Source organism: Lepisma saccharinum, chromosome 9 (assembly GCF_977018435.1).
Source record: "Lepisma saccharinum chromosome 9, izLepSacc3.1, whole genome shotgun sequence".
Taxonomy (NCBI): Eukaryota; Metazoa; Arthropoda; class Insecta; order Zygentoma; family Lepismatidae; genus Lepisma; species Lepisma saccharinum.
This window is the reverse complement of record NC_139237.1, coordinates 49,544,772-49,833,129: the sequence shown is the minus strand read 5'-3', so window position 1 is coordinate 49,833,129 and position 288,358 is coordinate 49,544,772. Positions and strand designations below refer to the sequence as shown.

Below are 288,358 nucleotides of genomic sequence, written 5' to 3'. Positions count from 1 at the left end.
GTTTGATTCTCGAGGTGACTGATCTGCGGTCGGATTTTTTTCCTGCCTAGTTCCTGCTTAAAAGCAGCTAGGGTTTACGCAGCATGGAATAAATGTGTACCCAGAGGAGGCAACCGGAGAGGAAGGGGGGTCAGCGTGGTGCTGATCACATTACCTACACAAATGACGACCGAGATCATGAATATGTTGAGGCTCCACATTCCCCCTTATTCCTTCATGGCACGGTGCAGTCGGCACGATGATTTTCACCTAACTAACTAGGAAATAAATTTTACTAAAGTACATTGTGTTCATATACTGACTGAGATAAACCTTGACCTTCACTTTCATTGTTAGTAGTGAATAGATTTTCAATTGGTCAGGCAGATTGTTGGGGTTCATCTGACACACTGTGATTCCGAGCAAGCGAGTGACGTCTTCTAATAGTTTACATGATTTCTCAGCAGGCAGAGACCGAAAGCTTCATCGTTAGTGGATCAAACGAGATAAGCAGATGATACATAATATCTTCGTTGGTTGAAAACTGTGAACGTTCGTACGGTGAATTGACGATTGTGTTTACAAAATAGTTGCATCGTTTGATTAACACCTCGTTGATGCCTGATATTTCCACTGACTTTCTTAGGATCCTGAAAGAATTTGTGTTATGTCTTGCCATCATTAGAGGTGCCATTACCATCTTGTTCAGACTTGTCAACGGAAATACCCATGAAGCATTCTAATTTCTCCTGGACGTTCGGTTTTCGGGCTTTCGTTTTTGCTCTGTCATCTCCACGAGCCTGGCCCCTCTTGAATTTGATTCGATATGACATGTCAAGGAAGAAGTCAAGAATTAAATCCATGCACGTAGGATTGGCAGTCAGTACTGAGCATTTGCTGTTTTCTGATTGATCTTGTCAAATTTGTTTTCATTTCTGTAGGCCAAGCGCCACAAATGTAACTCACCTGAGAAGATGATGTACAGCTCGCTTTGTTGCAAACTAATGAAAGAAAAACTGTCAGATTTTTCGCGATTGCCAGCTGAGAGGTATGTAGGACTGAGATCCTGCATCTGGCCTCCAATGTATTCCGATTCTGTTATGTTTACGTTAATTACTCCATTTTAATGCAATTCTGTTTCAATGCGGGCATATTTGTCAGTGTGAATCCGCGTGCAACTGATATTCTTTTTCCATTTCGTAACTGCGAATATGCACGAGTTGGCAGCCAGTTTTCTCCTGGTTGAATTTATAAGACCCATTGAATCATTCGGCATAAACATCTTCATCCCACAAATTTTAAAAGTCAAAGGGAAGAAACATACGTCATTGTAACTCAGCTGAAAACGACAGCGTATGAACATGCTTGTATAACAATGCCCACAATTCAGTAAATTAATTCATACTCCACCAAAAGAAAGTACATACCTTGGCGATATATACGTGCCACAGAAGCCCACACATTATAACGTTCTGATAATTCGACACCAGTCTCAATAGGTGAAACTGTGTGCGAGACTGCTGTGAAATGGCATTTAACACATGTGTGGGGTTTGACCTCCTTAAATCCCCATTTGTGTTAACACCTGGATGGAACTTTTTGCGTTTTGAGGCAGGCCCATCATTGCCCTACAGGAAACTAATGGTTTAAAGGCTCTGCTTTAAAGTAGGAATTTCGATTTTTGTCCCCATTTTAAGAATTCTGGCCCACTGTGCAACGGTGTAAACATGTAAACAGATGTAATCGAGGAAGAAGCTACAGGTTACTCACTCGGCATTTGCTCAGGCAATTCGATTGCAATAAATAAGTGGAACAACGAGGGGTGAGGGGCAGGCGCGTATCCAGGAATTCCTTTCGGGGGGGGGCGAACACCATTTTTTAAAGGGGTATAGATAGAACCTCACAATTGTATGTTTAAGGCAGTGGTGGCAATTGAGTTGCAAAATAGGGGGTGCAAGGAGAATTTACTTTCTCTTGGTAGACAAGGCTTAATATTAAGAGGCCATAGCGTGGAAGCAAAAAAATTGGGAGCAACTATCCCCTAAATCGTCGCCACTGTTTAAGGCTTTCATTTTGATCAGAACGTGAAATCGGAACATTTGTCACCACTCGACTCCTCTGTTTCCATACCGGAATCATCTCAGTATGTGTGCTTGTCCATTTTTTCTCATAAGGCATCAAAACATCTATGGTGACTTTGAGTATTTGTATGAAGCTGTTACACATGAACGGGATGGACAATCCATTCTAGAACGCAATATTCAAACGGTGGGCTGCGAACTGGACGCAGACAGTTTTCCAATATTTCTCTCCGATTCGAGCCTGAACACCACTACTGTGACACTCGCAAGTGTTCAAAATTGTCTGTCACAGCTTCCGCAGTCTTGTTATATATCGGCAAGAAACAAAGGAAGTCTTCTCGAATACAGCTGAATCGCGAAACAATTCATGCACAGTGAAACCCTTCCGTTCCCAACACATATAATGTTTCGTCCCCTAATATGATCAAATGCTTACTCATTTATCTCCAGTGACGTGCCCAAGGGAGGGTTGGTGGGGTTATAACCCTATTTGACCCAGTATTCCTTAAAAAAGAACGTCAAAAACAGGAAAAGATGGCAAAATGAGGACTCACCACCAAAAATAGTACGCGTAACCCCTCTCCTTCCAAAAATCCTGGGCACGCCACTCTTTATCTCGGACACATTTTTTTTTTAAATCAACTCGCAAGAATTTTTTATAATTTTGTATTGGAGACTGAAGTAAGATGCGTTCTTCCTGCAGGTTTGGATATTGTCCTTTAGGGTGCTGTCGCCTGCCTTCGCGCCTAACCTTAAGAAAGCCCTAATTTCCCATCCTTGTAACTTGGATCTTCATGACTTAGGAAGATTTCAGACCGAAGGAACACGTGATACATGTCGTTTGGAATGAGCCAATCAACAGTAACATTTCACACCGTAGCGACCCAAAAGGCCGCACAAACCTACTTACTTTTACTTTCGACTTGTGAAATCCTCAGGCGACATGGTGTGAAATCTCTCTTAGTAGGCCACTGTCATCGTCACCTCGAAGTGGTAGCTCTTGTTGACCACAGAAGGAAAAACTATCCTCAACCGGTTGAAATGCCCCTCTGTTTTCTTCTTTCTGCTTTATTTTCTGTGCTTGTTCGTTATACATGCAACATCTTAGGATTTGACATACACAGGACATGTACTATGTAGACATTTTAACGAAAAATCAGTTGAAGTCAAGGGTGGCTCGGTGACTCAGTTGGTAGAGCCTGCAATTTCCGCTAAAATGTCTACATATGTAACATCTTCTTGCTTTCTCTTCTCGACATTCATAAACTTTTCGGCTGTCTATTTATGGTAGTTAAGTGTTTGATTGTGTGTCAAACCCAGTTGATAGATTTCTATTTGCATAATATGCTCTATTTCCTGCTCTAATCCTTCCTTCCACGCATCTTCCTATGTTATTTATTTCATTTATTTGATTTCCCAGGTATTTGAATTCATGTACTACCTCGAACTTCTTATTACCTATCTCTATTTCTTTTCTTCTTTCTGGTTTTCGTGCTATTTTCATATATTTTGTTTTATTTATGTTTACTTCTAGGCCCATTTCCTTAGTATAGTTCTCCATGTCGTTAAATACTTGTATTAACTTGTTCATAGATCTTGCAATGATTGCTATATCATCTGCATAAGCGCAGATTTGTGAGCTTTTATTAAAGATGGTACCTCTTTGGTCAATCTGTTTTATAGCATCATTCAATGCTATATTAAATAGTGTAGTCGACAATCCGTCCCCTTGTTTTACGCCTTTGTCAAATGTAAACTCTTCACTGAGTTGTCCTTTTACTTTTACTCTTGCTGAGGTGTCCATCAGAGTCATCTGTACAAGTTGTCTTAATTTTTTGGGTATACCAATTCTTTCCATTGCTTTAATTAGTTCTTCTCTATGTACACTATCAAAGGTTTGTTTAAAATCTACAAATAGCACATGTAGTTCGCTCCCATGTTCATAATGTTTCTCTAATATTTGTCTAATTACAAATATTTGGTCTATGGTGCTCTTATTTTCCCGGAATCCTGCTTGATACTCTCCAAGGATGGGTTCAATTATTTCCTGTATCCTTTTATTTAATATGCTCGAGAATATTTTATATCCAACATTTAACAATGTTATTCCTCTATAATTGTTACAATTGTATTTGTCTCCTTTCTTATAAATGGCACATATAATTTCTTGTCTCCATTCGTCCGGTAGTTCCTCCTTTCTCCATATTTTACTAATCAACTCGTGTATTTTCTGGTATAGTTTTGTGCCTCCATGTTTAATCGTTTCGGCTACCATATTATCACTTCCTGGTGGTTTGTTATTTTTCAATCTCCTGATTGCTTTTGTTACTTCATCTAACGTTGGTGGTTCTATTGTTTCTTCTTCCTCTTCTTCTGTTTCCCGTTCTGTATTTCCGGCTTCTATTCCATTTTCTCTTCTTGACAGTTTTTCTTTGAAATTTTCTGCCCACCGTTTTCTGATCTGACTTTCTTCATACAGTATTTCTCCATTTTTATCTTTACATCCTTCAATTTCTGGTTTATATTCTTTTGTAAGACTGAACATGGCTTGATAAAATTTTCTTCTCTCATTTTTTTTATCTAGTTCCTCTACTTCCACTAGTCTTTGTTTTAAATATTGTCTTTTCTTTTGGGTACATATTCTTTTAGCGGCTCTTCTTAATTCTGTGTATCTTGCACAGTTACTTCTAGTTTCTCTCTGTAACTTCTTATTTCTTGCTTCATTCTTCTTCTGGATGGCCTCTTCGCATTCTTCATCAAACCATGGTTTTCCATATTATCTTTTCTTTTCTCCTATTTTCTCTTCAGCTGTTTTTAGTATTATTGATTTTATATTTTTCCATTCTTCATTACTATTCCTCTCTTCTATCTCTTCTGTTTGCTCAGTAATTTTTTTCATTAATGGTGTTAGGTCGTCTCAGGCTCCTGACATCCATTATCGATGACCTATATCTTTTATTGGTGAGAATATGGTCAATTTGGTTTACTTCTTGGGTTCCTGGAATCTTCCAAGTTCCTAAATGAATGTTTTTATGAGGGAAAGTGGTACTACTTATTATCAAATTGTTTCTTAAAGCAAATTGTATGAGATATGCTCCGTTTTCATTACTTATGTTGTGGAGAGTATGTTCTCCGCTAGCCTTATATATGGCTTCCTCCTACCCAATTTTAGCATTAAAATCACCAATAATTAAAATCTGGTCATTTTTGGATATTTTCTCATATGTACTTTCTAATAATTCATAAAATGTCTCTTTTTCTCTATCTTCTTTTTTTTCGGTTGGTGCATATATTGACAGCATAGTTAGATTTCTAAACTTTCCTTTCATTCTCAATCTACAGATTCTCTCATTTATTGTTTCTATCTCCAATATTGTCTTGCTGGTTTCTTTCTGAATCATAAAACCAGTTCCAAATAATCCAGTTCTTTCTCTGGTTCCACTATATATCATGGTAAACTCTGGTTTTCTTATAATTCCACTTCCCTGCCACCTTATCTCCTGTAATGCCATTACGTCTATCTTATATTTCATCATTTCTTGTGCCATTTCCATCATCTTTCCTGCTTGTAGCATAGTTTGGGTATTCCATGTTCCAATCCTTATCTCGTAGTCCTTTAAAAGTTTGCCAGGTTCATTTCCTTTATATCTTCCTTTCCGAGGCATAGTGTTTGGTTTCTGAACCATTTTTTGTTTTATGGGGCCGGGTTGTTAGCCCTGCGCCCAACCCCCAACCTGGAGGACCAGGTAATTTTCTGTTGGGGTGTTCTTCCCCTAGCCTTTGCCAGTCCCCTGGCTCCTGCAAGGCAGCAGTGCTGATTTTGGTCCGCCCTGGCTGTGCCAGTACTATATATATCTATATAGCATTCCCCTATCCGCCACCTGGGGAGGCGCCCGGTTGGAGATCAGCAACTCCTGGTCGGGTCCCCCCAATTTACCATCATTTAATACTGTTAAACTTTTGAAAACTGGACTTGGTTTACAAAGCCCCCCCCCCTGATGACCCGTGACACCCCCCCCCCCCGAGATCAATTCTAGCTACGGGCCTGAGTGAGACTGTCAAATGAGTTATAGTTTTCCCCCTCGATCTTCTCAAACAAAAAGCCCCCCGTGGAGGAGTGGTTAGCACATCACGCTACGGCACCAGGGGTCCCGACCTGTGCATGGACGTTTGCGGATGTCCATTCACAAATTCTATCATGTCATAACTCATCCCCATCTTCGCAAATTAGCCAAAAGTGGCACAAAATGCGAAGTAAAATAAAGCAAATCAATCAATCAATATTCTCAAAGGAATTTGGTTTTAAAAAATGCAGTGCAAGGAAGCCAGGGAAATACTGTAACGTTCTCAAGTTTTTTTACACAAGATGGAGAGAAAAGTATCAATACCAAGTATAGGGTGACTTGTGAAATTGTACTCAATAATATTAGAAACTTTACTGTTGTCCATTTTTGGACCATTTTGTAGTAGAAATGAACCCAAGTTTCTCTGAATACAGTCAACACATTGAGAAATTGCAACAACTTATTCCAATATGAAATGCCTATTCCTCATTCATTGGAATAGTGTCAAAATGTTGGATGGCCTGGTTGATATTTTTTACATTTTTAAATCAGAATGAAAATTGTGGCAAACAGGAAATTGAAAAGACATGTCCAGGGTCTGCATTGTAGGCAGTAGAAAATTGTGACAAGTTCTTTTACTCAAATATGCATAAATTGTTGGTGATCTTAGCTACACTGCCAGTTTCATCTTCAACATCCGAGAGGATGTGTTCAACATTGAAGAGGTTGAAATCAGGCACGTATCCAGGAATTCCTTTCGGGGGGAGCTGAACACCATCTTTTTAAGGGGTATAGATAGAACCTCACAATTGTATGTTTAAGGCCAGTGTTGGCAATTGGTTCCAAAACGGGAGATAGGGGCGGTGGGGTAACCCCTCTCCCTTCCGAAAATCCTGGGAACGCCACAATTTATCTCGGGCACGTTCTTTTTAAAAAAATCAACTCACCAGAAGTTCTTTCATTTCGTATTGGAGACTGATGCGTTCTTCCTACAGGTTTGGATATTATCCTTTAGAATGCTGTCGCCTGCCTTCGCACCTAACTTTAACAAAGCCCTAATTTTACATCCTTGTGACTTGGATCTTCAAGATTTCAGACCGAAGGAACACACGATACATGTCGTTTGGAATGAATCAATCAACAGCTACGTTTCACACCGCAGCGACACAGAAGGCCGATAGGACAAAACGGTTTGCGGCATTGAACTCCTGACGAAAAAACAATTGGAAATCATATGTCACATGCCTATGGTTCCATTTAAGAAACCTAAGTTGCGTTCAAGATGGCGGATTCCAAGATGGCGCCCGGGGTGGTCACATGTGTCCTTGGGTTGGATCCACCCCTCAAACATCACACGTGGCCAAAGTGGACCTCCAACACACCAGCCTTTCCTATGACAATGCTGTCACCTGACTTTTGGCCCACCCTGTAGAACATTCTCAGTCTTGCCTTGATAATTATTTCACTCCTTAGATTATCGTCACATTATCCAAGAAAACTAAAACCTAATTTTATGTAGTTGAAACTGAAAAATTTAATGGGGGGGGGGTGGCTCCAGCTCTCTGATCCCCACCTTGGATACGAGCTATTAACAATAAGAGGGTTATAGGACATTCTCCGTCTTGTCTCGATAATTATATCTCTCAAATTATCGTCAAATTATTCAAGAAGCCAAAAACCTAATTTTATCTAGTGTAAACTGAAAAATCTCCTGAAGGGGTGGGGGGGCTCGGGCTACCTGAATTCCACCTTGTATATGCGCTATTAACAATAAGAAGGTTATTGAACAAGCTCCGTCTTGTCTCGATAATTATTTCTCTCAAATTATCGTCAAATTTTTCAAGAAGCCAAAAACCTAATTTTATCTAGCGTAAACTGAAAAATTTCCTGAAATGGGGGGGGGGGATTCGAGCCACCTGTTCTCCACCCTGGATATGCGATATTATCAATAACAGGGTTACAGAACATTCTCCGTCATTCTCCTTAAATTATCGCCACGTTACTTTATTTCACACCACAAGAAACCAAAAACATCATTTCATCTAGTGTAAACCGAAAACTTTCGGGGGGGCTCGAGCCCCCTAAGCCCCCTTCGATACGTACCTGGTTGAAATGTCCTCCCAATTCAACGGGGATTCTCAACTAAAAGACCCTGCACTGTTAAGTGTAGATACGAATATTAAAATAACACCGATGATGTTATTTTCAATTTTGTAGCAAGGAGGAAAAGAATAGCTTTTTCAAAAGCATTTCTGCTCATTTTATGTAGAGAAGTTAGAAGTGCGTAGATTGACTTAATTTAATATATTTGTGGCCTTTCATGTGGTGGAAGATTGGATTTTGATAGCCAAATCATACCTATATTCCTTTTCCGGAATGTCTGGAGTAGCGACGCGCAGAGGGGAAAGCTTGTGGGCTGGGCAGACTAGGTGAGGAAGGGTGCAGAACGCAGAATTCCTCTAGAGTGCGCGTCAAATCTCCTGCATATTGTGGTTTAGCCAATAGCAGCGTACTGCAGCGGTGCCATGTCGAAATCTCACACGGAAAGACAGCGTGGTTGAGCGAAACGCCTTGTCACGGAGAGCACGGAAACGCCGCACGTTTGTGATTCGCTGGTGCTGTTCAGCCGTTCAAGGCCATATGCAGGAGATTTGACGTGCACTATAGTAGGCTTGCGAGCTGTCATGTTTACTATAGAACTACTGGACCAGTCGAATCGCACCCTCTCGCGCGGTCCCCTCCCCTCCGCGCGTTCATTGGACGAGGCACACAGCCGCAACGTGCGCTCAGGACGCGTTCGCGTTCTCTTACTCCAGACCAGTGGCGTGCCCAAGAGGGGGTTGGTGGGGGTTATAACCCCCCCCCCCCTTTGGCCCAGTATTCCTAAAAAAAGAACGTCAATGGTAGGAAAAGATGGCAAAATGAAGACTGACTACCAGAAAAAGTATACATAACTGCTCCCTTTCGAAAATCCTGGGCACCCCACTGCTCCAGACATTCCGGAAAAGGAATATAGTGGTGGTGTACTACGTCCCGGATTTTCAGGGACAATCCCGGAATGGTATCATATATCCAGGTGTTCCGAATAGATTCTTTGGGATGCACAAATGTCCTGGAATCGGGTGGGAAAGAAGAAATGGTTCAGACTATGACTTTCCTGAACTTTATTTATATTTAAATGCGTGGACGTAATTTTAAAATGCTCATTTTACAAAACAATCTAACGCTATATTGAACTGCTCAATACAAGAGTTATCGAGTTACAAGACGGTACTGCAAACATCTTTGACTTCATGATGGCGCCGCCGTCTTGTAGCAGTGCTGGAATTCAGTTACGATTGCATAGCATAAACCTGCTTACTATAAAGAGTCAGTGCTCGGGTACCTATCTGTTCAGTCTGCAGTTTTCAAATAAAGTTCCCACACAATGTGGGATGTAAATGACAATTATGTTGTACATACATACAACTTTATCTGGTCCAGCTCCCCCCCCCCCCACCCAGTTATCCCGCTCCCTAACAAGCTACCGGTCAGTAGTGTCCCGGATTTTCACTTATGAAATATAGGAACCCTGATTGTACCAAAAGTTGAACCCCCCCTTTCGTGAACTATATATACGCCAGGCGCGGCTCGTGCATTATTTTCCTGGGGGTTCACCGAAGTCATATGACACATATTCAGTTTCCGCAAATAGACTTTCTTCGGGAAACAAAGGGATGGGGGGGGGGGCTTAGAAGATTGGTACATATTTGTTTTTGTTTTTTCATAGAATGAGGGTTCATAGTAGAGGTGTGCGTATAAATTTAGGGCTAAAACTAAGTACAATAAATTGTGCATCTATGAAAGAAATTTCGGGTTTTATGGACGTCATGGACGTCCTCAGGATTTGTTCCAGGGATGGGAAGCAAGATCATTTTTTTTCCAGGGGGACAAACGAGGCACATTTTTCCTTGTAATAGTGCTGCTCTCTCAAAAACACTCCTTCAGTCCCTGCAACGTCTTAATAATTAATAATCATCATAAATTACTGTGACTGAAATGAAATTATATGTGTTTAATAAATAGTTTTAGGTTGACATTAATTTTCCAGGCGGGTGTGGTCCCTTTTCCCCTTCCGGAAGTCCATAAATTATAAAATTATAAAACGACTAATCACAATGGTCCTACAATTATTAAAGGGAAATGGCAACCAATGGCATGTACGTACTAGAAACCTGAGACCCTTTCATTGGAACGCTTCAGCTTTTTTTTCTTTCTTCAAATTTGGAGTTGGTCGACCAGCACACGCTTTATCTCTAATTTTCTTTCAACAGACGAGAAGGTATGTTTCCGTTAATTGTATGCATTTTAGCGGTCATTTCTTACCTGCGCAGACAGCAACACCTACACTGCATCAAATGATGTAACATACCAGAGGCGAAGATATAGTACAAGCAATGCAAGCACTGCTTGCATAATTCGAATATCATTTAATGTACTAAATGTTCTAACCGTATTTAGTTTCCATCGCACTCGATTTCACGAAAAAATGCGGCCGCAAACTCCCCCAGCAGCTCTGTAGCAAGCACCAGCCTCAATGCTTGCAGCCGTTCTGCGGGAAAATAAGGCCTCCGAAGGAGTCACATGGCGAAGCGTGAATTCTGGTGGAACCCGTCCACAAAGCTTCTACAAAAAGCTGTGCTTTCCGAGCTTGCGTGATTCCCGGAAATAGCCGAGTTCAACCGAAAGCAGAAGGATTCATCTATGGGTACGTTGCCAGCAAAGACTAGTAACGAATATTTGTCTTCATGAACACGTAAACAAGATCGCAAATATAATAATAATTGTTAGTCATAAAATAACTAAAAGAAGTTATTATCACTGTTCTAAATTCCATATATATCATATTATATTACAAATTATTTTAGATTTCGCGAAATGTAAAACGCGTAAAAAAAGTTGACATTGGGAGTTGGGGCAGTGGAATTTCTGCACCCCCGTGAAGAGTTTTCTCAGGGAGGGAGGGAAGATTGGACGGACCTTGGTCCTGCACCCTGCTTCCTGGTCGGTCCAGCTCAAATTACGCCAGAAGTGTTGACCGCTACCAGTGTTTGCAACTGCCAAATTATTTACGCAGTAATTCAAGTGAGTTCTTTCACAAATTTTACAATCAATAAATTGACTGCTTTTGAATAAAACTTGGGGTGAAAATAAAGCTATCTGAGAAAGAACTATCTACTGACATTTGTACATGGCATAGAAGTAAATCGTATACATTCTGCATATTATGAGCACAAGAATATGTTTTAATGATTGATTGATTGATTTGTTGTTTTAAGTCCACTTTATGCACAGTAAGGCTAATCGGGACTGGACCTACAGTTTAAAATGGGATCTGAAACACTTGTGCCTCCACCGGGTATCGAACCCGGAACCCCTTGATTACAAGGCGACGACACTACCACTGCGCCATCGGGGAGGCCCGAATATGTTTTAAGTTCTATTATTATGACGCAAGTGGTGTTCCCAGGGTCTTTTTACGGTCCCCATTTTGTCATCTTTTCCTTCCTTTGACGTTTTTTCTTAGATATACTGGGCCAAAAGGGGGTTATGTCTACCATCCACCCCCCCCCTTTGCCCCGGGCACGCCATTGAATGACACTTTATTACTTAAATATTAATGTACATACTCGTTCTGCTGAAATGATTGTGATTCCTCCGCGTAATTTTTATCTCCAAACTGATATATCTTTCCTTTGTGACGGATAAAATTAAGGAAATAGGTTGGTATCACTTTCTGTTGTTTCAGAGATTTTCAAAGTGATCTTGTGTGGATGCTTGTATTTGCAGTTGTGGAAAGCGCGTGGGATAGTGTGAGTGTTTGTTGCTTCGTGTTTTGTGCTGTGAATTTATCGGAATGAACGCGTATTTAGGAACGGTTGATGTGAAGTGCGGGTGTATTATTGAGCAATTGAAAATTGCTTCGTTTAGCTCGAGAGAGATAAGTGTTAAAATGAAAATCGTGGAAGGGGTCGACCAACACCAAGAGTTTGAAATTTATTGTGGTGAGTACATCGTCTATGCATGTGTTTCTTTGCTTTGAAATGAATTTTTTATTGTTTGTGTTTAACTTTTTATTTAGTGTTTAAGTTACTCCAATGCGGTTTTTAGGGTGCCCAAAAATACTAAATTACATCATGCAGCGTAAAATAAACAAATGATTCCCATTTTTTTTATCTAAATCGGTTTGGTCACCGTTTGACCATATTAAATAATAATGAACAAATAAAGGTACTAATAAGTAAGTAAGAAATTCCGTCTCCCTTTAGTCGTATGCGGAAAGTTCGCATATGCAAAACGTTTAATATCATATGAATAACGTTACCTGGATTTTTTTTAAAAAGTAAATGTGACGTTTGCGGATCATATGGTTTATTTTTAGTACAGTCACTTTATTACGATATTTTGACAAATCCAGCGACTGGGTAAATGAGGCTATACTAAACCTTGAATCTTTCCCCTCGGCATGTCGTTGTACTACATGTTTTGTTGTACTGAAACATTGCTTGCCTCCTTCGTTAGACTACGCTTCGCTACTGGTCCATCCCTTGGAGCATCAATACTTTGCAACAACTATCCAAGCACTTCGAAAACTTACAACCTTGAAACATTGACACCAGGGTTGGCATGTTTAAAACAAAAGTGTTTAAAACACTTTGTTTTAAACGTTTAAAACACACGGCTTTGTTTTTTTTTACAAATGTTTTAAACGTTTAAAACAATGTGTTTTAAAACATGTTTTTTTTACAAGTGTTTAAAACACATTTTGGTGGTAGATATTTTATTGTCTGTGATATTTTTTTTGTTTGGCAACCCTATTTTTCATTTAATCTGTGTCAAATAATCCGTGCTTTGCAGGTCTCACTTATCGCACAACTCTTGAGCAACCTTTTGTTCTGACGTCACGGGAGAAAGCTTTTTAATTTTAGCCTACATGTCTATGTTGTTAGGTTAGGCAGGCTAGCTATATATGCACAAGGTAGTAAAATTGTTGTGCGACAAGAAAGACCCGGTGGAAGCTTGAAATGGAAACTAATTATCTAAATACACAATGCGTGATTTTGATCATGACGTGATTTTTTTTTCTTTTACGATACGATTCGTTGGTCTGTATAACTGAATGAAGCGCAGATGCTTACTTTTGGTAACATAATTTTGTACTTTGAAAGATAAATTCATCTGGAGAATCTATTATGACACTGCAGGTTGTTTTCTGCTATATAAACTGTTCAGGCAGCAGGAAATATTTCACCGTGATTTTTTCAGGACGAGGATAGTAATTCTATAATATTTAGTTTCTTGAAATTTAGATGAATATAAATCCTAACCTACTTCAGTAGTGGCGGAAAAAGGGTGGCTATTATCCACAACTTTTGTCCCTGCAGACACGGGCGCTGACTTGTCAAAATTATTAGGGAACAAGATGAAATATCTATCACTGAAATAAATTAATGAATGACTCACTAGTAGTTGAAATAATAGATAAGGACGGTCGCTGCATGGGTGGTCTTTAATTTGCACGTACTTATAACTAATTTGCACGGGTTTTAATTAATTTGCGCGTACTTAGAATTCATTTGCATGTACTTAGAATACTTTACATTTATGTATTTGCATGTTTATAACTTTTTATGAATATATAATTATTTATTTTATGAAAAATATGTATATAGAAGGTAATTAGAGGTACTAAACGCTATGCATATGGTTTTATATTCATTACTGCAAAGTATGTAATGCATGAAATGTTAATAATTAATGTTTATAGTATTGAAAATAAGTTTTCTATGGTTTATGAACAGCTATGAACGGTGGTAATGGGTGTAGGTACAGGTCCAATTACGATTGGGGACGGTCCCGGTATTCGAACCCGCGATATGTAATATTATTAATTAGTACTATGTAATAATGTATGTTATTATGGTATGAAAGACGGTGGTCTCAGACGCTAGACAGAATACTGTCTCAGAATCTCGACTCGGCGGTGAAGGTAGACGAGAAAGGAATTTGGGAGATGTGCGGTCAAGGTCAAATGACGTCACAACGTCAGAACAAACAAAGAACCCGATTGACCAATCAGAACCGGTTTTTTCAAGGTTAACCAGTACGCAAGAACAGGGGAAAGCTATGCAATACTGTAGGGCAGGGGAGGGATTCAACCAGACAACAAAGGATGTCTGAGAATGCGCAGCAAGGGTCAAATCTCTGAAGCTATGCGTCGCTTGTAGAACCGGTTTCCGCCGCCAATTAATATTCCGCTCAGGTTTGCCTTCAAGGCACAGGACGCTTTAGCGCAGGTTTTTTTTATCTGTACTATGAAGAAGGGAGAGCTATTATGGACGGGGCCTACAGTTTTCACCATTTGCTTTTATCACGGGGTAACGAACCTAGGACCCTTTGATTATTGATTTAGGTAGTAAATGTATGTTACTGTGTGCTATTTAACTTAATTTTGAGTTTATTTTTTACCAAACTTTGACTTTATGTCAAACATTTTCACAGCTTATCCTTATTTTTACAAAAATAACACTATTTGTACTATTCAGGCAACATTTTTTATTAAATTTTGGACTCGCAAAGATATTTTTACAACTTTTTAACTTATTATTTTACAATTTTATGTTAATTTTTTACCAAAATAACACTATTTATACTATTCAGGCAACATTTTTTTATTAAATTTTGGACTCACAAAGACATTTTTTCAAGTTTTAACTTATTACTTTACAACTTTATATTAATTTGTTTACCAAAATAACACTATTTGTACTATTCAGGCAACATTTTTTATTAAATTTTGGACTCACAAAGACATTTTTTCAACTTTTCAACTACATTAATAATACTACCAGAATACTAAGGCTTCAAAAGTGAACACTAAGAATAATGTTCAGACTAAAGTATAGGGCATCTTGCAAAGGATTATTACTCCCTACATCTACAAGTCAATAACAATTATTCTAAATACTACGAACTTGGACAAAATATAGTCAAATACACAACACAAAAAGATAAATAATTACAAGTAAAACAGCAGACACTCAATATATCATACCATCAGGTAAAAATATTCTACAATAAACTGCCTCATAACATAAAACTGCTAACTCCCCAAAACATATACAAATACAATCAGTAAAAACTACTTGAAAAGGGAAAACTCTCTACAGTCTCACAGGGTTGATGTAAAATAACATCAAAACTTAGAAGCATGCACAGTCAATAGTGCTCAATTTGCATACAGTTCACATGCAAACTCTCATGAAGAGGTTCAATACAGTCTCCCAGCTCAGTTCTCATCTATACTTGGACAACAAAATCCTGCAAGAAATTCTCAGAAATCCTACCTTTCCTACACTTGCTTAAATAGCTAAAGTGCAATCTTCATACTAAAATATTGAAAAAAAGGCATATCTATGTACATAAAAGTGTGAACAGATGTGTTTGTCTGTGTGTACTCTTAGATAAATTGATAAAAAAAAGCAATATAGTTATAAATCAAAGACTATATCTAATAATATTGATTTCAAAATAAGCTGATAGAAAAAGATATAATAACTACAGTATAAGCTTTTAATTTTTGTTAATTACAAAAAAATAAAAGTTAAATACAGTAAATAAACTTGGTCCCTTACATTGAGAAAGGAACATAAATTGAGAATATTTGAAAATAAAATCCTTAGGAAAATACTTGGGCCTAAAACAGATGAGGAGACAGATGAGTGGAGAAGGTTACATAATTTAGAAGTACATAATTTGTATTCATGTCCAGATAGTATTAGAATGATTAAATCAAGAAGACTTTGGTGTGTAGATCATGTGGTACGAATGGGAGAGGAAAGAAGAGTATACAGGATTCTTGTTGGGAAACCTGATGGTAAAAGACCAATAGGAAGACCAAAACAAAGATGGAGGGATAATGTAGAGATGGACCTAAAGGAAATTGGTAGGGAAGGAAAGAAGTATATAGATCTTGCTCAGGACAGGGACAGATGAAAGGCATGAGTTGCTGCAGCCATGAACATTCGGGTTTAAGAAGGCTAGAGAGTTAGTTATACATTAAATAAGCATAATATTTGGATTGTAAGTAGAGAATATAACAAATGTACAATGCATTGTGCGAAAACTGTCAACTTTGCATTATAAGCAGAAAATTAAACCAGTTTGCCCTAGAAATATATTTTAAGAATAGCCCAAAATAGCATGCGTAATAGAAAATTAAGAAAACTTTCTGATGCATAAAAGTACTGACTAGTGCTGAATGAATCAATTACTGTAAAATATTATTCTCTGATTCAAGTAATTTAACTGTAAACATTATCTTTTGTGTGTAAAATATAATTGTTAGTTGAACTGATAAGTACAAATATTAACTTTATACGCCTTCATACACTCTAAATAACATAACTTTGATATATAAATTAGTAACAATTTGTTAAAATTAAGTTAAACTGTAGAATTGTTTTCTTAAATAAATATAAAGTAGTAAAAATACTAAACAAATAATTCCTTCTTTTCCTATTTAAAGGATGCCAAACAGTGTAAACCAGTTGTTAGTGGCTAAATAACATAAAGTTTGAAGGCAGTAACAATATTTTTAAAAATACTGCTTTTTACCTAACTTTGTGAATTAAATACTAGTATATTTTGTCAAATTATAAATAAAATATACCTATTTCTTTGGTATTTGTACTAAAGTGAAGAAAATGTTACTAAACCTTGGCTAGTACAGTAAATCTGAGAGTTTTAGCTGGATATAATTGTAACTTGTTAATCTCGCCGAACACAATCTTTACCTCAATTTTGGAAGCTAGCTGAACTTTAGCGTTTCGAATTAGTGAAGGCCTCTATAGTGGAAAAATACACCCAGTCTGTAAACATTTGGAAATGTTGTCTCCTTCTCTGTCGAACCAGACCAAAAGTGTTCTCAAGTGTTTCAATATATTTCTTAACATAACAAACTTTTCAAGAAAAGAATACCTTGTGCCCAGATAGCTTAGTTGGTATAGCGTTAGGCTTTTAACCTATCTGTCCAGGTTCGAGTCCCTGTCTGGGCGATAACAATTTTTAAATTTTGTCATCGGATCTTTTGCAGAATGGATATAAAATATGTTTACAGTCTGACAGATTATTATTTATCTTAAAATTTTGCAAATAAGCTTTTAAATTTCTCAAATATCAGCATCTTTAGCTAACAGTACAGCATAACCAGTATTATTATAATAGAAAAGTTCTGGTGGTAGAAACTACACCTACTGTAATATCTCTGTGGTATTTACTTACATGCAGCCCATAACTTTTGGGACTGTTTCTCCTCCGTTACATTTCCTCGCCATTTACCCTTAGCGTCGCGATTAGCCTCAGAAGCATAAAAAGCGAAATCTTATATTTGTTCTTTTTATATCTCTGAAACCACCTATACTATAGAACTACATTTAATGAATTTTGCAGTCTTCCTGTTTGATCTGTTAAATAATCCAGTCAATAAAAATATACTTGCATAGAAAAATCTGTTTTTCAGATACTTTAATCGGGTAATCTGCTTTTGCGTACTTCCTCAGAAATATAGTTCTTGCTACATTTACATAAATCGAAGTCTAGTTAGAGTTGGCCTGTAAGTACTTCTGGTACATGTAGTTACTTGAAAAGCAAATATTGGGTGTATAAAAGATAGCATTCTTGTGAAACAGTAAAAAATCAACCTCATTTCCTCGTAATATTAGCTGTAAGTGCTTCTTGCAGATTAACAAAGCTCTGGCGTCTGGTCCTACGTCACCTACAATCCTTTGTAAAGTTCGTGTTGTCCTATAAATTGTCGATATACATACTAAGTCCCTAGTTACAGCCTAAGCTTTAAGTTTCAATCTGAGGATTTCAGTGTTCAGATAGTGATTGTAGCCTCGTATAATAAACCAAATGGAAATAACCCAAGTGTTGATGCACCCAAAACACCAGTAATACTTCAAAAATACCTTGAAAAAGGCTATAAGGCTAAATTATTCTTCTAGCATAGAAAAAAGTTTAGCAAGTGGACCTATGGTTCATATAGTCAGTCGTCTGTGAACTTCGTCTTGTCCTGTGAATTGTCAATATATTGATAAATAGTTATATTTAAAAAAGAAAAGAAACAATGTTGGTAAGCGTCCAGTTGTGGACCCCTCGGTAAAAAAAATGTCAGTCTTTATAGACACACAATAATTTTCGTTACACTAAAAATTTGGCAAATAGTCGAAATGTTAAACATTTCGTGTACTTTATCCAGTAAGCCTTAGCTAGAAATACAATAACAGCGTTACAGGCATTAAAATTAAGCAAGCTTAGATATTCTAGTGGCACATAATAAGTATAAAATATCCTTTAAAATACTCTGACAAATAGTTGTGGGTTATCTGAGATCAAAATTTTCAAGCCCTCTCTCCTGCATAAATAGGCTCTAGAATTCACTAAGCCTCAAAATAATATTAGGGTACGTAAGATAAAAAAGCAGATGGAGAGTGGTGCTGATCGCATCATCTCCAAAATAGCAAAAACAAAAGTATACAGAGCCCTATCTAATATATTTAAAAAACTTTTACCTAGTACAACAGTAACAAAATACTCAGCAGACTCTAAAATAAACAAACTTTCCTTGTTATTTGAGTAATAATAAGCCTAAACTTGTAAAATAAAAGGGTAGAACTTGCCAAAACATACTTTTGCATCCAAAATATAATTGAAAACTCTTTCTTGAATAGACTAAGAGGTCTTACTTTGGTAAAATAAGCATAAAATTGAAAAATAAAAGGTAAAACTTGACGAAACACACTTCGTGTGTACAAAATTTAATTCAAAACACATTTAAATTGTGTTATTTGAGTAAACGTGGAGAATAATCCTGTAAACTTGGAAATATCTCTCTCTCTCTCTCTCTCTCTCTCTCTCTCTCTCTCTCTCCCTCTGTCTCTCTCTCTCTCTGTCTCTCTTTCTGTGTGTGTGTGTGTGTGTGTGTCCAAAATGTAATAAAATCGTGTTATTTGGCTAAACTTGTGAAATAAACAGATAAAAATTGAAAACTCAAACTTTGTGTGTTGAAAATGTAACTAAAAGTCATTCCTGAATAGTACAAATAGTGTTATTTTGGTAAAAAATTAACATAAAGTTGTAAAATAATTAGTTAAAAGTTGAAAAAATGTCTTTGTGTGTCGAAAATGTAACTAAAAGTCTTTCCTGAATAGTACAAATAGTGTTATTTTGGTAAAAAATTAACATAAAGTTGTAAAATAATAAGTTAAAAGTTGAAAAAATGTCTTTGTGAGTCCAAGATTTAATAAAAAATGTTGCCTGAATAGTACAAATAGTGTTATTTTGGTAAACAAATTAATATAAAGTTGTAAAGTAATAAGTTAAAACTTGAAAAAATGTCTTTGTGAGTCCAAAATTTAATAAAAAAATGTTGCCTGAATAGTATAAATAGTGTTATTTTGGTAAAAAATTAACATAAAATTGTAAAATAATAAGTTAAAAAGTTGTAAAAATATCTTTGCGAGTCCAAAATTTAATAAAAAATGTTGCCTGAATAGTACAAATAGTGTTATTTTTGTAAAAATAAGGATAAGCTGTGAAAATGTTTGACATAAAGTCAAAGTTTGGTAAAAAATAAACTCAAAATTAAGTTAAATAGCACACAGTAACATACATTTACTACCTAAATCAATAATCAAAGGGTCCTAGGTTCGTTACCCCGTGATAAAAGCAAATGGTGAAAACTGTAGGCCCCGTCCATAATAGCTCTCCCTTCTTCATAGTACAGATAAAAAAAACCTGCGCTAAAGCGTCCTGTGCCTTGAAGGCAAACCTGAGCGGAATATTAATTGGCGGCGGAAACCGGTTCTACAAGCGACGCATAGCTTCAGAGATTTGACCCTTGCTGCGCATTCTCAGACATCCTTTGTTGTCTGGTTGAATCCCTCCCCTGCCCTACAGTATTGCATAGCTTTCCCCTGTTCTTGCGTACTGGTTAACCTTGAAAAAACCGGTTCTGATTGGTCAATCGGGTTCTTTGTTTGTTCTGACGTTGTGACGTCATTTGACCTTGACCGCACATCTCCCAAATTCCTTTCTCGTCTACCTTCACCGCCGAGTCGAGATTCTGAGACAGTATTCTGTCTAGCGTCTGAGACCACCGTCTTTCATACCATAATAACATACATTATTACATAGTACTAATTAATAATATTACATATCGCGGGTTCGAATACCGGGACCGTCCCCAATCGTAATTGGACCTGTACCTACACCCATTACCACCGTTCATAGCTGTTCATAAACCATAGAAAACTTATTTTCAATACTATAAACATTAATTATTAACATTTCATGCATTACATACTTTGCAGTAATGAATATAAAACCATATGCATAGCGTTTAGTACCTCTAATTACCTTCTATATACATATTTTTCATAAAATAAATAATTATATATTCATAAAAAGTTATAAACATGCAAATACATAAATGTAAAGTATTCTAAGTACATGCAAATGAATTCTAAGTACGCGCAAATTAATTAAAACCCGTGCAAATTAGTTATAAGTACGTGCAAATTAAAGACCACCCATGCAGCGACCGTCCTTATCTATTATTTCAACTACTCTCACTCTCTCCCTTTTTTAAGTTTTGGACTCAGTGTTCGGAATCTCATAAAAGCTAGGGGTGTGCGGGAAAAAAAATTCCCGTTCCGATCCGGACTTCGGGAAATGATTTCCCGAATTTTCGGGATCCCGTGCAGTCGGGAAATACCGAATGCTCATTTGAAAATGTCGTTATTTCTCGACGTTTTCTGCATTGTCAATTTCTGGAACTTACCGTAAATGGTTAGTTTTTAATCCAGAAATCACCTAATGTGAAAATGTCGTGTATAATTCGAGATTTTCAGAGCTTCGGGAAATTTTGAACATTTCCCGACGCAGTAGGGAAATTGAAAATTTTTCCCGTCCCGCACACCCTTAATAAAACCCATGAATTCCTCAAAAATATCATTTTTTTTATTCACAGTTCGAATGCAGAATATTAATTGTCCACGGATGGATATGTCACAAGTTTCGTCAACCGTCAACCATAATAGCAAAATATTCCCGACTTTTATTATCTGCTACCACGGAGCGTAAAAGAGATCTCCCTAATATATCAATGATCTCGTTCTGAATGTCACGCGAGAGCCATTTGTAGCCCGAACGTCCCACCCACTACCCTAGTTCATGCACTTCGTCTTTTGAAACTCTTTTTTAGTAAAAATTTTAACAATACTCATAATTACATACTTAGTATATACTAGAAATAAATCATGCGTTTTGCTGTCTCTGGTCATAGCCTCCCCAAAGTTGATGGTTTAGAGGTTTCAGCCCCCAAAGTTGATGGTCTAGAAAATTTTAAATGTGTATTAAAAGTTAAGTTCATGTGGCACAATTCAGAGTAAACTTTACAAGAGAAGCAAAATAATACATTAGATCCTCTTAAGCAAAATTATTTGGGGGATCTGCCCCCACATTGTTAATATTGGGGGGCTAGAGCGCCCCCAAGCACCATGGAGTCGGCGCCTATGCCTACAGTAGAGGTGTGCGGGATCCCGATAAGTCGGGACTAGGGATGGCCAGATCCGGATCCTAGCGGATCCGAAATCCGGATCCGGTTGGTTCCGGATCCTAAGGATCCGGATCCTAAAATTTTTCGGATCCGGAATTTTCGGATCCGGATCTGCGGATCCGGTACTTTCGGATCCGGATCCAGAACTTTCGGATCCGGATCCAGAACTTTCGGATCCGGATTCAGAATTTTCGGATCCGGATCCAAAACTTTCGGATCCGGATCCGTTTTGCCATCCCACATGCGCTTCTTTGGAAAGTAAGAATGTGCTTATAACATATTGTTATCTGCTAATATACATATATATATATATATATAATATACATACACACATATATATATAGTGTGTGTGTGTGCGTGCGCGATTTGTAATTAATTAATACACTTACAAGGGAGGTCTAAGTCTCCCCCTCCGATTTCCATGAAACTTGCAGGGCCCAAATGAAGAAATACGTGTTTTTTTGTTTCGGCAAAAAATTTGTTCTAGGGGGCAACCACCTCTCAAATGTCAAGATGAGGACAAATTGAAGTGGGGATCTGACCTCTGTGTTCCCCTCCGATTTCCATGAAACGTGGCAGGTGTATAGTAGGGATGGCCAGAACCGGATCCTAGCGGATCCGAAATCCAGATCCATAACTTTTTTATTTTAATTTGTAGAACTGTAACTGTAGAACAATTGTATAATTTTTGTATAACATTTCTATCTTCTATGTGTTAAAGGTTTCATCCTGGAATGGAATGTCTCACATTTATGTGTGTTTTCATTCCCCCCCTCAAATGTCAAGATGAGGAGAAATTGAAGTGGGGATCTGACCCCGAAACCACGTAAATATGACATAGGAAGAAACAGGAGACATACGGCCTCTCTATACACCTGTCAAATTTCATGAGAATCGGAGGGGGACACAGGGGTCAGATGATCCTCACGTCAATTTGTCCTCATCGTGACATTTGAGGCGGGTTTTGCCCCCTAAAACAGTTTTTTAGCCGAAACAAAAAAAACACGTATTTCTTCCTTTGGGCCCCTCTATACACCTGCCACGTTTCATGGAAATCGGAAGGGAACACAGGGGTCAGATCCCCACTTCAATTTGTCCTCATCTTGACATTTGAGAGGAGGTTGCTCCCTAGAACAACTTTTTTGCCGAAACAAGAAAACACGTATTTCTTCATTTGGGCCCGTTTATACTTACACCTGCCAAGTTTCATGGAAATCGGAGGGGGACACAGGAGTCAGATCCTCACTTCAATTTGTCCTCATCTTGACATTTGAGGCGGTTTTGCCCCGTAAACCAGTTTTTTAGCTGAAACAAAAAAAACACGTATTTCTTTCATTGGGCCCCACTATACACCTGCCAAGTTTTATGGAAATCGGAGGGACACAGGGGTCAGATCCTCACTTCAATTTGTCCTCATCTTGACATTTGAGGGGGTTTTGCCCCTAAAACCGTTTTTTAGCTGAAACAAAAAAAACACGTATTTCTTCATTTGGGCCCCACTATACACCTGCCAAGTTTCATGGAAATCGGAGGGGGACACTTAGATAACCTCACTTGTTAGTCTTACACTTTGTAATTATTTAACACTGCATATATTATAATGTTTTATTTTAATATGTAGAACTGTAACTGTAGAACAATTGTATAATTTTTGTATAACATTTCTATCTTGTTATATGTGTTAGAGGTTTCATCCTGGAATGGAATGTCTCACATTTATGTGTGTTTTCATTTCCAATACATTCGAATGAATACATATTCGTTTCAATGGCAATTACAAAATCACCTCTGACATGTGTGCACGAGTGTGTTAGCCGATGCGTAGCAAAGTATTTTAGGAACAACACTTGAAAAAAATTCTTGTAGGACTGACGAAAATTGCTTTGTAATCGAAGATCATAATACCTTTTAAGGTGTGGTAATATTATAATGGGATTGAGATACGAAACTCTCGGATCCGGATCCGGATCCGGATCCAGATCCGAATCTTTCGGACCCGGATCCAGATCAGGAACTCTCGGATCCGGATCCAGATCCGAAACACTCAGACCCGGACCCGGATCCAGATCCGAAACTTTCAGACCCGGATCCGGATCCGGATCCGAAAAATTCGGATCCGGATCCGTTTGGCCATCCCTAGTCGGGACCGGGATCGGGAAAGAAAATTTCCGTCCCGATGCCGACTTCCGGAAATGACTTCCCGACTTTTTGGGATCCCAAGCAGTCTGGAAATTCCGAATGGTCATTTTAAAACGTCGTCAATTCTAGACGTTCTCTGCATTGTGGTTTTGTACCAGAAGTGCAAAAACAAGCACTTAAGATGGAAATTACGGGTAGAATTCGAGATTTCAAGAGCTTTGGGAAATTTCGAACACATCCCGTCCCGAAAATTTTCCGACTTTTTCGGGAAATTGAGAATTTTCCCCGTCCCGAATGTCGGGATTTAAAGAATTTCCCGTCTCGACCCAAGAAATTCTGTCCCGCACACCCCTTCCCTGCAGTATGGTAAACCTTATCTCCAAAGGTATATAAACTATCCTTGTCGCCATTGTACTTATAAAAATGAGTATTCTTTCTCTTTAACGACTTTAAGTATAATTTACTGGGAAAAGGTTGAATTTGTTTTGTTTAAAACATGTTTAAAACATGTTTTTTTAACTCATGTTTAAAACTATGTTTAAAACAAAAAAAACATGTTTTAAACAAAAAAAAACAGTTTGTTTTGTTCTTTTTAAAAAAACACAAATTTTGCCAACCCTGATTGACACCGACATGGTTTGTCACGTCTTCCCATAGACATACGTCTTCCTTTCTTGTCTAAGATCGCGCCATTCTTTTACTTTCACATATCCGAAGTGTTTCCATCTTCAAGGAAAAAGTCTGAATGCATGTACGAGTTATTTTAGTAATGTAGTTCTTTTATTTTAATTCATCGTGTCTAATTCCAGCTTTCATTCATTTCTACTCATCCTTCTCTGCCACAATTTTGCATTTATGCCAAGAAGTTCGGCACAAAAATTATTCAACAGAGAAGATAGAATATGTAACGAATGCGCTTCAAACTTGAACCTTACAGGGCAACACTGGAAGGGAGGAACCAGCTGGGCCTCACTCGCAGCGAGGACGGTGCCTTCTGGCTTCTGCTGCTGCTTCTGAGGGAGCACGAACTGCGCATGACCGTTGGTTGGAGATCGAGGTTCCTCAGTATCCTTTGCCATATATTTTGCCCATATAGCTACCCCGAGCTTCTGCATGCCGGCCATGCCGGCCAAACCTTCACTATGGCAGGAGCTTTCCTGTGGGGGTTCAGCTGAGGGTCTGCACGAGGGCGGCCGACTCGCGGTTTCTCTTTCTCAGCAAAAGAATTTGCCGTGTTACGGACACAAATACATAACTTCTTGTGGAGAAATTTTAGCGAAAAATTGTCAAAAGGTAAAGACATTGTTTATTGTCCATTCTCGAGGTAAATGCCGTATATTACTGGGGGTTCACTGATCCTGTGCGCTATAAGGCCAACCGCGCCTATACGCCCATGGTGGTATCCTTTGTCTACTTAGACGCACAGATTACGTGTATAGAACGCTCATAGATGTCGCACTTCGCCATCGATAGGACGATGTATAAAACGAACGAAAGAAATTTTCCATCATCTCAACACACTTAAAGATGGCGGGTGTTCGGCAAAGTTCAAAGGCATTGAAGTGGCCCAAGATTGTTTTATTTGGGGACTCATTGACTCAAGTTCGTAATGTATTTTCAGACTTTCTTGTTATCTTACGGGAGCGATTTTACAATACAGGGAATTTCTCCATTTTGTTTGAAATTCGGCATACTCACTAATTTTGGCCCCCTAATCACGAATCTGCAGTCAAAATTTGGCGCTCACACGTGGAAATAGCAAAATAATCGAAATTAAGTTCTTATTTCCACACCCTCGATTTCCGAATTTCCCGCCGGTTCCGGGCTCCGCCCCTGGGGTAATCGACCTACCGCCCCCAACCGCTATCGCGGCCCCGCCTATATCTATAGACTCCCTGTTAAGGGCATGTTAGAAAGTGGCCGGATTCACCTGCCCCCAAATAAGCGCCAAATTTATACGTGAGCGCCAAATTTTAAGTGCAGATTCGTGATTAGGAGACCCAAATTAGTAAGTAACCGAAAATTCAAACAAATTGGAGAAATTCCCTGTATTGTTAAATTATACCATCTTACGTAATAAATAGACAGTCTCCATCAGAGCTCCGGAAATGATTCGTATTCATTCCTTACTGCAATATGAATATATCTTCTGAGTGGTAAATGTTTACTATCCTTCGGACACATATAACTTCTGAGTTTCGTCAATTTTTGACATTTGTACTTACCTATCTGCTTCGCGGATCATTTGTTAACGTGTATTCACGTTTTTTGATCATTTTTTTTAAAAAAAAAGTGTTTTTGTAACTAAAGAACGTACGTTTCCGCAAATGGTTTGTGGGGCTGTGTCAATGGTTCGTGGGGCTATGCGAGAATGGTGTGTGGGGCTACGCATATTTTTTTCGAAACCAATTTTTAACTATTGTAACCTATTGTGACCCTACCTAACCTAACCTTACCGGAAATGGTTCGTGGAGCTCTGCGTCAATGGTTGAATTTCCGCTATGAAACATTCCCACATCACACAAAACACCTTCCAGATGTTAGACAATACTACAGGAACTTATTACGGTAAGTAGTTTCTTCTGTAGAAATGAAGAAATCTGTCCGAAGGATAGTAAACTAGTACCGTTTCGTAGCTGAAATTCATGTTGTTCGTTGAAAATTAATTCTCCGACGGAGAATAGCGTTTGGCACGTACACCTGCGTACACCATCATGCGTCGTGACTGTAACATGCTGCGTCGTGATTGTGTTTTGTTCATGTTCATTGGGTATCCAGTGTTTCAAACTGTCTGCGTTTGCAACGAGAGTTAGAAGGATGAAACGAGTTAGAAGGATGGCGTGTCGCTAGCCCCACGAACCATTGGCGCGTGGTTAGGTTAGTTTGGTTAGGTTAGGCAAACATAGTTAAAATTTGGTGTCGTGTTTGTATCAGGATCTAGAAATTGGAAATAATTGCGAACCATTGACGCTAGCCCCACAAACCATTGGTGCTAGCCCCACAAACCATTAGCAGTAGCCCACGAACCATTGACGCTAGCCCCACGAACCATTGGTGCTAGCCCCACGAACCATTGGCGCTAGCCCCACAAACCATTAGCGCTAGCCCCATGAACCATTGGTGCTAGCTCCACGAACCATTGATGCTAGCCCCATGAACCATTGGCATGTGGTTAGGTTAGTTCGGTTAGGTTAGGCAAACATAGTTAAAATTTGGTGTCATGTTAGTATCAGGATCTAGAAATTGGAAATAATTGCGAACCATTGACGCTAGCCCAACAAACCATTGGCACTAGCCACACGAACCATTAGCAGTAGCCCACGAACCATTAGCAGTAGCCCAACGAACCATTGACGCTAGCCCCACGAACCATTGATGCTAGCCCCACGAACCATTGGCGCTAGCCCCACGAACCATTGGTGCTAGCCCCACGAACCATTGGCGCTAGCCCCATGAACCATTGGCATGTGGTTAGGTTAGTTCGGTTAGGTTAGGCAAACATAGTTAAAATTTGGTGTCATGTTAGTATCAGGATCTAGAAATTGGAAATAATTGCGAACCATTGACGCTAGCCCAACAAACCATTGGCGCTAGCCCCACGAACCATTGGCGCTAGCCCCACGAACCATTGGCGCTAGCCCCACGAACCATTGGCGCTAGCCCCACGAACCATTGGTGCTAGCCCCACGAACCATTGGCATGTGGTTAGGTTAGTTCGGTTAGGTTAGGCAAACATAGTTAAAATTTGGTGTCATGTTAGTATCAGGATCTAGAAATTGGAAATAATTGCGAACCATTGACGCTAGCCCAACAAACCATTGGCACCAGCCCCACGAACCATTAGCAGTAGCCCACGAACCATTAGCAGTAGCCCAACGAACCATTGACGCTAGCCCCACGAACCATTGACGCTAGCCCCACGAACCATTGGCGCTAGCCCCACGAACCATTGGTGCTAGCCCCACGAACCATTGATGCTAGCCCCACGAACCATTGGCGCTAGCCCCATGAACCATTGGCATGTGGTTAGGTTAGTTCGGTTAGGTTAGGCAAACATAGTTAAAATTTGGTGTCATGTTAGTATCAGGATCTAGAAATTGGAAATAATTGCGAACCATTGACGCTAGCCCAACAAACCATTGGCGCTAGCCCCACAAACCATTGGCGCTAGCCCCACGAACCTTTGATGCTAGCCCCACGAACTATTGATGCTAGCCCCACAAACCATTAGCGCTAGCCCCATGAACCATTGGTGCTAGCTCCACGAACCATTGACGCTAGCCCCATGAACCATTGGCATGTGGTTAGGTTAGTTCGGTTAGGTTAGGCAAACATAGTTAAAATTTGGTGTCGTGGTAGTATCAGGAATATATATATTTGGTTGTGAAACAAAAAAAATCGCAAAAATCGACAGTTTCCATTCCGAAAACTAATGCCTTATTTTCGCTTATTTTGCAATTTCTAGATGTTCTACACCTTCAGGAATGTTCTGGGAAGCAGATACGTAAGTACGAATGTCAAAAATTGACGAAACGAAAAAATTAGAGGTGTCCGTAGGATAGTAAATTTTTACAGTCTTCATTAATTTTCATGCACAAGCTTCACTTGTATTTTGTCAGCAATGTGTACAGCATATGAACCCTATCTGATGAAGCATATTGCTTTCAAATTAATGTAATTAGCGAGAAGCGACATCAAACGTTTCGAGCTGGGCAGGAAAAGATGCAATTTTATGGATAAATTACTCGAATCGCTTGGTTTCTTCACCATGGCTTGTGGCCATGTCGGTTAAAGGCCAGATTTGTAAGCTGAAATCCTAGGTTCGAATCCCCGTGTCTCCAAAATATTTTTTCTTCCCAAATGGGTGCTACATAATGTATTTTATTCTCGTCACACCAATTGCAGCCTGAAACATGTTGTTTTTTTTTTCTTGCCAATAAGAAAATATGTATTGAAACTATTACTTCTTCAGAGAACGTGACTGTTAGTTGCTGCTAAGCCTTGATATTTACAACAAGTGCTAAAATTGAAAATTGTTGTATGATAAAACACACCGTTAATATTCTCAAGAATAAAACCATTGAAATTAAATGAGTAAGTTGTGAGGAACATCAGCAGATGTATTTTAAGATGTTCCGTTATTCACGTGTCACTCTCCTTGTTTTATACATAGATAGAAATTTACAAGTGATCCACTCGATGAATGCTCGCACCTTAAGAGTAATTTTCAGATGGGAAAGAAAAAAGCCTGGTCCAAATTGTAAAGCCAAGACGTGCTCAGATAGTAGCTGTTATTATCAGAAACAAATAGAATTAATCAGTAACTACAATTATTTACCTAAACATCACTCATATGGCACTTAGAATAGAGCTGAAAGGGCTTTCCGTTAGCCCTTTTCTTTGAGTCTGAGAGACAAAATTCCCTGCATATGGTTAAATTGATTGATAGTAAGCAACACTGCTGCTTTCCGAACACTTACTTCGGCTGTACTTCCGGCCACGAAGCTGGACTTCAACTCAAATGAGTCTGCCACTTTTTGTGAACAAAAGTGTTCATTGCAAAGAGACATTACTTCGCCTCAACCTGAATCTGTAAACAAAGCCATGTTGAATTACCCAGAGTGTTACTAGCCACCCACACAGGGTGTCTACCAGTCAAGAAAGTCAAGGAAAAGTAATGAACAAATAGATCAAGAAGTCAAGAAATTATGCTTGCGACCAAGAATTTTTGCTATGACGATGACCGATTCATTTACTTAATTTTACTTCACTTTTCTGCCCCTTTGGCTAATTGCGAAGATGAGGATGAATGGTGTTAAGATAAGATGGATGAGGAACAATCACAAATATATAGGAACGACAATATGGACTCCACATAAGATTATACTGGCTATGAGTCTCGCTAGTCTGCCAGATAGAGTTCAGGATGCATTAATAGATAAAGCAAGTCTAATTCTCTTGTTAAATCCATCTTCAGTTTACATTTTAACTTGCCTTTTGGTAGGGATTTTTTCATGAAATGAATATTTATTTTGAGCTGTTTTGGCAGCCATGATCTCAGTGCAGATTGAATGAAAGATAAGGTGATAGAAATATAAAGTGTACATGTGGCCCTGGAGTTGCTGCTTAATGTCATGACAATACTGTAGCTGATGTATGTTACTATATGTTTTTTTTTATTATTGACATAATTAAGGGGAAAGGATCCTGGGATCCAGGGCTAGGCTGAATGAAACTTCGTCTCCTGGACAAACTTTTGTTATCTCCTGGATTAATGAGATTTAGTATTATTATGTTTTATACTTTTCATGGTATTTCATTTTGAAGAATTGTGTTGTAGTATTACGACTCCCAAAGAGTCTGTGTATTGATTTTGTTTTATTTACTTACAAATTATGGATGCTAGGTTGTCTTGATCGTGTTGATTCAATTTTGTATTCAAAGTTGCAAGACCACACGTTCTTCCAGAACATTTTAATTTGTTTGTGGACTCAACGATACAGATGCATTACACGTTGATAACATTGTTTCTTTTTCATTAAGCCTCCCCGATGGCGCAGTGGTAGCATCATCGTCTTATAATCAAGGGGTCCCGGGTTCGATACCTGGTGGAGGCACATATCGGATCCCACTTTAAACTGTAGGTCCAGTCCCGATTAGCCTTTCTGTGCATAAAGTGGACTTAAAACAACAAATCAATCAACCAATCTTTTCCATTAAATTCCTTTCTACTTCTCATAATGAACCCTCGTTTTCTATGTGTATCATTAACTCTTGGTGATATGTAACTGAAACAATATAATTTATCATCATTTCATTCATTTTTTATTCACTCTTAATTTAGGCCAGGTTGAATTGTTTTAAATTTTTTTATGGGTGTTCTTATTATTGCCATACATCCTACAGATGCCATTCTCTATTAAAGACAATTCACAAATTTGGTTTCCACAAACCATTTGTGTTTTCCCATATTTGCAGTCACTATTTTAAGAATAATCTTCCATCGTAAATGTAACTTATGCATATTTGTTAATACAGAAAACAGATTTCTGTTTCCTTGTTTCTCAGGAAACTTTCTAAATGTATTTATTATTCTTATTTTCAGTATTCCATGGGATATGAAGGGGGTTGGGGAGCCATTATCGCAAATAGTTTGCAAAGGTATGTCATTTTTTGTAGTGGCGTACAGAAATAAAGTTCTGGATGAAAATCTTAAGGGACTTTCAGATCGAAGTGACAATCGACACATGTCACTTGGAAAGAAACCTCAAATGCAACCTATTGTACGACAGTGACATTACAAGCTACCATTTGCATGCCTCTCAGGCTGAGCCATTATCTCAATAGTGTGCATTATGTTGCCACAGCCTGTTGGTCATACATGCTCAGTGACAGACAGACTGGAGATGCTCGTTTCACCTTTTGCTTGTCACTTCGGTGTGAAACCCCCATGTTGCTTGTCACTTCAGTCCAAAAGCTTCCTTGGAAATACACCATCTTACCTTTTGCTTTGTGTACTTTCCTCATTTTACACTGTTATTTCTATGTTATGCTACACAACAGTGGAATCTGTGAAGAGGCATACATATGACCAAGGTATGAACCTACAACTTTTTGTGGAGAGATTAGGTGTAAAGCATGTGAGTGCTCGCATACCAAGGCAGCAAAAGTGCCTACCTGGATACTGAATATGATTTATTTCCACATGCTTAAAATAAACTGCACCAAGAAACCATTCCAAATAATGTAAATTAAACATTCAAAAACAGTATGAAGTTTATGGAGTCAGTAAGAAACGTTATTAAATAAAAAGCACTTCCTATTGAGACATTTTTTTTCTACTAAAAAGAATACAATTAAAATTTTGAGTACTGGTTTGCTGCTTGAATATGTCGATTTGATTTATTTTTGTTATTTAGCGTCACTTCTAATTGTTACGATGAGGATGAGTGGTGATATGATGAAATTGATGAAGCAACATTCACAAAGAACACCCATGCCCAGGCCGAGATTTGAATCTGGCACCTCTGACATCATAGCGTGCTGTGCTAACCACTCTGCCACAGAGGTTGGTTGAGTAGTCGACTCACTATCTCACCACTGGAGGTCCTGGGTTCAAGTCCTAACCTGAGCATGGGTGTTCCTTTGCGAATGTCTCTTCATCCTGACCATTGCAATTAGCCTCAGGAGGCAGGAAAGCTATGTAAATAACAAAAATGCAATATCATTTGCTTGAGGGGCAGGATATTTTTTGTTTTGACACTTTTGTAATTTCTTATAACAGGGTGGCAACTCACCGAGAATTCTCTGTGAATTTTGCTCTGTAGACATGAAAAATTGCAATTGGTTCAAATCCTATTGAATTTATACATATTTATAAATGCCCTGAGGCAAGGTTTTTAGTTCTTCTTTTTCTTTTCTTTTTTATCAATGAAGGAAAAGAAAGCTGCATGCAAAATAAAACATAATTATCTTAATCCATGTACTTTATTAGTGTTCTTTGCAGAACAATCTATCTGACGACGCAAGATTATTGCAAGATATCTTGAAGTTGATTAAGTAAATTTGAGTTTCAAACTCTTATACGATTAACAATTTTTCGTAAATTAGTATATGCCGTAATATTTGTGACATGTGTTTGTAGATGTATTTTAAATATATATTCCATTTAATTGAATAGAATTTGAATTTTTGGATACATTGTAATCACACAGAGCCTTTATACTGTTAATATATTTGTGTGTGTATGTGAGAAGCGGTATTACGTAAGGTTCAAATGGAGAAAACATCTGCTTGTACCCTTTAATATTTGGAAAGTTCATCTTGAAAACTGGGAATTATACTTGAAGTTTATTATTCTACCTAGAGTGGTCCAGTAGTTGTATTTACAATATAACCAGGACGAGAAATGATGAACCCCCCTCAGGCAGATTTGCCTACACTTAAAACAAGCTCAACATGCCCATATGAGCTTTTTGCTCAAGTGTGGAACTCTGTCTAATCCAAGATTTTTGTAAAAATGCCCTCGGGAATTTCCTGTGAAATGATGAGCCCTCTCAGATTGATTTGCTCACACTTACAAAAGTTGCATCAGCCAGATTTTTGTCCATAAGCTTGTTAAAAATATGCCCCTCTTGATATTGTTTTGGATACACCTGAAATTAAGCCAAAAAGCCATACACACACACACACACACACACACACACACACCCACACATATTTACTTCTGGTTTAAGTTTAATTGGACCCCAGCCTCAACTTGCATATCTAATATTAAAGCAAAGTAATATGCAAGATTTTCTAGAATTGCTCTGTGACTCTCTCATTTCTTACATCATAAACATATGATTTTTCACCTATGAGAATAACACTACATATGGTGTCATCAGGGAGTGCATTGTGGAATTCACAGATAATTTTAATGTTTGTCCTGTCATTAACCACAACTTGTTTCCTTTTTGAAGTGTTGATGACAAACATGGGCCTCTGTGCTTTGAATTCATCTGGTGTGTAATACATGTCAGTATTGCCAGTAGTGACCCTTTTGTATGATGTAAATGCCTCATATAATTTAAGGAAATCATCCTTGGACATGTCTAAATTATAATTTTCTCTAGGAAATACCTCATTTCTGCCATTTTTAAGATATATGTTCTTGATGTTGCAGCTATCAAATTTACTTGAATTTTTTTCCTGATTATTGTGTCTTCCAGTCTGAAACAGTACCACCACAAAATCTGGCATGTCATATTGTATACTGGAGAATGAATTTGTAGCATCAAACTCATAATAGGTACCAGATGCGGGCTTCTGTACACATTGATATGTATAAAATTGTAGAGGAATCTGTGGATTTTTTATTATATCTGCTTTGTATTTAAGAGCATAACTGGCTTCATATTCAACAACTGGGATTCTTAGCTCCATAGTCTGAATAATGCATTTGCCTGCATCTGGTAGGGTATTAGGCAGAGCTTCCCCTGTAGAGTTTATTGCACTGTACCTCATCAAAGCATTATTATCATTGGCAGCTCTTCTAAATGTGATTCTTAAACCACCCTTCCACATAATATCTTTGTAATCTGAGAAGAATCCTGGCAACAGGCGCATCGGGAACAGCACAGTGTGGCTTTTAGATAATATTTTATCACCAGCCTCAAATCCACCTATTTTGTAGTAAGAAGCCTCGGTTTTGGATAATTTTAATGTGGCCAAAGCTGTGGAGGTAATGCCTGGATAATGTATTCTGTTTATAACAACACCATGTTTTCTGATCTCAATTTCAGAGAACAGATGTGGCACAAAATTATCTACCAATCTTATATTTGAATTTGCCGGATAATCTGTACCATCGAGCTTTACAACATCAAATTTGATGTATAGATGTGCTCTGTGGGGGTGTATAAAGCCATCCCCTACATCAAGATCAACCTCAATCTCTGTGTTGGGTTGATTTAAATTTGCAAATGTCCTCCTGTTTGGAGGGAATGATTGTAGCTCATAACTCTCAATATTTTCCATTTTCTTCTTGTATGTATTTTTATTTAAATATTAATCTCTATGATTGCAGTTGTTGTGGCTCCAGCAAAATCAACTAATTCTTCTTTTTCATTAGTGACATGTAATCTATTCTGTTGTGGCACACAGGAAAATATAATGTTGGGGATGGAGTGTAGATGATGGGCTCCATAAATTCAGAGTTAGGCTTGAATGTTGCAATAATGCCAGTTTGTTTGTGAGTGCCTATGCCATTTGATTTGGTGATCATACCCTCAGCCACATTACATTAGAGTCTCTATGGCTAAGAATTTATGTATATTAATAGCAGTGTGTTTGATGGCCGGTTCAAGTTTTGTGTTGTTCTCAAAGCCTAACAGCTCTCCTATAGTACCCAGATCCACTGTTTCTGTAGCAGATACAATCTCTACTCTGTGAGTGACAGAATTTTGAGTTAATACTATACCTCTGGGTAATTGAGCATTTAAAGTAGATAGATTATATTGCCCTGGAGTGATGACAATTTTTTGATCCCCTACTGCAATTGTGTTGTTGTGGTGTGTAATATTGGGGATCAAGTACATGCCATAAAATGCTCTGAGAGCTATTGTTTTAGGATACACTATATCATCATGTAATTTGAGTTTCAATATTGAATTTTGGCTGGTGAGATGGAATACCCCCATGATGTTTCAGATACCACAAGGCTTTTTGAAAATCTTCAATTGATGGTTTATTTATTTGAGACATATATCTAAGAACAGATAAACACAAATGTCTGCAATTAACATCTTTGAAGTTTTGAACACGGGCATTATTGAAATAAAGATTAGCTGAATTTAGATATTTTATTAAATTTTCAGGTGGAACACCTCCAAATGAATCAAACACAAATGCCTCATTTTTTAAATATTTAAGATAACAGATCCAGTGAGTGCCCTGATTTTTGTACTTATCCAAATTAACAATGCCACACTCTTTGTTGAGTGGTTGTTCTGGCAAAGAATCAGACATGTACACACCTCTAAAATTTTTGATGCCCAGTGGCTTGATTAAAGCTTCAATATCTTGGTTTGTAAGCGACTCTTGTTTTTTTAAAACTTATTCATGGCTCTCTTAACACCTTTGCCTTGTTTCTCAATGGCCAGGTTATGGCGCCTCTGCTCATCTAATTCTGCCCTATTCTTCTTGGCATCTATTACTGTTTTTGCTATGGCAGCTGATCCCCCAGCCAAGCTCCCAACAGCCCCGAGAGCAGCTAAGATGGCCGGGATAGTAAATATAAATCCACCCACATGTGATTTTTTCCTGGATTGCTGTAATTTTTTTAATTGAGGGGTACTAAGTAACAATTTCATACCATGGCCCTTTGCAAGACAAGAGCTTTTTTTCTTGCGCTGCTTTTTGGTTAAAAGGCTATCAATAGTTTTAAGAGATTTAAGACCTGCATAAGGTATCTGATACATAACACCCTTGGCCTTCATTGTAGGTTTATTATATACATATTCACAACCCCCACCCCAGTTTTTGTTTGGTGTTCATAGCTATGGTGGTTCCCAATGCTGCTATTTTTTCACTTAAAGAAGCATCTTTGCTTACAAATCTACCAAATGCAGCCTCTTCTAATTTCTTGTCTGCAACATGTCTCTTGTCAAGATCAGAATGTGTGTTGTATGCTATGTCATGGTCTCTACAAGCAGCATCTAGGGGATTAACACCAGGATCACCTCTGTTTAATCTATGGTCCAATTTTGTACCGGGGCCACAATACTGATAGCCTGGAATGTGTAGTTCAAATGGCAGCTTGTTTATAATGTCATTAACAAGCCCCCGACCCTCAGAAATATTCCAAAATTTAGGTGGTAGAGTATTAATAATTTTTATAAGATATCCAATCCCCTTAGTGTCATTCACTATAAAATTAGACAATTTTGTGCTTATCATGTCCATAATTCCAACCTTTTCATTGTAAAAATTGTGGTTGCCAGCATTTTCCTCCCCAGCTATCACCAATAACCTATCTACAAGTTTCCTGACATCATCAACCCACACAAATTCTTTAGGCAGGGTGTTGTATTGTTTGATTCCACTACCAGTCTTGATCTGTGACCATATGGGCTTGATTAAATTGTTGTATTTTGCTCCACTGCTAGACTTGACTCTTTTTTGTGTGGGATCATTGTTCTGGTATAGAGCATCTCATTTTATTAATATTTCTTTGTAATGTTCATAATCTTGTTCTGTATAGCTGCCAGGCCTTTTCCTAGTCATCAGTTCCCACAATCCAGGTGTTCCGGGATACTTAACAAAAGCACCTTTTTCTCCGAGACGAGATTCTGAATATACAATTATATCATCTCCCATAAATGTTACTCTGAAATTGCCAATTCTATGTATGATGCTACCATCACGCTCTGTGTCAGCATATAAGCCAAAGACCTCATCTTTGTTGTCTTTAGGTGTGCTTAAATATTTTTGAGCAAGAAGACCCAATTCAATAGGATCCAGACTACCTTCAATTCTTCGAGGAGCAACAGGACTAGGTGTATGAATACTAGAAAGTGGGGTGAATGGATAATCTAATATGTTTCTTGCAGCTACAGGTACAAGCTCTGTGATCAAATTTTGATTTTGCTCTGTAACAGTTTTGATATTTTTACCTAATTCACTAATAGCATCAATAACAGGCTGCTCTGTTTGTTTGTGTTTTTCATAAATTCCTCGGTTCTCTGATTTCCATCCCTTAAATCTTTTTACAAGATAATCTCTTAATTTAAGATCATCAATGATTGGCCTTTTCATGGTTATTTATATATGTTTCAATATCTAGAAAATTGTTGATTTTATTTCTGTATTTGCCAGTATTAGGTGTTCTTGTCACAATTGATATGACAAGAACACCTAATACTGGCAAATACAGAAATAAAATCAACAATTTTCTAGATATTGAAACATATATAAATAACCATGAAAAGGCCAATCATTGATGATCTTAAATTAAGAGATTATCTTGTAAAAAGATTTAAGGGATGGAAATCAGAGAACCGAGGAATTTATGAAAAACACAAACAAACAGAACAGCCTATTATTGATGCTATTGGTGAATTAGGTAAAAATATCAAAACTGTTACAGAGCAAAATCAAAATTTGATCACAGAGCTTGTACCTGTAGCTGCAAGAAACATATTAGATTATCCATTCACCCCACTTTCTAGTATTCATACACCTAGTCCTGTTGCTCCTCGAAGAATTGAAGCTAGTCTGGATCCTATTGAATTGGGTCTTCTTGCTCAAAAATATTTAAGCACACCTAAAGACAACAAAGATGAGGTCTTTGGCTTATATTCTGACACAGAGCGTGATGGTAGCATCATACATAGAATTGGCAATTTCAAAGTAACATTTATGGGAGATGATATAATTGTATATTCAGAATCTCGTCTCGGAGAAAAAGGTGCTTTGTTAAGTATCCCGGAACACCTGGATTGTGGGAACTGATGACTAGGAAAAGGCCTGGCAGCTATACAGATCAAGATTATGAACATTACAAAGAAATATTAATAAAATCAGATGCTCTATACCAGAACAATGATCCCACACAAAAAAGAGTCAAGTCTAGCAGTGGAGCAAAATACAACAATTTAATCAAGCCCATATGGTCACAGATCAAGACTGGTAGTGGAATCAAACAATACAACACCCTGCCTAAAGAATTTGTGTGGGTTGATGATGTCAGGAAACTTGTAGATAGGTTATTGGTGATAGCTGGGGAGGAAAATGCTGGCAACCACAATTTTTACAATGAAAAGGTTGGAATTATGGACATGATAAGCACCAAATTGTCTAATTTTATAGTGAATGACACTAAGGGGATTGGATATCTTATAAAAATTATTAATACTCTACCACCTAAATTTTGGAATATTTCTGAGGGTCGGGGGGTTGTTAATGACATTATAAACAAGCTGCCATTTGAACTACACATTCCAGGCTATCAGTATTGTGGTCCAGGCACAAAATTGGATCATAGATTAAACAGAGGTGATCCTGGTGTTAATCCCCTAGATGCTGCTTGTAGAGACCATGACATAGCATACAACACACATTCTGATCTTGACAAGAGACATGTTGCAGACAAGAAATTAGAAGAGGCTGCATTTGGTAGATTTGTAAGCAAAGATGCTTCTTTAAGTGAAAAAATAGCAGCATTGGGAACCACCATAGCTATGAACACCAAACAAAAACTGGGGTGGGGGTTGTGAATATGTATATAATAAACCTAGGATGAAGGCTAAGGGTGTTATGTATCAAATACCTTATGCAGGTCTTAAATCTCTTAAAACTATTGATAGCCTTTTAACCAAAAAGCAGCGCAAGAAAAAAAGCTCTTGTATTGCCAAGGGGCATGGTATGAAATTGTTGCTTAGTACCCCCCAATTAAAAAAATTACAACAATCTAGAAAAAAATCACATGTGGGTGGATTTATATTTACTATCCCGGCCATCTTAGCAGCACTTGGGGCTGTTGGGAGCTTGGCTGGGGGATCAGCTGCCATAGCAAAAACAGTAATAGATGCCAAAAAAAATAAGGCAGAATTAGATGAATTGAAGCGCCATAACCTGGCCATTGAGAAACAAGGCAAAGGTGTTAAGAGAGCCATGAATAAGTTTAAAAAAAACAAGAGTCGCTTACAAACCAAGATATTAAAGCTTTAATCAAGCCACTGGGCATCAAACATTTTAGAGGTGTGTACATGTCTGATTCTTTACCAGAACAACCACTCAACAAAGAGTATGGCATTGTTAATTTGGATAAGTACAAAAATCAGGGCACTCACTGGATTTGTTATCTTAAATATTTAAAAGATGAGGCATTTGTGTTTGATTCATTTGGAGGTGTTCCACCTGAAAATTTAATAAAATATCTAAATTCAGCTAATCTTTATTACAATAATGCCCGTGTTCAAAATTTCAAAGATGTTAATTGCAGACATTTGTGTTTATCTGTTCTTAGATATATGTCTCAAATAAATAAACCATCAATTGAAAATTTTCAAAAAGCCCTGTGGTATCTGAAACATCATGGGGGTATTCCATCTCACCAGCCAAAATTCAATATTGAAACTCAAATTACATGATGATATAGTGTATCCCAAAACAATAGCTCTCAGAGCATTTTATGGCATGTACTTGATCCCTAATATTACACACCACAACAACACAATTGCAGTAGGGGATCAAAAAATTGTCATCACTCCAGGGCAATATAATCTGTCCACTTTAAATGCTCAATTACCCAGAGGTGTAGTGTTAACTCAAAATTCTGTCACTCACAGAGTAGAGATTGTATCTGCTACGGAAACAGTGGATCTGGGTACTATAGGAGAGCTGTTAGGATTTGAGAACAACACAAAACTTGAACCAGCCATCAAACACACTGCTATTAATATACCTAAATTCTTAGCCATAGAGACTCTGAATATTCACTGTAATGTGGCCGAGGGTATGATCACCAAATCAAATGGCATAGGCACTCACAAACAAACTGGGATCATTGCAACATTTAAACCTAACTCTGAATTTATGGAGCCAATCATCTACAATCCATCCCCAACATTATATTTTCCTGTGTGTCATAATAGAATAGATTACATTGAATTGATGGTCACTAATGAAAAAGAAGAATTAGTTGATTTTGCTGGAGCCACAACAACTGCTATCATAGAAATTAATATTTAAATAAAAATACATACAAGAAAAAAATGGAAAATATTGAGAGTTATGAGCTACAATCATTCCCTCCAAACAGGAGGACATTTGCAAATTTAAATCAACCCAACACAGAGATTGAGGTTGATCTTGATGTAGGGGATGGCTTTATACACCCCCACAGAGCACATCTATACATCAAATTTGATGTTGTAAAGCTCGATGGTACAGATTATCCGGCAAATTCAAATATAAGATTGGTAGATAATTTTGTGCCACATCTGTTCTCTGAAATTGAGATCAGAAAACATGGTGTTGTTATAAACAGAATAGATTATCCAGGCATTACCTCCACAGCTTTGGCCACATTAAAATTATCCAAAACCGAGGCTTCTTACTACAAAATAGGTGGATTTGAGGCTGGTGATAAAATATTATCTAAAAGCCACACTGTGCTGTTCCCGATGCGCCTGTTGCCAGGATTCTTCTCAGATTACAAAGATATTATGTGGAAGGGTGGTTTAAGAATCACATTTAGAAGAGCTGCCAATGATAATAATGCTTTGATGAGGTACAGTGCAATAAACTCTACAGGGGAAGCTCTGCCTAATACCCTACCAGATGCAGGCAAATGCATTATTCAGACTATGGAGCTAAGAATCCCAGTTGTTGAATATGAAGCCAGTTATGCTCTTAAATACAAAGCAGATATAATAAAAAATCCACAGATTCCTCTACAATTTTATACATATCAATGTGTACAGAAGCCCGCATCTGGTACCTATTATGAGTTTGATGCTACAAATTCATTCTCCAGTATACAATATGACATGCCAGATTTTGTGGTGGTACTGTTTCAGACTGGAAGACACAATAATCAGGAAAAAAATTCAAGTAAATTTGATAGCTGCAACATCAAGAACATATATCTTAAAAATGGCAGAAATGAGGTATTTCCTAGAGAAAATTATAATTTAGACATGTCCAAGGATGATTTCCTTAAATTATATGAGGCATTTACATCATACAAAAGGGTCACTACTGGCAATACTGACATGTATTACACACCAGATGAATTCAAAGCACAGAGGCCCATGTTTGTCATCAACACTTCAAAAAGGAAACAAGTTGTGGTTAATGACAGGACAAACATTAAAATTATCTGTGAATTCCACAATGCACTCCCTGATGACACCATATGTAGTGTTATTCTCATAGGTGAAAAATCATATGTTTATGATGTAAGAAATGAGAGAGTCACAGAGCAATTCTAGAAAATCTTGCATATTACTTTGCTTTAATATTAGATATGCAAGTTGAGGCTGGGGTCCAATTAAACTTAAACCAGAAGTAAATATGTGTGGGTGTGTGTGTGTGTGTGTGTGTGTGTGTGTATGGCTTTTTGGCTTAATTTCAGGTGTATCCAAAACAATATCAAGAGGGGCATATTTTTAACAAGCTTATGGACAAAAATCTGGCTGATGCAACTTTTGTAAGTGTGAGCAAATCAATCTGAGAGGGCTCATCATTTCACAGGAAATTCCCGAGGGCATTTTTACAAAAATCTTGGATTAGACAGAGTTCCACACTTGAGCAAAAAGCTCATATGGGCATGTTGAGCTTGTTTTAAGTGTAGGCAAATCTGCCTGAGGGGGGTTCATCATTTCTCGTCCTGGTTATATTGTAAATACAACTACTTGGTCCCTGTATAATCAAAATATGGGGGTGGGGTATGAAAATCTATTCTGTAAAGAATGGAATTGTACGTAAATTTTGTTGTGCCTCAAGAGCACTATTATGCAATTAGGTACTCTCTGACACAGAATACAAAATACATATGGAATTTAATGAATATTGTGTTCGTATAATCACATTGTATTTTGTGTTTTTTACATTACTTTTCTACGTGTAAGTTTTTTTGTGAAGATTATAATGATAATGGAGTGATGAAATAGATGAGGGGATATATATAATGTAACTTCTATGGTGTTCTAAGATTTAAATGTAGAATACCTGAATTTTAGATAAGGGGATATTTTCCCTTATGCATTGAAGGGTGCAAAATAGATATGTGTTGCCGAAGTATCCAACAAATTTACTTCAGACTGAGTCTGAAGAAGACCTTGCTAGAAGGTTGAAACATAATGTTTAGTTTATGTTTTAAAATAAAATAAATTCTGCCTTGGTCAGCATATTGAGTTTTTGTTATCATGGAAACAAGACTTAATGGTGTTAAAAGTGATAAGGAATGAATAAACATTTAAAGTACTGAACTGGATATTAAACACACATACACATATGCGACACAATTTAAGTATCTCACTTGTTGGACTGTTAGGTCATGTCCAAAAGGTGCAAGACCATACTTGAACATGACTCTGTCGATATCGTTTGAGGAGCTTACTTACTTACTTACTGGTCGGCGATACAGTCCATGTAGTCCTCTCTCCATTCATCTCGATCCTCTGCTTTTCTTCTCCATCCTTTAACTCCTAATCTTCTTAGGTCCTCTTCCACATCCTCTATACATCTTTTCCTGGGCCTACCTCTTCTCCTTCTTCCATCCTCTGAACATCTACCCTGTTTGATCTTCACTACAATATCTGGCTGGTTAAACAATTCCTGTACTTCCATATTTGTTCTCATTATCCATCCCTCTTTATCTCTTACCACTCCAAATATCCTTCTCAGTATTTTCCTTTCCCACTTTAACAACCAATATTCCTCTCTTACCGACATCACCCAACTTTCTGAACCATACATTACTATGGGTCTTAATATTATTGTATATATTTTAATTTTTGTGTTCCTACTAACATTCTTAGATTTAAACACATTTTGCAAAGAAAAATAGCATCGATTTCCACTTGTTATCCTTTCCTGTATTTCTGTAGCTGTCTTGTTATCTGCTGTTATTATTGAGCCCAAATATTTAAAGGCTTCCACTCTTTCATATTCTTTTCCATTTATTCTTATGTTAAGTTCTCTTCTGCCTCTTTCTGGATCTCCCATCTTCATACATTTGGTTTTATTTGTGTTCACTTCCAGTCCTAGTTCTTGAGCTTTCTCTTCTTAACACTTGATAACTCTCTTCCATAGCTTGCTTATTCCTTGCTATTAAAGCTACATCATCTGCATATGCTACTATTTGTGTTAGTCTATTTAATATTGTTCCTCCAGGGTTGATTGGTAGTTGTCGGATTACTTTTTCCAATGCTAAATTGAATAGTATTGTAGAAAGTAAATCTCCCTGTCTCAGTCCTTTCTCTACTTTAAACATGTTTGTCATTTCCTGTTCAACTCTGACTTTACATTCCGTTGTTTTCATTGTCATTTTTGTCAGTCTTATCAATTTCCTTGGGATTCCAAACTCTTCCATTATACTGTAGATCTTATTTCTTTCCAGGCGATCGTATGCTTGTTTAAAATCGACATATAGTTGGTGACGTTCTTTGTTATACTCATAGAACTTCTCCAGCACTTGGCGCAGTAAAATATCTGGTCCATCGTGGAGCGATTTTTTCTAAATCCTGCTTGGTAATCTCCCATGATTCTTTCCATCCAATCTTCCAATCGTGTTGCTAAAATTTTACCAAATATGTACTTTATAAGTTCCATCCAGTAGTGTTATTCCACGGTAGTTTTCACACTTAGCTTTATCCCCTTTCTTATGTATTGGGCATATTATTCCTATTGTCCAGTCTCTGGGCATTTCTTCTTTTATCCAAACTTCTTCTATCAATTCATATATGGCCTTCTTCACTCCCTCTCCACCATATTTCAACAGCTCCGATTCTATGCCATCTTCTCCTGGCGCTTTATTATTCTTTAGAGCCTTTATTGCATCTTTTACTTCCTTTAAAGTTGGTATTATCCCTTCCTCACTTATTTCTTCCTCTACTTCATCACTTTTTCCCTCTTCTTTATCCTCCTCATTGGTTCCGTTAAGTAATTCACAGAAATACTCCTGCCATCTTTCCATCATCTTTCTTTTGTCTCCAATGAGGTTTCCTTCTTTAACCTTGTAGAAAACTGCTCTGGGTTGGTATCCTTTCTTCAGATCTCTTGTTCTCTCATAAACCTTTCGTATCTCATTTCTATCTTTCATTTCATCTAACTCTTCTATTTTATTTCTCTCAAACTGTCTTTTCTTGGCTCTACATGTCTTATCTGCTTCTCTCCTCTTTTCTCTATATTCTTCCACTACTTGTCTTGTTCTCCGTTGAAGCATCCTTTTTCTGGCATCGTTTCTCTCCTGTATTAATATTGAGCATTCTTCATCAAACCACTGTTCTCTCTTCTTGTTTTGTTTCTTTCCCAATGTATCCTCTGCTGCCTTACCTATTACTGTTTTTAGTATTTCCCACTTACATTCTAGTTCTCCTTTCTCCCATATCTCCTTTTTTGTTTCTAGTGCCTCCATGAGTTTTTCTTGGTATTCCTCTCTTACTCTGGGATTCCTGAGTTCCTCTACATTATGTTTCATGTTCTTACTTTCCTTTTTTGATCTTCTCACATCAATTTTCTGTCTATACTTGATTTTCACTAGATGGTGGTCTGTCTCTCCATCAGCACCTCTACAACTACTGATCTCCATAATATCTGTGGCATGTCTCCTGTCTATTATGACATGATCTATTTGGTTTTTCGTGCGGCCGTCTGGAGACACCCAGGTCTCCTTTTTTATGTATTTTTGTGGAAGCCAAGTACTTTTAATTACCATTTCCTAACTGCTTGCAAAGTCTATCAATCTCATTCCGTTATCATTGCATACTTCATGCAGGCTTTCTTTGCCAATTATGCTTCTGTACATCTCTTCTCTTCCTATTTTGGCATTTAAGTCCCCTAGTATGATTTTTACATCGTGTCTTTGTACATGATTTATTTCTTCTTCTAATTTTGAGTAAAAAGCATCTTTCTCCTCCTCCTCTGCTTCTTCTGTGGGGGCATACACACAAAACATTGTGATATTGAAGAATTTTGCTCTAACTCTGACTGAGCACATCCTATCATTAATTGCTGTAAAGTTAATAATACTTGGTTTGATAGACTTTTGGATTAGGAAACCTGTACCATTTTTACCAGTTTCTCCTCCACTTTACATCAGTATATGTTTTCCAGACGTTATAATTCCTTGTCCTTTCCAGCGTGTTTCTTGTAATGCTAACACTTTCACTCCATACTTTTCTATTTCTTCTGTAATTTCTCTCAGCTTTCCTGGTCTATTCAATGTTCTTACATTCCAGGTTGCGAGCATTATATCGGTTTTCCTTCTCATTAGCCTTTTCTTTCGCCGGGTCGTCAACAAATTATCCGATCTCCTCCGAGGCAATCTTGTGGTATCCGTAACAAGTTCTTTTGACAGGGTAGGGGAGTTAACCCTATGCCCAACCCCCAACCTGGAGGACCAGGATTTATTTAAGGTTTACTCCCCTAGGTAGGTTGGTGTTGCTTTGCCTTCGGAGCCCTTCGTTTGAGGAGCTGGCCAGCAATAATTCAAGGTGAAACGCACAATCGGAAAAACTTGAAAACTGTTCATGAGTGAAAATATTTTCTTGTTTAGTTGTCAGATTTAAGTGAAATTTAAAGGCAAAAATTAATATAATAAAAGTTCATGTACATCTATTAATTTGATCCTCACTTTTTAAATTGTTTGTATTAATTGTAACGATAACAGCATCACTAAATAAGATTTTCACAGAACCATCTGCAAAATTTTGTCCACGGGGCCACTCTTGATGTAACATGTATGTTATAGCACGGTAGCGTGAGTTGGCAGTGCACCATGAGGCTCCCAAAGTAAAGAGACATGTGAGTTAAACATGCTTCAGAAGGCTCCGGGCGTAAAATTAGCGTGACTTAAATACAACTCACATGGCAGCTACGTGTTAATACTGACTGCATGCAGTGACATGTCTTCTCTAACATATTAAATTGAAAAATCACACTGAACTGACCGCTGTAGCTCAGTCGTTAGGGCATCTGACTACCGTACGAGAGACCCGGGTTCGATAGGGGAGCTGGGACTTTTTCAACGTGTTCAAGTGGCTCTGATGCCCACCCAGCATCATATAAAGTGGGTACCTGGAGGAAACTGGGGAGTAAAGGCAGTTACCCCCAGCTCAGCCGAGATCAAGGAAGTGTGGGGCCCTAACCCCACACCCCCTATATGCCTTTATGGCATGGTGCAAAGCACAGGGGAGCACTTTACTTTTTTTTCACTGACCTGACCTTTTACATGTTGCTGCCCAAGCTCATCATTGTAGAACATTACAGGTTATCCCACATGAGCATAGACATGTGTCTGAGTTTTGAAATCTCATTTTTTTATTCATGACGAGAAATAAAAAGCAAAAACCCAAGTTTACAATTAAAAAGATCTGTTACCATAAAAAAGTGTTCAAAGTAATATGAACTAGTAGCATCATGACATCATAGTTGCAAATTCCACCTGGGCATGGGTGTTCTTTTCTATGTGTGCCCCTGCATCAATGTCATCATATCATCACTCATCCTCCTCATTAGCCAAAAGTGGCAGAAAATCAAAGTACAAGGCCTTTTCAAAAAGAAACCGAACTCTTTTTGTAAAGTTTGTACATAAATTAGTTGAAGAGAGCCGACAGTGGTAGTACCTAATGGTGTCTTTATTATTAACTTGGCCCAGTTTCAAAGATGTTGGTAACTGCTGTAATGCAGTAAAGCACGTTGAGTGTCCATGGTGATTTTTAGTTGCCGTACCATGAAGGAAGGAACTGGAAGAGCAGCGAGTATGTCTGAAAGTGCAGAAAACTTTCAAAGAGACGTATCAAATATTACATGAAGCCTATAGCCAAGAATGTTTCAGTTGAACACAGTGCCACAGTGCTACGAATGGTACAAACGTTTTAGATCATGTCGAACTTCCATCAAGAACAATACAAAATCTGAATGCCCACCACCTCTACCGACATCAATCACGTGGATATGGTCTGAGAAGTCATACGTGCAAACCGTCGTCTCACCGTACGTGAAGTTGTTGCTGAACTGAACATCAGTATAGGCTCGTGTCACACGATTTTCACAGACACCCTGCAGATGCAAGTCCTGGACGGTTCATCATGATAATGCACATGCTCATTCCTCACTCGTTCGGGAGTTTTTGGCAAAGCATCATTTACCTGTTGTCCTACAACCAGCCTATTTGCCTGATTTGGCATCAGCAGACTTCTTCGTCTTTCCTTCAAAGGTCACAGATTCCAGACAATAGAAGAGATCAAGGAGAATTCGCTACAGGACGTACAGGACATTCCAAAACTGGAGTTCCAGCAAGTATTCCAGGATTGGAAGAAAATGCACAGTGGAGGGGTGTACTTTCAAGTGAACAGATCCAAATAGCTGGTGAATATTACCATTTTCTAATTTTTTTAAAAGTTTGGTTTCTTTCTGAACAGCCCTTGTAAAATAAACCCAACCAATTAATCACATGATAATATCGGCATTTTATTCCAGGCAATGTGATGTTGTTGTTCGTGGATTCTCAGGCTATAATTCAAGGATGTGCAGGTCTGTCTTGAAACACCTGTTTACTGAAGAAAATAGTGAAGAAATTGTTGCACTGACAATCCTATTGGGATCAAATGATAGTGCAGATGATGTACATAATACACAACAACATGTGCCCCTGAAGCAATATGAGAATAACCTCACAGGCATATTGAAGCATCTGGAGGTAAGCATTCTGGAAACCTCTTGAATTTAAGCCACATGCAGCAAACCAGACAACCGTAAGCAATCTTAGATCGTGAACGTTGACATGCAGAAATAACATCAAAATAAAGTTGAGCAAAACTTGTTTTCTTTCATCTGTAACAACCTTGCAAGATGCAATTTTTGATAATATTATAGGGTTAAATAATGTTTACGTTAATAATAGTGGAATTTATAGTTATCTGCAATATGAAGAAAACATGTGGGACTGCCCTGCTTTACAGTTGTCATGCCTCTGATTCTACTTTCCAAAAATAATATTTGTGAACAATGAATAGAAAATTGGTCATTTTACATAATTCCTGTGATATATTTATGCATATCGCATACCTCACAGACTATCAAACTCAAGAAAACTATGGACCAGCAAAATTGAAACTGATATTTTCTAACACCTAAGTACACCCCACTACAAACACAAAAAATAAATAAATACAAGGCAGAGTCAAAAAGTAACCTTAATATGGCAATAAAAATTCAGTATAATGTAGTAGACAGTTGCTCATCACATATAAATAACAGGTATAATTACTGTTCTGCTGTAAGCACCATTGCGTGCAGTCTGATAGGAAATATATCATCATGGGCCACAGTAAGATGTCCTTTGGAGACATGTGCCACAGAGCAGCAGCAGGCTGTTATATCCATTTTTTGAGTAATGAGAGAGTAAAATTAGCAAACCATCGGAGGATAAAGAGGCAGCATGGGGATTCCTGTGTGTTGATTCAGCAGGTTTTTTTGAGTTTAAAAGTGGAATTTCAACTCTGACTAATGTGACTCACTACAGTCAACAGTGCACTGCGACCTCTCTAGACACCATCGGTTCAGTGGATTGAAAGATACGAGAAAATCACCAGGTAACAATTAATGAGGTGGCTGTAGAATTGAGCATTGGTCATGGTTCTGCGCACCATATCATTCAGGACATCCTGCAGTACTACAAAGTCTTTGCTAGATGGGTCCCAAAATAACTCTCTCCCAAACTGAAGGAATATCTTATGGATGTTTGTGAAACACTGCTATGACGTTATGAAGCCCAAGGAGATAGTTTCTTATAACATATAGTCACTTGTGATGAATGCTGGATCCAGCCACAGACCAAAGGAGTCAACAAGAAGTTGAAGCTTTCATCATCATCCCCAAAACCAAAGGAAATCTGTACTGCTGTGCCTGCCTGCAAACTAACACTCACGCTCTTCTGAGACTAAAGGTCTAATCCTGGAACATTACGTGAACAGAGGATGCAATGTTAACAGCAAGTCGTATCATGACCATGTGAACCTGCAGTCAGATCAAAATGCCACAGTTTGCTTAGTTCTGGTGATCTCTTGCAGCAAGACAAAGCAAGGCCACACAGCTCATGCAACAGCACAAATAATTCCAGAACTTCGCTTGAAATGTCTTCCACATCCTGCATATTCACAGGATCCAGCACTGTGTGATCATCATGCATTTGGCCCTATAAAAGAGGTATTAGGTGGCATGAAGTTCTGCACTAACAACAAGGTGAATTATCTGGTGCGCGAGTGGTTTCGTAGTCAGCTTGCAGATTTTTTTTCTCGTGGACTGTGGGCATTTGTGAAATGCCGGCACACCTGCATTAAACATGGCCAGCTGTGAAGAGTTGTGAAGTGTTTTCAATCCTATTATACACTTTCTGTTAATAAAATAAAAAAATATTAAGGTTACTTTTTGACTGCTATGTAAATAAATTGCCAGTTTTTTCACTATTGGTATCACCTTATCCATAAATAGCACAGAGTAATGCTTTAACTGTGTGGTATGTGTGTAGGTGGAGATTTGATGATCCTGCTCGGTTAATTTTTACAGAATGTTGGGATAGCAAAGGAAAAAGTGATTCTACTCACACCTCCCCCAGTGGACAATGATACCTGGAACGAGCAGTTGGTGCAGAGGGGTAGGCCTCCCTGCTGCCACGAGAACCAGACACAGCCATATGCGGAGACTTGCAAAAAAGTGGCGCAACAAAATGGTTGTGAGTGCATCGATCTTTTTACCAGTATACTTGAACAGGTAGGAAAATTAGTGAATTATTAGTTTAAAAATTAACACTAATAAAGGAAAAAATTGTCCTTATTGTATGAATGATAATTTGCATAAAATGTGCCATGATATAAAGCAAATCATGTCAAAAAAAAACTTTTCTTGGTAACATTTTGCTTGATGCAGTTTCATTTGAACCCTGTGAGTCTTCAAAATATGGCAACCTGTACATTGGCTACCTCATGCCACAGATTTGTGGTTGCCAAAGGCATTTATTTTTTGTTTAAAAGCAACAGAATTTTAGTATTAAATACGATAACATATATTCATTAAATGAGGCACACACAGGAGATGTACTATGTAGAACTGTAAGCGAAAAATGCAGTCTCGGCCAGGACTTGAACCCGGGTCTCTGGCATTCCACTTGCATTCTTGCATTCCGCAACAGGATCTGTTGCCTTTGAAACACAGTAGACATTGACTGCACTGGCAGAAACGATTCCACACAGGTAAAACAGCAGAAGCGAAAAATCAGGCACAGCCAGGCCAACTTGGTAGCTCAGTGGTAGAGCAATGGCACAGAATGCCAGAGACCCAGGTTCGAGTCCTGGTCGAACCTGCATTTTTCGCCAACAGTTCTACGTGAATAACATATATGTATGGAGATAAATGCATAACTTTTGGGAAGGGTAAGCAGAGTGGCAACTGCAACCACTTGAGCTAGTCTCGTTTTCCATGGTCAGACTGCATGTTAGCATGTTATACAATTGTGTTAAAACATCTTTTCAATCAGAAAAAATTAGTACCACTGCAACCATGAATTGCTGCTTGGCTCCAGTGAGCTGCTTCTGTTTGTAGAATGCAATGACGACATCGCTAGCACTTTTTTTTATTCAGAATTATTGTTTGGTTGTATATTCTCATTATTTCAGAGGGGCTCTATCGGTGAGTTGATTTACTTCCATTACTTTGGATCATAATATTGCAACTCGACAATTGTACAGCCAATAGCAAAGATAGTAGTGGGCAAATTGTTCATCACTGTTTTCATTCTGGTTTTACTCTACATCTTGTGTTGTTCTAAGGGATGGAATCTATTTATGTAAAGCTGATGTTGACATCTGCTTAGTGGCGTTTCTATTTCAACCTATTGTCATCACACTGGAAAACAGACTGAATGAAAATAGTAATGAACATATTCCCTTTTGTTGTTGGGTGTACACTTAGCACCAGCTGGAATACTACCATACCATTGGTGGTCACATCTAATACTGCACAGAATTTTTCCGACTACCGTGACTGGGTGGTTAGCACAGCTCGCCACGATGTAATGGGCCCTGGATTCGAATCCTAGGCTGGGCATGGGTGTTCTTTGTGAGTGTTCCTTTATCAATTTCATAACATCACTCATCCTCATCATCACGATTAGCTAAAAGTGTCAGAAAATCGACGTAAAATAACTCGATCAATCCAACAGCATTTCCGATCTTCCCTTTGTTCCACATTATCGGATCTACCCCCTCCCCCATTCCTGCTGTAGGAAGGAATGCCTTGCACTTGCTTCATGGCATTTGGAGGTGACTTATTGAAATCGGGAGTGCAAAGTGAATGAAAGAAGAAAATACATGGCAAAGTGTGTTTTTGTTCAAGAGCAGAATAAATGTCCAAGTAAGTTATTGCGAAATTTTTGCGTAAATATTTCACACAAGAAATCAACGATAATTTTAATTTCTTCGGGTCCCCTTAGGCTTAGGGTCTGCCTGCCTGTGTGTTACGCCCATGATTCGACGCATTCATTCAAATTATAATGTTCAACTAAAATTTAAAACCAGATAGAAACAGATTGTATGTTATTGGGGATGCCGCAGGGCTATTCAAAGTATACCTGCTTCCTCTGCGAGTGGTAGTTTGTGACACAAAGAAGAATTGGCCTCAATGAAATAGGCAAGTGGGAGAAAAATGTACAGCGTGTGATGTTCCTCTTTCCCTCTCATACCAAGCTATGTCTTGTTAAACAATTTGTAAAGGATTTGGACACAACTGGAAGAGGATTTAAGTATCTCTCAAACAAATTGCCTCGTTTTTCACCAGCAAAAGGAAAGGAAGGCATTTTGTGGGACCTCAAATTAGAGAACTTCAACAAAATCCAGAGTTTGAAGCATGTCTAACATACAAAGAAAAAAGAGCATGCAATATAATATTCAGTAATTTATTATATTCTTGTAAAATAAGTATTATATAACAATTCTGTTTGCGAATATTGTGTCACATATCACATTTATAAATTCTAAACATAATATACTAGCAATAGAGAAAGGATGATTAAATTATTTCACGAGTTCACTCAATATTCACCTTAAATTGCAAGAATATTAGAAAAATAAAAAATCACGATTTACTCGCAAACTATCCCTGACAGAAAATCTAAATACAGATTTGAAATCAGAACTTTTCCCAGCACTTTAGTATTATACAGACTACCTCATTTGGTTCAATTTTGATTTACTTCTGTGATATCATACTGCGGAATTTTAGTGATTACTTAAGATTTTGTTCAATATATGCTTTCGTAGAAAGGTTAGGTAGGCCAGGTTTGCTTCTCTTAGCATTAAAATAAAGTCCCTAATGAGGTACTACAAATGAGGTAGTCCATATAATACTAAATTACCCTTTTCTCTCCAGAAAAAGGTTTTTTTGTAAAACAGTATCCAGATTTATGTATTATCTGGATATCCATATTGTTCAGCAATCCAGACTATCCATTACTGAATAATTTGAAATCCAGATTTTGTGACCATCCATACTTATACCTGTCTAACCACTAACTCTCTAGCCTTCTTAAACCCGAAGGTTCATGGCTGGAGCAACACAGGCCTTCCATCTTTCCCTATCTTGAGCAAGATCTATATACTCTTTTCCATCCCTACCGATTTCCCTTAGGTCCATCTCAACGTTGTCCCTCCATCTTCGTCTTGGCCTTCCTACAGGTCTCTTACCATCAGGTTTCCCAACAAGAATCCTGTAAACTCCTCTTTCCTCTCCCATTCGTGCCACATGGCCTGCCCACCTAAGTCTTCTTGATTTAATTATTCTAATAATATCTGGACATGAATACAAATTATGTAGTTCTAAATTATGTAACCTTCTCCACTCACCTGTCTCCTCATCCCTTTTAGGTCCAAAGATTTTCCTAAGGATCTTATTTTCAAATAGTCTCAATTTATGTTCCTCTTTCAAGGGACCAAGTTTCACATCCATATAACACTACAGGCAATATTACTGTTTTGTATATTTTAACTTTTAGTTTCTTAGATATTAAACGAGAAGACAAAAGTTTATGAAGAGAGAAGTAACATGCATTTCCTGAATTAAGCCTACTTTTTATTTCCTCTTTAATATAATTTTCATTTGTTAATATTACTCCTAAGTATTTGAATTTGGAAACTGGTTCAAACGAGTTGTTATCAATAATTAGATTTTGATTATTACCTAACACTTGGTTTCGGCCTGTAAGCATATATTTAGTTTTCTCTTTGTTAACTTCCAAACCTATCTCTTTAGCAGTTTTGAAAAATATTTTAGCATTATTCTTAATTGTATTCACATCATCCCCCAGTAAGTCTACATCATCTGCATATGCTAACAACTGAGTCACACCATTTAATTTTAGTCCTTCTTTAGTTTCGTTTACCTTCCTAACAGCATATTCTAAGGCAAAATTAAAGAGCAATGGAGATAATGCATCTCCTTGTTTTAACCCATCATGAATTTTAAATTTGTCAGACATATTAATACCCACACGAATTTTACTTTCTGTTTCACTGGTGCATATTTTTATCATACTAACAAGCTTCTTAGGTATTCCAAACTCTACTAATATATGATATAATTTATCTCTTTTGACCGAATCATATTCTTTTTTTAAATCAATGAATAGCTGATGGACATTTTGATTATATTCCCACTTTTTTTCACGTGTCTGTCTGATGTGAAAAATTTGATCTGTAGTTGATCTGTTACGTTTAAATCCACATTGATAATCACCTATAATTTCATTAGCATATGGTGTTAGTCTTGTTAAAAGAATGTTAGACAATATTTTGTATGTTGTTGAGAGTAGAGAAATTCCACGGTAATTATTGCAGTTCATTTTACCACCTTTTTTAAACACAGGAACAATTATGGATTCTTTCCACTGTTGAGAGATTTCTTCTTTATTACATATTAAACAAATTAATTTATGAATTTGACATATTAATGAATTTCCACCATATTTAATTAACTCAGCTGGTATTAAATCAATGCCAGGTGCTTTGTTATTCTTTAGCCTTTTAATAGCATCTTTAACTTCAGTCAAGTTAGGTTCTGGAACTAAAGGTTCTGCTGTGTGTACTTCATTTATATGAATATACTTATACCTGTATTATTTAAAATTGTATTTTTATGTCATTCTTTTGTGTTTTCCATTCCAGAAATCTTGGCCCACCTTCTTCCATGATGGATTACATTTCTCACATGAGGGTTCGAAATTTGTAGCTTCAAAGATATGGCCCTCGATACAGAAAAGGACGTCTCATCTACCTCTCATGTTTCCATTATGGGATGAAATGGACAATAATAATCCTGATGGTAGCATTTCGCAATGGCTTTCTCAAAATAAAAGTAACCTTAATTGAAGAGATAGCAAAGGCAGTGTTGAAGAAAGTCATTAACATGCAGTGTACTTCAGTGGCTATAAAATACAAAAGTTTGAATTTTGTATTAGTATAGATTCTTGTGGAATTTTATTATATTTGGGACCATGTTGTTCTGCTATACTTCTACATTAACATTTAAGGTAATAGTTTTCATTCATACATTTTTTTTCTAACTTACAGTGTTGAATTCCATTTCATTATTATTTTACCTGTGTATTTTTTATACACAAATCTGGAACATACCACATGAAAGTAAATACATTTTGCTTGTATTGAATGTATTGTTTGTGTATATAATTCAAAAACCAACTAACAAGGTTGAATATAATGTGCATCACTGAGAGCAAGTTATAATTTAGTTTTATGTTTGTTTTGTGTAATCTTGCACAGATAATTTCAAATGCATGTTGATTTGATATGTGGTTATATTAAGAAAAATATATGTATTAAAGCAGGTACACAAAGATGTGACTTTTTCTCCAACTGAATCATTGTCATTTTGTGTTGTTACTTCTTCCCCAACTATTACATAAAGTACTTTTTCTATTGTCTTGTCTCGCCAGTTGAGTGATATTATGAGAGACAATAATTGTGAGAGATTAATGTAAATAATCTTTGTACAGTGTTATGTTTATCTGATGTTTCAGTCTTCCAAGATGAATGTTTGTAAACTATTTTTTGTTTTCAATAAAATTAAGTTGACAATAAACCAATTTTGCCTTTAATCTTTAGTCGCCAGAGGCCATTCATGAATGCAAGGCTATTTTTTTTATTTTTCAAGCATGTGCTTTTCAAATGTGCAGCAATGTACAATAACAAACATGATGCAAAGTTGTGTTGCTGTGTTTTCATCTTTTTAATACAAATAAATAAACTAGAACATGCCTTGTGCTGAAAAATACATTATTATTACATATTTAGAAGCTTTTTATTACATTTCACAAGCTTATTTGCATCATGAGACACAATGGAGTAGGGAAAAAAAACATTTGTTTGAATATTATAGTCTACAGTGAATTTTCAGGTACTGGTAAAACTATACCAGAATAGTTCACGAGGTGAGTGGCAGTTAATACATGCTGGAAGTGCTAGTCTCGAGCAATAACACCTTGTAGGTACAGGGTGGAAAAACTTTCTTCCCCATAAGGCTTCAATGACAGTAATACAGAAGGGTAGACAACACACACTGCACCTTTTGATGATTGGGTTATTCTGTCGGTCTCAACAGCAACTCATCTTCAGTGGCAAAGCGTGACATTTTTACATAGTCATCGCAAGATTTGCCAAACGTCAGGGTCGATCTTGTAATGGAGAGGAAGGGGGCACAATATTTCTCCGAAAAATGCCAAGGTCACTGGCAATTCAATGTAAAAGCTCATACCAAAGACCTTACGACTACAAAAGACATAATTCTATCCCATACGATGAGACTTATTAAATATGATTGAAACTGAAATGCAAACACCTCAATTGTCGTGTTTAAAGCTAAGAACCTTTATGGTCCACCTCCAGTTGTTTTGATAAAGAAAAGCAGATTTCATATAATTCAATATGTGATTTTCTTCTTAACAAGTGGAAATTGCAGGCATTCGCAGTGGCATGCCCACGATTTCCAAAGGGGGCTGGGGGTACATGTACTTTTTAGTAGTCATTCCTCATTTTGCCATCTTTTCCTGCCTGTCACGATCTTTTTTTTTTTTTTTTTAAGAATATTGAGGCTAAGCAGGGATTATGACCCTCACCAACCCCTCCTTCAGCATGCAACTGGACATGCGGAATAATCTTGATGGCTCCAGATTAACCCTGCTGTGGCTGTAAACTCTGGGATGCGGGCTACAAAACGGGCCTGTTATGACCCAGGTCTGCCTGTTCGAAAGCATTCGGCTGTTTTCTGTACTGGCACAGAGAGAGATTTGCACCATTTCTGCAATGAGCTGAGGCTTCTAACACTATTGCTACAGCGCCTAGAATAACGTAGTGTGGAAAACGGCATGCTTCTGCGCTCTCTGGATGGTTCCACTCGAAAATGATCCGCTAGAGGCGCTGGTGTTGACCCCGGTGCTTGGTGTTCGACTGCTTATGATTGAAGTAAATGGAGTTTTCGCTGCAACGTCTGATTCTTTTACATGAAGCATTTCTATGAATGTGATAATTGCTATGATATTTGGTACAGTGGTCGCGAAGATATTAACGAACATTCTAGACAGTTGACCACGTCCTGTTATCGTCATACTTTCGTTAATAATACGGGAGAAAAAATACGCGTGGAATGCTCTTGTCAACTAAATTTTTGTGTATGAATTAGGTTCGTTATTATTATCATCATCATTTCTTTTAAAGATATACGTACACACTGAAGCATTTGTATTTTTCTTTTAAAGATATACGTACACACTGAAGCATTTGTATTTTTGATATTTACTGTCTCTTTTCTTCCGCTTTAAACTAATCGCAGCGATGATGATAATGATGATTGCATGAAACGACAAGGGGAACCCCACAAAACTTTCTTAGTGCCATCAACATGATTGTAAGGCAACTTTCAAACCAATGGGACAAGCAACACGGGATGTTCACACTGTCACACTAGTGACACACTTCCAGACTGTAAAATAGCATTCATTGCACATAAGGGTCCAAACAGCAAACGACACGTTCATATGGCGTATTCGCGTGCTACTTGTTACTTTGATCGGAAAGCTCCTTAAAGGAAGGGTACTGAGACCGAAGCTACGCGCTACAGGGGGAGTTCCCAACTAAGTGACAAGCGACATGGTGCCTTCAGTCTATTAGCAAGCGTTGCTTGCGAACAACAGATAGGCGACACGATAAACCGCACATTACAACTACAGATCTAGGCGACACGATAAGCAACACGTGTCGCTTCGGCGTCGCTCAAACTGGGCCATTTCCTCAATAGCTTGCAACATGTTGCCGTGGTTTGTTGTTCGCGCATACGCGATGCAATGAGTGTCTTGCTTTAGGGAGATTGCGCACCAAAGCGACAAGCGGCACGCGAAACTTATCGCTTGAGGATTTCACCAACCGAACGCTGGCCTGTGCTTCCCGTCATGCCGCTACAATGTGAAATGTTGCTCTTGATTGGCTCGTTTCCAAGCAACATGTGTCGTTTCGGTGTGAAAGTTGCCTTGGACCGAATGACCTTGTCGCTTTGGTGTGAAATCCTCGTATCGTTTGTCGCGTGTCACTTTGGTGTAAAATCTCCTTGAGGAAACGGTGCAGTCAGAGCTTGTGTCCCTACGGTTCGAAAGGCTGCATTGATTTCCGACTGCTCGCTTTCAAGCGACATTTGTGGTTTGTCGCCTCGGTATGAAATATCTCTCAGGATACTATTTATATTCTAATAACATAGAAAAATAAACTCTAATACACAGTCCAAGACCTGACGTCCGGAATCACATTGCGATGTTTCTTCTTGTGTTACGGATGCTATTTATTTATTAATTTTATTTTACTTTTCTATCCAAATTAATGCCATTTCGTGACTGCAAATCACTCCACAAATATAACTGTTTCCATCAATTCACTTACCGCCGTTCTAGAGAAACAAATCTACGCAATATATTCCAAAAACTAACTAAGCTGCATTACTTTTATAACAAAATTAGCACCTGGGTCGATCGCACTGCCATCTACTTGTCATCGTCTCGGGGAACCAGTTTCTTGGGTTGTTTTCCACACTACGTTATTCAAGGCGCTGTACTATTGCCTTCAACAGGAAACTTACGGGAGGGTTTGGCACGAGGGGGGGATAGTACTCTGCACTCATTTCGATGTGCTAAGATTAGCAAATTTCTTTCATATTTTGAGCTGTTTCATGCTGTCACTTGGTTTATTTCGCAAAAATATGCAAGTATTCTGACTTTTTTTTTACTTCTCTAAAATATTTAAAATGCAATATTTGAATTATCTTGCTTCGATGACCGGATGATCTTCTATACAAATGCCACCAGGGCAAGAATATAGGAAAATAACATGACTAGTTGCCAAGTGTAATGTTGTGCTTCAGAATATTGGCTTAAAGCACATTAAACAAAATACCAAAATAATTAGTGGAACCTTGATTTTACCTTTTTCAGGGAACCAAGCTGAAAAAACTTAAAATACAGGAAAATGTAAAATGTAAGAAAATTTTGTAACATTTTTGCTATGTTGAGACCATGAAAATTAAATGTATAGTGAGGGAAAATGTAAAATTGGCGTTCGTTCCACTGCATTACCGTTTTACAAAATGTACTTATTATGCATTCCAATTTAGTTGGGACAGGATTTTTTTCTGTCCACCCTGGGGACAAGAATATATCCCCAATTTTCTTGGTCCACATACAGGCATGTTATTTTTCATTATAAAAACCATGGCTGATATGTGTCATTAAAATAATTCCGGTTGTAATTCAAACATGTTATTGAAAATGCTGAAATAAATTTGTAGCTTTTTTCACAACAAACTGAATCCCTGTTTTTGCTTCATTACTCACTACACCTCAGAAGGAGAAAATTTTCAAGGAATTTGAAAATTTATCTGTAGTGAGAATAGCCTTCATTCAAATCTTAAAGTTTCACATGATGAAAATGTAGCACCTTCTACATCTTAGCATGCAAATGTCTACATAAGGCAACGAAAGATGAAAAAAATAACTTTTTCAGTGCACTATGGTTATTTTGTAGATTTTACAGATCAGAACTATCATTTGAAATATTCTTTAAGATTGACTAATGAATGTCTTCATTGTTCTGCTGCTGTTAGTTCTTCAATATTAGCAAGATATAGTTGGTTACATAAGGTTTCTCTTCTGTTTCCATAATAATACAGTAGAGCGTCGATTATCCGAATGTCGGTCAACCGAACGACCGCTTAACCGAACTGTGTACTCGCTCGCACCTGTTACTCTCCCACCCTACCGTCCATCATCCCCCTCACTCCCAAACCAAGTTTCCCACAGTAGTCGCCGCACTGAGCCACCGCTGGCGGAACATTGTTTCTAATGGGGCCTTCATAAGGCGCTGCTGACCAAAATAAAGGATTTTTTTAAACGTTAATTTTGTGTACTGTGTGTATTGTTCATGCAAAATGCGTATGTAATATGTACATATTTTTGTTTAATAAACTGTACCACATACTATATATTCCTACTAAAGTTGCCTTTGTACGTTACTTTGTAATACTTAAAGAGATGCCTGTTTTTATGAATAAATTTACTGTACAGTACTTCTTTTTGGCAAATAAACATGTACAGTTCGATTATCCGAACAAACCAGTTTTCCGAACACCCATGTCCCCCAATTACTTCGGATAATCGACGCTCTACTGTACTACGGATTAAACATTATAATTGGAGTAGCAATAACAAGAAGATATTATGAGTATTCGAATTCATGAACCTTCTCTCTTTGCAGCACATTACTCCAACTGTTTTGCCAAGGAAAACTGGTTTCATTATACCGGGTGAGGCACCTAAAAGTACCACAGCAAATAGTTCTGAAACGCGATGGTTTACGGCAGTTCTGACGTCACCGATGTAAATGTGGTCAAGGGGCCCAGTGGACGGAGCATGTCTGGTATCTAGTCGCCATCTTGAATTCAACTTCAGAATTTTAAATGGGAAGAGGGTGCTATGATATATCAAATCAGGCTAGAATTTCACGAGAAATGCAATGGTGAAGGTTTTTTCGACGTATCTTCAACCAGTAAAAAGTTATGACTGAATTCTTGCACCAATTTGCTCCTTTTCGAGGTGTCAGAAATTAACATTAAAATGTCTTTAGCGTGTCAGTAACGCATCGAGATCAAAGTGACGTCTAGGGATAGAAGTTCGCATGACATTGAATACGATTTTAATCCGATACATCCACGAAGTGCTGCGCATTACGAATGGTTTTCTCGAACAATTAAAGTGTGACACTTCCATTGAATGAAAAGTCCTTCCCAGTGACGAGGCTAATTTTCATGTTCGTAAGGAAGTCCATAAACATAATATTCGAACCTTTTTATCTGAAAACCCATTTTGGAACGATCACAGGCGAATGGTTAGTGCTGGTAAGTTAATGGTGTGGCATGCTGTATGGAACACGATTGGTTAGTCCATTTTCCTTCGACGGAACCTTAAATGCTTAGGGCTATTTGGATTTGTTAAATGAACATGTTTTATCATCGTTGCTTACGGAAGAAGGTACTTTTTGCAGTTCCTTTTTCAGTACGGTGGAACACCAGAACACTATGGAAACGTTATGAGACAGTTTCTGTCCAAAGTTAGTTATCAGATGACAAGTGTCGCATATTCTGTTTATTAACTTCACCATGAACAGAAACATTAGCATTGTCACTGTGGAGGACTTTTCATTCAACGGAAGTAGCTGTAATTGTTCAACACTGTAATTGTTCGAGACAACCATTCGTAATTCCCAGCTCTTCAAGGATGTATCCGATTAAAATCGTGTGCAATGGCATGCAAACTTCTCTCCCTAGACGTCACTTTGATCTCGAAGCGTTACTGACGCACTAAATACATTTCAATGTTAATTTCTGACACCTTGAAGAGGAGCAAATTGGTACAAGAATTCAGTCATAACTTTTTACTGGTTGAAGATACGTCGAAAAAACCTTCAGCGTTGCATTTCTCGTGAAATTCTAGCCTGATATGATATATCATATCACCCTCTTCCCATTTAAAATTCTGAAGTTGAATTCAAGATGGCGGACTTCAAGATGGCGACTAGAGACCAGACATGCTCCATCCACTGGGCCCCTTGACCACATTTACATCGGTGACGTCAGAACTGCCATAAACCATCGCGTTTCAGAACTATTTGCTGTGGTACTTTTAGGTCTCACCCGGTATATACATTTCTATAAAATGCTGTTTAGTATGGTTTTCTCTCTACAATAAAAGGACTATAATGGTTTCCATAATCTTGTGTTCATGTTCACGTAACCTTTAATATTGTTTAAATATGTTGCATATCATGTAACCCAAAATTGAATCACTTGTATTTAACACAATCGATAACCTTTATCACACTTTTCAGATGATATCCACACAATTTCAACAACAAAATATAAAAACCTGCAGAAACTGCAAATCAAACTAAAAATTATTTTTAAACAGATTTCTCATTTTCATCATCAGACTCATTTTTCTTTAATTGTGTCCATTTGCACTTCAAATTAATAATAACATGTAAATTATGTTTAACAAGCACTATATTTATTCTTTCTTACAGTTACACAGCAGTTTGTAATTTTACACTACCAAAAGATGCAATCAAACATACCTAAGTGACATAGAGCAAATAATAAATATCAGTTGCATGGCTTGAAAAAAAAAAAGTACAGTAGGAAATGTAGTGATCGTTTTGCAATGTTTCAGAACTTCCTACAGTATTTTTTTGAAGCCATTAAACTGGTATTTATTATATACTCTATGTCTGTAAGAAAGAAAAAAATGTAGTGCTGGTTAAAGATAAGTTACATGTTTGTATTAATTTGAAGTGCAAATGCTACAAGCAATAGGGACTTCTTCATTTTTGTAATCTTTCCTGGATAAACTGAAATAAAATTGCATCAAATGTTATATTGTGTTAGATTACACTGTACTGTTTTATGTTATCTTAAAAACTGGTTCTTGACGCTATAACTTTGTTACTTTTATTTTTATTGATTGATTTGGTTTATTTTACTTTGCTTTTCTACCACTTTGGCTAACCGCAAAAATGTGGATGAGTGATGACGATGAAATTGATGAAAGAACACTCACAAAAACACCAATGCCCTGGATACGATTCGAACTCAGGACCCCTGGTATTGTAGCATGCTGTGATAACCACTCTGCCATGGAGGCCGGCTACATATCTTGAAAATAGGCAAAAATCAATGTGAACGAATATTATTAAAACAAGAACATGCAACGTCACCTCATGTTTTAAAGCAATAAATAAATTGCAATATCTGTAACAACTTCTATTTATTATTTATGAGGGTACAACTTGTAGAAATTCATTAGCCACTGTATGCACAGAGGAAAGTAACCAATACCATAACATACAAATTACTTCATTTCAATATCTGAAAATTAAAAACCTATATATTTATATAAATTCATACATATATATGTTGTAATTCAAAGCCAAATAAAGATTAACATGACCTAAAAACAATAACAACCCTGATTCAAAATGTTTAATAAAAATATCTTTAACAAAAAAATGTGAATTTGATAATAAAATTAAAGAAAATACCACAATATACACATTTTTTTGGTCCTTACACTACCACTACAGTATACAAAGTAGTCATGTAATGAGTAATTACATCCAGTTACCAAAGGCACCCTTTCACACACATTTCATACTACTTGCAAACAAGATAAGAATCGAGCAATTGTTATATTTTACAACAGCAGGAAAGCAATGAAATTTGTGAAATTTTCTCATGCAACATTTAATACAAGGAAAACCTTAAAATGAGCCTCATTCCCTGCACTCTCCTTTTGATCCAAACAATCTGTTCTTTTAACATTTTCATATTATCAAGTTGCAAGAAAAATTGCACTGCATCACTCCATTCAACATAATATTTATTTTATTGTAAATAAAAAGAGACAATGATCATTTATGTTCCTTAAAAATTACCTTTATTAAGTAAATTATTATGAAAGTCTCTATGTAGTTTTATTACATGTGCAAAATCAAGAAATAAAAACTTTTGCTTTACATTATATACAAGAAGCATTTAACAAAATTTGATTTGCATGAGTCAGTAATATTGTAATATTGGGATTACCCAAAAGTATTTCAAGATATTGCACAGAATCATGGTCCCTATATATCATTCATCTGACTGAAAATATTAACATTACTTCAGAACTTTGTAAAGTGTATTAGTTGGTTTTCTTTTGTTATAAGTAGCCAAGAATAAATATGTCCTACATAAACAATGCAGTATTCTCAACTTTCATTCCACAATGGCAATGTATGTGATCCGATTTATTCCAATCATATACTACATCCATGTAGGATTACATCAATCATGATAAATTCCTGCAACTACAAATATACATATGTTTTTTCTTTATTTTCTTGTTGAATTCTAAATTACTGAGGACAACCCTTGGTTATTTTTTTTCATATGCAGTGGAAATAATTTATTGAATTGTAAATGCATTGATAAAAACATACACTACAAATTCTAATATTCAAAATAGTTTCCCAACTACATTTGTTCACATAGAAACTACAAAGAGTTACATTTTCCTATTACAAAATTACAAACAGAGAACAGTGTTCCATCGCAAACTCAAAAAGACATGGAATTCTATTTTATTATGGGACAAAAAAGCTGTATAGTAAAGGAACGACTGCTATCAGTCTTGACCAGAAACAATCAAAAGATCTTTACAAAATAAAAATAAATAAAAAAAAACAGAACTATGCACGTGATTCAATCTTTGTACTAAATAGCATACCAGGAATGGAAAAAATAAAATAAATCCGTCTTCATAATATGCTGGCTCAGAAGAAATCCTTTTGCATATAACTATGCATAACTTTGATCACAAAAGCGATTTTAATATAAAATAAAAATTATACATTATTTTTTGAAACTTGTGAATATTGAAAATAACATGTGTACTGAGATTAGATTTTATGCAGGTACTCTATTTTTAAATAAGCAATCAGCACAATTGTAAAGTGAAACTATATAGAAAAACATTTGAAAGATTAATTTACTAGTGAAATAAAAGCATATATAAGTTTAAATATGAAAATGAATAAGAGGTTTACCACCCCTAGCTTGTCAGTAATGAGCAGATGTAAACTTTTAGTTCGTTGTGAACATGAGATAGTGTGGGTGTAAATACACATGTGAAGATATCAATGAGAGGTGAAAGTAAAGGGTGATCCATAAAGAACGCCGGATTTGATAAGCACGCCATATTTTTTTTGTTTGGTTGGCAGCATTGTTTGTGCAATTGTTGTTATCAGTTATCATTGAGGTTTTGTGTTGAGAAGCATTTCAGTTGTTCTACCGTTTGTGTGTGTTGTTAACGCCATGGAAAAGTACAGTAAGGAGCAGCGAGTTTTGATTGTCAGAACGCACTACAAGAATGGTGAAAGTTTCGCGGTGACTGTTCGGAAACTCCGCACGATACTTGGTCATCTTCATGCACCGAACGAATCAACTGTTCGTAGGTTGGTCAAGAAATTTGAAGAAACTGGATCAACACAAGACATCAAAAGCCCTGGACGCCATCGAAGTCGCCAGAGACAAGCAAACGTTGCTGCTGTGCGTGATTCTGTTGCTGTGAGTCCTTCAACATCGTATCGCCGTCGTTCTCAAGAACTGTATATGGCGCCAACAACAATGCAAAGAATCTTGACGAAATATCTGTACTTGCACGCATACAAAGTGCAGATAACGCACGAACTGAAACCTTGTTGACTGTATCCTTGAAAGGGAACGAGGCAACGAGGGTTTCGCAAAGCGCATCATTTTCAGCGATGAAGCTCATTTTCATTTAAACGGGTTCACAAACAGGCAGAATTGCCGAATATGGGGATCTGAGAACCCAAGAGTGATTCAGCAAAAGGAAATGCATCATCAGAGAGTTACGGTTTGGTGTTGGATTTGGAGTGAGGGTTTGATCGGGCCTTACTTTTTTGAGGACGAAGAAGGAAATGCTCTGACAGTGAATGAAATTCGTTACCGTGCAATGGTAACTGATTTTCTTTAGCCTCGTTTGGATCAAATGAACATCGAAAATGTATGGTTCCAACAGGACGGCGCGGCGCATCTTGTCACACTTCAGGAGAAAGAATCAATCTGCTGCGTGAGAAGTTCCCGGACAGAATAATCTCTTTGCGAGGAGACCAAACCTTCCCACCTCGATCTTGTGACTTGACACCTTGTGACTTTTTCTTGTGGGGGTACACCAAGTCACAAGTTTACCAGAACAAACCCCGAAATTTGTTGGAACTTAAGCAAGAAATTCGACGTGTCCTCAACACACTTGATGGGAAAATGTGTGATCGGGTCATGGTGAATTTCATGGACCGAGTGATTGCGTGTAGGGCTAGTAGGGGGAGGGTCATATGGCGGATATTGTTTTCCATGTTTAAACCTTAATATCTCCTGTAGAGAATGGTATGTGTTTTGTGCTTTTCTAAAAATAAAACATTCATTTATAGCAACTTCAAATCCGGCGTTCTTTATGGATCACCCTTTACAATGCTGCAATTTGTAAATGTTAAATGTCTGAATACATAAGAAACATGAATGTAATGCCCAACATGAAAAATGTAAATATTACCTTAAATGTACCTTAAAATTAAGTGTATTGCAAATGAGAGTTTGCTGCTTATGACCAAGAAAGCAACTGACATTTTGAAATGAGATTTCTGTACATGAGTTTGTGTGTTTACTTCTGGCATATTAATATCCTGCATAGTGCAACTCTATAACCCAAATGTCCATTTGAGGTTTCATGGATAGGTCCACCTTACACCCAATTACATTATCACTATGCATCGACTGATCAACCTAACCTCTCCAATTCTAACTTTGGATCTTGCAAAAAATAAAGAAAAAAGAACATGATATGCACTTTGGCTTCTAAAAAAACCTACTCTTTTGAACACAAGTTACTCTAGTACACAAATCAATAAATATAAATGTGCTTATAAAAATCAACAAATTTATCATAATGTTGGGCAGATGTCATAACACATTTCACAGCTTTATAATTACACTTTTCTTTTTACACAATTTTAAAAATGGTGTATTATGAAAGCACCTAACTGAATTCTATTTCCAACACGAAATATAAGAAGAATCATTGCACACATGCACATTTCTTTTTCAAATAATTAAAACACTTAATATTTGTGAAAGGTTCATAGAGGTGATGCACATGCAAGAAGTTTCACAGTTGGAGGAGAGAGTTGGGAGATGTGGCAAGTACATGCTGTACTGCTAGGTTTGGAAATTATATTGCAACTTTCACTTTGTAGAAGCATGGATTTATTGAACAGGCTATGTAAAATTCAGTGCTAAATGGGCATTTTATTGATTGATTGAGTTCATGTTTCAAGTCCACTTTATGCACAGTAAGGCTAATCGGGACTGGAGCTACAGTTTAAAGTGGGATCTGAACCATTATGTGCCTCCACCAGGTATCGATTCCAGATCCCTTGATTACAAGGTGACGACGATACCACTCATCATCAGGGAGGCTCTTAGGCATTTTATCAATAACGCTGTAAAAGAAGAAATCACATGCTACATTTTCAATAGAAAGGATTATGATGATTGGTTGATGCCTGTCTTTTGCTTCCATATTGTGCACTGGCACCCCAGAGCAATTCGGAATGTTCAAACTGGCACCTGGTGGGAAAAGTGGCAACTATATTGCTCAGTAGCCTCTCAGTTCAAATAACTTAGAAGATGCAGAAAAACGAATGGAAAGAACATGCAATACTGTGCTTGCCGATCCGGACATGGCCTATGTAATTTTATTCTGCACTTGACAGTAGTATAGTGTACTTCAAACTCACACACGCACATAACTCTCCTTTCACATCATAGCCCTTTGGTTGGTTCCAACATTGCACAAAGAAGTAAAATATAGTGTACCACGAAATATTAAAAAAAAAAAAAAAAAATGTACAGCATTCCTTACAGGCTACACAAGCAGATAAGAGAAATACAATATTTCTTTTATGGTCACATTTATCACATAATCAGACTACCCACTACCTTTATCATTTTGATTTTTCCACAATTCATTTCCTCTTCTACAAATATATACAACACTAAAAGCTAAGTATAGGCTGATATATAGCTTACCAATATTCTACTGATCCAATAAAAATTGCAAATGTTTCATGAAGAGCCTAAATGGTTTTTTATTAAGCACCTTACTTAGCATACGTAACCAGGTGACTCCAATAAGTTTTCCCTTACCAAAAGAAACTGTATATTTTGATATTTACCGTAAAAACAAAAAAGGTATATAACCTTTTAAGTTCATAAAATTAACAATATGCCTGAATTTTGCACTACGTTAGAGGCAACTAGAGAAATATTGGTTTGATAAAATTATCGGCAATTTTATAGATACATCAATATGCATATATCGCAAAAGCAAATGACCCACAAAAAAACAATATTTATTCAAATTATTATTAACACAATAATTTTTCACTCATGATAACATTAAAAATGACTAAATACACCACAAAATAAACAAAAATTGCCACAGAGTCAGTTCACCTTTCCAAAAACACATTTACAAGGTATTTATTATTTCAGTTAATTCCATCACGAAAATATAACAGAAAAAAATGAAGTCCACAACGAGAATGCTGGATTATTACAACCGGTACAGCACACAATGTCTCAGTAACATTTTTGAAATGTTTGAAGATCGCTACAGTACACATACATAATTGTGATACATCTGTGACTTGTGTGCTTTACAGGTTGATATGCAAGAACAAATATAAAATGGCACATTGCTGTTGACTTTGTATAATATGAATTTGAATTAAAAAGCTTGCTAGCAACTGTATTTCTTACACTCGGAGTAGCAATGCAGATATCTATTCCAAGTAGCACCAAAGATATCAGTTTATCAACCCTCATCTACGTTATTGCACATCTTGAATTGTACAAGTCTCTCACAATTTACAAGCCAATAAAGTTGAATTGTTATTGTTCATTATTTTTACCCCAGCACATATGGTAGTACACAAAGCTGTTTTTGTGTAATGAAGTCTTTTGAATTATTCCAAGTTACCATAATCAAGACAAATGAACAACCATGATATTAGTTCTCAGTAACAAGTTTAATTTTAAAAACATGAGTAAAAAAAAGAGAGAATTAATATCCCTTTGCTTTAGTACTAAAATTCTGAATATGTACTTCTAAAAGTGCATTTTGGAGCAATTTGCATGGTTGGTAAAAAGAGTTATGTATGAAATTAACCTTTACAGGTGGATCAGATGCGTTACCAAACAACAGAAATAAAAGTGAATATTTTCTGGATATCTTGGCCAAAGCAAATTATTCAATTTTTTTGGCTCTAAAAACTAAATACATCAATGTGTGCTCAAAACATTGATACTGAGGATACGGAAATGCAAATTCCTTAATATTTTGTTTCTAACCAAAACATCACCATCTTGTGATAGATTATATATAAAAAAAAATATAAGAAGTTTAAAATTATAAGTTTAAAACATATCAGATACTATCTGGTGTCAAACTTGTTCAGTTTTATCTTCTGTCGCACATAAGAACGAGTTCTGAAGAGCACATTTTTTATTGTAATAATGTCTCTTTATAAATATAAAATATTGATTTGAAGGAATAAAATACTTGATCAGTGGTGTGTAATATCACATCTTCATTAGCGCTGCATACATACAAATTATGCAGTTAAAGAAACGCCTTTACCCTGTAAAGGTTAATATTAAACTTTTGTTATTTGACTCCATGAGAGCAAAAATAACATTTTAGGGGCAAGGGTCCAAATAGTCATTCTACCCCATTACTGATGTTACAGTTACTCTTACACCACGATTAATTAAAATAATGTCCACAACTACTGACTAATTGTACATATCACATGCTGCAATTAATTCTATGATTGACACACATGATTTCGTATTTCTACCAAAAAAACATGTAAGTCTTTCATAAACGATTATAGGCCACAAGTGTAGCTCAAGAAAATATATACAGATTTCTGTTCGCTTAAGTTTTCCTTAACTACGTCAAACCATTCCTGGGGAAAATCGCACTTGCTGCTTTGTCTCTGGGATCAAATTGGTTACGAAACCTAAAAGCGATTACAGCTGATACAACCTGTAAAAAAAAATTCATTAAGTTAGAAATTTTAATAGAATGACAGACAATATTATGCATGCTTAAATTTGCTTCTTATACACACTCAGTCTTACAACACTATGGCACGACACTATTCACTTTGTTGTGTCATCCCCCCCCCCCACCTTCCTCCCAATTTCCATTCCTTATGCAGAATCAGAAAGAGTAAAGTTATTTTATTAGTGGTGAGAAACATCAATATTTCAGTACGAAAATTCTTGACTACATTTCAGGTTCAAAAGCTGTATCTGAAATGATATTTCAGTGTTACAACGGTAAATAAAATCTCAAATTTGATTTAAAAATTACACTTATTTACTATATCTGAGCCCATACCAATCAATATGTATTGATATTGTAAACTATCAGGTGGAATTTATTCACAGATAAATTTTCAGCATTGGAGTGTTTCATGGGATTCGATACTTTCATGGAGTAATTTTTCTGGAAATTATGCAAAATTCAAAATTGATTGATTGATTTGATTATTTTACTTCGCTTTTCTGCCACTCTGGCTAATTGCAAAGATGAAGATGAGTGATGATATTGTGGAATGATGAAGTGGCACTCACAAGGAACACCCATGTCCTGGCTGAGATTCAAAACTGAGATAACAACTCTGTCACGGAGGCCAGTGCAAAATTCCACATTTTAATTATTTTTCACTATTGTGTGAGAAATAGATTTGTTATTAAATGACAGGTACTTTATATTTTCCAATGCAATTCTTTGAATATTTTAAAGCAAAACTCCACAAAAAACTATGGAACAACATTTTATAATTCTTACTTTCAAAGAATATTTATTGTGCTATTGTATTTCTTTTACCGGTGCATGTGACATTCCTTTAAGTGGGAGCCACAGGATTACCATGTCACAGTAGTTGCCCAATCCCCATGTGCGGCAGAGTCCTGAGACTCTCCTTTATGTTGTGACTACAACGAGCCATCTCAGGATGTGATGTCGAAGAAATGCAAACATAATTTCTTACCTTTATAATGTTTATTGTCGTTTCATCTTAAATAAAACCAATCACAATGTTACATCACCACTATAGACACTAACACCAACGAAGTCCAATGACCTTTTCTCTGGTAAATTATTCCGTAGCTCCCTATTATACATTTCACAATTACTCTTCCTCTCTCATTGTCCACGGTTGTTATGGCAGCCCAATCAAGTTTGTGCCAGACTGGATAGTTTTACAAATGTCTAGTAACCAGAAATGACTTTCGCTTCCGGTATCACTTTTAATCACACATAAATCCAAAAACTATAAATTTGAGAACACATACTAGTAAGAACAGATTAATGTGAAAAAAACAAATGAAGCATATGCACATTAAAAATAAAGAAGGTGTATCATGCAGTTGCTTGCAAAGTTTATAACTCAGTAAATTGCCTGTTTTCATTCTGTTGTATGCAATATCTTGTATATTGGCATAATAAAATTGATGTGTCCTAACATACTTACATTTGTTAAGAAATTTCCTTTGTATTATTGCACAGAAATGAATGTTGTTATATATAAAAGGAAAGGAGGAGGAAGGAAACAATCACCAGACACTAAAAATAGTCAAATTTTCGCAGATTGGTAAGTGTTTGCTTTCTCCTCCTTTGCTTTTTATTTAGCCCTTTTGACCCTCCTTTCTTTTATCAATATATATGACACACACACACAAAGATAGATAGATTTATTTTTCTTTCCAGATATAAAGTATATATACACTCCTTTTTTCCCTTGCACTTCCATAGGGTTACCCCATGTTTCTTTTCTGTATCTTAAATATAAATCTTCCACATAAATGGAGATTTCCAATAGTTGATAGAACATGAAGATTATGAATTTTGGCTATTAAGATGTATTGAAGATTTCAAATGTAATGTGAACCTGAAACTCATGTTTTTGTACAGAAATGCTGAATTTTTATTTACCACAGGTATGTGTTAATCCAAGTGTGTCTAATGCAGTACAGAAGACTTTTTGCCAGTACTGTGCCAGAAAATAATTTTACAAGAGGAGACAATAGGGAATCTGTTCTTCTAAGAAATTATTCACTGATTCAATTATTTTTTACCATTAACATAAATCATGTGTGCATGTACAGGTATTGGGACAAAATAATGGAAACACGAGTCAGAAGTGGGACATATTTTCAATGTGCCTGGTAATACTGAGCATGGCGAAAATCAACCTTCTCTTGTTTGTTGCAGGTAGTATGGACTGTGCACTGACAGTAGAGTGAGGCAGTGTAGTAGTGCACGTTGTTCAGGTGTAGTGAGTGACCAGTATAGCTGACCTGACGGAGTTTGAAAGAGGTTGAATTGTTGGTGCCCGTTTCACTGGAGCATCTGTGAGCAAAACAGCGGAGTTATGCGGTGTAACACGAGGCATGGTCTCGAAAGTCATGACCGCATACACAGTGCACGGTGAAACAGGGTCTGCTAAGCACAATAGTGGTTGAAAGACGAAGCTGCAGGAAAGGGACCGCCGGGCCTTGAAGCGTATTGTGACGTTGCAGAAGGAAACAATGGCCTCCAAAGTGACTACAGAACTTAATCAGCACCTATACACCCCGTGTCATGCAAAACAGTGAGGTGGGAACTGCATCAAATGGGTATCCATGGGCGTGTTGCTATTGCCAAGTCCCTAATAACTGAGACGAGTGCTCGAAGGTGACGTGTATGATGCAATGACCACAAACCTTGGACGTTGTAGGACTGGAAACATGTCATTTGGTCAGACTAGTCTACCTTTACCCTTTTCCCCACTACTGGATGCTTGTTTGTATGGCTAACACCCTCAGCAGCATACGATGTGGATTGTCACCACCCGACTGTCAAACATGGTGGCGGCTCTATTATGGTCTGGGGCATTATATCATGGTATTCGGCAGCCCCCTTGTCACATTACACAGTCGGGTCTCATAAGCAGTGTATAGAGAACTCTTGGATAACCAGATCCACCTAATGATGCAAACCTTATTTCCAAACCGGAAAGCCATCTTCCAGGATGATAATGCCCCCATTCATACTGCTGGCACTGTTCAACAGTGGTTTCCAGAGCATGCTGATGAGGTTAAACATCTTCCCTGGCCCACCCAGTCCCCAGACGTGAATATCATCGAGCCTCTGTGGGCTGTTTTGGAATCCATGGTTCGGCATTGATTTCCACCTCCTTCGTCTCTACCTGAGCTGGAGGCTGTGCTGCATGAAGAATGGCTTCAAATTCCACTCACCACCATTCAGGACTTGTATCGGTCTATTCCGTCCCGAATCCAAGTTGTATTGCATGCTAAAGGTGGCCCAACACCGTATTAATACATGATGTTCCGACTTCCACAGGTGTTTCCATTATTTTGTCCAATACCTGTATATACAGGGTAGTGCACTAATAGTTTTGACACAAACGATAACTGCAGAAACTACTCAGAAAAACGAATGAGACAAATCTAATGATGGAACTTTTTTAAAATTCCTTGTGCTGCCAAAAAGAAGGGACCAAGGGGGGGGGGGGGGGGTAAAAAATAAAGGTAAAGCGACCCATGCACATTGCATTAGGCACATAGGGAATGTCTCTAATGTCATCATAATGTCCTTGTAATCAAGGAGTCCCGGATTAGATACCCAGTCGAGGCACATAATGGTTCAGATCCCACTTTAAACTGTAGGTTCAGTCCCGATTAGCATGTGTGTGCATAAAATATAAAATTTACTTAAAACAACAAAGGCATGGCCCCACCTTTCAGGATCTTGACCTATTTGTGGAGGTGATGTGATCAAGACCATGCTCCAACCAAATTTAGCCTTCCCCCATCCCCTCTCTCAGGCATTCAGACTGAATGAACTTCAGGATAGCTCCATGGAGGGACATCGTATGGAGAATTCTGACCTAAGATAACCTACTTCATGAATCAAACATGGGAGATTAGAGGTAGAGGTTCCTTGAGTATTTTATACTGGAAACTGTATCAAGTTATCCCTTGTTAGATGGGTCTCTAAATTTCAAGACATTTTTGTAAGAAATACTATTTGATATAAATAAGACCTCATATTTGAATGCACAGCCAAAAACTAATTTCTTTGCATGTTTAAATTTGTAAAAATTGCTTTGGATTACGTATTCAAATACAGTAGTGTTTCTTACAAAAATGTCTTGAAATTGAGAGACCTATCCAACAAGGGACTATTCGATCCCCTTTCACATTTTGAATTATTAAGCTAACTCTCAGGTACCCCTGTATTGAGACATGGATTTTCAAAACGCCACCTTCCATCTTACCCTATGACTTTTAAGATTTTTATGATTGATTGATTGACTGATTTGGTGTTTTAAGTCCAGTTTATGCAGTCAGGCTAATCGGGACTGGACCTACAGTTTAAAGTGGGATCCAAACCACTATGTGACTCCACCGGGTATCGAACCTGGGACCCCTTGATTACAAGGCGATGATGCAACCACTGCACCATCGGGGAGACAAGATTTTTACGATTTGTTCTCCACTTTGAAAATATTAGTCTGTTATGATGATATGCTCATTGAAACCATAAAGGTTCTTTCGGTGCCAATTTGTAAAGCGTTGATCAAACCAAATAATGTTTCCTACAAAAGTTGACTGAAACTAAGAGACCCATCAACAAGGTGTCACTTAACCACACATTTTTTTAAGTAACCCCACCCTCCTAGTGAGGCACCTTAGTTTCAAAACACCATCATGCAAATGTAAGTGTCCCTTGTGCATTACAAAGTGTCATTATGGTATACGGGAGATGAGAGGGTGGAGATTAATGCTCCATGAATCCTCAGTCGTTGACACTGGTGATGTGAACAACACCATGCTGTCATCACCTTTACCCTCAGAATTGGTGCCAGGTCGTGCCACACATGCTGGGTGAACCTAATATCGACATACGCAGAAGCATTTTCAGAAAAATTGTCACCAAAGATGAACCACCCTGGAAATTTAACTTAAGTGCTGCTTTTCAGCAGGTACTGGCTTGTAAATTTTATTAGACATGAAATTTGAAGGGCAGAATGGGGGGGGGGGGGGGCAGGGCAAATAACTCCCTTGTCCCTGCCACCAAGTTACACCTATACAGCAGAGAAGCCGATAGGATGAAATCCCTGAGATTAACACTTTCACTAAATTCATGCATTTAGTTTATCATATTTAATAACTTTGCACTAAAGACTCGTTAAATTTGATTCAGATATATTCTTATTCTGTTGGCAATTCTATCCTGTCTGTCCATAGCATACTATAGATTTTGTCATTTACAAACAGAAAAAGTACTAGTAACAACCATGAATGTGATGAATGGCTGAATGCATACAGGTTAAGAATATTGTTTTCTCAGAAATCATAGCGTTGAAATGAACACACACTCACACTGAAAAAAAAAAAAGTCATTCACATTGATGTCCTCTACACAGTGTGAAAGTTTGTTGATGGTCTACAGCAACATCCTATGTGTGTGTATAATACTCGTATACAAATGTGTTTGTATGTGTCACTTAAATTTTTACACACTTGTATTATGAAAAGATGAAGATTTCATATGGTGTGGATGATAATTCAGGAATTCAAAAACTATAGAGCCATCCAGATAAGCTTTCATATAAAAATGTATCCCTTGCCTTTTGCGTAGCAAAGGGCACAATAATGTCATCGAATTTAAATCTTGAAATACATTCCTTTCTATCGATAGCTTGGCAAGTGAAGTGTGTCTTTTTTTTAAAAAAAGACATATAGTTCTCAAAAAGGCAAAAGCAAAGTTCCTCATGCGCATTGCGTGTCAATTTTTGGAGATGATGTGATCAGCATCACTCTCCAGTTGCCTTTATACCCTCTAGATGGACATTTATATGAGGATGGGTGAACCCCAGACTGTTCTGTTATGGGACAAGGTCAGAAACATTCCCACCTTAGATCACCTGCCACAGGAATTGTACCAGGGTCTCCCGAGTGGCAGTCAGACATTCGGCTGTGGATTTGTTTAACACAAAAGGAAATATGCCAACCAAGACAATTTTCCTGCAGCAGTCTATCCTCTTCTTTTAATTTTTCTTCAATATCATGGAGGGGACACAACTTCAAATTTGGCGTCCCTCAGCTTCAACACACAGAATCACAGTTCCTGTACCCTCTCAAAAATAGTTATGACATGAAATTGGTATACAATTGCATTGTACATGTCTTCAAAATACATAGTTATTCCCTTTATAAGTAGCAAAGTTAGCTTTGATATAAAAATGTTTCATATATCCTAACATTAACTACTGCTAAATGATCCACCTTTTCCATGATCCATTCTTCAGGTCAAAGTACTAATTCGATGTCAAAATTCTTGCTAATGCCCTTCTTAAACAACACTATATATTCATTATTTGATCTTGATTTGTTATTTGGCATTGCTTTTACGCCTCTTTTAGCTAATCACAATGATGAGGATGAGTAACATGATGAAATTGATGAAGAGATGCCAGGGCCAGGATTCAAACCCAGGATCCCGGGCATTGTAGCATGCTAAGACCAACCACTCCCAGCAGAGGTTAGCTGTTCATAATGTTAGTAGAAAATGCTTATTTTTGTAATTTGTACTTTCATTTAAAGTATTTGTTTCTTTATTATTTACATGTTGACGAGTCTTGGACTTCTCCACAAGGAGCCTTCAGTCGCTGTCCTCAAGTTTTCATCATCATCAAACCATCTCTCAAAAGGGTCTGATGCAGAGATGTAAAGAGGAGTGTTTTATTTGGGTTTAGGATCATAAACAAAGATGCCTTCCAAAATTTTATCTGCAAGGAACACAATTGTAGAAGGGAGGAGCTACAATGGATGAAGAAAAGCAATCATATATTTTTTGATGTTGGGGTCAATTTGTTGCAACCATGAATTCTTACATGATATTATCAGTGATTAAAATGGACAGCACGTTCCCACCACAAATGTACATGACTACGAGGTGCATTCAAGTTCTAAGGTCTCCTTTTTTCATGAATAGCAACAGTTATAAACGTGATAGTTGTTTGAGATGAAGCATTCATTCTTAACACATTGGGGTCTCACGACGGGCATAGCCCGCAGTGCACTTAAAGTCAATGTGGACGAACGACGGGCATAGCCCGTCGTGCGGTATGCAATCGCTTTGCCGGTTGAACGACGGGCTATGCTCGTACTTCGTCTCATGCGCGTGTTCATTCAAGCCCCTCTGTTGAAATTCCGACCGCTAGGTGACTCATGTGCTATTTTTATCTCGCACCTGTGACTATTTGTTGTCGGGTTGATGTACTGTGCATTGTTTAGAATGGCGTCGTTAGATCCAGACTGCATAGAGGATTCCGCCCCAGACTTTCAAGTTAGCGACGATTTTGATGATGCAGATGAATTTGAAGATTTGGAAGGTAGGTTATATTCGTAATAATTATTGTCGACAATATAAACAGTGTTGCAAACTCTAGTAATTTATGAATGAAGTGAGAAGAGGTAATTTTTTTGGGTCTATTCATCTTGCCTCTTGCTTGATTCTCCTACATGCACTGATGTATTTTTAGTTTTTCCATTTATTATTTTGTATAGTGTATGTAAAATGAAAATGTATTTTATTTATTTAGTTTATTTATTTATTTCTTTAATTTTTACAGATGACGCAGAACCAACTGATTCATCGTCTGGTCCTATCCTGCAGCCACTTTTTCATACAAAAGATAATTACTTGTAATTTGTAATTATTTTTTGTTATGTGCACATAAGAAGTATTCTTATACAAGATTCAAAAGATGTATTGATAGTTTATGTAGTTAATTATTGAAATTTCCAGATTACGAACTTAAAATATCTCTATATTAACATTTGTTACAATGTTGTACTTTTTTCTTCTTCACAAAACATTGCTGAAAAAAATATTAAAAAATGTCTGAAAATGAAAAGAAAATTTAAGAAATTTTTGTTCATTGAAAAGAGGAAGTTTTGTAGATTTAAGAAATATGTGGTTTAATAAAAACAAATGAAAAATATTTTTTCTATGATTTTTTGAAAAACATCCAAAAACCGCAGACCAGAGGTAACAATGCTGTATTATGAGGCCAGACCCGAATGTGTTAAAGGCTGATGAGGCCAGATGGCAGCACGGTCCAGCTCTTATGAAGCTAGTGGTGCTGTCTAGCAACGGATGTGCATTTGATACTGAAAATGGTGTAGTATTCATTGAAAGAACACACCTGTGGAGTAACACCCATCAATATACATCTCAAATTGACTGAGACATGCTGTGGTAGTGTCATGGACGTGAAAAATGTGCATTCCTGGGTGTGACAGTTCAAGGAATGTCGAACGTCATGTGAAAACAAACCAAAGGTGACTTATCCACGAACCAGGAGCCAGTTTCAGCCATGCTGAGAAAATTATGTTTTGGGACAGCAAAGGCATTATACTTATGCATTGTTATCCTAAGGGTACTACAATGATGGGTACAAGCTGTGAAATTTTTTTGAAGACCAAGTTACTTCCAGCATTGGCTCTTTCCAATGCTCAAGGACAGTCTCCGTGATCGAACACTTTCAAGCTGATCCGCTCTTGCATCAGCGAGACTTCAGGGTGAAACTCTGTTACATGTTGCTTCTCACTTCAGATGAAAGTTGCCTATCCAACATTGTATCTCAATTTACAGAAATAAAAGAGTGTTCTTTGACTTCTTGACATCAAATATTGACAACAAATTTATATCATGGCACCTAAATGGGGCTTGGTGATATAATGGTATTGAGTTGATATTATTAAAATATCAAGTGTTGATACTTTGATATATGAATATCGATGATACCAACATCAGAATCATCATCATTCATAATGATATTATCAACACCTACAATATCTATATTAACGCAATTGACGATGTCCCTCATGAAAAATCTTGTGATTGGCTTAAACTTGACATTGACAATGACGAATGCAACAGCACAATTCATTCATGCTTCCCTTGAAAACTGACAGGGACAGAGGTGAGAGCAGGTTAAGAACTACATTGTGTAGAGCAAACCAGTCCATTCTCATTGTGGAACTACAATTTTCGCTTATTCAAAAGTAACATGAATATTTCTTTCTATTGAAAATTACAATTCAATCGGACTGCAAGATACTTAGTTATACTCTGTCCCAGCTATCTCTGGAGCAAAGCCATGCATAGCAGCAGAGAAGGGGGGGAAATCGAGTAGGCAGAGCGATTGTGACAGCTGGTAACTGCAGTCACATTCCTCCCTCCACACAATCCCATTCCCTTTCACATGTTCATTGGTGGAGCCATCATGCATCAATACTTGTGCAGACTTGTTTTCATTTTCTTGCTCCACAGATACTTGGGGCAGAGTATAGATCTTGATATCAATATTCAAACAACAGCAAACTTTGATATAGCAAAACCCTACTCCTAAAGGTGCATTCAACAAGCACTTGATCCATGTAAAATGTAGTGGACATGAAGTAGACTGGCATTTTCCTCATTAGTTCAATCACAAAACTTTGTGAGAATCATCCTAACTTCAGTATTAAAGTTTGTTGTATATAAAGAAAGGTGGATAAATAAAAATGGAAGGAAACATTAAATACTTACCACACAAAATTTGCATTTCTATATTTTGCAACCTAGTAGTATGTTCACTTGAGTAACAAAGATTATGTGCAGTGTACTGATTGTATTTTTAAGTCCCCTTTATGCACATATAGGCAAATTGGAACTAGACCTACAGCTGAGCCATCTCCAGGCATCTGACCCAATGCCCCTTGATTTACAAGTGACAACATTACCACTATGTCATCAGGAAGATCCGATGTACAGTGCAACCAGAGGTGTGTAGTAACAAGAAGGCACTTTTACCAGTTTCCGACTGTTTACTGGATGTTGGGTAAACGAGATAGAAAATGTGGTCGTGATCAAAGGGATGGATGTTGTAGGTTAGGGATTGGTTGCCTAGCAACTAGGATGTGTCCGGGGGCTATATTAGGGCAGCCACACACCAAATGCAGCACAACATGACACGACACTGAAGGGAAGGTTTAACATTAGACTATAAGCAGCTGAACAACGGACGAAAAATTTGATTTCAGAAACCTTGCAACAAAATAATGAAGGCCCGTGAAATTTGGTCTGATTTGCGTATGCGCCAATGAGTGGCAGCGATTACAGGTGGAGGGGGGGGGGGTGTTGCCCCCAGTTTTTGCATCTTCCCCCCCTAGTTTTGGAACCCAATCGGTGCCACTGGTGCCAATCCATTCACTTCAGGCACAGACATCTAATCACAGACCAGAAACAGGGGCAACTTGAAGCTAGAAATTAAATTAGTCATTGAATCTTACATTAAATGGCTAATATTGTACTTTCTAACCAATTATTTCTAGAAATACTATGTTCAATTCAAAACATATGAACTGACACATCATCCCTACACACACACTCATACACTGATTCTGGGCAGGTCTTGTACCATCTATGGGCAGGAGGGTGCAGGGTGTGGGTAAGCACATTCTTAGGTTGAGGGAGCGACAGAAAACAACTCGAAGTCTGAAATAGATCCCTGGTATCAGGAAGACTGGAGTATGGGAGAGGGAAATGGAGGGTGCATTTGATTTTGGCAAGCTTGGGGTGATATTACAGGGTTGCTACTCTAGGACCATGATAACATTCAAGTATAATTCCAGGTTTACAAGGTGAACTTTCAAAAAATTCAAGGATCCATGCAGATGTTTTCTTTTATTTAAATAACAATATAAAGGGTCTGCGAGATTCCATGTGTCCAGAAATTCTAATTAAATTCAATTAAACGGTATATGTATTTAAAATATCCAATTTAAGGTGAAGAGTTTACATTTGCCATTTCACATATTCAGACTCAAAAATACTGTACATTTACAAACACAAGTCACAAATGTTACGGAATATACTAATCTACGAAAAATTGTTAATTGTATAAACGTTTCAAACTCAAATTAACCTAATCAACTTCATAATATCTTATCTTGCAATAATCTTTCATTTGTCATATAGATTAATATGCAAAGATCTAACAAAGTAAACGGATTCAGAGAATTCGGTTTTATTTTCCACGCACATTTTTTTCCTACCTCGATAAAAATAAAAGCTTAACTGTGAACACTTGCCTCGGGGCATTTGTAAATGTATAAATGAATTCGCTTGGATGAATATAAGTTGCAATTTTTCACATCTACGGAGAAAAATCCACGTACAATTCACGCATAATTCCCGAAATTCAAAGAATTCCCATTGAGTAACTACCCTGTATTGGTTTACTAACAAGGGTTGGTGTAGGATTAGTTGCTGGGGGGTGTGGGATGAATGGGAAGCAGTTCTGGTTGTTTGCTTGCAAGGGTGAAGAAGTAGCCACGGTTGACTACAGCTTGGTGTAGGTGTTGTATGTACCAGGTAACCAAGAAAGTTCATGCGGTTTTTACAACTGCCCGTAGTTTTCGTGGGGTAGTACGCAGTTCAGCCGCCACGGGTACATGTATGTGAGATTGGCAGAAAGCTCATTCCTTGGCACGTCGGCTAACGTAGATAACAGGTCGCAGTCGATAGTTCGGGAGCAAGTATTCGCAGTGAACCATGGCTGTGTCGAATGCAGTAATCAGGGCGTGTTTACTGTATGAGTACAAGTTGGGCACAAAAGGAGCGGAAGCAGCAAGAAAAATATGTGCAGCGTTTGGAGAAGGTACAATTAGTGAACGGACAGCGCAAAAGTGGTTTCAGACCTTCTCGAGTGGCGATGAGACACTGGCAGACAAACCTCGATCGGGCAGACCGAAATCTCTCGATGTGGACCAACTGAAGGCAGCAATTGAAGAGGATTCAAGTCAAACGTGTCAAGAACTCGCTCAACGATTTGTGGTAAGTGCTGAAACAATTCGTGTGCACTTACATGAGCTTGGCAAATCATGGAAACTGAGTAAGTGGGTCCCGCACGAGCTGACTGCTGCGAACCGTCTCCAACAACTGAACATTTGCGCTTCCTTGCTCACTAGGAACAACAACTGTCCAATTTTGGACCGCATTTTGACGTGTGATGAAAAGTGGGTAATGTATGATAACAAGAAACGCTCATACCATTGGCTATCGTCAAATGACACCATACCTTTAACTGCAAAACCTGCTCTTCATCAGCGGAAGGTGCTGCTGTGTGTCAGGTGGACTACGGCTGGGATTGTGCATTATGAGTTCTTGGAAAGTGGGAAAACCATCAACAAAGAGGTGTACTCCGCGCAATTGCAAAGAGTGGCCGAACAGCTTGCAAAAAAACAACCTGCATTAGTGAATAGGAAGCGTGATCTTTTCCACCAAGACAATGCTGAACCGCATACAACAAAGATGACCCTGGAGGTGATTTCTTCTCTAGGCTGGGAACTTCTGCCACATCCAGCGTATTCACCCGACATCGCTCCATCAGACTACCATCTTTTTTTGTCTATGGACAACCATATGCACAATCGAAATTTCCAAACTCGCGAGGAGGTTGAAAACGCGGTGGTGCAGTTTTTTGCGGCCCTACACAAAGACGTTTTCAAACATGGCATCTACAGGCTTGTACAAAGATGAGAGAAGGTTGTAGAAGCGGATGGTGGATATTTTGCAGAATAAATATAAGGTAAACACATTTGTTTTGGACCTTTTCTTCTTTGTACTAAAACCGCATGAACTTTCTTGGTTACCTGGTAGTTTGCTGGGATTTGGTGGAGGAGTTAAGGTGGTCTCTGTGGGCCAGGGAGAATAGGATGACTTTTTTGGTGTGATTAAGGATGGGCAATGGAAATACTGAAGATGCTTGGTCAGTTTTAAGTGGATACAGATTCTCAGCTGCCCTGCTATGTACACATCTATATCCGGGAAGGTGGAGAGGGATGACTTCCCTGCATCCACAGCATGACCATACCTGGGAATCTGAGACAAAGGAGCCGATTTCATGGATTCAGGGAACAGGAACTCTTGTTCAAGTCTGCACATGAAAAGGTTGGCATTCTGGTGCCCATGGCTGTGCCAAGTGTTTGAAGAAAGCATATAAATAAACATTTACAGTTCTTTTTTATAATTTTAGCACATTTTTTTCTTTCTTACATAATATTTGAACTGCATACACAGTCACTATGCATGGAGTAGAACAAAGATACACAATGCATCTTTGTGTTGCTGGACTTGTGAATCACTCATCTTCAGCTACTGTAGAGAACTGAAAATATATTAGGGCCAAAATTATCCACACTTTCACCATAACTTTCTTTGGGTTAGCCACACTGCCTTCAGTGCTTGCATGCTGAAAGGTGGTATTCTTGTGGTTACGTGGCTCAGGTTTTATCTTAATGGCTCCATTTTTTCTTTCTCTTGCAACAGAGTAAATATGGCCATGCGTCTAGCAGTGTGCACCAAGGTAGAACAGAGATCAGTGATCTGAAGCTTGTTGTGAACGATTTTGCACAGAACCATGACTAACAATGGTGTGCCCAGAATTGTCGAAAGGGGGCAGGGTTATGTACACTTCTTTTTAGCAGTCCATCCTCATTTTGTCACCTTATCCTGCCTTTGATGTTCTTTTTTTTTTAAGGAATATTAAGCCAAATGGAAGGCAGTTATAACCCCTCCCCCCCCCCCTTGGGCATGCCACTGATGATTAATTTGCAGAGAACATTGCCACCTCATCAACTGCATCCTCTGACCCGTTGGTTCATCAGAATCATCTCTCGAGCTTGTTCAATCTTCCTGTCAGTAGGGGAGATCGATGGGTGTCCTGCTCCCGCTTTTTGCTTCCTGCTTTTCAAGTCTTTTTTAAACCTCTCGATCCACTCATACACACTTCTATGCCATAGAGCACTGTCCCTGTATTGTATTGAGGGCCTGCAATGAATTTCTTTCCCTGACACACCTTCAGACCATATAAATCGAATCGCTGATCTCTGTGGTTCCTTGGTGCGCACTGCCAGCAGAGTGACCATGATTACTGTTACAAAAGACAAAAATTGAGTGATTAATATGAAACCTCAGCCACACATCCACAAGTGTGGCCGACCTACAGAAAGTTGTGGTGAAAGTGCAGATAATTTTTTACTTCCCCTCATATAATGATGGCAAGAATACAACCTCAAATAGATGCCCTTCCTGCAGACATCTTCAGCGAGCCTGCCTCCAGCACCTGAGTGGGTGGGTATCTTACATGAGATTTCACACTGATACAAATTAACAATCAAACAATTTAACAATAAAGGTGCCTGATGATTATGAGTATTAATTACAGCTGAAATACCATTTAAAGAAGAAATACATCTAATGTACGAGTAGTACAAATAAAAACTGTTAAGTGTTTATCTATTTATTATAAACTATGCTAGGTGTAAGTTACTTTGAAGATCTTTTTTTAATGGGAAACTTTTGTACTTTTCCTGAACTTAATATGCATCAGAAAATCAGATAAAAAAATATTGAAATTAGGGTCATTCCACATCAAATCAACGCAAAAAACGAAGATTTTGACACCCACCAACTCCGATTTCGATGAAATTTGGTATACACCTTTCCTTTATGGTTGAAAGAAACCCCCTAAATTATTTTCACTCTATCTCAAACGGTTTTCATTTTACAGCACTTTGAAATGTCATCAGATCAGTGTTGTCTGTCACTCTTGAGACCCTCGACACAAGATACCCTTGCTTACATTTTATTTCCTTTCTCCTTAACCAATCATCAGATATCTCTGAAATTTTACACAAAGTTCAATAAAATAAGGAGGATTTCAGAAAAAAATACATCAGCACTCAAAAAAATTTACAAATGCCTATAAAAACACTAATAATGGATTTGTAGCCTAATTTTTGTGGTGGGAAAACTAGGTTACGAAAACCTGAATTTTCATCATGTAGGTATGATGGAACCAACAACTTTTGATGTTGAAAATCATTGCAAAGACATGCTCTTTCTCTATAAAAAATAAAATTTTTGGTTTTTTTTATTCCTTCTAACGAAAATTTTACGTTTTTTGGAAATTGCCTAAAATTTCACGATCAATCCGTACCAAATGGTTCAGCACTGGTCGCTCGACCATTTTTAAAATTTTTCATTTGTTTGTCGTTGTAACCCCTGTACAAGGGTAGTTCAAAACAGGCATTATTTTTTTAAAACTAGACTTCGTTTGAAAATGGTGGCCATTTTTGTTTCATGACTTGCAACATTTGTGGCCTATGCAGAGTTGCAATAATTATGATAACTCAGCTAAGAAAAATTATAGAAATCTGGGGTAAAACACATTGTTTTCAGTACATTTCAGGCTACATTTTATGTTCCATATCTTTTTTCACCACATCTAATGCAAATGACTGAAATTTAGGGTCAAAACGACTGATATTCAATTTTGAAGGGAAATCAATGTATGATATATTTTTTTTTTTTTAGTAGGTAAGCAATGAAATATCAGAGTTATAATTTTTTTTAGAGGAAACATGTACATCTAGAGTTTCAGCAGAAAATATTTGACACGCAGCCGTACACACCTTTTCTTTGATAATAGCTACTAACGGGCTTACTATGCCATTCATATGCTGCAATTAATTAATACGTACAATAATTGTAATTGCATGATAGTTCATTAAAAGTAAATAATAATAATTGTAACGAATAACATAAATTTGTCTGTTTTTGCCAAACTTGCCCGTGTTGTAAATTTGTTTTCATGTAATATCAATCTCGAAATTTTTTACAGGTACCTCTTTATGCAGTAAATATCAAATTTTATTAGTTTCCCAAGCAGATATTGGTTTGGTTTCAGTTTTAAGTCAACTTTATGCACGGAAGGTTAATCGGGACTGAACCTACAGTTTATTAAAGTGGGATCTGAACCAGAATGTGGCTCCACTGGGTATCGAACCTGGGACACCTTGATTACAAAACATCGACATAACCACTATGCCATTGGGAAGACCTTTCCAACCAGACATATACTTGGGCCCAAATTTTGAGAAAAATGAGCATTTTCAAAGAGCTTTAACTCAATTAGGAAACCAGTAATAGAGCTCAAATATTTTTTGCTGAAACTTTGGATGTACATGTTTCCTCTAAAAAAAATTATAGCTCTGATATTATTTCATTGCTTAGCTTACCTACATAAAAAAATATCTATCCTACACATTGATTTCCCTTCAAAATTGAATATCAGTCAGTTTTGACTAAATTTCAGCCATTTGGATTAGATGAGGTGAAAAAGATACGGAACATAAAATGTAGCCTGAAATGTACTGAAAACAGTTTTTTACCCCAGATTTCTATATTTTTTCTTAGCTGAGTTATCATAATTATTGCAACTGTCTGCATTGGCCACAAATGTTGCAAGTCATGAAACAAAAATGGCCACCATTTTCAAACGAAGTCTAGTTTTAGAAAAATAATGCCTGTTTTGAACTACCCTTGTACAGGGGTTACAACGACAAACAAATGAAAAATTTTAAAAATGGTCGAGCGACCAGTGCTGAACCATTTGGTACGGATTGACCGTGAAATTTTAGGCAATTTCCAAAAAATCGTAAAATTTTCGTTAGAAGGAATAATAAAACCAAAAATTTTATTTTTTATAGAGAAAGAGCATGTCTTTGCAATGTTTTTCAACATCAGAAGTTGTTGGTTCCATCATACCCACATGATGAAAATTCAGGTTTTCGTAACCTAGTTTTCCCACCACAAAAATTAGGCTACAAATCTATTATTAGTGTTTTTATAGGCATTTGTAAATTTTTTTGAGTGCTGATGTATTTTTTTCTGAAATCCTCCTTATTTTATTGAACTTTGTGTAAAATTTCAGAGAGATCTGATGATTGGTTAAGGAGAAAGGAAATAAAATGTAAGCAAGGGTATCTTGTGTCGAGGGTCTCAAAACAGAACACTGATTTGATGACATTTCAAAGTGGTGTAAAATTAAAACTGTTTGACATAGAGTGAAAATAATTTAGTGGGTTTCTTTCAACCATAAAGGAAAGGTGTATACCAAATTTCATCGAAATCAGAGTTGGTGGGTGTCATGACCTTGTTGAAATGGCGTGGAATGACCCATTACTGAATGGAACAGAAAACTGATAAATACAGTGTGTTTTTCTTCTTCACAATTTGCTTAGTAGCCTCTGGAATGAACTGTTATCATTCTACTAATATTGCATTGGATAAAATGCCATAGTACCAGAAATTAGATATATATTGAAGAGTGATGCAGAGCAGAATCTGTAAACTTTCTACTTTTCCATCTCTCCACTTCTGACCAACGACCGGACCATTCATTGACAATGATGAATTCCACAGAGAATAGGTTCATTCTTTTAAGCTGCATACCTCCACGTATGTAAAACTGGCCTCACTTCCTCTGAGAACTTTCCGTGGAAGATAGAGGCTTTGACCTCTCATTGAGAGGTGAGAACAAAGGAGTATAAAACGTCCCGCATGGTAAAAGTCAGGCTCAGTTGTTAATAAGAATTCGTCAAGCACAGTGGGTGCGGGATCGTGGAAGTTTGAGGTGGCGAATAACTTAAGGCTTAAGATGCCTCAGCAAGTTGCACCTCGAACCAAGGACTTTACATGGATCTACAACATGTTCGGGTCTAGGTAAGTGTGGAGAGAAATTTGCTCTGTCATACCTCTTCTTTCTTCTCCTTGACAGAATAGGCAAATTAACTCACAAAATGGAAACCTCTCACATTGCATAATTTGCTACATCCCTTGTGACTCCACGATTATTAAACCGAGTCATACTTCAATATATTCAGTTGTTTGTAAAACAACAACAAAAAAAGCAACAATTCTGTGCAACCTATGCAAAAATACTTTCATTCCATACTAAGTTCAATGACATCATTCAGAATCAAATGTTCATTTGGAACTAGGATATATAATATAAACTGTTTGCTTTTATAATTGTTCCATGTGAAAACTTCTACTATTTCGTGCATCTAATTTGAGGCTATTATTTCAGTTAGAAAACAACTGAACAGATTATATTCTGCATCTAAAGAAACTGCTGACCACAAATCAATAGGAGTTTGCAGTTTTTAACACTGAACAGTTTCACAGTGGTAAAGGTAAAGGTAAAGTGCTCCCCTGTGCAAAGCACCACGCCATGAAGGCGTATAGGGGGTGTGGGGGTAACACCCCACACTTTCTTGATCCGGTCGTGAGTGGGGGTGATGTGATCAGCATCACGCCCCTGACCGCCTTTACCCCCCAGGGTTTCCCCCAAGTACCCATGTTATTCGACGCTGGGTGGGCGCCGGGGCCACTTCCATCGTTAGAAAAGTTCCCGGATTTGAACCGGCCGGGGATCGAACCCGGGACCTTTAGCATGGTAGTCAGACGCGTTACCGACTGAGCCACCGCGGCCACAGTGGAACCTTCATTATATAATTTCAGGAACAATGTGGCTACAGAGCTCAAAATGCAGAGAACTGTAAAATATGTAGGATCTACAAATACAAAATCAAATTTTCGCTGTATTATTTTCTAATAATAAATCAATTTTAGATAAAAGTGTAATTCACTAAATGTGCCAACATTTTCATATAGGTAATATTCACTTATTTTTAGCAGTATCCTTTACTTTCTCAAGCTTTCACCACACCACATGGCTTCTTCAGAATATTGGACAAGATTTAGTTAAAACATGATGAAAGGTACAGTTAAAAGGTTAAAAAGGTAGTAGAAGTTGAAATCAAGGTAGCTTTTAACCTTTTAACAATCTACCTTCTATCATATCATATCTATCATATTTCTACCAAATCCTGCCAAAACTCTTGAAAAAGTTATACGATGCGGTGAAATCTTGAGGAAACGAATTTAAATCATGTTTGTGCAATGAAATATTAAGTTGATCTACTCTTGCAGATATGCACAAAGAATTGTTTTTGTTGAAAACGATCAGAAACCCTTAACCATTTCTCCACCACCCTCACCATTTCTTCCAAGAGAGTGGCAGGGGAAATAGTTTGGGACTATGCTTTTTCAGGATAGTCATAAGTTTGTGCATCAGTGCTATAAATCACTGCAGCAAACAGTTGGAAAAACTTGTGCAGAACCAAAGAAAATAAGCCAGCAGCTGACACCATCCTTGCAGGAACCAGCAACACTGGTGTCTAAAATGGTGGACAAGTGTCACTTCACGCAAACAGGTTATTTGCACAATTACTAACTCGAGAGGGTTTAACCAAAGAAGTGTGAGAGGGAAGGTGATTATGCAGCAGACAATGTAGCTGCAGCCGTATGCAGAACCACATACTGTTTCGCTTAGCCCGCTTGCTTTCTTCCCTTCCTTCTGTTATGCACAGTGTTGCTCCATAGACTTCTGGCAGATGCTGTAGTCAAGATTGTGAGGAGCTTACCGTCCAAGATTATTTACGTTTGTCTGGATACACATACATATTTTTGTTCTAAAAACACGGGGTACTTATTTCTTTGGGTGTCTATGTGAGCATATCCACTGTCTCTTACATCAGGATTCGAAGTCATTCAACAATTCTAAAGTGAAAGGTGGCCAATAAATTGTCCGAAACATACTTATTTTCACTCTTCGGGTGAAAAGGAATGAGTAATATTAATAGCACCAATGAATAAGTTAGTTAGTTCTTAGAATATTATGACAGATAGCACAACACACTAGCAGGTTACGTATAGATACACTGATCAACAAACTCTACGCGTGGTAGTTTAGTTTATTGTCTGCTACAAAATGTCATGCAAAAAATGCATTACATTGGCATGCAAATAAAGAGATAAGAAATACAACTATAATTTCTAAAAACAGATCTTTGAAACGTTAGAATACAATTATTTCAGAAAACAAAATTAGAAGGTGTCTAATTAATTCAGTACCACTGACAGTAAAGAATTGCACAAAGAAATGAGATTCATATTTATAATATATATGTATGAAAGTGTGATCATGCAATAATGATACAATGACTAGGAAATAACAGCCATATTTAGTAGAGTACCATGCTAAATGATGTATAAATCTATATTTAGTGATATCAAGAAACATTAAAAGTAAAATACAAAAATATTACATTAACATGATTGTTCTCATATATAAAAACAATAGTCTAATCAAGACGTACACAAATTTCAATCAAAATTCACCCATAATTAAAAAAAATCAATTATTCAGCCCATAATTAGTCTTTCAATATCATTGTCATTAATAAAATAGTCTGAAAAGTGATGATTAAAATGTGATAGAAGCAAAAGAGATTCTTGATATCACACAAGATTTCAGTCACAGAAAATATTACAGTTAGTAAATTTTACATGTGCAATTATTTACAACAGATTCTGTGCATAAGTGTGCCCAAACACCAATAATAGTACCTACACCTTGGTACAAGTCCATGTGCAGAGAAGACTACAGTGTGTATGTGTTAGAGAAAAGCACTAGGGTTAGCACGAGGGTCTTTCTGGTTTCTGTAACGAACTGTCAACCAAACACCAAGAAACTGGAAGAGAAGAGAAATATGTTACAAGTACCAGCAGTATTATCCATGCAGAATACAAGTACTGGCATATTAGTTTCTAAGACGTAACACCAGGATTGAGCCGATACTATGGCTGAGCCATCAGCTGATGCTTTTCCAGAGTCAAGAAATCTCACTGGGCCTGCAAAAATATCAAGCCGCACATTCACAATGTTTAAATATACAAAATGCATAATTTTAATTATTTTGCTCACAGTATTGTGGGGGAAAGTAGTATTGTGATTAAGTAATAACATTACATGGAATTATGAATATTTCAATGCAATACTCTGGTAGATTGATATGCTATTGCTCTAATGAAAGACTACATATTAAATATATGTATAATCTTAACTATTTAAAATTCTTTGAGTTTCAAAATACAGGGTGTTCATAAAGTTCCGGTACCATTACAAATGTAATGTACACTGTAATGGTGCCGGGACTTTATGAACACCCTGTACATATCAGCACCAGCTTCTGTAGGAATCAATGAGAGTATCAGTGGTATCGGAATCATGTCAAAGTGGTATTGGTTCAGCCATACCAATACCAGTGGTATCAACCAATGCATTAGCTTCAGTATCAGATCAGCCCTACTACATACAGGGTTACTCAAAATTATGGTGACAACTCTTAAATGATTACTGTAATACAAGTTCATAATTATTTAAATGAAGAGAAGTAACAAATTAAAGCTTACATATCAGAGAATTTACTTGCAATGACAATTACAAGTTCTCGATGTGTGATCCACGGGGAACCCCACCCACATCAAGACGATAGTCAAATTCAGCCTATACTTTCTCCAGCATCACCCAATCAACTTGTGTGATGGATTCACCTATGCTTACCTCATAAGTCCTCTAAGGTAACAAGGAGGGATGGGACAAACACTTAGTTTTTTACAAATCCCCAAAGAAAGAAATTCCAGCCTAAGATCAAGAGATCTTCCAGCGTGCCCAAGTTAAAAGGTATTAATTAATTAATTAATTTTCTATTATGTTGTCAAATTCTTTCTGAATAACCCTGTATTGCATTTCATCACAATTAATTCACAAAAGCTAGAAACATTGAACCCTTGAACGTACACATTAAGCATATCCCCCAACAATGTACAATATGCTGAACAAAACAGTCACAAATAATGTGTAGAGTAGTACCCTATAAAAGTCTGACCATTATCAAATGACTGTATTACAATATAATACAACAGTCCATACTTACAAGTGGTTTTAATTATACCTCTGCATGTATGTAATACTAAAGTTGACTAAATTCTAGCTGCATTAGAATTACCATAAGGTCTCTTTAAAACATTTCATTACGATGTCCAACTTAAGACTATATTGAGCATTTGGCAATTAATTGAAGGATGGTACATATAGGAGTACCATGATGTGTCATGTATTTAGCAGCTGTTGAAATGTTCTGAAGATTCTTGTCTGCATATTTAAATGAGATTTAAGGTGTCATGACTAAATTTATTACTGGTGCGGTCATTTCCTGAAGCACATAGCTGCCACTAATTGAGTACTGTTTCCAACTTCAAGAATCACTGCCAAAAGAGAATGGGGCCAAACGAACAAAAATAGTTTTCACCTACTTCCTTCCTCTCAAAGGAGTGGGTGGAGTGCATGTAACCGGTGTTACCGCAGGTAACAGCAAAATGTGAAGAATTAAAAAATTGTTTTGAATAAAATAACAACATTGTTAAAAACATTAAGCAATAACGTTGCCGTCGAGTACATATTGTAGAGGACATTTCTTTCTGCAGCCGGCTGAAACCATGAGGGAGCCAGTTTCCGCTACCCTGAAGAGGTAACAAGGAGAGAGGATGCCAATGCAAGGGAAGAGTGGGAGAAGACTTTGGGACAGTGTGCTATGGGGTTACTCATATGCCTGTTTAGGGGCCCAGTTACCGGTCAGGCCTGCCGGTATATCCCAGTGTTGTCACATCGGATTGGCAGAAAAGATCCAAATCCTGCCTAAAATGGTGATACTATTTCTCTGAAGCAACTAGAGCTAGACTGCAAAGCTAAGGCTGGCTAGAACTACAACTGAGACAGGTTAGGTACTAGACGAAAATATAGTTCCTTCCTGTGATTCATGATTTGGACAAACCTTGCTCCAAAATACTAAGTTGGCAACAGTAGTACGTACAGCTGGAGTTCGCTTCCACAATTTGACTCGCTGGAGGAGCGGAATTGTCGTCTGCTCACTGTGTCGTCGTCTGTGTCAACTGAGAAATGTGGTTGTTCTTCCCCTTTCCACCTCATTTGCAAAGAAACAAATAGAGAATTGCCAAGGCTCGACCATTACCTAGGTATTCATTGGATTTTCGTGGTCTGTGAGTAGTAGTTCTTGCTAGGAGTGTTTGTGGCTAAATCACTGAGCGGATTGCAAAAAAAAAAAAGAACGGAATGAACAAAAATCTAAGTCAAAGGTATGTTTTTTTTTTTGGGGGGGGGAGGTTGTGTAGATAATAACAGAATAATTGTCGTACCTTTGGAAATGTCATGCCACACCACTGCTTCCTTTAATAATAATAATAATATGGGCCATTTCCAAGCACCACAACATAGCATGATCAATGATCAGAAAAACGAACTATGATTCATAACTGTACAATTCTTTTTTTAGCAAGTTTTATTTAGCAGTCGCAGTCACTATAAAGGAGTGAAATATTTATCAGTCAATATTTAGGTTCCACTTTAAACACTCAAGTGATGGCATTTATTTACAGGGTGGATATGTGTGTGTGAGCTACGAACTTTAGTTTCTAAAATAATAAATTGTATATAGACCAATGCATAATTTCAAATGTCACACTAGAAGCAGCCCCAGCATTGGGGTTAATACCACACAGAACACTCTTGTCATGTAATAGTTAACTTGTCTCAAACATATATTCTTCACAAAATATTTTCACATTGAAGGACCAAACTGGCATTACGAATTCTGAAAAATCTTCCTAAAACACTAGGAAAGGGGTTGAACTTTAGGCCACAACAACTACATTTTTTGAAAAAAAAATAGGCTACAAACGCTCAGACAAGAACACATTCAATCGACAGAAATAAAACCTCTTCATGCTACACAAGGATTTCTAAATATATTTTTTCTTCTTCAGAAAATCAACTTGATGCTTCTAAGCAAAAAAAAATCCTCATAAAAAAACGTGATAGAAACAGATCCTAGGGCAAGCCAATCCTTGTAAAGATAATGTATAATCATAACCCATGGCGCAACAGCCTACCTACTGACTGCCAGCCTCACTCTCACCTGATCCTACTCAATCTCTCACCCAAGATGGAAGATCAACCAACCAGTTACAGGATGATGTGTGGACAGCACTACAAAACCCCAGTCGTCATTAGTTCCTGCGATCGGGTTATGCTACTCATTCGTAGCTCCCAGATTTCCTCATGATTGTGGGTGGCCACCAGCCTCATACACAGACCGAAATCTCAGGAGAAAAGTTGTTATGCTTCCCCATGAGACTCAAACCTGCACACGTCCAAAGCCTGATAACTTAGACTGCACAGCCACAGTACGGGACACAAAGATAATGATACTTTATCATTACCTTACATGAAAATGCATCCACTACAACTGCATCTTACTTAATTGGCACTTACATTCACTACATTAGTAAAATGTAAATTAATCCTACATTAACATAATACTCACTTCTTTCACCTGTCAAAACCATATGTGCATAACACTTTCACTGATACAAGTGTATACTTTTCTTATCTTAAAAATAATAAGGTACATCCTCAAGAATATACACAAATCCATTGTACCGTGCATTCACTTTGACTCCTGGTCAAGATAGCATGTGACTGCAGAACGGCGATCGTGCAGGCATTTTCAACCCGTGAAGTCCCACTTATTTTCAAGCACATATCTTTAGCATGCAGAAAATTGTATTTATCTTGCGTAACAAGTACTAATCTGTGTTATAAGAATTGTTCAAAGTGATGGTCAACTGCATTCACACTTTCCCGGCATATTTTCATTAAATTTTGATTGACACGCAATCTCTTCCGTAATTCTTGTAAGTTCTGTTCTTATATTGTCTTTCAGTTAATCTACAGTGTGGAGATTGTTTCTATAGACTACTTTTAGGGATCCCCACAAACAAAAAATGACTCAACATAATTTGGTTTTCACTTAAGTGTTATACACAGAAATTCTTTGCTTTAACATGAATTTTATGGCTGGCATTTCAAAGGTCTCACAATCTTATTAAACACACACACTTCTACACAGAAATAAACTAAAACTTTCTTTCTAATTTTTTCTCAAATTTATCTTTGCATAATGACTAGAGGCATGCATATTTTGTTTTTGATGAAAACACAAAATGTGAAATACAACATTGTAATGTTAATTTTTCATGTTTCTGAAAGGTGTGAGGTGCACTTTCCTACCCTGTTTTGTCACGAAATGATGCGAAATGAACTGCAAAATGCGAAATAGACTCTTACCCTTAAAACAGCCAATGGGTCATATATGACCCATAGAAAGTATAGGCGAAAACAGCCAATGAGTCATATATGACCCATGGTGCCGATTACAACATTCACGTGCTTTTAGGACCTTCATACTTGTATGTGAGGTTGTAAACGCTGACAGATGTTGAGATAAGACATTGAAATGTCATGTGGAAGAAACCCCCCTCCCCCCTTTCTCCAATATGCAAATTAGCTATTTTTAGCCAAAATGCAGGATTGTACATATTGCATCATATTTCAGCCTGTATGAGAACTAGGGGCTTGAAACAAGTTTCACTTTGTTGAAAAAGGTCTACTCTTTGAAAACAATGCAAAACTTTGCGCCCTTTTTCCAAAATAACGGGAGAAGAGGGGGCAGACGCCAATTATTTTTTTTCATTGAAATTTGGGGACTTGGCCCCTCCAACCTAGTTTTTCTCACTTGGGCTTTCTGAATTGTACACGGTCGCGTGCTCCGATGCTTTTGCTTTCAAACAAAAGTTATCCGAAGCAGATTGCTCAAATAGTCTTTATTCTCTAATATGCAAATTAGCAATTTTTGCTAAAATGCAGGATTGTGCATATTGTGTCATATTTCTGCCTGTATGAGGACTAGAGACTTGAAACAAGTTCCACTTTGTTGCAAAAGGTTTTTTTTTTTTTAAAGCAATGAAAAAGTTTGTGCCCTTTTTCCAAAATAACGGGAGAACAGGGGGCGAACGTCAATTTTTTTTTCATTGAAATTTGGGGACTTGGCCCCTCCCAAACCAGTTTTTCTCACTTGGGCTTTTGAATTGTACACGGTCGCGTGCTCCGATGTTTTTGCTTTCAAACAAAAGTTATCCGAAGTAGATTGCTCAAATAGTCTCAGATATATAACGTTTTTCTGAAATAAGTGTAAAAATTTAAAAATCGCGTGCAAAGGCCACGGCGAGAGAGGGGTTACTTTCGAAAACTGGCTCGGTTGTTTAAGGTTAAACATGAAATTTACCGTTTATATACTCATGCGACACTTTCTGAAGTCTGAAGTATCCCTATGAGTTATAAAATTCAAGGAAAATTGATTAATTCTGCTGCAAACATTTGAGAAGCAAAAATAGACACCTTTATACAGGAATAAAATTAATATTCTGGTAATGATTTAATGTGCTATTAGAAGGGATATGTTTATTTTGAGTAATAGTGCAGTTTTTAAATCAAATTTGGGATTATATTCATATTTTTAAAACAAAAGTGTCATTTTATATGCCGCTTTTTCACCGCTATAACAGCGAAATTTCATTTTATTTACCGCTTGTGAACCCGATATTGACTTTGTTTTTGTACAGGGTGTTTTGCTTTTTTATTTACCAAAAATATGTGCCTCTAGTAATGACATAAAAATGTTTAAACTTAATCAAATTTGGTTCATCATTGTAGATATTATTATTTACATGCTTCAAACAATTAAAATTCGGACTTAAGAAGCAATTTTCTTGTTTTTTTTTTCACCCAGCGTACATCCTGCCGGGTTAACAATGGCAAAAAAAAAACTTCGCAATAGAACAAATATGTCAATCAAAATTTGATGAAAATATTCCGGGAATGTGTGAATGCAGTTGGCCACCACTTTGAACAACTCTTATAACAACACAGGTTAGTAGGGCCTCCCCGATGGCGCATTGGTAGCATTGTTGCCTTGTAATCAAGGGGTCCCGGGTTCTATACCCGTGCAGGCACATGGCACAGTAGTTCAGATCCCACTTTAAACTGTAGGTCCAGTCCCCATTAGCCTTACTGTGCATAAAGTGGACTTAAAACAACAATTCAATCAATCAATTCAACACAGGTTAGTATTCGTTATGCAATATAAATACAATTTCCTGCATACTAAAGATATGTGCGTAAAAATAAGCGGGATATTTCCAAATTGATACCTTTTACACCTTCTTGAAATGCCAGGAGCAAGTCACTAGCTTTGGTATGGCCCAGAAACAAAAATACAATTTTTTCCAGAAAAATAGTAAATTTCCCTGACTCTTCCAGAAAAATAAAATTCCCTGACTTTTCCAGGTTTTCCAGACTAGTAGACACCCTGAATATGTTATAAGTAAGGCAGAATCATGGGCTTGGCAAATGTCTCGGGAGCATCAAATGTAAAAAAATTTGTTCAAATAACTTTTTGAAATTGCTGCATGGTTGTATCGCTTATAGATGAACTATCATAGGTCACGTACCAAAATCATGTAAAAAAAAATGCTAAATTTTATTTCATACTGTAAGGACAAATGCCTTCAGAATCAAATGTCACTTACAAGGGTACCAGGTTTCAACTAACCACGGCACTACCAGGAGCGGAATGACAGGGGCTCATCAACGGATGTGCCGGGCTTGCCGCCTTAAGAGCAGAATGTGAATCCCTCAAGTCCGACATCGGACATGCCGGATTTTCCTTGCACCAAATTGCCAACCCGCCGCGGATAACCGTGACGGAACTGGGGCTCAGGGCTAGCCCTGGTCGCCCGTGGCTACCGAAGAAAACATGCTATTTTCTTTTCCTCCCCATTGTTAAAGTTCACTGACATGAGGTCGATTAACCTATGGGGGGGGAGGGTGAATTAAAGCCGAGTATCGACATAAAACATCGTTAACAGTAATGACGCGCTTGCTTAACACTTACACCTCAGGGAGCAAAAAAATAACCACGAAAAATGAGAAAAGACATAAGGAATGTTCGTTTATCTGTTGTTCTGCTGCAATCTCTTCTCCGCTGGTCCTTGGATCGATGTGGTCCTACTCTGTAATAACACGGACGAAGGAGCGCTTCTCGGGGCTCGCAAACTATAGACTCACGTAAACCGATGTTCTAAATAATAAACTTCAACTTTCCGATCGTTCGTTCTTCCTTCTTAACTAACGACAACTAAGGAGTTCTCTCGCGATAACTGAATCGACGTTAACTGAAAGCAACTAAGACTGAGTTCTTTCGCAACTACCGACTTGGATGAAAAACGGGAAACAACTAAGCAAGAGATTTTTTCTTGTGACGTATTTAAATGAAATTCGAACTATCGGTCGTTATGACGGTTGACTCGATTGCATCCTTTGGCAACGGTGAATCTGAAGAAAAATGCTGATTTCCTGATTTTCACACTGTGTCAGCGGTTATTTTCCAACTTCGCTGAAGGTTGCTGTCGTGATTAGCTTTTAAGAAGCTCTTTTTCAATTCTTCAGCGTGATCCTTATTATAACATGATTAGCTTATTTATTTATGATGCCCGGGTCCTAGGTTCGACTCATGCCTACGGTGTGATACGTTTCCATTATACTCCATTTAACAACTTTACATTAAGCTGGTAGTTGAAAAATGTCTCAGACAGAGAGAGAGAGAGAATTAAGTATCACCATTTCATTTGAACAGTTGATTGACTGCAATGAAGAAGTAACAGGGCACTGGAAATAGAATGAAATTATGTGTTTCTTTTTACAGTTACCAGACCAGATTCACCTGGGGTGATGAAGGAAAACCACAGAAAGTTACGATTCCTGGCTGTGGGCTTTGAACCTGCAATGTCTGGAATATGAGTCAATATTCACCGAAGTCATTTGGGACAACACATGTGTGAAGTTGTTTAAGGAATTAGGAAAATGAGGTTTTCAAAAGGCAAACTTTGGGTTGGATAATTACTAAATCAATACAGATTCAATTGAAATTAACATGTATGTTACACAAACTCAATGTACTAGTGATTTGTAAAATTCTGTTGATTTTTGAAAAGTGCAGACTTAGTATAAAACACTTTAAAATTTGCCTAATATGGATGAGACTGATTTACTGGTAGAAAATGCTTAACAAGTTATATAACACCATATCTATATTTCAATGAAAGTAATGCACTGATACATTATTATTATTATTATTGGTGTGTAACTTGCCTCCATAATTCTGCCACATTGTGTAGACAGTTTTTATAAAATAATTTCTTAATACTGTATGCAGAGTTATCCTCTAATTAATGCTGAAAATATCAGAATATACCTAGTCATATCATAAATTCTGTTACAAAGTTTAGACAGGGATGGCAACACTGGTTGGCAAAGTAACCTCGCAATGTTGGATCAAACAACAACCAGTATCATTGTGTGTTTGGCTGTGTTAGCGGAAAGGTGGATTTCACTGTTAGTCGAATGGAGTGGGGTGTATACGAGAACCGTGTGGTATTAATAGCACTGCACAAAGTTGACAAATCGCCATCGGACATTTTCAACACCCTGAAAAAGCTGAATATCAGCAGGACGTTCATGCATCGGACCATCAACAGATACTGTGACACAGGGACAATTGAGGACTGCCCCAGGAAAGGTAGACCTCACAGTGTGAGGAGTCAGAAGCTCGTGAAAGCAGTGGTGGCGCGGATTCGACGAAATCCTGTCAGGAAACAAGCAGCGATGTCTCGAGACCTGAACATTTTGAACATGTCGATGTCGCGTGTGTTCCGAAGTGGCCTAGCACTCCATGCTTATCGGCGAAGTGGTCACTTCCTCACTCCACAGCTTAAGGTCCAGAGGGAGCAGAAATCAAAAAGACTCCTTCAGCATTATGCAAATGGTGGCCACAGGAGGATCCTTTTCACAGACGAAAAAATCTTCACGATTGAAGTCTTACAGTTGTCAAAACGACGGTGTTTATGCCTCAACATCCCAGGAAGCTCGTGAAAACATGCCACGGATCCTCAGAGGCCATAATCGCGCCTCAGTGATAGTTTGGTGGGGGTTTTGTACCATGGCACAACTGACCTCCACTTCTGTGAACATGGTGTGAAAAATCTGCAAAAGTGTATCAAGCGACAGTGTTGGAGCCACTTGTGAAATCGTTGACCTGCACCATCTTCAACAATGAGCCGTGGAGCTTCCAGCAGTACTCGACACTGGCCCACAAGGCAAAGATCACACAGTAGTGACTTCAGAGGAATGTGCCTGATTTCATTGCTCCGGCTGATTGGCCCTCCAGCAGCCAAGACCTCAGCCCACTGGACTACAGGTTGTGGTCCATTTTGGAGGACATGGCCTGTAGGAAGAGGCATCCAAACCTTGCGAGTCTCAATCATTCTCTCGTGAAGGCAGTGGCGGACTTTCCATTCGAGACCGTGCATGCTGCGATCGATGACTGTCCTCAGAGACTTCGGGCCTGTGTGAAGACCAGAGGTGGCCATTTTGAACAGTGATTGGTGCTCTGTGTTGGCAAGACCTGTACCTTTGTAACATCCAAATATTAATACATTAGCTTGCTCACTGTGCCTGTAGTTCATTATTAACTTTGTAACAGAATTTATGATATGACTAGGTATATATTTTTGTACAACCCTTGGAAACTTCTCGACTTTATGAACAGGAAATGTAAGAAATTTGCTTGCATTGACAGCTGACCATTCCACTGATGTGATTATGGGATCGATATTTTAAACCTTTGAAGCAATTTTAAGTCATTTTAACCATTTTCTCTCTTGTGCATCTCCCATACATGAGGAATAGAGGTACATCGAAATATTAAGAATTTTGACTTTGTCACCCCCCTTATTATTTTTTTTTTAAAAATGATGAGAAATATCGGATATACTGTATTTACTCATGTGTAATGGGCACCTTTTTCCAAGATTTTGCAACCAAAAACTGTGGTGGATATTTTACTATGTCACTGTCTATAGCACATACATATCAACAGACACAAATACAGGCTGGATTTCTTCAGTAATAATAATTTTTAAAAACACTACAAAAGTGAAATGACCATTTCCTATGATTTTTCAGTTTGTAATGGAACATTTTGTGACATGGAGAAAAGTGGAGCCGCTCTGACAGAATTCAAGCATGCGCCTCTCGTCACACTTCCTGGGTGCTGCCATTCTATAAGATAATTTTGATCTCGCATTCTTCTGCTAACAAATAAAAAAGGTGGTTACAGAAGTAAAAGCATTGAGATGCCAAACACAGTGGAGGGAGAGGGGCGAGGTGGCGACTCATTGTATACACGAAATGATATTCTCCTCTTAGTAGCAACAGGTCGACACATTGAATAGGTATGATGCTATTCGCTCTTGATCTGCATAACAAAAGCTTATCGGCCTACAACTAAGAAAGTCATTTCTTGAACCTGAATTGTACTGTGCATTATATTCAAGACAGAATTGTTTCTTGCTTTTCCCCATCAAATACCAGGGTATGCATTACACACGCACAAGTATTATACATGCGTAAATACGGAATTTTGACTTTGTTCCATTTTTTTTATTTTAAAAATAGTTACCTTTCACGAAATATCAATACTTACATCAGGGTATCTTCTCATAAAAATTGAGGTCATGGCATCAAAGGCAGAATGGCACCTTGCTTTATAACAATTATTTTAATACTTACAACCAACGTGAAAATAACTAGTATTTTATGTGATAATCTGCACAATCCATTACAAAGAATTGGATTTCCCTCAGAATAGCAGCAAGCATTCTGGAAACATTCACAAAGGGGAAGAAAATAGGAGACTTACCTCAGTGAAACTAAAAAACAAGCCAATCCCTCCACTCAATTTGAATGCATAGCTGATGGTAGATTCCAATTTATCTGAGCATGCTGAGCAGCCAGCGCATGGGACACTGGTGTTTGGCGTAAAGTGCGTGCAACATTTAAGCTGGAAAACAAAAAACTGTGTAAAACATGCTATAATGATGGACACACATGAAATGTTTGCCAATATGGATAAAGTACCCCCCAAAAAAACAAATACTGATAACCAATACTATACTGATATTCATAACCAATATTGTACTGACCTGATATAAAACAGGGTGGTTAAAATTCATGATTTTCAATCTTAAAAAAATCATTTTTGACGATTTTTTAAATTTAAATATTTTTTTTTTAAAAAAAAAACATGCTTCAATTGTTCTTGTATGCGTTACGTATCCCTCATCTTTATTTTCCTTTGCAAATATTGGCGAATGCTTTTCGCTGAGCTGGTGCTGAAGTTAACACTTTCCTATACTTCCTGTCAGGCTGCCTAGCTACACGTAACTCGAAAATAAAGATGAGGGATACGTAACGGCTTCGCTGCACTCCACTTCCAAATTCGTTTCTAAAAGTCTGCATCCAGTCTCAATCTCCTTCAAAATCCCACTCACTCTCCTCTCTCCAAAACTCAGAAACCCCCTTTTCTTACTCCCGAACCACTCTCCTGTTCTCTTCCAAAACTCAAGACCAACTCCAGCATCTGCCTCTCTTGTTCTCTCCAAAACCCCAGGACCAACTCTCTGTCTCTCTCGAGCCAGATCCAACTTGCATTCCTCCTCATCAAAACTCCTCCCCTTTTTCTCTCTCATCAATTTTCCTTTGCAAATATTGGCGAATGCTTTTCGCTGAGCTGGTGCTGAAGTTAACACTTTCCTATACTTCCTGTCAGGCTGCCTAGCTACACGTAACTCGAAAATAAAGATGAGGGATACGTAACGTATGTATGCATTGCTTGCATTGTAGAATTACTTCTCTTGTATTCTACAGTTGTTACAAGCAAAAAAAAAACAAAAAAAAAACAGTGTTTTGTTGTGACGTTTCAGGAGAACACATGCTCCCTTCATCAGATATTTATTTTTAGTTTGGTTAAAGATACCCTTATAACAATGGTTACAAATATTTTTAAAAAAATCAGTTATAAAACGGATCTTATCAATATAAAAAAACTGTGTTTTTATGCTTTTAACAACCGTAGACTACAAGAGGAAAAAAATGCTTCAAATTGCTTGCATGGGATTTGGTATCATATTCATTTCCTTTTTTAGAGCCTAATAAACACCATTAAATGATAACGAGATTAATGTACTTTCCCCAAAAGTGATTCTCATATCTACAAAATCAGTATGTGCATTATTCTATAATTTATTTCTTTAAAGTGATTTAAATCAGTGATTTTTTTTGTCACCTGATTTAAATCGAGATTTAAATCAATCCACCTTGATATAAAATTGTGAATATTTCATGAACGTGCTCAATGTTTGTTCATTTACTTAATTAATGCGTCGTCAACTGAATATGATAGGTTTTGCATTGAAAAAGAATCTGTATATTTAGGAATTCAAGTTACAAAACAAGAGTATGGAAATTATATTTTTATTTAGGTGAGGCTTGCATGAAAATTGGCCAACATTTGGAATTCTATTTTAACATCATTCCCGATTGACATAGAGTAGGGATCAAGCTCCAGCTTGACCCTTTATCATCCGCATCCTCATAGTAGCACAAAAGTTCCATCAGTGGCACTCAGTGCCGCCCTATCAACACCAGCTATTAACATGAATTACACTAGCCTGCAATGGTTCTGCGGTAAAAATGAAAAGAGGTGATTCAAGTAGACATGAATGACCTAAATCTGAAAATAACAACAGTTTTGTGTATCACGTCCAGTTGTTGCACAATGTAAGTTATTCCATTTACATAGCTACATCATCCAATCTGTCTAATCTCTAAAGTGAGATTTAGGGTATCAAATCTCAGGCTATGTGAGAACCTGGGGCTAGAATTATACTGGCAGCAAGAGGTATATTTGTAAATGGGGGGTGCTGCTCTGGAGAGTGGTGTCAACACTCAAACAAGCAAAGGGGCTAGCCCCGTGAAATAAGAACACACTAAAACATTTGATTTAAATACTTTGCTTGACTGGACAGGCAGGGTGAGGAAATGCCATAGGATAGTTCGTGCCTGTAGCGCTGTTGGAAGTTCTCGTCTCCGCTGGTCCTTGCTTCGATGCGGTCCTATCCTGGAATAGAACGAACTAGGGAGCGAACTCAGTTTCTCCCAATACTACCCTAACGTAGTCCCGATATTCTAATGATAACTTTCTGCTTGTAATTATTTCCTTTTACTACGACAACTATGGAGCTCACTTGCTATATCTTGATCTGATCTAAAACTGAAAGCAACTAAGAGCAAGATTGTCTCACGTAGACTATTTATTTGGAATTTAAACATTTGTTCATAATTGGGAAAAGAGAGACGCGGTAGTATATAAATACTGAGAAACTAGTACTCACTTTTACCCATGAAGCTGTTTTTTCTTTTTCGATTAATTTCAGTGGCCGTATTTAAACATTTGATCGGTAAAACCGTTGACTCGAGCGCATCTCTCGATAACGGTGTTTTTATGAAAAACTAAATATGCTGACCAAGGCAGTAATTTATTTTATTAAAAACATAAACTAAAACGTAACGTTTCAACCTTCTAGCAAGGTCTTCATCAGACTTTTGTACTTGATACAGAGTCTGATGAAGACCTTGCTAGAAGGTTGAAACGTTACGTTTTAGTTTATGTTTTTAATAAAATAAATTACTGCCTTGGTCAGCATATTTAGTTTTTCATAATCATGGAAACAAGGCTTAACAGTGTTTTTAGCACAAAGCTGTGTTTGTTTATTTCCCCTGTGAGTTCTAGTAGAATTTGCATCAGCAGATTTTTCAAGATCCACTGAAGGTTGCCGGTGTTATGTGTTTAAAGGAAGCTCTTTCCAGCTTTTTTCACAACCCCTTTTATAAAGTGATTAGCTTATTGATTTATGACGCGGGTTCCAGGTTCGAATCATGCCATGTGCAGCATAGTAATACTATCGCATGTCTCCACATTACGCTGAATATGAACAAAGATCTTGAAAGAAATACATTAGATATGAAACATAATGGCAGCACTGTTGTGGGTGTTACATGTTCAATGGGAAGATAGGGAAATTAGATTCTTTCGTGAAGAAACTGTACTTCTTGTATTTCAGCATGAAGGTAGGTGATAAGGATAAATGTTTTGCTCCACATAGTGAATGTAACACTTGTATCGAGGGACTACGTTATTTGTATGAGAAGAAAAACAGAAAGCAATGCCTTTCACAATACCTATAGCGTGGCGCGAACAGAAAAATCATCATGATGACTGTTATTATTTTTATTTGTCCCAGGTTACTGGTTACAACAAAAGAAGAAAGGAATTAAATACCTCTACCTGCCATTAGCTAGGCAGCCTATTCTGCATGGACCTGACCTGCCAGTGCCTAAACCACCAGAAAACGTAAGAGAAAATGAATTTCAAAGCAGTTCCTCATATTCAAGCAGTGATGAATTGTATCCCGAAACAAAAGACTTAGAAACTTCACCGAAACTATTTACCCAACCTGAGTTCAATGATTTGGTACGCGATCTAGAGCTCACTAAAGAAATGAGTGAATTATTTGGCTAAAGACTAAACTAAAATAATTTTTGGCTCCTGAGGTTACATTTTCTTGGGATATAAATCATGCCAAACATTTTCGAAAATAATACACATAAGGAGGTCAACTGGTATTTTGTACCACAATCCCTAATCTTGTGCAACAGTTAGGAGAGGAGACATATGATCCCAGTTCCTGGCAGCTTTTTATCGACAAGCCTTAAAGCCGTTTTGCTACACAATGGCAATAAATTAGCATCCATTACCCTTGCACACACTACATAATTAGCTGAGTCATGCGAAACATTGAAGTTAGTTCTGGACAAAATAAAGTACCAGGAGAAGCAGTGGCAAATATGCAGGTAACCTAAAGTCATTGTCTTATTACTGGGACAACAGGGAGGTTACACAAAATTTCCCTGTTCCACGTGTGAGTGGGATAGTAGAGCCAGAGACAAAATAGGAGTTCTGTATATTGATCTGAAAGAGAGGAACTAAAACCAGATCCAGAAATGTTACAAAAGCGAGTCTAGTAGATCATCAGAAAATTCTCCTTCCCCAAATACACATAAATAAATATAATTATGAAACAGTTTGTAACGCACTAGACAAAAGTGGTCTATGTATCGAATACTTGTGCATGAAATTTTCTTCTTATCACAAGCTAAAGTCAGAGAAGATGTATCTCATGGACTGCAAATTCGTAAGCTGATGATTGATGATGATTTTAACAAGACAAAATTGAAGAAAATGTATGGGAAGCATTCAAAGAAGTTGTGAGGAAATTTCTTGGTAATCTGAAGGACCCACTGTATAAAAATAATGTGAGAAATGTTGGACAAGTTGAAAGTGCTTGGTTGTATTTGGTCTAGGAATTAATTTGTGCCCCTGGACAAGATATGGCACAACAAGCGTATCGTCCCACAGTTCCGTGTAGCCACACATGCGTTGAAAACTCCTGTCAGCGCGCAACGTTCGTAGTATAGGGCAGTTGATTGACGCGTCTACAACAGCATTTTGTAGTCAACTGAACATGGCGCAGTTCATGCCAGATAAAGTGTTTTTGCGGGGTGTTCTGCTTCATTACTTTAACATGCAGAAAAGTGCTACCGAAAGTCATCGTATTTTGGTGGAAGTGTATGGTGACCATGCGCTAGCTGAGCGAACGTGTCAGAAGTGGTTTGCACGGTTTAGAAGTGGTGATTTCGGCCTGGAAGACCAAGAGCGACCTGGACAGCCAAAAAAATTTGAAGATGAAGAATTGAGAGCATTGCTCAATCAGGAAACTTACGAAATGACTTCACTTCCTACCTTCAAAGATGCCATCTTCCTCACACCAACAACTCACAGATTACTGAACAACTGAACGTTCCCTACACAATTGCCAAACTAACCTGTAATCAAATTAGTCCACATTCCACATACTCTTCCCCTTCTGAGTTTTCACTCTCACTTCCCTCGGACTGGTCGCAGTTTTTGAGGGGGTTTCCGCCATTCTTCCACCCTGAATGCAATCCTACTAACAACGCAACAGTGTGGCAACGCTGTAGACAATGTAATGAATTGCAAACGTCACTTGTTCATATGAGCAAAGATTGATTCCAAATGTTGTTGATGTATCAAAAAATCATCGTGGTAAATCACGTCATTTTACAACTTCTGCACATTAATTTACAATTTCTACGTGACCACCAAATCTTAACTGCAGATACGTCATCAGGACTCCATAATTAGTGAATATTATAATTACTAACGAAATTATGCCTTTTTTTTGTATTGTAAAATCACAACCTTCTACACGTTATTCTGAAAGTTCCACACGAGAGCGCCAAATTTTAACCGCCAGATTCGTGATTAGGAGCCCTAAATTAGTGAGTATGAGAAATATGGACGAAATTGGAGAAGGGTTCGGTATTGTAAAATCATACCCAAAATATTCACTGTTAAAATCTTACTGACTCGCAGAAAAATCAGAAACTTCCAGAATATTTTAAAAATTTTCAAATTTCAATATTTTTCTCTTGCTTTTACGAGATCTACATAAAAAAAGGACACACTGACTCAAATGAAAGGAACTGAATGTTGTCAATTTTCAATATCATTATTTTGACAATGATATTTTGTATAGGTACTGCATACACACAATCATTACCCTCATCACAGAGAGTTCTTGGAGTATCTCCAGATATTCATGGGTAATATAATCTAGGCGCGCCATGATTTAAAGTAGGAAACGTTCCTGCGCACGGTACAGAGTGCTGCTTAAGAGGGACTGATCACTTCAGAAGCTTGTGAGCAACTGAAGCACGCCAGAGAAAAAGGTCTGAATGCCTTTATGTTTTCAGGGAATAGTGTAGTGTGTAGTGTATATGGCCTGTCAAGGTCGTTTCCTGCCTAGGGACAAGTCAGCAGTTAGACTAAGGTGCCTGTCCCCCCACTTCTGCCGACAGGAATATATATTGGTAAGGAATATATAGTGCGGTTAGGGCAGTTTTTGGGATAGACAAGGGAGAGACGAATGGAGTGAGTGAACACATGTATGTTATGAGTGAGTAAAAGCCCTAGGCAGGACACCATAGGCCAATATAACAGGTGTGTTTCCAGGGGTCATGTATATAAGTCCAATAGATCAGTTTAAAGGGTTTCATCTAGTGTCCTATGATCGGTGTTAATTAGGATGGTTCTTCAGCATAGACTGTCCTAATTATCATCATACATGGTGGAATCTAGCTGATTCTTTTACCACACCCATCCCCTCTACCCTTGTAACTTTTCACAAAATGTTTTCATTAATGAATGTCAAGATCGCAAGCACTTGATGAATTAATTATTGCATGGGTAAGAGAAAGAATTCAAAATGTTGAAAAAGGCAGCAGTTAGTGCCGCTGTGTGGGTTACAGAGGATTAATCAATTTGCAATAGTTATTGTTTTGTAGACTCTCTCAAACAGCCACCCACCCACAGGAGCTGCTCCAAATTGTAAAATTTACTTGTATATCACAAAAATGTTTTTTATAAATATATCATTGTCCAATGAAAAAACCACGAATGTGAAAATTTCGAATTTAAGACAAAATTTTTATACAAAATATTACCAAATGAAAGAAAGAAACCAACAGAGGAAAAAGTTAAATGTGTTTTCAGTTTCCAATTCTGACAAACACAAACTATTAATAAACATAAAAATGTCCATGCCATTTCCATGTTTTTGAACATTTTTACAAAATTTCCAGTTTTACATGATTTTCCTATACTTCTAACTTCATTTCCCCAACTTTCCTAGGTACTCTCTGATACCCACAACACATTCCACTTACCTCGTTACAAGGTGGATTAGACAACTGATGACCTGGGGGCATACTTTGGTTGTAGAATCCACAGCACTCAAAGACTCCTTGCACTTCACTCTTGATGTTGTCACCTACATTCATCCATCCCTGCAAAATAGCATAATTCACTAAATCAAAAAAATTTAAATTTTTGAAAGAAGCAAAATGTACTGAACCTTATATCAGCAAAAACAGCTTACAAGATATTTATTATTATTATATATATTATCTCAATAGCCTAGGGTTACAATTAAGCCATAAAACATTAAATTTTGAACAACATTAATACAAATAATGACTTGATGCCCTATGTAGTAAAAACACAAACAAAATCTACATCTAAGGAAAATGAGATGAATTTACATGAGGATATAAAGTAGCAATGAAATAAAGAAAGTCTGAGAGTTATACAAATTTAGAAGAAAGGAAAGTGTAAAGGTGTGTGGGTTTGGATATGAGTGTGTATGGAATTCGAAGAATAGGGATGGAAATTTTAAAACATATGTGTCAGAACTCCACTTTGCTGGTACTGAGTTTGACCTTTGTAGGGAGTGAATTTCACGTACCGCTGCTACGTATGAGGACTTTCATGATAGTCAAAACAACCTTAAAAATCAGGAGGGGTCAATAATAAGCAAGTGAGCTTGCACTACGAAGTCATAAGTACCATGCTACCTGGACAATGCTCCAAACTTGTCTCTTCTAGAGTCTTATTTAATTCCTAAAACTGTAAATGCTCAACAAAGTATTTTTCCCTTCCATAAAGGAAGAAGAGAGCTTGAAATGTAACATTTTTTAACACTTTCCAGACAAGTAACAGGCCCTGTTCAATAAGACAGGCGTAGCCATTAACTATAAGATTCCATTGTGAATGAACAACAGGTTTTAATCACACCATGTCTCTTGCTGATGTGTGTTGTAACCACGTCTTTAAAATTTCAACTGCTAAATGTCTGTTTTCTTTGTTGCTGAATTTTGCTTGTACTCATGTCGAATTAAGTTGCACTTTTGTTTATACTCTTGAGAATAACTCTGGCCAGTCCACGAGGGCTAATGCCTATCTACCAACTGCCAGCCTCTCTCTCTCCAACCAGTTACAGGGTGCTGTGTGGTCAGCACAACGAACCTGGTTGTCTATGACCGGATTACACTACTCATTCGTTGCTCGCCAATTTCCTCATGATGCTGTGTGGCCACCGGTCCCATACACAACCGGAAATCTCAGGAAAAGTTGTTCCGCTCATGCCCCCCCCCCCCCCCCCCCATCCCCAGGAGACTCGAACTTGCACACATCCCATAACCAGAATCCAAGCATTCACCTTAGACCGTCTGAGCACGATACGGGACACACTTGAGAATAGCATTTAATAATTTCTATCCACATTATGTAAATTTTTTACAAATGATTCCAGTTCAGATTTCGCAGTGTTAGTGATGATTTCGATCATAATAGAAAGTTCTTACATCATTTTCAAAAATTAATTTTATATTACCTACTCAACATATGTTTTCAGTAACTTTGATGTAATGTTATATTTTCTTTAACTTTCAAAAAATTGTTACAAAAAGAACATGTGAAAATTTATATAAAACTTAACATATTATATATCTGTGGAAAGAGGACATCTTGTAGATTTTAGAAAAATGTTAAATAATAAAACACATGATTTCTTTTTGAAAAAAAAAAAAAACTCCTGGGAAAACTCGATGTTCTAAGTCACATCCGGAAAGGGTTAAAGCATATCTCTAATACTGGGTTAATCAGAAGAAATTACAGGGCTACCGTAAATGATTCATCAGATTTCAAAACACTGTATTTTCAAAAGTATTATAAATACAGTAATGGTTGATACATAAAAAGGACCGAAATATAACAAAGTTTTCCTGCCACGCCATAAATGTTCTACAGCATTCTGCTGTTGGCAGTATGGCCACAGCAGCACAGAATGGTTTTATCAGACACGGTTGGTCACCTGATACCTTTCCCTTTACACAAACAACCAGTGTCCTTAAACTGCCGATAATACTGCAGAATGCTTTGGTGACCTGGTGAATCTTTTTGGTATTCTCTTCTGAATGGACACTGCACCTCAGTAACAGACGAACACCTAACATATTCCAACACAATTTTGTAACAGCACTGCACTGTCAGCTGATGTGTGTCACATGAAAACTTGGTGAGTTTCCAGTTCTTTTCACATGTCAATCATTATTATATGTGGAATACTTTGGAAAATACAGTGTTTTGAAATCCAATGAATAATTTACAGTAGCCCTGTACAACGTGAACCGGATATAACATTAGAGAAAGTGGCATTAGCACCGAATGAAATGGTGTCATGCTAACAGAGCAGCAAACTGGATGAAACCCTGAAGTATAACCCTTTTGCTCAAGTCATTGTTCAATGGTGATAATTGGGGATATGTATATTTCGTTTTTGAAACACGAAATGTGAAATAACACACTGTGATGTTCATTTTTATGTTTCTGAAAGGTGCGAGCTGCATTTTCCTATCATATTTTGTCATGAAATGTGAAATGAACTGCAAAATAAAACCTTAAACACAAAATTTAGAGTTCATTTACAGACGCAATACTTTCTGAAGTCAAAGTTATGCAATTCATGAAAAATTGGTTAATTCTGCAGTAAATATTGAGAAGAAAAAATGGACTTGTTTACACAGGAATAAACTAAATACTGTGATAACTACATAAAAACTGGTAAAAAATATGTTGAAAGCACCTTTTGACTTGTCTTATTTTCAATGTTTTACAAGCCTGACTCAAATTTATGATTCCTAGATATATGTATTTCAAAGAATGAGGTGCTATGAAGTGGAACACATTATACAGACCTAAATGCAGAACTGTCCAGTGTAGATGATTCCACTTGTTTCAATACATTTAAGAATTAACATGCAGTAGACTTTTCAGCGGTAAATGTGGAAAATGTGACAGCCTGAAAACTGTCAGTAGAAAGTTTCTGTCATATTCAACCTCGTTGAATTTGTTTCCTTTATGGCTACATTAAAACAGTGTAAAGTTCATCAAACTTCAAAACGTAGAACAACAAATAGCAGGTAGTGTGACAATTAATAATATGTTTCACAGTAAGTGCAGGGAAGTGTTCCTGAAAACTGGTCGATCGTGAGGAAGAAAGCACTTTGTTGTCACTTGACCAGCCCTGATGATGATACCAAGATGGAATCAAAAGCTTGGAAAAACTTTTAATGTGTTTTTTATTGTGCTGTTTGTGTTGATTTTAACAAGTATGTTGCCGGCATGTGACGTGAGAAGTTTTATACACTCACACACAATGAACTTATTGAAAAAAGTTACACTAGAACACTGTAAGTTAGTCTTTGAAAATTACGTTTGTCATTGGGCTGAGAACTTATCTAGAAATTCTACTGCAGAGGCATCAGGCGACTAAAGCTAGGGTCCACTCTCCAAAGGAACAACACTCCTGGCCAGCCAATCCAATATCAAAGTTCAAGACATAAATGAAAGAGCAATACTGACGGGGTTGTTTAGTTAACTAATTGCCATTTTTATTTATTTCCTCCTAATTAGAACAAATATCATTCACTTAAACTTTATTGCTTCACCAAAGACTGTCCACTCAAAGGTCACCAAGACTGGTTCTCCAGGACAGATGGTACAATTGCTGCTGAACAAAATCATTGGACACACTACTCATCCACATTATCTGTTAAACCAATTCACAGGTAATAGAGACTGCTCTGAGAAAAAACTATATCTTTCAAAGACCCTTTCCCTCCTGCCAGCTCAGTGACTGACTTTCAACCTTGCCACACTTCTTTTGCGAGTGTCCCTTCATCAATCATCTAATCATCACTAGGGCTGAGCCAGTACTGACGCTTGAAAATTGTAATAATTCAAAGTTGTTTAAAATATTGAATAATATTAGTGGGTGAGTATTTCACACCAATTACAAGCATAAATTTACCAACATTTTGTCTTAAAATATTAAAAAATTACATCAGAACACCTGTTAGGTAATCACGAAGTAAGTATTTCACATAATTGGTACAAAATCAATGGAAACTTCAATACACTAAAGTTGCTGACCAAGGCAGTTTAATAAAAATTAAAAGGACATTATGTTTCAACTCTATCAGGATCTTCCTCAGAAGGATCCACTCATCCTTAATGCTAAAATAGCCCGACCCTGTGGCCGAGTGGTTAGCACATCGCGCTGCGACACCAAGGGTCCCGGGTTCGAATCCTGGTCGGGCTTGGTTGTTTGTGAATGTCCATTCATCAAGTTCATCCCTCATCCCCATCTTCGCAAATTAGCCAAGAGGCACAAAACGTGAAGTAAAATAAACTAAATCAATCAATCAATTAATGCTAAAATAGCAGAAAATCGACATTAAATAACAAATACAATTACTTTCTCTGCCTGGAATGAATTTTAAATTTACACTCATATGCCTAGGCTGTTTTCTGTGGCCTTTCCCTCAACACACACCCTTCATTACAGCCTGCCTATGAACTGAACCATGGCTCCCAAATGCAATTGGATCTAAAGATATCTGTTTTGCGGTTACGTGGAGATATATAATTCAGTCTAATGAGTTCAAGTGTCGTATTTCCTGTGGAAAAAATTAAATGTGAACTGATTAGATTGAATTGCAATTTTGTATGGATATAGTCGACATGAAACAAAGTTCTTACAGAAATAATTAAACAAGAGTGCCTAATAAATCTATACACTGTCCCAGCTAAGTGTAGAGCAGGCTAACAAAATCAAGTCTCTGCGCAGGTAGTGATGGGAGACAGCTCCACCAATGAACACGTGAGAGGAACGAAATTGCGTGGAGTGGGGGAAAGCAACTGCCTTCCCAGCAGCGTGTAGTGCTTCGCTCTGACCTCTCAATTTCCCTCGCTTCTCTGATGCTATGTGCAGCCTTGGTCCACAGTTAGCTGGGACCGGGTATAATATAACTTACTAACCAGTTTCACGATGACTAGCATAAAACTTACCGTTTTTGCCAATGATTTCTGCTGATCCATATTAAATGCCAGACACGCACATGCTACGCTGAACTGAATTAGAAAGAGGAGGAAAAGAATGACCATGTACTGAAAAAAGAGTTAAGGCCAATATAATGAAATTCTCATACAATACTGCAATTATGAAACTCAACTTTATACTGTGAACACGCCTACGTAACACATAATGTAATATATTTTTTACACGGGATACTCTGAAATTAATGCCTTATCTTTTCTTTTATGTTTTCAGTATGGTATGGAACTATTTTTATGTACAATAAACAAAATGTTTTAACAATAACTACCAATAGTGTGTATAAGTCATTCATCTTCTTTCAGAATGGGCCTTGCACAATCCAGTCAGTCATAATTTGAAAATATAGTTACGTGCATCAGATAAGTGGTCAGCAAAGGAACCACAAAGTGGGCTTAACTGCCAAAGATTTCAGTTAAAAATAATATTGTGTATTGCATTGACCATCTCTTTTATTAATGGCGTACTTGATAAAAACACCATGTTAGGAAATTAAAAAAAAATAAGTTATTATAGCCAATGGAAAGAAAATTCATGAAGTAACAGGAAAAGAGAAAAAAAAATAAACCTCGAAAATGATTTTAAAAAACAACAAAGATGGCTAACAATAGTAAAAAATGACCTACAAGCCAAAGAGGCTGAAAATGCAAAATAAAAATGTTTCTGGTTGTAACTGAAGGTAAAAGGCTGATACCAGGTTTAGCATTGTTTTCAAGGCTCAGAAAAAAATATGATTTTTCATCAACTTTCAAGCCCTATTTATAACTGTAAATTTGTTGACATTTTACATAAGATATTGCCCTGATTTATTTTCCACAAAAAACATATATTCCTGAGTACTAAAACACTAAAGGATGTTAATGCAAGCACTAGCAGATACTTGTTTATGCCAGTTCCTCCACACTTGTCTACTGTAGCAGCAACGCCTGATTGAAAGGAATTCACAGCATGCTGAGAGCAACTTCTGCCACCCGGTGACACTGCCACATGTAATACAGAGCGAATGACTGGCACTGAAAACTAACAATTATAAAAAATGTATGTGGCTGGAGCCACAGGGGCTTCCAAACAGGAATTTTTGTGTTAAATTTTATTTTGCTATTAACTTTATATTTTGGAAAGGGGCACCTAAACATCCCTTCCCACAATGGCAAGATTCTTTCAGAAAAAAAAAAAAAAACTGTCCACGGTAAATAGTTTTGCCTCTGTATTGTTTTTTGTTTTCTCTAGCACTGCACATTTGGAAAGTGTGCTCTTGAACATCTCCTTTACAGGCAAAAAGAGGCCCCATCAGAAAAAGGTTGAAGTATCTCGTAAGGTAAGTTTAGATGAAAGCATTTTCCTTAGCATTTATGCCATGACCAAAATGCTATCATGTAAAGTAAAAAATTGTATGGCATTCTTCATTGCATCTGTCAAGGATAGGATACATCCTATTCAATAACATAACCAATCAGAACCAAGCTCTAGTCACGAGTGCAGACTTAAACAATCACTTCATATGTTTGAAAGCCGAAAAATATTCAACCAAGAGGGATAATGTGGTAACAGTATGGTATAGTGAAAACACTTTCTTCAAATTTACAGGAGAAACTACTTACGGAACTGAGTTTCTGTAGACTTTTGGAAGCTCGTGGAAGTGCTTTCTCCCTTCATTCAACTTCTTCAGCCGGTAAATCATGTATTTTTCGACATAAATGTATCTCCGATGCACGATAGCTCTTGCCAACATTACCGTCGACTACGTGAATCAAATGTTCCGAGCGTTCGATTATGTAACCCCCTGTTAGTAAGCAACCACGCAGTAGTTTTACAAGATGACGTGTGAAGGTTGCATTGTACAATTTTTTTTTTCCAATTTAATTTTCTATGTTTGCCTAACCTAACCTTCCGTGAATGGTTTGCGGATCAATATTCGCTTAAAAACCTTCTGTGAATAGTTTGTGCGGCATTTTTTGGTTAGTAAGCTTGGAAACACTGCATATCAGCTTACGATAGACATCCTGAGTCAAGATTTGCCCGCCATACTGTGTGTAACGAAAGCGAATTAGCAACAAACAATAAATACTTGTAATGTGAAAAATTACGCTTTTTTCAGTGTAAAAAGCAAAATCCCACGATCAAAAATGTTCCGCTATGCATAACAGGTAAGTACAAATGTAAATAATTAGGAAATAAACAAATGAAATGTGTTTTCGCTATACCATACTATTACCAGATAATGTTTCCTATTAAACTGAATTAGGTACAAATCATTGGCCCTACTTAACTACACACTTTTATAACGCATGCAGTACAGGTATGGAAGAATATTTTAGTTGTTTCAATTGTGCACACCGTACACTCACCATAGATATTGTAATGCAACGTGCCTTTCGTGTTGTGTATATTATACATTCTAATCGCAAAAGCTAACCAAAATGTTACATGAAATGCTTCCGTGAAAAGTACTATCTGCTACAAGATTTTTGGAAGCATTTACATAGCATTTACGCTAGCAAACATGTCAAAGTAAATTATTCCGCCTAAGGCCTGCATAATCTAAACTCCATTCATTGATAATCTCATTCAGCAATTGCACTGTCAAGGGGCAGTTTAATGTGAATCCATCATGACCTTGGTTTTTATTTATACTATATTATACATTAAGATACTCGCTATCTTTTTGCACACCTTCTATGTAAAGGATACAAAGAAGAGAAGGACCTGATGGTGCTTAATGGCACCAATCAATCCAACAATGGATATTAGCAAGAGAAATACACCACATGCTAGTATCCCGCCAACTATTGGCAGATCTGTCACAAGTGTTGATGATTTTCCATAGACTGCAACACCAATCAAAATGAAGGCCACAAGCTGAAAATAAACGGAAAACATAACATTACTAGGCAGAACTGTTCATTCTGCAAAATAAAATCTTTGTTTGTGGGTGTGTGAGCAATTACATAGTTACAGACATTAACATTTTTGAAGTCTGATCTAACATATTCTACTCATCATATGAAGCTTTGACTTTACAAAGTTGAACCCTTCTGACAACAGTGCTTCCTCTTAAATTGTATACAGGGAGGGGGAGGGAGGCTGTGGGGTTCAGTTCCACCATTGCAGACAGCGTTCACAAGAGAAACTACTTATTCCTTTCTGGGTAACATTATAGTACAGGGGTGGATTTCTTCAAATTTACAGGAGAAAGTACTTACGGAAATTATTTTCTGTAGTGTTGTGGAAGTTCGTGAATGTAGTTTTGATCCATTTTAATGCGAATACATGTTGTTTTCTGCAAAAATCTCTGTCCGACATGCTGTTTCTGCTGCCGCCATTTGCTTTCTGCACGAGAGCACAATGTTCCGTGTATTAGATGACGTAACCCCGTAGTCAGTGTTTCAAACTTGCCATGTTGAGTATTTTTAATTGTTTTTTTTTTATTTTTTTTAACTATGCTTGCCTAACCTAACCTTACCTTATGGAAAATGGTTTTTGGGGCTAATGTCAATGGTTTGTGAGGTATTAGCATAATTTCAAATCCGGGCACGAAAGTAGGTATTTTCCGGTGAACGAGGTTGCAACACTGCATAAATTGACAAAACACTCGCACAACGTGCCCTGAACCAGTACGCTAGGCGAGTTATCCATAACAGTTTTCATTTGGTCTGTTCTACACAACGTCAAATTTAAATGTAAGAAATAGACATTATCTTAGTTTGAAATGCATTATTTCACCTTAGGAAATGTGCCGCATTCTAAAATAGTACGTTAGCAATGTAAAAAAGTGTGAAATATATGATTTATAGGTGTCACCCCATACTATAATAGTACCCCTTTCTGCTTCTGTGCCACCCATAGCAGGGGCTTTGTAGCTACATGAAGGGAAATTTCCCCTGGTGAAGAGGAATTCAGATTTAACTTTAGGTAAAAATAGAAATTTTATGAAAAATATAGAAATTCCTGGAAAATTTGAAGTGGATTTCAGTTTTTTTTTGTCTGTATTGATGTTTTATTTCTATTACACCTAATGAATCTATTTGCGGTGTATAATAAATATATACAATATTAGAATTATTGTGGTAAATCAGGTCAAATTATCAGGATGCAACACTGTTTTCAATCTAATGTGTTTGAACTTTCAACGTAGAATTACCTTTGAGGATATACACTGGTATGAGCTTCAATGAGAATGCAAAATGCATAGGCCCAAGTTCCATTTGTTTTATTGTGATTTCATCATGTTTCAAATGCAGACGCTGTGTCAAGGTCGTACTTTTTACATTATAACTTTTATATTTTTGGCTAGAATTCAATTTTTTTTTTAATATATATATTGTTCCAAACACATGTATTTAACAGAAATGTTTCTTGCACCTTTTTTTTTCTTCATGAAAATGGAGGGGAAAATTTTTGCTGACAAAGGAAGACCGGCTTTGTTGTTCTAAAGGAATGCTTTTCACTCCCGCCTGCTTACTGCATTCGAAGGAAGCTTGTTTATCAGTATCCGATGTCAAAATGAAAGTTTTCCATGCGGGTGCAAGCAGGGGGTGGGGGTGGGGGAAGACTGGTTGTTGAATCTGCATTGTGAGAATGGAATTTCGAGGCACACTGAAGAAAACCTTTGTCTTTGAGCACAAGTGTTCAACAAGTTGCAACACAGGTTACCCTGCATAGTCTAAAAATAGAATTTCAAGCAGGTGCATGAATCAGCTCTCATTTTTCACTGCGTTCTAGCTTTTCGTCCATGAAAGTTGTGTGTAGGTGTGTGTCGTTTTGTACCCAAGTGCGAGGATATTTTTTGAGTGAAGTGACAAGACTTCCAACGACTTTTTTGTCATCTGCGTGTTTTTCTTGTGGTGTAAAAAGTGTGCTAGTGTCGTTTGTGCCTGCTGTGTCCCCAAAAGGCTTTTTTAGGGGGGCAGGGGAGGGAGAAACCCCATTTTTTTAAAAAAAAGTATTTTTCAGGGGATTTCCCCCCTTTTCCCCTCCATATGTACGCCGGATGTGCATAAATTATATATTGTCTGAATCTGTGATTCATTCTGCGAACAACGAAATATCGTTCATATCTCCAGGGCAAATAGTCTGAGCTAAAGTCATTTCAAGGTACCGCTGCATTTTTAAGCTTGAATCAGTGGCGTGCCGATCATTCCTTTTGGGGGTACAACTCACGTTACATTGGTCATATGATAATAATGCAAATATTTTTGTGTTCCTTACATGTCAGCGATCATTTCCATGTGCATGTCAACACAGTCATGTACTTTTTCCTTGGAGGGGAGGGGGGACCCATCTTTTCCCCGAAATTTTGAGTTAGCCCCTCCCCCCCACCACATATATGCCGAATTTGCATAAATTTCATATAGTCTGAATCTCTGGTTCATTCCGCGTACAATGGTATATCACTCATCTCTCTAGGGCAATTAGTCTCCAATCTACACGGGCCTCCCCGATGGCGCAGTGGTAGCGTCGTAGCCTTGTAACCAAGGGGTCCCGGATTCGATACCCGGTGGAGGCACAAGTGGTTCGGATCCCACTTTAAACTGTAGGTCCAGTCCCGATTAGCCTTACTGTGCATAAAGTGGACTTAAAACACTAAATCAATCCAAGTCTCCAATCTACACTCATTTAATTGAAACTCTGCATTTTGCACAAAATCGGCGCTGGACCAAGGGGGTTACATGTGAAAATGGCCTTGGGACTCAAAAGGTTAACATGGTTCAATTTCGATTCACTTCTGTTAACACATACTGCAGAGTTTTAGTGATTACTTAATACTTTGTTCAATATATGCTTTCGTAGTCAGGTTACGCAAGCCAGGTTTAGTTCTCTTAGCATTAAAATAAAGTCCCTAAATGCATTCTACTAAGATTCTGATTTACTTCTCCATAAATTCCCATTAGTCTACGATACAGTCGCTTGTCAATACATTGTCCACGAGAAGCATGCATGCTTGCGTAAGGTAACTATTTTAGTTCGTTCTTTAGAACTGGGTATCCACTCCTAACGTTAACATAAAGCTATAGAAAAGTGACATTGAATAACCAAAAGCACAAATGAAATAAAACAGTGGTTATGCAGTGACGAAAATAATAATAGGAAAAAAAAATATAATATGGATAATAATGAAATTAAAACAACCCAGGTTATATACTTTTTTCTTTTATCACTTAAATGCGCATTAACCCTTGGCTTCCTACAGAAATTCAAAGGAATCTGTAGCTATGCACTGGGGGTAGTGTTCGATACATATTCAATCAGTTCAAACTAAACTACTTTAATTGAATTACGTGTTTCAAGTTACGTAATTATAATCTGTAAAAAAACTTACAGAATACGGAACTGGAGTCAGTTGCGCATAGGTAAGGACTATTATGTAATACACAATTTGTCATCATAGATCGCACATATGTAATTCCGTGTACATTCTTTAGCTCTGTCTGATTAAAATTCGACTAAACTCTGTTGCTAATGTTCTTGTAAAAATACGTCTGTAAATACAGTTAGGCCTAGTTGAAGAGTATAATGACCTCCAAGAGATTTGCCCTAAACAATTTTTCTGCATTATGTTTACAAATTCAGTGAATAGTTAATAATATATATAATATAAGAGGAAGTAGTGTACAGTAATCACGCAAAAAAAAAAAAGTCTGCAGTGATAATTTGTTCCTGTACTAATTCACACGACTACGGAGTATGATACTTACTATGTACAGAATGTTCAGCGCTGTTAATGCGTTCTTCGAACAAGTAAAGCCACCGCACATGGTTTCATATAGGTAAATAAGTTCTCTTCCAGGAAACAAATATAATTTCGACACAAAAGCTTTCACTTTATTTTATTCCAACACTTACTGACACACAGCACTACAGGAACACAGTACATAAACACTTCGCGAACATTCGTAAAACCCTACGTTCGATCAATGACTGGATGTTATTTTCCTCTCTCACAACGACTGTATCAAGGATGCATTTAGTTGTAAGATAAGAGGAGAAATAACACAGAGCTTCTATAATTTCCTGCGATCACACAAGACTTTTAAATACTCTCATTTTCAACACACAAACATATGATGATTGTATGTTGCAAATAAGTAAACGATGGATTAGTCACTGCAGGAAAGGACCGGTCCGTTCGTACACACTGTAGCCAAGTCAGCTTTAAAATCCAGGAAGTCAGCTGATTGTGAAACCCGATAGCTGCACGAGAAATTGTACACGCCCAGAAAGAAGGTTCTTATTTCGCCTGTCAATCTGACAAGGATTCACTGTCACTGACATTTATTATATCATTATTCTTCTTAAAAGTTCGCCGGACCCTGTGGCCGAGTGGTTAGCTCATCGCGCTGCAACGCTAGGCGTCCCGGGTTCGAATCCCGCTCGGGTTTGGATGTTTGTGTTCGTCCGAATAATGAGAAACAATGTGAATAAAGTGGAAATTGACATGTGTGAAAGTGTACGAATGTGTGAATGACGGGGGGTACTGCCGAATAGGGGTATTCCTTTAAAAAAAATATTAATAATAATAATAATTAAAAAAGTGGTTAGCCCTGCAACGCTAGGGGTCCCGGGTTCGAATACCGCTCAGGCTTGGATGTTTGTCCGAATAATAAAAACGAACGTGAATACAGAGAAAATTGACATGTGTGAAAGATTGTGAAAATGTGTGAATGACGGGGGATACTGCCGAATAGGGGTATTCCTTTAAAAAAAAAAAAAAAAGTGGTTAGCACATCGCACTGCGACGCTAGGGGTCCCGGGTTCGAATCACGCTTGGGCATGGTTGTTTGTAAATGTCCATTCATCAATTTCATCATTTCATCCCTCATCCCCATATTCACAAAACGCGAAGTAAAATAAAACAAATCAATCTTCTGATTTGTTCTCAGTGCCATCTTGTACTCTATTTTGTTGTTGTTGTTATTGTTATTTTCCTGCTGTTACTGTTTCAGTATAAAATGGTCATTCAGTACTGTATCTGAAACTTTAGGTAAAATAAATAAAAAATAAATAAAAGTTCACATAACACTGTATTATTGGATATTACAAGACAATAAAGGAAATGCTACCATAATCATGAATCAGTATGCAATCATGAATAAATCAACATTACCCAAAAGGAATGTGTGCGCACTGTGCCAGTCATATGGTAAAGTTAGCCCATCTTCAGCTATGTCGAAGTTTGCCGTGAGAAACTGTTTTGGTACAGTAAGTAAAGTTTTTGTTGTTGTTGTTGTTGTTGTTGTTGTTGTTGTTGTCAGAATAATATATGCAGTGGTGAAATACTAAAAACAGTATATTGCATTATGTACCAGGCAGTAAGAAACACTATTTATCAGTGTGTGAGCCGGACCCTAAGGCCGAGTGAGTCTGCCTCTGTGGCGGAGTGGTTAGCACAGCGTGCTACAATGCCAGAGGTCCCGGGTTCGAATCCCGGCTAGGACATGGATGTTTGTGTTTGTATGTAATGAGAAAAACCGAGAAAATAGTAATATTGATATGAGTGAAAGTAGAGAAAATGCGTGAATGGCGGGGAATACTACCGAATAGGGGTATTCCTTTTCATTTTTGTCTGTAAAAAAAAAAAAAAAGTGGTTAGCACATCGCGCTGCAACGCCAAGGGTCGGTTCGAATCCCGCTCGGGCTAAGTTGTTTGTGAATGTCCATTCATCAATTTCATCATTTCATCACTCATCCCCATCTTCGGAAATTAGCCAAGAGGCACTAAACGCGAAGTAAAATAAACTGAATCAATCTATCAATCATTATCAGTGTCTGAAACACGATTTGTATAAAAACATAATTCACTTCGTGTTTAGTAATTATTATTATTAATAATAATAATTTAATATATGAGACATAGACGTAACTTGGCAGGGGGCAAGAGGAGGGGACTTGCCCCCCCACCCAATTCAGATTTATTAAAATTTACAAGTTCATGGTACTCTTGTTGACCTCCTGAGACCGTGGGGAGCAAAATAATTAACAGTAATCCTTGTGATTTCGTAAATATCACAATTATGTATCAAATAATCCGCAATGAGATGGAAAACTTTTCGAGCCCCCTCCCTCCCCAAAGTTAAACTCAAGTTCGATTCTGCCCCCTCAAAATTAGGCCGCAAGTTACACAAGCAAATGTTCAAGGTATAGACATCACATCAATTAAACTCAATTCTCTACTTTTCATTCAGGACAGACAAACACAAACATCCATGTCTTAACCGGGATTCGAACCCGGGACTCCTGGCGTCGTAGCGCGCTCCGGAAACCACTCTGCCACGGAGGTCGACTGTTTACTTGACAATTTGTAGGCAAGAAATCAGATTTCACTATTAAAATTTTGTAATATGAAAAGAGTAGAGCAATGAAAGATATTTTTTTTATGTATTATGTCTTATTTTAAACTAGTATTTCGAAGATATTCGGTAGTCTTGAACCTCCAAACCCCCTCTCTCACTACGCCCTTGGATTAAACGCTTATTGCTTATTCCATTTTACTTGTATGGGATGATAAAGGAAGTTTCTACACCGTTCCTGCGAAGTTTTGTTCTGTTCGCATGAGAAATTTGTGAAAGACTACTTTTGTTTGCTTTGCATACAGTGTCTCCAACGACTATCTCCTAACAAACTAGTGTTATCTCAAATGTTTGCAGTTGCAATCAGCAATTTCCGGAAACTTATTCGAAACAATTTCTAGTAGTGAGTAAACTGGTACGATTCATCGGTCAAGATTGTAGCGAATATATGTCTTTGCAAGCTGACTTTAGTTTTCTATATTTTCATATCTTGGTTATTTTAGTTCCACTCAAGCTGTTCATTGTTCAACCAAAACGCTCAGATCTTGGAGGCGGGGGCCGTAAAATAATCAACAAAAAAACCGCGTCTTCATTTCGACTTTGTTAATTGTGTGGAATACCTAGTAAGACAAGGATAAATTGATGTTTTATTTCATCACAATTTTTATAAAGCTGTCATCAAATAATAATATGGCATAGCATGCCGTAAAAGAGAAAAGAAGAAAAAGAAAGAAATGGGTAAGAAGAAAATCTGGAGTGAGAAAAAGAGTCAGGAAAACATATTTGTAAATGTCACATATGTTTTACATAATGTAGTTGCCCACCTTACTTTTTTCAATTTTCAGCTTCTGTCAACAGCAGTGGCGTGCCCAAGGGAGGGTGTTGGTGGGAGTTCTAACCGCCCCTTTGGCCCAGTATTAATAATAAAAAAAGAAGGTCATAGACAGAAATAAATGGCAAAATGAGGGCTAACTACTAAAAAAGTATAAGTAACCTCCTCCCTCCCTCCACTTTTGAAAATTCTGGGCACGCCATATACGGTCAAAATTTTCTGGCACCGCTCCTGGAAGAATGTATCAGCATGTGTTACTATTGCAAAGAATACTGTCAAGTTCTGAATATAATAATAATAATAATAATAATAATAAAATCGTCCGTATTAGAGCGGACGTGTTTCGGACTCAAGGACCGCTCTTACAACAAACACTTCTCTGGAAGGTTAATACAATGCAAAGATGGAATCTACGAATATACATTGTAAAGTATGAATAAGAATGGAAAGGATTACATGTAAGCTTAATGGATATAGATTGGATACAAAAATATCAATTAAAAAAAGAAGAAAATAGATTATATGTGAACTAATGGACATAGATATCTAATGTTCGTCGCTTGCGTCTTTGGTATATAACTGAACTGAGCTTATCTGCTGCAACACCGCAAATAAACATAATAATAATAATTTTTGCCGGACTCAGTGGCGGAGTGGTTAGCAAAGCGCGCTACGACGCCAGGGGTCCCGGGTTCGAATCTCGGCCTGGTATAGCCGTTCTTTGTATGTCCCTTCATCAATTTCATCATATCATCTCTCATCCTCATCTTCGCGATTACCCAAAATTGACAGAAGTGCGAAGTAAAATAAGACAAACGAAATCAAATCAAATAAGCATAATATACAGGGTTTCCTGTTAATTTCTCTACCCTATTACATTGTATAATCGTTGCAGATTTTATGCCTAATTTTCTTGGAAAAAGTGGGGTGTGACCATTATGTGAAGCTTTGGATTTTTTTTATTTTTTTAAATTTTTTTTTATACAAATGTGCAGGTATTATCGGTACTTGTAAAATTATCTATTTCCAAAATTATTTTTGGTGCAAGATTAGGATGCGCGGAATACTGGTGAATATAAGTTACTTATACTGGATGTGAATTCAGCATTCAAAATCGACGCACATAATTTCTTAGCGACAGTTTAGTGAAAATTTTTGCAGTCTGAGAAAAGGTTAACATGTTAGTTATTTTTGATAGGTGCATTTCTGTCGAAATATTACATTTGAGAAAATTTTCTACCGTTCAGAAGTACGGAGCGGGCTTACAAAATTTAATCTTCTTGTTCGAAGATTCTGCGCAGCTATCATCGGTTTCGTTTTATCACGCGCCGATACGACGCTTACGTGATGAAAGGTTACAAATCAATTTTTGTAGTGAAAAAATCATTTCACCATTAGGCCTATACGGTGAAATACGGTATATCTCAAGTTTTTTTCTTTTCTCCTAATGTTTTTATTTCTCTCTCTCTCTCCTTATACTTCTTCCTTGTTCTGTTTCTACAGTGTTCTCTCTCCGTATCCAATTAACTCCATCCAATATAAATACAAGGGCCGCCCATAAAGAAACCGAACTGTCCAAAAACAAAAAAAAGCTAGGGCTGTGCCGAAGCCGATTACAGATGTATGAAAATCGGCCGAAATTGACATATCGGCATCGGTATCGGAATCGGCCAAAATCCGATATTTAAACCGGTACAGATTATATTAGAGTTTTCCTTCTAATAAGTTTTATATTCTAGTTTTGTAAGATTTATTGAAAATTTTGTTATGATTCGTCATTATTGTAGAGTTTTTGTAATAAAATTATTGCAAACTCTCATTCAGAGGATCAACCTAACTATAAATCGGAAATAAAAGAGTACATTGCTGAACCAGGATCTGCTGTTGTATTGGAAATTCAAAAATGAGTATTCAAACCTGAAGAAAGTGCTGAGAAAATACTTGAGCATTCCTGCTGCATCAGTATTCAGTGATTGAGTGTTCAGTGTTGCTGAACAGATTTGCGATAAGAGAAGAAGTAGGTTACTTCCTGAAGTGCTTCCAAATCTCGTATTTCTGAAGTTGAATCTGGCAGAACAGAAATTCATTTTGCATGTCAAAGAACTGCTTGTGTACTTATGTTAAATCTCTAGATTCACATAACCTTTTGTAGATGCAAATGTACATTCGCATCTCTTGAGAATACATATGATATGCAATAGAAATGTACATACCAAATTTATTTTTGTGATGCAGAAAATAACATCCCCTTTCTGATTAATAATCTTATGTATCGGAATCGGTTAAATATCGGCATCGGTATCGGTTCCAAAAATTATCGGCGAGTACATCGGCATCGGTAAATTTTCAGCTTCGTCACATCCCTAAAAAGAACCAAACCAAATAAAAATGTACCGTATTCTGGCAACCCTGCAAAGAGCTATAACGAAACGTCCCGTCAGTGTATGTTTCAACCTGTTACAGGCAGTCGGTATCGGGGCAAGCGTGCGTCAGATGCAGGTCGTGTGCAGGCGGCGTACAAAATACGCGCACCAAGATGGAACAACGTTACAACATAAAGTTTTGTTACAAATTGGGTAAATGGTTTACCGAAGCATTACAGATGACACGGGCAGTGTATGGTGATGCAACATTATCAAGAACCCAGATGTATGAGTGGTACAAACAAAAAGACAGAGTGCGCAGTGGCAAGGACAGTTCTCGCCCGTCAAGATAAAAGCACGGATGTCGAAATCGAAGACAAAGGTGCTGTTGATCGCATTTTTTGATCACCAAGGACTGATCCACCATGAATTTGTCCCTGAAAACCAAACAGTCAATCAGTGGTATTACAAGGAAGTGCTTGGTCGAGTCAGAAACAGGATGAAGCGGGATATGAAGAACCTCTGTGATTCTGGCAAATGGTTTCTCTTACACGATAATGCGCGGCCTCATACCGCATTGTCTGTACAACATTACCTTGTTATGCATTCAGTGACAGTGATCAATCATCCTCCATATTCTACGGACTTATCGCTTAGATTCACATAACCTTTTGTAGATGCAAATGTACATTCGCATCTCTTGAGAATACATATGATATGCAATAGAAATGTACATACCAAATTTATTTTTGTGATGCAGAAAATAACATCCCCTTTCTGATTAATAATCTTATGTATCGGAATCGGTTAAATATCGGCATCGGTATCGGTTCCAAAAATTATCGGCGAGTACATCGGCATCGGTAAATTTTCAGCTTCGTCACATCCCTAAAAAGAACCAAACCAAATAAAAATGTACCGTATTCTGGCAACCCTGCAAAGAGCTATAACGAAACGTCCCGTCAGTGTATGTTTCAACCTGTTACAGGCAGTCGGTATCGGGGCAAGCGTGCGTCAGATGCAGGTCGTGTGCAGGCGGCGTACAAAATACGCGCACCAAGATGGAACAACGTTACAACATAAAGTTTTGTTACAAATTGGGTAAATGGTTTACCGAAGCATTACAGATGACACGGGCAGTGTATGGTGATGCAACATTATCAAGAACCCAGATGTATGAGTGGTACAAACAAAAAGACAGAGTGCGCAGTGGCAAGGACAGTTCTCGCCCGTCAAGATAAAAGCACGGATGTCGAAATCGAAGACAAAGGTGCTGTTGATCGCATTTTTTGATCACCAAGGACTGATCCACCATGAATTTGTCCCTGAAAACCAAACAGTCAATCAGTGGTATTACAAGGAAGTGCTTGGTCGAGTCAGAAACAGGATGAAGCGGGATATGAAGAACCTCTGTGATTCTGGCAAATGGTTTCTCTTACACGATAATGCGCGGCCTCATACCGCATTGTCTGTACAACATTACCTTGTTATGCATTCAGTGACAGTGATCAATCATCCTCCATATTCTACGGACTTATCGCTTAGATTCACATAACCTTTTGTAGATGCAAATGTACATTCGCATCTCTTGAGAATACATATGATATGCAATAGAAATGTACATACCAAATTTATTTTTGTGATGCAGAAAATAACATCCCCTTTCTGATTAATAATCTTATGTATCGGAATCGGTTAAATATCGGCATCGGTATCGGTTCCAAAAATTATCGGCGAGTACATCGGCATCGGTAAATTTTCAGCTTCGTCACATCCCTAAAAAGAACCAAACCAAATAAAAATGTACCGTATTCTGGCAACCCTGCAAAGAGCTATAACGAAACGTCCCGTCAGTGTATGTTTCAACCTGTTACAGGCAGTCGGTATCGGGGCAAGCGTGCGTCAGATGCAGGTCGTGTGCAGGCGGCGTACAAAATACGCGCACCAAGATGGAACAACGTTACAACATAAAGTTTTGTTACAAATTGGGTAAATGGTTTACCGAAGCATTACAGATGACACGGGCAGTGTATGGTGATGCAACATTATCAAGAACCCAGATGTATGAGTGGTACAAACAAAAAGACAGAGTGCGCAGTGGCAAGGACAGTTCTCGCCCGTCAAGATAAAAGCACGGATGTCGAAATCGAAGACAAAGGTGCTGTTGATCGCATTTTTTGATCACCAAGGACTGATCCACCATGAATTTGTCCCTGAAAACCAAACAGTCAATCAGTGGTATTACAAGGAAGTGCTTGGTCGAGTCAGAAACAGGATGAAGCGGGATATGAAGAACCTCTGTGATTCTGGCAAATGGTTTCTCTTACACGATAATGCGCGGCCTCATACCGCATTGTCTGTACAACATTACCTTGTTATGCATTCAGTGACAGTGATCAATCATCCTCCATATTCTACGGACTTATCGCTTGCTGATTTTCTCCCTTTATCCCAAGCTTAAGATGTCTATGAAAGGGCAAAGATTAGACGACGTCGCGGGCATTAAATTAAACGTTACGCGTATTTTGCGAACGCTTACTGTCAATCACTGACTGTCAACAGTGTTTCCAAGACCTATACAAACGCTGGTCAAAGTGTATTGCCTCTTCTGGTGATTATTTTGAAGGTGATAAAGCCATTTGAAGGTAATACCTGTTTTCTTTCCTAAAAAAAAAAAGTTCAGTTTTATAATGAGCGGACCTTGTATATCTTGCGTAACATAACCACCACAGATTATTTACTACGCCAAAAAGCTACCAGCCAATGGGAATGCTTGAAAAGATTGTAGCAGCAATCACTATCAAATTTATATATATACTGTATATTGAGAGAGCATGGCATTTCTGCGTGAGCGCGCTATAAGATAAATGATTTTGAAATGGCTGGAGAACAGGTTAAGACTCTTCTACGGTCTTATTAATCAATATAAATTATGGGCTAGAGAACACCCCTTCACTCTTGTTGGCTTCTTTGGGAATATGTCCTGCTCGAAAGTAAGCTAAGGGCTTTGCAAATGTTTCCCCTACGGCCCTACAAACCTAAAATCACTTTGACCCAGTGGCGTAGCGGCCGCCCCCGCAATCCGCGCAATGCAGGGGACAGAAGTGCCCCCGCAATGTGCTCCTGAAATTTTATGTAATCGCAGAAATTCCACAGTGTCGCTTACAAAAAAAAAAAGAAGCAGAAGTATGGTTCCCAGTAACATCAAATGACGATCTACAATAATAAGCAGTGGCGTATTGCCTCAGCTAGAGGGGCCGGTTAACTTGTCATATGTGTCTCCTCCGAAATGCAGAATGAACTTCTTCGCAGATGACCATCGATAGGAAAATATCCCTCATCTCATACCTATATAGCTACATAATTTGTCGTAAACGTAGTGTAGTGTGTTAATTGTCTGCAGTTATGAATCCAGTAAAAAGATTCAGTTGCTCAACCAGTCGATTCCTTATTGCTACACAATAAACACGTGATATTTGAAATGTAACATCAAGGGGACCCAAGCCTTTTCATTTTGAAAGGAAAAAGGTGAAATGAATTTCCCACATTGTCCACGCCTGTTACGTTTTACTTCAAAGTGGCTAAAGAACTCCGTAGGGGGTGAAGCCCAGGGGCAATTATCCCTTTACCCTAAGGGCCATTGTCTCCTCCTCTGCCACGCAGTGTGTACAGCTATGAGTTAAATGTGATCATTATTTTGTGTCATTTTGTGAAGTTCATTTTTCTTACATATTGACATTTTGTAGACATGTCTGTGGAACGACGTAGTTTTTCATTTCCAATATGTTACGATTTGTGATCTGTAGCGTTCGAAGTGAAAATTCCTAGCTGTGAATTTCATTGATCGATTGATTTGATTTGATTAATTTTACTTCCCTTTTTGTGCCACTTTTGGCTAATTTGTGAAGATGGAGATGAGTGATGATAGGATGAAATTGATAAATGGACACTGACAAACATCCATGCCCAGGCCGGGATTCGAACCCGAGACCTCTGACGTCGTAGCGCGATAACCACTCCACTCCGTTTGGGGATAGAAGGAAGGATTCTTGTGTGGATCAACCTGAAGACAACGAAGCGTGGAAGGATGCTTATACAAATTCGAGCACTGATGATCTATTAATGAAACTGTTCTTGTTTCATGAAATATTTTTTATAAGAAATATGCGATCAATGGTCTATCGAAAAGAAATGGCAGCGTTAGAGTTATGAATAATGATATTAAGGTCCACTAACACCAAAATTAAACACCGTGTCTGTGTCAACCTTTTTTGGGGGAGGAGGGAGGGTTCAGTCCTTCCATTTCATTGAGTGACAAAATTTCAGTGAATAGAGTCCCATCGCAGCTTTATTCTCTCAAGACTGGAATCCACGGCTTTTTCTTCGTAGCAGAATTCAATTGACCTTGTGATGTTAGGCCACCATGGACAATCTAGAGGTCCGGTTCAACCCCCATAACTGAAGAGTAAGTTTGCTTGAGTATATTACTCACTATTAATATCAGAAGGCTAATGCGAGGGACTCTTACGTTGGAGCTTGGCCTGGCGTAGCAAGGGGATGGCATAGGGGTTGAAGGCGCATTCACATAAATGTCTAAATGAGGAGTGTTCTAATATCTGTGTATTGCATGTAACCTCATTAAAAATATATTTCAAGCAAAAATTACAAAAGATTACGAACAAAATGTTTGGCAGCGGGAAGCTTCCCTCTCCACGAAAAAAATTCTGCGCTGCGCTGAATTGAGAAAATATTTCCAGATTCTTCTTCCAGTTATTGATCAGAGATTCAGATCACCCTGATTTAGTTTCAAGAAGGTACTACACTGATACATAAGTCAAAAAATGGGAAGGTAGAATATTTGGGGTAAAAGATAATTTCTTATATGTACAACTACGGGGGGGGGGGGGGACTAGCTAACTATTGTACGTCCTTCCCACTCTGGCATAATTTTCTTTGTCACTAAGGGGACCCCCAATATTGTACTTTCAGGGGTCCCCAGAGACCAGCGCTACGCCACTGCTTTGACCTAATGTTGAACGGCAACAATTCTGATTAATATAATCCTCATTTGGGTTCCAAACAATTTTTAATTACAAGAAAACTAGTTGAAATTGTTTTTTTTTTTTTTTTACAGGGGTGGATTGATGAGATCTATCCATTTTCAACGTGAGAATCGGGCCTACCCCATGGCGCAGTGGTAGTGTCATTCCCTTGTAATCAAGGGGTCCCGGGTTCGATACCCGGTGCAGGCACAAGTGGTTCGGATCCCACTTTAAACTGTAGGTCCAGTCACGATTAGCCTTACTGTGCATAAAGTGGACTTAAAACACCGAACCCAAACCAACTCAACGTGAGAATCCTTAAATTTATTTATTTAATTAATGTTCAGTCTGAAAATTTTAGTAACCGTAAACTACACATTCAAAATTCCAATCTGGCACTTCATAAAGAAAAGTTTAAAAAAGAGTGTTCCTAGATTTAACACTATGTGAAAGCGTTAAATCTTCACATTTTCAGAAGAGTAGTAGAAGTAGATAAATGGTGGATAGACCCACAAAGCCGTCAAAATGGAATGGTGGAATAATCGAGAATGGAATTAAGTGCGAAAGGAAACAACAGCGAAACGTAACACAGAATTACACGCGAAACAAGCAAGAGCGAAATGGTAAAAGCGCGAATGGATTAAACACAGGGGTTCAAGCCCCCCCCCCCAAGAAAATTTCGTTTTACACTATACTCCATGAGGCCTTAGAAAGATCGCTTCGCGGGCTTGCAGCAGACGACAATATGAGGGTGTGTCTGCGAGAACTAATCAGGTCCGCGAATGAGCGAGCCCGGTTGCCACAGCTTAGCTCGCTGCACACTTCTGGAAGGGTGAGTGACCTCTGCCTCTTGCTACCTCGGCCTGTTTGTTCGGCTGATGAGCAGACGACACGAAAGTATCGGCAATAGTGTGCGAGCTACGTCTGCTGTTACCCCGCGAAACGCTCTTTCTAAGGCCTCCTGCAGTATAGATAAAATTAGGTTTTTGGTTTCTTGTGATGTGAAATAAAATAATGTGACGATAATTTAAAGAGATAAATAACTATCGAGGGAAGACGGAGAATGTTCTATAACCCTGTTATTGTTAATAGCACCTATCTAAGCTGGTGATTAGTAGGCTCCAGCCACCCTTCACTTTACGCTAGATTAAATTAGGTTTTTGGCTTCTTGAATAATAATGTGATGATAATTTGAGAGAAATAATTATCGAGACAAGATGGAGAATGTTCTGTAACCCTGTTATTGTCAATAGCACGTATCCAAGGTGGGGATCAGGTGACTCGAGCCCCGCCCCCTCCACAGGATTTTTTTCAGTTTACACTAGATGTTAACGGCGTCTACCTTAGTGTGTATGACGACGCTCCGGCGGTACATTACATGGGAAATGTAAACAAACAAGAAACAAATGAACAATAGGTAATGATTCATACAATATTTACCTTTTGCGCCAGGGTAAGTGCCATCAGTTGGAGCCCAAGAGATTGTATAGGGTAGAACAAATTACACACCACAGGGTTAGTTTACTTTTTATGATATAATTGCTAGATAAGAGAACATGCATAAAACACTTAGGCTACATTAATGCCCCTTTCATTCCTACATTCACTCTCTCACGCATGCTTCGGCATTTCAAAAGACATCATTAATTAATACAAATTTAGTTCCGATGATGTTTAAAGACAGTAGCATTGATGATTACATCTTTTCCTATTTTTTCATTCACGTTTCCGTTTCCGGGTATCTTATGTTCAGGTAGGAGCTTAAGCATGGACGAAAACACTACTTCTTTATGCAGGTATAATTGAATGTCATTAGGTTTACCTTTATATTGATGCTAGTTTGAGGTCAAATTTGATCACCGTTATATAATTACAGCGACAATCTATACATAGTGTCGGACAATCTGAAGGTTAAGTACTTTGCCTAATTGAATGACTGAAAGTTGTATTCTGATTTACATAATAAAATTATCGCTGGTACGATCTAATCACCGTAATAAGCAATGTCCATGAGTAATTTATACGTAAATATGCGAGTTCATTGGGCGTTTCTTTATACGACGGGGCAGACGAAGCTTCTCCACTTACACCGGATCTGTTTGATGCAATCGTCTTGGCGATGTTGATGCTCCTGGCGGCGTGATGAATGAGATGGCTTCTAGTCGGTAAGACTTCACACTTCTAGATCTCTGCATCTTCGAGGGAGCAAGGGGTTGAACGCCCCCACGTGGGCTCTTTCCCGCTCTCTACTCCATAGTGATTGTAAACAATCCCGGGCGAACTAAACACAACACTGATTGGTTAGACACACGAGGCGAGTACTTGTACGCGGATGGTTCCCGAGAGGATATGTAAGAAAAACTGTTTTCCGCTTCCCCGCTTGCCCTATTTATGTGCTATTCCAAATGTTCGTTATGATACCCTCTCGGTCTAAGCCTTGTTAAATCGTACTCAACCCGTGGCATCTTACCCTTCTATCTTTGTCCGTGTAATTTGAGTTCCTTGACCTATCTTCAGCGACTCCTCGAAGGGAGGCTACTCTGTCGCCGGATCCATTGTATTCTGCACGGTCGCTCCGTAGGCAGCGACGGGGAGTCTGTACGTATTATCATCCACTCTCGCTCTTTAACCTTTAATATCTCCCTTAATTCACCTCCTATCATGTTGTGTTTTTGGGATTTTGCCGATCAGGATCTGATACTGGGCTGTCTTAAATTTCAATCGAATCCGTTCATTGGCTCCAAAGTTGCATTTTTTTTTTACCCGAGGATCGGCCTACTCCCTCGGGAAACCGTTTTGTCATCTGTATTCCACAATGCAACTCTCGTGGAACAGCCACAGTCCAATTCTTTTTATTGCTTATTACGGTGATTAATCTATTAACCTGATAGTTGGCAAGATTTGATCGTTATAAGATAACATTAGGTTTTTGGCATCTTGGACAATGTGATGATAATTTGAGAGAAATAATTATCAAATCAAGGTGGAGAATGTTCTATAACCCTGTTATTGTTAATAGTACGTATCAAGGTGGGTATGAGGGGATTAACCCCCCTCCTCCCAGTACATTTTTCATTCTACACAAGATAAAATTAGGCTTTCGCCTTCTTGAATAATGTGACGATAATTTAAGGAGAGAAATACTTATCAAGGCAAGATGGAGAATGTTCTATAACCCTGTTGTTGATAATATTGTACGTAAACTTTTCTTGCGCTTTTAGGTGTTGTCGCAGCGAACGTGAGCATTATGTAAAGACTTGTCAGCATTTTGAAGCTGTACAACAAAGATAGTGCCACGAGTAGGACGCGGTGGCTCAGTCGGTAACGCGTCTGACTGCCATGCTATAGGTCCCCGGCCGGTTCAAATCCGGGAACTTTTATAACGGTGAAAGCGGACCCGGCGCCCACACAGCGTCGAATAACATGGGTACCGGGGGGGGGGTAAAGCGGTCAGGGGCGTGATGCTGATCACATCACCCCCACTCACGACCGGATCAAGAAAGTGTGGGGCGTTACCCCTATATGCCTTCATGGCGTGGTGCTAAGCACAGGGGAGAGCTTTACCTTTTTTCTAGCTACCTGTCGAAACGAGAAATTCGAAAATAACATGTTTTGAATTATGTATAGAATTGCTCTTATATGACGTACTTTTCTATTGTGATGCAGTGCGTGTGTTTTGTGAGTATGACTGATCGCACGAAAATCAAACAATTTTTGGTCAAGCTCCGCCCTTCGTCTTCTGACGTACATATAGACATAGTTATTGTTAGGTTTGGCTTGTTACGTTTAGTTCTATTAGCATAAATGCACTACAATTTTAAGGGTTTGATAAAAAGAATGCTAAGACACCTAAATCTAAGAAGCCTAACCTAACAAGGAGAGGATTTAGCCAGTTGGCAGAACACGTAGGGCGGGGCTTTGACCAAGGTTGTTTGGATCTTGTCCGATAAGTGAGACCCGTGCTATGTTGGTGATGCGTGCATGTGTGTGTTTGTGATCATGGCGGACAGCGCATTTTTTGTTGAATGCAGAACACATGTATAAATGTAAAATGATAATTTTGAACCTTTTGTGTGGCACATCTATGAAGAAATGTAAATAGTGAACATAGGAATTCGTTAAATCATATCTTTTCATCGTTGTCAATATGGCAAGTCAAGGAAATATAGATGAGGATGATCCACGGTTCCGCATTACTCCAACCCAGCAAGTATTTGCATCTTGCACTGGAGCATTATTAACATCTGTAATGGGTACGTTGCTTTTAAGCTGCTCACTTTGAAATATTGTTCATTAAGGATAATGAATGATTTATTTATATGGTAAAAGAGGAGAGTAATTTCTTATGTAATCATAAAAGTGGTGGAGCGGACAATCTCGGGACAATTCTCTGGAAAAAACGAAAACGGGCAATTATTAAAACTTGATATGATTTTAATTCTATGTTATTTTGTGTAGTATGGTGCAAGTGTGTTAACGGTTTACATATTAGTTTTTATTCTCCCTCCTTGCACGTAACCGGTAGAGAGTTTTCTTACGTAACATACTTGCTCGTACGGGAATTACGTCAGAAGTAAACAAAGCAGATTAACCCGAGAGAGCTAAGGTGAAAAGTCAGAAACACTGAAGCCAAGGTGTAGTCATTTTGACGTTGTTTTAAAGACAGTTGTTTTTTGGCAATCAAAGTTGACCACTAACATAAATTTGTTTCTTATAGTATTGAAGCAAATTGCGTGGTGTTCTCCACATATTGCATTGGAACTTTGACTGCAAAACACTTTTGTCATCCTTCCTTTTTTCTTGCTTTGGCAGAAGGCTAAGATTTTGCTTTTCCTTGCATCCTGTGCCTTTTGTTTCTGTAGCAATATTCACATGTGCTATTTCCACCTTGGACAATTGTACCAGATGGGAAGTAAGTTGCACATTCCAAGAAGCGTTGTTTTGTTCATTGCAGGATTCCACTTCAGAGCTGGAGTTTGGAGAACAATGGGATTTTTTGTTTCACTGTGAGGATAAGACTAGATCAACATCACAGTCATCATTGTCTGTCAACAGATTCATCAGTTTCACTAAAACTCTCACATTTATAGTCACCTGGGGGCTGGTGACCGATCGTACCCCCTCGAAAATTCCAACTTTTTTCTTTCCAATCTGCACATTTCAATGTTTTAAGGTGACTGAAAGTTATTTTAACATGCAGAAACCACGGTACTACTTTACTATACCGGAGACACCTATCAATTTACAATTTTTTACATTGCTAACGTTCTATTCTGCATTGCGGAACATTTCTTTAGGTGAAATGATGAATTTCTAACAAAAAATACCTAAATTTAAAAAGAAAAAAAAAAAATTTCACGAAATTTTTCAACCAAAAAAAGTTGAATTTTTGACATAAACAGTAATTATTAAACCATTGACGTTAGCCCCACAAACCATCCACGGGTAGCCCCAAAAACAATTGACGTTAGCCCAAAAATTCACGATAACCCCACAAACCATCACGAGGACGAGGTATGCCTACTAGGTTAGGTTAAGCCTGTTAGGTTAGGTTCCATTAGCACTCCTTTCGTTCAATTTAGCATATACGGACAACATCGGTTTTTTCTCGATGACTTGCAGAGAGCAAATGGCGGCAGCAGCAATAGCACGTCGGAAATAGATTTTCGTAGAAAAACACATGCATTTGCATTAAAATGGATCAAAACTACATTCCCGAACATCAACAATGCTACAGAAAATGATTTGCGTAAGTACTTTCTCCTGTAAATTTGAAGAAATCCGTCTCCTGTATAGTAAAGTGTTACCGAAACTACAAACAAGTGAGATATATGTTGTCGAAATGTGACCATGGCACTTCCAATTCTGCACATCCTGGACCACTTTTGCCACTTATTTGAGGAAATTTTCATCATACACTCAAGAAATTAACGGCAAATATTGAAAGATAACGCGTAATAACTATCACCATGGAAAAAAAATAAAATTTTAAAAATAACATCTGCTGTACTCGTCACACATTTCTTGTTCTTGGCAACGCACAAATGTACATGCAAGCTGTCTGTTGAAGAAATCGTAAATTTCAAATATCGTAGAATAACATTAGTATGACAACATGTTCAGTAGCACACTTTCCACTCGCGACATTCACTTCAACGATATATGCTAATAGAACTAAACCTAACAACGTAGGCATTCCTCATACATGACATAAATCATACCTCATCAAATCGCTAATTATTCGCTTACAACACATCTCTGCCCGCTAAAATCAACTAGAAACGTTTGTATGAATAACAATCTTTCCAACTCACTAAAAATGTTCATGTTTCTCGTGGGGGTATTGAGTGTCAACGTCACCTCCCATTCATTCCTTTAGCAGTTTTTTTAATTGCATGATATCTGTTTTATTTTGCACTATAACATTTAAAAATATTTAATCGGGCCTGCTGCAATAATTACGTAGAGAGATAAAATATGTATACAACTTTACAGGTACATATACCACCATGAAACAAAATGCACTACTTCTCCCCATCTACGAATTACACTTACGTTTGTTTCATCTCGACGTCTACACAGATCAAAGAACCGCAAATAATGAATCAACTGCATACCAGTTCAACACAGACAGTATCAGTCTCTCCACAGCTCTAAACCAACTGAAGGTACTGAGTGCGTGAAGCTTGCCATCTGGTAAATAGGGGAAGGGGGAAAGCTTTTCGTATTTAAGCATAGTTAATTTGATGAAGCCCTAGCTTTTTAGTATTAACTTTCCACAGAGATTAGGACAATTATTTCTCTGTTGTGAACGGCAAGTTATATTGATGAGGACATTATTTAGAATTATGCCAAATGTACTCAATTATATTCAAGATGATTGATGGCAAAGGAATTCACATTTCTGAAAGGTGTACATTTAGTGACTGGATCAGAAAACTTGATGCAAATAGGCTTGCCAACTTTAAATAATAAAAGGCACAAGTTCAGATTGTTTAATTCTGAATTTCATATGGTGCACATGCATCTTTTACATGGTTCGATTTCTAATGACGTCTACTAACATATAGTTCAGAATCTTGGTAATTCACTAGTCCACAATGGATTTTTTACAGAAACGAAAGTAGCCGTTCTGTATAGATTTCGTGGTGCTGAACACGAATATCACAGTTAAAATTGTCTGTTAGCTCAGGATTATGAGTAAATTTCGATTTTCGGTTTCACCTATATTGCTACTCTAATTAATAGGATATATACAAGGGTTGGATAAAAAGTAATGGCAACACTGGTATAATTGCTACTTGACTGTATTGGCAGAGGAGCACGTGTTACATTCCTTCAATGTAATCGCCCCCCCCCCCATCTCTACGACCTTCTGCCACATGTATGGAAGGCGTTGTACACTGTCAGCACGTCCATCTCTGTCGATGTCCCGCAGTGACCGCCCTATAGCACGTATGATGGCTTCGCGCGTGTCGTAGTGCTTCCCGCCCAGTGGTTCCTTCATTTTGGCAAAAGGGTCGTAATCACACGGTCTCATACCGGTGAATACGGCGGATGTTCCAGTACCTCCCACTACCAGTTATGCAGGAGCGCCGTCACAGTGTTTGCAGTGTGACACTTTGCATTGTCAAGCAGGATGATGGGACACCGTGCCAGAACGTGCCGTCGCTTCCTTCTTAATGCAAGACGAAGGTGGTGTTGCAAGAAGGTGCAGAAGTAGGCAGCGTTGACCATCTGCCTGAGAGACGTTGTTCTTCTTGCCTAAACATATTGTTAGGGTGCTTGCACTCTCGTCCTCTGCTTCAGAGCACTGCTGTTTTTGACTGAATAACATACAATCGCACCCCACTCACTATACTTCCTCGTCTGACATTCCTTTATCAACCACGAAACGGTTGTGATGCTGTGACTCACCCCTTTCACGGGACAGCAGTGTTGCCATTACTTTTTATCCAACCCTTGTACATTCATGGAACTTACCTTCTTCATATGCGCCGTCTCTTTGCCTTCCTCTTGTAAGTGGTGGTAAAAAAAGGGGTTTGGACAGGGGCTTACGTCATCAAACGTACACAGCATCCGGTGGTCGTAGGGCAAGCAAATGAAAGCAGTGGCAATGGTGCGTCGGTGAGATATTTCTCTTGAAAAATACATGATTTCCCGGTCAAATATATTCCACGATGAAATAAAATACCTCGAAACTCATTTCCGTAATTAGTTTCTTGTGTAAAATTGAAGAAATGTGTCTCCGATGTATGAAACTGATACCATAATTTTCTTAGGACTCACCAGAGGTTCATAGGAAATATTTTTTGAGCCAGTCACCAGAGCTGTTCGTAGAGGCCATTCCTTCACTGTGTAGGGTTTATCTCTTGCCCAACTGCCCCACTCACACATGCAACCACAATACTTAGTGCAACCACCTTGCAAACCCAACAAAATCACAATCACCTTGAAATCTGCACACACCAGCCACTCATGCATATTGTAACTGATGCAGCTTAGAATAGATTTCAACATGGTGTAAGTTTCTTTCACTAACGCAGCATAAGCGACAGGGATGGATGGCCTTTTGTTACTATTGTGTAACAGGACAGCCTTCAGGCTTGTTTTGTAGCTGTCTATAAAGTGTCTCCACTCGTCCAGTTTGTATGAAATGTTGAGGTCCCTCAACAAACCTTCAATATCACTGCAGAATGTAATGTCACCTTCAGTACTGAAATGGCCCTCAAGTTTTTTCTGACGATCACGAAAAAGTGACACTCATACCGTGTCAGTGAGGAGGTTCCACTGCTGTAGTTGTGAGGCTAACAGTTCGGCTTTATGCTTAGGAAGATCTAAATCCCTAATCAGATTACAGAGTTCACACTGTGTGATTTTGTGTGGATCTCTGGATGAAGATGTATGGTCAACCTCGCTGGTGGATGGCTGCACTTTTTCAGCTGCATGTGTAGGTTCAGCTCCATCGCTATCACTGCTTGATGGTGCTACACTTGGCGGAACAGGAACTGGTAATTCTTCTCCATGAGCCACAGGGCATATGACAGATGGTATTCAATATTTTTCTTCCTCTTGCATTGATTCCTTTCTTCATGGGAGGTGTCATACAAAAATAGCAATCATATCCATGATTTGTGGGTTCACGCCAAATAGCAGGCACACCAAAATTCATGGACACTTTTTTCCCATGCATACAAGCATTCAGTGTAGACGAAAACGACGTAAAACACACGTGAGGAGCCCAAGATTTGTCATAGTCTCCGATTCGACACCCAAGATACAAGGCATATACTTTTCTTAAGCTGCAGTCAAGGGCTGCTTTCGAGAACCACAAATGTAACAAAAGCAATTTGGATTGTTTATACAGGTGCGGGGCATTTTAGTGAAGGAAAACAAAAATCAAATACAGATACACAGATTCTTCTACAAAATTCTTCAAAATGAAATACCATAAAAGGAAAATTAAAATATATAATAATACTAAATTTTGTCATTCCAGAGGTAACAGTTTGTCCGGGAGAGTGATTTTATTACCAGGAGACTCTCTTCAATTCAGGGAGGGTTGGGAAGTCTTACTTACTGCCGGTTTTCTGGAGAACTGTTATTTCCCTTCCACATCCTCCTGTATGATTATTTGTTTGCAAGCAACCATTTGTTCTCTTGTCTTGGATTCGGAATGCTTCTGCCATCTACTTCACATGCATGAGGTATGCAGGTTTTTTTTTGTCACTAAATGCTTTTGTTGGTAGGTTAGGTGGACCAGAATTAGGGTTCATAGCATAGTTATAAAACATCCCCAAATCCTTTCATTGTTAGATTAGGTGGTTCAGGTTAACATTAAAATAACGCCTCTAAATGCTTTAAACACCTGTATCCAGTATCAAGCACAACACCTCCTTCGAGCTTCACATAAAAAACCAATGTCCAAGTTGACCCTAAACCTAGAAGGTCTGCTTGCGCAAGTTACATTTCAAATCATAATTTCTCCTGTGAACCTTTTAACCGTGGTAATTAGTTTCTCCAAGTTTCCAACTTACTGCCACAACCGTTTCCAGTATTCTAGTGCATTTCCCAATACATCTATAAAAATAAAAATGGATGTATGTGTGTGTGTGTATGTTTGTTACTGCATAACTCGCAAATGCCTGGAGCAATTTCAACCAAACGTAGTACACATACGTATGACTTACAATCTGGAAAGAAATACTGTGGAAGTAAGACAACCCTGGCACTCCTGGGGGGGGGGGGGGGGGGGTTGAGAGGGAGTGAAAAAGAAAGTGTCAAAATTGACCATTAGTGTCGAATCTATAGTTTTTGGAGTCACTAGGCTAATTGGTGACATTCACGATGACGAGAGAGAGAGAGAAAATTGCTTTCTCGGTCACGGACAACAAGTTCCAGGGGGAGTCTATTAAGTACTGTGCGGAGTGGATTTAAGATCGCCATGTTTTGCCCACGGACAACTTGAATAGAAGATTGGTATAAATTAATACCCGGGCAAATGCTGGGTGATCATCTAGTACTTCTATAAAACTTGCAAAAAATCATTAAACATTTGGAACCTTTACGTAATAAAATTCAGGAAGATTTCTTTACAGCCTTCAAACCCTTTAGATTAAAATGTTATGGAAAATTAATACCTTGGATGTCATCTTGTAATGTTTGTGGCCTTGCTACTGTGAATACAAAATCAGGGTTGCTACGTGTCTGGAAAACAGGGAAATGTCAGGGAATTTGGCTTGTCATGGAAAAATCAGGGAATTTTACGGATCGTCTGGAATTCACGTGCATTTTGGAGTCTGCAAGAGGAAAAGTTGCAAAATGAACAAGCAGTTCACTTTCAAAAAAAGATTCAGTTTAGAAACTTGTTTCTTTCGTTCTTAAGATTCTCAGCCTTGTGCAAAATTATGGTTCGTTCGAATTTCTGTAATAAATTTTTACTTTTATAATACTAGATATTAGAAAGAATATGAAAGTAAAACTTGCAGTTCAGATATCTGATTGATAACTAAAGTACACTGACAATATGATGATAATTATTGGAAAGGTTGGTGAAGATGAGGTTATCGCCTATTATTTTATAGATCTTTAGTCTTGTTGCCATTTCCTATAGAAATTCCTAGATGCGACATAAATGTATCCAGATGCTGTGTACTTATAAATGTAAGCAAAGAAGCAGCATTTTCGACGACTATAAATCCACCAGAAAAAGAAAAATTGTGTATGGTTTATGAACTTTTTCTGTTTTTAGATTGTGGAGATCTGTTATGGTGAATAAGGTACTATCCGTCCAGAAAGTAAATGGTCTGTGGATGTGGCCAAAGCTGGAACTAACGTTGGTATGAGAAATTATTTGCAACATGTGACAATGCCACTTTGCATTTACGATACATGAGATTTGCCACATTAGAGTAGACAGGAGAGAATAAGTTACCACAGAAGTCTAGTTCTGAGTGGCAGACTTCAAGTGTTTTCCAGCTTGTAAAAATAAACTAGTGTAAAACAGCATGTATGTTAACAAAGTTTGCAAGATTGCTGACGACTCTTAAGACAAAATTTAAACTTGGTTTGATTGAGTGAAAGTAGGAAAGTGGTAAAGATCTGGTCCAGTTATCTGAAGATCGCAGGCAGGTTCAAACCTTTCGTAGAACTGAATTTTTATTTAGTAGAATTATTGCTTTTGGACATTTATGAGAGGGAGAATATATGAAAACTCTTCTTCTGATAAATCTAATTATCAGCACCACTTAGGATGTTTTTTTCCACGTAGCTTCTCCAATACTAAATTACTTCCTGCAGGAAGCAATAGGGTAAACAAAGAGGTAAAGGTAAAAAGGTAAAGGTAAAGTGTTCCCCTGTGCTTAGCACCACGCCATGAAGGCGTATAGGGGGTGTGGGGGTAACGCCCCACACTTTCTTGATCCGGTCGTGAGTAGGGGTGATGTGATCAGCACCACGCCCCTGACCGCCTTTACCCCCCAGGGTTTCCCCCAGGTACCCATGTTAGGTATTGATGAAAATCTAAACCCTTTGTAGCCCAACTGTGAGGTAAAATATGAGTTGAATGTTTTTAAAAAATAGAAGCCTCTACAATCCATATACCTCGTTTACAAATTCCTGGGCACATCTCTGCAAATCAACCAAGGATGGCGTCATAATGCTGAGAGAACCTTCGCGTTGACTTGTGAATTGTGGTCTCAGGCAGAGAACATTATGCTTGCTAATCGTAGAACTGCGCATGCTCAGCTCGCAGTCTTCTGTTAGGTAGACTGTTGAATCATACATGACATGGGCTATCGTATCTGTGACCGAACTCTAAATTATCTCGTTTTCAATATTTAGAGTTAACAACAAAACATAATGTTCCGTAGTTTCGAAAAACACAAATTTAATTGTAATATTCTGTTTGAAATACTTTCTATGAATAGCAGATAAAATAGTGCAATATGTTTTCAACACATGGGTAGGAGCATGTAAGCAACGGTTCAAGAAAGATGGTGTGGTCCAGTCACTATGATACCTGCTCTCCACATGAAGGGTCCCCGGTTCGATTCTCCCCTACAATACTTTTTTTAAACGATAGAATGCCAATACTATTTTTAAACGATAGAATGCCAATACTATTTTTAAACGATAGAATGCCAATTCTTGTAAGCCTGAGAAATATTTATTGCATATTTGATGATTTTTTTTTTTTACTTTTTAATACAAATTGCAATTAGTTTTGAAATTTCTCAATACAAAACTACTTTAATAAAATTGAAACCATAAAATGAGATAATGTAATAAAAAAAGCAATAAGCAGTGTATTATTTAAAACTAGTGTTCACATGGAATTTATGGAACTATATTATTTGCTTAGTGCATCATTTGTTTACTAATGTAGCTATGCTATTAAATCTTGCCTCTAAATCAATACACAGATGCAAACGTTAATGTTGGAATTGTTAGTAACCCTTTGTCACGCTGTCATTTCATAAGGTGATGTTTCTTGAAGTTTACCATTTATATTCCTTCAGTTTTTATTAGAATATTAAATGATTTATGTTGTTTATACCTTGAAAAATTGTGTCGTCGTAGGAGTTGTATACATACAGTGAGCGATGAAGATATCGACTTTGTATCACTGCACTCACCAGTCCCTAACTACATACAAACGTTCTTTAGAAACTGAGAGAACTTCATCACCTCACCCCTACTGTCCCTCTTCACACAACCATATCCCTTGCTTTCAAAATTACTCGTCTCACCACCGCACCGAGGTTTCGTTTGTGGAACCACGGGATTGAACTATGTAGGTGACATCATATCGTCATATCGTGGAGGCTACGCATTGAGGTCATACCAATGGTCTTGGGTTTGATTCTCATCAAAGGCAGAACTTTTCTTTACAGTGCAGTGCCAAGTAGTGTATACCTAGGTTGGAATTAATTACACATTTTGGCAGGACTGTTATTTTTAATAAAAATGTAATTGTTTTGAGAGTAACTATTTGATATTGAACCTCTTACAAAATGTGGAAATCATGTGAACGAGACATACAGTTCTTGCTTTGCGTATCACACAAGATCAAGAAACAGTGGAAGGTTAATGTGGAAATTCTTAGCAACCACGTCAAAAATTCGAGCTGTTATTAAAAAAATATTGGTTTATTTATGAATGAAATTTTGATTATAAAAATGAAAAATAGTAGCTAAGAACATATTAGGTTATGTAAGTTGACCCAAGTAGTCCAGATCTTAAGATTATAATTATTCATAATTGGGAAAAGAGAGACGCGGTAGTATATAAATACGGAGAAAGTAGTTCCAACGAGGATGGTGGCAGTGGCCACTGAAATTAATCGGAAAAGAAAAAAAAGCTTCGCGGATAAAAGTGAGTACTAGTTTATCTGTATTTATTATAATTATGTTGTAAAATCTGTATATAAATATAAGAATAGTTCTTCTCCGTGGCTGTGCGTTCTATGATGCTGTGCTTTGGGCTCAGACGGCATGGGTTCGAGTCTGCCTGGGTTCAGTCTATGGGTTCTCTGCCTGTTTATAGGACCAGTGGCAACCCACCATTGTGAGGAAATTTTGGAGCTACGAGTGAGTAGCGTAACCCGGTCTCGGAAATCTTCTACAACGTCTGGGAGCCTCAACTTTTAGGCCCCTTTTATGCACAACACAACCACATTGCCAGAAACCAGGGATTGCAGGAGGAGAGAGAGAGAGAGAGAGATTTCCGGAGGGGCAGAAAAATGTGTTAAGCCTCTAAATATTACGTGGAAAATGCATTGAATTATCATTTTTTCTTGTCGTTATGGGAGTAGTAAGGGGACAGAACTGTCATCAGTTGGAGGGGATGGGAGCAGCGGGTGGCACCGTCCAATAGTTATTGAACGTCGTAGTAAGGCATTTTGTTGGACAAACTGAAGGAACATGGAAACAAATAGGCTCCATTCATACATACGATTTTTGTCGAATATCGCCACACTACAATGTATCTCACTACGACGTGCATGGCACTCGTATGGAATTGATTTTTGTTGTATGTCTTCGGACTGCACATTCAACAAAAATCGCATAAACAAGAAGAACTTTAGACTGCAAATATGCTGATGGAATTTTATTACTCTTCTGGCTCACTTCACCTTATTTAATGTAGCAGTGCTTACGAAGGTTTTCTTTCATCATCCTGACGTATTACTGGTTTTGCACAAGTCAACATACGTTTACAATGACATTGCACTATTCTTAGATATCAAGAAGAATCCAACAAAACGGGATATATATTGAATACTATCACGAAAAAGGGAAACATAAATCTGCATTGGTGAACGTTATAAAAATTGGCAAGTGCATGCTCCCAACCTCAAATTTACTGCAACACTCGTATTGCAATGAAATTAACTCACTCTCTGTCCTGTCTGTTTAAACTCGTAAGAGATGGTCATTAATCTCTCACTGAGTGAAGTTTGTGTCCAATAGTATGAAATAAAATACTAATAATAAATACATAAATATTTTAATATCATATTTACTCGATTAATTCAATAATAAAAGCAAATCACTTTCTTCAAGAATTGACTTTTCTCTGCCAGCCCTGCTAAATTTTCACTTCCCATCTACTGATTTATATGAGGGGTGGCCAGAAAGTAATTTCCAATTAGTGGGGACATGATTTTTCGCAAACGTGAAAACCGTGAAAAATGGTAATTGCTGCAAAGTTGTGTTTATTTATGTGCAGTGCTGTCTGTACACATTTTTCACCTGTTCGAAATATCTAAATAATGCGAATTGTTGGCATTTTTAGCATTTTTTTTTAAAAATTTCCTAAAGCAACGAAAAATTCCATGAAATCCAACATTCTTGTCGTTTCTAGGCCATGTTTGTGTACATAGAATGTGAATGTACATAGAAGTTTTCCAACATTTTATTCAAGAGTAAACTATAATGCTTGTTATACATGGAATAATTCCGATAGCCACATTAAATCATGTATTTCCCACGATTTTTTTCAACTTCTATCAAAACCATTTTCATCACAGAGCAAAGTGGCAGGGTTCTAACAGGAGATCTAGTGCGTATCTACCATCACACGGGAGCCACATCTTCAGTATTTGTTGCGCAAGATGTGTTTTGAATTTCCAAGCTAAGTACGCACCATCGGCATTTGTTGAGCAAGAAATAATGGAGCTCAGTCGTTAGGGCATCTGACTACCATGCGAGGGACCCAGGGTCGATCCCCTGCGGGGGAGAACCGGAATCTTTTCCACCTATTCAAACTGCTCTGGCACCCACCCAGCATCATATGGGTACCTGGAGGAAACTTTGAGGGATAAAGGTAGCCAGGAGCATGGTGCTGATCACATCACCCCTGCCTACAGCCGTGATCAAGAAAGTGTGGACCCTAACTCCACACCCCTATACACCTTCATGGCAAAGTGCAGGGGAGCACTTTACTTGTCTATCTCAAAAATCTGTTCCAACATATCAAACTGTCACGAAAATATGTAGACCATGTGACCTACAATTTAAAATAATAGTTTAAAGGCACACTGGAGTATTAAGTTTTGGTATATTTGGCAGAAAAATGTTCTAAAACAAAACAAATAAGAATATATAAATAACTTACGTGAGTGAGTAGTAGTAGTACTCACTCATGTAAGTTATTTATATATTTTTATTTGAATTGATAGTGAGTAAAATGCACCATTGTAAAATATGTTCTAAAACAAAAACTCGAATTTTGGGAAACATAACACCTACAAGTAAAAAAAAAAAGATAATGCCAATTTTTGGTGCCATAATATATCGGTATCTGTCACGTAAGATTGATTGATTTAATTATTTTGTGCATGTCACCACTTATGGTCATTATGCACCCTTCAGTATATACGAAAAAATTCCATTATTTAAAAACCTTAACCTTAAAATTAAAAAGGGGGTATGGAAAATAACTTTCAAGATATCAAACTCTCATGAAGAGGTGTAGGCCATGTGACTTACAGTTTGAAACAGTAGTTTAAAAACACCATGAAGGTATAATTTCAGATATTTGCCAAAAAAATGCTATAATTAAAATGTGAATTTTGGGGAAAATAACCGAATAGTAAAAAATAAAAAAATACACCAATTTGAAAAAAAATAATAAATCAAGATTGATTTAGGCATAAATAAAAAAATATCAGTTCTAATTTATTGCATTAGTAACATTGAGTCCTAACCTAATTTTCGGCATAATCACCACCGTTGATCTGGCATTTGTCGTAGCATAGCATTAAATTTTGTATGCCCATGGCATATGTGTCTGACAGCAAAGACTGGAACTCTCTCTACCGCAGTGTAGCTGTCAAACATGCAAGCCAGGGCACCTGAAGTGATGCAAGTACAGCATGTACTCAGCTGTATGGGGTTGTGTACATTCAATTGGCCTTCCTTGAATTATCTGCACCATCTTCGGACCATCACTCACGACGTCCAGTCTGCACACCTCACATGATTGCTGGTGGCTCTGTGCCAAATTCTGAGCGTGCAAGAATCTGATTACTACATGTAGGCTACGTCGCAGTCGGTGGGAGACTGTATGAGAGCTGCAATTTTTAACCTGGAACTGTCCTAAAATGGCTGCATCTCATTTAGTTGTAACTTTAAAAATAATCAAGTATTTTATTTTAAACTTACTGCATATGATAAAATTCTGTAATCTGTGTCTGTATGAGTTTATTATTTCTATTTGCAAAACATCGATTTAGTTTAGTTTGTAATTGTAATGGAAAATTGTAAATTTTGTCCTGGAAAACCTGGAAAAGTGAGGGAATTTCATTTCTGCTTGTTTGTAGCCACCCTGAATAAGCAAGTTTTTACTACCAAAATACTGGTTGTATTGATAAAGATTTTCTTTCCTTTAAATTTGTGTTGTTACAACAGTCAACATTTCACAACATGGAGTTAGTCTATCTTTAGCAGTGAAGCATAAAGAGGAAACAAAGGAAGAATATTATTCTTGTGTTCTGTGCAGTAAAGAGGTGGCCAAAGAGACAGCTTTTGAAAAGTACACATTAAAAATGGAGAAACCGAAATTTTGGCCTGTTTCATGCTCCTCACATTCAAGAAATGAATTAGGGATCACATTTCACGTGTGGCTGATGTGCAAATGCTGTTCGATTATTTGCAAATGAAATGTGTGCCTTGCTAAAAATAAATCAACAAACTCTTCATGCATATACACCATTGAGACAGCAATATTTGCAAATTAAACTTATTTTGTGAATATCCTCCAGGGGTTAAAAAAAACTAAAAGTTGTTCAGGTGCCAACATCTTTTTCTCAGGAGCCAGTTTTTTTTTTAATATGGGCCAAGAAAAGAAAACCATGAATCAATCTTAAGATAAATCTACACATTTTGAAATGTGACCCTAAAACATTTAATTTATTACTTTATATTGGATTAAAAGCAGTTAGATCTTTGCCCCAGACTAGCCTTCCTAAAGATGGCTCAACTGGTAACATCAATGATAACTGTGCAGTACATTCTAATACATGTATATGGCTGACTATTATATCGCTGCAGATTTTAAAATTCAACCAGCAACAGTGGAAACATTTAAATGGCATGTTTATTATTCTGATTTAATGAAACATGTGATACAGAAAACATGTAAACATTAAAAAAACACATACTGTACTAGTTATTTTAAATAAAGATAATGGAAATTTCCATAAGCAAACTTGAAATATGTATTCAGGGTGAGGGCCTCCCCAATAGCGCAGTGGTAGCGTTGTTGCCTTGTAATCAAGGGGTTCCAGGTTCGATACCCGGTGGATGCATATGCCACAGTGGTTCGGATCCCACTCTAAACTGTAGGTCCAGTCCCAATTAGCCTTTCTGTGCACAAAGTGAACTTAAAACAACAATTCGATGTATAGAGGGTGGCCAAAAGTATGGAGACACCAGAATAAAAGTTGAATGACATACTGTTTCGCAAAAATAACATTATCGATTTGTAATAGGGGTGGGGTGAAATGTTATAGGGCATATGAGGATGAATCTTGAATTCAACTTCAAAATTTTAAATGGAAACCATAGCTTGTGTGACATCTCAGTTGAATAGGAAATTTTCTCAAGTTCAGTGGTATGCTTATTGTTGCCCTAGCACCAACCGTGACGAACTTATTAACGTTTCTTTGTTTGCTTTATCATTGCAGGTGAAGTAACTCAGCATGGCTTTGACACAGACAGAACACATTCAGATCGTGCTGATTTCAGGCAAGCGAAGCACAAGGTGATTGCAGATGGGTTCAATCGCCATCACCCAGATAGGGCCCCTATCCACCCTGGTACGTCTGTAAGGTGCTTGCCAAATTTCGGGAAACTAGGTCTGTGGATGATAAACCCAAATCAGGCAGGCCATGCATGCAAATTCCACATGGCGATCAGGATTGTCTTCTCTTAGGTGATGGATAAGTTGCAGCTTATAGGGGTAACATTTATGCATGCTCAAAATCAGAATGATGGACGTATGGCTTACGCTGCTTTTCTGTGCTGCACGACGAGTGCTTCATTTTGGACTCTTGCAGATTGCAGTCAACACTGCTGTGGATGTTGCTTCATCCGTCAACGTGCGTGGCCTGATTTTAGGTTATCATCCACAGACCTGATTTCCAGAAATTTGGCAAGCACCTTACCGATGGTACCAGGGTGGATAGGGGAACCTATCTGGGTGACGGCAGTTGAAATCATCTGCAATCACCCTCGTGCTTCACTTGCCTGAGAACAGCATGATCTGAATGTGTTCTGTCTGCGTCAAAGCCATGCTGAATCTGAATGCGTTCTGTCTGCGTCAAAGCCATGCTGAGTTAACGTTACCTGCAATGATAAAGCAAACAGAAACGTTAATAACTCCGTCAGGTTTGGTGCTAGAGCAACAATAAGCATACCATTGAACTAGTGAGAAAATTTCCTATTCAATTGAGGGTGTCACAAGCTGTGGTTTCAATTTAAAATTTTGAAGTTGAATTCAAGATGGTGGCTGTCATCGTCATATGCCCTATAACATTTCCCCCCACCCCTATTACAAACTTTCAGTGTTATTTTTGCGGAACAGTATGTCATTCAACTTTTATTCGTGTGTCAATACTTTTGGACCACCCTGTAGAGAGAGAGAGATTTTAAACTGAATTTGAAAATTCAGGCTCGAGGTGCAGTTGTCATGGTATATCCTTATTTTTGCTATTTATTTATTAACATATATTTAAGCACATTTGAGGAAAGAATTACATAATTAAAATTATAATAGAACTTTATTCTTAAGAGTATGGATATGCCAAGTTCTGGTTAGAACCCATGGAGTGTATTACATGTACACAGTAAACATAGCACCACCTTTTTTTCAAATATTTGGCCTCCCCGATGGCATAGTGGTAGCATCGTCGCCTTGTAATCAAGGGGCCCCGGGTTCGATACCCGGTTGAGGCACATAGTGGTTCGGATCCCACTTTAAACTGTAGGTCCAGTCCCAATTAGCCTTTCTGTGCATAAAGTGGACCTAAAACACCAAATCAATCAATCAATTTTTCAAATATTTACCACTCACCTTTACCTTTTCTGGAAAATATGAAAATTTCATGTATCACACAGGTTCCTGTATTATTAACTTCAAAACTTAGGATGCGTTGAAAATTAAACCATACATATAATCACTCTTGAGTGCTGCACGTATTAACATGTTTCCTTGTCATTGCAGTGACACCCTTGGATGTTGTGAAAACTAGACTCCAAGCTCAGCAGAAAGCCATGTTATCTCAGAAATGCTTCCTTTACTGCAATGGACTCATGGACCACCTTTGCCCATGTGGAGCAGGACCGGAAGGATGGTATCAGAAGCCTAGTCATTTTACTGGAACCATAGTGAGTCTTGTTTTTGGAACTGACCCAGTATAATTTCTGGATCTCATTTTTTAGCATTGCGTTATCAGAATGGTGTAGCTAGGATTGCAACTAAATTGCACATTCGTCAAAAAAAATAACTGCAATCGTGCCAATTCAAAACCATGTTTGTTCCAACCAGTCACTTTTCGCACGCTAGTGATTGCTAGATAATTCCTGCACCAATTGGATGTGAGGAAAGTGACACCAGCTAGAGTGAATAGGAAACAGAGAAGCAACGCTTACACACATGGTGTTGCCACTGCCTAGTTTATTCCTTACCTGACCTATTTTCATTTTACGTTACCTTTCTACAACTTTGGCTAATTGTGATGTGGATAAATGATGATGAGATGAAATTGGTGAAGGAACAATCACAAACAAACATCCATGCCATGAACCATCAATGGTGAGATTATGAGTCAAGTACTCAAGATGCTGTGTCCAGTGACTGACTGTATATCCTTGAAAATTTCACCTTGTTTTAATTTAAAGATTTCAGTGTTCAGCGTAAAGTTATGAGTAGGGGGCAGATTTATATGTACTAAAAACAGCCAAAATATGCATCAAAAATACCAAAATATGCACTAAAAATTTGCAAAGCCTATTTTAAGGTTCTGTATGCCTTACATGCAATGTAAATGTATCAGTAATTATAGAAATGAAAGTGTGATCAATTGTTCTATTTAGGATCACCAAAAAATACTAATTTTTAGTTTCATTCATCAAAATAACTATATTACACACATTCCTTTGTCTGGAAGCTCACTCTAAAACCTGCAATATTGCAATTATAACCTTATATGTATATTGTTGGAAACATCTTTTCGTTGTTTTCATGTAGAAGGATCTTCCGATTGTCAGAAAGTAAGTCTTTGCATTTTGAAAATGTTCTTTCCATTTCACAATATGCCAGTGGACAATATTTGTTAGTTTCATTTCTTGTTTTGATATCGTGATGTAAAATGAATTTTTATGTATTCAGAATTTTCAAAGAAATAAATTTCAGTTGTGGAATATCCAGGCAAATCCTGGAGAGGTTCCCTCTGCAAGAATTCTTCCATCGCAAGAACTGCAAATCTGGATTTGTGGAAGCTATTGCTAACTGCTTCTCCAATTCAGCTTTCTCAACTTCTCCTGGTAGTGTTTTCTTTTGAGCAAAATCAAAAAGAGATGGATGGATAAAGGAAGAAAAAAATCTAATCTTTGTTCAAAACTATCAATGAAATTTTGCCATATTTTTAATACTTCATTTAAGATTCAGATTAACTGAATTTTGATTCAAATTAACAACACAATCATAAATTGCACATGGTACAACTACAGATATACTACAATGGTCTGCATGGCCTAGTACAGGGATTCAACCTCCAAACACTATGAATGTGAATCCATCACCTTAACCATCAATTCAAAGGGATCAATGCTGGATTGCTACATTTAACGTGCCATTCTGAGGGCGATAGAGTTCGCACAGAGATAAATGTATTACAGATAGATACTGAACTCAGGCAGCAAACCGTCTGCACTATGAATCTGTGGTTCGCACCTACCGTAACATCGGAGTTGAACAAATGCTATTTGTCACGTGAGATTTAATGGAAAATAATGTACAGCGATATTCCGTCTTTGTCCGCATAACAACAGCTTTAGACCAAAGAATAGCAAAACATAATTATTTAAACATAAATTGTCCTCCAGGTTGTATACGAGACATAATTGTGACAATTTTCCTTATCGAAACCAGGGACCGTGTTATAAGACCATAAAAACGGCATTAAATATATCAGTGAGTACACAAATCCCACGGATGCTATCTCAATTTTTATAGGACGGTTATCTTTGTCCTTGCAATTACTTTAATACAAGGCACGTCCAGAAAGTAAGTTCCGTTTGGTAATAAAATTAAATTGTGTACAGATACAGAAAAGTTATTTATTGCACAAAATTCTACAACTCTTAAACTACTTTTCCACATAACTGCCGAAATTTTGCAGGCATTTGTCATAGCGTGGCACAAGTTTTTGTATACCTTCTTCATAGAAATTTGCCGCCTGTGTCTTCAACCAGTTGGAAACAGTTTCTTTCAGCTTGTCGTCATTGTTGAAGTGTTGACCGCCAAGGAAAACAACACCTTTTGACAGCAATCCTCGGCGCTTATTCTGTATTCCGCGAAGTGTCTCGCAATGACGACGAGCTGAAAGAAACTGTTTCCAACTGGTTGAAGACACAGGCGGCAAATTTCTATGAAGAAGGTATACAAAAACTTGTGCCACGCTATGACAAATGCCTGCAAAATTTCGGCAGTTATGTGGAAAAGTAGTTTAAGAGTTGTAGAATTTTGTGCAATAAATAACTTTTCTGTATCTGTACACAATTTAATTTTATTACCAAACGGAACTTACTTTCTGGACGTGCCTTGTAGTAAAATTAGCACTTCAAATCACTACTACTTTCGTGAAGGAAATCACCTAAAAATCATGTTTAATCCTCACCAGTAGTATGTTGTTTGAATATTTAGTTGCAATCTATTGACAGACATAATTGCAAAAAGTTAATATATTTTTATTATGTCTAATTTAAGAATAAAATTCACTAATAGTGCATATCTTCATCATCTGACCATCATTCCCTTAGTTTCTTCTGTCTTGTTATTTTGTACTCAAATAACAGAATGGCCCTTCACTAGGTTATACAGCAGCATTGTCTGCAAAAAATAACATAAGTTTAAAAATCAGTGTCCAGGCGTATGCAGGCAACAAATGTTTTCTGTTACCAAAAATGAAAGCTTTTGTTTGAGCATGGTAATTGCATTTTGGCAAATTTCCATTCAAGCTGCCAAAAACTACTCTAAATACTTGAAATGTATTACATGTTTAGAGCATACTTGACAATAAATATAACTGTCCCAATATATGCAAGTTAAGCTAAAATATGGCTCAAATATGCATTTATATGAAATATAAAACTTGACCAAAGTAATCACCTCAAGTGAAATGGATAATCTGTTGAGAGCATATGAAATTTCCTTAAGAAAAAAAATATACAAAAATCTGCCCCCTAGTTATGAGTATTGGTTTGAGTGCTGTTAGAACTGTTTTTTAATTTTTTTATTTATTATTGTGCATAAATTATATATATTTCATAATTCTCTGAATCTTAGTGTCACTGATTGTTCATTAGAATGCAATGTTAATTGAACATTATACATTGTCTATTGCTTTTAACTATATTTATTCTAACACTACATTTTCATAATACTACCAACTACTACAACCAAATGAGCCGGTCCCCGTGGCAGAGTGGTTAGCACATTGCGCTGCGATGCCAGGGGTCCCAGGTTCGAATCCTGGCTTGGGCATGGACGTTTGTGATGTCTGTTCATCAATTTCATCATGTCATCACTCATGCCCATCTTCCCATATTAGCCAAAAGTGGCACAAAAAGTGAAGTAAAATAAATCAAATCAAATCAGTCAAATACAACCAAATGAGAGGGGTTGGAGTAGTTGGCTAGTGAAGTAGTGTAGTACAATCACGGTCTGTCATAGGTTCGATCCTGACCACTGGCAAAAATAAATTTGTTTACCTGAAGACGAAAGAAGGTCTTCTCTTGAAACATAGTGTTAGAATAAGTATAGATAAAAGCACTAGACAAGAACAATGTCCGACTAATCAGTGACACTAAGATTCAGAGAATTATGAAATAGCATTGTATGTACACACACAAATCAAAGAACTATACAGCATTCAAACAAACACTCCTAACCTTACAACGTACATCTACTAACACTATTAAGTCTTAATGCTCCTGACCAAATAAAACTAATTGTATCTAAATGAAACTCTCATCAAGAAATGTACATATTTACCATGAAAATGTTAATTTCTTGGTATATAGTTCATGAACATGTCAGTGTGACATTGTTCATCCAATTTATCGTATCCTGGAGCCCTTTCACGTTTTTTTTTTTTAACAAAGCATCATTGAATGGACAGATCTCGCACCTTGGCCATGCTGTCTAAGGCATCATGCTTTGGGCTCTGGCTACGGGACACATGCAGGTTCGAGTCTCCTCGGGGAAGCTAACAACGTTTCTCCTGAGATTTCTGCCTGCGTATGGGACCGGTAGCCACCCACTATCGTGAGGAAATTGGGGAGCTACAAATGAGTAGCTTAACCCGGTCATGGAAACCTACAACAACGAATGGGGGTTCGTCGTGCTGACCACACATCACCTCACAACTGGTTGGATGATCTTCCACCTCAGAAGGTGGGAGTGAGGCTTGCAGTCGGTAGGTAGGCCCTGACCCTCACGGTCTGTTGCAACCTCGGGTTATTATCATCATTGAATGGACACACATAAAACAAATGAAAAGGAAAAAATAAACCGATACCAAATTTACGCATATGTAATGCACACCCTGGTTTTTGATAGGGAAAAGTGACAAACAATTACAATTATATCTCTATATAATACACAGTACAATCCAGTTTCAAGAAATGGCTTTCTTAGTTGTTGGTTGTAAAGCTGTTGCTATGCCGATCAATAGTGAATGACATCTTTCCTATTCAATGAATCACCTGTTGCTATGTGGACCAAGAGGAGAACATTACATTACAAAGTGAAAAATTGTGGCATATGGCCTTTAAACTTTTATAAGTGATTTTGCTAATTTCCTCTTTAAAACTTCAAAATATATACTTTTTCTATGACTAACGAAACATTTATAGGAGGCACATTCAGGACTCTCAAACTAGCAGTTAACAGCACAAGATTTCTTCCATTTAGGCATTTACAAACTCCATATATGTCATATTATGTATTTGGCCAGTAATACATTTTAATTATTTTCTTTTTCCGTATCTTTTTTTTTCATACAAAGTACCATAAAAATCAGAATGTTCCTTCATTTTGTAATTAGGTTATTTCAACCGCATGGCAAATAAGTGTCACCATCTTGAATGGAATACTGTTGCCATGTTCAGAAACTGCAGAATTCAAGCTTTATGACGATATATTACATGATAGGGTTTCGTAAACATTAAGAAATTATTTCTTGCATAATACGCACCACACTTTTTTGGGGCAAAAACTTTGGAAAAAAGTGTGCATTATACATGAGTAAATACGGTATTCTAACAACATTAATCCCAACACTCCTAAAATGTAAATCCACTATCAGCACCGACATGATGGTACTACATAAAACTATTCATTACTTTGCTGTAACACATCTCTGCAAGCTAAAATCAACAGAAAACATTTGTATTGAAGACAATCTTCGAAAAGTTTCCACTTTCCTGCTGGCATAAGGTGGGTCGCCAGCATTGTAGAGCTTAAAGACTGCAAACTAAATAGGTTGTGAGATTATAAGTTGTTTAATTTGAAAATTGTATTGCAGTTGCTTTTAATTCTTCTTTTCCTTTCAGGATGCATTTGTGAAGATATCCCGTAACGAAGGGGTAGCGTCTCTATGGAGTGGATTATCTCCAACACTTGTGCTAGCTGTACCTGCAACTATAGTTTACTTTGTGGCATATGAACAATTACGCATGATGCTCAAGGAAAATTACAACAAGAAACTAGGAATTACTGATCCCATGAAACGTGTTCAGCCTGTGTGGATACCTCTTGTGTCCGGTGCAGCAGCAAGAGTTTGGGCAGCTACTAGTGTTAGTCCTTTGGAGCTTATTCGAACAAAAATGCAATCTAAGAAACTTAGTTATACAGGTATGTTTCAAGTAAGCATATCAGGTTTTCCTCCCCTGGATCTAAGAATTTCTTGCCAGCACTGAAAACTATTCTATATTTGCTCAATTTGTGGCATGTGCAATGTCCATGCGTGCATTCCTTAGTACATCAGGCATTGTTGTTCCAATGTCTTCTTTCATTATTGTTGTATAGTGTCCTGCATTATGGCTGTGTGGTCTAAGGCATCGTGCTTTGTGCTCCGGCTACGGGATGCATGCACGTTCGATTCTCCTGAGATTTCAGTCTGTGTAGGGGTGTCACCCACCATCGTGAGAAAATTGGGGAGCTATGAACGAGTAGCGTAACCCAGTCATAGAAACCTAAAAACGACTGGGGGTTTGTCATGCTGAGTACACATCACCACGTAACTGTTTCGATGAGGTCCTCATGGGCTGTGACACAACTGGTTATTGTTGTATAATATCTCATTGTGGTTATGTAGATGTGACCTTTCTCAACTACTTGCACAAAGAAAAATATATAATGATATCATGTCAGAGTGTTGGATTGACCACAGAATTAGTTGTCTGTTGCCAGTCCAGCATTATGAAATTGTTTATCCAGGTGTTTGCCACAGGAACCCTCCAGCATATTGAATGCAAACTTTTGGTTATCATCTCAGCTGTGTTATAACCAGGGGTAGAAAAAACTAAAAATAATTCAGGAGCCAGCTTTTTTTTTGGGGGGGGGGGTGCAAATATGGTTTAAGAAAGCTGTGAATCCAACTAAGATGAAACTACACGTTTTGAAATATGATCTTAAAAGATTTAATTCATTAATAGATACAAGATTGGATTAAAAGTAATTTTTTCTTGCGCCAGAGTGGCATTCTTAACACTTACGGTGCTGACCTCTAAGATGCTTTCCGTCCCAAGAATGCTGACCATTTTCACTACTTTTTAAAAAATCATATATCAAAAAACTAAAAATGTAAAATATATGTATGATATACTGTTGAAAAGTTTGATTCTTCCTCTTTATTTTGATATGTTACATTATAACCACATGGCTACCTTGGACGTTTCATCATAAATGATATGAAATGTACTAAAAATAAAAAGTTGACAAGATATGTGACATGCAGTGGCAGCGATTGGGTCCAAAAACTAAGGGGGCAAGGTGCCAAAACTAGAGGGGCAAAGACAGTATATTTCCCTTTGTAGATAAGATTTAGCATAGTGCGGGGGCAAAAGTGGCAAAAATTGGAGGGGCAGCTGCCCCCTCGCCTCCCCTAATTCCGGCACTGTAGAAAAGGGAAGCATGCGTATTGCTATCAGACAACAATGCTAACAGAACCGTTATGAGCAATTGCCCACCATCTAGTGGCAGTATGAGGAAGTACGATGTCCAAAATTTACTCAGGATTGCTAACTCTGTAAATGTACGGCAAATGACCGTTGAAATAAATTTTGAATTCAACTCCGTATATATATGTGATCCGCATACTAGAGAAGTTCGGGAACTCCGTATATATACACGTGATTAGCACTCTTAAGTGTTGCCTCAACTGGTAACAGCATGAATAACAATGCAATAGATTCTAATACGGTATGCGCCAAACTCGCGCACCTCGAACGCGCATGTGCGTTTGTCGATGGGGCATAGCTCCAGCCGTTCATGTTCTCAGTAGTGAAAAGGAAGTTATAACTCGCTAATAGTGTGTATGTAGTGTTTCTTTCAGAATAAATAAACTCACACATGACAACAATGTAATATTCGTCTGTTAATTTCAGTACTGTATATTTTGGCGCATACTGTATATGGCCGACTCTACCATATCGCCACAGATTTTAAAATTCGGCTAGCTATAGTTAAAAAGTAAATTATAATGGCATGTTTATTATTCTGATTTAATGATACATGTAATACAGAAAACACATTTATTCAAAAAAAAAAGTTAATGGCAATTACCATAAGCAAACTCAAAATATTAAAAAGAAAATATTTTTTTAAAGTTCTGAATTTGATATTTCATGTGGCAGGTGAAAATTTTCAGATGCCATGCAGTTGGGCACCCTGTATTTTTCTAGCCCTGGTTGTGACCATATTCCAGGCAGGTATATAGTGCTTTTACCATACATTTAGTGAAGAAAAGTGATCCCATCAGTTCATCCACAGTCAATAACACAACATGCTGACTTTCGGGCTATCCCTTGACACTCCAATGGTGGTTAACATTGTATGCATGGAATTTCAAATACTTGAGAACACCTTCATTACCGTTGATTGCGGGATTTCCAATTCCACAGTGCTATGACGAGTTGATATCCTCCACCTTATAGTGATAGTTCTGTAAGAAGGTTTCTAGGTAGCCAACCCCATTAACGAAGTTGCCATGGATAAACTCTCCCAGTTTTAGTGTGTAGTATCTATTTCTTTTTATATTTGTTTATTGATAATTTCAGGAGGAACTTCATGTTTACCTGTTCATCTCTGCATTTCTGTAAAATAGTGTTCAGAAGAAGTTTACTGCCAGAAAATTGTTGTTTATTACTTTCCCAAAAATCAACACTATTGTTGGCTCTGGGTTCAATAAATTGTAGGTTGCAATTTCCCCATCTTTCAGCACTGATCTTACTTCAGAATTCACTGTCTCCCTCAGTGTTACAACATTAGACAATTCGTCACTGAATGAATTCATGGGTTGTAATGCTGGTGATAGCAAGAAATATTGATTAGATCAGCAAGCATTTATTACAATTTTTTGGTAGGTAATGGATATTTTCACCTTTATTCATTCTATATGAACAAAAGAAGTGTGTGCCATACTGTTACATTTTGGATACTGTAGATTAGGGATTGCCAAACCATTGATATTTCCATATACTCACTCCATTTAGAAGACGTAAGCAAGTACTAAAAGATTTCTGCGAAACTTACTTGTAAATGTTCTATTAATTTCGGTGGCCTCTGCCACCATCCACTTCGGAAACTCGATGCTTCACTGTTGGGTTGACTTCTGGTTCCTGTTGTTTTCTCGCTTACCGCTAATAGAACATTTACAAGTAAGTTTCGCGGAAATCTTTTTAGTGCTCACTTACGTCACATTTTTTATTCTTTCTAACATGAAATGTACCCCATTTTTACACAATAACTACATGTCCCCATGAGACTGATAGAGTTGGGTGAATTTCTCGCAAATAACTGATGAGTCAGAAGAGACGTTAGACAAACAAAAGTATACAACCTTTTTTATACCCTCCAATTGCATTAATTACAAGTTTTCTGTTAATTTTGTTAATAAATTTTACACCTCTGAACTGTTTGCTTTTGCTATTGTAAAACACTTGAAATTCCTGTTTACAATTGTTGTCAACAATAGAGAATGAGAGCTCAAGCATCAGCTCATGGTTTTTACCAACTTTGTTTTGGCAATGTTGGAAGAAAGTCCCAAGTCGAGCAGCCCATTGCTAACCCCATGCTCACTACTAGTTGCATGACTGACAGCAGCACCAGAAGCAACGGTTTTGTGGCATTCATACGGGATTTGCTTCTAGTTTCTCTTCAAGACAGTCATGGGAATAGTTACAATGTTGAGATTGTATTTTATGTAGCTCATGTAGTGTCTTATTTTATTACATTTTTTCTTATTAACGTTTCAGGGCGTGCTCTTATTTCACTCACGTGAGCAGTTGCATGTTGTACTTTTTACAACATACATACATTAGCTCTTTTCACAAGATTAATTTATTTTATGTTCCCTGATTATGTTTTTATATTTATATTTTATTTTTTATTGTTTTTATAGTTTTATTGGGTAAGATTCTTTTATTATTTTATATTGGTGTCTTGGTCCAAGAAGCTTCCCAAGAATGTTTTTAATCTGACCAACTTAGTCATACACCAAATAGTTTCTAAATCATTACCAAGCACAAAATTCTGTAACTTTAAACCTCCATCTTCTAAATATTCAACACCTTCAATCTCATTCTCATCAGAATGGTCATCATGTTCAATATCTTCACTCAAGTCATTGTCACTTTCATCTAAATCACTAATTACGTTCCTCGTGTGAAGATTCTAGAAGAAATAGTTCTATTTTACTTGTATCTAATCTGTGACATGTTGAATAAAAAAAAAACTCACAAAAAGTACAAAAATCAAATACTACACGAGAAGGTGCATGTTGTATAAAGTACAACATTCACTGATGCCCATTGTTAAAACCCTTATTTGCTGCTGCCAAACCGTTAGGGGAGTTGCTTTAACTTACAAAACTGGTGTGGGAGAATCAAGAAAAAGAATAGATGTGGACATCACGTTAGAATGTTAACAAATGGCTTTGCTATAAACAAAAGAACAATGCTGTTTTAAAATTTACAATTGCGTGCATCCCGAAATGTTAAACCAGCGTATAACCCTTTTCCTAGATGGTCATTTTATTATTGACTGTTTTGCATGATGCTCTATGGCCATCTAGTGGTGGAGTCAGCAATTAAAAACTGTTTGAGTTACTCTTAATGTGTAACACAATGTGTCCTAGTTATCACCCATCGCTGGACCACACTCTATGATGTGTATTATAGCAAACTTAAGAACTAATTTACTCTGTGTTGTGTGTGTGTTGAAAACAATTTGTGGACAAGAACACTTTTCCTCTTTGAAGCTTGATTGATAGGAACTTGTAAAATTGAGATTCAGCAACATAGTTTCTGAGTTGCCAGTTTATAATTTCCAAAATGTATGCAATTAAATTTAAACTATTTGGTTAGAATTTAAAAGTTATGGCTTTCAAAACATCAAGAAATGTCAGAATTATATTTTTTTCTGTAAAATTGATGCATATTTTTTTTTTGTAAGAAAAATAATGCCTTTAACTTTAAATGGTAGTATTCAATGTAAAGCAAAAGGATATATGAAGATTCTTTTCCTTTATTTGTCCATATTGCATGTTCTTTTTTTGAATCTTTCCTAGTTTTCTGTAACCACAGTGGAAAGCAAGCAAATAATTTTCATTAAAATAAAGTTGTTTATACAAGCCCTGTGTGAGATTTAAATAATTCAAAAATTTCTTTTAAGTGTAAATGAATGCATTAATGATGAAATCTTTTTCAAAATTTTTGTGTGTGTATGAAAACTTAAAACATTTTCACTGTGTGGTCACTGAATTATGACCACTCAACTAGTAGTGTGTTGGACCACCTTTTGCTTTTATGACAGCAGATATCCTATGTGGCATGGATTCTACATGATGTCTGGACTAGAGTCGGGACGAGCTAGCAACCGGTTTGGAACCACCCACTCTGGTAGCGACGTGCTGTTGCTGAATTGACCTACTTCAGGATTTTCGCGAGCCCACAGAAACACGTGTAGGAGTAAACATCTGGTTAAACAGTCAACAACGGGACACTTCCATTGTTCTCATTCCGACTCTGTTCATATTTGAAGGAACAATGTTAATAGGCAGAGAGCTTTTGGCTGAGTGAAGTTTTTTTTTTTTTTTTTTTTTAAAAATATTCAGTCCAATTTCTGTATTGAATACTTTTGTGGGTGAGCGGTCGTTCGTGTGTGTGTTTGTAAGAGTTGTTTGGAGAAATTGTACTGCAATGTCGGAAAGAAGAAAGAAAGTAATTGGTACACAAGGAAGAGAAATGATTTTGAACGTACGGGAGTATTTTGAAAGGGAACGTGAAAACAATGGACCTCTTATTACCTGTTGCACAGGTTGTTAAAAGAACAGCAAATGCTATCGGGGTTAATAAGTGCACTGTTTCTAGGATAACATGAGAGAAGTCAAGGCAAGGAGGAAAATGAACTTCGAACTCCAGGAAAACACCGAGAAAGGCCGAAACCAGTGACAAATGTAGACACGTTTGACTTTGACGCAATTCGTGCACACATTTACCAGTATTACGCTCGCGGTGAAATCCCAAATAGGAAAGTTTGTGAATTTGTTAAAGCAAGCAGGATTGTTCAGTGGAGAGAAGACATTGCTTTCAGTTGTTCTCCGCATACTACTTAATTTTAAGCATAAAAAATTCAGTGTGAGGAAAATACTGATGGAGCGACAAGACATTGTTATTTGGCACTGCCGGTATCTTCGTAAAGTGATTAATATCGACAACACGAATCATGGCATTCCACAAATATGGACTGATGACAGTGCTTCGTCTTCTGTGAAACAACCTCTCGGTTGTATTGTGTGTCATGCTGGCTCGATTCACCGGTTTGTGGAAGGAGCTTTGTGGGCTTTTGAATCCAGAAAAAGCGGTGACTACCACGAAGAAATAGACGCTGAGGGTTATATTTCTTGGTTTGTAGACTAACTGCTGCCAAATATTTCTCCCTGTCAGATAATAATCATTGACATTGCGCCATACCATTCAACACAAGTTGACAAGTCCCCCACGATGTCATCCCGCAAAGCTGATATCATAAGCTGGCTGGAACGCCATAATGTAGCATGCGATATGAGCATGAGTAAGGCTGAACTACTGCAGCTGCTTATGTTACATAAACCCCATATATCGAATATACAAGCTTGCAGAAGAAGCGGGACATACGGTGGTCCGTCTCCTGCCTTATCATTGTATGTACAATGCAATCAAACTTATTTGGGCACAGGCCAAAGGGCTGGTAGCACAGAGGAACACTTTGCCACCTTTTACACTGGCTAAAATTTTGCAATTGACAGAACAGGCTATCAGGGATGTGACAGCAGATAGATGGTGTTCGGCTATAGAACACACAAGAAAGATTATTTCCGAAGCATGGGAAAAGGAGGGAGTTGAAGAGCAGAAAATGGAGGATTTTTGTGATTTCACTTGGGCAGGAAGACAGCAGTAGCTCAAATGAAGATGGTGATGTTCCTTTACCAACCAACAATGAAGATGATCTTGGGACAGCGCCACTGCAATGGTAGCCGGTAAGCAAAGACAACTGATTCTTTAACTACTACTACTGTTCTTTCATTCATTTTTTATGTTTTTTACATACAGGTAGCTCGAAGCATTAATAACACATGTATCAAATGTATCATTAATGTTAAGGAAATCGAGCAATTGCCAAGCGTTTCGTTGTAATTTATTGAACTCTGTATTGCCAGAGCCGGTATTCTCATGTAGCTTCCCAAATTATCTCACTTCACACACCCACATGTGCCTCCCTGATGGTACAGTGGTAGGGTAAGCGTCTCGCCCTGTAATGAAGTAGTCCTGGGTTTGATACCCTGTCTAGGCACATAGTGGTTCGGATCCCACGTCCAGCTGTAGGTCCATTCCAGATTAGCCGTATTGTGCATAAAGTGGACTTTAAAACACCAACTTAATCAATTCACACACAATTGATTTGTTCTTGATAAATTCTTCTCTGTAATACAGTAACTCAGTTCTGTGAAATTCTGTTTTAGAGGTAAATTTTTGTAGGTTCCGCAAAATATAATTTAAAAATGTGTTAATGAAACCAAGTTCTACGTAATTTGTTTATACGTAATTCGCCCTAATTTTCAAGGAATACATTTCATCTGAAGCTTCAACAATGTCACAGAAGTATAAATTCCATGTCGGTACAAAACAAAGGGTGAGTTTCATATACAAAAACAATAGGCGGGCATAGCTGAGGTCTGTATCGAGTTGCGAAAAAGACTTAACGCCACGGTGTGACAAAGAAGACAAGGAGAGGCAGCATGAAATCAAAGGAGAACGATTTGCCACAATTGTTCATAACACAAGACTTATTTTCTTTTGTAGGTAATTGTGATACGATACAACATAAGTAAAAAGATGCTGGTAGCTGATGCTTGCAATGTACCATAATAAAAACATAACAGAGGTTCTTTCAGTGAAGGTTTTCGGTTGCTGTGTAGAGCAGGAAGAGAAAATGTTTCATGCTTGCCAGAAAGTAAAATTCACACGGGAAGTTAACGTTAACCTACAAGAAACTTCAGATTCAAACTTCTAGATTCGTTAATTTATCACTTTATGATGGAAATAACATATATTAGCATACTGATATGTACGTGCTTAATTTCGCGTGACGTTTTATTTTTTCCCGAGCTTGCCAACAGCTGATTAGCATCAATGTTGAAGCCACTCGTGGAACACTTTCACTACCACCGATCTTGAACACACGACCATCGCATCAGTTTGTGAAATGGATGCAGCTGCTCTTCTGGCCCCAACGATCTGACCTTTGGCAAACTCTTGTCAGGTCCTTCTGTTAGCCCATTTCGAACCACACTATGTACTGAACTCGCGATACAGTATTTCTTTACAACACATCGGCCAGCAGCACCCTCTCGCCAAATACGTGGTCAACAAACTACTTTCATTGTATGCAGCAGTGGTCGTAATTAAATGACCACATGATGTATAATACAAGCTTTTACACCTGTATATTTCAAAATATTTTTGTAAATAATTATTTTCTATTTGCAGAGGTTGGCAAAGCCATTAAAATGTTAGTAAGGCAACAAGGTCCATTGGGATTGTGGAAGGGCCTTTCTGCTACTTTAATGAGGGATGTACCTTTCTCAGGTGAGCAGTTATTCTTACCTTACATATCATAAAGCATGAATTTGCAAAATATTTATACTCAAAGATCATCATTTTGAATTATTACCAAAGAGAAGATCATCTTTATGTATTTTGAATTTAATTTATTGTGTTTACTGGGACCAGTTAAAAGTTGAAATATTATGCACTAGATGTAACTATTTCTGATAGAGACATTGGGCATGTTTATGCAGAAATGTTTGAATCTACACGTACATAATGCATATCGTTGACATAATATCAACTCTGAAGTGAAATGGTTTCTGAAAAGGTGAGGGAAATTTTATCAGACTTTGGGCTGTGCTGATACCAATCTATGGAAAACTGAAAGTATTGATTGGAATTTAATCATTGATACAGGCAAATACTTTTCTGGAATCGGAAAATGTTGCAGTGCCATTGCGGAGTCCATATATCTTCGAAATTTTGCAAATTTTATAATTTCTATATTTTTGCAACAACATTATTGGAAAGAGCATAATGATCCATGGGAATTTGTATTGGTATTGGTATCAGTTGAATGTGATAATTCCTTAGCTCTAGTAAAAGTATTTAAAAAATCTTGAAGAATCAGGGAAATTAAAGTTTTATTCCTTGTCAGGATTAGAAACTGAAAACATATTTCACTGTATCCTTCCTACTGGGTTCTTTTTTGATTAATATTGCATTTACGCATGTTCTTTCTATTTTTCTTCATTGAACAAAACTGAACCTTTTGATTAACCTGCAGAGTTGAAAACTTTATATATTAGTATCTTAGATCATTTCTGGCTGGTCTGGAAAGTTATTTATAAGTACCTTGAAACTCTGCGAAAGTTAGGAAAAGTGGTTGGGAAACACTGTGTATTTTTTTCCCATTACTTTACATTGCACCTCTGCCTCTTTAGTTTAATGGCAATGATGAGAATGAATTATGCCAAGTTGAAATTGGTGAAGGAATATTGACAATGAGACTGGTAGGTTCATGAATGGACTGCTCCATGTAGTTGACCACCAAAGCAGCATGGTGCTTTGTGTTTCTGCAATGTTGTAACATAGACACATTCCTTCATTTCTTAAACATCATCTTGTTTATAATAATAATAATAATAAAAAAAAAAATGGAATTTCTCAGAAAAACAGTGGAACCTTGATTTTTACATTTTACAGGAGACCAAGGTGGAAAAACTAAAATGCAGGAACATGCAAAATGAAGGAATTTTTTTTGATAATTTATTATAACATTTTGCTGTGTTCCGACCATGAAGATTCATTGTACGAGGGTCACTATTTATATTTTGAGCCTAACAATGAAAAAACAGGAATTTGGCATTGAAAACTGCTTTATTGTTTTTCGAAGTATTCTCCTTTATGGTCAATACACTTTTGCATTCGTTCGAACCATTTGTCAAAGCAGTTTTTCCAATCTTCTTGAGACACCTCCATAATATGGTTTTTGAACGCATCAACGGCATTTTCCGCCGACGAAAATCGTTGTCCACGCAATTTATTCTTGACATTCGAGAACAAGAAGAAGTCATTGGGTGCCAAATCAGGACTGTACGGCAGATGACCCATCAATTCGATTTTTTGACTGTTCATAAAGTCGGTTGTTAGACGAGATGTGTGACAGCTGGCATTGTCTTGATGAAGAATGTTCCAACGGCATTTGTTTGTTTTCCGTATTTGACCGAAGACCTCTGGCAAACAAATTGTTGTGTACCATTGAGAGTTGACCATTCTACGTTCCTCTAAAGGCACAGTTGCCACATGACCAGTTTTCCCGAAAAAACAGGCGACCATTTGTTTCGATGTACTTCGAGCGCGAACAACTTTTGTTGGATTGGGTTCATCTTGAAACACCCATACAGTCGACTGTTGTTTACGTTCCGGCTCATATGCATATATCCATGATTCGTCACCTGTTACAATCTTATATACGTCTTTTGAAGCACCACGATTGTATTTATTGAGCATTTGTTTGCACCAATTGACGCGAGCGTCTTTTTGAGTTTTTGTCAAATTGTGTGGGATCCAACGAGAACATACCTTTCTCACAGCTAAATGATCATGTAATATTTTATGTATGCTGGTGGAACTAATGCCTATGGTTGCCTCAATCTCACAGTATGTCACATGACGATCTTGCAGTATTAGGTTTTGCACAGCATCAATGTTTTCTTGAACAACAACTGATTTTGCACGACCTTCGCAAATCTCGTCGGTGAGCGAATGGCGGCCACGATTAAATTCGTTATACCAGCATTTCACAGTGGCAAAGTATGGGGCTTCATCGCCAAATGTGTAAGTAAGTTGATCGATGCACTCTTGTCTTGATAATCCACGTCGAAAATCGTAAAAAAACATCGCACGAAAATGTTCACGAGTTAATTCCATTTTATTGTTGTCGCGCAATCTCCAAGGCAACATAAACAACACAAATGAAGCTATTGACAAAACATTTGAAGTAGGTTATGGTCAATAATGCCAGACGATTCCGTGCAAACGTCAAATCGCACCTAACTTCAATCAGTGTTGCCAAGGCTCAAAATATAAATAGTGGCCCTCGTATCATGCAAGGAAATGTAAGAATCTGGGAACTTAAAATTCCGGTGCCATAATCATTCTACTTTTCAGCCTGTGTGGACAAGCTTTTTTATTTTTTACTTTTTCTTTACAATGTACTGTTTAGTTTACATCCACATGCCCACAAGGTTAACTTGACTCTTTCAGACTCTCCCCCTTATTTTAGTGGTGTTAATGCAATATAAGGTACTATGCATTTCTGAGATGCACTGAAAACGTGTTCCACAAAGTGATAATTGCATGTATTCAAATTAGGGATGGGACCGATTAATCGGTACTCTATCGGTATCGGCCGATATAGACATATCGGTGTTTCAGTTTATCGGTAAATTTACCGATTGTTTTACCGATCCGATATATCGATAAATATCTTATAATTTAGTGCAAAATTCTGCCATTTTGTTGTAATTTTTATAAACAATCTCGATGCCCTACTTTCTAAAAAAGTAATTGTCAAAATATTAAACTTCTTTTTCACTGTAGTCACCTTGAAACACACATTTGTTAAGGAGATCAAGGAACATTTTATGTTCTTCAAGTACCATATCTAATTTTATATCGGATCGGTAGAATATCGGTTATCAGTATCGGTAAATTTTATATCGGAACTTTATCGGTATCGGCCAAAATTTCATATTGGTCCATCCCTAATTCAAATACAGTAAGATGTTTAATTTGCTTGTTTTGTGTGAGTACTTTTATACTTTACATTATGGATTTACTAAATAACATTGTTTGTTTGTTTTCAGCCTTGTATTGGTTGCATTATGAGAGCTTCAAAAGTATGTGTAATCAACAGACACCAACTCTTGCATTTAGTTTTTCGGCAGGAGCAACAGCGGGCACAGTTAGTATTTACATTTGCTTCTGATAACTTAATTTTATCCATGGCTTACTGTTATTAACTTTCAGTAGAAAAGTAGTGTAATTGAAAATTGATAGCCCTGTGGTTTAAGTGTTTTTTTTATTTATCAGTTTTATATTATAATTTTGTAAATTGTTAATATAGATAAAAAATATTCACACCATAATAGATGGCGTGAGTTTATGGTGATAAATATGTTTTTAGTCAGTTTGTGCTATTCCATACGTTTTCTGTTTTCAGTTTTAGTAGTAGAAAGCTGTGTTGGTTTCCTGCCACTCCATACTAAGTCACATGGACATTGTTGTCCAGGCAGTTGCATTGTCTGGTTCACTCCGGAAGCAAGCAAGAATGCTCTGATGTGCAACAGGAGTGCAGCAAGCTTTGGCAATGGCAGTGACTGGTTTTGCCAACATGGTTAGTTTTTGCTGACACAGCCCCATACTGTCATCTTTTGGCAACGAAGGAACAGAATTATTCCTTACTGTAAAGCTGTGGTTCTTATACTTTTCAAATCGCGGAGCACTTTTCATTCAAAGACGAGGTCGCGGAGCCCCAACATTTTTTCTATGTCTGTCAGAGCAAAATTTAATTTTTACAGCCTATGTAAATTCGGAAATTACGTTTCTGAGAAGTATTGGTTTTAGCTAACACCATATGTACATTTTTAGTCTTTCTGATGTTCTAGGCATGTAGTGAAAAGAATCAATTATTTCATAATGTTGTATTAAAGAAAATGATGTTTTAATTACTGACCTCAATGTGACGAGTGCGCTTGTTTCTTCTTACAAAGTTCTTTCACATCCAGTTCTATGGAGGAGAGTAATAGTCTTATGTCTGGTTCTGCATCCAATCTGTTACGATACTTTGATTTTGTGGAAAGGTGCATCAAGAAACCAGCCTCTCACAGATACGTACGGACAAAGGGAAGACCCCTTTATGTGATAAATATGATAATTCTGTCTTGACATTGCACCAAAATTCACCCAATGTTAGTTTATCAAACATGGTCTTTTCAAAAGTGTGAGAGCCGCCCCCTGTGACAGAGTTGTTAACACATCGTGCTACGATGCCAGGGGTCCCAGGTTCAAATCCCAGCTTGGGTATGGATGTTTGTGAGTGTCCATTCATCAGTTTCATGATATCATCACTTGTTCCCATATAAGCCAAAAGTGGCAGCAAATCAATCAAGCCATCAATCAAAAGTGTGAGATGTGAGATCAATAAGATTTTCATATTCACGTGGAGTCAGGCTACGAGACTGGTCCGAAACATTCGCTGTGGAAGGAGCTTCTTTTGCTTAGAGTTGAAATGTTCCAGTCTTGAGCCACAGATCCATGCCAAATGTTCAACACCACCACATATATGTGGACTTACAATCTGACACTTTCTCCAAATGAACTGAAGAGACTGTAATAGAATGGAATAAATGTTGTGATGTGTTCTAAATTCCAGCTGCATATCTCAAAGATAACAAACGTCATTAAGATCATAGAGCTTCACTTCGTATCCTGCTGTAAACATATTAAAAATCCATAAAACTAGCATGTATTAAAACTTTATATCCTCAAATGAGAATAATTTTTTAGGAGTGACTTAATCATTAAAAGTTTTCATGAAAATTTAGGTAAAGATCAATAGAATTAATTTTTATGAACACCCACATAAAATTGCCAATAACTGATATTTTACTGACCCAATAAAAAATTGCAAATATGCCACAAATAATTGAAATGGTTTCATATCCTTGGTCAGTGCATGGATCAAGTGAATGCAATATATCTCTTCCATGAGTTAAAAAATATGTACTTAGATATCTGCTTTGCAAAGCAAGTATATTTGGATTACACCTTTTTTCATAAAAAAAAGTAAAAATGTATCAACATGTCAGAAGATTGCTCTAAATTATAAGCTACTTATAGATGTACAGTAACCCCCCGAGTTATGTAACTAATGCATTCCATAAACCTTTATGTAACTTATTGTACTTAAGTTGAATTTCTAAATTGCTTAAGTGTAACTTCGTAAGAAACTGCAATATTTATTATTATTAGGGCTAGTAAAAAAAGAATGAGAATGATTTTTTTTCTTACGCAATACATTAGTCAGTGTCCAGGTTGATATGGTTTTTCCGAAGTAATCCCCATCGAATTGTATACACTTGGCCCAACGTGTCTGCCATTCCTGAAAGATGTGCTGGAACCCATCTTTTGACATCGTCCTCAGAACCGCCTCCGCCTTCTTCAGAAAGGCCTTTGATGAGTCGAAACGCTTGCCCCGCAGCTCCAATTTCAGAAAAAGGAACAAAAAAGAGTCGCACAGAGTAAGATACAGGCTGTATGGAGGGTGTGGGACACATTCAATGTTTTGTTGAGCCAAATATTGGGCAACAATGTTGGAAACGTGAGGGCGTGCATTATCCTGGTGTAGACACCAACCAGATGGATTCAGCTCAGGGCATTTTCAATTGATGTGTTCTGCCAGGGGTCTTCAAAACTGTCACGTAATACTGCCCAGTAACCGTGGTATGTGGGAGCATTTCATGTTGTTAGACAATTCCACGGTAGTCGAAGAAGGAAATCACCATTACCTAATTTGCTGACGGAACAGCTTTGGCTTTCTTTGGCGTCGGAGATCTGGGTGATTTCCAGACTGTCTTCGCCTGTTTGCTTTCGGGATCGTAGTGGTGAAGCCAACTCTTGTCACCAGTTATGATGGAATTCAGGTAGGTGTGGCATGCTCCGCTACCAGACGTTGAAGCTCCCGACACACCTCCACTCTTACCTGCCTTCTGTTCAGGCCTTAGCAATCTCGGCACCCATCTTGTACATAAGTGTCTCATGTGCAAGCGATCATGCGGAATGGTGAACACACTACCATGGAAAATGTGTAACACATCCGCCAGTTCATCTATTGTTATTTGCCGATCTTCCCGAACAATGACGGCAGCTGTGATAACCATGATCTTGTTCACTGCGGTGGCCGGAGTGCCCGGACAGCCCTGCTTAGTGGTCGAAACACGGCTCTCCTTAAACTGTTAGAACCACCAAAATGTGGTCGATTGTGAAAGGACATCTTTGCTATATGCCTCCTGCAACATATTGTATGGTGGATTTTTGCAGACAGACGCAAAATTTCAGGGCCTTGTACTGCTCCTCACGAACAGACTCCATTTTCTGTATGCAACTTCTGACCTTTTGTGTTTTGTTTGTGCAGTGTTGCCAGATGCATGCGCATAAGCACTTGCAATTTTATCTGCCGACTCCACGAGACACGTTCTCACGCAAATTTATTTCACCTCTGCATGTTCACTGTGTGATATATAAAGAAAAATCATTCTCACTCTTTTTTGACTAGCCCTCGTATGTATATATATATAAAATTTACCAGTATTATTTTATAAATGAAACATCATGCAGCAGTATTTACTCTGATATAAACTATAAAAGTATGAAAAATATATAAAAGAATATAAAAACAGACTAACATCCATTGCAGTATGTCGTTGCATACTGCAATGGATGTTAAAGATGAAAAAGCCACAAACATATTCATACGTGCTAGTAGTTGTAATTTTCAAGATTTATTACGTAACTGTGAATCTACGTAAGTCACATATTACGTAAGTGGGGGGTTGGGTTTACTGTATTGGATCAGTAAAATTATTGATTGTTTTACTGATACCAATTTCCCTATATCGACCTATGCAGATCATCTGCTTAATCCCTAGTGCATATGTGCTCACGTTTATTGCTTTGATAAACATTTTAGATGTAAGATATTGTGTATATGAAAAATGTGAGACCTGTTAGAAAGATATTGAAAAATCTAATTACAGATTGCTGCTGTGATTACTTTGCCATTTGATGTTGTTAAAACTCATCGACAAATAGAACTTGGAGAAAAGGAGATCTATTGTGGTAAGCACTTTGGTTATTTATTTTTGCTACTTATATTATGATGCAGACCATCATGATAGTATTTTGTATTTCATCTTCCATATGAAGCATAAGATATGGCATGCAATACCAGCTTAGCTCTTGTTGCATGTTCTTTAGTGCTAAGTACAGATTATTTTTTTAAAGGGGTGGTTTAGCTACTATCTAAAGTCTTATTTTCCGAGAGTCATGTTCTATGTATTATTTGGGGTTTAAATTTCTCCTACAAGGGTGAAGACATAATGTAAATAAGGAGATTATGAAAAATGAAATGGGTTTAAATTTTTGGTGGGAGAAGTAGTTTCAACATTTGGAACATAAATAAAACTAGGAATAAGAGAAAGATGTATCAGTTGTGCGTTGCACCGTGTCATGAAGGCATAAAGGGGTTCTAAAGGTAGAGCTCCACACATTCTCGATCTCAAGCATAGTGGAGGTGATGTGATCAGCACCATGTTCCAAGTGTTGTTTCCTCCACTCCTTCCACAAGTACCATTGCTTAGAAGCTGAATAAGTCTTACAAAGCCACTTTATACAGGAACATTGGCGGAAAACTAGAAATGGTTTATTGAAAACCTGAAAAAAAATATTAGGAAGAAATAACTTGGAGAAACAAATCACTGCAGATTGCACTAGTGTTTTTATGTCGTATCAGAAGCCAATGACAACCAGAAATTACAATAATGAATGTATTTGTAAAGATGCTCATTCTTGTTACAAAGAATGTTGTTTCTTATTTCTGACATCAGCTCTAGTGATGTTGAGGGAAGTAGTTATAATAATAATAATAACATTTGGTGCAACAACCCCTTAGGGCCAAGGCATACCTACCAACTGCCGGCCTCACTCCCAAATGCCTATCAGAGGTGGGCAATCATCCAACCAGTTACGGGGGGAAGTTTGGTCAGCATGACGAGCCCCCAGTCGTTTATCCTAGGTTTCAATGACCGGGTTACTTAACTTATTTGTAGCTCCCCAATTTACCCACAATGGTGGGTGTCCACCGGTCCCACACGCTGGCCGAAATCTCAGGAGAAAAGTTGTTCCCCTTCCTCCCAGGAGACTTGAATCAGCACACATCCCGTAGCCAGAGCCCAAAGCCTGATTCCTTAGACTGCATGGCCACAGTGTGGGATGAGGGAAGAATCTAGTACAACAAATTACACATTGTGTCGAATTGGATTAGTTGCCAGATTGTATTGCTATTATGGAAATTTTCTATTGAGGAGACTTTCATAGTGAAAACTGACTCCCTTACCGTGTTCTCTGCATTGATATCAAAGTACCATGATACTCAACACTTCAAACCACTCCTCTGGTTCTGTTTTATCAATAGTTTTATGCTCTGGATACTTGGGGAATCACCCCTCTCCACTTTCCTACACTAACTCAACCCCTTCAGTTCTATCAAGATCACCTGGACCCACTCCACCAATTAAATTACATCCTAGATGTGTATGTGCAGATTGAGGATTGTCATTTGAAAACATCCATCACATCAAACCCACCAAGATCTCTCCCATTTCATACCAAGAAAGCAATCCCATTCTCCCTGGTTCTCAGAGGACACTGCATCAACATCTCTCCCATTACTCACCAACCCTACTACCACCTTCTGTACCACCTTGGTCAACCCTAGTTACTAAACAAATATCCCATGCTACCTCATGCTCAGTCACCAATAAACGTGAACCAACCTCACCTGTACTTGTCAACAAATTGAGACACACACACTATGTTCCCTCCTCATTCTCCTCAGTGATCCCAACAGTAGAGACATCTTTCCCAGAGTTGTTTTAAAGTGCAAACTTCATCACCTCACAACCAACATCTCACATTCATAAATACAACAGTCCAATGTGTAAAAACTGTCCCGTTCTCATCACCACTTCTACTCTACAGATTCACGCTGCCACTGGCAAATGTATGCTCCAAAGAAAGCAACCTGCTTCACCTCAGACCTCAACTATATCCTCATCTGTAACATCTGTGGTACCTTTTTACCTGGGAAAACATCCTCAACCTCAAGAGTGACTACCGCCCCCCCAGCAAAACTTGAATTACATACACTCTCACCTTCTGCACCAATAATCATAATGCCCCTTTAATGATTGCTTCTGGCTAGTGATCGTACACCAAAAACCCCAAAACATGAAAACCTCAGAACAGAAACACTGCGAAAGGGCTTACATGTCAGCCATAAGCTTGAATAGCAGTTTTTGTAAGGAATTGCTCATGTTGCTGCTTTAACTTGGTACTCTATGCTAAGTCCATCTTGGATGATGACATTAATTCTGGTATGTGATGTCTTTGTGGGGAGGCAGTCTTTCAAATGCCACTATTTCATTCCAGCTAAATCAAATAGTGTCAGCACACACTTTCACCACCTTTCTAACTCACCATGTGCAGTATTCTGGAAACTTTTGCTGACCACCATGGCGGTGAGGTTAGCACAGCCCATTATGATATTGGGAGCCTCAGGTTTGAATCCTGTCCTAGGCATGTCCCTTCATCATATTGTTACTTATCCTCATCTTTGCAATTAGTCACAAGTGTCAGAAAGCATTAACTTTCAAACTGCTTTCTTGCCCCCTCTTGTGTCCACATATAATTTTTCTGGCATTGGTACTGCATAGAACCAGAGTTGTCAATTAGAATGAGATACGGATTTCAGGACACACTACATTTCTAAATAATATTATCTTTCAGATTGATCTGGCAACACATTTTTTTCAAAAAAGTTATGACAGTCAAACAATTCTTGTTGGGCTTTTTACATATGCTATGCAATTTTGCACACATTTTGTATATTCTAAGCACTTTTTGTACATATTTAATGCAGTTCCACAGTCTGAAACAAGAATTTTCTTTTCCTAACCTATTCTTTTTATTTCCTGAGGATGACATTGGAAACCTCGGGAAACCTGTAGAATTTTAACTTCTTTGACAGTTTGCTGTCAGTGTAACAATTTTAAGTTTACCCAACATGTAAGCACAGAAAAAACAACAACTCGAAATTGGGTTAAAATCAACATTAATTGAATAATTTGCAGCAGTCAACAGGCAACCCTCTTTCTAGGCACTTCCTCAGAATGAATTTAAATTGATATATTTTTTAATGAGATGAATATTCCATATATGATCATGTAGAATCTTGAAAAATCAAATTCCTAATTATAATAATTTATTTCTCTTTCTGAATTTGTTGTGTCAATCTGCCTGTTCTTGGCTCCTTGCAACTGAGTAGAAAATAAAGTAGTAGAAGCATATTATGGCGTGTGGACAGGAAAGTGGAATGGATTTTGCAGATGTAAATTGTCAGGTACAAGTAGGCAAAAGTTACAAAAATCAGTACGATTCATCAACGAGTATTGCTTTTAGCATTATCATTTGAGCCTGAATTCATTGATTGCTGAATAGACAATTAATTTGATGATGTGATGTCCTGTAACTTATATTTGGTGAGAATTCTGTACACTTTGATCTGTGTTAGAAGTCATTGACTTCTGCAGTAGTTTGATGAAATTAGTTGCTATGGTCCTCCAGGCAAAATACTTTAGTTGTGATGTATCAGCATAAAATCTGGGGGCCAAGCCACTTCCTACACTCCCCTAAATTTTGGTGACACCAATTGTGACTCATTAACAGGGTGGGGGATTTCTCTAAATTTGTTTTAAACAGCAGAATGTAATGACCCTGATGCAAGTTTGGGATATCACATCTTTTAGCACCAGTTTGTTACATTTTTATGTGTAGAAGATACAGTTTTAAACAGCTATGTAATACCGTAAGAATATGGAAGTTTATAATTTCTTGTGTAATTTATAATGTAGTTTTAGAGGTAGCCTTGCTTCTTTATTTTGCTTTCATTGGAAAAATTGAGCATTTAGTTAAATGCTATTCTAGTATATTTTTTTAATATATAGATATATATTTTTTTACCAAAAGCCACAAACTAAACAAAATATCTACTTGATCTCCATTTTACACACCGTAAAATTATTTCAATAAATTCCGATGATATGTATTGGGTTTTGAAATGCAGTTTTAAGGGTAGTGTTGAGCTGATATCAATGCCAGTGTATTGGTATTGGGAAGTCAGATACTTCTTAAGTGTGTTCATGTATCCTGGTGGTCTGAAAAATCGATGGTATTGAAATTCTTATGTATACAGGTTTTATATAATAGCTATATAATTAGCTGATTCTGCACTATATGACTAACATATAATATTGATACACACACACACACAAACCCACACATAAACCAATACCCTGCACAACTTCTAGTTACAGTGTTCAGGCATTCAGACTGGGAATCTGTAATAGTCTTACTATAGGGTAATTCCATGTCAAATCAACCAAGGAGAAATACATTTTGGAATTTGATGTCATAGATTTGACTAATTTTTGGTATACACGCACTTTTAATCTAAAATATAGAAAAAAAATATTTTTCATGTTGCCAGTTTTTGAGTTATTGAATTTTGAAAATTGACAACATTGCCCAAAAACCGCTTACCGCTGAAACTTTAAATACATTTTGCAAGAGACCTGTTTTAACTACAGGGGTGAGCATGGTCTCATTTTAAAGCTTATGAAGAGGGTTTTCATTTGATATACAACATGCTTGGTTTTTTGCGAAAAACAAATTTTGAAAGTTTTTCAAAATTTTATTTTACAATTTCCAAAAAACGAAATTTTCAAAATGTTCAAAAATTTTACACATATTGATACACATCTACTGAAGGCTCAGTCAAAATTTCAAGGCGGTATCTCTTTGGTATCATATGAAAAGTGAATTCCTTTCAAGACCATGCGGCGATTTAAGTTAACATATTTTACATACCTAACCACATTATAAATGCAGAAGCATACATACCAAGAAACTGCTTAGTGATACAGAAAGTCTTTATTTGATAAAATGCATGATGCTTGTGTCATCTATATAGCATCGTTTTGGGTATCAGTTCAATGTGGCATAAACTCAAGACATTACTGGATGTGCACACATGTGCTTTTCTTGGTAGGCAAGAAAGTTGCATCTTGTAATCATCACACAGTTAGGCATAGAAGCAATGGAATTGCACCACCAACTGTCGCAAAACCCTTGGAAAATACATAATGCTGAAAGTACATTAGCACTGAGTGTGCAGTTGCTGTGAAATAGAATAAATGTGCTCTATTCTTCAAGTGTGATAAGAGAATAAACATATGAGAGTATACCATCTCAAACTCGAGCACCTTAAGTGGCCTACTTTTAATCTTGTCACTGAAGTCCCCATGTGGACATTATCACTTATCATCATTGTCATGATTAGCCAAAAATGGCAGAAAGAGAACATAAAATAACAAAACTAGAAGTAGAAAACATGAAATTGCAACAGGAATAGAATGTGTTGAATTTTTCTCCAAGTGAGAATATCACGCAGCATAACACTATCTATTCATAACTTTTTCAATTGCTTCATCTCTATTTTTTTAAAAAAATGTGCTTGTTTTATTTGTAAGAGATGGTAGACAATTAGTACAGGGTCCGGCAGAGGAGTTAGACGGTTTTGAAATGTGAATAACACACTTAATTTTCAAAGGTACAGAAATGTATTACTACAGAAATACAGGTTATTGTATGCCATTTTTATTTACCACGACAGTTCGTGTAAAAAAAAAAAATGATGCCTTCAATTTACTTCTATACACATTCGAAGGCCTTTTTCCTTTCCTTTTAAATGACCTATGTAAGTTCTTGAGTCAGCGCTTCGTCCGTTTGAACAATTGAAATAAATTCAAATCAACAATCCGCAATCCAGTGAGAAGTTGGTGGCCTGCTTAACTGTTTGTCAGCCCAGTAAGCATGGATGCCTGGAATGTGCAACATCGAGTGTTTGTTGTGGAGGGATTCTTCAAGACTGGAGAATCTGTATTGAAAATGCAGCGTCATTTTCATGTGGCACGCCATGGGCGTGTACCAAGCCGCAACACTATCCTCAGGTGGGTACAGAACTTCAGATTGACAGCATCAGCTATGAATAGGTCACCACCTGGCTGTGTTCGAACCGTAAGGACACCAGAAAACATAGGACGAGTAAAGAGGAAGCTATCGTTAGGAGCCCAAGACGGTCTGCCAGCCAGCATGCTGTAGCGTTGTGGATATCAGATCGCTCTGTACGACGAATGTTACATCTGGATCTAAAATTGTGCAGGAGCTGCATGATGATGACTTTGTCAATCTCAAAAGATTTGCTGAAAGGATGCTCCAAATGTCCGAGGAAACGATTATTCTTATGAGTGACGAGGCATATTTCCATTTAAATGGATCTGTAAACAAGCAAAACTTTAGATATTGGTCAAACGAAAACCTGCAGGAGCTTCATGAACGGCCGCTTCACAGTTCATGAGTGACTGTGTATGGTGTGGTGTAGCTGCATTTGCTGTCATCGGCCCGTATTTCTTCCAAGATGAAGATGGGGATTGTGTGACGGTGAACTCCGAACGCTATTTCGCAATGATGAATACTTTTGTTTTACCAGAACTTTGTCGGCTTCAGAGTAGGCGTAGGATAAATCAGCAAGACATATGGTTCCAACAAGATGGAGCAATGGCTCACACATCTAGATCCTGTATGGCTGTTGTTCATCAACTTTTTCCAGGACATGCCATTTCCCGGTTTGATGACATACCCTGGCCTCCTCGGTCACCAGACCTTACAATCAGTGATTTTTTTCTGTGGAGATTCCTCAAATCCTAAGTGTATGTGAATAAACCTCGCACATTAGATGACCTGAGATAAAATTGAAAACATTCTTGGTGAAATATTGCAACGTGCCGTCCGCAACTTCTGGGAGAGGCTTTCAATGTGTGTACACGTAAATGGAAGTCACTTGAAGGACATCATTTTTAAGTCATAAAGAATTCCCATTGCAATTGGCATACAATAACTTAAAATGGCATACAATAACCTGTATTTTTGTAGTAATACATTTCTGTACCTCTGAAAATTAGGTGTGTTATTCACATTTCAAAATTGCCTAACTCCTCTGCCAGACCCTGTATATACCATTGGCAATGTATTTACTTGAATATCAAATATATCCACTTTGGGGTCGACCTCCTTGGTGGAGTGGTTAGCGCAGCATGCTATGATGTTAGGGGTTTTGGGTTTGAATTCTGGCCTGAGCATGGGTGTTCTTTGTGTGTCGTCCCCTCATCGGTTTCATCATATCATCACCCTTCATCGTTGCGATTACCCAAACGTGGTAGAAAAGCAAAGCAAAATAAACCAAATTAGTCTTTATCAGTCAGTGTCCACTTTCGTTAATTTTATTTAGGCTCTGAATAATTTATTTCATTTGTTGAGTATTTTTAAATGTACAAATTCTTTTCCTCATGTTTTACTGCAGATCAAAGCATGGGATATGTATGTATGTTGCATCTCTCTTGTTGCTGGAATGCTTCATTTGCATAGTATATAATTAGTTGAAGCGCTTCTTTTATACTATTGTCTGTCCCTGTTATGCTTTTGTTGCAGCTGCACAATTAATAATTAACAGGGATGAATTAATTGTAAATGTAAAATATAAGGGTCAGTCAGTGGAAAACATACCACCTTGTATATCTCAACGTTGCTCCACGAAACTCCTGCCATTGGAAGGGGGTTCTGTTATTATTGCCCGGTAGATGACAGGCTCATCACAGACTTGTGTGAAGCAGTTGGAGTGTGAGCTGTGAGAAGTGCAGATGTGTAGGTACTTGCTATCCGGCATATAATGGAGGCCACTAAGCTAGAGGAGCGAGCAGTCATACGTTTTCTGGTGGCCGAAGAAGGTGCTAGTATGCGAGATATTCACCCTCGTTGGATGAGATTATCATTTGTGATGATTCAGGTTGTGGATTGTCCTGCAGTGGCGTTCTTACTTTGTGAAACCCCCAACTCCATTCCTTCACCTGCGACAGAGATAAACAATGTTCCCCATACACTGCCGTCATTCGACGGTGAATATCTCTCGTACTAGTGCCTTCTGCAACCAGGAAATGCACGACTGTTCGCTGCTCTTCCTTACTAGCCTCTATGATATGCTGGACGGCAAGTCCCTGCATGTCTGCACTTCACACGGCTCACACTCAAACTGCTTCACACAAGCCTGTGATGTGACTACTACTTCTTTTCAAATAGCCCCCCTTTTCATTGTGATGTGTCGACGATGAAATTTTGGGAACGGCCATCATCTACCAGGGACAACAGTACCCCATTCCATTGCAGGAGTTTCATGGAGCCGCGACATCTACACGTCAAGTTATACAAGGTGACCTATTTTCCACTGACTGACCCTTATATATTCACAGGTTGTATGTGTTGTTAAGGAAGGAAAATCATTAACCGTTTCGGAATTGGCTCAATGGAAAATTGAACTCTTAGTTTTTTTTCTTGTAATGTATGCTGTTGCCCGTGCAAATTTACAGAAAATGACATTGTAGAGTAATTTTTACCAAGGCTTTGTAAGGATAATTCAACATATGTTTACACATATTTAAGAAATTAATGGTAATTAATTAAAATTATAATAATCTTACTCGTCATAATATGGATATATCAAATACTGATTAGTACTCATGAGGGATATCACATACTTGTGGACTTGTGACCCTCCGTATGTTTCCACATTTTTACTAAGCACTTGTATTACATTAAGCTATTGTTTATGATAGACATCCACTGTCAGTTCTTTCAGTAAAATGTGACGACCTCTTTTGCCTTCTTGTCACTTCTAATATGACTGTGTATTAAAAATAAATTCTTATAATTGCTTAAAGTAGACATCTTGGAAATTAAGGAAATGAAACATGCAAATCAGTTTTGATTGAAGTCTTCTTCCGAGTCCAAAAGCAAAATGTTCAAAATGGTATTCATCCTGGAAACTTGAACTTCTTAGATTATACATGAAATAATAGCATTTACCCACACTTCATTTATTCATAATACCATCACCATACACAAATAGTGTTTTCATTCTGTTATTTAATTTTTCTTCACCAAAAAGTAACATTTTTAGAATCAGTTTAGATGCAATGGTAACCTGACTGTCATACATATGTCATTGACTTTATGAATGAATTTTGTTTAAGATGTACACTGTATGCATGATTTTATCATTAAAATCAGTGAAACTTTCTCTTTATAATCTAGGAACAAGTGATATGCCTTTTAAAAAAATATTAGGTAAAAACAAAAATTGTAATTTTACTGGTACGTTAATATGTCATAATTGGTCCCATCCCTATATAATAGTATGTCTACTGCCGAACTCTGGAAAATTGGTAAGTGTGAGTATTCTAAAATATGTTTTATTGAACTTACAACATATTCTGTGTCTTTTTGTGATTTGCTAATGTGTTTGCAGCCAAGCGCAAATCTGTATATTTTGGAATGTTCAGTATGAGGACATACATTGGAATCGTCAGTTCAATCATCAGTTCAGGTACAAAGATTTTTTTATCCTTCTTCTCACTTTGCTTCGCATGGTGCTTACTTTTGTTGGATGGAGATGGGTTACTGTCAACTTTAGGATCTCTGTTGAGTTATAGTGTTAGATACCAGGTGTAGAAGTATGAAACCGCAATTGGCCAATAGATGGTGCTAGCCGGCAGTGGAGGGCGCGGAAGATCGCGTAAGCAGCGCCAGCTGCTGCCCGCCACTCCCGAGGACGTTATATCGGAACACAGTAACCCGAGTGCCAGACAGAGGAAGGTGTTGCACACCCGGAACATGTCGAGTTTTGTGCCTACGAACTACGATTTGCGAACAGCATTGGTGTTCTGTTATCATTTGAAGAAAACGTCCGCAGAATCGCATCGAATGCTCGTCGAAGCTTACGGCGAACATGCTCTCGGGAAAACACAGTGTTTCGAGTGGTTCAAGAAATTCTAAATTTTCGATTTTGACTTGCGAAACGAGGAAAGTGGGAATCCTCCGAAAAACTTCGAAGACAACGAATTACAAGCCTTATTGGATGAAGATGATACCCAAATGCAGCAGGAGCTCGCGGAACAATTGAATGTGACGCAGAAAGCCGTTTCTCTTCGGTTGAAAGCTATGGGAAAGGTGCAGAAAGCAGGCAAATGGATTCCGCATGAACTGAATGAAAGACAGCAAGGATCCCGCAAGACCACTTGTCAAATGCTGCTCGCCAGATACAAAAGTAAGTCGTTTCTCCATCGCATAGTGACCGGCGATGAGAAATGGATATATTTGGAGAATCCTAAGTGTCGTAAATCGTGGGTGAATCCAGGCGAACCATCGACATCCACTGCAAGACCAAATCGCTTTGGAAAAAAGACACTGCTCTGTGTTTGTGGGATCAGCGGGGCGTCATCTATTATGAGGTGCTAAAACCTGGTGAAACCGTTAACGCAGATCGCTACCAACAGCAAATGATCAATTTACATCGAGCATTACGTGACAAACGGCCGGAATATGAATCAAGGCAACACAAGGTCATCCTGCTCCATGACAACGCCTCACCACACACAGCAAAACAGGTCTGGGAAACGATCAAGGCATTCAAATGGGAGATACTAGGGCATGCGGCGTATTCTCCCGACTTGGCTCCTTCAGATTATCATCTATTTGCCTCACTGGGACACGCTCTTGCAGAACAGCGCTTCAATTCGTATGAAGATGTACGAACATGGCTCGCGGACTGGTTCGCTTCAAAATAAGAATGTTTTTTTTTGGCGTGGCATTCATAACCTGCCGGAAAGGTGGGAGAAATGTGTAACTAGCAATGGAGCTTACTTTGAATAAAATATTGTTTCTCAGTTGCAAACACCAGCCGTTTACTTCTTGCAAACAAATTCTGGTTTCATACTTCTACACCTGGTACATATATATCTTTCAGTTGCTTTATTTGCAAAACAATGTTGTTGCACAGGGTTGAGACAAATACCATTTTAAACTGAAGCTTACAGTGATGTAAAGTTGTGTGAACTTGTTGGAATGTGCAGATGATACAATTAAAAGTGGAACAAACATATTGGGCAAAGGAATAGTGCTTTGTCAAGACTATGCATAGGCAAAATTCATGAGTTGAGCTTCCAATTGTTGGCTTATCCACCATACCCATCTGGTATAGCTCAGGTCAGTGCATAGAGTCCCAATGCTGCTTTTTTATTTTGCCTACTCCTTCTTTTCAAATAGCTCCCCACTTGTCATCGTGATGTGTCGACGATGAAATTTTGGGGACTGTAATAATGCTATGTAGATAATGAAAAAAATAGATATACTGCAGTATTGTTCTTTTGTTAAAGCTGTTAGGAAGATTAAAATATGCATGTAATCCTGGCTTGAAACCCAAATTATCAAAACTGAAAATTGCTGATTTATTTTTAGTTGTGTTTTAAGAACAAACCTTTTTTGAGTATATATTTGGAATCATCATTTATCTTCATAAAGAGTTAAAATACACCTGTGTGAACGTTCACTATTGCGTGCTTCACTCCATACAACACAGCACACAGTGTTCTCCACAAAAACAGGATCCTATGGGAGTGTCTCTTGAAAACCAATTACGTATATTGGTGATTTGACCACCACCATTCTCATATTTTGAAGATTTGCTTGGCAGATAGATACAGAGTTTCATAGAATTTTACATCTTCCAGAAAAGACACACACACAAACAATGGTGTACCAATAAGGAACTCACTAAAAACCACTCATACCCGTGAGTATATATATATAGGAACGTAAAAATAACATGTAATGCCATACCTAATCTCAGGCTCTCCCCAATGATGTAGTGGTAACATTTCCACCTCGTAATCAAGGCATCCTGGGTTTGATACCTGGTGGAGGCATCCCACTTTAAACTATAGGTCTAGTCCTGGTTAACCTATCTGTGTATAAATTGAACTTAAAACACTCAATCAAAACCATGCAAAATCTCACTTAATGCTTGCTATCACTGAAAATTTGTCAGTGGTTAGCACAGTATGAAGTGTTGCTGTGAATCCCGAGTTCAAATCCAAGGCTGAGTGTCCCTTCATCAATTTAATCATATCACTCATCGTCATCATCGCAATTAGCTAAAAGTGGCAGAAAAGCGATACTAAATGACAAACATCAGAAGGCTATTATTCACAAGTACTCAAACCTCACAACGCTGTGTCCAGTAAGTTAAGAAGTTATGGAAGAGAGTTGAATGTACTGAGAAGCTGCACAATATCTGGTGGCCCAATATAGAACAGTAAAAAAATCTATACTCAATTGTGAAAGTTAAAAAAGGTTAAAAAAAGAAAAGAGAAGCTTGATGGAAATGTTGGTTTGCATTTAGGATAAACACTGCACTATACCTAGTCTCCAGAAAAGTATACGATGGTATTGGTTATTATATCTTAGACGATACTTTCTGATAATAATACCACCGGTATCTGCTAGTACTAATACGTTGGTATCAGCTCAGCTCTACTGTTTTTGCACGTTGTAATCTCAGATTTTGTTTTTAATTTTAATTTGTTTATGCTTGAGCAGAAATCCTGACTGAAAATTTGAGGCACTAATTAAAATTTCTGTATGTCTTGTTAACTCTTTCACTCTTCTGATTTTACTGTTTGACTGTTTTTATTTCTTTTCTGACTGTATTGTGAGTTATTTTTGCACCCCAAATCCATGATTTATGAAATGTACACTTTTTCATTAAACCACTTACCCGTACTGTGTTATATTTTATAATTTATTCCTGTACATTTTTTGTTTGTATATTTTGCATGTACCAATAATGTACTGTTTAATTTTAAATGCAGTTTTGTGCAATACCTTTTAATTTTTTATTTAGGTAGTTTGTAGTGTTTCTGTCCAATGTACATAAATAGCTTTTGAAGTAGTTACATTTAATTAATGTTAAATTCTAAAATTGTCTAGTGAACTAAGTTGATAGCACTTTTTATATTTGTAATGTTCAAACATGGTTAACCTTTATCAGATGAAAGACTCTTCCACCTGTAATCTTCTTTGGAGATTAGTTTTTTAGGTACCTGCTTTTCAAATGTGTGGTGATGCACAAAAAGGAAATTGTGGAAGGAAAACTACGTGGGTTAGAAATTTAATAGTGTCAACTATTTATTCTCAAATGGTACAAAAGAGATACCTGTGTAAAACTTCTACAGTCGATGTAGTCACCATCATTGTGTACAACTGTTGCCAGCAATGTGGACGTCATAATATTTCTGTATCAGTGCATGTTCTCTTAATGGTTTGAATGGAGTGGTCTATTGCTGGAATAATCTCTGGAACAGGTGGAGGCACATGGTGGTTCGGATCCCACTTTAAGGGGCCTCCCTGATGGCACAGTGGTAGTGTCGTTGCCTTGAAATCAAGGGGTTCCGGGTTCGATACTCTGTGGAGGCATGTAGTGGTCCTGATTAGCCTTACTGTGCATAAAGTGGACTTAAAACACCAATTCAATCAATCCCACTTTAAACTGTAGGTCCAGTCCCTATTAGCCTTATTGTGCATAAAGTGGACTTAAAACACCAAATCAATCAATTGATCAATCATTCAATCTTTGGAACAGTTTGGAAGCTTTATCTTCGGTATCAAATCAAAGTCACAGATGCTTGTAGAGCATCTGCCAGCCCCATCGAGCTAACAAATCAGCCACAGGTTGCGCTACATGCACCCGAGCATTGTCCTGCAAAATGATGGGAGGATTCAGCAGAAAGTGTTCCCTCTTCTTTCGCAATGCAGGTTGCAGTTCATGTTCCAAAAATGAACAGTAATACTGCCCATTGACAGTCTGTCCTGGAGGTACGGCGAGAATCATCAGAACTTTCACATTAGTGGGGTTCTGACTATGCAACTTTAGACTGCCAACTCCAACGATACTCTATTCCTCTCATCACTGCACATGAGCCTAGTGTTGGAAGGTAGAGTCCATTTCTGGGAGGCAGCTTAGGTATCAAACTAATATGTGGTATAAGTAAGAAGCACCAGTTCCGTTTCATGGTGTATATACAGCAGTGTTGCAACTATTAAATTTCCTACCCACGTATTTACCATAGATAGTTGCAGTTGGTTGCTTTTTTTCCCCTTAAAGTAATCATGCTGATGTGGGAAGGGGAATTATTAGGGGTGAGCCGATATGAATTAAATTTATACAATTCAGAAATTTCATTCAAAATGTGGAGGCACACTTTAACTGTAGGCCCAGTCTCATTTACCCTTACTGTGCATAAATTGGTCTTAAAACGCAAACCCACTCACTCAACTCCATGATCTTCCAGACAAGAATTTTGTAAAATGTCACATTACTTGTAGTATATAGTAAGGAAGAATGTGCTGTTTGATTTTATATACAGTTTATCCTGAAATAATGCGTCTGACTGCCATGCTAAAGGTCCCGGCCGGTTCAAATCCGGGAACTTTTCTAACGATGGAAGCGGCCCCGGCGCCCACCCAGCGTCGAATAACATGGGTACCTGGGGGAAACCCTGGGGGGTAAAGGCAGTCAGGGGCATGGTGCTGATCACATCACCCCCACTTACGACCGGATCAAGAAAGTGTGGGACGTTACCCCCACACCCCCTATATGCCTTCATGGCGTGGTGCTAAGCACAGGGGAACACTTTACTTTTTTTATGCTTCAAAATATTATAGAGACAACACATGTTGTACATTTAATTTGCGGAAGTTTTAAGTTACTGCAGCTCTTTAAATTGATAGTATTTCTAGTGCAGGCATGTGAAATTGCAAACATCAACAATGATTTCACTTTTAATTGGGATTAATTTGAATTCAGTGGCTATTTTCAGTTGAGTGATTTTTGTCAGCTATGTCCCCATTACACAAAAAAAAAAAAAAAGAAAAAAAAAGTTGTGTATGATCTGGTGAACGCAGGGTGTATTCGATGCAACCGATTTGGTCAGATGATTTACATCAAGATGGGACCTCATGTTCTGGGGAGTTGCACCGTCTTGCTGCAAATAAAACTCGTCCTCTTTCCTATGTGTCTATTTATTAGATGCATGGCATGATTGGTTCATGCAATATGCTTTAAAATTTAGTGAGCTTTGTGTAAGTTTTCAGTAGCACATTTTCTCTTGCGGATATTTTCTCGAATGCTGTATCTTGACATCCTAAACAGTTCCATCTGTTTCAAACATATCTCTAATTTGAGTAATGACAAGTCACAGTGGATTGCTTTAAAACTCCTTTCTGAACAATCTTTGCACTTCCTATATTCTTGCAATTTTGGTAAGACTATGAAAAATTTCACTTCCTCAAAATTTAGACCCTTTCCAGCCATTATTTCAAGTTTGTTACGTCTCAAAATAAATGAAAATTTACTGAGTTATTGGCTGTAAAAGTGTGTACACATTTTTGGGGACACTCTGTAGTAAATAAAATGGATTTGCAGACAAGATTGCTGGGTGCATAGTAAAGGAAGACACTTTTTACATCTACTTTATAGGGCTATGATGATGAAAGATATTCTTTTATGTATATTTTATATTGCAGACTCGCCTCAAAAGAGTACATCGACACTTGGGATCATTCAAAGGATCTACAGGCAGCATGGTATTGGGGGACTATTTGCTGGAATAGTGCCACGTGTTATCAAAGTTGCTCCAGCTTGTGCTATAATGGTTTCTAGTTTTGAGTATGGAAAGAGATTTTTCAGGCTACAGAACTTTCAGAAATATGCAATAAGAGAGTCTGTGACCTCGTAGAATTTATGCATCCAGAAGTTTCATTAGAATTGTAATATGATCGAATTATATGCTTTGTCTTTACATATTCATGCAAATGAACTTCACGTGCACCATTGGGACAGAGTTTGAAGGGTGGGGAAAATTTTCCCTCCTTGCACAAAGATGGCTGGAAATATTTCTGTAAGAGAATGAATTTTTCTAAATGCACATTACAAGGTGATGTATTGTATGAATACATGAGATAAATTTAATAGGAGGCACATTAATAAAAATACATAGGACAAATCCATATCTTTTGCTGTTAGTGTTACAAAAAAAAAGAATTAAAACTCTTGATGAATCTTAATGCCTGATAAACATTTAGCATACTAGGGAGCATAATACATCATATCTTAGTAGCCGTTATGACAAAAGTTAGTGCTTAGCAATACCGTTACTGTAGGATGACCTGTGTAGCTTTAGAATGTTTATGAACATACGTAACATATGTTGGTGATGCAGTTATCATGCACTGGACAGATGCAGGTAGATGAATGTTACCATAAAAGAATCAGCGGGTTTGTACTTTGTGTATTGTTTTATTGTGATATTGATTTATTGAATGTAATTGTAAAGTATGTGTGTATGTATGTATTACTTTAAGAATTCCATTTTATATTAAGTTGAGAAAAATAAACAACAATAATGTTTATTTTCCATTTTTTTGGCATACCTAATGTGTATATTTTGCAATATACAATTCAGTAAAGATTTATTGCAATTGCAGCAGATAAATCTTGCAACAATGTTTGATAAAGCAGTTTATTTGACCACTGTTGGTAAATTCACATTAAATGTGTTAAAAACTTAGTAGCTCCTTTCTACTCCTTAGCTATAGGCGATACGTTGCGAGACCTGTTCCCAATAGTACTGAACCCTATAAATTAGGAATGGGACGGATCAATCTCTACTCTATTGGCATGGGCTGATAAAGGAACATTGGTAAAAATTTACCAGTCCAATATTTCTGTAACCTGGAATTTTGTGTAAAATTCTACCATTTTGTCACATCTGGATTTAATAAATATAAAGCTGTAATTCATGTGCAGGTTGATACCTATGTATATGATACAAGCATTATAACATCTACACCAAAAAGGTGCATGTCAGTACATGTAGAATCTCTCCAAGTTTAGTATAAAAATGTATACCTTACAAATGCTTGATATGTGCACCCCTGGTGATGTCAGACACCAATCCTGAAATTAAGTTCCTGCCACAGATGTCCCAACATATCAGAAGCAGCCAGTCTCCTTGAACTTGTACCATGCACGAATTCGATGTTTTGTACAAAATTTCTGTTGTACCGTTACAACGGATTCACATTTAGCAAATTCTAAGATGCAGAATGCTTTGTGTACACCATGTTGTCTTTATATTGCCACATAGTAGCTAAATCTACAATTAAGTGATGGGGCCTATTACGAGTGCAAACTTGGAGAGATCCTTTATGTACTGATATGCACCTTTTTACTGTATGTGTTGTAGTTCTTGTACTACAAACATTCCCAAGAGGGAATTATGAATCACCTTTTATACTAGTTTTGTAAAGTAGAGGGTTGATGTTTCTTCAGAATTTCTTCTTACGCTTCTAATTGCTGAAACATGATGTGCTCTTTGTTTTCAGTTTCTTCTCTGGATCGCACCTTTACCTCTGTGCCACTCCCCAATATTATGGGTGGGTTTTTGTAATGAGGTTATAGCGCATAGTATGGACATCCTAGTCCATAAACACAAATGGCAGCAAAAGGGTCAAGCCACATACAACATTGTTGCTTGACCATTTTTTAAAAAAAGTTTATTTTTTGTGTGGTGTGAACCTCATATGTTGACAGTTCAGAACCACTGTTATTTTATTTTTACTATCACCGATTTGAAGACGGCGGGCATTTTTTTTATCATGGCGCGCGTCATTTTCTCCATTTGTAAGCATCAGCGGCAACTTTTTTATCTCGGCTCTGGTAAGTCCTACGACAATGAGACAAAATCTGTGATATTAAGCACATTATAGGCTACAATTATATTTCTGTGTAATTTTCTAAATATTATTCCTTCATACAGGGTTCCCACACACCTGGAAAACCTGGAAATCTCAGGGAATTTGAAAAAAATACAAATCTCAGGGAAAATCTTGTAATTGATTAATGGTTCCCAATGAAGCAAAACTGAGGGATTATAATATGCTCCTGTCTGTGGATAATTTAGGCTGTTGTAGCATTTCTCTTTCAGCAAGGAACTCGTATCTATTTGTTTGTCTGTTTCTTGTTTTTAAATGTGATTCCAGGGCTGGTGACCAAGTGTATACCCTCATAAATTTTGTGCTTTATAAAATTTAATTAGCCGATTTCGATCTTTTACATGACATAAAGTATATTTCAAGATGTGGAAAACGCATAATAAAGATAACCTGATGTCCAAAGTTAACCAGTGTTGATCTGATTTCCCTTATTAGGGAGTAGTTTTAAGTTTTTTCTTCCTTCTTTTTTTTACAAAATAGTATAAAAATGGAGTGTCGTGTTTAGGGAAATATTTATTTTCTGCCATCTTTTGTGTACAATATTGTTGGTTGTGTATTTACTGCATTTAGAACAGAATTTTAAATATTTACTTACTAGTGCCATATATGAATTATGTACTGTTCATAAATACTTGTTCATATTTTAAGTTTTTGATCATGTTCAACTATTGTTATAGTCATGACATGACATGTGAATTTTTACATGCCTCAAAAGCTCACATATGTGTAAAATGGAATTACTTGTAGGACCAGCAGATCTACATTAATATCATGTAGTGAAATAGTTTTCTCAACAGATATGCCAGAAATTTAATATCATGAGGTGAAGGCCAGTCGAATGGTGTATACTTAAGCCTCGGCTGGATGTTGAAAGAAATCCAAATTTCGAGGGTGTCGTTAGCTCCGTTCTAACAACAGTACCAAGGGAACACGAGGGAGGCGCTGACGTCGCTTTCAAGAAATTCTCCTTTTTCCCAGTCACAAACCTCCCATATTCTTACCATCGTTACCCAGTTTCAGCAACCCGACCTCGCTGCTTTTACGATCTGGCAGGGAGGGCGAGAATAGAATGGTCGTGTCCACTAACCATTGACAGATGTGACGGAACCCTGAAGAATAACTGTTTTCCTTTCCTTTTTTTTTTGTACACATCGTCCTTTGAGATCACCAGCCTATGCACTGTGAAGCTGCATGTTTCTTTTTGTTTCCGTCGTTACATTCATTTCGTTACAGTAAAATGGCCAACTAACATAGATTATGTAGTAAAATACCTAAAATATAAATTCTCCGCTTTGGAATCAGGATTCTGTTGTTACTGTTCTCGTACAAGAAGCTACACACTTTGTGTTATCAGGGCCTCTCCGATGGCGTAGTGGTGGCGTCGTCGCCTTGTAATCAAGGGACCCCGGATTCAATACTCGGTGGAGGCGTAGTGGCTCCAGTGGAGTAGCAGCCACCCCCGTAATCACCGCAATCCTCGCAATGCGGGGGAAGGGGGCGAGGTGTAGGAGCCCCACAATGCGCTCTTGATTTTTTTTTATATAATCGCAGAAATTACACATAGTGTTGCTTATAAAAAAATCGATTTACGAAACAGAAATCTGGTTCCCAGTAACATCATATACGAAGTCTGCGATAACAAGCAGTGATGTATTATCTCAGCCAGAGGGACCCCAGTAACTTGTCATGTGGGCCCCCCTCCGAAATGCAGAATTAACTTACTTGCTCGCAGATGTCCATCGATAGGAAAATATCCCTCATCTCATACCTTTGTACCTACGCAGTTTGTCGTAAACGTAGTGTAGCGTGTCAATTGTCTACAGTTATGAATCCAGTAGAAATATTCAGTTGCTCAACCAGTCTATCCTTATTTTACAATAAACATCAAAATTGTTAATTCGTAACCTTTTAGTTTCTACACGTGATATTTAAAATGTAACTTCCCACCTAATATTTTCAAGGGGGTCCCAATTCTTTTCATATTGAAATAAGAGCTGAAATGAATTTCCCATATTGTCTACACTTGTTACGTTTTACTTCAAAGGGGACGAAAACCTCAGTTAAAGGTGGGACCAATAGTAAATTATCCCTTTGCTGTAAAGACCATTATCCCATCCGCTGCCACGCAGGGTATACAATGTATGAGTTAAATGTGACCATTATTTTGTGTAATTTTGTAAGTTCATTTTTCTTACAATTTGGCATTTTGTGGACATTTCTGTCGAACTAGTTCTTATTTTCCAATGTGTTATGATTTTTTGATCTGCAGTGTTCGAAGGGAAAATTCCTCGCTGCAAATTTCCTTGTTCGCGTTGGGAATAGAAGGAAGGATCCTTGTATGGAACAACTTGAAGATAATGCAGTAGGTGAAGGAGAATGATTATGCAAATTCGAGCACTGATGGTCTATTAATAAAAAGGTTCTTGTTTCATGAAAAAGTATTTAAGAAAGTATGATCACTGGTCTATCGAAAAAAGAATGGCAGCATTAAAATTATGAATAATGATGTTGAGGTCTACTAACCTGTGGCAACCTTCTTTTATTTTGTTTTGGGGGGGGGAGTTCAGTCCTTCCGAGCTGCATTTCATGGAGTGACAAATTTTCAGTGAATAGAGTTCCTTCGCAGCTTTATTATCTATCACTCAAGACTAGAGTCCGCAGTTATTTCTTTGTAGCAGATTGAAATTTAACTGAAATTTACCTTGTGATATGTTACTACCGACAATCTAGATGTCCAGTTCAACCCGCATTACTGAAGGATAAGTTTGTTGCTTGAGTATATTACTCACTCAGTATTAGAAGGCTAATATGAGCGACTCTTACGTTGAATCTTGGCCTGGAGGATCCAGGGATGGCTTAGGGGCTGAAGACACATCCACCTCAAAGTCCAAAAGAGGAGTGTTTACTATCTTTTTACAATTCCACCAAAACAGTATTTTTTAATATCTGTGTAATATATGTAACTTCATTAAAAAAAAATTTCAAGCAAAAATACAAAGCATCAGGAACAAAATATTTGGCAGCAGGAAGCTTCCCCCCCCCCCCAAAAGTGATTCCTGGCTATGTCCCTGCGTTGAAGTAGATAAAATATTTCCAGATTCTTCTTCCAGTTATTTTTCAGAAATTCAAACCATCCTGATTTAGTTTCAAGAAGGTTCTACAGTGATATAAGTCGATAACAAAAAAATGGGAAGCATAATATTTGAGGTAAAAGTTAAAAAGGGCAGATAACTAGCTAACTATTGTACCTCCGTCCCACTCTGGCATCATATTTTTTTTTTACACTAAGGGGGCCCCTCAATATTTTACTTGCAGGGGGGGGGGGCAAAGATCTGCGCTACCCCACTGAGTGGCTCGGATCCCACTTTAAACTATACGTCCAGTCCCGATTTGCCTTTCTGTGCATAAATTGGTCTTAAAACAAGTTTAACAAACAAACTTTTTGCTATCAGTTCACAATCATAATTGGCTGTGCTCTAACAGTTGGAGATATTGATAAGTGTCCAAAATGGATAGATGCACGTAAAGAGTGAGGTATTTGCAAAATTTCCGGCAACTACTCTTGAAGCATCGATATATTATAAATTGTACATATATAGTCTCCCCACAATAACCAAATATTAGCAAGCAGATGGAGGACTTCCCCTTCCTTTCAAATACCATTCTGTACATAACCGCCGAACTCGGGACCTCTATTACTCAAGATTAGTCTGTCCGATACCCGGTGGAGGCAAATGGCACAGTGGTTCGGATCCCACTTTCAACTGTAGGTCCAGTCTCGATTAGACTTCCTGTGCATAAAGTTAACTTAGAACAACAAATCAATCAATCAATCAAGATTAGTGAAAAGCAGGCACGTATCAAGAAATATATTTCTGGGGGGGGGAATCCGAACCAAGTCTCAGAAATAATAATAATATAAATGATGAAATTAAAGTATTCACATTAGATTAATGACATTAATGAAATATGTAAATTAATTAATAATGTATTATTATTATTACTTGAATAGGCAAAAAGACGGTGTAAGAACAGGGATATAACAACACATATTCTTTATCTAGCTTAGGTGTAGTTAATATCGCAAAAAAATTAAAATTGGAAATGAATGTCAAATAGATCAAGGATCGAATATTTATTGAATAACAAAATAGAAGGTTGGATCCAGTAGACGAAAAGTAAATTTCTTGGTTAGTTCCAGTGTGCATAAATCTTCTTTGACACTGGCCTTCACAACCGTATGTTCCCAATATAGCTAATCGTTGCCTTCCAATAAGTTCCGCAGAAATAAATAACCTTCGATTATACAACAAATACTAAAAACGTATATTTTTATTATTTAATTTCAGTACTTGATACCCTCTGGCACTGGCGTACGAAGAATTAGAGATTATAATTATATTTTCCTATATATTTTATCTTGGGGGGGCTGAACTTGTAAACTTGGATGGTGCATAAACAGTAGCGCAGGAACATTTTTCATCTGTAAGGTACAAAATTCGTCCTCCATATATATATATATATATATATATATATATATATATATATATATATATATATATATATATATATATATATATATATATAATATGTATGTGTGTGTGTGTGTGTGTCTGTACTGTGTATATATATATGTTATACACACACGCACATAAAGTTGGGGCATTGAAAATTCAATTTTAGAAGAGCACACACTGATTTCCTGTTTTTTTATATAAATACATTTTATTTATTATTATTATTTTTTTTTTAGAATTGATGGTTATTTTAAAAACAGATAATTTCGAAACATATAAAGCTCGTTTTGTGCTCATTTGGAAGAGGATGAAACTGAAAATCAGAATTTTGTCATTTGAAAGTAGCGAATATCTATTAATTTTAATGCAGGGTGTCATTTGAAGGGACAATAGGAGGGATTTTCCCCCCATCTTGTTTTGAAACCTCAAATTTCTAGTTATGAGTGATACATCTCAACCGGGGATCATTATTTCCAACCCACTTGTAAACTGTATCGTACTTATGATGTTCCATTTGAATTCAATTAAGCTACACCATAGCTACAAACAAAAAATTCTCGTTATGCAATTTACGTTGACTGTGTACAGTGACACCAATTTATACGGGTCTGTGGGGCCCGAGCCCACCCAATAATTTATGTGATTTGTGAATTCAAATTTTTGAGCCCACCCAGTGTTTTTGAAAAATTGGAACCCCTGGCTGTCTCTTTCAAATGCCATGTATTTGGTAGTATTTTTCAGACTTCTGGTGATTCACAAGTACTCTTGTATCGAACACTAAAACTGGGCGGCGTTTCTGACGTATGTTGAGTCGCTTGATCATTTAATCTTCTTCGAGAGCTTGTTGAGATCTGTAGTATTTTGTTGTGTTTTATAAAAATAAGTCGAGGTGGTCCCCGATCGAGGAAAACCATACGTTTGAAAGCATTGTTTTCAATCTTAATTGCACAATATGAATGGCCGCTTTGAAGACCGGTTTATTTTTTAATATGGTCCTATTAAATGCACACACATGGCATTTAGACGATTAAGAACGTGTTTTATGGAATCATGTCAGCCAAGACACATTTTCACCTCATTCAAGGTCAAGGATTATGTGAATTCAATTGAAATTGTACCAATATCTACAACTGAATGTGAATGCGGGTTCCGTGTCATGAATCTAACCTTTACTGAACAGAGGGAGATTAAATATTTGGTGGAATCATAGAATACATTGCCGTAAATCAATTTCAGTGTTGGTGTTTTATTTTCATTTCGTATGAGCTCAAATTACCAATTTAAACCTTCGTTTTAAAAGTAATTCAAACACAAAAATGGTTATTGAGGGCCATTTTGAGTTTTTCGACTTTATTACTACCTTCATTTGAATTTTTTATTTTCTAAAAATTTCGGGGGGGGGGGGCTGTAGCTCCTTTAGCACCCCTCTGCGTATGCCAGTGCCCTCTGGATCTCTCTCCCCTAAATAGTCCTCAGCTCAAAGTGACAGAAAAGCCAAGGTGAATTCCTTTTTATAATCTCTAATTCTCCGAAACTATTCTTTTTGGAATGAAAATATAGAAATTAAAGTTGATTTCTGAAAGAAAAAAAAAGTATTGAAGGACAATAACAGGGAAGTTTTCCCTTTGTAAAGTCGGCTGGGCGTCTTACTGGCCTGCTGGAAACTAAGATTAGGTTCCTGGGCGTGTTTTGTGAGGTCGGATTTTTGCGGCCTTCTCTCTTCATAAAGCGGCTCTGGGGTTCACCCATTCTCAAATAAATAGGTACCAGTGGAGGACGACACCCCTAGGGGCGGGGGAGGCTAAAGGAGGCTGGAGCGTGATGCTTAAAAACCAAAGGATAGAGAATGAAAGTGAAAATAAAGATTGATTGGTTGATTTGTGGTTTTAAGTCCACTTTATGCACAGTAAGGCTAATCGGGAGTGGACCTACAGTTTAAAGTGGGATCCGAACCACTGTGCCATGTGCCTCCAGTGGAAATAAAGAGGCAACACAGACTGAAAGAGAGGAAAAGGAAGAGGAAAACCAACCAAAACAGACTATAATAACAGAGGGAGAGGTGGATTGAGAGAAATGAAGATAAACTCTACTCACGATGGAGTGAGAAAAGGAACAAAGAAAAGAAACAGTACAGAACAATAAAGAGATAAAGGAAGGAAGAGAAACAAAAAGAGAGGCATACAGAGAAAACTATAGAAAGAGAGAATGAGAAACCGAAGCAAAAGGTAGAAAGCGAAATAGAGAACGAGCAAGTGGAGGGGGAGAGAGAAAGAGAAGGGCAAGAAATGAAGGAAGCTCTATATCTGAAGAGCCAGGGAGAGAGAGCAAAGAACGCAGGAGGGAAAATGGAACAAGACCTAATCGTGAAAAAGATACTATGGTTTTACACACACAGAGAGATAAAAGAGTTATAAATAAAAGTTAGTTTTCTGTATTATAAGTTCTAGACTCTCCCAAGTCTCATTCCAGCTCAAATGAAGCGAAAAAAAATGTCGCCCTAGTTTCGAGTGTAAGTGAAATTTTAAAATTTTACTGGCTAAACTGCTGGAAAAGGAACACAATTCAATTGTATTCAAATAATATGCATTACTAAGGAGGGCCTACCAGGTGGCTTAATGGTAACACCTTGTAATCAGAGGGCCCCGGGTTCAATAGCCGGTGAAGGCACGCCACTTCCGAAGGAGTGGTCTGGATCCCACTTGAAACTAAATATTAAGATTTCACCAGATTTCTGACTGTGATGCACCGCAAGGTCATAAGTCCTATAGGCTCGAATGTCAGTTCATGAATGAATGCTTTCTTAGTTAATGTTACCAATGTCAAGTCACTGTTCAAATTGAAGGGGATTCCAGGTAAGTGTCTCCTGTCTCATTTTCCACAGCCTCTACATTTTCCAACCAGTAACATAAATTTTCTGTTATTTTTGTATAATTTGTCTTTTAATTTTTAGGTTCATTTAACGCCAACACGTCAATCAAAATTGTCAATTTTTACATGATCTTACATTAATGTTATGTTATGCATAGATATTCTAATTGGGATTGGACCTACAGTTTAAAGTGGAACCCTAACCCGGGAACCTTCGATTACAAGGTGATGACGTTACCACTATGCGATCGGGGAGATCATTAATTTCAGATGAAATTCATGGTTTGGAAATAAATTTATTAAAATGTTGTTACTCGACGCCAAACTCACACAGAGCATTGTCGTCCTATTAAATTTTGCGCTTTACGTTTTATAATAGTAATAATAATATGAACGTTAATTTAAATTTTTATTTTATTATTTACTTTGAGCCTCAATAAATTAAAATAAGTCAGTTCTTGGGTCTCACCGCGGCGCAAAAGATTTAGTATAAGTATAATTATTGTATTAGGTAAAAACAAAAGTCAAAATGCGAAAATGGGAATATCTGAACCACCCTCTTCCATCCTACATTTTCTTCAATTCCCATTATGAATCATATAACCTAGATATGTAAAAAAAAAAAAACGGAGAGCATCACAGAGTAAGTCAACGAAATAACTTGCTTTCTTGTTTCGGATCAGACTTGTACGAACCGACGTAATTTGTGTAAACTAAGTGATGGCGATTCACTTCCTCGACTTGCAAGACTGTCTGTCTTGTATTTTGAAAGTAGCCACCCACTGAAGGAATGAATGCACTTCCCTGAGTTTCCAAGGTCTTTGCGCGGACAAAACATAAACCAGATGTCAAAGCAAGATAAGTTTACAAATTGCGCTGTGAAACCCTCCCCACCCCTCCTCCGCTCCGAGCGGCACATGACCGGTGCCGCAGATGGGAGAATACACATTCAGAGGGTTGCTTGCCCAGAAGCGACAGCAGCGCCATAAGCGGAAAATCCTCGAACTTGCAGAAGGCGTGGGAACTAAATACTTGTCTTTTTTTTAATAAAATTATGTAATTTCTGTTGAAGATATTGCGCAAACGCTTGGAATTATCTATATAAATTCACGACACTAAGATGCACAATATTGAACTTAAATGCTAAAATGGTTTAAAATTCTTCGAACGCCCCATTTAAAGCTGCTTTCAGATCCAATTAATACTGAATTTCCAATTTTTTGTACACCAAACTAGAATCCCAAATTGATTTTTTATTCATTACATCTCTCCGTGTATCCTTCTAGAAAAGCCTTGCAGAGTATCATCGAAATTGGAAGCATATGTTAGGAGATTTTGTCAACAGAAGGAGAAGCAGTTTTCAGCTGTTGAGAGAAACATCCAGCCGAGGCTTAACCCCCCATCACACTTGCACTTGCAACTGTCACTAACTTACCATTGCGTACTAGCATTCCTCACTTCTTCATCTTAGATTAGGATTTTTTGGAGCACTGTTAAGTTGGTTTTGATTTCATCACATGGCAATGCATATGTGGAAAGTGGGTTTTCTGTAAATAAGCAGGTTTTAATAGAAAACTTGAAAGAAGAGTCTGTTGTGGCTATTCGGCAAGTTTATGATGCAGTGAAAGTGGTAGGAGGAGTGTCAAATGTAGAAGTAAGCAAAGATATGATCCAGAGTGTTAAAGGTGCACGTATTAGATACGAAGAAGCATTGCAGAAGATGAGAAACAAATGTGATCACAAAGACGACAAAAGGAAATAAATGAAATGTAAAGCAAGTGAGATCCGTCCTTTACAAGCCAAACAACAAAAGATGCAAGAAGAAGAAAAGGCTATTTCAGAACAATTAAAAAAAGGTGAATCTTCTGAGAAGTAAAGTTTCTTAATTTGCTGTATCAGACCTTAAGTACATTTCTTGTTTTATATTTCAGTCTCAGTAACTTATTATTCCTTTTTAAATCGGTACTAATAATTGTCACATCATTTTTATGTTTTAAAAATTCCAATAATTTGTTTGTCTTAACTATTATTGTACGCATTACAGATTAATTGATATTTTATCCATTTATAAACATGTATGAAAAGTGTGAAAATATTTCAATGTTCTATATCGGATATGTTAGAAATTGTTTGAGAGTTGTTTAAAGTTCTAGAAAACTGGTCATCTTTGTTCTTAATTACATGCAAAGAAGTGTAATTGTATTTTATTATTGAACTAGTTTTGTTATTTGCATCAGAAGCAACAGTAATAAAGAAGGTGAGGATGGTATGGCTATGAGGGGAAATTGAGGAGGCCATTGTATAATTATAGTAGTCATTTACTGTGCATTCAATACTCTGGAAAAAATATGAGGATTCTGGAAAACTCAGGGAAATCTCAGGGAAAATGGATTTGGAGTTTGGGTGGGAACCCTGTTCATAATAAATTTTAAGGTCAAAATCGTGTATTTTAATCACTCAAAATGACATTTTCAGACATTTTTTTTTTTGGAAAGAAGGCAGTTTGTTTGACACTTGAATTTTTTTGTGCAAGTACCTGTGTACCAATAGAGTATGTCAAAATTATTTGAAGCTTGAGACTTTAATCCTTTATTTCTACAGGGTCATAAACATGTACTTTTGTTAAAAAATTCCAAGTTCAGGGTTAAATATCTCTGGTGGGCACTTGTTTAAAAATCTGAAATTTGTACGCAATACAGTACTCCATGATAAGTAACTTCAGTAAAAATTTTGAGTTTGCGATTCAATTGGTTTAAGAGATACAAAACTCGTGAAAAATTCAATATTTTGCATTAAATATGGTATGCCTAATTTCATTCCTTATTAACATTTTGTGTTAAAATTCTGCAAACTGTAATTTGGGATGTCAATCAACAACATTACAATCCTGAAATGGCTCTGCTGAGATAAAAAAGTTGCCGCTGATGCTTACGAATGGAGAAAATGACGCACGCCATGATAAAAAAATGCCCGCCATCTTCAAATCGGTGATAGTAAAAATAAAATAATAATGGTTCTGAACTGTCAAGATATGAGGCTCACACCACACAAAAAATAAACTTTTTTAAAAATGATCAAGCAACCATGTTGTATGATTTCATACGAATTGACCCAAAAGAGAGTAAGAACAAGTACCTTAGAATCAGGAGTAGCTCATTAATATCAAATGCATTGTTTGGAATACAAATTAATATACTGTTTATTTTGTGACCTTGTTATCAAGGGGTCATGGGTAAGTACCCAGTAGAAGCACATAGTGGTTCGGATCCCACTTTAAACTGTAGGTCTGGTCCCAATTAGCTTACCGTATTTACGCGTGTATAATGCGCACCCTGGTTTTTGATAGGGAAAAGTGACAAACAATTATATATTGTATATAATGTGCAGTATAATTCAGGTGCAAGAAATGTCTTTCTTAGTTGTAGGAGGTGCATGCATGAATTCCGCCAGAACGGACTGCTTTTGTTGGTGTAGCAGAACATTATATTACAAAGTGAAAAATTGTGGGATACATGGCCTTTAGACTTTTATATGCACTTTTGCTCATTTCCTCTTTGCTTTTCTAAGAAAGACTTCAAAATATATACTTTTTCCATAACTAATGTAACATATATAGGAGGTGCATTCAGGACCTTCAAATTGACTTTTACCATGCAAGAACAAATACTTCTGCAATAATTACATATTACGTCTTAGATATATAATTGTAGAGTATATTGGAAAATAATTAAAAAAAAAATAGTGAAAACGAAATGATTACAATGTATTTGTTGTTATAATTCTGATTCAATCATTGTGTTTGTACTTTGAATGATATTGAGAAATCTAAGGCCTGGTTATTAATTGAAAGCATATTATACAAATCACACATTGTACTTAATGGGCTGATTTATATTTCCGAGTTTTAGGTATTTTGGAAATCGATAAGTTTCACCCACGTAAATTATTTGTTCTTGTATTGAATTGCTATTGACTGAGGAAATAACTTGTCTAACATACCATTTACAGTTTTATGTAAGTATAAGTTAAATAGAATATTCCGCCTATTACAAAGGCTCTTAAAATTAAATTCTTGCAGCAAATTTTGATATGCCACATTATGTTGTAATCAGGGGTGCCGACTTGTCAAAATTATTGGGGGAGCTCTGATCACTGAATGACTCACTCCCTCCCATTTTTAAGTTTTGGCTTCAGTTTTCGGAATCTTGTGAAGCCCATGAATTGCTCAAAAATATTAAAATTTTCATTTACAGTTCGAATCAGAATGTCAATTGTTCACGGATGGATATGTCACAAGTTTTGTCAACCATAATAGCAAAATATTCCCGACTTTTAATATCTGCTACCACGGAGCGCAAAACAGATCTCCCTTATATATATCAATGATCTCATTCTGAATGTCGTATAAGAGCCATTTGTAGCCCGAACGTCCCATCCACTCTCCTAGTTCATGCACATCTTATTTTGAAACTCTTTTTAGTAAAAATGTTAACAATACTCACAATTATATACTTAGTATATAGTAATAAGTCATGTGTTTTGCTGTATCTAGTCATAGCCCCCCCCCCCCCCCAAAGTTGATGGTTTAGCGGTCTCAGCCCCCCAAAGTTGACGGTCTAGACATTGGTTCTTCAACTGTGGGGAATGATCTCTGAAGGAAGTCCACGGTCCAGGAAAGTTCAAGAACAGAACATTTCAAATGTGTATTTAAAGTTAAGTTCATGTGGCACAATTCAGAGTAAATTTTACAAGAGAAGCAAAATAATACATTAGATACTCTTAAGCAAAATTATTTGAGGGGCTCTGCTCCCCATCGTTAACATTGGGAGGGCTCGAGCCCCCCCCCCCCCCCCACCCAGCCCCATGGAGTCAGGGCCTGTGGTTGTAATGGCTTATTATATTTTATGTAATACAAATATGTCAAGAATTTCTTGTGTATTCTCTGCACTGTATTTTCTTGCAATTTGTACATTTTTGACCATATAATAGAAGCATATTCAAGTCAACTTCTTACAATACTGTTTCATATGGTTGTGATACAGTTTATACTTCTGAAATTCTTAGTATTTCTAATAACAAAGCCCAGTAATTTAAATGTGTTATTAACAACATGTGCTGACCAGTAGGAAGACCAAGACGAAGATGGAGGGATAATGTTGAGATTGACCTAAAGGAAATTGATACGGATGGAAAAGAGTATATAGATCTTGCTCAGGATAGGAACAGATTATAAGGCGTGTGTTGCTGCAGCCATGAACCTTCGGGTTTAAGAAGGCTAGAGGTTTAGTTAGTTATTAACAACATATGACACATGCTGTTTTAACATCAAGGCACAGTTGACAAAAACACCAAGGTCTTTTACTACTTATACCTGAGGAACCAATTGACCATTTATAGAGTATGTATAATGAATAGTAAGAGTGTTCCGTTCAAATCTCGGTAATTTAAATTAATTACTGAGAACGAAGTACGATGAATTGTGAAATAATTGTAACACCAAATGAAACGCCAGATCTTTAAGTTTTGTTTTCATGACTTGAAGTTGTCCGTTTGCTCACTACGCAGTGCCACAGTCGCATAAATAAAAATGGCGACTGTTCAACAACGTGCGCAGGCAGTGGTGTGGTATCCTGAGACAAAATGTGTGATTGCAACGCAACGAAATTTCAGACGAGTGTACGGAGGAGTTGCACCTGATGCTAAATCACTGTTTTTTAGTAAGTTTCTAACAACTGGCAGTGTCCTAAAGCAATCTGGTGGAGCTTGCCATCGTGTGTCGGAGGAAAAGGTGGAAGAAATTCGAGGGGGGTTTCAGAGAAGCCCGAGTAAATTCATCCGCCAGGCATCTAGGCAATTCGTGTGTTTGCGACTCCAGTTAATAACATCCTAGAGTTACGAACCCGCATACGTGATACGATTGCAACAGTAACAGGGGACATGTTGGAGAGAACATGGCAAGAAGTTGAATACAGACTGGATATTGTTCGTGCTACCAACAGGGCACATGTGGAGGTCTATTAGTCTGTGGAAAATAAAATTTACGAGTTTTTCTTCAATTCTCTGAAATTTCATTGCTCTATCATTCATACTTTCTTTTCTACGATTAATTGAAAATAGGGAGATTTGAACAGAACACCTGGTATTTCTTATTTGTTAACTGCATAAAGCAACACTTATTTATATTAAAACCAAGATAATTTGTACAACTCCATTCATGTAATGCATTTAGATTTTCTTCAAGTTTTAATGTGTTTTCTATTCTAGTAATGTCTTTATGTAATTTTATATCATCAGCGTAAATAAGGCTTTTTGAATACTTAACATAAGATGGCAAATCATTTATAAACAACATAAATAATAGAGGCCCCAGATTTGCTCCTTGGGGCACACCGGAGTTCACATAATACAGAAGGTTGTTTGCTTTATATCCAACCATTTGTGACGGGTACTCACCTTAACAGATACTGCGCCGCCACCACCGTTCATGTTCTACTGGACCCCCAGCATTGTGGACTATCGCCCGGCATTGCAGTTTCCATTGCAGCAAGCTCCGGGGCAGTACAGGCATGGGAATTCTGTCACACTCCTCCCTGCAAGCTTTCCATAGACCATCCAGGGTGAGAGGGCGGTGATGTTGAAGACGACGTTTGAACAGTCCAAATGCGCAAAAATCCATTGGACTGGCATCTGAGCTTTTCACAGGAATGTCTTCAAACGGAATGACACGAATTCCTAATTCCTCTGCCATTTCCTGATAAAAACATAGTGATGTTCTGGCGGTATGACTCTTAAGCGTTGTCCATATGGATCATCACCTGGTTCGCGTCCATTCCATACAATTGTGGGATGTCTCTCCGATAGATAGGTGTCAGAATGGAGTCTTGGAAGAATCTGGCATTCACCTTCACGTTTTTGTCCACCTTGCGTATCATCAACTTACCCTCATATCCGAATCCTGTCACAACCATCAAGCCACGAGGGAAACTTTCCCTGCACTGACGAACAAAGTTGCTGTGCCCCTTGCCGTCAAGGTCACGGTATGTGATCGCTCGAATGTGACCACCAGCAGTGAGATGGACATATGATTCATCCATTGTGACAACTTTCTTCCATTTGGAACCCACCAGGTACTTTTCATACAGTTTCCTGCAGTTCGTCTTACGCTCGGCAATGTGACGCGGTAGAAGGTGGTGTACACGGGCCTTCGAACACACTTCAACCTGAGGTGCTTGCGAATTGTTTTGTTCACAGTTGACGGTGCGAGGTGAAATCTGTGGGCCATATCACGTTGAGTCGGGAGATTATCTTGGCCCGCCAATCGTTGGATCCCCCTTCGCACTATGGGTGACACTTTACTTGCAGCCCTTCTGGTGGTTTTCGTGGGTGAATGTTTCGCAAGGAGAGCCTGTTGTGTGTAACGGGCCACAATAGTTTTCGCAGTAGTCATCCCAAGTGTTAACCCATTCTCCCGACACTGTTTCACAATGCGTACGTATCAAAACAGCATGGAAAAGGGCCATTACGAAACCCTCCCAATACCTGTTGATTTTCGGCGCCATTTGATAACATTCACTACCAACACTCGTGCACCTACAAGGTCAGACACAACACTGCTCTCGCCAGCAGACCCATAGTTCCAGCATGATACGCCAGGTAGCAGCACCAAATCGACAATGGTCGGATATAAAGCGAACAACCTCTGTATTCACGAGATATTGATTGTTTATATGTTACATATTGCGTTCTTCCTAGAAGATATGATTTGAATAAGTTTATTAAATTGATTAATTCTATCAAATGCTTTAGAAAAATCAATATAAATTGAATGTACACTTGATCTATTATAAAAGGCATTATGTACATCTTGGACAAAATTTACTAGGTTGGTTGTAGTGGATTGGCATGGATAATAGCCATGTTAATTGCTACTTATATAGCTTCTAACATGTTTAAAAATCCTTGAATACAAAATTTGTTCGCACACTTTTGCTGGAGCACATAGAATGGCAATCGGTCTATAGTTTTCAATTTTTACATTCTCACAAGACGGGACATATTATGGTTAGCTTCCAGATTCTGGGAAAGGTGGGGGTCAGAACTCTCCTTTGGACCTAATTTTCCTGAAGAGAATAGGTGAATATTATTATTATGCTCAATTTTCCTATCCACAATACATGCAAAATGAGTTTCGAGCAGCTGAACCCCCAACTTAAAATTACTTAAAAGAACTTTGTGACATAATATTTTAATTAGAATAGAAAAAAAAAATGAAAAAATATATAGTGCTAATCTGCTACCTCAAACAGAGAATTGAGATTGTTCATTGGAACTATACATCATAATACCACATTTACTCTACTATAGTAAGCATTTAATTCAAATAAACTATTAGTTTTAACATTCTTAATTAATAAAAACTCTGATTTGCATGTAAACTACCAATATGCAAGTTTTTTACCTGTTTTAAAGGAAAGAGTCTCATTTTTTTGGGCAAGTTTTTAACAATTCTTTTACCAATTGAAACCTTTTACCTTATTCCTTGTTCAACGTAAATTGACGCGGCATGTAGCAATAATACATGCCAAGGAAGAAGCCTGAAGAACTGAGCAGTAGACTCCCGAAATGTTGCTTTTACAAATGGAACATACTCACGTAACGTAAGTAAACAATTTTTTATATTTTTTATAAAGGAAAGAACTAGAAAGTTGTCTCCAATGAATGATGAGTTGTCTGCTTGTAAGATGAAATTGTTAGATATTACAGGATCAATATAATAATGGTGGATTGTACTGTACTTACCAGAATACTTTTCTTTGTGTGTGTCTGTGAAGCATTGACCTGCAAGAGAGAAGAGACTTGATAATAAACAGAATAAACTTAAAGATGGTAATATATCTGATGCCATTAAAATACTCACCAAAATTTCATCCAGAACTGGAAGATAGGTAGAAATTAACCTGAAAAAAAGAGAAACTTTAATGAAGAGAATAAACTTAAAGGTGGCAACATGTCTGTCCGAGAAGAAGACATTACAACACTGCCAACCCCTAGATGACTTTTTCTAGCGTTCATCTAGAGATCGGCTACTTTTCCCCTTCCCACCAACCCTTCTAGTAGACCCCGCTCTCAAGGTGAGTGCTGGAAGCATCCAGGCGTTAACAGGTCACCTGTCTTCTTGACGGACAGGCACCCTGAAATGAAAATAACAAAGTTTTAAAAATACTCGCCAAAATTCCACCTAGAACTCGATGATAGGTAGAAATTAACCTGAAAAAGAGAGAGAATACTTTAATAAACAGAATAAACTTGAAGGTGGCAACATGTGTGTCTGAGAAGAAGACATTGAAACACTGCCAACCCCTACATGAACAATTCCAGTGTTCATCTAGAGATCAGCTACTATTGCCCATCCCACCAACCCTTATACTTGGGTTGTTTGGAAATGAATTAGATTGGCAACACTGCATTGTTGCAAATAACATCTGTCAAGCGAACTTTGTTTTGCTTAACGGTCGGACATAGTTCTACATTCCACCAGTGAATTGCTGACTCATAACGTAAACGGGTGTGAGTGAGATTACTGGTAATGTACATCTTTGTATTGCAGGTAAAATATAACAAATGTGGATTATATAATGCTTGTCCAATTCATTTCCGAACGCCCTTAATAGTAAACCCTGCTCTCAAGGTGAGCGCTGGAAGCATCCAGACTTTAACAGGCCAACTGTCTTGTCTGACTGGCACTCTGAAATGAAGATAACAAAATATTAAAAATATTCACCAAAATTTCACACAGAACTCGAAGATGGGCACAGTGGTAGAAACGAAACTGAATAAGAGCAGACTTGTATGGAATAAAACCAGACATGGTAACAAGTTTACCTGAGATGAGAAACTGTACATGATATCTCAACACTACAGATATTTTGCACCAGTGACAAGTAGCATTCAACACATGTCACTTCATTGTGAAATCTCCCTTATGGTAAAACCTGCTCCCAGGGTGCATGCACATATTAGGTAGCTCACACTAACTAACTAACACTGACTCACTTTCATGCAGACAGAAATTAACATTTAAGAAAATGACACAAACACGAAAAGATGTGGTAACTAAAAGTCAACATAAAGCTCATAATTCTTTCATTAGGGGAATGGAGATATTTGAGATAAAGAGCTTAAAAATTGAAACCATGAACAGGTTTGGATAAAGTATTATGCTCACTTTTGTGACTTACCATCTTGCCACTGAAGGTTCGTGATTCAAGTCCTGGTCTGTTTCATTGCGAGTGTGTCTTCATCAATTTCATCTAATCAACATTCATCCTCATCACGATTAGCCACAAATAGCAGAAAAATACAGATGTGAAAAAATATCAATTTACAAACATGCCCATCAGATGTTTCCCTTTGTGCAACAGTATTTTTTGTGATAAAATGTTCAGTAAACTTGGATAGATGAAAATTAACTCTCACAGGTAAAGATTCCTAATGAAAATACTAACAAAATATACAGAAATAATTAACATACTTATCATTCTGCTGCATGTCTCCAATTGGAATTATACACTGGTTTCCGTCTTTGTTAGCCACTCTTGTGTTCACTCCTGCTCTCTCTAAGCTGTAAAGAGTAGAAACACTTCTGCAATATTGCACAGATTTGTAGCATTAAAGAGTAACATAATTATCAAAATAAATGTGTAACACTTGTTAGGACAGCCGTGTAGAGTACAACACACACATCTTTGCCGTTGCGTAGATACCAATTTTCATTTCGTCTCCCTCTCTGTTAGCATCACGTGTTCTACCCTGCTCGCCAACCTTCGCTATTGTTGCCATATTGTCATTCCATTCCTGGACACACTTGCGCAAACATCATTGAAAACAATTTAATAGCGCTCCAGCTCGGGGTTCACACCGTTCGGCAGGGACGGTAATGTGGCAATATAGCACGGCGTAGTGGTTGCTTCTTTTATGCAGTTGGCTAGCTAGTAACTAGTGTTGCCAACTGTAATAATGAAGCACTATTTCCGTCACGGAAGGGAGAAGGCAGGTAAAGTGACGGTGAGTTTTGTTGGATTGGAAGCACCATATTTTTATTTTATACTAAGTATTTGACCGGTTTGATGTTGTATGCGAGTGCTTCTGAACTGTAGACAATTTACAACTCGTAGCTGTGTTCAATGTTATCTACTGGTTATAATCAGGGCTAGGATTTATAGATAAATACATACTTTTAGTTTGACGAAATATAGCAGAAATTTTGTGATATCTTTGCGAATAGTAATGTTTGTAGTGATTTAAGGTACGTTTTATTGTCAATATTTTTCCATATTTCTAACTTTAATAAATACTTACTTTTACATATTTAAGGAAAATATACTTAATTTTACATATTTCAACAGGTTTAATTCACAAATTGTTCATATTTCATAATTTTGGAATTGTTCAAAATAAATAAATTATGTGGCCCCAACAGCATTTCAACTCTTGGCTCCGGAACGTGTTCTTGTAGAAATTGCACAGAGGAGGCTGTCATTTTTGCTGCTTAATGCGATGCTTATTGTTTTCTGTGTTAAAATTGCCATGCTTTGATGGGAGGGCTGGCAGAAGGGGAGGGCGAACCATGCCACCACCCAGAACGGCAAATTTTGAGGGCAGCAAAATTTGAAGAGAAGAAAAAAATAAGCCTATTGAAAACTGTGGTCGAGGGAGATATTCTTTTGCACTTAATAGTATTGAAATAGCGTAAGAAGTCTCATTATTTATTTTATATTGTGATGTTTTACTTAGGAATATATTGATTTTCAATTTCCCGTTGCTCCGTAATGAAGGGGGGGGGGGGGGGGGAGGGGGCAAAATGACTAGCGCCGGCCCTGGTTCTTAGCAAAAGAAAAAGACACGCAGCTTATCATCTAGTGGCAGTATATGTACTTGTTATTGTTGTGGAAGCCGGCATCGTTTGTAAATGTACAACAAAGGCAACCGACTGTCGCCGATCACAGAGAGGAAATAATAATACTGCTTGAGGAGGAGTGTTGTGGTCCAATTGTCGCGGTTTAACACGTTGGCATGTTGTTATCTGCCATTGCAGTTCCGTACCAGTGTATACGGGTTTTGGGAGTGAACAGTTAGAACGCCACCAGTGCATTAATGCAATGAAATATAATAATTTTTTTTATTTTGTTTGAAATCACTCAAATAAGGAATCGTATGAAGAAGTCCTCTTTTCAGCATTTTTGGTAATTTTACGTGTGTTAGTTCATATTTTGCAAATTTTTAGTCCATATGTATGTAGCTACAAACAGGGTGACAATTAATGAACTATATGAAATAAAACCGTCATCATTTCTGAATGGTTCACGTGATGACGTCCAAACTGCGTGGCTGGCCACAGGGCATGATGGGAATTCGTATGCGCATGCAACATGTTGATGTCGGCCATTTGCAAGTGAAAATGTCACGGTACAGCATGCAGGAGCGTATTTCATACCCATTATCCAAAGTGACCCTGATTTCGACAAGATGTGGTTCATGCAAGACTGAGCTCGACCCCATCGGACCATGAGATTTTTTGACGTTCTGGAGGAGTATTTTGGGGACCGCATTCTGGCTCTGGCCACTGGAAGGGTACTCGCTTGGCCACCATATTTCCCGGATCTGAACACATGTGACTCATTTTTGTGGGGCTATGTTAAGGACAAGGTGTACAGAAATAACCCCAAAACCATTGCCGAGCTGAAAACTGCCATTCAGGAGGTCATCGACTGCATCGATGTTTCGACACTTCAGCCGGTCATGCAGAATTTTGCTGTTCGTCTGCCCCACATCATCGCCAGAGATTGCAGACATATCGAACATGTCATAACCTAAATTCGAATGTCTGTAGTGCTGTTTACATGTGCAATACAGTTTGTGTACTACGTGGTTTGTCACTAATTTCTGTTTTATTTCATATAGTTCATTAATTGTCACCCTGTACAAAGCCACTTGTTAGTACATATTAATCCTAGTCCTGGTATAATGCATACGTTTAAAACTCAACGTTAGATAGACCTGAATTCTCTAATTTTCTTGTTGTACGTAACAGCTGTGCATCGGCGCACTGCAGCGATTTTTCTATCTGCTCCATTAGCAACACTGCTTCTTGAGTTGTGTCGCGCATCGCATGGCAGAAATATCTGTGTTGGACTCTACATACATGTATATCTAAGGCTTAAATCTTACACACTGTCCTGGGAATATCTGGAGCGAGTGAACGAAAACAATTGCAAGTGGTGACTCGAGAGGGCTCGACCAATGAACTTGTGAGAGGGGAAAGCGATTGCAGCTATAAACCGTTTGCAGCAATGAACACTGCTTTGCTCTGCCAACTTGCTATCTCCTCTTCTCTTCTGTGCAACCTTACTCCACAGATTCCATCAACATGGTATTAATACTCCCTCTGTCCCATAATTATAGTCCGGTATGCCAAAATGGTAGTACAGGAATGCCAGACGAAGAGGCAGATGGAAAGCACAATTTGTACTGATCCTTGAGTAATAAAGTTGTATGACTCATTCCCGTGTTTCATGTTCTTCTGTATACACCAATGTCACAGTTTGAATATCGGGCAAATATTATGAGACAACCAACAAAGGTGTACCGGACAATTATGGGACAGAGGGAGTATTATTTAAGTTATGGTATCTTATTGTATGAATTATGAACTCGTATCCTTGACAGTAAATTAAACTAAATGCCTTGGTACAGCCACTGGTTAAGGACCAAGGTGTACCAAGTGGCTTTCCATTGGACGATGCGTGATCACCATCACTCTTATCTAGGTTTCTAGACTGGTCTATTTGTGGAGTGGTTAGCAAAGCAGGTTATGACACCAAGGGTCCCAGGTTCAAATCCTGTCCTGGACATGGGTGTTCTTTGTAAGTGTCCCTTCTTCAGTTTCATCATATTGTCGATTAGCCAAAAAGTGACAGAAAAGCGAAGAAGAATAAAAACAAATCAATCAATCATAGAATGGGCTACTTATTTCTTTCGAGTGTCTTACCGATTGTCCTCTTGATGATGGGTCAACACAAAACTTAAAGGCTTCCACCAAGAATTCAACACATGTGTGCAAAGTATAATTTTTCATCTTTAAAAGGCATATGAATACATTCAGTATTTCTCTTTGAAAATGAAAGGGCGAGCACCTTGAGTTGTCAAATTTTGATCTTGTCACCAAAGTTCCGAAGTTCGAGTCCTGGCATGGGCATCTTTTGTGAGTTCCCCTTCATCTATGTAATCTAATCGTCACTCATTCTTGCCATCATGGTTAGCCAAAAAGTGGTAATAAGGAAATGTAAAATAAGAAATACGTACTTAAAAATAGTGATAAAAATTGTTTCAACTTCGCTTTGTGCCCAGATGTGCCAATAAGGTCTAGATCCACAGTTTAAAGTGAGTTCTAAACTACCGTGTAATTTGTATCTGCCGTTTTGAACCTGAGGCCCCTTGATTACAAAATGCTGCATGATCTGGAGACCCTAAAATGATAAGGATATGTGATCATAACCTAGGTGTTAGCAAAACTTTAAAAATAAATGTTTTTCTTATTGTGGACGGGGGAAGGGGACATTAGCAAGCAGACAACTCCTGTAGTACTACATCTTCACCTGAAATAAAAGGAAAAGAATAAATAAACATTACAATTATAGCTTTTCATTTTTAATAAGAATCTAGTTTGTTTCCTTCATTAAACCAAGCGTCAACCTAAAATTTGACATCTACATAAATTTGGCTAAGTATCAACTACTTAGTGTTCAAAGTTTCACATTTCATCTGGATTTGCTTGCCAATGGTAGAGAGTATTGATGGGTGTGGGATATAGACAAAGTAGTGTCACATTTGAATTTTTTCACAGAGTTGTAGAGAAATGTACAAGTACTGTACTTCACTCTTTGTGTTACTAAACAAAAAGGAATATTGGAGAAAATCAGAAAGATAGAATGGAATAATGTATTAAATTTTGTACTTTAACTTTCGAAAAGAAAGGCAAGATTTCAAGACAATCTGCTTTAACAGCTGTACATTGTCACCAAATCTAATACTCTCTTCTCAATCTAAAATCTTATTTGAGAAGTTGTAAGTTCATATCCCATTGCTGACTTTTTTTTTTATGGTTTTCACCTGTTTTTCTACACAAATACCGGTACGGTGCTGCATGCCCAGAAAGTACATTTTCTGGGGCCCAATCTGGAACTAATGCTGACAAATGAGAAATTGTTAAGAACATACAACAGTGATGCTTTGTAACGAATGCACTCACGGTCCCCGAAATAACGTGTCAGTCATACCCCAGCATGGGGCCAAATGTAGTTATGTGTACGGGAGACCGGTCGTGACACTTATGGTCCAGGTTTACAGGTTCGGTACTGAGACGGTCGTTTAGTGTCGTACTATTGCGAGACGGAGATAAATACCTTGAAATATTACACTGCTTTGTTTACCTTAGATATGTAGATTTGAACAATCATAACACACTAATAGCATAATATCCGATACCTGAAAAACGTCAAATAACAACACTGACGAACGGTAAAAAGTGAATATATATTGTAACAACAAAAAAAATATTGCAATCAACAACTGTTACATTGCCTCCTCAATCACTCACTCATTCTCTCTCTCTCTCTTTCACACATCTGAGGTATTTTTACATGTGAAGTATAGATACAAATCATGGATCTCATTAACATATCATTCCTTTTTAGTTTTAAACCTTTATGTGAATTTAGGTTATTTGTCTGCCAGCTCCTGTGCTCTTTTAACTTAATTTATGTGCCAACCTTCGGAAAGCGGTTATCTAAAACAATTGGGTCGGCGTGGTTAAATCTTTCGTTCGAATGAACGTATGCATCCAGTCTTAAGGACGACATTTAACAAGTTTCTCGGACGGGGCTAATACACATAAGCTTCTCCCGTCCAGTGAGAACAACTTCACCATTACATAGTGATGCAAAACTTAATCGGCTCCAGCTACCGGAATACACAAATCAATCGTTGGTGCGAGCAAAAATTACTTCAAAAACCACTATGCAATAAATAATACTACTTCACGCGCACGACCTTGCAATATAAATTACGCTTTCCACAAAAAAAGGACTAATCAGTCAACTATTGATAAATTAAATGGCGCGACGGGGCGGTCGGTTACAAAAAAAAAATGGAGCACACTTTGACAATTTACACAAAAATTAAAGTTATGGAATGGAGCTTCTAACTCTGAATGCAGACAATTAAATTAGAACATCTGAACATGAAATGAACCTTCGTTTATAACAATACCAAAAATTTATCAGACACGTAAGTTAGGTTCAGGGTTCCTGAGTCACTTTGCCAATAAGTGATCCTGGACGCGAGACTTGCACATGGTTCCTTTGCTGCGAAATTGTTCTCCGAGGTCGATCGCGACGAAGGATGATTGTGACGATATGGTGTACTTCCACCTCCTTAGAACTTCGGGTGTTCCTCTCGTCACTAGCATCGGGTGTACGTGGTCATGCACTGGTCCGGAATCTCTCTAGTGTTGGGCTTTGATCGGACGTCGATCTGGAATCATCTCTCTCTGGTAACGGGCTTCGGTTGGACGTCGATCTGGAGTCGTCCTTCTCTCTCTCTCTGGTAACGGGCTTCGATTGGAACGTCGAACTGGAAACGTCCTTCGGGCTTTGGGCAGTGGTTGGTTTTGGCGTCGTTTTTGGTGCTGGCTGGCTGGCTTCACTGGATGATGGCGATGCATCGTTGCAGGCATTAGAGAAGGGAGTCCGTCGACTTCCCTATCTCCTTTAGCCGCCCATTATTATGTAGTCCACGCGTGGCAAAAACAAATCACCGCATAATACTTCACCAAAATAAGGTGGACACTGGTAACTATCTATCTGCAATTCGCTCACGGTACGTAAGAAAACAAAGTCCACGGAGACAAAACAATAGTCACGCGGAGTGTGGCGTGTAGTGCGGAGATGCTCTCTCTATGAAATCCGGGTAAAAACTGTGTCTGACTTGAGGTACTCTCGATTCTATACCACTTTCGAATTTGTCCGTTGAGAAGCACGCTAAAGTGGTTTGGCTTCGGTTTCCGAGGAGATGGAAATGGCCTCTGTCCATTGTCTTGAAACGCGGCCACCAGGTGCATCCTCGATCCTTGCAGGCTTGGGCTCCAGCTGATTTTCCTGGTCATCCGTGAAAAATGGGTTCGCCCACCTGCTGTGACTCCTAGCCCGGTCCCGACGAAAATAATCCTTCTTTTTCTCCGTGACGCCCTGTGTTGGTGTAAATATGTCATGTTTTAAGCCGCAATGACAGTTCGGCTGTCACTCAGGAAAAACCCGTCTCCCAACTTCCGACGTCTGGCTCGGATACAAATTTATCCACAAAATAAATCAAACCTCACACTTTTATATCTGAACATTAAATGAATCAATAAACAAAAATAATTTATATTGATCTGCGTTTCACATGTCACTGGATACCATGACAGCTTTGCATTGACAACACATGAGATAGGCCACATTAGATTAGACGGATGAGAGTATGTCACCACAGAAGTCTAGTTCTGAGTTGCTAACCTCAAATGTCTAATCTAGTCTAATTGAGTTGATGTCATGACTCAACCTCAAAATATTGCATCCTTGTGTCAGTAACACATCATAAGTGAGGGCCTCCTCGATAGCATTGTCACACTGTAATTAGAGATCACAGGTTCGATTCCTGGTGGAGTCATGTAATGGTTTGGATCCCACTTTAAACTGTAGGCCAGTCCCAACTAACCTATCTGTGCTTATGTTGACTTAAAATAAACTTTGACATTACAAATGACTTTGTGTGTGATCAATTGATGTAGTTTGTTTTTGATTAATGCAGCATGATACTTGCAGAATTCATGCATTAATGTCAATGTTGATATTAATTAGTGCGTGGTTTATTTTGTATCTTCACATTCAAGTGAGATGATAAAATTTTTGCGTTGAACCAGAGAAAAATGTCATACGTAACTGGAGTTTCCAGGTTAAAGATTTGGAACTTGGCAGATTAAAATATTATATCAATGATATTAGCTTTAAAATATTATTCCAATTGTTATGTTAATCCAAGATTCCCTACAACAGGAATATGACCTATTCATTGGCACTCTGTTAGTATCACCCGATATCCATGTTACTGTAGTTTCTACAGATCTGATATTCTATAAATACCCTGTAATTCAGTGCAATGCTCTTGCAGTTTTGTTATATTTTAGTGAATATAAAGGTATAATTTGTGTCACCTGGTTTTGTAATGTAAATGTTTGCATACACTGTCCGACCACAAATGTCAAGACCAGCTCGAGATGATGAATTTACATGCAATAGGGGAAATAGGTTAGAAACACGTGTGAAACAACATTATAGATTTCAGATCAGTATGGGTCAATCCATATGAAATCATACCAGCTGGTTGCTTGACCATTTTTAAAAAAGTTTATTTTTTGAGTGGTGTGAGCCTCATATATTGACAGTTCAGAACCACTCTTATTTTATTTTTACTATCACCGATTTGAAGATGGCGGGCATTTTTTTATCATGGCGCGCGTCATTTTCTCCATTCGTAAGCATCAGCGGCAACTTTTTTTTCTCAGCTCTGGTAAGTCCTACGACAATGAGACAAAATCTGTGATGTTAAGCACATTATAGGCTACAATTATATTTCTGTGTAATTTTCTAAATATTATTCCTTCATAATAAATTTTAAGGTTAAAATTGTGTATTTTAATCGCTCAAAATGACATTTTCGGACATTTTTTTGAGGGGGAAGGCAGTTTGCTTGACACTTGAATTTTTTTGCGCAAGTACCTGTGTACCAATAGAGTACGTCAAAATTATTTGAAGCTTGAGACTTTAATATTTGTTTTTCTACAGGGTCATAAACATGTACTTTTTGTTAAAAAATTCTAAGTTCAGGGTTAAATATCTCTGGTGGGCAGTTGTTTAAAAATCTGAAATTTGTACACAATACAGTACTTCAGGATAAGTAACTTCAGTAAAAATTTTGAGTTTGAGATTTAATTGGTTTAGGAGATACAAAACTCGTGAAAAATTCAACATTTTGCATTAAATATGGCATGTCTAATTTCATTTCTTATTAACATTTTGTGTTGAAATTCTGCAAACTGTAATTTGGAATGTCAATGAACAACATTACAATACTGAAATAGCTCTGCAATAAAGTATATATACGAGGGCGTGCTGAAAAGTAACGCTTCCTATGTTTTTATTTTCTTTGTTACCTTGTAAACGCATTTTGGATTTTGAGCAACCATGGCAGAGCAGCCCTTGGCTGAACCTCGCCCGCTTAATAAAGAAAATTTATTATTAAATTTATTATTATTATTATAAGACATTCCACCTTCTCTATTGAAGGTTTCAAACTTCTATCGCCAGGTGGTGCTGAACTATTGCGAGGAAAATGGCAGCATGTAACCATGCAATGTCGGTGAATCGCCTGAAGTAGCGTTCAGTGATCGAGTTTCTAAACGCAGAAAATGTGCTAGAAATTGACATTCATCTGAGACTGAAGACATATTATGGGGATGAATGTGTAGACATCAGTACTGTGCGATAGTGGGCTGTTCATGCTCATAAAGATAACTCCAGCTGAACACGATTCCGATAACCTCCATCAGTTGCATTTCGCGGCCTTTCATTCAATTCTCTCGCATAGCTGAGATTTCTTCAGCTGGGATTATCTTTACGAGCATGAACAGCCCACGATGGCACAGTACTGATGTCTACACATTCATCCCCATAATATGTCTTCAGTCTCAGATGAATGTCAATTTCTAGCACATTTTCTGCGTTTAGAAACTCTTATCACTGCACGCTACTTCAGGTACTTCACCGACATTGCATGGTTACATGCTGACATTTTCCTCGCAATAGTTCAGCACGCCCTGGCGATAGAAGTTTGAAACCTTCAATAGAGAAGGTGGAATGTCTTATAAGTGCAATGTATGGTTGCTCAAAATCCAAAATGCGTTTACAAGGTAACAAAGAAAATAAAAACATAGCAAGCGTTACTTTTCAGCACGCCCTCGTATATATACTTTATTGTAGATCCATTTCAGGGTTGTAATGTTGTTCATTGACATTCCAAATTACAGTTTGCAGAATTTCAACACAAAATGTTAATAAGAAATGAAATTAGACATGCCATATTTAATGCAAAATGTTGAATTTTTCACGAGTTTTGTATCTCCTAAACCAATTAAATCTCAAACTCAAAATTTTTACTGAAGTTACTTATCCTGAAGTACTGTATTGTGCACAAATTTCAGATTTTTAAACAACTGCCCACCAGAGATATTTAACCCTGAACTTGGAATTTTTTAACAAAAAGTACATGTTTATGACCCTGTAGAAAAACAAATATTAAAGTCTCAAGCTTCAAATAATTTTGACGTACTCTATTGGTACACAGGTACTTGCGCAAAAAATTTCAAGTGTCAAGCAAACTGCCTTCCCCCTCAAAAAATGTCCGAAAATGTCATTTTGAGCGATTAAAATACACAATTTTAACCTTAAAATATATTATAAAGGAATAATATTTAGAAAATTACACAGAAATATAATTGTAGCCTATAATGTGCTTAACATCACAGATTTTGTCTCATTGTCGTAGGACTTACCAGAGCTGAGAAAAAAAAGTTGCCGCTGATGCTTACGAATGGAGAAAATGACGCGCGCCATGATAAAAAAATGCCCGCCATCTTCAAATCGGTGATAGTAAAAATAAAATAAGAGTGGTTCTGAACTGTCAATATATGAGGCTCACACCACTCAATAATTAAACTTTTTTAAAAATGGTCAAGCAACCAGCTGGTATGATTTCATATGGATTGACCCGTATGCTTTTGGTTATGTTGGTTTATTATAGCTCACTTCCAGGCACATATCCAGAGTGGGGGGCTTAGGGGTCTCGACCCCCCCCCCCCAAAAAAAAAGTTTTAGGTTTACACTAGATAAAATGAGGTTTTTGGTTTCTTGAGGTGTGAAATAAAATAATGTGACAATAATTTAAGGCGATAAATAATTATCGAGGCAAGATGGAGAATGTTCCGTAACCCTGTTATTGATAATAGCACGTATCCAAGATGGGGCACAGGGGCTCCACCCTCTCCCCAGGAAATTTTTCAGTTTACGTTAGATAAAATTAGGTTTTTGGCTTCTTGAATAATGTAAGGAGAGAAATAATTATCGAGGCAAGACGGAGCATGTTTTATACCCCTGTTATTGTTAATAGCACGTATCCAAGGTGGGGATGAGGTGGGTCGAGCCCCCCCGCCCTAAGGAAATTTTTAAATTTACACTAGATAAAATTAGATTTTTGGCGTCTTGAATAATGTGAAGATAATAAATGTATAAATCTGAGAGAAATAATTATCGAGACAAGACGGAGAGTGTTCTATAACCTTATTATTGTCAATAGCACATATCCAAGGTGGGAATCAGGAGGCTCGAGCCTCCCTTCAGGAATTTTTTCTGTTTACACTAGATAAAATTAGAATTTTGGCTTCTTGAATAATGTGATAATAATTTGGGAGAAATAATTATCGAGACAAGACAGAGAATGTTCTATAACCCTGTTATTGTTAATAGCACGTATCCAAGGTGGGGATGACGTGCCCCCCCCCAGGAATTTTTTATTTTACACTAGATAAAATTAGGTTTTTGGCTTTTTGAATAATGTGACGATAATTTAAGGATATAGACAATTATCGAGGCAAGACGGAGAATGTTCTATAACCCTCTTGTTGATAATATTGCACGTAAACTTTTCTTGCGCTTTCGGTGTTGTCTCAGCACACTTGAGCACTATGTAGAGACTTATCAGCATTTTGAAGTTGCACAACAAAGGTAGCGCCACACGTAGGGCGATTCGTTGTAATTTCTAATCTCTGAAAGGCGGGAGAGGGCACGTTTTTGAATGAGAGAAGGAGTCAACTACTGGCAATATTAACGAATTGTTATATCTGCGGAACGTTCTAGAATATAATGAGGATATAAATACGCAGATTCAATTTTTAGGATGATCTGTACAAAGAATCAGTTAATGAGATTTCAGAGGTAAGTGTGGCAATTCATACAGTCGATTGGTAATCAGATCAGTCAGCGTCCTCTGCTTTATAAGATATAGTGATTCGAAAATGAAGACATTGACGACTACAGAACTTCCGGGGCCTCAGTGTAGTGCTAGTTCGGTTCAAGGGACGAAGAGATCAAAGCCTGCCTCTCTCTCTGTCTCTCTCTCCCTCCCTCCCTCTCTCTCTCTCCCTCTCTCTCTCTCTCTCTCAAGTGAATATTTCAGCAGTACCGGAATTGGAGTGGTTTATTAAAACAGAAATAAGCTGCATAGGTCAACTGAAAATCAAAGTTTTGAGTGATGATTTAGTTTTGCCAGAACTAAATTTCATATAAGCAGTCCGAGAATTTCATGCTATAAAAAATACTTTTGTTTAAGCCTACTGGGTTCGAAACACATTCACGCACTTAACTACCATAAAGAGACAGCCGAAAATTTTATGAATGTCGAGAAGAGAAAGCAAGAAGATGTTACATTTGTAGACATTTTTGGCTGAAGTTGCAGGCTCTACCAGGACCCAAATCAGGGCTCTACAAACTGAGCCAACTAGCAATCCTTGACTTCAACCGATTATTCGTTAAAATGTCTACATAGTACATGTCCTGTGTATATCAAATCGTAAGGTGTTGCCTGTATAGTGAACAAGCACAGAAAATATAGGAGAAAACTGAGGAGCATTCCCACCGGTTGAGGGGAATTTTTTCTGTGGTCAACAAGAGCTTCTACTTCGAGGTGACAATGACAGTGGCCTAATAAGGGAGATTTCACACAGTGTCGCCTGAAGATTAGGTTTGTGCGGCCTTTTGTGTCGCTACGGTGTGAAACGTTGCTGTTGATTGGCCCATTCCAATCGACATATATCGCGTGTCTCTTCGGTCTGAAACCTTCCTAAATCTTGAAAATCCAAGTCACAAGGATGGAAAATTAGGGCCTTGTTAAGGTTAGGTGTGAAAGCAGGCAGATGACAGCACCCTAAAGGATCATATCCAAACCTGCAGGAAGAATGCATCTTACTTCAATCTCCAATACGGAATGATAAAAACTTCTGTGAGTTGATTTTAAAAAATGTGCCCGAGATAAAGAGAGGCATGCCCTGGATTTTCGGAAGGTAGAGGGGTTAAGCATACTAGTTTTGGTGGTTAGTCCTGATTTTGCCATTTTTTTCCTGTCTTTGACGTTCCTCTTTTTTTTTTTTTCAAAAAAAAAAAAAAAGGAATACTGGGTCAAATGGGGTTATGACCTCACCAACCCTCCCTTGGGCAGGTCACTGGAGATAAATGAGTAAGCATTTGATCATACTGGGAGAAGAAACATTAGATGTGTTGGGAACAGAAGGGTTTTCACTGAGCATTAATTGTTTCGTGATCCACCTGTATTCAAGAAGACTTCCTTTGTTTCGTGCCGATATATGACAAGACAGCGGAAGCTCTGACAGGCATTTTTGAACTCTTGTGAGTGCTAAGGTCTGAATGTGAACAATTTGGTGGGTTTCGGCTTTTATAAGAGCTGCATATATGGGAGGACAAGACACGTTACTGGTGTTCAGGCTCGAATCAGAGAGAAATATTCAAGAGTTGTCTGCGTCCAGTTCGCAGAACACAGTTTGAATCTCGCGTTGTCGAGTGGATTGTACATCCCGTGCATGTGTAACAGCTTCGTAAAAACACTCAAAGACACCATAGATGTTTTTATGCCTGATGAGAAGAAATGGACAAACACACATACTGAGATGGTTCCGGCACACAATGTTAATGCATGGAAACAGAGGAGTCGAGTGGTAAAAAATGTTCCGATTTCACGTTCTGATTAAAATGACAGCCTTACAGTGGCGACGATTTAAGGGATAGTTGCTCCCCATTTTTTATTTTCTTGCCTCAACATTATGGCCTCTTAATGTTAAGCCTTGTCTACCAAGAGAAAGTAAACTTTCCTTGCAAAGCGACTTCCAAATGTGCCTTTTTTCGGTTTATTTTGCCTTTTTTTCATTTTAGTGCCTATTTTCCACATTATAAATGCCTTTTTGCCTGCCTATTTTAACGAAAATAAATGCCTGAACTTCCGGGCTCTAGTCATCAATGAATCAACAACAATACTATTCATTCTTCTTACTCATTATGGACAATACCTCAACTTTAGTTGCTCAGTAATCGCTTTAAAATTCCTGAATTCCATTAATTTTTTTTTTAACAATTGCTTTTGACATTTCCTGCATTGTTAAATAATTCAAAATATACTAGTGTCTTTACTAAGAACTGTGCTATTTCTTTACAACTTGATGAAGCAAAGCCTTGAACATCCAAATGTTAATCAAATACCTGCAAGGAATTTCAATAAAATGGCTTACAATTATGTTGAATGTATTACTGAAAAATTAAATTTTATTGTAACATTACTAGCTTCAAGAAGACCACTGCAAATGATCACATCGCCAAAACAACATACATATATAACGTAGATTGGTTTTAATTTCCATAATAACAGTGGTATATTCTGAAAATTGGACCTCGTTTATCACAATAATTTGTATTTATTGCACATATATATTTTACACTAATTTCAAATAGAACGGCAGCAATGCCAGCATACAAGTAAAACAAAAGCAGAAGTCCAAACAACTTCAAATTTTCCAGCAATTTCATGAATAAAGTTTGTTTATTAGTAGGATAGCAGGTAAATTGGGAGAATAGCTACTAACTCTCTAGCCTTCTTAAACCTGAAGATTTAATCCTGCAGCAACACAAGCCTTTCATCTATCCATATCCTGGGTAAGATCAATCCAATCTTTTTCATCCTTACCTAACGAGGGCCTGGCATATTGACCTATGTCTAGTATAATCCTCGTAGTCCTGTGTTTTGCCCTCATGTGAACTGAGTGCCTCTTTACAGCCTCAGCTTTTAACCCAAGTAAGAATATTTTAGGCCAACGACGTTATAGTTATATTTTAGTTATGATAAGGGGCCGGACACCGTATACTGTGATGGGGTAAAAATAGCCTAAGTGCTGACACACCGAAAAGTTCGAATTGAATCAGTCAATTTTGCATCCTTACCGATTTCCTTTAGGTCCATCTCAATGTTATCCCTCCACCTTCGTCTTGACCTTCCTACAGGTCCATTAGGTTTTGCAACAAGAATCCTGTAAATGCTTCTTTCCTTTCCCATTCGTTCCATATGGCCTGCCTACCTTAAATCTTCTTGATGGGAGAATACACTGCCACATAATAAGTAACTTATACAAAATGCCTAAATTGTGCAGAATATTTATCCTTGGCAGTACAATAAATCCTTCTTAAAGAAAAACAACACTAAATATAAAATGTATGGCATTTGTGAGATGAAATGTTGCTTATGGATCAGAAATGTGGTTCCTTGGCAGAGGTTGTCCCCGGTTCGAATCCCAGTCTGGGCATGATGGTTCTTTGTGTGTCCCTTCGTCATCACTTCCATCATATCATCACTCATTAAAAGTAGCTGAATGTGAAGTAAAATAAACAAAATCAATCGAAACCTTGGTAAATGCTTTATATGCAGTGTGACATGACACCTTTCCATTTAAAAAAATGAAGTTTATTCCAAGATGGTGTTCATCTTGGTAGCATGGCCTGTATGGTTTTACCCCCTACCCACATCAAGTTTTGCCACATTGGATTGGTTTGTATCAGTGTCTTTTAAAGGGGCGGTTCTAAACTATTGGAACACAACACAAAATGACCAATTACGTGAGAATGATTCGAGTTATGATAAAACTGACCTCACAATCATGTGTCTTGTTAAATTCTAGCCCATTTAAATTTGATGCATGCCCACCTTTTTATTTAAGAAAATAATTGGAAATTTTTCCAATTGGTTTCATTAGCCAATATGACTTTTTAGACATACTATCGGAACCGATTGGGCTATTGGAACCGATTGGTGCATTGGAACCAATTGGTCCCTTTCGGAACCGATTGGTCAATTGTAATGATTTGGTTTCTATTGGAAAGTATTTTATTTTCAATATATTGCTTATGAAAAATTCTTATCTATATAATTGTAAATACAATGGAGAAATCATTTAAAACAACTAAAATCAATCTCTGGTAAAACATGTGGAATTTGTAACTTAGAAAATTTTTACATACAAGAATTTTCCAAATATATGAACACGATTTTAACTCTGTAGCTTCATTGTGTTTAACACACTAATGGAATATCGAAAAACATGCTGCTTCAGTCATAAATTGACATGTTGTTCTTCCTTTATACATGCGAAACAGCAAAAAATGAGGTTAAACCAAGAATCTGACCCACAACACTTGAAAAAGTGATAAACAAAACACTGTCGAGATTGACTTAGTTGATCAAAATATTGCTAATTTTTCCAATTGCATTACATTACACATAAGAATAAGCATGGACATTCAATATTAAAAAAAACAAAAAAAAACAGGAACTAATATGAACAGTTATTACAACTACTAGCTGCTTTAAGGTTGAGTTGGTTCTTAAGAAAGAGTTCCTCTTAGGTATTTATTAAGATAAATCTGACTTCAGTAGTATGCTTTAGAATTCAGAAGAAATTCAGTACAAGTGTGCTGTTTTTCCAATGAACTTTTAAATCACAGGAAATGTGGTGTGAATTTAACTACCTATGCTTTAACATATTGATTCTACAATATATACCAACTTACAATTGGAAATTTTCTTGATTTTCCAATTGGTTTCAGTTGAGATTCCGATTGAAACCAATACATTCCGATAGATATATTAGATATCCGATAGAATTCGATTCATTCTAATTGAAACCAATTCAATCCAATTGAAATTGGAATTAATAGAAAATTCCAGCTGGAATTGACTTCAAGACGGTGCCCATCTTAGTAGGATCGCCTGGATAGTTTTATACCTCACTCATACATATCATGTTTTGCAACATTACATTTGTTTGCATCAGCTCGTCCGTCTTTGAAATAGGTGGTTCTTAACTATTGGCCCACCTTGTGTACAAATGTATGCATGGCCGTAACCAGGAAAAAATTTCGGGGTGGGGGATTCACTCATAATTGTTCCCATGGGCATTGCTAGAAATTTGAATAATAGAAATAATAATAATTAAAATTTCATGATAATGAACCAATTTATGCCAACATTATTATTATTATTATTACTAATTACTATATTATTATTGCTGTTATTATATCCTTGACGAAACTTTTCTACTCAATCTATCAGATAAGTGCATATAAACAACTGCTTTTCTTTATTTTTCTTACGTTTCATACCGTGTGTTGTGTACCTGATAGCGTCATCGCCTTGTAATCAAGGGGTCCCGGATTCGATTCCTGGTGGAAGCACATAGTGGTTTGGATCCCACTTTAAACTGTAGGTCCAGTCCTGATTAGTCTCTGTGCATAAAGTGGACCTAAAACAACTCAATCAATCATTCAATACCATGTGTACTGAAATGTACCGTTATTATATTTTATTAAATTCTAGATACCTTCAAGAAAAAGCTGTAGAAGTTAGAGGGAAATTTTAGTCATAAAGTAAATTTTGTTTGACCTGTCACATAGAACTTAATTTTTGGAATTTTCAAACCTGTGGAACCAGTTGTTCTTTGAATTAAATAGAAGAATATTAAAGAGAAAGAACATAACCTGGTGCCTCTACTGTGGCATCAATTTTTCGATATAACACAGTTTTCATTTGATTATTCTGTTCAAATACTAACTAGATGAACTTTATTTCTTTTATTAACTATAAAAATAACAAACGATCTGCTATCTTGCAGAGGATCTGCTGGAGCATGCAGCCGAAGTCACAATGAGAGTGACCAGGAAGAAGGGGTACTTACGGATAAGATGGGGGAAGTCAGTCTTATAGTACTGCTTTGAACTTGTTCCCTCGTCCAGATCTTGTGCTTTTACCTGTAACAGAGTTCTTTCAAATGAGCCATTTTGAACTCTTTTTTTTTATTTTTCAGTGACTTATTCTTTTTCTTGTTTTTTCGCGATCTCTTTCAAGAGGATGAAGGTGAGTTTAATCAAATTTTTCCATATCTTTATGCCGTCTAGCCACCGGTTCTGAAGGTGATAAGCCTTTGAAGCTTAACACTACCCTGCTGAGCATGTACCAGATTTACAGCACAACTGAAGTTCAGAACACCTAACAGTCTAATAGTATCTTGTAACACCACACTGTTGTCTTTTAGCTATGGTTTTCAAATCTGTCCACTGAATTTCTGGTCACTGTATTTAAATATGTCCCACTGAATCACTGCTCACGGTTCTTAGATCGAGCATCACTGAAATACTGGATTAAAACAATCAAGCCTCACTGTATTAATGGTTACTGTTTTTTCAATCCAGCCTCACTAGCTCAGCGGCTAGAGTTTCAAGTTGGCCCATACATAATTAACATTTCCAAAATTGCCATGCAACCAATACTGGACCATGTCTTATGGATTGGTTTTATCGTCTTGATGAGACCAATGCACTATTGAAGGCGTTGCTTGATACGCTGCAATAAGACTTCCAAGGAAGCCTTTGAAGCATCGCAGAGGCAGCAAAGAAAGGAACTATTTACAAGTAGATAGACCAATGATTTGTCCACACACCCACTTCTCCATTCTTCACAAAAGGCCGGGTTACGGTCATTTGGAAGTAAATTTACTTTTATGCCTTCCGCAGAAGGAAAATTCTGGACAAATCCTTGGGTGCCAACTAACTAACTAACTAACTCTCTAGCCTTCTTAAACCCGAAGGTTCATTGCTGCAGCAACACAGGCCTTCCATCTTTCCCTATCTTGAGCAAGATCTATATACTCTTTTCCATCCCTACCGATTTCCCTTAGGTCCATCTCGACGTTGTCCCTCCATCTTCGTCTTGGCCTTCCTACTGGTCTCTTACCATCAGGTTTCCCAACAAGAATCCTGTAAACTCCTCTTTCCTCTCCCATTCGTGCCACATGGCCTGCCCACCTAAGTCTTCTTGATTTAATTATTCTAATAATGTCTGGACATGAATACAAATTATGTAGTTCTAAATTATGTAACCTTCTCCACTCACCTGTCTCCTCATCCCTTTTAGGTCCAAAGATTTTCCTAAGGATCCTATTTTCAAATACTCTCAATTTATGTTCCTCTTTCAATGTAAGGGACCAAATTTCACACCCATATAATACTACAGGCAAAATTACGGTTTTGTATATTTTAACTTTTAGTTTCTTAGATATTAAACGAGAAGACAAAAGTTTATGAAGAGAGAAGTAGCATGCATTTCCTGAATTAAGCCTACTTTTTATTTCCTCTTTAATATAATTTTCATTTGTTAATATTACTCCTAAGTATTTGAATTTGGAAACTGTTTCAAACGATTTGTTATCAATAATTAGATTTTGATTATTACCTAACACTTGGTTTCGGCCTGTAAGCATATATTTAGTTTTCTCTTTGTTAACTTCCAAACCTATCTCTTTAGCAGTTTTGAAAAATATTTTAGCATTATTCTTAATTGTATTCACATCATCCCCCAGTAAGTCTACATCATCTGCATATGCTAACAACTGAGTCACACCATTTAATTTTAGTCCTTCTTTAGTTTCGTTTACCTTCCTAACAGCATATTCTAAGGCAAAATTAAAGAGCAATGGAGATAATGCATCTCCTTGTTTTAACCCATCATGAATTGTAAATTTGTCAGACATATTAATACCCACACGAATTTTACTTTCTGTTTCACTGGTGCATATTTTTATCATACTAACAAGCTTCTTAGGTATTCCAAACTCTACTAATATATTATATAATTTATCTCTTTTGACCGAATCATATGCTTTTTTGAAATCAATGAATAGCTGATGGACATTTTGATTATATTCCCACTTTTTTTCAAGTGTCTGTCTGATGTGAAAAATTTGATCTGTAGTTGATCTGTTGCGTTTAAATCCACATTGATAATCACCTATAATTTCATTAGCATATGGGGTTAGTCTTGTTAAAATAATGTTAGATAATATTTTATATGTTGTTGAGAGTAGAGAAATTCCACGGTAATTATTGCAGTTCATTTTATCACCTTTTTTAAACACAGGAACAATTATGGATGCTTTCCACTGTTGAGGGATTTCTTCTTTATTCCATATTAAACAAATTAATTTATGAATTTGACATTTTAATGAATTTCCACCATATTTAATTAACTCAGCTGGTATTAAATCAATGCCAGGTGCTTTGTTATTCTTTAGCCTTTTAATAGCATCTTTAACTTCAGTCAAGTTAGGTTCTGGAACTAAAGGTTCTGCTGTGTGTACTTCATTCACTTCTGATTTATCTCCTACATGGACATTTAAAAGGTCATTAAAGTAGTTCTTCCATCTATTTAGAATATCGCTTGGGTCAGCTAGAAAATCACCGTCTTTATCTTTTATCAAGTTTACTTTAGGTTGCCACCCCTTTCTAAACTCATTTACACCTTTATATAAATCTCTGATATTTTTATTTTTGCTGTTTGTTTCAATTTCGTTAATTTTGCTTTTCAAGTAATCTCTTTTTTTACTTCTAAACGTGCGGTTAACTTCTCGCTTTATTCTATTATAATTGCTTAGATTTGTATCATCAGAGTTATTTAACCACCTAAGTCTAGCCTGATTTCTTATTTCTATTTCCTTGGGTGCCATTTTTCTTTTTAATTTCTTTTCAACAGCAACTTATAAATGAAAAAGTCCTAGCAGGGATTCAAGCCCAGATTATACATGATGTCTGGGAAGTCACAGTTTCTCCGAAGGAACATATCTCCCAGGAATTTATCTCCAATCTTAAATAAAAATCCGAGCACCTGACCTTGGCAAGAAATTACCAGTTCTGCACTTTCTTTGAACTTCTCAAGCGTGTGACTAAGGAAGAGGAAGTGATAGAAAAATTTCAAAGAACTTAATTCCCAATGAAAGTCATTAATTACATATGAAGCAAGAAGGACATTTGTTTTCAAGGACTCTAAACGGCATTTGTGACTTCATACTTTTAGTTAATACAATTAAGATAATTTAGATTCAAATAAATTAACGTGTGAAATGGTTCGCTGTAAACAATGTTTCTCTGATGAGAAGTGTATTTATTTGTATCAACATTAGGGCGTTGCTTTTTTCCTGAATGTCAACTTCCTGTACTAAAGGAGATGCAGCCAAAATTTGTTAGATTGCACATTATTGGAAGGACTTGCATAAAGTACGGTCACGTTGGATCCGGTTTCCGCCGAACATTTACTCTTCCGTGTTCAACTTATGAACGTTTTGTAGTGGTCACATTACATCAGGAAAACTCGCAATAACTTTGTATTGCCAATAATTACGAGGCGCATCCAGAAAGTAAGTTACGGTTAGCTATAAAATGAAACAAGAACATCGGTAGCAAATTGACATTAGACCCGTCTATTTTTCTGCACTTTTTGACACTCGGTGCAGTGCAGGTGTATCCAGTGTCAGGGTGGTGTAAGTGTGGTGCAAGGATATGACGTTTAACCAACTAGACGGAAAGCGGTGTTCAAGTTTAGAAGATTCAACAAATGCCTGTCTGTTGCTTTAAATGGTCATTTGTTTAATTAGTACTCACCATGTGACCATACACCAAACATACACCGACCAAGAACGTAGTGCAGACACCAAATACACTACTTGACTCCAAAGCAACGAACTAGTACTAGACGACTCGGTGTTGCACCGTGCAACCAACTAGAAGCTTCGGTGCAAAGAGAGTCAAAGCAAGTCAAAAAGTGCAGCCAACTAGCCGGGGCTATTTATTCCATTAGTTGCAGTGACTCATAATCTACCTGTCGACATATTCACCACCGTTCATGTATTTGCTGTAGCGAGGCGCTAAATTGTGTATGCTCGTGTTATATGTGTCTGCCGCCAAATACTGGAACCTTCTGTAACGCAGCGTCGCTGGCAAAACGTTGTGCTGCCACAAGCCGCTTCATGTGAAGAAAGAGATGAAAGGACGCATGGTCGGGGCTGTTCGGTTGGGGAGGGGGTGTCGAAGATCTTTCACTTGAAGTGATGCAAGAGAGCCCACGTGCGTTCAGATGTATGGAGTCGTGGATCGGCGTTAGAAGAATTGTCTGACCGTACTGTCGCTCATGACGTCCGGTCCGTACATCTCAAACAATTGTCAGTATCTCTGCGTCCGTTTCTGAGCGTGCAAAATTTGATTAGGACTCGTATTTCATAGTCGGCAGGAGACTGTATGAGATCACTGTCCTAAAACAATTGCCTTAACCCTTTCGGGGCGGGGCCTATAGATGTCAGAAGTAACTTAAGGACGGACGACGAATATTTTGACAAACAAATGTCCTGGTAAAAAAAAAAAAAATGGTTTAATCTCCAAGCTTTCACCTCACATCTGCCGTCATCGCCGAGTAGACTCTGACGTCATTCTCGCGTCGCCAGACTGATTGTTGTGCTGTCGTATTCGCCTTTATATAACTTGGGGGAATCGGCGACTAGTGGCGGTTTGCCCTGATCTATGGACGCATTTCTGACGACGTCTCTCCGGCCAATTGTGATGAAAATTCTCCTTGATTTTGAGTTTTTCTTTTTTAAAAAAATTACTATTTGTATTATCGTTTTGATACTACGTATTCGCCTTTACATAACTTGGAGCAATCGGCGACTAGTGGCGGTTTGCCCTGATCTATGGGCGCATTTCTGATGACGTCTCTGCGGCCAGTTGTGATGAAAATTCTCCTTGATTTTGAGTTTTTTCTTTGTATTTTTAATTTACTATTTGTATTATCGTTTTGATACTACGTATTCGCCTTTATATAACTTGGGGCAAGCAGTGGCGGATGGGAGCTAGCCAAATTTTGAAAAAAAAAAATCAAAACAACAAAATTTTGAAATTCCTCTGTCCGTTGCTTCCGAAAATAGGTACATACCGACATGTTTACCTTACAGAACGAAACAACAACATGTTACATTTTGCTTCAAATGAGCCCCGTCCTTAGAGGATTTCCATGCGTGACGAATATTTCGTCTACCGGCACGAAAGGGTTTAGCGCTGAGACTGCACCAGATTACAGCCACATACCTCTTCATGCCCTCATACGCACGTGATGTCCCGACCTCTAGCGCAGCGTACGGATCGTACCAGAACTTACTTTCTGGACGCACCTCGTATTAGCGAGGGAAAGGTAGTAAGTAGGTTAATGGGATTTTGAATAAACAACAACAACAAAGAAAAAACATTTCGTCTTATTTTAAATAAGGCAACGTGAATTTTAAGACAATGTTTCCTACCGTATTCGAGAGCTTTATTTTGAGTGAAAGGTAAGTACATTTAGTTAGTCACTCCTACCCTCACCTTCAGAAAAACAGAGTTGGAGAAATTACTAAAGAAGGTAACGTATTTACTTTCAGTTTTTCAATATTTGTATATTTTGTACATTTAAAATGAAAACATAACCATGTTCATACTTTAAAAAAATGTTATACAAGCCATACTTTGTCTAATACAGAAACAAAAACAGATTCAATTAACCAAGAATTCAAAACGAAAAATAAAAAATGAATTTCCGTCGCCTATAACCGGAGATATCGCTTCGATTCTTGAAGAAACACGGGAAACAGGACGTCTCGACACAAACATAAACAAATCCTTTCTATTTCCTTCTGTCTGTGTTTTTTCTTTTTTCTTTTCTTCGATGACACCGTGTTGACGCCCCTGAGTTGTTGTGTCTTGGAAAAGCTATGGGTGTTAAATTCAGCTGAATATACACAACGACCTTTCATTGTCGTGGGCGTTCAGGAACATTGCGGTGCGAGTCTGAGTCAATTTGAGTTCAGCGTTTTCGTAGCAAGTGCGGTGAAAACCAATTTCACTCGTACGTCACGAAGAACAGTTGTGAGAGGACTAGGATGACCAGACACATACATGTAAAAAAGAGGACAGGGCATGGTGAAAAATAGAGAACAAAGTCATAAAAAAGAGGACACCGCAAAAAATGGCAACTCATTTCCCATTACTCATAATTAGGGACGTGAAGTTTTCGTTTTATTTTCAACTGAATTTCGATGTTATTTTTTTTACTGAAATTCGGTGTTATTAATTTAAAATCGGTTATTTTTACATGCATATTTACTGTTCCTTCTATGATTAAGATTTTCACATTGCTTTAGTTCTTGAAAATTGAGGCAAATTTTAGTTTTAATGACAAAAAAAATAATTTAAGGCTACCTTTGTTAGGAATTACCAAATTTCTTCCATTTGGAAAACTATTTCGTATCATCAGCTAGTAAATTTGAAAATGTTTATTGAATGATATCACCCAAATCTTTGAAAATATAACATATAACTTTATCCAAGAATGCCAGGAAAATCCCTCTGCGACCTCAAATTAGGCGTTTTGTGTACGCACACTCTCCTCCTCCCCCGAAACACAAAAGGTGCTTCTCCCTGAAAATTTTCCCGTTCCTAATCAATTTCCCTTCTGGGAAGATTCCGCCCCGAGCAAATTCTATTTCAGGAAGAGGTTAAATAGCCTACTGTCAGTTATATGTGCGCCAAACTGCAATAATGAAGCGTGACAATTTCGATTTAATCGAACTTTCACCAACTAGACTAGAAACAACAGATCAAATAGTACTTCAGGTAGTACTTTTTAAACAAAAGAATCGTTATCCCTAGTTTATATTGCGTATTTCGCGACGTTTTTCGTGTTAAAGTGCAAAATTCGGAGTTATTACGCCTGGACGTTGGACAGACACCTAAAAAGGAGGACATGTCCGGATAAAAGAGGACGTCTGGTCACCCTATCTGGCTGGCGTTTATTGCTGCTTGGCATGTTTGTAGAAATATCTACGATAAACTAGTTTCAGAAATGTTGCTTGATAAAAATAGTTTGCGTAAGCTGGCATGTTTGTAGACATTAGTGTTGTGGCCAAGTGAATTAATAGATTTCTGGACAACTGAAATTGTTCTGTGACTCTCTCATTCTTCACATCATAAACAAAAGTTTCTCTGCAATATGAATAACACTACATAAATTTTTGTCGAGCAGAGGCTCATGGAATTCATATACAATTTTGATATTTGTTCTATCATTAACTACAATTTGTTTTCTTTTCGATGTGTTGATGACAAACATAGGTCTGTGTGCTTTGAGTTCACTGGGAGTATAGTATACATCTATGTTTCCCTCAGTCACTCTTTTGTAAGCAGTGTATGCTTCATATAATTTAAGATAGTCATCTTGTGCTATATTCAAATTATAATTTTCACGGGGAAAATTTCATTGCGTCCATTTTGAAGATAAATATTTTTGATCTTGCAATTATCGAATGTGCTGGAATCGTTTTCCTGTGTGTTTTTCCTACTGGCCTGGAACAGCACAATTACAAAATCTGGCATATCATACTGTATACTACTAAATTGATTAGTGGCGCCAAATTCATGATGTATACCAGAGGCTGGTGCTGAACACACTGGTAAGTGTAAAATTCAATAGGAACTTGTGGATTTTTAGAATATCTGCTTTGTATTTGAGGGCATAATTAGTTTCGTATTATACTACTGGTATCCTCAGCTCCATGGACTTGATTATACACTTTGCTGCTTCAGGTAGGGTGTTGAGGAGTGCTGTGCCATCAGCGTTTATGGTTCTGTAACGCATCAGAACATCATGATAATTGGCTGCCCTGCGAAAAGTAACCCTCAAACCTCCTTTCCATATAATATCCTTGTAGTCTGAGAAGAAACCTGGCAGCAGACGAATGGGAAATAGCACTGTGTGGCTTTTTGTCAGGATTTTGGTCGTTCTTATGACGCATTGACTAATTGTGGCGATGGTGATAGGATGGAATGGTTGAACACAAAACAAACGGAGACCTCTATTAGACAAATCAAATGAAAACCTTCAAAGTCCGACAAGAAATACAGGACAGACTGTATGCAAGCCAAATATACATGAGGTTCCTACTGTTATTCTAAGATAATCGTATGGCTGCCAAACTAATCATTTAAGATTTGTCATTTTTAAAGATGGCGCCTCGTATACACACTTGCACCAGTGAAGAGGAGTGGTTTCTTTCCCTCTGTCACTCTAAAACTGACAGAAAGTTTTTGGTAAATAAGAAATCAATATCTGTGTGCATGCCTACCACAGCAGCAAGTTTCCTAGTGGAGGAGAAAGTTCTTCAATGGACCCAGTTCACAAGCATGTGGGTGAAAACGCCTTCGCAATGGCTCATAAGTGAGTGAAGATAGAGAATAGGCTCGTTTAATGATATCTTTACACTGTTCATTAACCTGACTTTTCCGTCGACTGCCTCTCGTTATCCCAGGAATGCCCCGCATTTCCCAATACCTCTGTGCTGAGGTTATAAGGATGGTGACGAATGTACACCTCACCGATAGAGGACATGAGGAGTAATAAATAACCTCTAGTCCGGGAGCAGTATAAAACATGAAGTCCGGAAGGACAGCTCTCTCAGGTGGATTACAAATTCAATCGATACACTCAGTGCGGGATAAAGGAAGGAGCGTGAGTCAGAGTCGAAGTTGGAACTCTGACAAGTTATGGACACGGCCTGTTAGATAAGTCTAGGACATTACTCAGCGAGAACATCAGACAGGTATAATATGTGTGGAGAGAGCATTTCACTCAGTTATATCTCATCTTTCCTTTTATTGACCGGAGCGGCCCTTTACAGTCATTATGAACTTTAAACCTCTCGTTTTGTTATTTGCTATATCCCGGTGACTCTCGGTCCCTCATGCTAATCCGAGTCGCACTTCATGGTTGACCCATAGACTTCTTGAGGTATACAGGCACTAACTCAAACTGTATGTAGATCAGCAATAGGTCTGTACTAAAAGGCAGCAAACTTGTGCAAACCTACAGACAGAAATCTACTAGATATGAAACAAAAGCAAATTAATGTTTTCAATTGACTCTCCCTTGTATATACTGTGCTGATGTATGTAACGTACGTCGAGGGCATTGGGAGAAATTAACCGATGCCTCAGTATGTTGTGTTGAAGCATCCTCCAAACTCAAACTGCAAGCTCCGTTTCCGCGGTGTGTCGTAAAATGAGCCACTTTCTCCGTGTACCGTTTGCATTAAAAATTACAGCGGCAGGGTTAAAACATAATTTACAGCGAAGAACACCCGCCATTGTTCAGTAGCTTCTGTAAATACACTAAAGTTGCAAATCTCAGATCTTGCAAAACTTACAGCAAAATTAGTTTGGCATTGACGCTTGTGAAGCACGTGGAGAAAGCGGGACTACGTCACCGCTGGAGGGTGGGTTGCTGGCATGCGAGCCAATCAAAATCTTCGCAGTGCTTCACTCCAGCCGTAGTTACCTAGCAACAGAAAAACGTTTATCTCGGTGTTGCTGCTTATCGGGTGATTGTTCCTGCGACCAGTTTTCATGTTGTTGGGAGAGGAAGTATTGTTTGTTGCGTTGCGGTGCTGTGATATTTTAACCGGTCCGTTTGTTTAGTGTTTATTGAATTTAGAGTATTCTTTGTTGTATATAGCGTGTTGTTTTAGTGTGTTATTTTTTTGGTACATAATTTTCTGTGTTTTGCTTGAGTATGTCGTGTGCTTGTGTGAAGAATGTCAAGCAAAGGAGGCAATACTCGAGATGACAATATACCAAAGAGGCCATGTACTAAAAAAAAAAAGGAATTCCTCTCAAAGACCAAACGGAGTAGATGGTTTGATCTGAGCGCAAATAATTTGAACAAGAGAAAAACAATGGTGTTCAATCATTTCTGTAAATAAAGTTCTGGACAGGACTGCTGCTGCTGTCGGCGTGTCTAAGAACACTATTGTTACCACAGGGAAGGAAAAATATAATGTGGTAGAAATAAATAAATAAATAAATAAATAAATGCGAGGCTTCAAAACTGGAAACCCCAGGAAAGAAGAGGAATATCAGAAAACGTGTGACAAATTTAGATACCTTTCAGCAAGATGCTATTCGTCGCCACATTTACTCTTATGATAGGAGGAAAGATCATCCCACTGTTGGGAAACTGCGCGTTTTGTTGAAAGATTCGAGACTTTTTCAAGGTGGGAAAACATCTTTAAGGACAGTCATAAACTTTCTGGGATTCTCATACAAAAAAATGAATGGACGCGAAATAAAGTAAAGTATGGAGGCATATGGGGATGTGGAGGTAGGGCTCCACACATTCTCGACCTCGACCTAGGCCATATTATGGAGGTGATGTGGTTCACCAACCCAGTGGCGTACGCAAGGGGGGGGTTACGGGGTTTGAACCCCCCCTGAGCTTGTGAAACATTATAAAAAAATGCTGTGGGAAAAAATAAAAATGGCCAATTTATCACAGTCAAAGTTCTGCGACAATACTATTACTATTACTACTGATACTACTACTACTACTAATAATAATAATTTGACTTATTATTCCCATGCAGCACCGAGAAAAGCACTGCATTCCAAACACACGCGTCTATCAGAGTGAATGCCTTGAAAATAAACACGAATTCTTGAAAATATAATATAAGGGTAACTATGATATAAAAGAGAAAAAAGTTGTTTTGTATCTCAGTTGCAACAATGTTCAACACACTGGCGTACGCAGGATTTTTTTTTTCGGGAGGGGCTGGAATAGTAAATGTGAATCGTACATGACTTCGTTTTGGAGGGCAGGATGCATAATAAAATATTTCGTATTTTTGGAGCTTTACAGTCTATTAAAATTGTATTCAGACAAAAATGGTAATGGGATTCACTTTAAAAGAGGTTTTGAATTTACATATTTTGATTTTTCAAACTTCTTAACGGATTTTTAATTGAAAATTCTGATTTTCTCAAAATTTCGGTAGGGGCTGGAACACCATCGGCCATCCCTCTACGTACGCCAGTGTTCAATGAAGATGTATTTTTTGTGTGAACATTGAGAATTAAGTAAAGAAAGTTCTTGGTTTGTTGTAATCGGCTAATGTATAGACAAAGGCTAGGCGGACAATAATACAGTTACCAGTCCGCCACCGCAGCACGTTTGAATGTCTCACCTTGTTGACTAGACAATTATTCAAACGACAATAAGCTTAGCTATTGGTAAGAACAGCGAGACAATCCAGATGTGAATTATCGGGGACATTTATGCGGGGAAGAAGCCGGAAAAATTCCAACCAATTCCGGGAATCGAACCCGGACCTTCCACGTGGATGTCAGGCGCTCTACCGACCAGACCACCGCAGCTCCTTCGATGAGTTCATACTTTGATTATTTCAATTCATTTTAATATATTTTCTTGTTTTTATGGATTTTCTTTGCACTTAAAATGTCTCACCTCGTTGACCAGACAATTATTTCGTTACAAAGAAACAAAAAAATGCTCCCAGAATTTGATAAAAATCGAATGACTAGAAAGTAATTTCGTTCTATTGCTTTTATAAATACTATATATATGTAGATCTCTACTACTTTATAGTTGTAGTGGTATTAGTAGTATTATTAGTAGTAATTGAGCTAAGTAATTGATCATAAGTATTATTAATTAATTATTATTAATTAAATGAGTTATTATTTAATTAAAGTATAATAAAACAATGGTAGTGTGGATTTGGAGAAAGTTTTAGAAATAACCCCCCTTGATAAAATCCTGCGTACGCTACTGCACCAACCGCCTTTACCCCAGGTTTGCCCCAGGTACTCACTTGGGCTGAGTCGACCCGGAGCCGCTCGGGATATTTGATTGATTGATTTGTTTTTTTTTAAGTCCACTTTATGCAGGGGAATGGTAATCGGGACTGGACCTTCAGTTTAAAGTGGGATCCGAACACTGTACCATGTGCATCCAGCGGGTATCAATCCCAGGACCTCTTGATTACAAGGCGACGACGTTACCACTACGCCATCGGGGAGGCCTGCTTGGGATATTGGAAAGAGTTCCACAAACCACGGCGAGTCTCCCGCGTGAAAGTCAGAAGCCCCAGCAACTTGATTTTGTGCAATTCAGTTGCGCTATAATTGAAAGATGGGCAGACTTTAACTGCCACTTCGGAAAGAAATGATTATTGAAAGTGTATATATTCAATATTTTCAGAATGGATTGAAAAGGTAACCAGTAAACAATGCTCGTTTCGTTAATTCGTTGATGTAGGGAAATGGAAATGAAGAGAGAATAAAATTAACACATTTCATCATTGTTGTTGTCTTCTTCGAAAAACAATAACACATTTCATCATTGTTGTTCCTTTTCATAACACGTTTTCCTCGACACAGCGTCAGACGGCTGCACTGCGTACCGTACCGTATCGTACCGCATGATATGTCAAACACCGTGACGCGTGTTCCTTCAGCTCTCAATACCAAACTAATTTTGAGGCAGGTATAGCCTTAAGATTTTTTAGTTTTGGTTGCTAGTCCATGTGATTAATTGATTTTGATGTTTGATGTAAGTTAATTTAAAATGAATGATTGAGTTAGTGTACTGAAGCAATATTTTCAAGATTTATAATACAATTTTTACTCGAGCAAGATTTTTATTTGTGAATGCAGTTCTATGAAATTACGTTCAGCAGAAGTTTTATGGATTTCTGACTGTGTAAGATTAAGACGTTGTTTATATAAAAGTCCTTAATTGCTTCCCACGTCTGAGGTGGCCTCATAGTAGGCTGGAACGTCTTGTGTTTCCGCAGAAGGAGGAATAGTGAGCTTAAACCGTGAAAGTGACACTATCCATGTAGGTGAAGTGGAACATATTTTTCTTTCCTGGCCAATAGGTTGGTTTTTATGATTAGTATGTAGTTTTCTCTTTTTCGCCTCTTTTGTCGCTTCTATTGGCTAACAGCGACGATGAAAATTAATTATGATTAACTGTAATGGACGTTCTCATACAGAGAACCCATTCTGGGACTCGAAACAAGAAACTTTGATCATGAAATTGTAGAGTATGTTATTTCAATGTCCCGTGTGATTGTAACTCGAAGGAACACCCTGCTTCTAGATGCATTTAACCCGTCATAGGCCCATAGCAAGAGATACGCTAGGGAAGCTGAAGTCTACAACGCCATTAAAAGCTATTTAAAAAAAACAAAGAATATGAGACGTAGAAATTAACACTTGTGAGAGATAAGGGGGAGTGAAACATACAAGGTGTTACTCTACACTTGTTCTCATTGAAGATTTGCACGTGATGAAGTGAACCCTATACCCTGTCCCAGCTAACTGTGGAGCAAGGTCGCGCATAGCGCCAGAGAAGCGAAGGAAATCGAGTGGCCAGTGCGAAGCAGTACACGCTGCTGGGAAGGAAGTCGCTTCCCCCCACTCCACCCAATTCCGTTTCTCTTACGTGTTCATTGATGGAGCAGTCTCGCGTCACTACTTGCGCAGAGGCTTGTTTTCCTTTACCTGCTCCACAGTTAGCTGGGACAGAGTATATATACTTCCATTTGGGGTCACCACGCGAAAATAAAGTCACCACTCAACTCGTTAAATGACGTTCCCTGTTTGACCACGTCACGAAAATATATCTTATCATTATTCCTCCTCAACATGATCCGAAATGTTTTTCTCTCTGTGATCTCTCACATTCGCATATCACATAGCTGGAATTGTTTGAATAATTGATTGATTTGGTTTGTTTTGCTTCGCACTTGTCACTTTTGGCTATTCCCAATGATGAGGATAAGTGATGATATGATGAAATGGATGAAGGGACACCCAAAAAGAACACCCATGCCCGGACCGAGATTCGAATCCAGGATCCTTGGTGTAGTAGCGCGATGTGCTAACCAATTTGGCACGATGGCCAGCTGGAATTTTCTGTTTCCCAAAGTAGTAGTGATAGTACATTTTCTTCAGACATTAAGACATTTAAGTATTCTTCAATATGCTCAACTTTCTTTTAAAATATTGATTGCCAACTACGAATCTTGAAATATAACCTATATTACACAGTCCGTCCAGTGGGAAAAGGGAGTAATGAGAAATGATAGACAAGACGTTGTGGACTGGTTCTTTACAATAACGTTTATTCAAAATAGACACCTTGTGAGTCAATACATGCACTGAAGCGGTTGTAGGACTTTGTGAAGCAATCTTGGTACTCCAGTTTCAGAATTGCCTGCAAAATCGGGGTCGAAGCCTTTTGGATGTCTGGAATGGTGTCGAAACGCATTCCTTTCAACGCCAATTTCAGTTTTGGAAACTGCCAGAAGTCGCATGGAGCTAAATGTGGAGATTGACGTCCACTATCCCTTTTATGGCCAAACACTGGCGTACCAACCTGCTCTTGTGCACGGGTGCAATGTCGTGCAACAGAGACCATGAGCCATGTTCCCGATATTCAGGTCGAACGCTACGAATCCTGGCCAATAGACGATGCATTTCAAGATTTGTAGGATGTAAAAAAACAGAAGCAAATGGAATAAGAAGAAAATATCATGGGACACACATAAACTGTCGCTGCTTGGCAGTGCCAGAGGTCGAGGAGGGCACAGAACGACAATCCTGCCTAGCTACGGGCTGTTGAATAACCATGGATCCATGAGTATAGAAAGTGGAAGAGCTTCCCATTGACCAGTACCTTCTGATAACTCTTCAGAAGCTTGGCACGGAGGCTCGGGTACCCTTTTCTACACCCTCGATTTTTCGCACATTTCAAATATTCTCGTTACAAAAATTACTTCTTCATAATAAACGATGTTTCTAAATAGCGCGGAAAGTAATTATTTAGATCTACGTGCTACGAAACTTACGTTTTTTATGAAATTAACATTCCTTGCGTAACGTCAAAAAGGTTTTTCACAACTTTATGATGGCGAATGATGCATTCATGTCACAGGCGCAAGTCTGAAGATTTCGGATGATCAATTTATGTCACAGGCTCACGTCTGATTTTTTTCTTTTTCTTCTTATGATTGACTTGTGCAATAGGAACATTTCCGATTGCGATATGTTCTCTGTGTGATATATTGGCAGATTGGACATTTCAGACATTCGATTTCATTTATGCGACTTCAGAAATTGGAAATAATAATATTATTTTCGCAACTGCATGCCGTAAAGGGGAGGGTTCTTTTTCTAAATGACTTGTGGGATGGGATAATTTGCGACTTCTAATTTTTATGATGGGAAGGGAGTGGAGGTTGGTATTCTGTGGAAAAGGCCAACAAGGACTTTCAACGTAAGAGTTACTTCATTTTTGGACTTACAAATTGAATTTCGACCCACAATTCAATACCTGGCCTTGGTAAAAAGAGGTAAGTTACCTTCTTTGGTTTAATTTTAGCCTTCATTTTTTGTATCTTCATGTGTCGATGCGGAAAACAGTGAGAAATAGTGTTGGGGGCAGGTTACTTCGACCAATTTCTAACATGCCTTGGTAAATGTGCGATAACGCCCGGAAACCTTTCACTCGTAGCCCCAAAAACCATCCACGGATAGCCCCACAAACCATTCACTCAAGGTTAGGTTAGGCCTGTTAGGTTAGGTTCCATTAGCACTCATTTCACCCCTAAATTCATCGAAAAAAGAAAGCGCGGCGAACATAGTTAAAAATACGTCCGAACTATTGCAAACGACAAAATCGCCACTTTAAACGGCTGTAGAGTCGTAAATACTTCTTTCCGCGCTCCAATGTTTTTTTATTCATAAATAGGATCACATAACCTTCATAATGAAAGAAAAAAAAAATCAAAATTCGAGGGTGTAGAATAGGGTACCCGACCCGGCACGGATTCCTGATTTCAGGAATCCCCACAGCTGAAATCACATGGGTTCAAGTCCGGAGACCGGGGTGGTCAAGTATCTGGAAAACTTCTGGATATGACAGAACAATGAGTTCCAAAATCTAACTCCAATTTCCCATCCCTTGCAGGCATGAAAATGTATATACTTTCATGAAAACCAAAGTCCACCTAGACTTTTGCAGCTGACAATCTAAGCGTCATCTACCGGTTTCGACTATGAATTGAATATTGAATATTAATAATGATAAATATAGTGTACTAGAAAACTTAATGCGAAGTTAATAGAGTACATTTATATTTGAACTTCTTACCTTGAAATGTAGGCTATCCGTGTCGAAAATCTTCAAGAAACTTATATTTCTATGGAAATGCTTCGAAATAAAACTAATGGATTGTTGAGTTGCTGGGATATAATTATGTAAAGTACCTCTTTTGCCATTATTCTTGGGTTTTTATGGGAGCAGCCATCATTTGTATAGTTAGTTCCTTTAGTGACTTAAACTTCTTACAGGTAGATATTATTATATTTCTTAGAAAATTAGATACGATTATTGAAGTTACAGCAAAAGAAGAAATGCATTTAAAAGTTTTCAAGAAGTCGTTAAATAATGATTAACATTTTTTTCGTTATATTGTTGAAAACCAATATCTGCACTAAAATTAATGATTGAAGAAAATAATGGTATAATACATTTGCAATTTGCAAATTGCTAATCCAGGCTAACTGATTTTAAATATCAAGTTATCTTTGGCATAGCCAAAATCTCTTACTTACATTGTAAAGTTCCTTTATAATTTCAGGTATTATCAGATAATTAAATTGGCCTCATTATTATTTAATTTCTTCAAATGTTGGTTCCAAATATTCAATCTTAAGTATGTACTGCTCGGTTACAATCAAAATTAATATACTCAGAGCCATATGGAGCCCGTTTGAAGCAACGCATTGCGGTGAAACTGGTTATACAAATTTGTATAGCCTATGCATGTAAATCATGGGGAAGTGAATGTCCGCGAAAAATAAATTGTTCAACTTTCTGCCACCAGGTGGAAATGTTTCACTAAAATAACAACCAGAATTCGAAGATGCAATACTTTATTTTCAGTTGATATCAGTTCAACATTGTTAAAAATGTCTTCCTTCAGCGATAATGTTGCTTTGCAAGCGTAGAATTGTTGTTGTTGATTTGCTGTTTTAAGTCCACTTTATGCACAGTAAGGCTAATCGGGACTGGACCTACAGTTTAAAGTGGAATCCGAACCACTATGTGCCTCCACCGTGTATCGAACCCGGGACCCCTTGGTTACAAGGCGAGGAATCTACCACTGCGCCATCGGGGAGGCCTATTTGTAAGCGTAAGAGAGTGTGGTCAATGTCACACGAAGTAAGTGTTTATCGGGGAATGGAGAAGTGACTGGGATGGCGACAAAATATTGTTAGGGGAGGGGGACAGTCACATTTAAACCCCGAAAACACTATAAATAAATATAATATGTAATAATAATACTTTTAATAATTATAATGATTATTATATTGATGTATGGTGTTTTGTGTTTGTTCTTTATTCAGAGTGGACGTTTACTGCCTAAATTTACTTCTTGATTTCGAGTTTATCTCCATACGATTCGCTTTAATAAAGGCATTAATTATTTCTTTTATTCGTGGGAACTGCCGCAAGTTGCGTTGTTTCTAGTGGCCTATTTTAGTATTGGAAGACGTTTATAATTTTATAATTCATCGTCTTTCTTTGAGATGAAACTAATGATATAAATATTCAAGTTACAAGATAATATAAATGACAAGAAAAATGTTTCGGAGAGTTTAATTTTCTTGCAAAATAAACATTACGTTGGAAGAATTCTTAAGTAGTAGAAACAACAGAAGTCACTTAGTGAAGCGCAATTCTCCTGTAGGAGAATTCTGCTGTATGTGGTTTGGAGAACCCATTGCCCACCTTCGGTACGTTCAGGACTTAATATTTCTTCTCAATAGCAAGGACAGCGAAATGATCCAGCTGACATCCAGCATCCTGTTTCGAGCAATGAAAGGTTTGAATCACGGAAAGGTTCTTTCACACACTGCATTGGAAACTGGTATTGTTACAGAGACTACAATTAGAGTATGAACCTTGCGTTTGTATTACACTCCTCATCTCGAATATCAACTCCCTGAATAGTAAGAAAAGGCGATGCATCCACAACAACTGATATGCAGTGTCGGTTTTCTTGGATCACCTTTGGTCCGGGTTCGATAGCCGGTGGAAGCACTTTAAACTGTATTATTAGCCTTACTGTGCATAAATTGGACGTAAAATACCAAATGGACCAAACAACCAAATCTTGAATCACCTTTCAACGTCTTTTCCTAATTAGCGTTGTCACTAACGACCCACGATTAGAATAATTTAGCCGTACTGCAGATGATGTTTTGGTGGTCCTCAGAATGTTTGTGATGTTTTATAACCATCCACATTCAACGCCTTTTTCCAGTTCTTAAAACTGGTTAAAATTAAGTTTAGTCGCAACGATTACAGGACATAAATGAATGAGAAATCGCGTATGCCCAGGTCGGCGCCCGAATCTTGAAATTATGTCACACACACATATATATATATATACTAAAAGAAATTAATATTTGTTAGTCAAGTTGGTATTAGAAGCAGGAAAATTGATATCATTCAGAATACACCACTTAGAAAATGTGAAAATCGTCATACTCTTATAAATGAACTCTCTTATTATTTGATATTTAATTAACTTCAATTTGAGGGAGTGAACGGGGAACCTGAGTGTATGACTTGGGGGTTTTCGCCCCTGCACTCCTCTTGTGTCATCACTGTGCTGTAAAGTCGGCGCCAGCTACGTTCGTTTTTATATTTTCCTGATTTATTACTAATGCACTGGTGACATTCTAATTCAACCCTAATAGCTAATACAATCTGAAGTTCTGTAACAACAAATAAACGAGGTTTTGTATCTTGAAAAGTACTATGAGGAATATCATATTCCTTTTGACAGATAGGAACTAATATTTCGAAATTAATTTAGAATAAATTTATTCTTCATTCACTCTGATTCTTATGTAATAATTATTTTTCTTATTATGTTTTCGGGTGAGGAAGGTCTTCAAATTCCTTAAGAAATAAATGTAATCATTTGAATGTGCGTTTTATTTCATGTTCCAATACATAGTGTAAATTGTGCTGTGAAATAAATTTCTTACAAACATTTTGTGCAGTGTGCAACCATTATGAATTCACCGAAAGTGCTTGTTTGATTCCTCAGTATTGGCATCTTCAAAAGTAATCGGGATTCTGTAAAGTAAAAGCTACTTTAGTAGATCAAAATATAACGATGCAGCTTAAGGGCATCCAAGCACGCATACACGCACACACAAACAAACACATACAATTGAAGAAAGTATAGCTGTCCCATAACGAATGTTGTATTTGGAAAGCGTTTTGTCAATGTTACATATTTATTCCCAACGAAACCTGAACTTCTACTAATTACTTGTCGTTGATGTCATTGTTTGGAAAGTAACTAGTTACAGGTAACAGTTACCTTTTTCAGGAAATGTAACTGGAACTAGTTACTTTTAAAAGTAACTAACTGTACGAGACTTACTTTTTCCCAATAGAATTAACGTTTTCAACTGTTACTTTACGGTAGCCATGTCAAACTCTCGGCCCACAGCATCCTTTACAGCGGCCCACTTTGGCCGTACGTAGAATTCATGATTGCAGGACTTTATAGTCGTACATATGCAGATAAACAGCTTTTCCTTTTCTCATGAAACAAGCCTCGACTTCACCACATTAAAGTGACCTATTTGTCTCAAACAGGTAATTTTCGCATTCCATTAAAGAAAAGGTGTGGCGTTAAGCAAGGTGATTGGGAGGTTAGTCCTGTAGCTCAAATATATCTTGATGTCTGTGGGAGGTAAGCGTGCATACTGTGTGTCGCCAATGAGTCCGTTTCTTGATTGTGAAGGGCTTGATTTGAGAGAAATTGAGTCTCTTGGTAAAGCTTCAGACAACCGTGTCGCTGTCTAAAACAGCATTTCTTACAACCCGTCACGTCTCCTGCGCTAGCGATCATTTTACAGATTCGGTGCCAATGAGAAACGAGGAAAGTATTCGCAGATTTCCAGCGAAAAATGCAGGCTCGACCAGGACTCGAACGCGAGTCTCTGAGATTCCGTGCCACTGCTATAAAACTTTTCTTTAAAAAAGGAATACCCTATCTGGTGGTATCCCCGTCATTCACACTTTATCTCGTAACTTATACGTATCAAATTTCCTCAGTTTTCTCATTTACGGACAACACAAACATCTATGTCCTAGCCGGGCCTCGATCCCGGGACCTCTGGCGTCGTAGCGCGCTGTGCTAACCATTTCGCCACGGAGGCTACCAAACTGTCCTGGCCTCGCCTGATGTTTCGCTGGTTCTGTTTTACCTGTGTGGAATCGTCTCTGCAAGTGATACCGTTTCTCGCTGAAAATCTTCGTAGTAGACCTGCTGTGTGTGCCTAATTTAATTAGGAAAAATTTTTCTGCTAGGCAGCGAGTAGCGAATAGAAGTAAGAAGAGAGGCGCTTACGCAGAAGCTGTTGCCTGTTGTGATTAAACTCCCGCGTGTCTTGTTTGTGTCTGGAGGAAGCTTTCTCGTAAACGAGGTGCTGATTAGTGCGGTGTTGAATTTGATCATTCAAGCGTATCTTATGTGCATTCCCCCAACGCGTGGTTCACTCTGTCTGCAGCGGAAACACTGCGTGGTATCTACTAGGAGTACCAACGATCGGTAAGCGAGCGAAACGTGACAGGATGTACCAAATGCAGTTTAAGATTGTGAGAATAAGAACAGGACTTAAGAACAGGAACGTGATTTATTTCAAGTGAAAGGGGAGAATGCCTATTTTTGTTGTGAAGCAAATAGTGAAATACGTGGACATTTTGTGCCCTGATAAACTGAATTCATTCAGAAATATTTCTTTGTCTCTTGCGACATCCATGGTGGAGTGATTGGCACAGCCATACAGCCATCCCCATCTTCTCTCCGTGAAGATATTTTTAATGAAGTCGGGGCCAGTTTGCAAAGGACCATTCTTCCTTTATTTACTCTAGTAATAAAGTTATAATTTCAGTCATTTCCCAACTTGTTCAAAGTGAAAATAGAAAATACTAGATGATGAATTAAAATTTCTTTTTTGTTTCAAGTTCATTTATATACCGAAAAGTTAATCGTGACTAAAGGATTAAACGGATTAAAGTGGGATCCGAACCTGTTCCGCCTTCGCTATCGAACCCGAGACCTTGAAAGAAGGTTTCAACACTTGAGTAAGTGCGAGGGGCAATTTTCCTTGCTCACTGCGCCCTGTTCTTTTTTTTTTTTTGCGAGAAACCGCTCCTAAAATGTCATGCAATCTGCGCAATCACTCCTTTCAGGACGTTGCCTTACCACCTGCCACATCGTTCCTGTTCGGTTTCCTTCCCGTCACGTACCGGCGCTCCTGAGCTGACCAGCAAGTCGCTGTGCATTCTTTCAATCAAATGCACGTCCCTACTAACACTGTGTGACGCAGTTGCTTGGCGTAGCCACTGCAGTGTTGCCAAGTGCGGTGGATTTTACTACATCGATAGGGAAACAAAGCTCCGTAAGTCACATTGCCAAACATGAGAATAGGTTTCCCATAGGTGCATCTTCCATAAAAGTATGTCACGGAGAACTAATATATATGTACAGTATATATATAAACTGATTAACAAATTCTTCCAAATTCGTTTTGTATGAGAAGTTTTCATCTCTGGTGCGCCTCGATGGCCGAGAGCGATGAATGCTGGACTCACGATCTCAGTTTTTCTTTGAGAATGTCCCTTCACCATATCGTCACTCATTCTCATCTACGCGATTAGCCAAAATGTGGCATAACAATAAAAAAATCAACTAATAGGGAATCCCTTAATTGTCTTCATCGGTAATCCAATTCAGTTCCCTTTGACAGGATGAATAAAAGTCACCCTAAGAAATATCCACGCCAGGACTCAAACACGTTCGATGATGATATCGTGACTCCACTACGGAGGATTCAAAGGCATCCCAATCATCATATTACCAACACTCTGTTCTCCTGTGCAACAGGTTAAGCCACCATGCATTGGAAGAAAATATGCTTTCGATGTGGAATTTCCTGCATGTTCGATCTTCATTCAAGTAAATTAATCCGTGAATGTGGCACGAATTTCCTGGCATTAAAATGGCTAAATAAATCTATTCTCCTTGGAGAAGAAATCTTCCTTTAGCGCTTCGTGATTTAGGATCTTGTATGTACCTAATATAAATGTTTGCATGAATTAATATTTTAGAAAATAGAACTTTGTTTTTTAAACGAGTAGAGGCGCACATCTGAAAGTTGCAAGTAGGCGCAGAGCGTCTTAGTTACGCCACTGACCCAGACCCCAGGAGAGTTCGTTGGTAACAGATATTAACTTCCAACCGACACTTTCCGATAACGATACATCGGCACAGGTATCGGCTAAGCCCTAGTTTCTATGTATTAAAACAGTAACAAGTTTTTTTTACTTAATATTAAATATACGATAGAGTAAGCGCTTTCCATACTCACGAACTTAAAGCAATGGTATTCGTCATCTTTTTCACTACGAAAGTTTGAGCAATGGTCGCCAGGACAACAATTACTTTCATTATCACCTGGATTCTCTGGTTTCGTGCACTGAAATGTTAAACGTGTACGTTATTAAATATCTCTCGTTCTATAAATTTTTGCTATATTGACTGATGCTATCTCTAAATATAAAACATTGTCTCGCCACAAGGTACATGTACGTAATTATAACGTTTGTATCAGATAAGTGTGTGTGTGGTTTTGTGGATATGGATTCACATTATATAGGTTAAGGATAATAACTTAAATGGGGGATTTTACTTAATTATATAAAATCTATAGCTCCGTTTTGAGTTTTAGTATGTTCATGATATTCTGTACAACAGTAGCGTCTCGTGCCTAAAATAACAGGTGAAGAAGTACATTTATAGGCAATGAAAAACAAATAGTAAGTGTCAGTGGGTCCCCCACAATTTAAAACGTCTTTTTTGTCTTTATCCGTCCATCTGGAAGATGGTCTGCAACAAATTACACACTAAGTCATTTACTGGGTTCATTGTACAAACCACAGCTCAACACATGAACACAACACACGATAGGAAACGCGACACACACATGCGGAACAAGATCTCGCGAGAACGCAACGATTTTGCCACAACCACTGGATGCAATGTTTTCTGTCGACGAGAGAACTGCTGCACCTAGCGACACCCGTTCAATTCCAACGCTAGGTGACGTCACCGTTGCCATGACAACCGGCTAAAGTCTTCCGCAACCTGGCGGCGTCTGCTGTTGGTTTGTTTATGCTACGACGAACTCTTCACGTGCGTAGCGCCGAGCGGCGTATTATTTGAGTATTATCGTGTGCGTTCTGCTGGGAAATAGTTTAACTTAACAAGCAAATGAAAAATGTCAATATTAATTTGAATATTAGGGGAAAACATCTGCACTTGTTAGTAGTGTAAACTTATTGTTTCTAAGTCATACTTGGTACGAGTCCTTTTTATCCTCTTTTTTTATCAATTGAATATCAGTTTTTGACATATTTTGACAATTTTTTGTCGATGTTTTAGCGTTTAGCGATGTTTTAGTACAATTTTCAATTTTTCCCACTCATACTTGGTACGAATGCCACGATCGTACGTCATATAACTTAACCTATTCATTTTTTTGTATTACGTGCTAAACTACACGAGAGCCTCTACGTGCTTTGGCCTACTTTAGAGTAGTAGGTGGAATGGTGCGTTCTGGCTGCGCCCTTTGACCTACTTTTTATTTTACGACGTTTTACGGACTAAACTAATCTACAAGTAGGTGGAATGGTACGTTCTGGCTGCGCCCTTTGACCTACTTTTTATTTTACGAAGTTTTACGGACTAAACTAACCTACAATGAGAGAAAAGTGGACAGAAAAAACTCTGGCAACACTTTTTAAGCTATTTTTTACCTCCTGCAATTTTGCTCTTATGCTACCTCGCCCTTTGACCTACTTTTGAAATGACTTACCTATAAGTCTGTCTCCTCTTACTGTAAGGTCCCTCAGTGTAATCTACTACGACCTGCTAATATAGGCTTCTGCTCTCATCGTAATCTGCCACGACCTAAAATACGATGTTTTTTTTAAAACTCTCATGTGCGATCTTCTACAATGTGGCCCCCCCCGCTACGACCTAACGGGACCTCTCCTACGATGGTTTTGGGCCCCCCCTGCTACGATGTTTTTCTCCTCATGATGCAAAAAGAAAATGGTATTGTAGTGGTATTTGAAATCGACTGTGCTGTGTGAAGGGGGAAAAAATCTTCATGTTCACTGAACAAATAGGAGAGCGGAAGAGTACTACCTGGCTCTCCGGGGGGGGGGGATCGTGGTCCTTCACGAGCGCGTACGTCTGATCCCGGATAGATTTTATGAACGTGGTCGCGAAATTCAACAGAGTCGTGGTCGGGTCTCGATTTTTCACATCCTCCGGCTTTTTCGGAATTTCGATCTTGGCCTCTTTCACGCACGCCTCGGAAAAAGTCGTAACGCGTTCTCTCAGCAGAGTTAAAATTGGTTCGTCGTCTCCTCTGTCTTTCCTACCCTTCTTATTGTACTGTTCGGAGAGTTGACGCAGGAACAACCGTTTTGAACGATTTCAAGTTCGAAGTCGCAGAATTCTTGAAAACGATGTATCTTCTATCCAAGGATAATTTTTCCACGTTCTTATCTTGAAACCTGAACACGTACATCAGGAGCAGATCTGCATTTAATTTTAGAAAGAGGGTACACATTCCGGCCCAACCCATCGAAATGATAAAAAGTTCTTTGGTTACGGTTTCGGCTATGATCTGCTGCAACCTGGCCGTCCGCGTCTTCTCGTCGGCTATCAAGAACGTGTCGGTCAATTTCTGCACGAGCTGCTTTATGTGTTCGTGATTCGAAACGTAAGCTATATTCTTTTCGTACAATTCGAGCAGGACTCCCACGTCCAAATGGTTGATGCACCCGAGAGCGACGGCTTTCAGCGCCTCGCAAGTGCAGGTAGGAGGTGGTCCGCACCCCTGGGACGATCGAAGTTGATGCTGGCAGAGAGCGCAAGATGGTGAAGCCCGTACAAGATCGAAAAAAACGAAACATTCGAGTACAATCTCCAGCAACGCGATGAACATGTGAAGCATGTTCTTCTCGTCCGTGAGAGGAGCCAATCAGAATTCACCAATTCGATGATGGGCGGATTGCCTTCGTACCTGCTATCCAAGCGTAGAAGGTTCGAAACAGCCGAACCCATGCAGATCGATATGTATTTTTGTTGCACGGAAGTCTCGAGTATCGCGTTGAGGACGTACTTTTCCTAGTAAATAGAATCTCATTGAAATTTGGGTTGATCGTGCGTTTTTGTATTCACACCCAAGAAATTCTATATAAATAACATAGCTGAAAATTGTATCGCTAATATACTAGACTTTTTGATTTCTGTGATTTTGGAGAAAGCATAATGGAATCCACCAGTTTGATCGAATGTGTTACTTGCGAAAAATTAATATCTAAAACTAATATTAGCAAGCACAGGGCAAGATGTAACGAAACAGCTTCGAGTTTAAATCGTTCGTTACCTTCTAAGTCTTGTGCTCGATGCGGAAAAATGATCAGCATTGCAAATTTAAGTAAACACCTGAAAATTTGCAAACCATCGACCGAACAAGGAACATTGAAAAGAAAAATCGATGATCCAGGAACCGAAGCTTCTACTTCCAAACAAGTTAAATTATCCGATGAACGAAAACCAATTAGATCTGCATTCAACCGTCATATTCAGGATTTCTCTTTTACTTCGGAACCAGGCTGCGACATTCTTAGTTTCTTGCGTGAAACGAAAACATCCGTGATAAATATTCTAAAAAATAAATTGGAAAATAATTCCATAAAAGTATACGTTGATCTATTTTCCGAATACGAAAAAGTCGATGGTACAACAAGAGTATTTTATCATCGAACAAAAAACCAGGCTCTTCATTTGGCGGACGTCGATAATTTGGACGAATTTTATTCTGATCTTTCAAATGAACTGGTTAAGAAACATGACGATTTCGAGGCTAAAGGGTCGGGATGGTCTCTGTGTGGAAGTCCTCACACGTTAACCGTTTACGTGAACCAATTCTCGCCTCTTCGCGCATCCAGCTACGTTCCTCTTCCACCGAACATTCAACACAAGAGGGCTGTGTTATATATACAGAACAGCGATAACAAGTGTTTTCTTTGGTGTGTGTTGGCGGAACTTCACCCGATTCATTGGTCAAATAATCCAGAACGGGTTTATCATTACAAGCAGCATGAACCTGAACTGGAAAATGCAATGTCTGGCATCGAATACCCGATGACCATTTCTGATATATCAAAATTCGAAACACGAGCACGAGATGCAGAAGGAAAACGCTTAATCATCAACGTGTATTCCTATAGGTTGGATAAACATGTCGTGCATCCCGTCAGGATAAGCGATGTCGACGATGATGATGCTCGTGTGATTAATCTTCTTCTAATTTCAAACGACAGTGTTCACCATTACTGTCTTATTCGTTCACTATCACGCTTAGTCAGAAGTCAAACTACCAAGTATGCAAACAACATCGAAGTTTGCCCGAGATGCCTAACCACGTTCAACGATAAAAAAAGTCGATTATCAAAATTACACCGGACGTCAGATTGCTATCGATAAACTTGCCGAACATAAAATTTATTGCGGTGACAACAGACCGACTCGCATGTTGATGCCGAAATCAAAAGAGGTCGAAGAATTTAGGATGCATAAGGCATTGTTGGAACATCCCGCAATCATCATTGCTGATTTTGAGTCTTTTCTCAAACCGTTGTCGTACTGCGAACCAGACCCCGAACTTTCTTCCACAAGACCGTATCAGTTGCACGAAGCCTCGAGTTTCGAATATGGTGTTGTGCGACAGGATAGGATAGATGAACCGTATGTTTACCGAGGACCAGACGTAATCAAACATTTCTTTGAAAAGATGGTTGGAGAGGTTGAGACCATTGGCAGCCTCTTACGCGAATCGAAACCAATGCTTCCATTATCCAGCGATGAACTTCAATCTCACAATAACATTGAAACGTGTCCGGTGTGCGATCAACGTTTCACCGACGAGAACCGGAAAGTATTTCACCATAATCACTTCACCGGAAACTACATCGGTGGAATCTGTAACACGTGTAATCTAAAGATCCAAAAACCTACGTTTGTCCCCATGTACCTTCATAATGGCAGCGGTTACGACTTCCATTTCTTAATTCGGAATCTTGGATATGATAGACAAAAAATAAATATTCCAGCAGAGAATGAAGAAAGGTACATCAGTGTCAGCAAGCGAGTATTGATTCCGGGAACAAACGAAACTGTGGAGATGAGATTTTTAGATTCTTACAGATTTTTATCTGCCAGCTTGGACGCTCTTGCAAGCAAACTTTCGGCTGAACAATTTAGAATAACGAGAGCTAATTTTCCCACCGTAGACATAGAAATGATTAGACGTAAAGGTATTTATCCATATGAATATGTTAGTGATAATTCTAAATTTAACGACGACACTCTTCCACCTCAAAAAGAATTTTACAGTCGACTCAGAGAGAAAGGAATCACGGATGATGAATACGAACACGCGCAACGGATGTGGGACAAATTAGGATGTAGGACACTCGGCGATTATCACGATGCCTACTTAAAACTGGACGTGACAATACTCGCGGATGTTTTTCAAGCATTCAGGAAAACGTCGGCGAATATTTACAAATTAGATCCTGCATATTTTTACGGTCTCTCGGGCTTAGCGTGGTCTGCCATGTTATTACAGACAAAAATAAAACTCGAATTGATACCGGACGTGGACATGTTATATTTTATCGAGAGGGGGATACGAGGTGGAATGGTGCAATGCGTACAGAGACATGCAAAAGCAAATAACGTTCACATGACAGAAGAATACGATCCTAAGGAACAATCGAAATACATATTTTATGTGGATGCAAATAATTTATACGGACATGCTATGATACAAAAACTTCCTTACGGCGGGTTCGAATGGGTAGATACCACTTCCATTAACATTAATAATTTCAACGACTGTGAATTTGACTTGTTTATAGAGGTGGACCTCGAATTCCCCGACCATCTACACGATTACTTCAAAGATCTACCTCCTGCACCCGAACTAAAATGTTCGCCTGATTCAAATCAACGTAAGCTTCTGTTAACATTGGATAGGAAAGAGAGATACGTTCTCCATTACAAAAATCTTCAATTCTTGACTGAGAAGGGAGTTCAAGTAATAAATGTGAGAAGAATAATGAAATTCAAACATTCCGAGTGGTTAAAACCTTACATTGAAAAAAATACGTATCATAGAACACGCGCCACGTCAGATTTAGATAAAGATTTTTTTAAACTCATGAATAATGCTGTTTACGGAAAAACAATGGAGAATGTCAGTAAGCACGTGGACGTGAGATTAGTTCCCGATTCAAATAAATGTAGAAAATTGATAGCATCGCCGACATTCAAATCACGAAATATATATGATGAAAACCTGGCCCTGTTTGTGATGGATAAAAAAATAATCAACTTCAACAAACCAATCTACGTGGGGGCGACGGTTTTGGATTTATCTAAACTGCATGTGTTTGAATTTCATTATAAGGTCATGAAACCCTTCTATAATGAAAATATAACACTTTTGTACACGGACACGGACAGTTTTATTTATTCCGTACAGACATCTGACCTCTACAACAATTTGAAACAACCGAAAATGATTGATCATTTCGACACATCTTCCTTCCCTCAACCAAACAGATTTGATCTCCCTTCTCGCAATAAAAAAGTGCTTGGTAAAATGAAGGATGAATGCAACGGAGAAATCATTCTGGAGTTTGCCGGCTTACGTTCCAAAATGTATGTGGTGAAAACAGAAACCAGCATCATCAAAAAAGCCAAAGGTGTTGGTAAAAATACAGTGAAAAACAAGCTTGTGTTCGAGGATTACATCAATTGCCTCTATTCACAGTCGAGGATTCTACGTTTGGAGACAAGGATACAAAGCGTAGACCACGTGCTTACCACAAACAAAGTTAGGAAAGTAGCATTAGATCCGCATGACGATAAAAGATGTATTTTGTCTTGTGGAATCTACACGTTGCCTTGGGGGCACTATCGTTTAGAAATTAGTAAAAATTGTAGGCAATGCAAATGAAAAAAAATAAACTTAAATAACTATAACTAAAAAAAATAATTTAACTGTCTCATACACAATAAATAACTAGCAAGGACAATGAATCTCTTTGGTTTCCGAAAGCAAACAACAATGGAGACTGTACACCGCACGACAGATCATGAATTTCTACCTTCCATGTTATCTAAACTCAACGGCCTGTTGATCATTCACCTCAACAGCATTTGGACAAAATTGGACGAGGACGTGGGTAAAACCTTTTACGTCTTCAACAACAATTTAAATTTCTACGAAATTCCGATCGACGGGAAACTTCGGATCACCGTGAATCCGGAGAACGCAGGCGAAATCAAAATTTCTACCGGCAAGAACATTTTTCGAATGAAGCACGACAAGATGCTTTCTAACATGGCATACGATGTGTCTGCAGGCGATTATCTTTACGTTCAACTCCTCGGAGATTACGACAAACTCATTCCTCTCTTCGTAGAATTACGAATCACCTATCCTATTATAAATAACCATAATGCCTAACGACATTTTCGGCCACACCAAGCGTGTAGACCACGCAGAAGAGATTCTCATGCTCGACGTTCGAGTTAAAAAGTTGAGGAGCGATTTGATTGCTTTGCAGGATACCTTAAACAATAGTTTACAATCGGAAATCGTTACGCTCCAAACGCAATGTCTCGATCCTATTCTGAAAATCGATTCCGAACTGAAAACTCTCATAAAAAATTATGTTGATGTACCTTCTTACGACAACGTTCAAAATATACAGTTGAGCGTGGATTCGCTTCAAAATGATTTGGCCAAATTACAGCAATTTCAATCGAAAGATTTGGAAAAATTGAAACTCGAAATCGAAGAACGAACTTCCGCAATTGAAAAGAATTTCTCTGAACTTCAAACCGTTGTGAATGATATCGATGTAGAACGCTTGCATGTCGTCGTTTCTAAATTACAAGAAGAATTCACCAGCACGTTGGAAGAAATTAAATCCAAGTTACAGACTTTGGAAGATACAATGACAAACCTACCATCGTCAGACGAACTGCAGGTCATCAGTAAAAGCGTTGCGAACATAAAAATTCAATTGGAGGCTTATCAAGATTTCGAACACATTCAAACCACCATCGCTACGCTTCAGGCGTCTTTGGAGTTGATCAACGAAGAAATTAAAAATATTCACGTTCAAGCAAGCGCGTTGACGAGTATTCAAGACACGTTAAGCACGGTTCAGCAGAAGATCGAATATTTAGAAAATATGAACGACGAATCGAACCTTGCTCATTTTCATCACGTACTGGACAACATACAGGGTGACTTGGAATCGTTACAGACGAGTGTACCTTCGAAGGAAGATTTGGAAAAATTGAAAACGGCAGTGACGGCATTATCTGATTCGAGTGACATCAAAAGTTCATTGAGCGATCTCGAAAGTACGGTGGCCAATCTCCCCACCTCCAAAGAATTACACGCTTTGAAAAGGAACATATCTCGAATGCTGAAACGACTAGAAACGGAAACGGCAAACGTGGAACAGATTCGAGATGAAATTACTTCGCTGGTGTCGACGTTGCCCACTTCGCAGAGCGTCACGGATCTTCACACGCAGTTTACAGAGATGCGAAGCATCGTGAACGATCTTACCGAGAAAAGCTCGAAATTGAATCAAGTTGAGAACCTTCAGAACATTGTCGTCAACATCAGAGATCAAGTTGGAGTGCTGGAATCCACGCAGGAATCGACGCTGGCCTCTTTCGGTGCCAAGTTGCAAGAACTGAACGAAAACTACAAGCAGTTGAACGTGGAAGTGAAAATCAAACCGTCATTTTCTGCCATAACGGATACCATAGTCGAGCATTTGTTGCCCATTGAAAATAAACTTGGACACGTTCCCAGTAATCTGCTCAGCGTCGATACTAAAATCGCCAAATTGTTCACCTTGCAAGCCATCGAAATCAACAGCGTACCCAATCAACAGAGAATCTCCACGTTCGTCGAAGGTAACAAACTGTACATGTTACATCCTTATCATCCGTATTACAAGTTTCTCCTCGATTGCACGATTCAGATAAACGAATTTTCGTACTGGTCTCACGGCAGAAAAGCTAGCGTTCCCACCATGACGTTGATATCGAATCGTGGTGTCCAGAAAGCAGGAAACATTCCTCTGGCACGTTGGTTTGGTTTGAGTTGGTGTTTTAAGTCCACTTTATGCACAGTAAGGCTAATCGGGACTGGACCTACAGTTTAAAGTGGGATCCGAACCACTTGTGTCTCCACCGGGTATCGAACCCGGGACTCCTTGATTACAAGGCAATGACGCTTCCACTGCGCCATGGGGGAGGTCCTCTGGCACGTTGGAACGAAACGCACAACATATATGAAATACACGAAGACGAAGATCTTACTGTTTTCGACGTGAGTGCCGGTGATAAGCTGATCATTCAAAACACAAGCGAGGTGCCACCCTCTTTGAATCCCATCACGCTCGTGCTTCTTTTCAAACGTAATCTCTAAAAATGTCTAGGCAAGCCATCGTCGAAGAATTACATAAACCTGCACGCCGCAACTACGAACGTTTGGTGGTGGTAACCAAGGGCATCGATGACCTCTGGGAAAGTGACCTCGTGGAGATGAGCAGCGGCAATTTAAAAAATGTACATAAATTGAACAAGGGCAACAAGTACCTCCTCACCGTCATAGACACATTTTCGAAATTCGCATGGGCTCTACCTTTGAAAGCGAAAACAGGAACATGCATCACGGAAGCATTCAAGTCTATTTTTCGCGGAAGCGACAGACGACCACGGTTTTTGCAAACAGACAACGGTAAAGAATTTTACAACGCCGTATTCCAAAAGTTTATTCAAAAACATGACATTCGACATTAGTCGACTTTCAGTCACATCAAAGCCAGCATCGTGGAAAGATTTAATCGAAACTTGAAAACACACATGTGGAAACGATTCACGCTTCGGGGAAATTACAAATGGGTCGACATCCTGCCGGAACTCGTCGACACCTATAATGATACGGTACACAGAACGATAGGCATGAAGCCAGCTGACGTTACGAAATCTGACGAGCAGCGTTTAATTTCTACAGTTTACTGTCCAAAGTACAGTCCGACTACCAAGAAATCAAAATTCAAAATTGGAGACCAGGTGAGAGTCAGCAAATTCAAACGCACCTTCGAGAAGGAATTCACAAAAAATTGGAGCACGGAACTTTTTACGGTGGTTCGAGTTTTACCCGGAAACCGACACACGTATATAATAAAGAATAGAAGGGGCGAGATTTTGAAAGGAAGATTTTACGAAGAGGAACTCTCTAAAACAAAACACCCCGACACGTACCTCATCGAGAAAGTATTGCGTAGGAAAGGTGACAAACTGTTTGTCAAATGGCTGGGACTTCCGGAAAAGAGTTGGATCGATGCGAACGAAGTGATCTTGTGAGTACGTGGAACGTGGTGAAGCATCTATTGGATTCGGAAAGTCAAACGAAAAAAAAAAACGGGTAGTTGCTTCCCGACAGCATCCGCTGTCTAATCGTAGGTCCTTCAGGGTGTGGGAAAACGACACTGCTCGTGGACAATTTTCTCCTCGCACCGAATTGGTTAGATTGGAAGAACAGGCACCTGTACGTGTTCTCGAAAAGTTTGGAGCAATCCAAATACCAGCAACTGATGAAACTGTACGATGGTCTGGACATTGCAACGTTCGCTTCGGAAATAAAACCACTCGACGATTGTCGTGAAAATTCAGTCGTTGTGTTCGACGATGTCATCCTGGAAAATCAAAATGAAATTCGCAACTTTTTCACGCAAGGTCGTCACAAAGGAATGGATTGCTTTTACCTAGCTCAAACGTTTTCCAAAATTCCAAAACAGTTACTACGCGACAACGCTAATTTCATATGTTTGTTTCGTTAAGATCACACCAACCTCAAGCACGCGTACGATGACTATGTAGGCGGAGACATGAACTACAATCAATTTTCGGAACTCTGCTCTTCTTGCTGGAACAGTGACGATTTCGGATTCGCGACGATCGACATGACGAGGAAACCCAACGACGGAAAATACGGAAACAAAATCGACGACTTTCTAAACGTTGCAACGTTGTGAGAAACGACGTGTATAAATAACGTTATGACGAAACGAAAAATCGAAGACGAAAATCTTAAGCTTCGCGATTACCTCGCGAAACGCTTCAAAGGTTGGACATCCGAGAATCGCGGATTCTACGAAGAGAAGAAACGTCAAGATCAACCTGTGATCGACGCCATCAGCGATCTAGGTAAAGAAATTAAAGGTGTCACGGAACAAAATAAAAATTTGATCAACGAACTCGTACCACTTGCAGCTAAAAGTTACATTGTACCCACGCCCATTTCAAGCATTCCTTCGACGCCGTTCGAACTGAAGGACGTACCACGACGTCGAGCCATAAGCAGCACGTCTTCGGATAAGATCGAGTTGGGACCTTTGGCACGAGACTATCTGAGCACGGGGAAATTCGACAAGGATTAAGTGTTTGGATTGTATCCGAGGATGGAAACCAACGAAGGCGTCGTGTGGAAGATTGGGAAATCGAAAGTCACCTTCGAAGGCAAAAAAATTAAAGTCTATTTAGGCGATAAAAATAGTTGGACCAGGTATCCGGGTACGGTGGGACTGTGGGAACTCGTTGCCAAAAAATATCCGAAAGATTACACCGACGAAGATTATCAGAGTTACAGGGAAATTCTAATCATGACGGATGCCATGTACCAGAACAACGATGCCTCGCAGAATAGGGTGAAATCGAGCAGCGGTGAGAAGTACAGGAATCTCATCAAACCGATATGGAACGAGGTGAAGAGTGGAAGCGGCGTCAAACGCTACAACACGTTACCCAAAGAATTCGTTTGGGTGGACGACGTGAGAAAACTCATCGACCGATTGTTAGTGATAGCCGGTGAAGAGAATGCAGGCAATCGTAATTTTTACAACGAGAAGGTTGGCATCGTGGACATGATCAGCACCAAACTTTCCAACTTCATCGTGAACGACGACAAGGGCATAGGTTACTTGATCAAAATTATCAACACGCTGCCTCCGAGATTCTGGAACGTGGCCGAAGGAAAGGGACTCGTGAACGACATCATCAACAAGTTACCTTTCGAAATGCATTTACCTGGCTACCAGTACTGCGGACCGGGTACCAAACTCGAGAAAAGATTGGAGAGAGGAGACAAGGGTGTGAATCCGTTGGACGCTGCAGGCAAAGATCACGACATCGCTTACAACACGCACACCGATTTGGATGCACGTCACGAAGCAGACAAGAAATTGGAGCATGCCGCTTTCGGGAGGGTCATGAGCAGAGACGCATCGTTGGGTGAAAAAGTTGCAGCATTGGGCACCACCATCGCCATGAACACGAAACAGAAATTTTGGTGGGGTATATAAATAACATACAGTAAAAAAAAATAATAACAACATGTCTTGTATAACCGACTTACAGCCCGAACTGCTATGCATCATATTCAAACACACTTTAAACAGAGATTGCAAGGATGTAGGGAAACTTGTAATCATAGCAAGAACAACACCGGAATTTCGTATCCCATGTGAAATGGTTTTCAAGGATTATCTTCGGGAGATCAGTGGAATGAGGTGCGGTGATCTCGACACTCTTCTCTCAGCCGCAGGGGAAAAATTAAACGATAGGATGGACGAACTTCATGAGGCGAGGCAGGGGAGAAGACGATACACGGATGATTGGCGCAAGTCTAAACAGGAGACCGAAGATATCATCACGCACATCATCGCGTTTTCCAAAGCACGAACTTTCTTCCTCTAACACACTGTGAAAAAAATAATAATATACATGTGAAAAAATGTACGTGTCAAAAAAAAATATGAGACAAAAAAAATATACGTCACATGTCAAAAAAAAACTTGATATATAAATAACACACATCGTGAAAAAATCTACGAGATCAAAAAAAAATTCTTCGGTATATAAATAACACACATTGTGAAAAATTAAAATTCTCTAACACACACCCTGAATTTCTTCGATATGACTGAAAAAATTAGTGACCTCCCAGCATTAAAACAAATGCTAAATTTGTCAGTCGAGTATATAAAAATTCAGGAATTGGATGTCGACAAACCTTACACGATAACTTCCGGTTCAATTGTTTCTACCCAGTATGGTCCCAAAGTACGTCTGTTGCTCAACGGACAATACAGTCTATTTTTACCAGATCGATACGCTAACATGTTATCCGACGAGAAGCTATCTATTTTAATCGAGAACAAAACTCGAATCGTGTACAAGGGGACAAAGGAACTTCTTGGTAAGAAAACGAAGCACGTAATATAATTTGCTTAATCACAGACACCCACCCCCGGAATATATATATATATATAAATAACATACCATGAAAAATGACAACTTGTATAACTCAACTTCCTCCCGAAGTGTTACACAAAATATTTATGTTCACGTTCGACGGGGATGTAACTAAACTCATACACTTGTGTAAAGTAACGCCAGAATTTCGTTCACCGTGCAAAATGATTTTAATGGATCACCTCCGAGAAATAAGCGGAATGAAAAAATGTTCCGATCTCGAGACTCTCTTTCGAGCTGCAGACAAAAAAATTGACGATAGGTTAGACGAGCTGCACGAGTGGAGGCAGGGGAGAAGAATATTTACCGAAGACTGGTACGTGTCGAACATTGAAACTGACGATCTTGTAAACCACACGATAGCATTAGGCGAAGCAAAACCTTTTTTCTTTCCCAGAATACATATATATAAATAACACACCGCCACCTATTCTCAGTTGTGTTGAGTGAGACGATATAAATAACACACCGGTAAACCTAGCGGGAAAAAAAGTTGTTCTCTTTCCGAGATAACATAGCATCAAAAAAAAAATAAAACCCAAGGGCGTAGTGTACATACTCCAATCTAAAAAATCTAGGTGCCCTGGATGGCTTACTCACCAAGAAACAACGCGAGAAGAAACGTTCTTGCCTGTCCAAAGGTCACGGAATGAAATTACTTCTCAGCACACCTCAATTGAGACGGTTGCAGCGTTCGCGGAAACAGCAAAAGATCGGAGGTTTCATATTCAGCATCCCAGCCATCCTGGCAGCATTGGGGGCCGTTGGAAGTTTGGCTGGGGGTAGCGCCGCCATCGCGAAAACCGTGATCGACTCGAAGAAGAACAAGGCGGAATTGGAAGAACAGAAACGTCACAATCTGGCCATGGAGAAGAAAGGAAAGGGGGTCATGAGGAAGTTTAAAAAAAAGAAACAGCACTCACCAACCGAGACATTGAATCTCTGATCAAACCATTACAAATCAAACACTTCAGAGGAGTTTTCATGTCCGATTCGTTACCTTCAACCGTTAAAAGAAGAGAATGTGGAGTAGTCAACTTGGACAGTCAAGAAAATCCAGGCACGCATTGGATATGTTACCACAAAAATGCAAATAACAATAAAGCATTCGTTTTCGATTCTTTCGGAGGTGTTCCACCTACAAATTTAGTTCATTATCTGAAAACGAACAACCTATACTACAACGACGAACGCATTCAAAATTTCGGAGACGTGAACTGCGGTCATCTCTGTCTCTCCATGCTCGCATTTCTCTCTAAAATAAATAAGCCATCGGTGGAAGATTTCCAGAAAGCATTGTGGAACCTAAAGCATCATAATGGGCGTGTTCCATCTCACGAGCGAATCTTCGATCTTGAAACTCACGCTGCACGACGACATCGTCTATCCTAAATCCATAGCTTTGCGTGCATTCTACAGCATGTACCTCATACCTAACGTCACGCAGCACAACAAAATTAGCGTCGGAACGTCGTCACACCAGGTCAATACAATCTTTCTACTTTGCAAGCTCAATTACCCAAAGGCACGTACCTTTCTCAAAATTCAGTCACGCACAGAGTCGAAATCGTGTCCGCGACGGAGACCGTAGACCTCGGCACCATAGGAGAACTTTTAGGTTTCGAGAACAACACCAAACTCGAAGCTGGCATCAAGCACACGGGAGCAAACATTCCTAAATTTCTAGCCATCGAAACTTTGAACGTTCACTGCAACGTAGCGGAAGGCATGATCACAAAATCTGACGGGTTGTTGAGAAGTCACAAGCAGACGGGAATCATAGCCACGTTCAAACCCAGTTCCGAATTCATGGAACCGATCATCTACACACCCTCTTCGCCGATCTATTTTCCAGTATGTCGCAACCGCATAGACAACATAGAGTTGGTGGTGACGAACGAGAAAGGAGACATTGTGGATTTTGCAGGTGCCACGACGACGGCCGTCCTGGAGATCGACGTATAATAAATAACCATACACATCATGGAGCAAATCGAAAGTTACGAATTGCAATCTTTCCCTCCCAACCGTCGCACGTTCGCAAATTTGAACGAAGCGAACCGGGAAATCGAATACGACGTGGACGTAGGCGATGGGTTCGTTCATCCTCACAGAGCGGACCTTTACCTTCAATTCGACGTGGTGAAGAAAGAAAGCGGAGACGCGTTCCCCGCAGCAGCAAATTTGAAACTCGTGGACAACTTCGTGCCTCACCTGTTCTCGCAGGTGGAGGTGGGGAAACACAACACCGTCATCGACAGAATCGATTATCCAGGCATCACGTCGACGGCAGTGGGAACATTGAAATTATCCAAAACGGACGCAGCATACTATCAGGCAGGGGGTTTCGACGCGGGAACCAAAATATCGACGAGAAGTCACACGGTGCTCTTTCCCATGCGTCTGCTTCCGGGATTCTTCTCGGACTACAAGGAGATCATGTGTAAGGGAGGACTGAGAATCACATTTTTAAGAGCGGCCAACGACAACGACGCACTGATGCGATACAGTAACTTGAACGCAGACGGTATCACGCCGCTGCCCAACACTTTACCCGAAGCAGCCAAATGCGTCATCCGGAGCATGGAGTTGAGAATGCCGATCGTGGAATACGAAACGAACTACGCCCTCAAGTACAAAGCGGAGATCTTGAAAAGTCCACAGATGCCCATTCACTTTCACGGTTACCAGTGCGTGCAGAAAATAGCGTCAGGAAGTCACATGGAATTCGACGTGACGACGCAGTTCAACAACATACAGTTCGACATGCCAGATTTCGTCATTGTACTCTTTCAGACCGGACGCGATAACAATCAGGAAAAAGATTCCAGCAAATTCGACGACTCCAAGATCAAAAATGTTTATCTCAAGAATGGCAGGAACGAAGTGTTCCCGCACGAGAATTACAACCTCGACATGACCAAAGATGATTATCTAAAACTTTACGAAGCGTACTCTGCTTACAAGCGCGTGACCGAGGGAAACGGCGACATGTACTACACGCCCAGCGAATTCAAAGCACAAAGACCCATGTTCGTCATCAACACGACGAAGAGAAAGCAGGTGGTGGTCAACGATCGAACCAACATCAAGATCGTCTGCGAGTTCAACAGTCCATTGCCCGAGGATACCGTGTGCAGCGTCATCCTGGTCGCAGAGAAGTCCTTCGCGTACGACGTGAAGAACGAGAGGGTGACGGAGCAGTTTTAAATATCGCCTTCAGAACAGTCGCTCTAGATGATATGGAAGTTTCCACGGCAGAGCTTCGGATTATAAGGGATGCGAGGTGGCGTAATCCGCATCAGAAAATAGTCCCCCATTCCATTGTCTGAACTGAACATCATCGCCCCCGTTTTTTCGATGAAAAGCCAGGAAGTACTCTTCCGCTTTCCTATTTGTTCAGTGAACATGAAGATTTTTTCCCCCTTCACACAGCACAGTCGATTTCAAATACCGCTACAATACCATTTTTTTTGCATCATGAGGAGAAAACATTGAAGCAGGGGGGCCCAAAACCATCGTAGGAGAGAGGTCCCGTTAGGTCGTAAGTAGTGGGATTGGCTATAGGATGAGCGCACTTATAGCGTAGAAAAGGAGAGGCTATTTGATTGAACAATCCGATTTGCCTACACTTAAGACAATGCCAAGAGGGGCCTATACCCCAATTCTTCAGGTGTGATATGCTCTGAATTTTTAAGAATTTGAATTCAAGTGTAGAAAAGGTGAAGCCCCTCAGACAGATTTGCCTATACTTAAAACAAAGACAAGAGGGGCCTATACCCCAATTCTTCAGGTGTGATATGCTCTGAAGAAGTGTAGAAAAAATGAAGCCTCTTAGACATATTTGCCTATACTTAAAACAATACCAAGTTCCCATATCATCTTATTGTTCACAGTGTATTTTTCTGTCAAAATCCCAAGAATCTTGAATCCCCCCCCTCAGACAGATTCGGCCATGTGTGTAAAAGCTATATCTGTGTGATTGTTGTTTATAAACTTGTCAAAAATATGGCTTTTTTGTATGAAAACATGCAATCCTGAATACAATTCTGGTTTTGTCTTGTTCTGTTAATATAAACACAAGTGAGACTTACAGAATATTTATTGCACAGTTCAAAATCCAATTTTGAATTGTATTTAGTTGATATAGAGATGAGGTTTTAAACCTGGTGAAGTGTGTTGTACATCAGCATAATAGAGCAAAACTATCACCAAAACCTAGTTACTGCTGTTGTTTGGGTATAAAAGCACCAGCTCAACCACTAACTGCTGAACCCAACTGATATTTTGTACAGAATTTTGATTTGAACCCCAAGAAATTTTATATAATAAACAACAACAAAAAATGCCAAAACAAAAATATTGCAATCAGTGTAATAAAAATATATCTAGTTCTCATTGGGCTAGGCATTGCCGTATTTGTGACTCTAAGAAATGCAGAAAAACTACTAAAATGTGTCCAAGATGCCATAAAATATTAAGCAAGGCATATTACAAATGGCATAAGTGTAATTCTTATGTACAGTCATCAACATTGCCCTCACAACCATCTACATCTGGTCTGAAAAGAAAGCATGAAGCACCTGTTAATGCTGGACCTGCAAAGCAGCCACGCTATGCACCACCCATCCATAGCAGTTTTAATGGCCAATTAAGAGATTATCGGTTTGTATCAGAGCCAAGATGTGGTATTAAGAATTTTTTGAGCAGTGTAAATCCTGATGTGCAGGCAATTCTAAATGCACAAAATGGCTCTTATAAGCTGTCCCTCAAATTGTTTACACAATATAAGAAACCAAATGGCACCAAATTTACACAGCCCCACATAACAGAAACTGTACCTGTATATTCAAATGCAAATTCAGACACAATAATAAGCAGTTTGATAGCTCAATTGAACATTAAACACTCTGAATTTGCAGCAAAAGAGTCAGGATGGAGCCTATGCGGATCTCCACACAAGTTATATGTTAATATTTCTGAATTCAGCCCATTACAAGGATCTACATATTTGCCATTACCTGCCAATATTAAAAACAAAAAAGCCGTGGTTAATATTGAAAATAATGATGATAAATGCTTTTTGTGGTGTATTTTAGCTGCTTTGTATCCAGTTTTAAGGGATCCAGAAAGAATAAGTTATTATAAACAGCATGAACATGATTTTGATGAAGCAATGAAGGGTTTAGAATATCCAATGTCTGTTCAGAATATTGATAAATTTGAAAAAAAGGCCCGGGATATTAATGGTAAACAATTATCTATTAATGTATTTACTTGTTCTACTGGCCGTGGCAATTGCTTGATAGCACCTCTCAGAATCAGTACATTTGATGATGATTCTGCTGTTCCGATTGATCTGCTCTTAATTGAAGGGGGTGGCACATATCATTACACTCTGATACACAGTCTTGAAGCTTTAGTCAGAAAACAATTAGACAAATCTAAGACAATATTCAAGTTGTGCAGAAGATGTTTAAGTGTATTTGATGGCAGGAAAATGGTAAATGGGGTTCGGGAAGTGAATGCAGAAATTGCTAAAAGCAAGTTAATTGAGCATTTAAAATACTGTGGCAATTATAAACCTGTTCATATGGTGATGCCTAATCCAAGTGAAAAAGCCAATTTTAAAAAATTTGAAGCCTTGTCGGAACACCCAGCATATATATTCTGTGATTTTGAATCACATCTCAAACCTCTTGCATTTTGTAGCCCAGATCCTGAAGAATCTTCAATTACACCATACCAGCTACATGAACCTTCCAGCTTTTATTATGTGGTTGTACAGGATGGTGTTGTTAGTAAAAAAGATTCATACATGGGAGCAGATGCCATCAAAAAATTTGCACATAGAATAGAAAATGAGTGCCATGACATAGCATCTAATATCTTATTAAAATCAAAACCCATGTTGCCTTTAACAGAGAAACAGATTGAAGATTTCAACAATGCAGAAAAATGCCCGGTATGTGATTCTGAATTTTCAGATACAAAAATCAAGGTGAAACACCATTCTCATACAGATGGTAAATTCAAAATGGCCCTGTGTAATAGCTGTAATATTAAGATCAAGAGACCAAAATTTGTCCCTATATTTTGCCATGGAGCATCCAATTATGATTTTCATCATCTGATCAGATATGAGGGGTTTGACAAGCAGAATTTAAATATTTTAGCTGAAAATGATGAAAAATATATTGCTATTAGCAAAATAATTAAAGTTAATGGTGTTCCTATTCACTTAAGATTTCTTGATTCCTACAGAATTTTATCTGCTAGCCTGGCTACACTGGCCACTCAATTATCTGATGATCAATTCAAAATCACATGTGCCTTGTTTCCAAATCAGGACCTGGAATTAATTAGGCGGAAGGGGGTATATCCATATGATTATGTTACAGATTTTTCTAAATTTGATGAGTGTTCTCTGCCACCACAACAAGAGTTCTACAGCAAAATCAGAGGATCTGGAATCACTGATGATGATTATCACCATGCCCAATTGATGTGGAACAATTTAAAATGCCAGACATTTGGTGATTATCACATGGCATATTTAAAACTTGATGTGACCCTCTTAGCTGATATATTGCAGGCATTCAGAAAATCTTCTATGCAAAATTATAGACTGGATCCAGTGTATTTTTACCGTGCCCCGGGCCTAGCATGGTCTGCAATGTTTTTAAACACCAAAAAGCAATTGGATCTGATCCAAGATCAAGACATGTATCTGTTTATGGAGCAATGTATAAGAGGAGGCATGGTGCAATGTTCTCAGAGATATGCCAGAGAAAATAACAAATATATTCCTGATTATGATCCAGAATTGCCATCAAATTATATATTGTATGTGGATGCAAACAGCCTCTATGGTTACGCTATGATGGATAAATTGCCATATTCAGGGCTTGAATGGGTTGAAGATTTTAATATTGAGGATCTTCAGGACTTTGATGATAGTGACTATGGCCTCTTCTTAGAGGTTGATCTGACAATTCCTGATAATTTACACAATACATTTTCTGATCTGCCCCCAGTTCCTGAGGTTAAGTGCTCACCTGGCTCCAAACAGAAGAAATTGATGATGACACTGGAGCCAAAACAGTGTTATGTCATATATTACAAAAACCTCCAGTTCCTGATGCATCATGGTGTTCAAGTGACCAAACTTTGCAAAGTTTTGAGGTTCAGGCACTCAAGATGGTTGAAAAAATATATTGATACAAACACAGAGCTTCGAACATCTGCAAAAAGCCAATTTGATAAGGCCTTGTGTAAATTGATGGTCAATTCTGTGTATGGCAAAACTATTGAAAATGTCAGAAAACATACCGATGTTAAAATAATTACTGACCCCAGCCTGAGCAAAAAATTGGTTGCAAAGCCTAATTTCAATTATAGAAGAATTTATGATGAAAATATGGCACTTTTCAACATGAAAAAAACAAAAATTAAGTTTGATAAACCTATTTATGTAGGGGCTGTCATATTGGAATTGGCCAAATTACATATGTTAAAGCTCTATTATGATGTGTTGAAACCTTTTTATGGTGATAATATAAAATTGATGTACATGGACACGGATAGTTTTGTTCTTGATATTCAAACAGAAGATGTTTATAAAGATATAGCACAGCCTGAATTGCTTGAATATTTTGATACCAGTGAACATACAAAAATTCAACCCCACAACAAAAAAGTGCCTGGCAAGTTAAAATATGAGACACTTGGTGATGTTATTGTGGCATTTGCTGGGTTAAGAGCCAAGATGTACAGTTTTGAGACATGTAGTGGTGCTGTTGCCAAAAAAGCCAAGGGCATTGGCAGAGTAACTTTTGAAAAAGAGCTTGAATTTGAAGATTATGAAAATTGCCTCAAATCATGTAGCACAATCAGAACATCAGAATCCAGAATTCAGAGTGTGGATCACTTATTGACTAGCAATATTGTAAGAAAAGTGGCTCTGGACCCACATGATGATAAGAGATGTATTTTATCATGTGGCATATATACTCTACCATGGGGTCATTGTTATTTGAAAAATGGCAATCAATGCCCAAATACAGAGCATGATTTGAAATAAATAAACATGCCTATGAACTTATTTGGGTTCAAAAAACAAGCTATTATGGATCTGCCTGCACCACAATACTCTTCTGATATAATATCTAAACTGAGTGCCTTGTTAATTATTCATCTGAAGAGCATACTTACAGATGTTGGTGATAAAACAGGCAAAACATTGTACATATTTAACAATAATTTAAATTATTACCAATTACCTCTAGGTGGGCAATTACAATTTATTACAACCCCTGAGGGTGATGTTAAAATTTCAGTAGGGAGAAATATTTACAGAATTAAGCACTCAAACATGATTTCTGGCACTGTTTATACTGTTTCTGCTGGTGATTGCTTATATATTGAGGTCCCTGGATCTTATGACAAGCTTATACCCTTTTTTATAGAATTAAGAATCAGATACTCTATAATAAATAACCACTAAATCAAAAATGCCTAATTATATTTTTGGCCATACAAGACATGAAGATCACAGTGATGAGATTCTGATGCTTGATGTCAGAGTCAAGAAATTAAGAAGTGATTTACAAGCTTTACAAACTACACTCAATGCCAGTCTTCAATTAGAAATTACAAATTTGCAATCACAATGCATGGACCCTCTTCTTAAAATTGATTCTGAACTCAAATTGTTGCTTCAGAAATATACTGACCTGGCCACATTAGATAATTTTCAAAGTTTAGAAGAAGCTGTAGCAGCTCTTCAAGCCAAATTTAAGACCCAGGCCACCAACTCTGAGCAATTGAAACAGCAATTGGAAGAGCAGATAAATAATGTCCAGGCACAGCTCCAAACAATTGTCAAAAGCATAAAATCACAAGAAGATTTTGATCTCGTGATTTCCACTCTAAAGGAACAGATTCAGTCACTCCAAATACGTAATCTGGACCCTCTGAACAATGCCATAGCCGAGGTTAAAGAAAAAATTGAAACACTTGAAAATTTTATGAACAATTTGCCATCTTCTGATGCTTTGAATGCAATAACTCGGAGTGTTGCAAATATTAAGCTGCAACTTGAAACATATGAAGATTTTGGAAAAATTCAAAGTTCCATAACCCATCTTGAAGGTACAATAGCAGCAGTGCAAAGTGATTTGGCAAATGTACTAGAATCCCGATTGCCTGCGATTGTAGATACCCTTGTTAGTGTCCAGCAACAAATCACAAAGCTTGAAAACCTCAACACTGAATCTGAACTATCTCATTTTCATCACTTGATAGATGATATCCAAACAAAGCTTGAAATTTTACAACAATCCACACCCACTCAGGCAGATATAGCCCTGCTCCAAAATGCTATGCAAAATGTGGCTGATGCTTCTGAATTAAACAATGTGAAATTGGCACTTGAATTTTTGCAAAATACAGTATCAAATTTGCCTACATCACAGGAACTTAAAAATATTAAGAGAGCTGTGAATCGCATATTGAAATCAGAAGATATCAAAAATATTCAAGCAGAGATCAAACATCTCACTCAGACAGTGGCCACTCTTCCAACCAATCAACATATTAATGAACTGCATGCCCTGTTTGAGGATATCAGAAGACAGGTCCATGATCTTACAGCTCAAAATTCAAAATTGGCAGTTGTTGAAAATTTACAACAAATTGTAGCTAATATCAAGCAACAGCTAGGGACCATGGAATCCAATCAAGCAAATGCTCTGTCTGTTTTTGCCACCCAGCTACAAGAAATTGTGCAACAATACAAAAAACTTGCTGTTGACATAAGAATCAAGCCTGGGCACGATGAGATTGTTAGGACTATCAATGAGCACCTTGAATCTGTAACAAGCAGATTGCTCACAGCAGAAAAAGAAATAACAGGCATAATCGAGAATCCAAAACATACAGTAATTCTTGAATTGTACAGCATCCCCAACAAAGAATATGATTCTCCATTTACACCAGGTGGCAAAATATATATGCTGTCCCCTGCACAATTGTATTACCAATTTTTTGTTGGGGGCACATTGAGACCAATCAAGATCAAATATTGGCTTCAACCACAGGCACACCACTACCCTACCTTATCAATAACAAATGCTGATAACAAAGTGAAAATCACCAGTGTAGAGTTAGAGGATTTTACAGATCCCAATACATTAGAAACAGCCTATGTTGAAGATGATGGCTCTTTGGAATTTAAAATACAAATAGGGGACAAATTATATTTAGAAAATCCTGCAGTGTCAGCTGCTGAACACCCTATAGTTGCAATATTCTTGTTTACATATTATGTCTAGACAAATTATTGTTGATGAATTACACAGACAAGCCAGACATAATTTTAAGAGACTCCCAGTAGTCACAAAGGGCATAGATGATTTATGGCAGAGCGACTTGATTGAAATGTCAAGTGGACAGCTGAAAAACTTAGATAAAATCAACAAGGGCTACAAGTATCTACTCACTGTCATAGACACATTTTCAAAATTTGCCTGGGCTGTGCCACTCAAATCCAAGACTGGAAAATGTGTTACAGAAGCCATCAGGACAATCATCAATCAGAGTGGAAGATCACCGCGCTATTTGCAAACAGATAATGGCAAAGAATTTTATAATTCAGTGTTTCAACAATTTATTAAAAGCCAGGCAATAAAACATTATTCGAGTTACAGTGATCTCAAGGCCTCAATTGTAGAGAGATTCAACAGAACCTTAAAAAATCTTATGTATAAACAATTTACACTTCAAGGTAATTATAAATGGATTAATATTCTTCCAGAACTTATACATAAATATAACAACTCGGTCCATTCCACAATCAACATGAAACCCTCTGAAGTAACTTCATCTGATGAGCAAAAATTGATCAGCACTGTTTATTATCCTAAATATCAGCCAACAACAAGAAAGGCCAAATACAAGATTGGGGATCAAGTAAGAATCAGCAAATATAAGCACTTATTCAAAAGAGGCTTTACAAGAAACTGGAGCACTGAATTATTTACAGTGGTTCAAGTTAAACCTGGGACCCTTAACACATATATAATAAAAGATCACCGAGGAGAAATTCTCAAAGGCAGGTTCTATGAAGAAGAGCTCAGCAAAACTAAACAGCCTGACACATATCTCATAGAAAAAATCATCCGCAGAAAAAACAACAAATTATTTGTCAAATGGCTAGGACTTCCAGAACACAGCTGGATCGATGCAAACAAAATAATAATATGAGCACCTGGGATGTTATAAAGAGGCTGCCAGAACCTGAACAGCAGAATAAGAGAAATGGCAACTTGCTGCCTGATAATATTAGGTGTCTTATTGTTGGGCCATCTGCTTGTGGTAAAACTACACAAATGGTTGATAATTTTTTATTGGCACCCAACTGGTTAGACTGGAAAAACAGGCACTTGTATGTCTTTTCTAAGAGCTTGGAACAATTAAAATATCAGCAGCTGATGAAGCTTTATGATGGATTGGATATTGCCACTTTTGAACCAGATGTTAAGCCACTTCATGACTGTCTCGATAATTCTGTTGTTGTGTTTGATGACATCATACTGGATAATCAAAGCAAGGTTAGAAATTTCTTTACACAGGGCCGACACAAAAACATTGATTGCTTCTACCTGGCACAGACTTTTTCAAAAATACCCAAGCAACTGATCCGAGACAACAGCAATTTTATATGTGTGTTTCATTAAGACCATACCAACCTCAAACACATACATGATGAATATGTAGGTGGGGACTTGAGCTACAATGATTTTTCCAAGATTTGCAGTAGGTGCTGGAACCAGGACAGTTATGGGTTTGTCACAATTGATATGACAAGAAAACCCAATAGTGGCAAATATAGAAATAAAATCAACAATTTTCTAGACATTGAAACATAAATAAATAACTATGAAAAGGCCAATCATTGATGATCTTAAATTAAGAGATTATCTTGTAAAAAGATTTAAGGGATGGAAATCAGAGAACCGAGGAATTTATGAAAAACACAAACAAACAGAACAGCCCATAATTGATGCTATTGGTGAATTAGGTAAGAATATCAAAACTGTTACAGAGCAAAATCAAAATTTGATCACAGAGCTTGTACCTGTAGCTGCAAGGAACATATTAGATTATCCATTCACCCCACTTTCAAGTATTCATACACCTAGTCCTATTGCTCCTAGAAGAATTGAAGCTACTCAGGATCCTATTGAATTGGGTCTTCTTGCTCAAAAATATTTAACCACACCTAAAGACAATAAAGATGAGGTGTTTGGCTTATATGCTGACACAGAGCTTGATGGTAGCATCATACATAGAATTGGCAATTTCAGAGTAACATTTATGGGAGATGATCTGATTGTATATTCAGAATCTCGTCTTTGAGAAAAAGGTGCTTTTGTTAAGTAACCCGGCACACCTGGATTGTGGGAATTGATAACTAGGAAAAGGCCTGGCAGCTATACAGATCAAGATTATGAATATTACAAAGAAATATTAATAAAATCAGATGCTCTATACCAGAACAATGATCCCACACAAAAAAGAGTCAAGTCTAGCAGTGGGGCAAAATACAACAATTTAATCAAGCCCATATGGTCACAGATCAAGACTGGCAGTGGAATCAAACAATACAACACCCTGCCTAAAGAATTTGTGTGGGTTGATGATGTCAGGAAACTTGTAGATAGGTTATTGGTAATAGCTGGGGAGGAAAATGCTGGGAACCACAATTTTTACAATGAAAAGGTTGGAATTATGGACATGATAAGCACAAAATTGTCTAATTTTATAGTGAATGACACTAAGGGGATTGGATATCTTATAAAAATAATTAATACTCTACCACCTAAATTTTGTAATATTTCTGAGGGTCGGGGCCTGGTTAATGACATTATAAACAAGCTGCCATTTGAACTACACATTCCAGGCTATCAGTATTGTGGTCCAGGCACAAAATTGGACCATAGATTAAACAGAGGTGATCCTGGTGTTAATCCCCTAGATGCTGCTTGTAGAGACCATGACATAGCATACAACACACATTCTGATCTTGACAAGAGACATGTTGCAGACAAGAAATTAGAAGAGGCTGCATTTGGCAGATTTGTAAGCAAAGATGCTTCTTTGAGTGAAAAAATAGCAGCATTGGGGACCACCATAGCTATGAATACCAAACAAAAATTGGGGTGGGGGTTGTGAATATATATATAATAAACCTACAATGAAGGCCAAGGGTGTTATGTATCAAATACCTTATGCAGGTCTTAAATCTCTTGGGCCTATTGATAGTCTTTTAACCAAAAAGCAGCGCAAGAAAAAAATTCTTGTATTGCCAAGGGTCATGGTATGAAATTGTTGCTTAGTACCCCCCAATTAAAAAAATTACAACAATCAAGAAAAAAATCACATGTGGGGGATTTATATTTACCATCCCTGCCATCTTAGCTGCTCTCGGGGCTGTGGGGAGCTTGGCCGGGGGATCAGCTGCCATAGCAAAAACAGTAATAGATGCCAAGAAAAATTGGGCAGAATTAGATGAGCAGAGGCGCCATAACCTGGCAATGGAGAAACAAGGCAAAGGTGTTAGAAAAGCCATGAATAAGTTTAAAAAAAACAAGAGCCGCTTACAAACCAAGATATTGAAGCTTTAATCAAGCCACTGGGCATCAAACATTTTAGAGGTGTGTACATGTCTGATTCTTTACCAGAACAACCACTCAACAAAGAGTGTGGCATTGTTAATTTGGATAAGTACAAAAATCAGGGCACTCACTGGATTTGTTATCTTAAATATTTAAAAGATGAGGCATTTGTGTTTGATTCATTTGGAGGTGTTCCACCTGAAAATTTAATAAAATATCTAAAATCAGCTAATCTTTATTACAATAATGCCCGTGTTCAAAATTTCAAAGATGTTAATTGTGGACATTTGTGTTTATCTGTTCTTAGATATATGTCTCAAATAAATAAACCATCAATTGAAGATTTTCAAAAAGCCTTGTGGTATTTAAAACATCATGGGGGTATTCCATCTCACCAGCCAAAATTCAATATTGAAACTCAAATTACATGATGACATAGTGTATCCCAAAACAATAGCTCTCAGAGCATTTTACGGCATGTACTTGATCCCTAATATTACACACCACAACAACACAATTGCAGTAGGGGATGAAAAAATTGTCATCACTCCAGGGCAATATAATCTATCCACTTTAAATGCTCAATTACCCAGAGGTGTAGTGTTAAGTCAAAATTCTGTCACTCACAGAGTAGAAATTGTATCTGCCACAGAAACAGTGGATCTGAGTACTATAGGAGAGCTGTTGGGCTTTGAGAACAACACAAAACTTGAACCAGGCATCAAACACACTGCTATGAATATACCTAAATTCTTAGCCATAGAAACTCTGAATATTCACTGTAATGTGCCTGAGGGTATGATCACCAAATCAAATAGCATAGGCACTCACAAACAAACTGGGATCATTGCAACATTCAAACCTAATTCTGAATTCATGGAGCCCATCATCTACAATCCATCCCCAACATTATATTTTCCTGTGTGTCATAATAGAATAGATTATATTGAATTGATGGTCACTAATGAAAAAGAAGAATTAGTTGATTTTGCTGGAGCCACAACAACTGCAATCATAGAGATTAATATTTAAATAAAAATACATACAAGAAAAAAAATGGAAAATATTGAGAGTTATGAGCTACAATCATTCCCTCCAAACAGGAGGACATTTGCAAATTTAAATCAACCCAACACAGAGATTGAGGTTGATCTTGATGTAGGGGATGGATTTATACACCCTCACAGAGCAGATTTACATCAAATTTGATGTTGTAAAGCTCGATGGAACAGATTATCCGGCAAATTCAAATATAAGATTGGTCGACAATTTTGTGCCACATCTATTCTCTGAAATTGAGATCAGAAAGCATGGCGTTGTTATAAACAGAGTGGATTATCCCGGCATTACCTCCACAGCTTTGGCCACATTAAAATTATCCAAAACCGAGGCTTCTTACTACAAAATAGGTGGATTTGAGGCTGGTGATAAGATATTATCTAAAAACCACACAGTGCTGTTCCCTATGCGCCTATTGCCAGGATTCTTCTCAGATTACAAAGAAATTATGTGGAAGGGTGGTTTAAGAATCACATTTAGAAGAGCTGCCAATGATAACAATGCTTTGATGAGGTACAGTGCAATAAACTCTACAGGGGAAGCTCTGCCCAATACCCTACCTGATGAGGGCAAATGCATTATTCAGACTATGGAGCTAAGAATCCCGGTTGTTGAGTATGAGGCTAGCTATGCTCTTAAATACAAAGCTGATATAATAAAAAATCCACAGATTTTTCTACAATTTTATACATATCAATGTGTACAGAAGCCCGCATCTGGTACCTATTATGAGTTTGATGCTGCAAATTCATTCTCCAGTATACAATACGACATGCCTGATTTTGTGGTGGTATTGTTTCAGACTGGAAGACACAACAATCAGGAAAAAATTCAAGTAAATTTGATAACTGCAACATCAAGAACATATATCTTAAAAATGGCAGAAATGAGGTATTTCCTAGAGAAAATTACAATTTAGACATGTCCAAGGATGATTTCCTCAAATTATATGAGGCATTTTCGGCTTTCAAAAGGGTCACTACTGGCAATACTGACATGTATTACACACCAGATGAATTCAAAGCACAGAGACCCATGTTTGTAATCAACACTTCAAAAAGAAAACAAGTTGTAGTGAATGACAGGACAAATATTAAAATTATCTGTGAATTCCATGAGGCATTACCTGATGACACTATATGTAGTGTTATTCTCATAGGAGAAAAATCATATGTTTATGATGTAAGAAATGAGAGAGTCACAGAGCAATTCTAGAAGATATTTGTTCTATTATCCTGTTGTACAACACACAAACCTCAACTGTATATCAGCTAGCAGTAAATATCTCATGTGTGGGCATATTATTTTGTTGTATGTATTTCAATCTTATCAGGACTCGAACCCAGAGCCTCTGATTACAAGGCCGCAATATTAACACTTCTCCATATGGAATATAACCACATTTTACTGGGTTCTGAGACCCTGATACAGACAAAATTGGATTTTGTTTCTGTCATAATATTCTCTAAGTCTTGCCTAGGCTCGTATTATCAGAATAATGCAATGGTTTCACTATGCAAGGCAGTTTATTGCTACTGTGTCAGTAGATAAAAATATATCTTTATCTCAATAATCTTTGTTACATTTTCCCCTGTCGCACAGAAAATGTGTATCTTTATCTCAATAATCTTTGTTACATTTTCCCCTGTCGCACAGAAAATGTGTATCTTTATCTCAATAATCTTTGTTACATTTTCCCCTGTCGCACAGAAAAATTAATGGCCTCTTCTAGCTGTGTAGATTATATTTCTTGCGTGCCGGCAAGGCATGCAAACAAAACATTAGTTTTTTGATAGATTAATAGCAATTCATGCAAGCAATTAATTATGCTTGCCCGCTCTTCTCATATTGTATTGAGCGGGGGGTTATAAAACATGAGAAAATAAGGAAACTGAGAAATTCAGTTTTTGTACAATATAAAATAATTTTGCTCTTTTTATGCTGTTGTATAACATTTTTTACCAGGTTTCAGATCTCAGAACCCAATAGCTATGAGCTTTATATCAATTCAAGATTCCTGGGATTTTGACAGAAAAACACACTATAAACAATAAGATGATATGAAAACTTGGCATAGTTTTAAGTATAGGCAAATCTGTCTGAGGGGCTTCACCTTTTCTACACTTGAATTCAAATTCTTAAAAATTCAGAGCATATCACACCTGAAGAATTGGGGTATAGGCCCCTCTTGGCATTGTTTTAAGTGTAAGCAAATCGGATTGTTCAATCAAATAGCCTCTCCTTTTCTACGCTATAAGTGCGCTCATCCTATAGCCAATCCCACTACTGTCGTAGCAGGGGGGGCACATTGTAGAAGATCGCACATGAGAGTTTTTTTTTAAAAAACCATCGTATTTTAGGTCGTGGCAGATTACGCTGAGAGCAGAAGCCTATATTAGCAGGTCGTAGTAGATTACACTGAGGGACCTTACAGTAAGAGGAGACAGACTTATAGGTAAGTCATTTCAAAAGTAGGTCAAAGGGCGAGGTAGCATAAGAGCAAAATTGCAGGAGGTAAAAAATAGCTTAAAAAGTGTTGCCAGAGCTTTTTCTGTCCACTTTTCTCTCATTGTAGGTTAGTTTAGTCCGTAAAACGTCGTAAAATAAAAAGTAGGTCAAAGGGCGCAGCCAGAACGTACCATTCCACCTACTTGTAGGTTAGTTTAGTCCGTAAAACGTCGTAAAATAAAAAGTAGGTCAAAGGGCGCAGCCAGAGCGTACCATTCCACCTACTACTCTAAAGTAGGTCAAAGCACGTAGAGGCTCTCGTGTAGTTTAGCACGTAATAAAAAAAATGAATAGGTTAAGTTATATCACGTAAGATCGTGGCATTCGAACCAAGTATGAGTGGGAAAAATTGAAAATTGTACTAAAACATCGCTAAACGCTAAAACATCGACAAAAAATTGTCAAAATATGTCAAAAACTGATATTCAATTGATAAAAAAAGAGGATAAAAAGGACTCGTACCAAGATTGACTTAGTATGGCCAGCCGCCACTGCTGTACAATCAATGCTATCTATCATTGCATTTCGTAAGATTGCGTAATCACTTCTAAGATCCGTCCAACATGGTAGATAATTGTGAAGACCCGCAAACAATTCATACAAGATCAGGTTTGAATATTATCAATATTCATTGAGAGCATTATTTACTGTAAAAAAGTTATACTTCTAAAATTAATAATACTCTCCTTGAATACTGATAATCAAATAACATTTTGTAAGTTGGTTGGGAACATTTTTACAGTAACGTTTTATAGAACTGAAGCAATATTGTCAACTTGATTTTGATAAGAGGTGTGTTAACCGAAGGTAAAGATCCAATACTTTATTTCTTCTTTGTGAATTACTCAACTAACAAACAACCAATAAGACAAACAAATTTCTTGTAAATAGCATCAGACATTTATTATATAGTTTGTGACTAATGTCTGCCAGCTGTGGGACTTGGAGCAATGACAGTTTTCTGCGTGATGTGGCTACCTTCATTTCGTCTCATGTAGAGGCACATAGGGCAATTACTGATACACTTACGGAAAAAATAAAGCCTTGTATGTGAAGGCTAAAATCAGTTTTTGACCAAAAGATAATTTCATTTACATTACTCTGTTTTTCCCAATTCAGATTTCTACTTTTTATTGAATAAATTAATTTTAATTTTCTACTCTACTTTTTTCCTTTACCCTCAATGCAGTGACAAGTGATGGTGGTGGTGTTGGTGGGGGGGGGGAGGATTTCAGATTTCAGAGTCCAATTCTCGGGGGCTAACTAATAGTAAAAGTATTTACTTAATACTTTACAACAGTATAGTTTTGCCAGTGACATATTTTATAGTCAGACGCAAAGATAAATCACTGAGGTGATGAATTTTGGTTCATCAAATAGAAAAGTACAGGGTGTCCCACTAGCTTTCGAACCCGAAAAAAACGTTACAATTTCCGAACAAACATACATAGGAAAATGAAATTCGCAATACACGTACCTTGTTTCATGCTGAATAAATGATCGCCACAGCAGGTGCTGCAAGTGTCTTCCCTGGACGTCCAGACATGTTTGTACACGGCGTTCCATATTGTGAAAAGTCCGATGTAGAGTCTCCGGTGTGATCTCGTGAATCGCATTCTCGATGTTGTTTCGCAACTCTTGAAGTGATCGTAGTTTGTTTCCGTAGACACAACCTTTAAGGAAACCCCATAAAAAGAAATCCGGATGTGTCAAATCTGGGGATCTTGGCAGCCACGATCCTTTGGAGATGATTCTGTCACCAAAACAGAACTCAATTTCTGCCATGGACACGTTGGAAGTATGGCATGTCGCTCCGTCTTGTTGGAAATAACCGCGACGCAATTATTCATCATCCAGCTGATTCACAAATTTACTCAAGATGTGTCAGTAAACTTGTGTGTTTACTGTATCTTCAAAGAAGATGGGTCCAATGATACGCTGTAGGGAAATTGCACACCTAACTCCAACCTTCAATGGTCCTTTACGGCGTCCAAATTCACGTTGAACGGTCTGATACGATCCCGATATCCAATATTTCTTTACAATGAACACGCGTTCTGGTACGGTGTACCGTTCCATCCTCGCGATGCAGGGACTCGCGCATCACACTAATCCACACGCACCACTTCCACTGGCGCCATCTACCGTCTTTGTTTTGACGCGTGCGTTTATGTTCAACACTGCCTCGTGTTCAGCATGAAACAAGGTACGTGTATTGTGAATTTCATTTTCCTATGTATGTTTGTTCGGAAATTACAACGTTTTTTTCGGGTTCGAAAGCTTGTGGGACACCCGTTACTTTTAGGCACGAAACGAATCTACAGATTTAATATTCATATAAACAGTACAAAACACACCATAAAAACTACACTCATTAAAAACTCGCTGGATATTATTATATATATATATATATATATATATATATATATATATATATATATATATATATCTGTGTGTGTGCGTGTGTGTGTGTGTGTATGTACAGGGTTTTTCTAAAGATCGTTTCCATCGCGTAAGAGGTAATTCCACATGTAAAAATAAACACAGAAGTTCATGTGACGAAATACCAAAAACGGCACCCATTTGGATGTATTGAAAGGGAAAAAGTGTGAAAATTATGTTTACAAGGTGATAGTGGCACAACGGCCTACCATATGACCGCGGCAAAGGGCGTTTCACAAATAAATGAAAAAAGGGTTTATTCAAAAAAGCACATGGCAGATGTCTGAAGTTGATGTTCAAGGAATTCCCCAAAGGAGTCTGTTGAAGTCATAGGGATGGGAAGGGTTTTATGGAGTGATTAGAATTGGCAGCCCGGGCAATGTAATGCGGGCGATGTTTTTGGTCGCGATGTTGTGTTGATATTTGTACGTACCCACATGCAGAAAGGCCGAAGCGTGACCTTGACTGGCACTGCTAGGTGTTATCGATAGGCACGGCCCATAGTGTACAGTGCATAAGTGTTCGTCGTCTGTGGGTTGGCAGATATCCAGCTATAGGTATGACTGCATACACCGCAGAGGAGCTGGCAGACATGCAAATCATTTATGGCGAGACAGGACGTAATAGCCATGCAGCACGGCGTTTGTATGAGGAACGTTTTCCAAATAGGAGGCTGCCGTCGCACACCTTCTTTCAAAGAGTTCATAGGAAACAGGATCAGTGCTACCAACCCGTCGAAAAATTGGAAGACCACGAAGTGTGCGCACAGATGATTTTGTGGATGCGGTGTTAAATGCTGTCAGGGATCGTCTTGACACCAGTACGCGCGCTATAGCCAGTGCACACAACACCTCCCATGTTAATGTGTGGCGCGACCTGTCCGAAGAGGGGATGTATCCTTTCAAACTCCAAAAGCTACAAGACCTTTTACTTCAGGACTTTGGTCCACGTGTGGTGTTTTGCCATTGGTTTTTGCATCAGATGGAAACTATCCCGAATTTTGCGAACAGGGTGTTGTGGACCGATGAAGCAACGTTCAAGAAAACGGGCGTGCTTAATAGTAAAGACAGTCACGTTTGGCATTTTTCAAATCCACATGTAATTCTTGTGGCACACCACCAGCACAGGTTTGCGGTTAATGTGTGGTGTGGGATAGTGTATTACCATGTGATTAGCCCGTACATATTCCCTGTTCGCCTGTGTGGTTGCACATAACATGCATTTCTTCGAGATGTTTTGTGTTTATGTGCTTATCTTCACGTGTAGAATCAGCTCCTACGCGTTGGAGACGAACTTTAGAATCATCCTGTATATATATATATATATATATTGTGGAACGATTCAAGGGAGACACATGATGCGTTCACTAGTTTCAGTTACTAAACCTACGGGGATCGTTACTGTGAACGCTTTAGGGGTCAGATGGTAGAGCTAGGTTACGTTTATGGTCCCCATACAATCTCACTGACAGGCTTCTGGCAGGGAGTGGAATGATGTCAAGGGATGTAGACGACGTACATCTTACCTCTCGGCCAAGCGGTAGAGTGTGGACGTCAGGCGACAGAGCACGGAGTCCTGAGTTCGACGGCCACGGTCTTCTTGCCCGTGGCTGGCGACGAAGCACACGTTGGTCTTGGAGTATCGGCCCTAGGAAAGGCGCCGGGACGATGGTCTGTCCGACGGCTACAAGTTGTAAGCCGTGGTGCTGAAGATAGTCAACTCGCGTAATGTACTGCCGTTGCCTTAGGCGAAAGCTTCGTCTCGGTTTCCCGAGCCGGCCTGAGACCTGGAAGGTGTCGAGGTCTTTGCCTGGGTTTCTTCTGAAGGTCTGAGACTTGACTGAGCCGACTGAGCCTCACTGAGCCCTTTGAGAGTCGAATTCTGGTGCTTAGGTCTTTTAAGCTGCTGGCAAATACTTCCTAGCTGCTTGGACAGCACTTCCGTATTTGCCAGCCGATGGCGGGCTTGAACCCGGTAGTATCGAAGAATGCCGTGTCTCCTGACGTCATGTGTTTCCGCTATTTGTGGAATGCTATGTTGTGTTGTAAATTGTCGCTTGACCGAGCACTGATGTCTGGCGAGAGATTTTACCTTTTTTACAGAGTCTCCCTTGAATCGTTCCACATATCCATATATATATAATGGAGTGAGGAACAGAACTTGAACCAAGAGCGTGTTAATTTCGTACTGTGTGAAAGAGTGTGGCTTTTGGTTATTTGACGTGCTACTTCTTTGTGTAATTACAGTGTATGTGTGTAAGTGAGGCGATTGAAATTCCAGCCGCAAAGTTCACTTTAGAACAAATAAATTTTTATGTATGACACAAACAGACTCGTGTCGAGACGTATATAGGCAATTTGCACAGATATTCCCTGGCGTTTCACCTCCAGGTAGAGAAAACGTTAGACGTCTTGTCCCTACATTACGAGAAGAATTACCGAAGAATAACTTTTGTGTATGAATTAAAATTACATCAAACGATGTAAAGATGCCAGGAATGTGTGAATGTAAGTAGACATCACTTTGAACAACTCTTATAACACAGGTTAGTGCTCGTTTTGAAATATAAATATCATCTGCATGCTAAAGTTATTCCCATTAAAATAAGCGGGACGTTACTGGTCGACAATGTCGGCATCTCCGCCCGCCACACTTCTTTCGATCTCTCGGCCTCGCAAGGAACTGGACGCAAGGTGTGTATATATATATACACGTATATAGATAGATAGGTAGATAGATAGATAGATATGTGTGTGTTTCTAGAATCTGTGATAAATATATGAAGTGGTTGTATCCAAACCAGCAACAACATATGTACATGTTTTTGAAATTTTCCGTAGAGAAAATAAGAAAAGTAAGATTTTAGGAGATGTATTTTTGTTTCGTTTCATCCCATCCAAATGTAATGCACTAGACTTAGATTTTTTTTCCTACTGTAATGTGTTGATTGAAATTACTGATGAGTTTTTGTTAAGCGAAGCAGAATACTTGAAATAGGACATTCTCGCTATAGAAGCAGAGAATTTTGAAAAATAATGGATAAAAGTAGTAGTATTCTATGGTTCACAATAGTGATCCTCGCGACCAAAGACGGGAGTTTCGCGCAACCACTGCAGTGTTAAGTAATTAGGACCGAGTACTTCATTCAATTACCCTAAAATATATCTACATTCATAAAAACATTTGCGAATATGATTTAAAATAATCGACAAAGATCTACGATAAATATATATATGTTACGGTAACAGAGCAAGTGTTAAAGGTAAATATATATAGTTATACAGTACTTAGGCATGCATTTTTAGTGATCTTACCTTTGAAGAACCGTTGATGTTTCCGAGGTCTGCCAGAGGCACACATTCATTCACAACCATCGTAGGGAGAACACAGAGCAGAAAAATATAGAACAGCACGTTCATGTTGTCTTCCAAGTCCGTCCTCTGAATGTTTCCCCTGTTGCTCCAAGCCCCATATATATACACACGCTGATTGATAAAGGAAATTATTTCGGCCGTCAATAAAGGCAATAGGGTAATTATATTTTCAATGCTTGTAATCAACCAAACGCTTTGTTGTTGTGTCGTGTTCCATGCAGATAATTATTTAAGGAAATTATGCTCATTGCCCTTTCCTAGAGTTTACACCTACACCTTAACATTTGCTGAAGACCTTTATCGTCATTGGACTATGTTACGTAAACGTATTTTTTATAGCGAGCAGGACATAACATGGATGTGTCTGGCTTAGCAACAGTTTTACGGAACGCTGGAAGGTTGAATTGGGTTGCTAGCCGACACAAGTAAAGAGTTATTGCTTCTTCCATATTTGCGTTGGTAAAGCAATACAGAAATTTCAAGAGTAATTGTAACGTACCCTCAGTACTTTGCGTTACTTTACTAGGGTTATAGGGGCCTCCCGATGGTGTAGTGGTAGCGTCGTCGCCTTGTAATCAAGGGGTCTCTGATTCGATACCCGGTGGAGGCACAAGTGGTTCGAATCCCACTTTAAAATGTAGTTCCAGACCCTATTAGCCTTACTGTGCATAAAGTGGACTTAAAAAACCCAAAATCAATCAACTTACTAGGGTCACCTTCAGAGGTATTAGTATTATTATTATTATCTTCCCCTGGTATTTTTCCAACACGTTCAATTTCATATTAGCTAATACTGTAAGACAAGCACACAAGCTGTATTTTGAAAGACAAAAATGGCGAATAAATAATATTTATATGACATGTGCAACTTTCATGTAGAATATATGTTTTATATGGTAACACAGTTAAGCCTTGTCTCCATGTTAATAAGATATTAAAATCCTTACCATGGCAAAATTTTATAGTATAAAAATATATACACTAAAAACGTAAAGTTTTCACCCTCTAGCAGGGTCTTCATCAGACGAAACTTCACAATAAATTCACGTGTAAATACATTTATTGTGAAGTTTCGTCTGAAGAAGACGCTGTAAGAGGGTGGAAAAGTTACGTTTTTAGTGTACATGTATAAAGTTTTAAACTATAAAAGTTTGCCTTGGTCTGTATTTTAATGTTTTATATGCAACATGGAGCGACGTAAAGTATGAAAACACATATGAAATATGTTAACACTAAATTGTGCGCGCATTCAATGTTTTAAATATATATATATATATATATATATATATATATATATATATATATATATACACGTATATTATATAATGAAAATGAAAAATACCATTTCTGTATACTAGATATTTCTTGTTCTCTTTGGGCCATTGTGGTGGCCACAATATTGTGTCGAATACCATTTTTTAGGTAAAATTTCGAATTTCTTTGTTTCTTGTTCATTTTCTTCTTCCATTAACTGTCATTATTGGAAGGTACACTGTAAAAATTTCAGCTCCCCTAGAAAATCCTGTAATTGCGAAAAGAAAGAGACCGATCTCATCTCTCTACGACAATTAGTTTTCGAGCTACGCGGCAAATCTAAGAAACAATGGTTAAAATTTCCTGAGGATATGCATAAAGATAAGCCTTGCTTCCCTGCATGCGATATGAACGCTGCCTAACTCTCCTGTAAACTGAAGGCAACACATACAGGACACTATTTCTTGATGTAAGTATCTACGTAATTTTTATTGATAATTGTTTGCCATAAAGGAAAAACAGTAATAGCTTTCAGTGACATGTCATTATCTTTAAAATTAGGAAATATAATGATATAATATTTTGTGACAGTTAATACCTAGCAGATACTAATTTAATGCAACAAAATTGTAACAGTGTCCACATAAAACCTTCCTGATTTCAAATTACAAATGTGAGGAAACTATTCGACATAGAACCTGGCGGTTTGAGGTATCATATAGAGTAACTCAAAAACTTATCTTTGGCTGTGAACAACGATGAAGACAGCACAAGAAAGCGCAGTGCACGGTGTGGTATGCGAAAATAAAATCACCAATTTCAATCCAAACACAACTCAAACGTACTTTTGAACAGGGGCCACCACGAGTAAAGAGAATTAACGTTTGGTATGACAAGTTCCTATGGACTGGGAGTGTTAACCGACAGTCAGGTTCTGCAGAAAATTCACATCTGATGACCCGGTAGAGGTGATCAGGGAGGCCTTCGAGAGAAGCCCGTCAAATTCAGTTTGCAGAGCGTCACGAGAGCTGAACCTCTCATGCTCAACAGTTCACAAGGTGCTACATAAACTTCTTCGTCTGTATGCATACAAAGTGCAAATTGTTCGGGCGCTGCAGCCACAAGACAGACCAGAAAGCGAACAGTTTGCTATTGAGATACTAAATCGAAATGCGCAAAACCACCACTACCTGAGGAATGTGATTTTGAGTGACGAAGCAACCTTCTACACGATTTGGAAGGCAATTAATTGGCACAATGTTCGCATCTCAGCTTCCAAAACATCCCATACTGTTCATGAACATGCCAGGAACAGCAACAGAACGAAATTCGAATTGAATCTGATTCCCTCCAAAAAAGCTCTGAAAAATATGTTTGGCTGCTGAATTTTCCTTTAATTGCATTCTGCTTTTAATTGCAACTCAAAGCAATAACAAAAAGTAATCAATGTGATAAATATGTAATTGGCGCCAAATAAAGCGCCTGTTGCAGAGTAAGTGTAAATTTGAGAAAACAAAGATGAAGCTCGGGAAAAATGAAAATAATATTTGGAATATTAATTTTAAAATTAATAACTATACAAACATCCCAAATAACAGGTGGCGCAAAAGTCATCATCCTAATTTGACCGCAGTAGGGGAGCAGAGGGCATTCTGTCTCATCATAGTATGAGGGTCGATTAATATCAGGGGCTATTTTGACTTAAATTGACTAAAATTACGCTATATTTTTATATCTTCTGGTGGATTTTAGCTAATCTAAAAGTGTAACAAATTGCCTCATCATTGTACGAAATTTATGCTAAGATGATTAACCCAAGTGCCAAGCTGGCCTGGAATGCCCTGACCCATCTGTTAATTGGTTGGGTGTGTATATAATATTAGTATAGCCCCCTACCCCCTCTCTCAGATTCTTAGAAAAGGAATTTATACTTGCAAGTGAAATTCAGGAATTTCCCGTTAGTAACTCTTGTGAGAATTCTGAGAATTAGGCTAGCTCTGGAAATTCTGAGAAATTAAGTTGGCTCGGGTATATTCTCCCCCAAAGGGTCAAATGACACTTTTGATTGGTTGGGTTCGTATATAATATAAGTATACCCCTTCTTTTTCAAGCTGTACCCTCGCTTATATATCCACATAAACACGCTACCAGTGTCCTCGACCTGTTTCACTGTGACAGTCAATACGGGCAGTGCATGTTTGATCGCACTGCGACAATAGCATCGTCGCATCTCATCAATACCAGGTGTGCGTGTTTGACCTCAAGGCATCAACCTATTCCATCAATACTAGGCATTAAGGCTCGGCTGGACCTTTGGCACCCGAATGGGCGGATTTTTGAAAAAAATCCTCTCCATTTGAAAAACTGTTGTGATATTACAAAATATGAAAAATTACATCAGGTTAGAATTGCTTCTAGAGCATTGACGTGAATTTTCGTGTATTTTCATTTCACTGTTGTCTAGATATTTTCAATAGTTTCGTGATTACGTAAGTCTATTAAACTATTGATAATATCTAGATAACAGTGAAAGAAAAATACACGAAAATTCACGTCAATGCTCTAGAAGCAATTCTAACCTGATGTAATTTTTCATATTTTCGAATATCACAGCAGTTT

General features: G+C 37.9%; 3 protein-coding genes and 1 long non-coding RNA gene across 10 annotated transcripts; 2 read left to right on the top strand and 2 right to left on the bottom strand.

The window, feature by feature from the left end:
• Positions 1-24,993: 24,993 nt before the first annotated feature.
• LOC145992663 (isoamyl acetate-hydrolyzing esterase 1 homolog) lies at positions 24,994-55,299 on the top strand. Of its 3 annotated transcripts, XM_083129033.1 has the most exons (6): positions 25,441-25,526; positions 28,390-28,428; positions 31,030-31,085; positions 47,619-47,838; positions 49,707-49,910; positions 54,353-55,299. In XM_083129033.1, the coding sequence occupies exons 1-6, from the start codon at positions 25,452-25,454 to the stop codon at positions 54,554-54,556; spliced, it is 798 nt and encodes a 265-aa protein (XP_082985159.1). In that variant the 5' UTR covers positions 25,441-25,451; the 3' UTR covers positions 54,557-55,299. The 3 variants fall into 3 exon arrangements, with proteins under 3 accessions (XP_082985158.1, XP_082985159.1, XP_082985161.1); XM_083129032.1 differs by lacking the exons at positions 25,441-25,526; positions 28,390-28,428 and adding an exon at positions 24,994-25,217; XM_083129035.1 differs by lacking the exon at positions 28,390-28,428.
• Positions 55,300-62,548: 7,249 nt separating this feature from the next.
• Positions 62,549-120,235, bottom strand: Tsp97E (Tetraspanin 97E). Of its 3 annotated transcripts, XM_083128172.1 has the most exons (7): positions 119,805-120,235; positions 115,801-115,968; positions 113,064-113,162; positions 108,041-108,160; positions 101,034-101,174; positions 89,870-89,990; positions 69,351-69,462 (listed from the first exon to the last, which is right to left on the bottom strand). In XM_083128172.1, the coding sequence occupies exons 1-6, from the start codon at positions 119,862-119,864 to the stop codon at positions 89,916-89,918; spliced, it is 663 nt and encodes a 220-aa protein (XP_082984298.1). In that variant the 5' UTR covers positions 119,865-120,235; the 3' UTR covers positions 69,351-69,462; positions 89,870-89,915. The 3 variants fall into 3 exon arrangements, with proteins under 3 accessions (XP_082984296.1, XP_082984298.1, XP_082984297.1); XM_083128170.1 differs by lacking the exon at positions 89,870-89,990 and having other exon boundaries at positions 62,549-69,462; XM_083128171.1 differs by lacking the exon at positions 69,351-69,462 and having other exon boundaries at positions 89,192-89,990.
• A 14,339-nt stretch (positions 120,236-134,574) lies between these two features.
• LOC145992045 (mitochondrial glutathione transporter SLC25A40-like) lies at positions 134,575-189,051 on the top strand. Of its 3 annotated transcripts, none has more exons than XM_083128168.1 (8): positions 134,575-134,886; positions 150,863-151,026; positions 156,478-156,778; positions 165,175-165,273; positions 168,606-168,703; positions 172,557-172,638; positions 175,904-175,978; positions 188,167-189,051. In XM_083128168.1, the coding sequence occupies exons 1-8, from the start codon at positions 134,781-134,783 to the stop codon at positions 188,376-188,378; spliced, it is 1,137 nt and encodes a 378-aa protein (XP_082984294.1). In that variant the 5' UTR covers positions 134,575-134,780; the 3' UTR covers positions 188,379-189,051. The 3 variants fall into 3 exon arrangements, with proteins under 3 accessions (XP_082984294.1, XP_082984293.1, XP_082984295.1); XM_083128167.1 differs by lacking the exon at positions 175,904-175,978 and adding an exon at positions 182,054-182,131 and having other exon boundaries at positions 134,576-134,886; XM_083128169.1 differs by lacking the exon at positions 175,904-175,978 and having other exon boundaries at positions 134,576-134,886.
• A 55,769-nt stretch (positions 189,052-244,820) lies between these two features.
• Positions 244,821-284,577, bottom strand: LOC145992662 (uncharacterized). Its single transcript, XR_014442194.1, has 3 exons — positions 284,426-284,577; positions 248,294-248,401; positions 244,821-244,982 (listed from the first exon to the last, which is right to left on the bottom strand). It is a non-coding gene; the product is annotated as an uncharacterized LOC145992662 (long non-coding RNA).
• Between the last annotated feature and the right edge of the window lie 3,781 nt (positions 284,578-288,358).

Excerpts from the sequence above, each read along its gene's own strand:
- Tsp97E (XM_083128170.1), bottom strand. The coding sequence starts at position 119,864 with ATGTGCGGTGGCTTTACTTGTTCGAAGAACGCATTAACAGCGCTGAAC. Across the intron at positions 108,161-113,063 it reads AGAAATCATTGGCAAAAACG|GGATGGATGAATGTAGGTGA; the intron begins GTAAGTTTTATG and ends GCTATTTTGCAG. Across the intron at positions 69,463-101,033 it reads TGTTTTTTAGTTTCACTGAG|GTTGTATCAGCTGTAATCGC; the intron begins GTAAGTCTCCTA and ends TTTTTTTTACAG.
- LOC145992663 (XM_083129032.1), top strand. The coding sequence starts at position 25,038 with ATGCCGGCCATGCCGGCCAAACCTTCACTATGGCAGGAGCTTTCCTGT. Across the intron at positions 31,086-47,618 it reads ATCGCAAATAGTTTGCAAAG|GCAATGTGATGTTGTTGTTC; the intron begins GTATGTCATTTT and ends ATTTTATTCCAG. Across the intron at positions 49,911-54,352 it reads TTACCAGTATACTTGAACAG|AAATCTTGGCCCACCTTCTT; the intron begins GTAGGAAAATTA and ends TTTCCATTCCAG.
- LOC145992045 (XM_083128167.1), top strand. The coding sequence starts at position 134,781 with ATGGCAAGTCAAGGAAATATAGATGAGGATGATCCACGGTTCCGCATT. Across the intron at positions 156,779-165,174 it reads TAAGAAACTTAGTTATACAG|AGGTTGGCAAAGCCATTAAA; the intron begins GTATGTTTCAAG and ends TTCTATTTGCAG. Across the intron at positions 172,639-182,053 it reads AGAAAAGGAGATCTATTGTG|CCAAGCGCAAATCTGTATAT; the intron begins GTAAGCACTTTG and ends ATGTGTTTGCAG.